Below are 254,344 nucleotides of genomic sequence, written 5' to 3' on the forward strand. Positions count from 1 at the left end.
CTGCTATAGCTTCATGAGTGCTTCTCCCTGTGTGGCCCCAGCCATGGAGGGTTGTGCAAACAAAACCACCCACTGAAATGGGCACTTAGGTTTAGGAAAGTCAAGTTTACTTGAGCCTGCAAGCTCAGGATAGAGGGCATCGTTTGCTGGCAGCAGTGGGCTCAGGGCTTGAGCTGGGTTTGGTCAGGCTGTGCTGCAGTGCTGTGTTTCCCCAGCAGGACGTGGGAAGGGAAGGGCACCCCGAGACCTTTGTGGGCTGCTCCGGGGTAGCGTGAGTGGCTGGTGCCGCTGGCTTCCCCTGGGGGCTGCACACTGCTGCTGCTGCTGGCCGCACTGGACCGAGACCCCTCCCTGCTCCCTGCAGGCACAGGATGCTGGGCTGGATCGACAGGGTGGTTCCCCAGCCCCCAGCGCCCCATCTGACAGAGGAGACCTGTGCAGCCCCGAAGCCAGCTAAGGTGAGCAGGAGGGGGGTAGCAAGGACCCTGTGAGCTCAGTAGAGAGGTGCCCCGTGTCTCCCGTCCTGCAGCACCCCGCCATGCTCCACAGCATCACTGGAGGGATGGGGGGCAGGATGCAGCCCTGCCCCCCAGCCCCCCAGCTGCTCAGAGGCAGCAGGAAGGATGGGGAGTCCCTGGGGTTTGCAGCTGCCTTTGAGCAGGGACATTTTACCTTTTACCCTGAAGGCATCAGCAGGCAAGGCTGCTCGCCCTGAGGATGCTGCTGGCCCTGCTCCTGCTGAAGGTAAGTGCCACCACTGAAGGTAAGTGCCCCTGCTGAAGGTAAGCCCCCACGGTGGGAGGGGGCTTACCATGACTCAGGAGTGGATCAGCATTCCTGTTCCTGCTGTGTCCCTCCAGCCAGGCATGCTGGGGGGAGCAGAGCGGTGATGAGACCTCCCTGTGTTTTATTTTTCCTGCTGCTGTTGAAGAAGTGGAAAAGAAGGTGGAATTTGTGGTCCCCGAGGACCAGGGCTCTGTGTTTGAGAGGTATTGTTCTCACAGCCTCCAATGTACAGCACAGTTTGCTTGGGATGGGGCTGGATGCCTGGGATAGGATGAGTCCCAGCCTGACTCCCCCCTTTCCCTGGCAGTGTGGGGAGCAGTGTGCTCTCCTGGCTCTCCCAGGGGCTGGAAAAGGTGATTCCCCAGCCAGTCCCGGCTCCAGGGAAGCTGCAGGTGCTTGGGAAGAGCTTTGAGACAAGCATTGATGTTCCTGATCAGGTAGGTGACAGATCTGAGCAACAGGTTGGCCTATTTGGGCTTCTAGCTCTTTTTATCTTCTTTTCCCTTCCTATCATTCTCCCAGTGCTAAATGGGAGTTCTAACTCTGCCCTGCATGGGCTTCTGCCTTCGTCCATCCCTGGGGAAAGGACAGGTTTCCCTCCCTGCCTGGCAGGATGAGACCCCCTCAGCTGCCAGGTGAGTGATGGGCTGTTTGGCTTTTCAGACGGAGGTCCAGATCCTCAAGGATGAGGACGATGATGCTCTGGGTAAGGAGAGCTGTGAGCCTGCAGCTTGCAGGGGCCTTTCTGGGATTCCTGCATCTCACCTTCCCTGGTCAGTGATGCTGGAGCCATAGTCCCCAAGGTGGGGGGACTATGACAGGGGGACAAGGAGCTCCCAGCAGCACAGGTCCCGTCTCTCCCTCGCATGCCCATGTTGCTCTCCTTGCAGAGATAACACCCTTTGATCCAGAGGAGGATGAGCTGGATGGATGTGACACTGAGGCTGGCTTGGGTGCTGGCACAGAGGATTGGTGGGTGCCAAGGAGGTTGGCAGGGGGGATGCACAGGGCAGGAGGGGGACAAGATGAGCATCCTACCCATGGCATGCTCTCCCTGCAGGGCAGGGGCGCGGGTGCTGACCTGGCTGGCACAGGGCTTCGAGAGGATGGTGCCACAGCCTGAGGTGCCCAGAAAGCCGGAGGTGAGTACAGCCTGGCTGGGGGGAGCCACGTCCTCGTCCTCCCATGCACCCCAGCTGGGACCTGGGGAAGGAAGAACCCAGGGGAAGTTCAGTAGAGTGAAGGAGGGGCCTTGGGGTGCTGTTCTGGTGCTTCCTGATCTGGCTGGGCTCTACAGAGACCCTCTGGGACCCACTGGTGCCAGCAATGCTGGGGACTGTGTTTGAGGGTCCCCGTCAGTGAAAGCACAGTGCAGGGAGTGCACATGGGTGCCATGGGGTGGAGGACATACCCAGAGTGATGTGGGGCTGCAGACAGTGCTTTGCCATGTCCATCTGTCCCTCTGCAGCTGAAGCTGAAGGAGCAGAAGTCTGAAGATTCGGTGGGAGGTGAGTGATCACCCCTCCCCTGGGTGGCCCTTTCAGATGGGATGCTGCCTTTGGGAACCCTGATGCGGGCAGACACCAGCAGAGGGGCTGCCCCCCGTCCCCCTGCCCCTGGGTACTGACTGCTGAGGGTTCCCAGCATCACAGTACTGTCCCTGCACCATGTCTGTCCTCAAACTGCCTGTGGCCAGGCTGGGTCCCTGGGGGACAGGCTGTCAGGGAGGTCCCCCCAAGCCTGTCCACCCAAGGGAGGTGACCCTTCCTCGCTTGTTCCCCTTCTCCAACGATTTCTAAGATGATCACCACATTGTCTATTCCCTGTCTCCTTCCAAATGAAACCTGAGCAGGCACCAAAGGGACTAAAGCCCAGGTGAAGTCACAGGGCAGTGCTTCAGCTGCCCAGAGCACCCCGGGAGCGCTGGAGCAGGTTGCAGCTGAGGGGCAGGCGGAGCAAGCGGCCACCCTTGTCCCTCGGTCCCTGGCTGGGGACGGCAGCAGGTAACTGGCAGCAGTTTCTGCCCGGGCACCATGGCTGCTGCAGGAGGCTCCAGGTCTGACAGCAGTTTCTGGTCAGCAGGATGTTTGCCTGGTTTGTCCAAGGGCTGGAGAAGGTGATGCCGCAGCCGGTGACCAGGGAGAAGCAGGATGCACAGGTAGTTTGGCTGCTGGACAGGCAAAGGGGGTGTGAGCACTGTGTCCCCAGCACAGGGGGTGTCCCCTGGGCAACTGTGGTGGTTTGGGCTGTTGCCCAGGTCCTAACTCCTTTGGGAAAACCAATCCCCATGACCTGCCTAGCTGGTGAAAACCAGGATTTGGCCACTACACAGTGAGGGAGCCCATGGCATGTGTGTTCTTTGCCTTTTCGTTGCCTCTCTGTGTGGCACTGGGTGGGGTCTGGGTCCTGGCATCTCACCAGAGTGTGGTCCAGCTCTAAGGAGAAGCAGCAGCAGCACTTTGCATACCTTCCTCTCCTTGCCTGGCATCCAGGAGAGCTCACTGATGTGCACCTGCCCTTTAGGTTGGATGCCAGGAAACATTTCCTCCCTGAAAGAGCAGTCAGGCACTGGAGCAGGCTGCCCAGAGCCGTGGTGGAGTCACTGTCCATTGGAGGGGTTCAAAACAGGTGTAGACGTGGCACTCAGGACATGGGTTAGTTGATGTGGTGGTGTTGGACAGATGGATGGACCTGATGATCTCAGAGGTCTTTTCCAACCTTAGAGATCCTCTGATTCACCATCATGCATGGGGATGCTTGTGCCACGGCCAAGCCGTCTGACACAGGGTATTTAGGGCACAAGGGCCACAGTTCCTGAAAATGGGTCAGTTAGGGTAAAAATTTGGTTTTACTGAAAACAGACAGTGTCTCATGTCTGCCTTTCCTTCCTGGCAGGGAGTGGCCACAGCCACGTCGAGTCCCGTGGAAGAAAGTGAGTGATGGCTCCATCTCAGTGTGGTTTTGCTTGTTGAGGTCAGAATGGTTGTTGGAAAGAGAGGCCACTGGTGGCTCCTGTCCCCTGGTCTGCTGAGGGTGCCAGCCTTGAGCCCCAGAGTCCCCCGGGGAAGCCATGAGAGGCTGTTGGGGCTTAAGAAGTGGGATCACTGTGGCCTGGGCTTGGTAAAACTCTGGCTGTGGGAGTGTCTCTGAGTGCAGCATCCCAATCCCTCAGGTCCTGGGTTTTGAGATGAGTGCTGATGTCAAGGTCTGTCCTTGAGCTGTGCCGGATGACGTTGGACAAGCTGGTGGGATCTGAGGAAAGCTTAACTGGGAATTCAAACCTGCCCCCTTCATCACCCCCTTTGGCATGTTTGCTGCTGAGCTGGAGGGCGTTTACCAAGCCTGGTCTGGGGCCAAAGCTTGGGAGAAACCAGATCTTGGGATTAGGTGTGCTAGATGTGGCTCTTCATGGTTGTAGGAAAACGTCGTGGGGATGAGCACGGGCTCTGCAGGCAGCTGGGCTTGGTTCCTCATGCCAGCTGTGCTGTGGAGTGCTGAGCCTGACAGGGAGCCCAGCTGGGAGCCACAGCTGCCTCCACAGCCAGGCTGGGGGATGGCACACAGCCCCGTGCGAGCGCTGACCCCGAGGGAGGAGTGGGTGGTGGGGCTCTGGGAGTGGGGACCTGCCATGGCACACAGAGCTGTGCGTCCCCCGGGGATGCTCCCACCCAGCCACCCTGATGGGGTCTGGGAGGGGGGAATCCCATGGGAAGGCATTTCTCAGTGTCAGCACAAGCTGGTGACCTGAGTGCTGCAGTGGACCTTGTAAAGGCAAAACCCCTGGGATGCTGCCACCCACCCCACCCTTTGTGTGTGGCTGGCTGGCCTCACAGCCTGCTTTGGTGCCAAGGGGCATCTCAGGGTCACTCCATCTGCCCCACAAAGGGAGCGATGAGTCAAGTGAGAGACCTGCCCTGGCACCAAACATTAATGTTTTCCTTCTCCTTTTGTTTCAGGGGGCAAAGGGGCTTAGTGCCTCTGAAACAAATGGAAAACCAAGACCAGCCAGCCCTTCACACAAACAAATGAGCCCAAGGAGAAAGCACAGCTGGGGAGGAAAAGCAAAGGGGAATCTGCAAATGGTCTCTAGCTCTTTCCCACCTGGGGCAGCAGGGACTCGGGGCTGGCTGCATGTCCCCAGTCCCTGGGCTGTCCCATCCTGGCTCCCTCTTGGCTCTGGGAACTGGAGCTAATGGTTTTGCAGGATGATGTCTATGAGAGGGTAGCTATAATTTATAGGAGGGTAGGAAAGCATTGCTCAGGGCACCTGGGAGGTGGAAAGGTGCTTGCTACAGCCTCCCAGCACTCCTGGCCCTCTCCCTAGAATCTTGAATATTCACCCCGAGACCCCCAGCTGAAGCTCACAGGCTTCTTTTTGTCAGCCTCTGCCTCCACAGTATAACATTATGAAGCTCTTCAAGCCCTTGTCAAGCTTCTTACTGCTTTTCTTCCATTAACTGAGTGGGAAGGGGTCTGGTTGACATGGGAAGGGGTCTGGTCACACCAGGAGATGCAGGTGGCTGAGGCTTATCGCTAGGCGAGTGGGTAGGAGTTAATGGTCAAAAGCCTTTGCTTCCTGAGGTCTCCTGATGGGAGAACCTACTCAAGCTCTTCTTACCCACTGCTCCTCTCTCTAGAAGCTCATGGCTCCTCAGATGCAGCACTGGCTGCAGTGGCAGTCAGGAGTGTTCTGGCCAGGAAGGGATTTCCAGTGGCTGTCTCCAGCCCTGGGGGGTGTGGGCAGGTGTAGATGGGGGTGGGGGATGCTGGGTTGGATGGGCTGAGAGTCCCTTTTTAGAACAAACCTTAGAACTTCAGACTGGTTTGGGTGGGAAGAGCCCTCAGAGCCCCCATGGTCAGGGATACCCCCCCACACACCAGCCCAAGTGCCCCAAGCCCCATCCAACCTGGTCTTGAACCCTGCCAGGGACCCAGGGGCAGCCCCAGCTTCTCTGGGCACCCTGTGCCAGGGCCTCCCCTCTCATATATAAAACATTTATTCTCTATGACCAATCTCTTTGCTTTAAAACTGTCACCCTTTGTCCTGTCATTATAGACTTTGGTAAAAGATATTTATCTTTCCTAGAAGCCCCCTTGATATATCACAAGGCCACCATGAGGTCTCCCATCCTACCTGTGCATCTCCTCAGGGTGACCTGGGGAGCTGTAGCGATGGCTCCTGAGCCAAGCAGCCAACCTGAGCCCCATCCTGTGTTTGTAACCAACCCTGCTGACACCAGCCCACAGTTTTGGTGTTCACCCCATTTCCATACACTCACTCTAGAAGTTTGTGGTGTGTTTTAAAAGCCCCCTCTCACTGGCTGCTGCCCCACGTTTTAATTAATGGGGAGCTAGAGGGAACGAGCTCAAGGCTGCATGAGCACTGTGGGGTGGGTAAATCCAGCACAGAGGTGCCCATCGGTGGGTTTCCTGCCTTTCTGTGGTTGAATGTTCAGGTTTCCTATTAGAGCCGCTGTGGACATGCAAGTTGTGTTGTCAGGCAGACCTCAAAATAAACCGCTTTTACGGCTGTGCTTCCTGCTGTGTGTGCGGTGCGTGCCTGCCGCCGGAGGACGGCTACCCTGGGACATGGAGAGGGCTGCCCGTGGGTCAGAGCCACGCTCTTCCCTTTGCAGTGGGTCTGACAGCCCCCCTAGCACCCCCCGTGGCAGTGCTGGGGTGTACCTGGGGGAGCGTTGGGAGTGGAGTGTCCAGCGCTACGTGCACTCTGGGTTGAGTCTTGCTCTGCAAAGCTGGGTGGCTCAGGCTGTGCCAGCTCCGTGTTCTGCTTGGGGTTAAGAGGGGAAAAGCTTTGGGGTCTTCTTGTGGTTGCTTCTGGTAGCACAGAGAGCCAAAATGTGGCCTGGAGATGGACCAAACCACCAGCTGGTGGACATTGCTCTGCGTAGGGAAGCTGTCACCATCTGTGTGCAGAGGGGTATGGTTTTCACAGGGGTTGGGCACACTTGACCCAAAATGATTAATTTTTTTCTTCCTTCTGGCAAAAGTCCCCAAGATCTGTCTGGCACAGCCAGGGAGGACCAGTGCTGCACCAGTGCTGCACCAGTGCTGCACCAGTGCTTCGGTCCTGGCGTATGGCAGCACCTCTGTATCGAGCAGCCAAAATGTGGCATCCATCCCAGCCCTACCCTTGACCTCTTGAAAACCTTCTGCTCTCCCTCCATCACCTCCCATTCCTGTTTCAGTTCATGTTGTCCCTGGGGACCCTAAGGAGACTGACCTCATCCTGGAAGAGATTGATAATGACTGGATTAATGAGGCCACGTGCAAGATGATGGCCTGGGGTCGCGAGGCTGAGCTGGTGGCAGATGCTCATCCCCTTCCCCCCATACAGGAGGAACCTCAGGAAGAAGAAAACAGGTAGGAGGAGGGAGATGCTGTTGATGGGCACCTCTTCACGCTCTCTGGTCACCAGCATGGTGAGCATGGGAGGGGATGGGCAGCTGAGGTGCCTGTTTCCAAAGGAGGGGGGACTCAAGAGGTGTTTGAGCAAACAGCCTTTCCTTCCTGTGTGGAGATGTGGGTTGGGGGAGGCACTGGCAGAGCCAGGATGGCAGCACAGTGCATTGCCCCACAGAGGACAGCTGGAGGATGCTCTGCTTAGGTTTCCCATGAGTAGATTTTGGCCCCAAGGTGAGAGAGTTTGGACCTCGTTCTTAGCAAGCACACCCCCAGTTTTCATGGCACTTGGAAGCAGTGGTCCTCTCTCTATCACAGAATCCCAGACCAGTGGGTTGGCAGGGACCTCTGGAGATCATCCAGTCCCACCCCCCCAGAGCAGGGTTCCCTCGAGCAGGCTGCACAGCACAGTGTCCAGGATCATGGGGTTGGAATGTCTCCAGAGCTGGAGACTCCCCAGCCTCTCTGGGCAGCCTGGCCCAGGGCTCTGCCACCCTTCTAGGGAAAAAGTTCCTCCTTATGTTCAGGTGGAACTTCCTCTAGTCCAGTTGGTGTCCATGGGCTCTTGTCCTGTCCCTGGGCACCACTGAACACAGACTGACCCAGCCTCCTGAGCCCACCCCTCAAGGACTTATCAGCACTGAGAAGATTCCCCCTCAGTCTTCTCTTCTCCAGGCTAAACAGCCCCAAGCCCCTCAGACTCTCTGCATCAGAGGGATGTTCCAGTCCCCTCAGCATCTCCGCAGTTCTTTTCTGTCCCCTCTCCAGGAGCTCCCTGTCCTCCTTGACCTGGGGAGCCCCGCACCACACACAATATAATACACCCTACTTCTTCCCAAGGACACCCCTCCTGATGTCCTCCTGAGGTTGGGCAATGCCTTCAGAGCTGGAGTGGGCTCTGCTGTAGCACAAGAGGTGTCCATGCACACACCAAAGGGTTTGGGAGACCCCCCACCCCGATCCTCCCTGAGCCCAGTGTGCATGCAGGGGAGGGTGAGTGCAGCAGTCCCCACCTCCAGTGTGGGTGATGCTCGTCTGCCCTCTGTTCACTCAGCAGAGCTCTCTCTTGCTCAGCCAGAAAACACTGGGCATGGTAGGAAAATACTCTCCAGATTTCTTTCTCCTGCAGAACGTGAGCCTGGGAAGCTGCAGGCAGGAACCTCATTGATAGGGACCTTTTGGTCACATTCAGCAACGAGCGACCCCTAAAGCTCATCATCTGCCCATGGTGCAAGGGGAATTTTAAGGCTCAAGGACTCTGGTTTTGCACTCCCAAACTTTTTCCCAGTCTTCCTCCCGCCCACGTGGGGCTGCAGACAGGAACGAGCTGAGAAGCAGCGTGTGCTGGGGGGGTGGAGGGAGAGCATCTCCAGTCAAAGGGCGTGGGGAGCCTGAGAGCTTCAGGCATACTTTGGGGATTTCACCTGATGAGTTTCTCGTTCCCAGGCTCTGGTTGTGCTCCCTGAGTGGTGCTGAGGAGGAGGAGAAGGAGGAGGAAGAGGAAAAGGAGGAGGAGGGAGAGGAAGTTGAGGGGGAGAAGAAGGAGGAGGAGAGCGTGGGGTGAGTGGCTCCCGTGTCCTTTATGGCTTTGTTTGGACCAAGTGCGAATGCTGTTGTTGTTTCAGCTGCATTCAGAAGCTGGAGAGGCTGAAACACTGCAGAGGGGAGGAGAGCTCCCCCAGCCTGGCAGGCGGAGTGCTCAGAGGGATGTGCTTCAAGGGACGTGCTTCAGAAGGGATGCGTTCGGGAGGGGTGGTTTCAGGAGGGAAGCGCTGCAAGGGATGCTTTCAGGGGGGTGGTTTCAGGAGGGATGCATTCGGGAGGGGTGGTTTCAGGAGGGATGCGTTCAGGAAGGATGCTTTAAGGAGGGATGCGTTCAGGGAGGATGCTTTAAGGAGGGATGCGTTCAGGGAGGATGCTTTAAGGAGGGATGCGTTCAGGAGGGATGGTTTCAGGAGGGATGCGTTCGGGAGGGATGCTTTCATAAGACGGCTCACTCCAGGGCTCGCTGGTGACGCGGTACCTGGTGGCAAGTGAGTGTCTCCTGGAGACACGGGCTCCATCTCCATAGTGGCCGCCTGTAGCAACCACAGCCCTTGGCCATCTCCTCCACGGGAGTCGGATGGCTCAGCCAGGCTTGTGCCTTCATCTGGAGCTGGGAGCAGCCACCTCCTGCAGACAGCACATGTTACTTAAAACCACAGTGCAGCTGGATTATTATGAATATTACAGAGCTGAATTTAAAACCAGGACTGTGTGTTGTACCTGCAAATGCTACTTAACACAAGTAGGTACATTTTAACCTTTTTTATTCCCTGTTGTAGATGAGAGGCCAATTATTGTCAGCAGTTGGTGGTGGTGACAGAGCTCTAGGTCGTATTTAGGAAAATCTTCCTGCTTAGTTTAGTGGTTCACTCTGATTTCATGTGTGATAAACATTCAGGGATTTATTACTTAGTGCCATAATATTGTTCTCTGTTAATTCCTCTGGGGGAGCTAGATTTTCATGAAGAGCTGAAAGCACATGAATATTCAGCACTCAACCTGTATCTCTTTTATTCCATCAAAATCTGTTCCTGGAACTCTGCTATGGAAACTTGCGCTTCAGTTGCTGGGTGGATGAGATGCTGTTCAGTCCTCTCATGTTTTTGTTTATGGGAAAAGAGAGACAGTGATGGGTCTTCTAGATGAGAATGAGAATAATTGCAATTATATTTGAAGGGAGCCTAATTAGAAAAAAAACCCAAACCAAAACACACAACACTTTTTTTTCAGCTGTCATAAAGTTACATTAAACCAATGAAATCGGTCTTGTGACCCCCTTGGACAGAGTGGTGGAGCTGAGGCCTGTGCTCGCTGCTGAAGGAAAATGGAAGTTACATGTCCTGGTGGGGTCTCGCAGAGGGAAATGTGGGGTCTGGTGCTTGTGGGGCAGCCCTGCCTGGAAATCAGGCTCTCAGCTGTTTATTCAGCAAACTCTAATCTTGCCCAGCAGGACAAACATGCTGCTGGTCACTCTGTGTATGCAGCTTTTGCCCTGGCGCACGTGGTGCCCTGCAGCAGCCATGCTCCTCTCGCTGGTCTCACACACAGTGTTTCTTCCAAGCCCCTTCTAAGCTCAGCAGAAATGATTTTAACTTTCCTTTGTGGCAGTGCTGTACGTTGGTGCCACTGAGAGCTCCCTCCATGGGCTGGGCCCCGGGAGAGCTGCACAGCGTCCCCCTTGATCTGGTGCCCCCCGTTAACGTGATGATCCCCATCCACAACGTTGACCAACCTCAGAACGGGCAAAAGCAAGCTCGGGGGCTTGTCTCTGCTCTCTGTCATCCAGATCCCTGCTCCAGTCACCTTCTCTCAGCACTGAGGAGGGTGTGGATGAAGTCTACTTTGCAGAGGAGGCCTTCAGGTTTGAGCAACTGGAAGAGGCTGAGATAAGTGATCTCGAAGGTGCTTTTGTACAGGTATGGCATTGCTGCTTGCTTGGGCTCAGGTCTGCAAGGAGCTCCTGCTTCCCGGCCCATACCAGGGGCTCAGAGCTTGTAAGCTCGGAGATACTCCAGGCCCATCATCATCATACCCTTGGCTGGACTTTCTCCAGCATCTCCCTGTCTGTCCTGGACTGGGGAGCCCAGCACTAGACACCCAACTCCATCTGTGGCCTCAGCAGTGCAGAGCAGAGGGGGAGAACAGAACCTCCCTGGACCTGCCATCCATACTCTTCCCAACACCCCCAGGTCCCATCACCCTTCTCAAGCCCATGGAAAACAGGGTTCCCAGTTTGCAAAGCCTGCTCTGTTCCTGATGGAGCAGGTCTTTTCTCTGTAAAATGGCTGATGTTTTGTTTTGAAGGTGGAAGAGGAGACAGCTGAAGCTGCTGAAACTGATGCCAAAGGTATAACACATGGGGTGGGTGACGCAAAGCAAGCGATGGGATGCCTGGGGAAGGGACAACACAGCTTCTCCCTTCCTGCTGCTTGCAGCCTGGGAGCAGGAGCTGAGATCTGTGCAGCGTGGGCCTACGTGGGCCTTGTTGCCAGCTCAGAGCATCCCGTGGGAGCAGTCCAGCCTAGCATTGTCACTGGCTGGAGCCCACTCGGAAAGGCTGGTGCTTGCACAGCACTTGTCTTGTTGATGACGCAGTCTCTGATGTGGAATAGGAGCTGGTCCTTTGTCTGAAGGATGTAGGCACAGTGGAAAGGAATTTTCTTCTCTATTTTGCTCAATTTGGAAAATAACTGGTGACATGAAGCACATTTTAATATAACCTTTTAGGAGGTAATGGGTTGGCAATAAAACTTAACTGCCATCACAGCCTGAGTGAGCAAAGGCAGGTCCTGGCATCACCTCACTGACGTCTGGGGAATTGTGTGAGGGGTAGCTTGACCTGAGCCCTGGTGCAGGCAGGAGATGTCTCTGCTTGTATAGCCCTGCTGAGCACCCCACTCTCGCAGTGCCATGAGACAAGCAGGCAGTAGTGTGCTCCCCACCGCGCTGCCAACCCTCTGAGCAGCAGGCAGCGTCAGGGACCCCAGCAGCCCCGTGTTTCTGTGCTGACGTAACATCCCATCTCAAACCACTTTGTGTTTTATTGCAGCTTCAGATGTCCTGCCCTTTGCTTGAAGCTCCTAGGCGCCTAGCAGCATGTCCCGGCGTGCCCGAAACGTCGAGCTAGATCAGCTGGTGCATGACAAGCCGCTGGATGGCGGGGATGCCTCCCCTCCCGGCTGCGGCCTGCTAGAGCAGCTCCCCAATGTCCCCAGCTACCGAGCCACAGCTGCCTCCCGCATCCCCATCCTTATCACCAGCAAGCCAAAGGCTGGAGTTGTCAACCCCAATTTTTGCAATGAGGAGCAATCCCCCTTAGGTATTAGAGCTGTCGGCTTCGATGCGGTGGGCTTGCATAGTGTGTGTGTAGGGGGTGGGCAAGGGCTTATTCCTGGAGTTGTTGCTTTTTTGGGGGGGTAGGGGAGTGAAATAAAAGCATGCTTCATGTTGCAGCACAGAGGCTGGGGAACAGAGCCCATGGGTTTTTTCTGCACTATGTGCCTTTCTGGTTAACACCTAGAGAGCATTGGCAGATGTCTCTAAGTGACACGCTGTATGTTTCGACCTGCTTGGCTAAAGCCTCTCCCAAAGCACCTGTGGGGCAGAGGGTGGGATGCCTGGTGTGCACGTCTTCTCCTTGTCATTCCTGCTATCATTCCATGGTGTGGCAGAGGCTCTCTCACTGCTTTCTGCCTTTCAACCCAGAAGCACAAATGATGTTTCTGTAGCTTTTGCTTTGCTTCGTTTTTAACCAGCAACCCAGATTCTGCTGCTTTTCCCTACTGGCAACAGGACTTTCCAACCCAAACAGGCTTTTTCTTGGTGATTTGATCCGCTCATCCCACATCAGTGTGGGACAGGAGGGGATGCGTGGGGTCTTTCAGACAGGTGAACCCCACGCCCCTCCCCCCCTTAGAAGGAATCCTGCAGGAACTCCTTGTGTTTTGTTGGGTAGATAAGAAAAGAGATGACACCTCACCGAGCAGCACAGCCAAGATAGCCCCCAGCGCCATTTCTCCCTCTGGCAATTGGCATCTCTCCTTACCCACTACAAACACCCAACCTTCCTCCTCCCAACCTTGCTCAGGGCAGGAAGCAATTACTGCTTAGAGCGTGGCACCGAGTCCTCATTTAAACAATGCCACCTTCTGCACGCAAAGCAAACACCTCTGAAACTCGAAGCTTGTGTGATCCATGTGTTCATGTTTGGAAGACCCAGGAGATCTTCTGGAGCTGGGTTTGCCTCTGGGAATCCTGGGTTTCTGCATAACCCCCACCACCGGTAATCCTCATTGTGTCACCTGCCCATCAGTGGGGACCCAACAGTCCCACGGAGTAGTTGTGATTGCTGCAAGCTGGGATGGCAGGAAGAATGTGGGCAAGAGAGGATTGGGGGGAAGAGGAGAGTCCTTCCCAGGGGCATCAGGGCTTGGGGTGGCTCTGCAGAGGTGCTGGGCACCAGGGATTAATCCTGGCTGTAGGCTCTACCCTTCACCCCTCTCATCTGCAATTGTCCTTCTCCATGGGCAGGTGGTGACCCCTCCACGGACACCAAGAGTGTGGATGGCGGAGGCGATGCTGTGCCTGATGGGACCCACTTACCAGTGCCCAGCGCCAGCACCACCAGCATGCTGTCAGTGCCCGGCACGGTGCCAGCATCCCCCAGGTATGGCTCTGCCCAGACGTGGTCCCTGGCTGCTGGGGGGGTCTCCATGTGGTCTTTATAACACCAGCTGGGGCAAGGCATTTGGGGGTGCTGGCTGTGGTGGGTGTCACCCCCATGCAAGGCAGGGGAGATGGCAAAACCCTTGCCTCTTGCTTGGATGTTTTTTAATTAAATGATTGAATTTCGTTGGAGTCTATTGGGGGCTGGGGACAGCCCTGTCTGTGTGTCCTCCTGGAGATGGGCTCAAATCCCAGGCCATGGTCAGATCCCTTTTGTCTGATGAAGCATTCCACTGTGCTCCCAAACTCGGTGTGTGTGGCCTGTCTGATGGGTACGGGTCTTTGTCATTAAAATACAGTAGTTCTCTTGCACTTTGCTGGAAGGGTCTGCAGCATCTCCCCCTGGCTTTGCAACCTTGGATCAACAATGCTTGGAGAGGGCTGGGATTAAAAGTGAGGCTGGAAGATGCTGATGCAGGTTTCTTTGGCTGTTGGGGTTTTTTTGAGGCTTGTTTTCGCAGAGGATTAAGTTTAAAACAAGGTGGGTGTTTTTCTGTGCTGAAAGCCAGGTGTTCTATTCATCCTCACTGAAGAGTTTGGATCTTTTGGTAAACAAGCTCAGAAAAGGGTTTGACCAAAAAAAAAAAAATAAACATGGCAAAACATCCATAACCCAGCCTGTCCAACAGCTTTTGAAACTGGGAAGCAGAGCCTAGAAGTCATATGAATTACCTGCAGTGCCAAGGCTGGCAGCATTAATAGGCCAATTATTTAAAGGCAGCTGAACAGCACTGCCTCTTTCTTTTAGTCCAGTGATGAAAACTGTCCTGTGAGGTCCTAAAGTGTGCTTCCACCTCTGGAGTTAATGAACAGGGCAGGCTGATTTCCTGAGGCAGAAAAGTCTGTGTTTTCCAGTCCCCTCAGTGAGTACAGCAGCTCTCAATTGGAGCTGAGGCCAGGGTGATGGGCTTTCTCTTACACCTCAACTGATGTAGAAAATGGACAACAATTCAGGTTGACACCCGTGTCACACACCCCAGCACATCTTGGGCATCTTTGGAGCCCAGGGTCCAGCAAGCCAGAGGCACAGCTTTGGTTTATGTAGGTTGGCTTGTCTATGTTCAGTTCTGTCCCCACCATCATTTTTTATCACATTTGTTATCAAGGCTTTATTGTGGCCTTTTGGTGTGTAACAGGGGGGATATAAGAAAGGCAGAGAGAGACCTTTTACTGGGGGCTGTATGGACAGGACAAGGGGCAGCGGTTTTAAACTGATAGAGTTTAGACTGGACATAAGGAAGATACATTGTATGACGAGGGTGGTGAGACACTGGGACACCTTCATATCCAGATCTTCTTCTACCAAGCAAGGTGGCAGCAGGAGATCTAGATCTTGCCAGAAACCCTTGTGTACCAAAGGGAGCAGCCAGCTGTTCTGGGGCACGTCTGGTGGGAAGCCATCAGCTGCCTCTGGCACAGGGACAGACCCAAGTGTCTGAGGGAGCTGGGGGCTGTTCAGTCTGGAGAAGAGTGGGCTCAGGGGAGACTTGATCACTCTCAATAGCTACCTGAAGGGAGGGTGTAGAGAAGTTTTGGGTACTATGAAGGCAGCTTAGAGCCAGGTGGTATGCCCAGAACCAGGTTGTGTTTCATTTCTCATTCCACCTCACTGACTTTGCATCTTCCTTTGCTTCCCAAAGTGCAGTGGTGTGATGGTACAGCACTGGGAACCAGCACAGAGTGGTGCCTGCCCTCTGTGCATCTTGCCATGTGACCAAAGTGGGCTGGGGGGGCTGCATGCCCAATGCCCAGGAAGAAATAGAGCTTTAGCAGTGACAGCAGCATGGTTTGCTCCCATCAACTTCAAATGATTCAAAAAATTCAGGGAAAACTGACCCTGGTAGGAGAAAGCTAAGTGGAAAACAGCTGAGACCTGGGAGGAGGAAGAGGGAGAGAAGCTGGCTGAGGACAGGGAACAAGCTGAGCCTTGGTTACTGTGTTTGTGTCCACAGGAGGAGGCTGCCAGCCCCACCAGATGGTCTGGCTGAGGTACCGGTGAGCCAGTCGCCCACCCGAGCGCTGCTGGGTTGGTCTGAGGAGCAGAGGGAAAGGTGTGTGGTGGGACCCAGGGGCTCTGGGTAAGCCAAGCTCCATGGGGTTTGGATCCTGGGACATGGGAGGAAATGACAAAATCTTAGAAGAGTCCTCCCTCATACCAGTGCTTCTTGGTCATGCTAGGTAAAGCATCCTGCTCTGAATCCAACCTGGTTTTAACAAACAGACTGAAAGGGGGTTATAATGTTTATAAATTCAGAGGCTTGGTGCATATTTTCACCCCATAGCTCTTCCAAAATCTTCTTCTCCCAAGTACATGCACTGTAGTCTGGGATCTCTGGACTTGCCAGGCCCCTCTGTGGGTATTTCCCAGCTCAGAGCACGAGGAGGCTTGGGCTGGCACAGCTCGATGGTGTCGTGTGAAAACCACCCTCCCTCCTGTTCTTCTGACTACACAGTAGCCAGATAAATATGGGGAAATCTCAATTCAGGATCATGTAGGTTAAAAAAAGTGGGTCCCTTGGCCATTCCATGTAGGAATGGGTCCCTTGGCCATTCCTACATGTGCTGCTGGATGGTCTCGTCGCAGCCTGCCCGAGCGCATCGGTTCAGCCACGAGCCAGACCAGTGCCATCATCAACACCCGACTCCAGGAGCTGGTGAAGCTCTTCAAAGAGAGAACTGAGAAGGTGAAGGAGAAGCTAACCGACCCTGACATCACCTCAGACGATGAGAGCCCCACGGCATGTGAGTGTGAGCGGGGCTGGGAGCGGTTAACTGATGGGTCCCCCCCATGCACATTGCGGTGTCTGCTGGGAGGCTGACACTTTATTAACAATTTAAAGATCTTGAATCACAGAAAGAAGATTTTTCTGCCCTTTAAAATAACATTGTGGCCTCCCACAGCCCCTGCCAAGCTGGCACCTGCAGCAGCACCAGCGCCATCCCCAGGAAAGGAGCCGGGAGGGGACAAGTTGCCAGGGGATGAGCACTACTGTGAGATGCTGTGCTGCACATTCAAATACCAGCCCTGGCTGGACCGCCTGAAAAACTACCAGTTCCCCAGCAGCATCGACCCACTCACCAGTGAGTGATGGAGCAAGACCACATGCCCAGGCTGTGGGTGGGATGGTGGAGAGGGGGTAAGGAGGGGAGGAGGTGTGAAAAGTGAGATCTTGTAGAGACAGGGGAGGATAGAGTCCTACTAAACTCCAGAGTCTGAAATTCCTCTGCAAGGCACAGTCTTTCCTAAACACTTCCCAGTAGCTCTGGGTGGCAGGAGTGTGACCAGGCAGGGAGGGGACAGCTCCCATCCACTGCAAAGGTTTTTAGTGGACACTGTCCCTGTGATGTGAATACCCTGAATGAACATAAAAACCACAAAATGAAAATCCACTGTCCAGTGGAACCCAGCTCCTTCCTCAGCCTGTGTGGTGTCACGGGCTTTTTCGTAGTCCCTGAGCTTGGGCAGACTTGGGCTGGCTCCGTGCACCCCGTAGGGGAAAAGCAAAGCAAGAAAATCAATGTGGTGGGAGCAAAGCAAAGCTGAGCCTAGCTGAGCCAGCAAAGAGGCTTCCTGATGGAAGGCAATGTCCTCTGCCACTAGTGGCACCTGCTTTGCCCTTGGAGCAATTAAATCACTTTAATGAAATGGTGCCAATAAGAGAGGTCCTGCGGGTTTCCCCTTTGCACCCGGGGCTGGCCAGGGGATGAAAACCCTTTTCCCCATCAGATTCCCATGGGTGAGGGACATGTGCCCAGCTAATGGCATCGTGGTTTCCCATGCACAGATCTGATGTACGTGCTGTGGCTGTTCTTTGTTGTCATGGCCTGGAACTGGAACTGCTGGCTGATCCCCGTCCGCTGGGCTTTTCCCTACCAGACGCCAGCAAACATCCACTGCTGGCTGCTCATGGACTACCTCTGCGACCTCATCTATCTGCTGGACATCCTTGTCTTTCAGACTCGGCTGCAGTTTGTCCGTGGGGGAGACATAATAGTGAGTGGCATGATGTGGCATCCCATGGTGGGACAGGCTGCAGGGACCTCCCCTCCCCACCACACCGAGTCCCTCAGACGGTGCTGGTCACTCATCTCCAACTCGAGCTGCCCAAGCTCTCCCACCGCGATGGTGGCCACCTGAGCTGTGTCCACTCTTGGTGACTGGTAGCATCTCTCCTGGCACATAGTGGATAAGCCACCGGTGGTTTTGTCTGCCCAACACATGTGGGTTTTTTTCCCTGAAGGCAACACCAAAGCACATGGTCCGTGGCGGCCCCGTTTCTGGGTAGGGATGCTCGGGGGGGTGCTGCTGCACAAGGTGCACAAGGGCACACCAACCCGCCCCAGCACAGCCCTGTGCCGCTAACCCTAAGGAGACAGCACAATACACTCAGGGTTTAATTTCCAGGAGCAGACCAGGCAGACTGCAACCACAGTCTGAAGGCGTAGATCACGCACTCCAGATAAACAAAAACCCTCGACTTTGCTTCCGTATCCAATTAAAGAGGCTGTGAAAAATCAACCCTCGAGGGTGCAGCCTTCCCACAGCCCCTGCAGATGCTCAGGCTGGGAGGTTTCTCCTGTAAACTTTGGCTTTTGTGGTGCTGGCACTGCAGTGTGCTCACTCTGGGATGCAAGGCAAGCACAGGATGTCCTGAGAGAGGATGGGACAATGTCCTATGGTCAGGACATCTTCTGTTCCCCTGGCTCTGCTTCCCTTCCCAGCTCAAAGAGCACATCTTCCTGCTGTGGAAGGCCAGGACCATGGTGGCCATGACTTTCCTTTCCAGAAGCAATGATCAATCTTCCCCCCACCCCTCTCTCCCTCCTATTTCCAACCAGACTGATAAAAAGGCCATGAAAGAGAACTACCTGAGATCACAGCGCTTCAAGGTTTGAAGTAACTTTATTTATTAATCTGAACCTTTAACCCAGGGCTTGCAGCTTCCCTACCATGGCTGCAGGTCCCCACAGAGGTTTCTCTCTTGGTGTGGGTTTCAGATGGATCTTGTGTGCCTCCTACCCCTGGATTTCTTCTACTTCAAAGTTGGTGTCAACCCACTCTTGCGCTTTCCCCGCTGTCTGAAGGTGAGTCAGGGCTTACAGAAATGGGCAGGACATCAGCTGCAGTGGCATCCTGTGCTGGTTTGGGTAAGCTATGGCTTGCTAGGCTCATTGATGATGACAACAGGGTTGTAAAATGAATGTGAAGAGTTGTCCCAAAGGCCTGGCAGGGCTGTTGGTCAAATGTTTCATTTCCACCCTAAAGCATCCTCATATTTGAATAGAAGGGCACATTTAGACAGATCCAAAGCTGTCTGTGGCAGCTGATGCTGCAGGAGGGAAACGGAGGGGGAGTGGGGCTTTACAGGGACATCATTCTCTTGGCTGGGTCTGGGGCACACCACTCTCCTTCTCCTGGCAGTACATGGCCTTCTTCGAGTTCAACAACCGGCTGGAGGCCATCCTGAGCAAGGCATACATCTACAGGTGAGATGTGGTGCTGTGCAACCACCATGGGTTCTTGACCCTTGTCCCCAGACCAGCTGGCGGGGTGTGGAAGTCCCGGACCCGCGTAGGTAGTATCCCCTCTCCCCAGCCCAGCAGGGACGGGGGTGCTGGTGCTGAAGAGATCCCACCAGTGGATGAGCTGCTTTTCCTGAGGCTTGTGGAGCTGCGAGGCCACGGGAGGGAGCAGCAGGGCCATGAGCTCAGGCACTCTGTGGCTCCTGTGGGCAGGGCTTGTGATGCCAGCACTTGCCTTATCACTTAAAAGCTCCTGGTGGTGCTGAGGGGATTTCTGATGCGTTTCTCCCTGAAGACAGCGCATCATCTCCCCTCCTGCCGTCTCCTCTTCCATTGCAGAGTGATTCGGACCACTGCCTACTTACTGTACAGCTTGCACGTGAACTCCTGCCTCTATTACTGGGCATCAGCCTATGAAGGACTTGGCTCTACCACCTGGGTCTATGATGGCGAAGGGAACAGGTACAAGCCAGTGCCCCACATAGCACACCTTGCTGTGATGACCTGGAGAAAGGAGGAGGGCATTGGCATGAAGCTGGGTCGATAAAACCCCCTGAAGCAAAGGGTTGGGGGTGCCAGGAGAAGATGTGAACCCAGGGAGAATGATAGGGACAGGAGGGATGGGATGAGCAGTAAGATATGGTGCTGCAAGACAGAGAGGCTGCAGCTAGGCTGAGATTGAAGGCAGTGGCAGGTCAGTGAGGCTGTGAACCTGTGGTGGAATGCAGGGTGATGCTTGGCCATGCATCAGGCTCCTCGGTACAGCCCAGTGCCCTCATTCCCAGGGAAAGGACTTACGGTGATGTGTGGGGACAGATCACTCACCCAGGCAGCCTTTGAGCCCTTGTTGGGGTGTTTCCTTCCCAGTGAGGACTTGGCTTAAAGTCGCTGCTATATAGGTGTTTTGTGTGATGTACACTTCCATACCTATCTCTAGGTGTAACTGGAGCATCCACAGGAGTATGCAAGGCCAGTCAATCAGAATTCAATTTACATGTCCCGACTCCCATGCCAACAATTTGTTCAAACCCCCTTGTTTTTAAACCCAGCTATCTCTAACAGTGTAAATGTTGCTGGAAATACCTGGCTGGTTTATGGTGGCAAAGCTGTAAGATTCAGAAAATGGGATAGCCAGAGCAGCTGAGCATCCCCCATGGAGGTTTCTAGAGGGTTCCTATGTCCCCCAACTCCTGTAGCATCTCCAGAAGCACCTGAAGGTCTGGTGGGGAGTCTGCAGGCCCTTAATTTTCCCTTCGTTACCCATAATTACTCTCAGCAGGCTCTGGGTGGTTGTGACCAGAGGACACAAGCTCAGTACTGGGGGGTGAAAAGGCTTTCACACCAGAAATGCCCTCAAAGGTGCCTCATCTTTTCCTCCCAGCTACATCCGCTGCTACTACTGGGCAGTCAAAACCCTCATCACCATCGGGGGTCTGCCAGACCCCAAGACACTGTTCGAGATCGTCTTCCAGCTGCTGAACTACTTCACCGGTGTCTTCGCTTTCTCCGTCATGATAGGGCAGGTGAGTGAGAGGGAGCCAGGGGGAGTCTCAGCCTGGGGTGGGGAAGGTTTCTGCAGGTCAGTCCATGGGTTTGCATCTCCAGGTTTGTTTTCCCCATGTGAGGACCTGCTCAGCATTAGGAGAAGATGAAAAGGGTTAGGCAGATGCTGTTAGGATTCGACAAGTGTGCTCTAGGCCACTTGGCCTGAACATTGGGTGAGTGATGGCAATTAAAACATCTCTTCCACCCCTTTCCCTCCATGCAGATGAGAGATGTGGTCGGTGCTGCTACTGCAGGGCAAACTTACTACCGGAGCTGCATGGACAGTACCATTAAATACATGAACTTCTACAAAATCCCCAAAACCGTCCAGAACCGGGTGAAAACGTGGTACGAGTACACATGGCACTCGCAAGGCATGCTAGGTGAGATCCCACCACTCTGAGGGTCAGTGCTTGCACTTGCCAGTGCCTTACTGCAGTGGCTTTGTAGAGCCAAAACATGACAGTCAAATGGTTTGGCAGGGAAGAAGTGGCCTATTTTACTCTTCACTGTACAGGCTTGTTTGCCCCCCTATAGAGTATATAGGCTGCTGCTGGGTCACAGCACCATGGTGACCCAGCGTTGCTCACAGCACAGACTCCAGCATCCCACCCCAGTCCCTGGGGAGAAGGCAGCGACTGATGATCGCTAGCCAGAGCATGTCTGACAGCAAACCCACCAGCTCACCCTATCAGTAGGGCATGAGGCAGGATCTCTGTCCTGCTCTCCTGGCTGAGAGGGATCCTGGTTTGGGCTCACCCTTCTGCCTCTGAGAGCTGCCAGGGTAGGGATGACACAGAGGGCGGCTGTCCATCACCCCTTGGCTTTAGACCTGCAGGTTGCTGGGTGGGCAGAGGCTGGAGGGGACCCTTCTGGGCAGGCTGGCCACTGAAAGGCAGGCTGCTTTCCCACTGCCACGCCAAGGACACACTCTTGGAAACACCTGGGTTTCTTCTTTGTCTCAGATGAGTCAGAGCTGCTGGTGCAGCTGCCAGACAAGATGAGGCTGGACATCGCCATCGATGTGAACTACAACATCGTGAGCAAAGTGGCCCTCTTCCAGGTACCCTCTGCAGCATGAGTGCCAGCCGGCAGAGCCTGGTGTGCTGGCGGGGACTAACGTGCTCTGTTTTGGCTCAGGGCTGTGACAGGCAGATGATCTTTGACATGCTGAAGCGGCTCAGATCAGTGGTCTACCTGCCCAATGACTACGTGTGTAAGAAGGTACTGAGATGCTCAGGTGTCCTCCCATCTTGGGTGGCTGAGGAGTGGGACAGACCTGGCCCACATCGTGGCCTTGAGCCACTTCACAGGCAGGGAATTCAGAGCAAAAGGTTGCACCTGGTCTTGTGCAAAGACTGACCTCTTCTGCTGCCACCACATACAGCAGGAGAGATGGGAGCAGCCTGCTGAGCTGGAGGAGGCTTTGGGATAAGGTTGCTGGGGAGTGAGCAGTGTCAGGACAAAGTGTTTTGAGAGCTCAGAGGGACCAGCATGGTCCCGGGGGTTCCCAACAAGAGGTGGGTTGGGGCATCTGTAAGGTCTCCCTGTTTCTGGTCAACCCACACAGCACCCGTCCTTGTTGCAGGGGGAAATCGGCCGTGAGATGTACATCATCCAGGCGGGACAAGTGCAGGTGCTGGGGGGACCCGATGGCAAAACCGTGCTGGTGACGCTGAAACCCGGCTCTGTGTTTGGGGAAATCAGGTGAACAGAGCATTGCCAGCCAGCTGGGGACACACAGCACGTGGGCTCAGGGTGAGGAGGGTGGGAGGTGAGTGGATCAGTGACCCCCTCTTTGGGGTCAGGAGCCACAGACACTCAACAGCCTCTGCTACACGAATCTCAAACCCAAATTATGGCTCTTTTTTCTTGGAGCTTCTCCACTGCTTTTCTCATCGTGATGTGCTCTGCACTGGGAGGTAGCGACAGCAAGCACAAGGGTGTGCAGGGGTGGGGAGCTGGATAAGAAAAGATGCTTCACTTCCAGCCATTTATCTGCCCTTTCCACAGGCAGTCTGTAATGAAGTGATGGAGTTTGCCTTCCTACAACCCAGCAGGCACCAGCGTGGTGTAAAACGCAATATTTACCCCTTCAAATGGGCAAATCACCTGTTATATAGAGCTCCAGGCCAACATTCCCCTGAATCCTTTAACATCTGGGCTTGGAAAATCTCACAGGGGGTGAAAATGAAACTCTGAGCCCTCTGAAAGAGAGATGGGGGGCTGCTGTGCCTGTGGGTAATGTCTGATTGTGTCTGTCTCAGCTTGCTGGCAGCAGGAGGCGGCAACCGTCGGACAGCCAACGTGGTAGCACACGGCTTCGCCAACCTCTTCATTCTGGATAAGAAGGACTTGAACGAGATTTTGGTGCATTATCCAGAGTCCCAGAAGCTGCTGCGTAAAAAGGCCAAGTGTGTGTCGGGCTGCTGCTTTCTAGCCTGTGGGGTTTAAGGATAGGTTTTGAGATGGCAGGGGAGATTTCTCTGTTCCAAGCACTGGGGAGAAGCCTCCGCTGCAGCGGCTGGGCATTAGGCACACAGCCCTAATAAGAGAAGAGGGGTGGCAGCAGGGACAGAGAGGGGATTGTCCCTCTCTGCTCTGCCCTTGGGAGGCTCCAGCTGGAGTCCTGTGTCCAGAGCTGGGGACCCAGTACAAGAGAGATGTGGAACTGTTGGAGAGGGTTCAGAGGAGCCATGAAGATGATCAGAGGGCTGGAGCAGCTCCCCTATGGAGAGAGGCTGAGGGAGCTGTGCTGGTTCAGCCTGGAGAAGAGAAGGCTGCAGGGGAATCTCATTGCAGCCTGACAGTTCCTGAAGGGAGCAGAGGAACAGGAGGGGAATCAACTTTTCCAAAGGGCAGAGACTGGCAGGACAAAGGGGGTGGATTAAAACTAAAGGAAGGAAGGTTTCAATTGGATATTAGGGGGAAGTTTTTTACAGAGAGAGTGGTGAGGGGCTGGAAGGGGCTGCCCAGAGAGGGGGTGGATGCCCCATCCCTGGGGGTGTTCAAGGCCAGGTTGGATGGGGCCCTGGGCAACCTTGTGTAGCTCCAGACCTGGAGGTTGGTGTCCCTGCCTGTGACAGGGGGTTGGAACTCTGTCATCCTTGGGGTCCCTTCCAACCCAGCCCAGTCTGTGATTCTATGATTCTATGATTCTAAGACCCAAGCTGGAGCTGCCGTGCTTCGGCAGAGGGCACGTGTTCCTTGCTGCTGGCTGGGCAGGATGGAGGTGCCCAGAGCCAGCCCAGCCCTACCACAGTTTCACTGCTAAAAACAGGTGCAAGTGGGGAGTGAAGGTGGCCAAAATGTGCTTGTTTTTTTTTTAAAAAAAAGGAATCTGTTAAAATAACTGCTGTGGTTTACAGCATTCCTTGGGTTTGCTCTGTCCTTCCCACGGTGTGAACCAGCCCTGTCCTTCTAAAGTCCAATTTTTCAGCACTGTAAAACCAGTTACTGTACTCTGTGCCCAGGCTGAACCCCTCTCTCCTCTTCCTTGCTGTAGGAAAATGCTGAAGAACAACAATAAACCCAAAGATGAGAAGGGACCACCTGGGGACCCACTGATCATCCCCCCGAAAGCTGACACCCCGAAGCTCTTCCAGGCTGCCCTGGCTGCCACGGGGAGGATGGGGGGCAAGGGGCCGCTTGCACAGCTCCGCTGGAGGCTGAAGGAGCTGAAGGCAATGCAGGCAACACAGGTCAGTGCAGGGAGGAGGGCAGTTTGGCTTTGCTTTGCTAGGTGCCAGCCTGTCTTTTGAGGCTGCCTCAGAGGGGTGAGCTCAGGCCATCAGGGTCTGATGTGGTGTGGGTAAATGTGAAGGCGTAGTCTGGCATCCCAGCATGTCATTGTCCCACGGGGGGTGGCTGTGCCACTCAAAAGGGACAAACATTGACTTTTCACCCAGATGTGCTAAGCCTGAGCCTAGCTCTGAGCTGGGCTCATAGCCAGAGGCAAACATCTCTCCTGTGCTGCAGAGCAAGCCACTCACCAGTAGTTGTGCTGGTGCATCCAGCATCCCCAGCCCAGGTAATCCCTGCAGAACTTCCACGGCGTGGTCAGGGCAGAGGCATGCTGTCCTGCCGGCCCTGCCAGCTGCTGTGAAATCACCTCTGTGCTCTTGTCATGAGCAACTGAACAAGAAAATAGTCCTGCTCTTCCTCCCCCCACATCCCCTCCCACACGTGACTCTTCCCACCGGGGAGATGCAGGCTGTCCCATCCAGACAGATGCTGATGGGGACCGTGCAGCGGCCTTGGGGACAGGTAAATACCCAGGGAGACGCTGAGTGCAACCTTCCCATGACAAGGTGCTTACCACTAATTAATAACCAGCAGCTCTCCTCGCTGGGGTGGTCTCTGGCAGCGAGCTGGTGTCCCAGCCATGCTGACTGGTGTGGTGAAACCGTATGAAACACCTGCCTGGCCTGCGTGGCGCTGGGGGTTGATTATTGTTATTGTTTGTTTGGTTTTGGGTCCCAGGGCTCCGATTTGAGTCCGATGCCACCGCAGTCACCAGTGCACAGGAGGTCTCCTGTCAGCTCCCACAAGACACACACCTGCCTGGGAGAAGAGATATTTTCAAAGTCTTCTGATAGTTTAGTCACCATCCGCGTGATCCCTACTGCACAGGAGGAGGAAGAAATCCTCGCTGCTGAGATTTCGGAGAAAGAAGAGGAGGAGAAAGATGAGAAATGAGGGAGAAGAAGGTCCTGGGGCAGGAGTAGGGGTGGGGTAGAAGCTTTCTGCTGCTAATGATTTCCCCGCAGTGGCTATGGGCTTCGCTAGGTGCTGCGGGTAGGATCTGCTTTCCTTTCCAGCCTAAACATTCCCTCGCTGTGGACAAAGCCCTCCACCATGCAGCCCAGCACCAGACAAGGTTCATGTGCTCTGGAGAGCTATTCTTGTTGGGCATCTTTATGAATATTCCTACTAAATCCCAGGCCAGCACTCTTGCTTCAGAATCTAGCCTGATGGAGAGAAGAAATGGCTTTTTACAGCTCTGGGTAGTTAATGAGTGTTCAGATAAAGCGAGAAGAGTTATTCACCTCTGACAGCTGAGTCACCGCTTGGCCAGAAACAACCAGGGGAAAAAAAACCCAGCCAGGTTTCTCCGTTGGACTCAAGGTTGTCAGCAGCTGCCAGAGAGTGATTCATCCAAAAAGGATGTGAACTGTGCTCACAAGCTTGAGCACACACTGAATGACTCTGTCATCGGAAGGCCGAGGTCCATCCTGGTGTCCATAGACTGCAAGATGCTTGAGGGTCCCTCCGTGGTGCCAAGACCACCTCAGGTTTGCTGCTGGGAAGAGGGCTTCCTGCCAGCTGTCCACCTCAGGAAGGTGGTGGGGTTTCCATTGCTGGTGGCTGTTATGGTGAGATTTGATAAGCATCTTCCAAGGATGAGATGTTCCTGGAGATCCCTTCCAGCTCTGGGTCTCCACAGGTGTGCCAACCTGCTGCTGCCAGGATGGATAAACCGAGTGTGGGAAGGGAGAAGCCGTGTTTGTCTCCTGCCCCAGCCAGTGCTGGGAACATGCTTGAGACCCCACAGAGTACAAGCAAGTGTGCACGTCCCCTGTGCTCCTGCTGGACCTCAGCAGCCTGCACTGCTTCAGCAGCCAGTTCCCAGCCCCTTTTAGCCACTTGGTTGTCTCTTGGCCATGTCTCCCACAGAGCAGCCACTCTGGTCTTGCTCATCTCTGCCACGGGGTGCTTGTGAAGGCACTGGTCCCAGCTGAACCAGGACCAGGTGCTGGATGGGAAGGATGGCTAGCAGCCAGCTTACCCAGCTGATGACTTGAGGTGTCCAGTCTTCCTCCAGCACCATTTGTTCCTCATCCTCCTCTAACCCAGCAGCAACCAGAGCGAGCTGCTGGCAAGCTGAGAGGTGGCGAGAAGGTGGTGCTGGGTGAGACAACACGGAGCCTCCATGAGGTTTCGGCTGGCCAGGTCCTCACTCCACTGAGAGACCACAGTTTCCATCCTCTGGAGGAAAACCTGGGGCAGGTTTTGCCACAGCTGAGGGATTTCCCAGGTGTTCAGAGAATGCCATGAGCGGTGCTGCAGGTTTCACAGGTCTGGCCATGAGATGCTCTGGCTGCTCGGGAAGGGTGTCAGCGCTGGCATCGCCCCCGTACGTGGGTGATCCCTCTTCCCATCAGCAGCCTGGGGCTGAGCTTCACCTCCTACAGCTTTTTCTTATTTTGTTGTCTTTTTCTCCCCATTTTATTGCAAAATAGGCAGTTTTCTGTGGTGGAAAAAGCCAAAACCTATGTTAGTGTTAATTAATGATGCCATGGTCTCTTTCAAACACATTTAATGAGCTCGAATATATTGCAGGAGGGTCTGAAGCCTCCACTGCCCTTGACATTGCAGGGAAAAACCTGGACTCACCCAAATGTCCCGCAAGATTTCTTGTCCTCTGTCATTGGCAGGTGGTTTCCTGCTGGGTAGAAGGTTTCAGTGTGAGGCACAAGGTTCTGTGGGTTTGCTTGGCTTTTTTCCCACTATATAAATATTTACATAATGAAGCCAGGAAACGTGCGAAAAATCAAACTGGGTTTCTGATTTGCTGCTCCAATTTGATAAGGTTTAGCAGAAGAGTTTAAATAAATACTGGGCTGGAATGGCTTTCATCATTCACTCTATCTACAGTAAACACAATGGAGATTGCTGTCCACTGCCTGTGGCTTTATTTCAAAGTTACAGTTGTTTTCCATCCCTTTGCTCACCGAGGCACTGATAGAGCCAGGGAATTTCACAGATTTTTCCCAATAAACATTTTAGAGGCTCAGATGTCAGCTAATGTTAGTAGGAGAACTATTGTTTATGTATTTTTAATCACCAGAAGGAGGGGGAGAAGCTTTCTTAAACGGCAAATGCTTGCACCAAGACCTTAGTTTTCAACATGGAGCATTAGACAGTGGTGGATGGATACATAACTGGTAATTCTGGAACCACAAGGAGATTTGAAATTATCCTCCTCTGTGATCTGTTTGTGGCTTTAGTTCTTTAGAGAGATTATTTTCCAGGTAATAATTAAGGTCAAGGTAGGGTTGGGCTTACAGACTGGGTTGGAGAGTTGAGCTCAGCTCTATTTACTGTAGAATCATCAAATCATAGGATGTGTTAGGTTGGAAGGGCCCTTCAAAGGCCATCTAGACCTACCTCCTGCAGCGAGCAGGGACACCTTCAACTAGATCAGGTTGCCCAGAGCTCTATCAAGCCTGACCTTGAATGTCTCCAGGGACGTGGCCTCCACCACCTCTCTGGGCAACCTGTGCCAGGGTCTCACCACCTCAGAGAGAAGAACTTCTTCCTCTCGTCTCATGTAAACCTGCCCTGCTCTAGTTTAAACCACCACCCCTCATCCCATCACTCCCTGCCCTACAAACAGCCCTGCCCAGCTCTCCTGTAGGTCCTTCAGGGACAAGAAGGGTCTTGGAGCTCTCCCCAGAAGCAGCCTTCTCTTCTCCAGGCTGAACCAGCCCAGCTCTCCTAGCCTGTCTCACAGCAGAGCTGCTCCAGCCCTCTGATCATCCTTGTGGCCTCCACTGGCCCCACCCCAAGAGGTCCATGTCCTTGTGTCCTGTGGACCCCCAAGCTGGACACAGCACTGCAGTGGGGTCTCACCAGAGCAGAGCAGAGGGGGAGAATCCCCTCTCCCATCTGCTGGCCACCCTTCTGGTGATGCAGCCCAGGGTGGGGCTATTTAGACATGACAGGTAGGCTGTAGCCATGGGCAGCTCAGTTGGTGCCTCATGTTTTGGGGGTTGCTGTAAATTGTCTTCCCCATGGATTTCATAACTCCATTCCTTGGCCAGTGCTGCTCTATGGGCAATGGGCTCCCTTTGCATTATTCCTGTTACAATATCTCACAGCACGTCCTTATCACAGGTCCATTCCTTCCCCTGCCCTTGTGACGTCCCCCATGGATTCAGGAACACTCTGTGTACCTTTCCTGCTTTTCATATGAGCTTTTGTTCCACCTCCATGTCCTCAAGTGTTGGACCAACCCAATATGAGATCCTCTAACAATATTAATGGAGTATTCAGGGATCTTGCTGGGCAGCTGCAGTCCAGCACCCTGGAAATACTGCATTGTTCCTCCAGGAACGGGTTTCTCAGAGGTCTGGAGCCACAGAAACCAGGTTTTCCTGCAATGATATTGTAACTGTTGTTGCTTTTGAGTGAAATAAGGGGAACAGCTAACTGCTGGAGGAAGAAGCAGAACTGTGGTTGGATCTGTATTGCTGCATTAGGTTTTGCCTCACTATCCTCAGTAACATGCTTACTGGAGGCTTTGTAGTACTGTTTTAATATATAAAATTACTACTTTTATCTAGATAGATACTATATATATACATATATACACACACACACTCTCTCACAACTTTACACTGAGGGGTATTCACATTCCTTGTGCCCCATGCTTCTCTGAAATACTGATGTAATGGTCTGTATGAAGCTGGAGAAGACAAACATGTCTGGCTTGCAAAAGGAATAATATAAGCCACTGTAGACATCCCACAGTGGAGGAGGTAGTTTTCCTCTGGATTGAAATGGGGCAGGTGTCTTCTCTGTATTTATAGCCAGAGCAATCTTTTAAAAAGATTAAGTGCACTTGCAGGTTAATCACTGCTAAGGTTGTAATGAAAGTAAAAACAAATAAGCAGGTTTGGGGATTAGACTCAGGTCTAGAAAGAAATTGCAGGGGAAGTGAGGGGAAAGCCAAGTTAAATGGAGATTAATTAGAAAGCTTGAAATAAAATGAAGCACTTGGAGCCTAGAGACCTTCACCAGCAGCACATGATCTTCATTTTAGGATCAGTCTACAAAACGCTTTTTCCATATATATATTTAATTTTAATTTGCGTAGCTCTGCTTTGAGTCATGGTTCAATTAAATGGCCTTCTAAATCCCTTCTATTTACCCCCAAAACTGAGCTAACACAGGTCTGGTCCCCCCTGGCCTGAGCATACAGCTCCTTTTCCATGCAGCAACGGTCCCACTGGAGTTAATGCCCCAAAAAAAGCCAGACTTCTGCCTTTGGAAGGGGTCACACAAGCCAACAGGTGCCCCCACCAGAATTTATTTACAGCAGCTCAGGCTTAGCTTGCACTGGGTGATGCTTTCCCTTTTCTCATTCTTCCCTATCGTGGTTTGACTCTGGCTGGAGGTCAGACACCCACCAAAGCTGCTCCATCACTCCCTTTTCCGCTGGACAGGGGAGAAAATACATATTGTGAGGCTGAGGAGTGGAGCTCAGGCCAGGGAGAGATCATCCTGTAATGAGCGTCACGGGCAGAACAGAACATGGAATAAAAAGCAAAAAAACTGCATCTAACTTATTACACTACACTACACACAGTGAGTCGGGTGATGAGAAGCAAAACCAGATCCTAAAGCAGCTCCCCCCACACCGCCCTTCTTCACAGACTCAACGTTATCCATGATTTTGCTCCCTTCTTCTCTCCCCATTGTGGCACAGGGGGGAAGAGACGGGGGGAATGGGGGTTTGGGTCAGTTCCTGATGAGATGTTCTCCCCTTTGCTGGTGGGGGGAGGCATTCATTCCTCACCCCCTGCCCCTGCTGCACCGTGGGGTCCCACCCACAGCAGACAGTCCTCCAGGAACTTCTCCAGTGTGAGTCCTTTCCCACAGGGCTTCAGCTCTTCCCCAGCTGCCCCAGCGTGGGTCACTGCTATGGGTGCAGTCATCAGTCACAATGTCTCTCAGTCTCTCAGGCTCCAGCCTGGTCCCCCACAGGGTCACAAGTCCCCCCAGCGAACCTGCTCCAGCGTGGGGCTCTCGCTCTCCATGGGCTGCAGGTTTCACTGCCAGGAGCTCGCTCCAACACAGGTCACAGCATCTCCTGTCTGTCTCCCCCTGCTCCAGTGTGGGGCCTCTCCCCGGGCTGCAGGTGGGGTCTGGGCTTTTTCCATGGGCTGTGGGGGACACCCGCTCCACCATGGGTTTCTCCAGGGGTTCAGGGGCATCTTTCCCTCCAGCACCTGGGGTGCCTCCTCCCCCCTTCCCTGCCCTTGGTGCCTGTACAGCTCCTCACACCTTCTCACTCCCTTCTCTGGGGGCACAAAGCAGCTGTTGGTGGGTTTTTCCCCCTCACTGTGACTCCCAGAGGTGCTGTGACCACCTGAAGCAGTAAAGCCTAGATGCCTGTGTTATTTCATGTTTTAAAAAAAATGGGGGGTTTGGATAATCTGGAAGGAAACTGGGGGAATGGAATGTAAACAACTGGAGGTGTGAGATAAATTCGGTGGTAGGGATGCTGCCGGGTGGCCTGGGGACATCCCTGCTGGCTCTGGGCTCCAACATCCAGGCAGTGTTGCTGTCCCATGGCCTTCACGCTTTTATATGGGTTCTAGTTTGGCAAGCTTGCTCTTGCCAGGCTGGGCACAGCTGCCTTTCCAGCTGCCTGGGCTCAGAAGCCATGGGCTGGCTCTGCCTCCGTGCAGCATGACCAGCAGGCCCGTTGCCACAGAGCCCAGGTGAGCATCCTTTGTGTCCCAAACTTTCTGTATATCCCAGCCCATGGGTCTCCCTGTGGATGGTCCCCAGGGTGAGCATCACGTGGGCTGTGCCGCTCTGTCCTAGCAATAAGGAGAGGAATGAAGGCCAGCCAGATGAGTTACTCACTCTAGATAAGAGGCTCTTTTGTGCTGCAGAAATACCCATATCACGTGAAAAGAGAAATAAATAAAAAACTCTCTCTGCTGCCATGGTTACAGAGCTCCAGCAGGCTGGGACTCATGGCATGGACAGGGCTTCTAGGCTTCCCTTCACAAGGGGAAACTCCAGCCATGAAACCAACGCTATGCCCCCAAAAAAGGAGGGGAGATGTCTGCAAGGGCTGCATAACCTTCCCTGGGGTGAGCTGGGAGCTTGTTTGGTACCGTGTTACCACCCTGTTACCGGGAGTTAGACTTCAAATTTCATAAATTCTTTGCTAATAACCTCAAATATTGCTAAAAAGTGAGAAAACAGTGCTCTGGTGTGGGCAGGCAGGGACCAGCCCTGCCCTGTTTCCTGTTTTCCAGGCATTCAGGAACGACTTGACCTCTCAGACCCCTCACTTTCTTGTTTTTACACTTAACACGCTTCTCATTAAAGCCTTTTCCTGCACACTAATTAGGGTGGTTTTCCTTTTGTAAATTAGCCCGATACAATCTGTGTGTCTTGGCAGATGCCCTCCGGAGCAGGAACCCAGGTCTTTGTGTTTGATGGCTGTTTATTTTGCAAATCTCCCCGGTTTTACTGTTCTCAGCTGCCTTCTTGAAAGCACTCAGGGTGGAGATTGATGGGAGGGAAATGGGGTGCTCCAGCATACCTACCCCAAGGAGAAGAGCTTTTTGGTGCTGTGGGGACCTTCCACGGGATGTGGTTAATGAGGTGGGAGTGAGCACATGGGTGCACATTCCTTTGAGCTCCATCCCATCCGGGCATCCTTGCATAGTGTGGGATGGATGCAAGGCAAGGCACCACCTGAGCCAACCTTCTCAAGGCAGCAGAGCTGAGAGAGCCTAAATCCAGAGAGCTGTGGACGGAGGAAAGTCCACCTGTCTGCTGGCGCTCCGAAATAGCTTGTGTCAGCAATTTGCCCCGGGGACCAATGGTGCTCAGGAGGGGACGGACTTTAATCAGCTCTCATTTTCTTAATGCGCTGGCAGATGGGAGTGGAGGGGACATTGCTTTCTCCGTCTCCGGTCACGGATGGGGCAGAGCCACCAGGAGTTGGCATGGGCTGAGGCGTTTGGTGGTGAAGGTGTCACTGGATGCGGGATGCCACCCGCTGCCTTCGCTCAGCAGGGTGGCTGGCAGTGAGCAGAGCATCCCAGGGCAGGGGGATGCATTCCAGCACCCCGACTCTGCATCAGCTGCTGGGACCCTCCTGGAACTGAGCTCCGTTACAGACCATCTTTACCAAAGCATTCACTGGTTCTTAACAAGGAGAGGAGCCGGGGGCACATCACCCAGGGAGCCCTGAGACTGGGACGGAGTTGGCCCAGCCCCTGACCAAGACAGTTCTCCCGTGCCAGGAGCGTGGCACTGAGGTGAAGTGTCACCCTCAGGGGGCTGCTGTGGCACTGCCTGTACCAGCCCTGCTTGCTCCCAAGGGTCCTGGGAAGGCTTGTGGCAGTGGTCCTCACAGCCCATATCCGGAGCTCAGCCTTCCAAAGGCTGTGGGGTTCCATGCACACGCTGTGTGCCCTGGCAGGATGGTCGGTGCAGGGCTGGAGGAAGGGGAGCAGCAAGAGGAGCAGGATGCAGGCTGCAGAGAGCACCCCTGCCCATGGTGAGGAGGGCGAGCGCTGCAACGCTGGACAGTGTTTCTGCCAACCTGTGGGTACCGTGTGGAGACTGGCTGGTGGAAGAGGATGTTTCCAAAAAGCTTGCCTGGGAGCAGGGTTTGCCTGGCCTGGCCCACAGGTGAGAGCAGGGAGCTGGGGTGGGGGCAATGGGGCCACAGTCTGCATCAGAAACAAGGGCTGGGGAGGAAAGGCAGCAAAACGCCTCTGGGTTGAAGCAGTTCTCATGAAATGCACCCCAATGTTTGCACCCAGGCTCTGTGTTTCTGCTGCTGCTGTTTCCCAAGGGGTTAATTGAGCAGCACATTTTTGGTCTGGTAGGATGAAGATGGCAATAGCTAAATAGAGACCTGTGAGCCCCGCAGTGCCCTGGTCCCACCTTGCATGCTCAGCCATTCCTTGGTCCCATTTCTTTCTCCATCTCATCCTTTATTCTTCCACCCAGCACCTCTCACCAGACCTGAAAGCTCAAGAAGGTTTGCACAGGAGTTAAAATAAAAAGCAGCAAGCTGGCAGTTGTTCCCTGTCAGTCTGCATAAACACTCCTGCCAGGCTCTTCTTACCATCTCCTGACTTTTCCACTTGTGAGGGATTGCTCAAGGGATCTCCTGGCAGAGAGGACTCGGGTTCACCCTTCATATCCCGCTCATCTCTAAGGCATATGCATAGAAACTTGGGTGTGGGCCCACTCCTTTTCATAAAGACATATTAAATGTGCTCCCTCAGCGCAGGGCGCAGGCAGCAGAGCCAAAGCCTGTGGCTCTTTAATATTCATTGGGCGTAGACCTAAAAGTTTTCTGGCCTAAAATAGCCTGGCACACTGCTGTGCTGTTCCGTTTCCATCAGCCTCTGCAGGAGGGTGGAATTCGTTGTTTCCCCTTGTTGCTTCCCCAACTTCCACTGGCTTAGCTGAGAAGCAGGAGACGCTTTTTGGGTGTAAAACCTGCTTTCAGGACAGACCCAGGCATTTTATTTGCAGTTTTTAATTCTGTAGTCTGCTGTGACAGAGTGATGAATTTGAAGGATCATTCAGGAACAAGAGATTTTGCTTTTGTTTTGGAAAAACCTGAGTTTCTGTGGTGGTTGTGCAGCTGTTCCCCTGGAGGCAGAAAGTTCTCTGTGTAAAATTCTAGCAGTAGATTTAGGGTTGCTTTTTGACTCTTCCTATTCATTGAGCGCCGTTTTCTTCACCATCTCAATTATCACAGATCCCCAGAGACTGGTGTGGGTGGGAAGGGCCCTCAGACACCCCTACCCCAGTGCCCCCACCGTAGGCAATGACACACACCCCCCAGCCCAGGTGCCCCAAGCCCCATCCAACCTGGCCTTGAACCCTGCCAGGGATCCAGGGACAGCCCCAGCTCCTCTGGGCACCCTGTGCCAGGGCCTCCCCACTCCCCAGGAAGGATTTCTGCCTCCCAGCCCCTCTCCAGCTGCCCTCCTGCAGCTGAAGGCCATTCCCCTGGGCCTGGCTCTCCCTGCCCTGGGCACCAGCCCCTCTCCAGCTCTCCTGGAGCCCCTCGAGGGACAGGAAGAGGCTCAGAGCTCTCCCCAGAAGCAGCCTTCTCTTCTCTGGGCTGAGCCAGCCCAGCTCTCCCAGTCTGGCTCCAGAGCAGAGGGGCTCCAGCCCTCCCATCATCTCTGTGGCTCCTCGGGACTCACTCCCACAGCTCCATGTCCCCCTTGCCCTGGGGACCCCTGAGCTGGAGGCAGCGCTGCAGGGGGGTCTCCCCAGTGCAGAGTAGAACCCCTGTTTCAGTAACTAAAGGTGAAAGCCCCTGTGGAAGCCGTGGCAGGATGGGATGGGCAGGCAGGCTCCAGCTCAGGGAAGGCAACCCAGGGAAGAGATGGCCAGACAGGGCACAGTGTTGGTGGGGATGTCCCTGTAGTGTGGTGAGACATGGGGCTGGGTGCAAATGGGCACAGTGGTGCTGACACAGTGGTGCAGGAACCCCCTGGCACCAGTGGCTGCTGGCACAGTGGTGCTGGCACATCCCCAGGCTGGTTTAGAGGGACTCAGCTGCTGTCTACCTGGGAGCTGGCACAGGGACATCCATTATATATTAAGGGTGTTAATAATGCAGGGGAGGATAACGTTTCTGGCCACAGTGTCAAGGCTGTGGAGCAGTGGTGGTACAGCATCCCCCAGGTGATGGGACACGCAGAGCTGCAGCACCAGCCCAGCCGTACCCATGCTGGGGAGGATTCACGGTGAGATTATGCAGGTCAAAGCCAGTTAGAGGAAAGGCTATTTAATTCCACCAGAGAATATCCCTCCTCATTTGCATATCCATCTCTTTATCGGGCTCAGCTGTCCCAACAGGGTGGGGATGAGCTCAGCACACAGATTACCTTCCCTCATAGCATTTTCCTTCATGTGGGTGCAGGTACTCTCTGACCATGGGGGTATTTCCCTCTTAGCCCAGGGGTTGATATGCCAGTGGCCACGCTGAAACCTGCTAGATACTGTCAGTAAGCCCTACAGTCCTCCAGCCCCCCCACTCCTCTAAGCAGGACACAGCCACTCACATCAGCCCCAGAACTATTCCCTGAATCATTCAGAATTGCTGCTTTTGCTTTGTTTCTTCTCCAGAGTCAGCCACATTTTGGAGGGAGCTAAAAATGAATGAGTTTTTGCAGAGAACTGGCTGTATTTTTCAAAGGATTTGGCTCACATCACTTTTACCTGCACAGGGGCAGAGTCAAACCCTGGCTTTGCACACCCTGGTTACCAGTGTCACCCAGCCGGCGTGAGGGGCTCGGTGCCACCGCAGGGGCTGGTCCTTGAGGGGAAAACAAGCAGCAGAAGTAGCAAAACTCTGAAAAAAAAATTAAAACTCCCAATTACCCACCTGCAGCTTCTGTCTTCACACATTTTTTTAAGATTTTATTTCAGAAGAATTGCAGGAAGGGCCTGAGATCCTGAGTGGAAGGTCCCAATGATGCAGGGAGAGTGTCGGTGGGTTCCTGCCAGATCAGGAGCTCCAGGACCTCTGGCTTGCTGTGCAGTGATCTTTTCAAGTAGAACCTTAATTTTTATTTGCTGGATAAAATATCCTGGATGGAATTTACTTGGTACCAAGCTGCCTCCTTGCTGGATCCACTCAAGCCACCTGGGCATCCCCCTGCAGAGGGGCACTGTGGGGTGGTTTTAGCCTCAGCCAGGGCACTTGGTGCTTATTCTTAGCCACGTTTCCCAGAAGTGCTCTAAAAGCAGGAGCCTCGTGGTTAATGCCATGAAACATTAATGACTTAGCAGGTGAGCTGAGGGCCTTCAGCAGAGCTGCTCCCAGCTCCCCAGCCTCTGACATGGCCCAGGATGGAGCTTCACTTAGAGAACACACCCGAACTTGTACCTGAAGCCAGCTGAAAAATATGAGAGAGAGCAAAGGTAGGTTAAACGGGGATGTGGAAGTTGAGGGTTTGGGTCGATGGCTCTGCAACGAGGTAGGAAATTTGGAGCGGAGGAAGAGCTGCCTGTCCAAAAGCTGCGACACCCAGCGCTGTGTGTGTCCAGCTGCAGCAGGCAGTGGCTGCTGCTGTGTGTGGCTCACAGAGGGGGTTGAAAAAAGATGCTGCTTTGATCGTGATGTAAAGGAGGTGTGCTTGTGGGATGCAGGCAGAGATGAGCTGGGTCAGTGCAGCTGCTCCCAGATGGACTGGCCAGCTTCTAGGCTCCACACTGCCCTGGGCTGCTCAAACATGGTCTAACCAGTCCGTGGGGGCTGTGGAGCCCTCTCCATCATCTGAAGCTGCTGCCGAAGCCAGCAGCATCCCATCGTGTTGGGTTTAGGCAGTGATCCTCACAATGCCCCTCCCTGGCTCCCCACTCTTCACCCAGCTCAACACAACCCTATCTGAGGGATCGGAGCCTCCGGGTGGAATTAATTCAGTCGGTGAACTTTCAAATGAATATTGCATTTCTCAGAAGCATGCAAAGACTTAATTAAACCTCTGGTCATGGTGTGAAATGGCAATGTAGGAATGTGAGGGGGGAGTTCGTTCCTGCTTTGGTAAGCATTTCATGTCAGCTCAGCAGCAGCACTGAGAAATCCCCTCACCTCCTCCAGCAGGAGCAAAATTAGGATAATGAGATGGGTTATGATTAATTGTGCTTTGGGGACACATTCTCACGGTGGCTAGTGCTTCTGGTGGGAGTTTCCCACAGGGAGCATCCCAAGAAGCAAGAGGCTTTCAGGTCCGCTCCTGCCTGCGTCCCCAGAATGGTCACCCGGCTGCTTGAAGGGAGGAGAGGGTCAAATTTTACCCGTGTTTGGGGCATTTTTGCCGGTATTTGGGGCATTTTTTAACTGTAGGTTAAATATAGGCTCAGGGTAGGGCAAGTGCCTAAGGCAAAAGGCCCCATGCAGCACTGTGCTTCCATGGCTGGAGCTCCCCTGCATCCAAGCCAGAGGCTAATTAACCGGCCTGATGGAACAGCGTCGCAGCCAGGATGCTTTTTGGGGCACGCAAAGAGCTAAACCCACACCGGGGTCACTGTGCCCCGGCAGCGTGTCCTGGGGTGGGCTGGGGTGGCTGGGCTGTGGCGCTGATGTGTGTCGATATATCGAGCCCGGCCGCTACCTGCCGCGCTGGCGGGAGGGTGCTGCTGGCACCCAGCCCTGCTGCTCGCTGCCTTTTCCCTGCCTGCCTGCAAAGCGGCGCTTCTAAAAATACCTTCGGCGATGGCGTCAGCCGGTGCTTGCTCAGGTCACGGAGACGTGACAGCCAAGGAGAGGAAGAGCGAGAGGTCGCTGGGGACCAGGCTGAGGTTGTCCCAGCCAGCGCAGGTGAATCCCTGCAGAGACAAGGGGGACAAGCAGGGTACCCCCTGCCTGCACCAGCTCTGGTGCTGCCCACCTGCCAGCATCTCCTGGGATCCACAGTGCAGCACTGTATCCACAGGACGCGGGGCTTGGCTGCCAGTGTGCATCCAGCCCCAAAACCCCCTGGGTCCCCAGGACCCTGTCCCTGGTGTGCTGGGGCTGCCAGAAAGCAGCCCTGACAGTGAGGGGGGTTGGCAGGGGGGTTGTGTCACTTGCAGGTGACAGTTTGAACGTGGCTGTTGGCGTGAAACCCTTTCCTCGTCGCAGGCTTTGCTCTGTGCTTATTCATCAGGTTACGTTTCTAGTCGGGGGAATTCAGCCATATGCTTGGTTAATTTGGACTTATTGGACTGTCGTGCATCGCATCATTGCGATTCCATTAAAAACCTGGAGCATTCAAAAGCCAGGAAATTAATTACCAGCTAAAGCCATTTACAGAAACATTCATTTTACCCTTACAGCTCCTGACTGAAGTCGGCGATGATACGGCATTGCAGCCGCTATCGGGAAGCAGGAAGCACCTTTAAGGTGTCAGTATTATCGCCGAAGGGGCTGAAGGAGCTGCTACAAGTGACAGGATACTTGGGCACAGCTGCGGAGACGTGTGTCGGTGTGTTGAGACACACACTCCCTGACGCATGGTGCCGAGGGCTCTGCGCCAGGAATGCTGCTGAAGCGAAGGAAGTGCCACTTTGCAGAGGCTGGGAGGTTTTCTGGGGTGTTTTCTGCTGCGAGGGCTGCAGGGGGAAGGCAGCCGTGGCGCAGAGGTGCAGGCGGCTGATGTACCACCATGGTGCTGGCTTCTTGGGGACGAGGCGCCGTGCTGCGGCCTGATGGCATGGGGACACAGAGGTGACCCTTCCCAGTCCCCTTTCCCTGGGGAGAGTGGTTGGAGAGGTTTGCACACACACCCTGCCCATTTCCGTGCTCTGCAGCACCCCGATGTGCATGGGGCAGGCTGGCAGCAAGGATGGGGTGGCACATCTGGGGGGCTCTGAGGGTGCCCGAAAGGGAGATGCTGGAACGGAAGGATGAGGCCACATCCTCCTCCCAACCAGGAGTGAGCAGGTGGCAGAGGCAGGAGCTCAAGGACCCCTGGGCCGATGGGATCCTGTCCTGCCAGCAGACAGAGCCTTCTCCTTCCCAAACCCCACAGCTGGCACCAAACCTGCCCCAGCCTGCACCCCCAAACCTGCCCCACGCCCGCCTGTCCCCACGGGTCAGCCCGATGTCAGGCATGCGGACGTGAGACATCGGCACATGGCATCCTGCTGCCAGGAATGCCGAGTTAAGCTTTCCTGTGGGAAATACCCAGTACTGGCAGCTAATTACCACGAATGAGCCACGAGTAACTCATGTCACCCGAGCCAGCCATTCGCCGTGACCGCACGTGCCATACAGCCTGGCAGATGCAAATCACATCTGAAAATCCTGGATAAATTGTGTTTAAAGCACAACTTTTCCTCACCTTTTGGATGCCAGGGTCCCCAGGGTGGTCTCAGGGTGTGCCATGCTGTTTCCTTCACGCCCCTGGGTCAGGAACAAGTTCTTCTTCCAGTGAAACCTGGATCCCCGGGGCCCTAGTGAGCCTGGAGTGCTGGTTGGCATCGGTACCTGGGGTGTGCTGGCCTTTGGGAGCAGTGGGGAGGCAGCAGGGGACGAGGGCACCCTTTGTCCCCTCTGGCCCTCGGTGTGTGGGTCACCTTGGTGGTGCTGGGGGCTCTATGCCCATCATTTCCCCAGGAAGAGTGTTGCAGCCATGCTGGGCTTTGGTACCCCCTGTGAGCCCTACCGGGAGGGGGGCACGAGCAGGATGGGGTGGGGGGGACACTTTGGCTCCCCAAACGGCCCCGGGACTGGATCAGGAGCAGAACACACTGGGAATACCCGGGAGCCCCCAGGACTCGTGACGAGTGGGGTCAGGGGAACCCGGCAGGACCTGGACGCCCTGGGCAGCAGAGCTGGGGCGTCCCTGGGGTGCCCCGGGCCACCCCCCCCGCGATGGCCATGCCCGCCGGAGGGGGTGCGGAGGGGAGCACCGCCTCCGCCGCCGTCGGGGGGTTCCGCGGGTTTCCACGGCAACCAGAGCGGGGCGGAGCTCGGCGTTCTCCGTACTGAAGGGGCCGGGAGGGCGGGGCCGGGGCCGGGTGTCCCGCCGCTGCCGCCGCCCCACTCCCGGTGAGTGGCCCCGCGGGGCGGCACCGGTACCGCGGCGGGAGCGGGGGGAGGGGGGCGAGGCGAGGCGAGCCTGGGTTGCCCGGCCCTGTCCGGGCCGGGGCTCCCTTTGTGTGAGGGGACCGGGGGCCGCCCGGTACGGAGCTGCAGGGCGGGGGGGGCGGCGGGAGCGCGGTTCCCCGTTAGGCTGCGGCGGCGGCACCGGGATCGCGATCGGGACCGGCGTGGGGCGGGGCGTTGCCGGGCCTCTGCGCAGCGGGTCCGGCACCAGCACCGGCACCGGGACCGGGATGTGGGACCGGCACTACCCCGCCCACCCGGGGCCGCCGGTTGGGAGAACAAGGGAACCCCGCGGCGGGCGGGCGGGGCGGCTCCGCGCCCCCGGCCCCCGCCGAGCCCAACCCCCTCCGGTCCCGCCGCTGCGCTGCGGGGGGGGCTGCGGGGGGGCCCGCCCGGCTCCAGGCTGCGGGCTGCGGGGGGGCTGCGGGGGGGCTGCCCGCGGTCCTGCAGCCAGCACATAAATAACCCGCGGTTAGGAGGAGCCCGGAGAGGCTTCAGGAATGAGTAAATTAATTACAGACACGGTTTATGTCACATCCGCCCGAGCACGGAGGGAGCCCCGGGGCTTTCGGCACCCCGGCCCCGGGACTGAAACCGGGATCGACACGGCTTTCCCCGGGGTCCGGGGTGGTTGTGGTGCCGTGGTTTGCCCCGCCACGGTCCCCTGGGCTCTCCCGGCCGGATCCCGCGGCGGGCTGAGCGGTTGTCCCTTGCGCTCCTCCGCAGGGGTGTCGCAGTGCTCCGGACCCCCGTGCCATGATCACGTCCCGCAGGACCTGGCACCTGGGACCCGCATCCGCCGTGAGAACCTCCTGGAAGACCAAGGACCTTCCGCCGGCCGGTGAGTACGGCTGGGTGGCTCGTCCTCCTCCCTTGGGGCTCAGCCTGCCGCTCACGCCCTTGCTCACGCGTGGGGAAGGAGAGGCCGGGAACAGGCCAGCCTGCATTTCTCACATTTCTTTCCGCATGAAGCTGGGGATTTGAGACACGGAGCCTCAGAAAGGGGCAGCCGTAGTAGGGGCGAACAGAGAAGGCTGCCTCCACCTTCCCCCAGCCCTTCCAAAGGGGAAAGCTTAAGGAGAAAGGTTAAAATTTAACGTTTTAAGAAAGAAAGCGGAGCGATAAGCCCGGCAGGGAAGACGCGGGGCCCTTGCTGCTCCCCGGCCTTGGCTCTGCGGAAGGGCTCCCTGTCGCAGACCCCGTAGGTGAGTTCAGCGGAGGGTTTCTCTCTGCAGCGCCTGAGCCGTTCCGCGGGCGGCTGCTTGTCCCAACCTGCCGCTGCTTGCTGGGAATCAGCTCTTCCCACCTCCCCTCTGGAGGTGCTGGATGGCTTTTGGCAAAGGGGGAGGGCTGAACCCACCCCCCTCTTTTTGGAGTTTTTGTTTTTGCTGTTGGTCTCAGCGGTCACCATCCCCATGTGCTGCATATCTGGGCTCTGCTGCTTCATTCGGGTCAGCCCAGCCAAATGCTGGTTGGCATCAAAGCCTCCAAACCCAGGGTTTTTCAGTCCTTGCTCTGCCCCCCGGCAGCCGTGGTCCGTGCCGGGATGGGGAGCTCAGCCCCTGTTCTCCAGGCATACGCCAGCGCTTTGGAAACGCTCGATTTTCACGGCACGCACGAAATGTTAACGGCTAATTACAGGCTGGGAAGAGGTCCAGAGCGACCAACTGACTCCATCGGGGCACAACTCCTTCCAGATGCTGCTTCCGCTCCTGCCCTGAGCACCTCCAGGCGATTTTAGGGAAAAAGCCCTGCCTGAGTGGGGTTTCAGTTGTGGTGGTGAACTTTTTTTCTGCCTGCTGGAGAAATGAGCGGGTAGCAGTGGGGCACAGCACCCCCAAGCAGGTCCCATTGGGATGTAGCCCTCACCAGCTGGTTTTCCCATCATGGGGGAGGACACAACCATGAGAATAAGCTCCTTGAGATGCTGTTTTCCTTCTGTGGGTCTCAGGAGGGCACGGAACTGCTGCACCGTCTGCTTTCGGTTTGGCCACGTGACAAATAAAGGAAATATTTGGGGGCAGTGGAGGTAGGTGACGCTGGCAGGGTCTGTCTGTCCGGTTTCAGTGATGCAAGGTGGCAGTGGCAGCTTTCCTGAGCTGGGACTGTGGTGGGAAGTGGAGTGGCTCGGTGAGGGGCAGGGGTGGGATGTTGCTGGCGGGTGGACAGATCTGGTCCTGTGGAGGACAGACGGATGCTACACCCTGAAGCCTCATTACTAGTCCTTGGCAGCCAGTCTCCGCCCTCCTGAGGGGCTAATACTCTAATTAACATAATTAACATTTTTCATAAAACTCATGCGCCATCTCCACCACACCGGAGCAGCAGCCGGGAGGAGGAGGAGGTGGGCTGCTCGGTGAGGCCGAAGACTGTGCCCACCCCGGGGTCTGTGGTTGATCTGGTGATGCTTTGTGCTCTGTCTCAGGCCACGGGCAGGACACATTCATCACAGGGAGCGGAGAGGACACCTTTTCCCCAGTTCATTTGCTGCCTTTGCCAGTTCACCATAAGATCCTCAGCGTGGGCCGGCCGGACGCTGCATCCCCCCGCGGGCATTGCCTGCCTGTCCAGGTGAGGAGCAGTTTTGGGGTGGTGGGGAGGATGTTCTGCACCCCGAGTCAGAAGGCAGCAAAAAATGCTGGGGAACAGCCCAGAACACCGTTTTCTGGGTCACATGCTGGCCGGAGAGCTTAGGGTAGAAGGGTGATAAGAAAACTGGTGCTTGCCAGTGGGCCAGAGGAGGGGGAGGATAAGGAGGAAGGCTGCTGCAGCCGTAGGACACTGTGTACTGGTGCTGCTGCCACCGGTTCATGCTGGGCTTCGGGCAAATGATTTAAATTCCTCTTCTTTGAAAAGAAGGAAAACACCTTCTTATCTCAACCCTGCCTGGGTGAATTCCCTCTGGCAAAACCCTCCCGAGTGGGGAAGGTGGAGGCAGGGCAGGGACACCGCTTTGCCAGGAGGATGCTGCCGCCTCTTTCCAAACCACCCTCAGAAATACTTGGCTTGTATTGAGAGTTCACCCCCCACCTCCTGGGGAGCAGTGGACTCCCCTGGCATGGGTGACCCGCAGGGTAATGCTGCAGGCTCTCAGATAAGATATAAGTAGGCAAAGGCACTTTGGAGCAGGGTGGGGAGTGATTCCACCAGCCCTGCTGATCGGCAGCTCAGCTTTCCAAAAGCATCCACGTTCTTGGGCTGTTTTACAAAAGACTTTTCTTTTTTCTTTTTCCCCTGCAAGCCATTGATAGACACAATCATTTGGGACCTTTCCTATGTTCCTCTCCCTCGTTCCAGATGTATTCCCTGGGTTTTTCAGAGCTGGGCTCCCTCCCAGGGACACAGCATTACCCGAGACACGGCTCAGCAGCTCAGCTTCCCACTCCGCCCTGCCTGCCAGCCAGCGTCCTTTCATTTATTGTGTTTTGAAGGCCACAGAGAGGACAGTAGTAGATGGTCTGACTGCTGGAAGGGGTTGTTTATGGGGAGGTGGGGGTGAGGGAACCAAGAGCAACAGGATGTCTTTATCACGGCGGCTCCCTGACACCGAAGTCCCTTGGAGGAAGAGCTTCCCCACCTCCTCTCCTGGCCAGTCCAGGGGAAGGATGGCTGCCAGCACCGCCTCCACCTCAGCGCTCTGTCCTGTTTCTTCTCACAGACGCAGACCCTGTGGGAGACGGCAGGCGAGCAGCGGCAGCAGAGCCGGCACCGGGCCCCCACGCTGGCCACCGAGGAGCCGCCGGCACCCCGCCGGGAGCCAGCAGCTGCCGCACCGGTGCCGGCAGCCTCCGCCATGAACCTGGAGAAGGCAGGTGCGGTGGTGGGTGCTTGGGCAGACAGAGGTGATGGGTGAACACCCAGCCCCTTGGCACTGGGTACAAGGGCGGCTCTTCTCTTTCGGGGTGCCCATAGACACGTGGCTGTGCTTCCCGGGGTAGGGGATGGAGTCTCAGTGGAGATCAGACCCCAACCAGCTGTCCAGTCACACCAGGCAATGGATAACTTATATACCTGGTTGAACAGGGCAAACCCACCACTGTCCTCCCTGTTGAGGACACCCTCAAACCCATCCCCTGTCTGTGGGGATGCTCGCAGCGTGCGTGGTGACACTGCAGTGGGTGAGTCCCTGTGCTTTCCCCTCTTTCTTCATTGGGACCAAATGGAATCATCAGGGCTCATCGGGATGCAGCCCAGGAGCTGTGTGTTCCTCGGCTGTGTCCCTGGTAGACATAAGGCAGGTCCAGCAGCACCTCCTCTGCCGGAGGAAGGTGCTGGAGCAAGGGTGTGTGATGTCACTGCAGGATTGCCCCTGCCCAGCAGTGCAGTGCCCAGCCCCATGGTGTGGCTCTGACCCAAGCTTCCGTCCCAGCCCGGGCTTAGCGCAGCGATGATGCGTGCAGACATGGCGCATCGGCAGGAGCCCGTGTGCCTCCTGTAATCTTGTCCCTGAGGGGCAAGAGCTGTCACTGTGTTAGCGTTAGGAGTTTGGGAGTGGGATCTGTATGTGCCAGATTCAAAGGGAGCATCGCAGATGCCTGAGCTGGGCTGAGCTTTTGGGATGTAATGAAAGCAAAGCCAGTGCCTGTCAGCACTGCTTTGGGGTGTCCAGCCCAAGGCAGAGGAGAGAACCCATCCGTCACACACAGATGTTTCCAGCTAAGGGCCAGGGCACGCTGTGCTTTGGTCCCAGCATTTAATTTTCTGCCTGCTCTGCTGGCTCTTTAACTCCTTTCACAGGCAGAAAACCCAATTCACAGGCAAACCCCAGTCTTGTTTCTTGTGCTGAGGACAGTCCCTGTAAAGTGGGCAGGCTCTGCCCGTGGGCAGTGCAATGATTCCCAGGGTCACCTCCTGCCTTTGAAACCTCAGGTTTCTGGTGGCAGTGGCTGAAACCCAGGGAAGGGCGCCGGGCAGCCGGGATGCTGGCTGCCGGCTCATCCGCCACAACGCCTCATCGCCACGTTGGGAATGAGTCAGGCCAGCTCATTTCTTCTCGGGAACTACCAAGTCATTTAGGGAGTCATTCAGTAGGCTCTGATGTATGGCCAGGTTGGCTGTGCGCCGCACCGCTGGCTCTGTTAGCACACGGGGAGCGATGTTTAAAATAATCCTGGGGAGGTTCGCAAGCCGAACGCGCAAGGGTTGGGCAACGTGGCCATCCAGGGTGCCTGGATCACTTTAATTTGGCTTCCATTATGCTTGTGTGTAACGACGCAGTCTCTAATAACAGCCCTGCGTGCTGGTTTTGCACCGGCACCTGCTCATTCAGAAAGAAGGATGCCGGGGTGACTCAGCGCGCCGTGGCGAAGGCGGTCGTTAGCTGAGCGAGGCGACAGCACCGCGGTGTGTGATGGTGCTGGGTCGCGGTGCGGTGGCACAGGCGGGCGCAGCCTGGGATGCTCTGCTGGCATCAGCGCATCCCTTCAGCTTCCAACCCCCCGGAGGGGCTCACCTTGGCATGTGGGATGCACCTCCTGGCGTGTCACCGCTCTCCCATGGGACACCTGCAAGCCCTGCTTCCCGCTCTTAGGGCCGGGGCTCTTCCTGTAGCCAGCATCCCATTCCCTGGCGAGGTGGCTGGACCCTGACCAGCTCTGTCTTTGCTCCCGCTGCAGGAGGGAGGGTCTGCAGTGGAAAACGCACCAGCCTGCCAGCAGCCCGTCCCTTCCCGGTGATCCAGAAGGTGATGGCCTCCATGGCACTTCTGCAGGAAGAGAAGCTGCAGCTGCAGGAGGAGCTGCTGGGGCTGCAGGAGAAGCTCGCTGCCCTGGAGAACAATGAACTGTCCCGCTCTCTCCAGCTGCAAGACCAGGTATGACAGGGACAGGGGGACATGGGGAGGGTCTGTTGGGATCTTCAGCTCTAGGCCATGGCTCAGCAGATTGCACAGGGCACATTGGAAGGCTTGCAAGACTTCCATCATGGAGTGTCTTCTCCACTTGAGCGCGTACGGGTGACCTGGAAGCTGGGTGGTCCTGAGCACTGTAAGTGGTCCTGCTGGCTTTGACTGCACCTCAGGATGCTCACAGTCCGTCCGTCCCCCCCGACTGACATTACGGTGACACCGCTGTAACACAGTGAGGGCACGCAGCTCCTTGGATGTGATGTGTCTGGGCGGGCGCTGGGCACTGTGACCGGAGTCCTGCAGCATCCTCCACCCATTCCTCCATCCATCCCTCCCTCCTTCCAGTCCACCCATCCATCCCCACCATGCTCCCAGCGCTGGGGTCCTACAGCACAACAAGCTCACTCCACTGACCCAGCAGAATAGTTTTTGCCACTTTCCACAGCCAGGAGGTAGAAGGTGAATGTGAGGGCACAGAGCTGTCTGCTGAAGGGGACAGCAACCAGACACCCTCCCCCCTTTAAAACCATCTCTTGTGCTGGTGCAGCCGCATCCTCGGCACAGGGACCTGGGTCGTCCCAGGGAGATGGAAATTGTAGCTGCTCATAAAGGGATTTGCATGTGGCTGTTGTGGGAGCTGCTGCAGTCAGGTTCTGCTTGTTCCGCGGGTGTCAGAAAGGTGGAGGTAATTGTCCTGCCTTGGGTTGGCATCGGCTGTGTGACACAAGCGTGCGCACTGGCAGGGTCCGGCCCCGTGCCGGCCGGGTCGGCAGCCAGCACAGCCGATGCCGGCGGGAGTGAAGCGCCAGCCCGACCTCCTGGTGCTCGGGGATGGCCGGGCCACAGCTCGAGCCGGATCCAGCTGCCAAGCAGTCCCTGGCACCTCCGTAGAGCAGGATGCGGCCGGAGATGCCTGAGCAGGTAGGGGATGGAGGTGCATCGGCGCTTTGGGGTGCTGCTGGCGCTGGGAACAGTGGTCAGGCTCTGGCGTGCACGTCAGCCAGCTGCTGTCGCGGCTTCCCGGGAACAAGCTGCGACTCCACCATCTGCATCCCTCCCTTCTCTGAAAAATCCTTATTTAACCCCCCCAAAACCTTCATCCCCTGTGCTCCTCACTTCAGAAACAGGATTTGGGGGGATTGGACCCGATGATCTCTCGAGGTCCCTTCCAACCCCTACGATTCTGTGATTCTGTGATTTTCCCACTCTGGCTGCTCAGCACCACGGCTGGAGAGGAGGAGCCTCACTACAGAGGTGGGCGGGGGGATTCCCAACTGTGTCAGGGAGCAGCAGCTTTCCCCCACGCGTGGCTGCAGGTGCAGGGATCTCAACCCACCGATTCCCCCCCGGGACGCACCAAGCAGAGGCCGTGCTCTCCCGCCACACCGCCGTCGCTGCAAGGGCGCGGCTTCATAACCTGCCGCAATTAATTACAGCACCATGTCAGCACATCTGCATTTGTTATTAATCAGCAGTTCCTAAATTATGGTCCACGGAGGCCGGTCGCTGAGCACAAGCTGCTTATTGGGATGGGGCAACGATGTGCAAGGGGCTCGGCGGCGCAGAGGCTTCCCAGCGCTGAGGACACCCAGAGCTGGGTTGGGATCTGGGTGGTGGTGAAACACGTGGCTGGGTCCATGTCTCCCCAGGGCAAGGTATGGGGAGGCGGTGCTGCTGGCTCCGTGGTGGTGGGGCTGAGGGACGGGGCAGGCAGGTGAATACTGGACCATGTGCCCCTCTTCCCCCCCCCCCCCCCTTTTTTTTGAATGATGTTTTTTTGCTCAACATGGACAAATTATACCCATGGTCGAACAAGGTCAGAGCAAGCCTTTCATTAACACTCATTTTAATCAGGCCATGTGAATCAGGCGCTCGGAGCAAGGTGGAAAATTAAGGTGTAATGAAGGTGCAAGCCGGGGTGGCACCACAGGGTCTCCCCCAAAAGCTGCTGAGATACCTCCTGGTTAATCTTGCCTGTGTTAGCAGGTCAAAACTCTGAAGGCAAAGCTCCTGGAGCAGGCGCAGGAGATCAGCCGGCTGCGCTCAGAGCTGGTAAGCTGCCACCCATCCTGGGATGAGCCTTGTGTGCCCTGAAGGGGGCTGGAGCAGAAGGAAGGGGCGCGTGGGGAGGACATGGAAGCGTGAGGGGGAGGATTGAAATTTCCCAAGGGCTGCGGGTGGGACCCTGCAAGAGGGACTTTGAGGAGCAGGAGCTGGTGGGACCTTGTGTCCAGTGCCATGTTGGGACTGGGGCTCACCTGGGGTGGCAGGCCGGGGGGCCAGGCATAACTGGGTGTCCCTGATATAGGTGGGCTCGGGGGGTTTCCAGCTACAGCGAGGGCTCCCTGATATGGGCAGGCTGGGGGTCTTTGGGCATAGTGGGGGAGGTCCCGATATGGGTGGGCTGGCAGTCCTCGGGCACAGGGTGGTCTCAGACATGGTAGGTTGGGCCTCCAAGGGTGCTGTAGGGTGGGTGATGGGGTGTCTCCTGAGAGCAACCAGCTGGGGGTTCCCTCAGTGCTGCAGATGGGGGGGTCCCTGGGTGCATTAGGCTGCAGGGTCCCTGATAGGGTGGTCTGGGGGCTCCCTGGGGTGCAGTGGGCAGGGACGGGGTCCCCAGGCAGCAGGTATCCACCCCCTCCCATTGGCAGGGCGGCACGGATGCAGAGAAGCACCGGGACCTGCTGGCGGCTGAGAACGAGCGGCTGCGGCAAGAGATGAAGGCGTGTGAGGGGGAGCTGCGGGAGCTGCGGGAGCTGCGGCAGGCACCCTGCCAGGGCTGCACTCACCTCCAGGTGAGTTGGCCGCTCCCCACAGCGGTGGCAGCAGGGTGATGGCACCCATGGGGGATGGCACCTGTGGGTGATGGCACCGGTGGGTGACACGATCGCCTGGGCTCTGGCATCTCCGAAGCAGGAGAACGCTGTGCTGCAGGAGCGGCTGTCCCGGCTGCAGCGGGAGGCAGAGGAGACACGGGCCAAGCTGGCGGAGCTGGACCTGGAGGTGCAGCAGAAGACGAACCGCTTGGCTGAGGTTGAGCTGCGGCTCAAGGACTCTCTGGCCGAGAGAGCCGAGGAGGAGGAGCGGCTCAGCCGGCGGCTGCGGGACAGCCAGGAGACCATCGCCAGCCTCAAGTCCCAGCCCCAGCAGGTCAAGGTGAGCACCGTGGGGCTCTCCATCTCTCCTGCCTAGGCAGGGGGAGCTGGGCTGGGTGCCTGTGGGTGCCCTATGAGTGCCATCCATGACCCTGCCCTCAGTATATCAACACCAGCACCCCCATTTTGGATATTAATCCCCTCCCTGGGCTGGCACTGGCTCCATCCCGGGCCCCTCAGATGCAGTTTCCCCAGTACAGCCCATGTCTGTGTCCTTTTTCCCCCAGTACATCATCAAGACAGTGGAGGTGGAGTCGGCCAAGGCTAAACAAGCCCTGTGCGAGAGCCAGTCCCGAAACCAGTACCTGCAGGAGCAGGTGGGGATGCAGAGGCAGGTGCTGAAAGAGATGGAGCAGCAGCTGCAGAGCTCCCAGAAGACAGCAGCTCAGCTCCGAGCTCAGGTCTGAGTGCCGCCAACATCAATCAGAAATCACCCCATCTGGCTCCACCGTGGTTCCTGACCACACGTGGTGATGGCCAGGTGATGTGGCACAGGAGGTCAGCGTTACCCCCCTCCCCTCCTCACTCCCTTCACAGATCATGATGTACGAGGCCGAGCTGGAGCGAGCCCACGGGCAGATGCTGGAGGAGATGCAGGCGATGGAGGAGGAGAAGAACCGCGCCATCGAAGAGGCGTTCTCCCGTGCCCAAGTGGAGATGAAGGCGGTGCACGAAAACCTGGCCGGTGAGCGGGGCCGGGGGGCTCCTCACGCGGTTCCCAGCCAGCATTAGGGTGGGGGGATCTCATCCTGCCAGCCCTTCACCCTGCCTCGTGCCTGCAGGTGTCCGGACCAACCTGCTGACGCTGCAGCCTGCGCTGCGCACCCTCACCCACGACTACAACAGCCTGAAGCGGCAGGTCCGTGACTTCCCCCTGCTCCTCCAGGAGACCCTGCGGAGCGCCAGGGCCGAGGTGAGCCCACCCAGGACCACCCTAACAGCCCCCTGCCCGCGGCCAGGGGGATGCCACGGCAGGGGGGGTTGTTCCCTGAGCCACTGCTCTCCTTCCCTCCGCAGATCGGGCAGGCCATCGAGGAGGTGCACAGCGCCAACCGGGAGCTGCTGCGCAAGTACCGGCGGGAGCTGCAGCTCCGCAAGAAGTGTCACAACGAGCTGGTGCGGCTGAAAGGTGCAGGACCTGGGGGGGGGGTTGTCCCATGGCAGGAGGGCCTGTTCCTGGGGGGTTTGGGAGGGATAGGGAAGCATCGCCCCACCGCAGCCCATCGCTGTGGCTTGGGTGCTCCGTGTCGCCGTGGGGTGCACAGGCTGCTGATGGGATGCTTCGGTCGGCAGCAAGGCACAGCGTCCAGCCCCTCTGGCATCTGGTGGGGGCCAAGGGCCAACACCATCTCTGCACCCCCTTCCCCCCCTTCAAGGAAACATCCGTGTTTTTGGGAGAGTCCGCCCCATCACGAAGGAGGACGGTGAGGGCCCAGAAGCAGTCAATGCGGTGACCTTCGACACTGACGATGATGCTGTCCTGCACCTCCTGCACAAGGGAAAGCAGGTGTCCTTCGAGCTGGATAAGGTCTTCCCCCCACAGGCATCCCAGGAAGAGGTGGGTGCTGCCATCTGGTCCCATCCCATCCCACCAGGATGGAGATGCTGCCAGAGGGAGGGCGAGGGGCAGCCATCTCCTGACGCTCCCTGGTGCCCCCAGGTCTTTCAGGAGGTTCAAGCCCTGGTCACCTCCTGCATCGACGGCTACAACGTCTGCATCTTCGCCTACGGGCAGACAGGGGCAGGAAAAACCTACACCATGGAGGTGAATTTGCCTGGCTTTGCTTCTCTCCTCTTCCTCAGCTGCTCCTGCTGTGGTGTCCAGCTTTGGCACCCTCCTTGAACTGGGCTGGTGGCCAGCAATGGGCCCCACTGCTGCCCAGGGCTTTGTGCAGCCCCTGCAACACCCCCAGGATTTCCTCCTGCACAGAAAAACAGTGAGGTGAAATTCAACCATGTGTTTTTCCTCCCTCCATCCCCATTTCTCCCCCTGCTCCTTCAGGGAACTGCAGCCAACCCAGGGATCAACCAGCGGGCCCTGCAGCTCCTCTTCTCCGAGGTGCGGGGCAAGGCGGCCGACTGGGACTACGCCATCAGCGTCAGCGCCGCCGAAATTTACAATGAGTCCCTCAGGTATGGGGGGGTGGGGGGAAGAGGGCTTTCTGGTGGGGCAAGCAGAGGTCATCACCCCAGGCTGCTCTCCATTGCACCCCACCAGCCCTGCCTGGGCTGCATGGCTTGTTCCCAGGGCGCTGGATTTGGCCATGCAAGGCTGTTACTCATCTCTATTTATTTAGGGGGGGTGCACACAACCATCTCAAAGCACTCCCCACCCCCACCACCCCAACCCCTGAGCACCTTTAGGCACAGAGGGGCATGGCCCTGCCGTTGCTCCCCCAGCCCTGATGCAGCAGCCAGGGCCCCTCCCTCTGTCCCCCCCCCCCAGGATGGTATATTTAGAAACCGTTGACCGGGACCCAGCAGCGTGAGACATATTTTCCTCTCTTGCCCAGCCACAGGCAGGAGGAGGCAGGAGGAGCCTGGGAGCGCATCCGTGCGGATAGAGGGATCAGGAATAGCAGGGTCAGGGAGGGAGCACGGGCTGGGTTGGGTGGGAGTGGGCACACTGGGGGGTTAGGGAAGCTGAGGTCTCTGCATGGGCCATCCCAGCCCAGGAGGACTCGGCTGTGCTGGCAGCCTTGGCGTGTGGCTGTGGGGGTGCTGTGCCGGAGGGTGGGGATGGTGACGGGTACCCCTCTGCCCAGGGACCTGCTGGGGAAGGAGCCGCAGGAGAAGCTGGAGATCAAGCTGTGCCCAGATGGCAGCGGGCAGCTCTACGTGCCTGGGCTGACCGAGTTCAGGGTGCAGAGTGTGGAGGACATCAACAAGGTCGGGGGAGATGGGGGGGGATGGGGGGTGTGAGGAATTGGGGTGGGTCTCTGCTGTGTGACCCTTGGATTCAGGAGTATTTCTGAAGCATTGGGGAGCGACTGGGACCAAAATAGCTCCAAGGATGTGATGTGACGGCCACTGTCCCATAGAGTGAGCCACAGGGAGTTAAAAATAGACGTGTGGGGCTGGGGTGGCTCCAGGGGATCAGCAGGATGCCGGCTGTCACCGCAGTGCCCTGCCTGTCACCCTTTGGTGCAGCACCTGGGCTGAGACCGGACAACAGTCATCACCCTGATGGAGCAGGCACCCCATGGGGAGGCTGTTGTTCAGGTTATACCCTTGGGTGTTGCAGGGGAGAGGTGGGTGAGTTTAGGGTATGCTGGCCTCACCCCCACCTCCCGGGCTCCCCCAGGTCTTTGAGTCTGGCCACGTCAACCGGGTGACGGAGTGCACCAACCTGAACGAGCACAGCTCCCGGTCCCACGCCCTCCTCATCGTCACTGTCCGCGGCCTTGACCGCAGCACGGGGCTCCGCACCACCGGTGGGTACCCACACAGCCCCCTCCCCAGGGTTTCTGGCCCAGGGCAACCCCAGGGCGCACAGGGCTGGGCACTAATGCCAGCTTGGGGCGGGGGCTCTATTGTGTCCCCCCAGGGAAGCTGAACCTGGTGGACCTGGCGGGCTCAGAGCGGGTTGGGCGGTCGGGCGCTGAGGGCAGCCGGCTCCGGGAGGCGCAGCACATCAACAAGTCCCTCTCAGCACTGGGGGACGTCATTTACGCCCTGCGCTCCAGGCAGGGCCACGTGCCCTTCCGCAACTCCAAGCTGACCTACCTCCTGCAGGACTCGCTCAGCGGCGACAGCAAGACCCTCATGATGGTGCAGGTAGGGTACCCGTGGGCATCCCTGCAGCTGGTTGGTGCCTTAGTGGGATGGGTTCGGTCCCTGTGCACCTCAGTGCTGGGTGGGTGGGAGGGATGCTGGAGGCAGGAGCTAGGCTGGGACATGGGGACGTCACCTGGTCTGTAACCACAGCGCCAGGGACAGCTCTGTGCCTTGGATGAGGACGAGGGATGGGGAATGATCCTGCCTGCACATGGTGCCGGCTCTCTGGGTACCTTCCCTTGCATGTTGGCATCTCACTGGCCCCTCTCTTGCTGGGAGGATTTTGTGCTCTGGCAGCTGGTCTGTCCCTGCCCTGTGACCCCCCCGGCTGCCACACCCACACTGAGCCCCCGCCGGGTGCCTGAGCCCCTGCCACCTGCTGCAGCTCTTCCCAGCTGTGGACAGGCTGGGCTATCCTGGGAGCAGCGGGTTAATAATAGCAGCTCGTCAGCTTGGCACTGGGGGAACTGGGGGTGGAGTGGGTGGGTGGGTGGGGGGTGTTGCTGGGGCAGGGGAGCCCCTGGGAGGCACAGGCAGCCGCACTGTGACCTTCTGCCTGCTCCTGCCTGGCCACAGGTCTCCCCTGCTGAGAAGAACGCCAGCGAGACGCTGTGCTCCCTGAAGTTCGCTGAGAGGGTTCGCTCCGTGGAGCTGGGGCCCGTCTCCCGCAAGGCTGAGCTGACCTCCTGGCCCAGCCAGGAGCAGCTGGAGGTAACCGAGCGGCCACTGCTGCACTTCCTTTTCATCCTCACCCAGGGGGTCCCCTGGTTTGCCCCCATGCATGGTCCCCAGGGGCATTCGTTTAGTGTTGGGTGTGCCCTGGAGCCACCCTGAAGCATCACCCAGGCAGACACAGGTTGTCCCCAGACAGTGGCATCCAGTGATGCCAACACCTTGGCTGGTCCAAGCCCTGTTTTGCAGCAGCCCCCTCCACCCTTGGAGTGGGTTTGGGTGTCATCTGCCCGCCAGAACTCACCCCCTGCCCCCCCCCCCCCCTTCCCACTGGGCATCAGCATGGGCTGATGCTGGGGCCATGCCCTGTCTCCTCCCAGGGTGACTCACCAGGAACCACAGCACCCCCCAGCCGGGGCCACGCGTCCCCCAGCCCGGGGCAGTTATCAGGCCGCGCCGCCTCCATTCGCAGGAAGCTCCAAACCTCAGGTGGGTGTTGGGCACCATGGCCCCGCTCTGCACCCCGGGAGCCCAGGCAGAGGAGGCTCCTGCCACCAGCCTCGGCCCTAGCTGGTTTGTCACATGCTCATTAATGAATGGCTAATCAGCCAGCAGGAGCCTGGTTAGCACATCCCCCAAGAGCAGCCTGGTGCAGAGCTGCTGCCAGCGGATTGGGGCACACAGGGGGAGCACTGCTGTGGGGCAGTGGCAGTGTCCCCAGGCTGAACCTCTCTCCTTTCTGATTTCAGCCTGATGTAGGGCAGCCACGGCTGCCAGGTGAGTGCCCGTGGCCGGGGGCCGGTGGGGGTCTCTGCTTTGGCCCCACTTCCTGGGCAGGGCTGCCGGGCTGTGCCGCGCATGGGGATGCTGGTGGGGATGCTCGTGGTACCCGCTTGATGTGGCACCTGCTGAAATGCCACCAGCGGTGGCTGGGCAGTGATGGCCATGCCTGGTGTGACCCATGCATGTCTCTCCCCAGGGAAGCTGAGGCCTGTCCCTGTGTGACAAGTGCCACCCGTGGCACCAGACCCGCTGCAGAACCTGGCCCCTCCTGGTGCTACTGAGCTGGCTGCTGGAAGACACGTGGCTGCGGTGCCGTTCCCTCATCCACCATGACCTCCAACCAGAGGGCGACAGCACTCCTCACCACGAGCAGCATGGAGCTAGGGTCTCCCAGCAGCCAGACCCCCATCTCGGGGTGGGGGACAGCGGTGCTGGGCAGGGATCTGCCCCTTGGGATGTTAGGCACTGTGACTTGAACGGTAGTGTTGCTGAACAGCTGGTTTTAGCCAGAGCGGGGAGCTGCTGGGTGCAGCCTGGCCACAGCTCCCCCAAAATGCTGCTGGGGTAGCTGCCCACTGTCCTTCAGAGCTGCCCTTCCTCCACGTTCAGCCAGAAGAAAATCCCAGCAGGTTCCTGGAGGCCCAGTGCCATGTGTGAGCCGAGCTGCCGTTCCTCACAGTGCTGGTGCTGCCAGGGCCCTGCACCCGGCACAGAGGGAGGGCAGTGGCAGGGCCACCTGTGTTACACGGCCCCAGGGTGTGGGTTCAGCAGCCTCCAGTGAAGCTGTTGTCAAGTTGTCCTCCATGTGGTTGAGAGGAAAGCGTTTGAAATATTTAGACCCTGTTTACATGGTCTTGGAATGGAAAAGAAGTGGGAGACAAACAAACAAACAACCCCCCCCCCCCCCAAAAAAAAAAAATACCCCAAACGCAGCCCAAAACCCTCTTGGTTTGAGTGTGCAGATTGTGACTGGCAGGGAGGAGGTGGCACTGCCCTGCCCCTCCAGGCACCCATCCCGGGGGCCACTGCAGGTAACTGGGAGCAGCAGTGCCTCCCTCTCCCCGCAGCCCTCTGGCTCTGCCACACTGTATTCCATTTAAAAACATCAAAGGGAAAAAAAGGAAAAATAAACGTAGCCTTTTGTAAGAGTATATGTTTCTATGTATTTTAATAATTAAAAAGAATAATCCTGTTTTGTAACAAAACTTATTTTAAATAAAGTGTTAAAGCTGCTCCTCAGGCACTGCTGTTGCTTCCCTCCAGCACCTCTGAGCCCTGCTTGGGTTGGGTGCTGCCCCCACACTCCTGCTTGTCCAGCATCAGCCCCCCAAGCTGGAAAAGCCCAGGGAAACCCGCCTGGCCCCAGGCCAGCCGGCCAGTGTTCCCTCCCCCCTCGCCCCTCCCCAGAGCGCAGGTACTGGGCTTCCCTAAACAGCAGGAGCCTAAGCAAGCCGCGGCTCTGCAGCACCCAGCTCTGGGGCCAGTCAGTCCCGGCACAGGGGTTACTGCAGCGCAGCCAGGACACGGGTGCCAGGTGCTCAAAGCGGGCAACAGGCACCCACCCCTCCACGGCCGGGGGGAGAGGACACTGCCCCGTGTTCCCAAAGCTTGCCCGTGCTTGGAGGAAGCACACCCGGCCTCAGAGTCCCCCCCAAGCCCCAGGCACCCGGCGCCTGGCTCTGGAGCTGGCAGAAAACCCTGCAGCAGCACACGGCGCACCCCGTACCGCTGCGTCCCGATCCTGGGGGGCAGCAGGGATCTGCACAGCCCCGGAGCAGGACAAGCCACAGCACGAAACACCTCACCGGGGTTTCCCAGGCCCCTGGCCACTTGCCGGCTCCCGGACATGCTCAGTGCAGACTCCGGGCGGGAAGGGGGAGAAGAGCCGGTTTCCCCCTGGAACACGCAGGGAACAGAGCCCTGCTTTCCCTGGGCGCTCCCAGCCAGGAGCCATGCCAAGGCAAACAGTGCTTCAAGAGATTCAGGCATTTACCACAGCTGCTTTTTTTAAAACAAAAAACAGTTACAAATCTTTTAATAAATTTCATTATAAATTACAGTTTCCCAGAGAACAGGCTCCAGCGTATAAAATGGGACACAGGCTGGGAGGAGCAGGGGAAGCACCAACGGGAACCTCTTTCCCTACAGGAAAGAAGAAAGAGGGACAGAAAGGTTCTGACAGACATTTATTGGGGAAAAAAACAAACCAAAAACTTCTAAGAGTAGTCCAGTGGATGTAGAAAGACACAAGCCCATGTCCTTCTGTTCCTCCACCCTCCCAGGTCCTTACCCCCAAAGGCAAACACGTGGTGCCGTACGCCAAGTCCTGTTTGTTCAGTGTGACAGATCCAGGTTCCCAGCAACAGCCCGAGATACTCATCTTCTGCGGCCCAGGGTGGCGGTAGGGAGGTCTGAGACGCCAAGAGCCAGCCTCCTCTCACTGCAGGTCCTCCAGGCCACGCCAGGCACTGCATCCCTGCACCCCAGCTCGTGTCTGATGAATCAGCCAGGGGGAAGCTGGTCCCACACAGCAGCTGAAGTCTGTGGGCAGGGAAGGGGCACCTGCCCCACCGCAGGCTTTGCCGGGCGGACCCCACAGCCCTCAGGCACAGCGCAGGGAAAGCAGTGCAGCCAGACCCAGCACAGCCATGTGCCGGCGGCACGCGCGGGTGAAGAAGGGGTGATGGCAGGGTTGGGGCCTTTTGTCAGGGAAAAGCTGGCACACACAGACAAGGGCAGCTGAGAGCTTGATGCTGAGACCATGAACTGAAACGAGCTGCTTCCTACAGGGGCTTTGCATGCCCCTTCCCCGGCCAGAGCCTCTCCTGCAGCACAGGCACCTCTGTGCTCATGTCCTCCATCCTGCCTGTAAGGCTCCAGGCTGGGCAAGACACCAGCCAGCGAGATTCCAAGTCCCCAGTGTGCCATGGAGGACAGATGAACACACAGAGAGAGGCGAAATCCAGCTGGACCGAGACAGCTTGGTCACCTGTGTGCGCACGTGAAGAGGTGGCAGCCATCACTCCAGGACAGCCATGAGGAGATGTAGTTCCCGAAAGGCACTACCATGGCGCCCGCTGAGCCCAGACTTGTTCTTGACAATGTTGCTGATGTTTTTCAGCTGCTTGTAGCACAGCTTGCATTTATGGAGCCTGCGAAGGCAAAACAAGAGAGCAGGCACAGCATGAACCCCCAGCTGCTGGAGAGACATGCTCGTCCCTGCAGTGCCAAAGAGGTGACTCAAGCAGGAGAGAAAACACAAGCCCTCCTCTTTCTCCTTCGGCTGTTAAGCTCAGGAAGGAGGGGAGTGCTGGTTTTCACAGGCCAGTTCTCAGAGCTGAGCAATCCTGTGAATGAACTGGAAATCCAGGTCCTGGCTGACAACTCCTGAGGTCGAGTGTGAAGCCACAGGGTGGTTTCACTCCTGACCTACTGGCAAGTAGTTCAGGTATGACTCAATACAGAGAGAGAGAGGAAAAAGCAGCCCTTGGTCTTTTCCTCGGCCCAGGAGGGTTTGGTGCTTGCACACAAAAGGGAAGGCATGCCCAGACCAGTATCGATGGTGAGGAGCAAAGCTCACCCAAGAGAAAGGCTGGTTCAGGAAGGGAACAAGCAAAGGTGCCTCACCGTTCCTCCCTGGTGATGTCCACTCCGACAGAAGGTGGGGCAGCAAGGATGTCTGTGATCAGCGGCAGGAATCTCTGCAGAATGAGCTTCAGGGAGGAGCAGCCGGTCTGCACGTAACTGATAAGCAAAGAGAGAACCGGGTCACACTTGAATTTCATTCCTGTCTCCCCAGCACACAGCCCCCTCGCTCACTCAGCCCTCTCCATGCTGAGGCCTGGCACTGGCGGCTCCATGGGGCCTTTCTCTCAAGAGCAGATGAGGAGCTTGGCAGGAGCCTCTGCCCCATAGGACAGGCAGGTAAAAATAGCTGCTTCTGGTTTCCTTCCCTAACCACAAGGCCCAAAGCAAATCTCCCAAGTGACCCCAAGGCTACTGCAGGGCTTCACTCCCCTCATTCCAAGGCGACAGTTTTGCTCGCATCAGTCGGCAGAGCCCCCATGTTGTACCCCCGTGCCCCCCTGGCAGCCAGAGCTGCCCGCAGTCCTGCACACTGGGTCTCAACCCCCTGTGCTCCCAGCCTGCACAGTACCAGCATCACACTGGATCTGCTGGGCTCTTTGGGGACTTTCATTAACCCTGTGACTTTCATTAACACCTGTTAGGGTGTGGAGTTCTCCTATGAACATCCACACCCCGCACGCCATCCCCCCAGCACACCATGTTCCTTGGGGCTCACCTTTCATATTTACTCTGGAGCAGTTTCTCTATCTGTGGCAGGACTATAGTACACAAATCCAGCTTCCAGAGAGACCTGAGAAGAAAAGGACACATTCTGGGGCTGGGGAGAGAGGCTGCACAAGGCTGAGCCAACACAAAGAACACTTTCTGGGAACATAAGCCCGGCCAGCAGCACACCCAAGTTTAGTGAGCAAGTTCACCAACTCCCCCTCATGATGGGAGGCGGCAGGCTCAGTGGATTCTACCGACTCCACCAAATCACTTTATGAAGCCCCAAGACCTCGGTTCTCCCTGTGCAGCATCAGTTGCCTCCAGAAAAGACCCCTCCAGAGTTACCAGCACCGCAGATTCAAAGATCAGACTGCAAGCAGACACATTCCATGCTGCCATGGCCCCCGGATCAGAGGCAGGGAGAGCACAGCGCTCCTGATGCCCAGCACAACGCTGCGCCCTCCCACCAGGACTCACGCTTTTTGGTTGACAATGTTCAAGAGGTCCACAACAACAGACAGGTCGTTGATTGCCACTGCAGAGTCCACAGAGTTCTGAGAAAGAAGGGGAAGAAGAAATCATCTAGTGCAAAGCTCCTACCAGCCAGATAGCACAATTGGGATCTAGTGGTGCTTTTCAGAAGCGATGCAGAGGAATGGAGCAGTTGGTGGGGAAGGGAAGTCTTTCTCCCAGGGGAAAGTCTTCCCACATTTCTCTGTGACCACTCAAGCATGGGTCACAGCAGCTCTGAGGACTAAAAGCTGTGAGAACCTGTGTTTTGCCTATGAGGCAGCATCAGCCCCAGACAAGCCAGAGGCACTTGCTCAGCTGCTCTCCTTGTGAGCCTCAGCTATCTCCGCATCCTTGCCTTGACGTCACCGGTGCTCCACACGGCCCGCACGGCCTCCAGGTTCTTGTGGCGGCTGGTGAGTACCACACACATGGTCTCGTGGCCTTTCCTGATCTGGGATATGGCCTCCTCATCCACGAGCTCCGTCTGGCTTTGGTTTTTCACAGCCTGCAAGGAGAGATGCCAGTGGAGAAGCGGGAACAGAGCAGGATGGCACGCAGGGCTAGGAGCTCCCTCCAGCCTAGGGTGCTTGTGCTGGTGGACAGAGGGACACTGAGCACCAACTTTCTCATAGACTGAACACCTCTGCTTCAAAATGTGTCTAAACCAATTCCTCCCAGTTTCAGCTACTTCTCTTTTGCCTCTTCTACTGCTCTACAAAAACTCTCAAAACTGAGTAAAGTTAATTAAAGCAAGCTTTCAAATCTACTAGGTTTTGATGGCAAAATGTTTTCCTGCAAACCCTGGGGGGTTTATGTGAAATGTTCATCTGAAATCAGCCACTTCTATTGCAAAGCATAAGCCTGGCACAATCTATTAACACTTCCAGTTTGATTCCCGCCCACGCCACGCTGGAATTGCTCTTCCTCTGCTCACATTCAGTTTGGGATCACAGGGATGCTCTGGCCCTTCTCCCTTTCTGTGACAGGCAGTATGCTCCTAAGAGAGGCTGGGACATCTCCAAGCAGCAAGAGGGAAAGACTCCTGAAGTGGTTACATAATGGCAGACACCAATTCTCCATCTGCATTGTTGTCCAGCATGTGGAGTTTCACTGGGTGTCTCCCTCAGCCCCTGCTCTCTGCTTCACTACAGCGTCTTTGCGAGCACAGATCACAGAATGGGCTTGGTTGGAAAACAACTTCAAGATCATCGAGTTCAACCATCTATCCAGCCCTAGGTCCAACATTAGACCATGTCACCAAGTACATCATCTCTTCTTGTAAACCCCTCCAGGGATGGTGACACAGCCACCTCCCTGGGCAGCCTGTTCCCATCTCTGACACCTTTCAGTAAAGGAAATGTTCCTGATATTCAACCTGAACTTTCCCTGACTCAACTTCAGGCTGTTCCCCTTGTCCTGTCACGAGCTACCAGGGAGAAGAGACAGAGCCCAGCTCACCACAGCCACCTTTTAGGTAGCTGTAGAGAGGATGAGTCTCCTCTTCTCCAGACTGAACAACCCCAGCTCCCTCAGCCGCTCCTCAGAAGGCTTGTCTTGCAAACCCTTCCCCAGCCCTGCAGCCCTTCACTGGACACGCTCCAGCATCTCAATCAAGACCAATGATGCTGCGATGGCAGCAGCCGCCTGGCATCCATGGCAAGGGGCTGCTGCTGCTGTCCCCACTGTGAGGCACAAACAGCACTGAGCGAGCAGAGGGAGATGGCATGTTCTCCTTCAGGACTGAGGATTGCAGGTGGCAGAAAGCAGCCAGACACTTCTGCACTGCAGAGAACACCCTTTCTGACACCACCCAACAGACACCAACTGAAAATGTTTGTCCAGAGACACTTACTGGTAAAAAGTCAGAGGCCTTCAGGCCAATGGGCTCGTTCCTGGCTGCGGGAATCACCGACGGCTCTGCTCTGGTCAAAGGAGTTGAGGTGGCAATCGGTGGCCTCTGAACTGGATCGGGCTACAGGAGAAATTGAGATAAAAGGTGTTAACAGCAACAATCTGGCCCTAGACTGGTATCACTAAACCCCAGAATCTGATGTGCGTGGGAAGGGCCCTCAGACACCCCCAGTGCCACCCCTGCCGCAGGTAAGGACACCTCCCCAGCCCAGGTGCCCTAAGCCCCATCCAACCCGGCCTTGAACCCTGCCAGGGATCCAGGAGCAGCCCCAGCTCCTCTGGGCACCCTGTGCCAGGGCCTTCCCCCTCCCCAGGAAGGATTTCTGCCTCCCAGCCCTTCTCTAGCTGCCCTCCTGCAGCTGAAGGCCATTCCTCTGGGCCTGGCCCTCCCTGCCCTGGGCACCAGCCCCTCTCTAGCTATTCCTGTAGGCCCCAAGGTCCTTTTCTCCTGACCTGCTTTCCTGTCACAGCACAGTCCTAATGTAGAAGCAGTCACCAAATTTGCTAGCATAGTTTAAGAGACAATAAAGTCTCTCTCAGGTACACGCCAAGATATAATTAAGGCTTGCAAAGAAGTGTCAAGTGCTGCCACTGCTGTCAGCATTTAAAATTTGGGCAATGGGCCATGGCCAGCCTGAAGGCAAGGAGAGAATTCTAAAGAAACCAGAGTAACATATCCTGGCCCAGCAGTTGCATGCCATGGAGGTGCCTGTGCTCAAGCGCTTGCAGAAGCCTGGTGCTTGGTTCCCCCCAGGACACCCAGATTTTGAGATGCCAGGAGAAACACCACTGCAAGAGTGAGGAGCAAACAAAAGCAACAGAGCTGTCATCTGTCAAGAGTCTTGGCTTTCAATTCTCCTGCTCAGGCAAGCCATGCGGCGGGATGCACCCTGCAGCTGCACTGCTACTGCTCTTCAGTAAAGGGATGGGCTTGATTAAAGCCCATCCATCTCCAGCACTCACATATCACTCAGAGTGGGAGCACAGACAGCCACTGACAGGTCCTACAGTACGTACGAGTTCCTGCTTTGGCAACGGGGTCTGGACATCCACAGCCTGGCTGGGCCTCGCTGCTTCCTTCACAGCTACGGGCTCTACCAGGAGAGAAAGAAACAGGAGAGCAGCAGCTGAGCGATCCTTTCCAGTGGAGCTGAAAGCAAAGGTTCTGCACAGCTACAGGCAGTTGTTTCTGCACATGTTTCTGGGGCCACTACCTCCACTCCCACCCAGGGGTCATTTTCACACTCACCATCCTCAGGCGGGGCTGGAAAGGGCTCGTTGTTCCGAGGGGGAGTTCGACCTACAGAAAAGGCAGAAGAAAAAAAAATAACAGAACAAATGAAGGAGCATTCAAGGCTACAGATTAGCCATAAGTCAGCCTTGGAGATGGGAGATCTCCAGCAGCTCCGCCGATTAGGACAGTCAGTGGCAGAGCAAGCAGTTGTCTCCTTCAGACCTTGACGCTATCCTTGAGTTTAGCCAAAGCTAAACTTTCATGGCTGGGAGGGACCAAACTGCCCTGAGCAGTTCACTGCTGCTGGAGAGGCCTGAAGCACAATCACAGGCACTGTCCTAACAAAGCACATCAGCAAAAAAATCCATCTCCTGCTGAACTGATTTACATATGTAAATAAACCCCACAACTATTCATTCCTTTGAAAAAGAATCTCATTTTTCTCATTTTCAAAATGAGATACAGGCATTGCACCATTCCTCCTCAACAACTACCACAAAGCAGTTTGCCTTTTCTTCTTTAACAGAGCCTCCTGACCTCGTACTCATCAAAATTCTGAGCTAATAAGACCCTGTTACACAGCAGCCCTTCCTAGGCAGGAGGCTTACAACAGAGCTCTGGATTCTGAACCAGGGATTGCTGCACCCGAGTAAAGCTGCCACCTGCCAGCAGTTCCCCAACACAATCAGGGGTTTTGTGCCCAAGCACAGAATATTAAATAAAAGTTTTCTAAACTCCCTCAGCCAGAGGCAAAGCCTCTATCAGAGTAAGCAAAAGCTCACTTCTACTGAGCCAGTTTAACACATACACAGCTCGAAGCCAAGCCCCAGTCAAAAGCACTATAAGTCCTGGTACTGACAGATAGCATTCTTGGGCTGGAAGATCTCTTTGTAGTCCTCCGGGTTCTGGATCTCAGCTTTAGATTCCTTCTCGTCCCGGTCATCTTCACTGCTGGGACTGCGTCTCTCACTCTCTGAGTTGTGCTTCACTCTGCTGTGGAAAGAGAGATGTTGTCAGGGCAAGTCTCAGACTCCTGTCAGAGAGTGTGAGAGCACTAAGCTCCTTGCATAGTTCCTTAAAACCCAGAAATCCAACGAGCCAGCAGGCTCCCTTACCTCTGTGGCTTACTGCAGCTACCTGAGGGCCTGTCATAGATGCGGCGAAGGGAGGACCCCATGGGGGTAGGCGGCACGAGAGGCTCATCATCCCTGATCAGCCCATGAGGAACAGAACCCGACTTTGTGACCCTGCTGAGGTCCACAACGAAGGAAGACACTGTGCTTTGTGCAAAGGAAACTCCTATCTGCAGGGGCAAAAGATGGAGGCAGTTCAGCAGGGAGCAGGGTGCGCCCCATCTCGTTGTTTTGAGAACGGGTGTGATAACACAACCGTGCTCAAGAATTTCCCAGTTCAGCACTCTGGCTTTATCAATCTGAAGCTGACAATGTTTTATGAGAGGCTGTGATAAAACTTTGCCAAGCACCATTGCTAAATGCTGGTCAAACCAAGCCTCATTTCTTTCTTCCAGCAGCCAAGAAGAGACAAAGTGGAGCACAGGGCACACAAATTCTGCTGGAGCACTGGGCACATTACAAGCCCTGGCCACTTAACGGTCAGAAGGCCTGCAAGGAGCAGGAGATTCCATCTCATGCTTTGCAGCCACCTCCTGCACTCCTCACAAGCAGCATCTTACCAGCTGGCTGTTGCAGATAGACAAGTCAGCTACTTTTCCCCAGTTCACCAAGACCACATCAAAACAACGCTCTGGCTCCCAGCCGTACACACGCAGCGAATCCTGGAAGCCACTATATAAGCAGCAGCCGTCTGGGTTGAAGAGCACACACCTGGCAGGAAGGTAGGAGCAGAATTACACACAGCTTTCCAACCCTGCTCAGCCCCCTGGCCTCACTGAACACCCCCAGAGCTGGTTCTAGCAATGAACCTATCACCCCAGTGTTCACCTCTGCAGCCCAAACTCCTCCCCAGTGAAGTCCCTCGTTCAGGACAGCCTCCCTCCGCCCCCGCTCTAGTCTGCCCATGACACTGCAGGAGGAAGTTAATATACCTGACAGGAGTAGCCTCCTCTTCAATACAGCTCACAACTTGAAACTTCTCCAAGTCCCAGAAGCGAACAGTCCTGTACATGCAACAGAACAAAACTCAGCACTCAGCCCTCTAGAAACCAGCTGTAGGACACAGTACTGAAAGAAGCTGGCAGCTGGAACGACTGCCAGGGCTGCACACACATGATGAGCCTAGGCAGAAGGTTCATCCAGCCAAGGTCCCTGAATGCAGCTGCAGACACTTCAGCTCTAGCTACAGGCTGACACAGAGCAAGGGTGCTGGGCTAGCTGGGCAGGACTGCTTCCTGCTCTGACAGGGTGTCAGCTGGGCTAGAGATGCCTGAGGCTACCGCACTGTTTTCGAGGGTGGCAGGAGCTGCCATCAGTTTTGGATGAGAAGGTGAGAGATCCATGTTGGGTACATCACAGCTGTGACCTGCTGCTGGGGAGATGCCAGGCTCGAGTTGTGTGACATTCCTGTTTTCTACCTTCCTGAACAGAAGGGCACTGAGAAAGGGAACTGAAATATGCAATTTCATCCTTTCTACCTCCCTTTACGTACCTGTCACAGCTGCCAGAAGCCAGAAGGTATTCATTAGGATGGAATTCAACAACATTTACTGGGCCAGTATGACCTGTAAACTCAAACATCATCTTCCCAGCAGCCAGATCCCACAGCTGGAAGAAAGGAAGAAACAAGAAAGGCACTATTGAAAAAATTCAGAGAATTCCAATTCACTTTGGATTTCCCTGTCACAGAAACCTTCTCCCCCTCCAAGAACAAACTCAAGGAGTACCGTCCCAGTCACTTAAAGCTCCACCCTAATGCATTTTGTTTGGAATTACACTCTTTTAAATTATCTATTTAGTTTTAATTCCTAATTTGATCTCTGGACACTTCTGGTTTATATTTTGAGATTGGTATAAAATACAGGAGTTCTGCCTATCCCGGCAGATGAAATTTCCAAAGCAAAACCCCTGGATCCTTTAGGAATTTCTTCTTCCTGTGCTATTGTCTCCAGTGAAGTATCCAGAGCCAAACAACTGATCTGTTCCTTTCACATGAAGCTGGAAACACAAGTCCCTCCCTTCACCCCCATCCCTCTGTATCAAAAAGGAGGGAAGTGGCTGCCTCAGTCTGCACGGCTTCTCCTGCTCCGCTTGGTCCTGACAGCAATCGTCAGGCAGATCATCATGTGTGGTAACACACCCTGACTGAATTAGCTGAGCAGAGCCACACGGTTCAGGTGTTGCAACTCCCTGCATGTGTACAGTGCCAACGTCTCCATCGGGTAAATGCATTTCACCGGATGCTGTGGGCCACCGGACACGATCCTCACCAACAGCCTGGTCCATGCAATGCCACAGGCCTCGGCAAGCTCAGGATGTCTACCACATGCACACAAGGAGAGCATCACAATAAATTACCTTTATAGTGTGATCATCAGCAGCAGAAGCTAACCATTTCCCATCAGGACTAAAGCGGAGACATCGAACTGCTTCTGTGTGACCCTGAAACAAGAAAAACAAAGAGTATTTTTCTTTCCCTTTTTTCTCCCCCTCTTCCTTTAGAGGAACTCTGGCTTTTGTCTTCCAATCCTGCACAATGAAATCAAGGAGCTGTTTCACAGAGTCCACTAACCATGACCCTGAGGAGCTATATCCATCCCCACTAAATGGGTGTAATTACTCTCATGTAGGCAATTTAAGCATGGTAAATACAGATCTGGCTTAATTAATAAGAACCAATTTGAAATTACTCAGCTTCACGGGTGGTCAGACAGAAGTTTCATGCCATTAACTTGGTTTCTAAATGAAATTAATAAGCAGCAAGTTCTTTGGGTAGCAACAGGCCCTGCGAGCAGACCCATCTCAGTGCAGCGGGAGCTTGCACGGTACAACCAGTCCCAGTAGAAAGAACCACTGATGGCCACTCTCCAAAGCCCCAGCCAGACTACAGCATGGTAACCCCTACAACACCCATTTCACATTCCCTCAGGGGTCAGAGGCCTGCTGAGGCTACTTCACAAACCCCACATGTCTGGGGTTTATACTGGAAGTTAAAATCGTAGCCCATCACTTTAAGGCTTGCTCAGAGAGAACTCTTTCTCCCCTCTTCTCCTGAAAACTAACAAAGCTCTTTACCTTGTACCTGAAGACACAGCCTTTTCTTCTGACATCCCAGAGCTACAGGGAAGAAAAGCAAACACAAGATATGCTTAGAGCAGTACACAGTGAGCCCAACAGTCCCATCAGAACAAGAGTTCTCCCTGGCACCCAGCTGATTAAGTGCTGCAAAAGGAAACACTGAAGGCTGCCAAACCCCTGCTTCCCTCAAGGGTATTTCCTAAGCTAATTTCCCAAGCAAGAATCACTTCTGGAAGGTATTTTTTACTAGAGAAACTCAGTTCCCACAGTTAAATACCAGCCTGATGAAGCAGATGCAATCCACTACCATCAGGACATCTGTGTTTGCAGACACCAGGTCTTGTCTGGCACCTAACTCAGTGCCACGTTCCCCAACAGAGGAGTCACACTCACAAGCTGCTGCTGAAAACACAAGCCCAGATTTCACAAGCACTTGCAAATACACCTGCCCACACACGGAAACGATGATGCACAGCATCTACCAACAGCTTGGCACAGGACATGTTCCAGTGCTCTTCAAAACAAAAGGCAGCACAAGTAAGTCTCTAGGGGAAGCTGGGCTTTACCTTAATGTTTGTGTCCAAAGAGCCAGATGCCACAAAGCTCCCGAAAGGATGGAAGTCCAGGCTGCAGATATTCGCTTTGTGCCCAAGTAAGGTACGAAGAACTGGGAGGAGGAGAAGCAGAGCAGGGAGAAGGGCCCATATTTAGTAGCTCATTGCATCCAAATACCACACAGGAGTCAAGCTATACTACCCTCACCACTAAGCACAGAGTAATGTAACACACATGAGGCACGCTACACATTGTTTATTCATTCATATACATGACTCCATGGAGATTTACCCTTGCAACACAACAAAGCAGCAATAGAGGGCCCATGTTCAACAATCCTAATGAAATCCCTGTCCTGAGGTGTGGGCACTATGAATAAAACTCAAAGGGATCCATTCTGAAAAGGCAGCTAAGAAGCTGTGCTTCGAGCAGCAGGTCTCCTCCCTTGTCACAAGGAGGCAAAATGGGACACGGGGACATCCTGTTTTAGCCCAGAAGCGAAAGGGACATTTGACTGTCTGCATTTCACCCTGCACCTCTTAGCCCCTTTCCTGCGACCCTGCACCCTGTCCAGGCACGAGCCTGACTTCTACCTCATGTCCCAGCGTTGGCACTGGGCTCCTCCAGCCACCCCTTGCAAGAAGCATCCCAAAGGCCAGGCCAGGAGGCTTCAGGAGCACAAGACAAAGAAAGGATGACAGCCTTTCAGTAAGTCATCCACCACCAACACCCTCTGTCATTTTAGGAGCGAGAAAGGACCAGTAGAACTGGTAGGCCCTATCTCTGAAAGCAGAGACAAATGCAGAACTCATCTTCCAGGAAGAAAAATTGCTCAGAGAGTAACAGGGACAATCTCTCTCCATCATCCGTCATCTGGGAGGGTCTGATGATTCCCCTGAGCCAGACTGGAGCAGTCATTCACACAGACACTGGCTCATAGGTCTCCTAACAAATTCAGCCAGGTTTTATGACTGAACTGCTTCTAACTTGAACAACAAAAGTGCTCTATATTATTTACACCACCTGCTGTTTCCCTTCTTAGCCTGGGCAGTGTAAGCCTATTTTTGTTACACATTCTTTGTACCTACAAGAAATATTCAGTTGTTTTATGGTATTCCTGCTGGAATGCACCAAGTGATTCATGATCCCTTGGTCTAGGATTTGAGAAAAAGCTTGGTTTAGGATTTGAGAAAAATGAAAATAAAATAGAATTCAATAGTTGTCCTTTAAAGGATCAGGGTTTGATGAGTTTGCAGCCTTTACATTTATTAAAAGTTTGGTCTGTTTATTTCTATGGTCACACAAAGGGAGAAGAGGAGTAAAATCACTTGAGGAAAAAATGAAAGTTAGAACCTAAAAATCAGACCAAGAGGTCAGCAAGCAGGGAATTGCTGGGCTTCTGCAGAACCCAGTACACTTAAAGCCACCAATCTGAGGTCAGATTTACAGCATCCTTTTATCAAGATGGACAGTTCTAAGGTGAGACTCTGAATACAGTTTCTATATGCCCAGTTAGTCCCTACGTGTGTGGGAACTGATCTGGAATAGAGATTTCAGCACGCTCAGGTCAAAACCCCAGAAGCTAGTTCCTCCCATCACATATAGATCTTGGTACACAAATTGCTGCTTGAGTGTGCATGTGCAGCGCTACAGTCTCAAAAGGAGGTGCACAACAGCCCTCTGAGAGGGCTGGGAAGTGAGACAATAGCAACATCAGGCTTTTGTTCTTTCTTAAGTTGGAACTTTCTGGGTTGGCATAGATATTAAGCATAAGGATACGCCAAAAAGCGCATGTTAGCCAAAGTGAAAACTCATGGAAACATACTTTTGGCAGCTTCCAGGTCCCAAACTCGAATGGACCCTGATTGGGACCCTGCAACAATGAGTTCCTCATTCATGTTGATCTGTAGGCTCTCAATGGGTGTTGTATGGCCTGTCAAGCTCTGCAAAGACAACAACAGGTCACAAGTAACAGCTAGCAACACAGCCCTGACCACAGCTGCGCTGTTCATACCCGACTGGCAAATGAAGGACCCATCTGGCATGAGCTGGAACCACCCAATTGTGTCACCCATCCTTTCTTCCCCCATCAGCTACCAGAATGGTAGAGCACCCTAAAGCCCATGGCTGCACAGAGTGACGCACTACCTCACTGCACTTCTCCTCCACACTCTCCTGCTTCCTGGGGCACACCAAGGGATGTTTAAAGTAACTTTCCATCCAGAGCCAGCCAGGCAGTTAAACATGAGGTGTGGATGCCCAGACCAGGCTGACACACACTCATACTAGACAAAGGACGCTGTGCAAGCGCAATAGCACCGTGTTTGCTCTAAATGGGTCACCTAAGTGTCAGGAACCAGTTACAAAATCAAAGCAAGAGCAAAAGCAGGGCTACTCTGAAACCTTTGCATAAGCAAGAAGCTGAGCCTTGCTGCCAGCAGTGGGTGTCACAGTGATAACATGGTGCTATTACTCAAGCATTAACTTGAGACATAAGGTAGTCATTCCAGGCTATGCAGTTCCTTTCATCCTTGAGTATCTAGAAGCTTAAAAAAAAATCAGATAAATATTTTGAAGAGGCCAGTAGATCATTAAAACACAAAAATATTTAAAAGTAGCTCTAGTAAACAAATGCCACTACTGCAGGCTTGTCAGTCAAGCAATACTCTATGCATTCCTTCATCCTCAAACAGGTCTTTCTAAATAGCAGAGACACAAACTGGGAATGCCAGTGAAGAGCTGCCAGTTTGGACAGGGCTTTCTGAGGATCTCACAGGCAACTGAAATCCTCTACGTGGCTTTACAGCCATGACCTGCACTGCTTAGTGAGAAACAGAGCTCAAACTCCAACCAAAGTCACAACACTACTTGAAAAGTTTCACTTCTCCCTCTTCCCCAACACACACCAACAGAATCCTAACAACATAAGCACTAAAGATGAATTTCAGAGGACAAAACACACAGCATAATCCCCCCCAAAAAAATCAAGATTCTCTTGATGCACAGGTCCTCAGCAGCTCCAGTCAATGCCTCTCAGGAGCACCAGCTTCTGACATCTGGCATCCCCAGGCAGCACAGGAGGGGCACAGCTCTCTGCTCTCACACAAAGAGGACAAACATCACTTAGTCCTTCAAACTTCCTGCTTGTGGAAGGCAAGATTCTGCTTTCAGACTACTGCGATGCCACCAAAAAGGGCCTGGGAAGGCATGGCTTAACTACTCTATGCAAGAAGGAAAGGGACTCCTTTTGCATCAGTTTGATGCAAAATATATATTTATATTTGAGTTCAGCAAACAAATGGAAAAACAAAGTAGAGAGGTTGTTCTTTCAGCCTTTCCTGGTTTCTTCCTCACAAGGTTCCCACTGGCTGGAGAAATGCCTTCCCTACACAACATTCTTGTGCCGTTAATTAAATGAGTGACAATGCACTTGTTAAAGATGGGTTTCCACAACACCCACTCAAAATGAAAGCAATGCAGGACAGCCAGCCATTAAATAAATTTACATCCATTAAATAAATTTACAGAGCACTTTAGTGACACTGCTGGGGTAACCCTACTCTTTCTAACAAGTTAGCAAACTATTCAGACAACCTTGGTGCTGGGGATGTTCCTGCTGTGGGGGTAAACTCCAGGGTATAATACTGGCCCCCATAGCTTGCACTATAAAACCAGCTGATCTTGTACAAAACTCTGCATTTAGTTATGTGTAGCCTGGTAATGAAGCCATGATACTCATTATCTGAGCAAGCACCAGCCAGCAGATGCAGCCAGCCAGCCCAGATTCTCTCTGGAGCAGTGGTCTCACCAAAGTCCATCCCCATGTTTGGCCTGAATCTGGTCATCCAGCTTCATGCAAGTAAACTTTCTTCACAAGTCCCACAGGCTAAACAATCTTTTCTTTCATTCCTCACCTTTCACACCTCAGAATTAATATTTCTACCCTTCAAAAGTTGAAAAGGGGCCTGTTCTTACCATGATGCAGTTGGGCTTGTTAACTGACCATAAGTTGACCCGACAATCATCTCCTCCAGTTGCCAGCAGCCGGCCTGAGCTCTTCCCCAGGACTAGTGAAGATACGTTGCTGTTGTGGGCTGTGATCTCTTCTGTTAGAAACAAAGCAAACAAAGCAAAGATAACAATTTTCCCTCCTAAAGGACTAAAATAATTCTTCCTCCAGTAACACTTTCCAGTTGCCATGGGACAAGCTGCAGCAGCCCACAGTTCAGATAAGCCCCAGGACTATCTCGCCTAGAACAGACCTTCTGGGCTTTGCCTGCTGTACTTAGGATGTTTGCTGACCAAGCTTCCCAACTCCAAAAAGCTTACAGAAAGCATCTTCTCTCACTAGCAGCAGCTCAGTAGCTTTTAAAGATTTGCTCAGCTGTGGCAGCCTGCACAGAGAAGCTGCTTTACCTTCAGTACCCAGGCAGGCATCAGGAAGCCAAGCTGTCTCAGGAGCTGCAGCGATACACAGCAGCCAGAGGTGTCTAGGGAAAGGTGCTGTAACCCCGTCTGAAAAGCAGTAGCTGACTGTCCAACCCCAGAGAAACTGGAGGATTAGCAGCAGTACAGGTTGTTACCTTACATGGGGTGAGGGGGGGTGGGGGGGGAGAAAAAAAGGCTGACTCAGCAGCAGAGATAGGTGGAGCTCCCTTGGCAGAGGTTTTGCTACTTTCCCACTGTTGTAAGACAGGGGAAGCGGAGCAACGCACAGCGTGAAACTGTGACAAAGGAGGGACGAGTGTGTCTCCAAAAGCACAAGAGAACAGATGTGCTCAACACTGAGAGGCTGTTAAAGAACTGGCGGGTGGGAGGAATGGGAGTTCATCATGAAGATCTAAGCCTGGGGCAAAAGAGAAGACTGAAGAGCATCTTCCCTTTGACAGAACCGAAATATCACAGTGGATTTTTAAATCTGCTCAGATCTTTGTCAGGGGCTTTTGGCAAACATATTTCCCGATTTCTTCCTCCTACAGTTCTCTTCTTTGAAAGTTCATGGGATGTGCATGCTTAATAGCTGTGGAATGTGTTTGGAGAAGGCTAGGTAGCAATCAATTCGGCTTTCTTTCGGGTTGTTTCTCGGGGAGGAGCAATTTGATCACTGTACACACAACACTAATCCAAAAGGATATTAGACAGCTGCAGTAATAATTACAGGTACTTTGATCTCCAGATCTCAGAGAGCTTTTCTGAAAGCAAAACTGCACAACTTTCACTTAGGCTGGAGAACCACCTTTCAAATTACAGAGGTAACTGGACTGTAAATGACGTGAGGAAGGGAACTCTGGAAAAGCGCTGGTGTCGTGTTGAAAGAGCGACCTTCCCCGTGACAGCACCAAAGCAAAGCTGTGTGCATACCCAGGCTTGTACAAACACTGCAATTAGTATTAATGGACCAACTCACTAGTTAAAATCAAGAGGGCAGCTGGTGAGCAACGCTGCTGAAACAAGTGTGTCAGCAGCTCTGCTCTTCCTCTCCTCTTGAATTTACTCTTAATAATACCCTGTTAGTTTAAAAGTCACTGCTGGAGCATTTGACCCTCTGTTCCTAAGAGCCAGTTTAGAGCCTGATGCCAGTCTTGGCCAGATAGCATCATCTTCTCCCTCAATGAAGCGCCAGCTCCCTTAAACTCACAGTTATATATATACCTTTATATGGATTATTCAGCACCAGGTATCACCCACCAGCTCAGCAGCACTAAGCTCCTAATAAGCACTGCCAAAACCATTTCTAATATTCAGAATGCTTCTTGCTCTAAAGAGGATGTGGAGAGGGGGCAGAGCCTTCCAAAAACAAAGATGAGGGCCTCCTGCCTGCCTAAAGGAAATGAAGATTGATTCAATTCTGACTTCCAGAACTGGAGTTTCAGGGATGGGAAAACAACATAGGGAACTTCCTGCTCCAAATGATTGGATACTTCAGCTCCCTTAATGCTTGGGCGGGGCTGTTTCTGCAAACCAATTCCCAGGCCCCAAGTCACTCCCTGAAAGTCAAATTTCTGAACAACCATCACTAGTCACTGCACCTAGACATTCACCAACAGTCCCAGTGACATTACCCATCAGCGACCAGAGAAGCAGCTAGAAATGGACAGCCAGCAACCGCTTACTGCGCCTTCAGAGGACAAACTGCGATGGAAAAGCAGCTGACTCCTACGGTCAGCAAAGCAATTTGGAGCTGCTGAGATGTGCGGGCCCTGCAAAGATCACCTCGTGCCTCCTGCCACAAAGAGCTCAGAGCGCTGTCTTGCACCGTGTGAGGGTCGTGTGGGGTGAGCTAGACATTTAGGATAGTGTTCAGAAACTAGCCAGGGAAAATACAGTCTGGGACCCTTGGAAAATAGCTGCAGGGAGCCCCCACGCTGCTACGTTTGCAAAAGGACTTCTAGGGCTTGATAATTCCAGGCAGCATCTCGGAAAGCAGGGCCGGGGCACCCACCCAGGGTCGGGATTAGCCGGTTCCTGTCACAAAACGACTCTTCCACCCCCCACCCTGCAGCTGGGGAAGCTCCTCCGCCCTCCCCGGGCTGCGCGGCCCGGCGACACTCACGCAGCTTCCACGCCGTCTTAGTGGTGACAGCCACGGCCATGGCTCCGACGGGCAGGGCAGGGCAGAGCCGCCTTCCTCCTCCCAGCCAGGCTCGGCCGCCCGGCCCTGCCTGGGCCGTCTCTCCGCCGGCGCGTCCTACCGCCACCGGGCCATCCACCCGAGCGTCCCTGGCCGCCCTGCAAAGCATAAACCACACCGGCCGCCGTTACGGAAACGCCCCCGACACGCTGGGCCGGGGAGCGGGAAGGCCGCGCCGAAGCGGCGGGCAGGGGGCGGGGAGGATGAGGAGGGGGGCGGCAGCGGCGCGAGGCCTCACCGTTAACGACCATCACGGTAGCCAGGGGCCTGGGCGGGGAGGGGGAGCGGTAGGAAGCGCTCCTGGGGCCGCCGCAGCCTCACGGGGCGACACCCGGGGAGACGCTTAGAGCGCCGGAGGTGGCGGGGACCCGCCAAGCCCCCCGCCCGTACCGGCACCTGCCGCCCCCCGCCCGGCGGCACCGCCTGCCACCCGGCCCCTTAGAACAAACCTCGGCCGCGCCGCGCCTCAGCCAATCGCCGCTGCCGCTGCGCAGCAGTCGCTGGGCTTCCGCGGGCCGCTCGCCCAATAGGAGCTGAGGGAGGGGCGGTTGCCCCCAACGACCGCAGAGCAACCAGCCACTCGCCACGCAGCTTCTTGAAGGAGCCTTTGGAGCGCGGCCGGTGAGATGGGCGGTGCGCTGGGCCTGCTCCCGCCCCGCTCCGGGGTGTGGCTGCGGCGGCCTCGTGGCTTGGAGCTCTTTCCCCGGCGGTTGTGCTCCCGGGCTGTGACTGCCCTGTCCCCACGAGGCGATTCCAGCTCCCCGGGGCTCCGCTGGCTCTTGCTGCCCTCGGCAGGCCGGGCCCGGCGGGGCCTCGGGGTGTTTTCTCCCGGAGCCGTGCGGGGCGCTGCCCCCCGCCCGGCCGTGGCGGAGGCTCCGGCCCTGCGCCTGAAGCCAGTCACTCCCTCAAGAGAGGCAATCGTTCGGATTAGCCCTTCATAATATGTATTAGCTGGGGATGGGGTGTTGGCAGCTTCTGTGTCCCTAGTGCCTGTTAAAGGATTCTTTAATTAATTGGTTTTAAGCTAACAGTGACGAGTTGGGAGCCACGGTGTGCCTTGCTCTGGTTCTCTTTCTCTTTGGAGACCTCAGGGTTCCTTTTCTCCTGGTTTCCTGAGGTGCCCTGTCACAGTACGCTTCCCCCGCTGCTGCCTGGCTTTTTCCCATGAATCTGGAATCATTGATGCCATTGGTGATGGTCGTGAAGTATAAAGGGTTGATTGTGTATATATATAATCCTTTAGGCATAAACAGTTGACCAAATCTGGGACCAAGACTGGATCCAGCTGCACCTTGGCTCCTGTCTGAGAAGGAGTTTGGAAAGCAAGAGGGTCCTTTCTGAACCTCATGACTCAACAGGAGGGTCTCCCTGACAGATTCATCCGTCCCTGTTCCCTATGCACTAACTAACCAAGATTACCTTACCATCACTGTCACGTTCATTATCAAACACCCTTTGTTTTATATCAATAAAGATACTGTTGCCTCTCTCTTGAGAGTGAAGTGCATCCCTCTTATCTATCCCATCTGTGACATCCCCTTCAGCAGTTCACAGTCCTTGTGCTTTGGGAATTGTTTTGGCTACTTCCTGCAATTCCCAGAGCTACTTCTTGGTAGGGTGGCCTTATCTGAAATCCTTTCTAACTCTGAGTGAGTGGCTAGGTCACAGCATTAGGCAAGCATTGATGGAGGGGGTTGTGGAGCTGTCGGTGTGTTGGGTGTGAGATGGGTTGCTGCTCTTGGAACAACACAATGTGCTGTCTCAAAACAGCTCAGAACTCCAAAGCTGAGAGCTGGGAGGGCCGGGCAGACCTGGGGGTTTCCAAACACTCTTGCTGTGTCCCATGGGAGATGCTGTATTCTCTGCTCTCCATTTCTGAGGATGAAATGGAGTGCATCCTTCAAGCAACACCTCAGTGGATGGCTTTCTGTAAGGGCAATTCGGTGTATTTCCATGTCCTAGGGTATTCAGACAAGGCACACCAGCTCAACGGTGGCTTTTGTTTTTAATGTTGTGTTCACCTCTGTTGCAGTTTTGTGTAGGTGTGCTGCTGAGATGGCTTTTGCAAGCAGCAGTTACAGCTCTCTGTCAGCTCTAGACTGTAAACATCGGCCAATCCAAGGCCAAAGTGGCTGCTGACCAGGGCTGAGCCAGTCGGTGATGGTCACAGCGCCTCTGGGAATCACATACAGGAGAAAAAACCTGCAGCCAGAGGCACTTTGCCATCAGAGCGGGGAGTGAGATGTAATAAGCTGCACAGACACCAAGGCCAGGCCTGAAGGAGGGGAGGGTGGGAAGAATGAGGCACTCCAGCTGCCAGACAGAGAGATTCCCCTGCAGCCCGTGGAGAAGACCATAGTGGAGCGGGTGTCCCCTCACAGCCCAAGGATGAGGATGGGGAGCAGAGACCATCTACAGCCTGTGAAGAGATTGATCCACACCTCAGCAGGTTTGCAGGGGGACTTGTGACTCTGTGGGGAACCAGGCTGGGGGAGTCTGGGCCTGAACATCAGCACCTGGGGAAGGGAGTCCTGCTGAGAGGCCTGTGGTGAGGAGATGACTCCCCCACAGAGAGGACTCACACTGCAGAAGTTCGTGGAGAGGACTGTCTCCCTTGGGTGGGACCCCACTGTGCTGCAGGGGAGGGGTGTGTGTGTGTGGAATGCTCCCACTCCCCCCAGCTAAGAAGAAAAACAACTTGGGTGGACTGCAAACTCCTATTCCCTGCCCCTCCCTGTGCTGTGATGGGGGGGATGAAGGGAGCGAATTTATGATTAAAGTCAAGTGTGTGAAGAAAGGAGGGGTGAGTGGGCAGTAGAAGTGTTAAGATCTGGAGGAGGAAAGCAGTTTGTGAGGAGCTGCTGGAACCCCACTCCCCATTCCCTGCACCTCCCCACGCCATGTTGGGCGGGGGAAGAAGGGAGTAAAATCAGGATGGGGTGTAAATTTGCTAAGAAGGGGAGGAGTGGGGTAAGGTGCTTTAAGATCTGGCCACTTCTCATTCTTATCTTGGCTCCGGTTCACTGGGTGGATTAGTTGAGTAGTAATAAATCACTTTGCTTTATTCTGTGCTGAGTCTGTTTTGCCCATTGCACTAACTGGAAAGTGATCCCTCTGTCCTTATCTACAGTCCTAAGCCGCCCTATATATATTTTCTCCCCTTTTCAGCTGAAATGGGGAGTGAGCAAGGGGCTTGGTGGGCATTCGGCCTCTAGCCAGGGCCAAACCACCACAGTCCTCCTAAAACGTAGAAGAAACAATGCAGTAGAAAATGACTGTTGCAATAATATAGGCAGGGGGTGGGTGGGGGTGTTTCTCTATAAAAGCCCTATTACTCTTAAAATAGCTACTGTAAAACAAGACATTTCATCTGCTTCAGTTTGTGCTGTATTTCAGGTGTGATTTCAAATGTTATCACAGCAAAATACGCTTCTGCCTTCCTCCAGCTGTGATCAGCCTTCATTGAAGGTGATCATTAGAGGCTGTTCCTTGAAATATGTAACTGTTGAGAGCTGAGGCAGAACCACCACAGGTGCCCACACACCCATCATACCAGAGGCGACATCAGAAGATGTTTCCTAATAGGTTCAGGGACTTCATAGAAACAAACACCATTACCTGGTGTGCTCATACCAACTTCCCACTGTGGACCTTGGGGAATGATTATTAATGATAATACTTGATATCTATAATTTCCTGGGCTTGGGAGGCTTCCTGGATTTCTCCTGACTTTTGACCCTGTCTGCCAGTGGTGTGAATGGTGAGCGGAGACATTTGAGTTGAAATCTAAAGATGTTGAACTTTGTCAGTTTGAGTATCAGCCTTTGCTGGGTTCTGTGATTAATAGAGCTCTCTAAATGAGGTGAAAGAAGTTTTATATTTGTTGCGAACTCCTCACTTGCTTGTGCTACTTACACAGCTAAATTAAGGATTTGGTTTTAAATTATTCTTATGTTGGAAAAGAACCAGTATTTCCAAATAATCCCGCTCCTGATGTAAGCAGGTTTGGGGAAGAAAAGCCCTACAATAGTGTGCCACTTCTGAAGCAGACTTCAGAGCTAAGCTCTCCTTCAGACTTCAGTCTCAACCAGGATGGAATTGTGTGAGAAGGTAATTTGCCTTCCTACAGCCTCTGGCTGGAATTGCAGATGGGCCTTAAAACAAAAGAGGAACAAAGACAGTGGAATGCTATGAGTTTTTTAACATCTGACAATAATGGAATGTTTACTGCAGAAGCATAAGAAAATCTGTCTTACATTTGTTTCCCAGGCTGCTTCTCACAGCCTTCAGTGCTGGTTTCCAGCGTGTGGCATGAGGGGATGACTCCGTCACGACTGAGGTGCTCAGCAAGGCGAGGATGGTTGCGCAGCTTCTCTTGAAGAGTGAAGTACTTCTGTGGTGCCACCTGCTTTTCCCTGGAACAAGGGGAAACAGAGGAGAACTGCAGCCAAACGGGGAGCAGAGCATTTCATGGAACTGCTTCAGTGCTGCATTCTGGGGAGGGACTTGCAACCCCCCCCGGGCGCTGGCATTCCCAGTACCTGTTGAGCCTCCACTCCGTAGTGCGGATGCGGAACATGCTTTCAGAGCAGCGGGCAAGGAAGGCTGCCTCCTCCTCTGCGCTGAGCTCCTGCCGGTGTTCCCCAAACCACTGGTTCTTCTTCTGCAGCTCCTCCACTTCCTGTTGGGGGCAAAGAGAGAGGAGCAGGAGGAGCAAAGGCACATGCAAGCGTAACCCAAGAGTTCAGAGAGGTGAAAGAAACCCCAAATCAGAGCTGGCTCATTTTCATGGGAGGCTCTAAGTATGAGATGAGAATCATTCTATGATTCTATGAGATGAGAATCATTCTATGATTCTATGATTCTCTGTGAAAACCTGAATGTGCTGCCTCACTGAGGTCAAGCAGTGCTGGAGAAGCCATTCAGCTCTGGCTGACAGGGACTACGGTTCACCCTGAAGCCATTTTGTTCTTTGAGCTCACACGCTAAGAGGAAAAAAAGGCAAACCCCAAATCCACATGTGTTTCTATGGCTGTCAAAGGTAATCAAAGGAGCTTTGTCTCTTGTCTGCTGCCCAGTGAGAGGTGTGTTACAGAGGAGGCTGGAGTAACACGAGTGTCCTGCCACAAAGCTGTGAATTACCTTTTCAAAGCGAGCCTGGATGATCTTGGCTTTATTAATGAGACGCTGCTTAAAATCGCTCAGGCACTCATCCCTGACTCGCAGGGCCTGCTCCTTGGTCATTTCCCCTCTGTAGCCAGTTCGAATTAGAACAGGTTCCAGGTAATCCAGATCCCGTTCCTTTTTCCCTGGCAGCTCCTTCTCCTGGAGGGGAAATGACAGAGACATGGTCCCATTTACCTGTTTCCCCCAACACCCTGTGATAAGGCAAAGCGAAAGCAAAGGACAAAACTCCTCGGGGAGGGAAAGATGTTTGATCCCAGCTACTGTTTTGCATGTGTTTGCATCCCAGCTCTTCCCCAAGGTGACTTCTGCAGTTTCTTTTCTGTCATCCTTTTTAATATTTCTGCCTGTTTCCATGACTGTAGAGCCATCTCTCACACCAATGTGTTACCCACTGAGGGGCAAGAGGGGCTCTGCCAAATGCATTTACATTAGGAATGGATTATCCTGCCTGGTGCCAGCTTGCAGGGTCTTTGCCCCTCTTTGTGTTTGGCACAAAACTGATTATCACCCCGTATAACCTTCCCATTCAGGAAAGCTCAGTCTATGAGACATTCAAGATCTTGGTGATCTGAAGAATAATTACTTGCAATGTCTCAAATTTTTTTCTGTGATGGGATTGTAATTGTTTTTTCCCCAGAAAGTAAGAAAATCATAGTGTGATGGTGTTAGGTGTTTACAGGAAGTCAACTGAGGCTGTGCCAACTCAGACCTGCTAAGTACTTGGCCCTTTGTGTTTTAATAAGGCTTTTTGGAGAGAATTCCTCCATCAGGAAAACCTCACTGTGTGCATGGAACAAACCCCAGGATTAATGAAGTCTCCCTACCCTGGCTTCACGCTGCTGTCTCCTCCTTTCCACGTCATACAGTGAAACTGACAGTTTCACAGTGGCTTCTTCATTCTTGCGGATCTTCAAAATATTTAACACCTTCCCAAAAATCAGAAGAAAGAGCCCTCAGCTTTCCCACAGAATGGCAGGACTTCCACACACCTGACCTGCCAGCACTGCAGGTGCTGCATAGAACTGCAGTGTAAAGTTAAATGTACAAAATCTATACAAATGCATTTGTATCCTGCTGATAGCCAAGCCAATAATGGTCTTATTTTTTCACTGCTGCTTTGTATGAAGTTCTTGAACACAATTACTGATATTATCTGTAAAGAAAGCTCTTCCAGAGTCATATTCTTGCTGTTGGTTTTGAAATGGCACTGACAGCTTTGGCTTATTTGTCTTACTGGGTTGTACTGCAGAAGCAATGTATTTTGTCTGGTAATACAGCAAGACTGAGAAATTTGGCAAGGTATTCATGAGGTCACATGAATACCTTGCCAAATGTGGTCAACTTCACATTTCTGTTTCAAAAAAAAAAAAGGACTTATGCAATCTTAATTATTCCTAGTATTCTGTACTAATATAACTGAGCATTGCCTTTCCAGCTCCTTTGGGGGCTCTTCTTCCTCACAAAAACATTAAACAATAGAACAATCTGAATAGCTTTGTCTCCACCTGCGAGAATGATTATAGTCATTGTGAGCCAACTACAAACTTCTGAGAAGATGGATGTGGTACACCGGTCACAGCCTGATTAGCAGTACCTGCAACACACTTTATAAAGTATTTCCCTACAGCTGCTCCAATGAAAAGCAGCTTCAGCATTCTGGGCAAGGCTTCTGGCAGTGCCTAGCAAGGAGGTACCACACTGCACCCAACAGCCCTTCTCCTGGGGATCATTCCCAGGCAGTAGGCAGGTACATTTCCAGGTTGTGGGGTGAAACCCTCTGCCTTCATTCCAGAGAATGAAGAGTAAGAGCAGGAGCTGGAAAGTGCATGATTCTCCATAAATATACTAATGCCACATCTTTGCTGGCCAATGGCTGGATCACAGGCTTGCTAATTCAGCAGGGAGTCCAGCTTTGTGATCTCAGCTGTATTTTCATCACAGTTTCTGCTGATGATGCTTTGGCAAACAGTCAGCTGAAACCATTTCCATGCCTGACCCCCTCTGACAGCAACGGGGAATCTCCCTGTTACCTCTGCTTCAGCCTGCCGGACTTGTTCCTTCACCTGCTTCTCCTTCTGTGTCAGCTCCTTCAGCAATTTGTACAGGTGGAGCAGGTTCTTCTCTGTCTTGGGGGACCCAGCCTGGAAGCAGACAAGCCAGTGACAGACAGTGACACTCCCCCCACCAAGCATGGGAGCAGGTGCTCTGCTGACAGGACCTGGCCTGGTTCTGCTGCAGTCAATGCAGTGACACCATTCCCATCATCAAAACCTCTACCCCTGGGCAACAATTCATTAGACCTTAGTTGGATTTTGAAGCCAGGGGCAGTGTGAGCCAGACTTGCACTTGGCTGACGCTGCTGTTAGATGGTCAGCAGCAGTTTTGCAGAGTTAGAGATGAAAGGATGACACTCCAGCAACTGCCTTCTGTGTACTGTCCCCAGTGGGGAACAGCACCTTTAAATAAACCTGCCTAACATTAAAACATCCTGTGCTTGCTCTTTCACTTTCCTCAGTGTAGTTGTGTGGAACTGCTGCAGAATCTACTGGCAGCTCCTGCTCCTCCCATCAGTGATGTCAGCAGTGATACACACAGCCTCCCTACAGGAGAGAATCGGGCTTAATGACAGCACTCCACTTGTTTTTGGAGTAGCACACAGATTCACAGAATCACAAGGTTGGAAAAGACCTTTAAGATCATCAAGTCCAACCATTCCTATCCTAAGCTAAACCATATCCCTAAGTACCTCATCTACCCTTGTTTTAAACACATCCAGGGAAAGTGACTTAGCCCCCTCCCTGGGCAGCCTGTTCCACAGCCCCACAACTCTTTCAGGAAAGAACTTTTCCCTCACATCTGCTCTGACCCTGCCCTGGCACAGCTTGAGGCCATTTCCCTTGTCCCATCTCCTGTCCCCTGGCTGAAGAGACCATTGCCCACCTCTCTGCACCCTCCTGGCAGGTAGTTGTAGGTAGGGATAAGGTCTCCCCTCAGCTTCCTCTTCTCCAGGCTGAACACACCCAGCTCCCTCAGCTGCTCCTCAGAGGATTTGCCCTCCAGCCCCTTCCCCAGCCTGGTTGCCCTTCTCTGGACTTGTTCAAGGACCTCAATGTCCTTCTGATGGTGAGGAGCCCAGAACTGGACACAGAGTATCCTTATTTAAGGTTATCTATCTGTCAGCAACGCATTAAGCACCACCCTGTGTCTGCAGGGTAAAATGTGGGAGATTTAAGCAGCGATGTGACCTGGGAAGTCCATAGCATAACTGGTGCTAGAACTCTGGATTCTGGCTTCTGCTTCTGCTCCCTGGCTGTGTTCTCTCCTTCAAGAGAGAACAGCAGAGGAAATACCAGCTTCCCCACCACAGCCCCACAGGACTGAGCCCAACAGCTGCTGAACCAGCACCCTGCAAGTTCCCAGTGGCTGTGTCTTCCCTGGGGATGCGTGATCAGGGGCAGATGCCCTCAGGCCTGGCTAAAGCCAGCCAGCAGCCACACTACGCTGCGCCCCATGTGCTACCCCGTCGCTCCCAGCATGGCCCTGCATTGCCAGGAGCACTCCTGTTGTCAGTTGGAGGCTGCCTCTGAGGGAGGGATGCAGGTGGAGTGAGGGACAAGGAATAGGTCATGCTTGTAGTTCTTCCTCTGACATTTCACCTTCCCTTTGTGTCTTGTGATCTAGAAAAACTTCAATGCAGAAGTCATTTTTCTCCATACCTGGTATGTGATACACATTTCTGGGGTCATGACCATTGTATTGCTCCCTGCTGCTTTGAAGAAATCCTTCGTTGAGGCAGTAATATAGTTATCCTTGAAGTGGTATGTCAGGGAGATCATCTCCTCTGCCACCCGAAAGATCCGCTCTGCTACATCTTCATCAGCAGGCTTTGCCAGGTTTCTGTGGAAACACTCCCTGATTTGCTAATGAGGGGTGAAAAGAAAGAAGGAAGCAAGTCAGACAACATGGAAAAGATTTGGAGCTATTTGGGTAAAAGCTGAACATTTTGCCTGGATAATGATGGCATCTCCTGGCCCATGGTCCTACTGTTCTTTCCTGTGCCTGACAGAAAACCACAAAAGTGCTTAAGGCAATCCAGAAGTCTCCTATTCATGGAGCTGAGTATGCTCTCCACATTCAGAGTTAGCTTGGGGTGCATCCCTGCCAGAGGGAGCTGCAGGAAGCAAGGTATTTGGGAGCACAACAGAGTCTTCCATATTTCCCACCACAGGGAAGGAAGGAGGAGCACATGGGTGCTGGCCCCAAGGCAAGCTGCTGCTTGGCATTGTCTGGGCAGGTGAAGCGTTGGAGCTGTACTGCCAGATGTGGGATTTCCTCCCTCCTCTGTTCTCCACATCAGACCTGACTAGAGGAAGAGGGAAATTACCTGCCTGTAACAAACCAGAGTGGTGGGACACTCCATCAGGAACATCAAATGCTATCAGTTTGGGGTCAGATCACAAAATCATTGGATTAGCTTTGAGTCTTGTGAAAATTTAATTCCCAAATCACAGTTCAGCTTTTTTTCTTTCCTCTGACACACATTTCCCAAGTCTGAGATTCCCAGTTTCTTTCTACTGCAGCCTTCTGTCAGACAAGCAGTTGTGTGGCACAGCCCTGAACAAGGCCTGGACACCCCACCTGGAGTTTTGCCTTGACTGGGCCTGCTGAACACAAACCTAAACCCCTAGGCAGCATGTTTTGCATAGTATAAATATCCCAGGGACAGGTATCTGTCTGTTCCTGCTCTGGCCATACCACTATAGGCCGGGTGCTGGCCGCAGTGTTGGTGCCAGCCAAGCGTATTTCCTTTCCTCTCTTGCCAAGCTGCGTGTGCCGGGTGTGCAGGAAGTCATCCCGCCCCACGAAGTACTCTGTCATCTCCTCAGCATCTTCAACCAGCTTCTGGAGGCCATCGACTCGTGTCTCATGGTAAAACTCCACTGTATGTCCAGTCTCTGGTTCCAGTGACGTGTAAGTGTGAGCTGAGGGCAGGAGAGAAACTCTGTATGTTTTTAGAGTTAGTAACCAGAATCACACGATGTTGGGGGTTGGGAATGACCTCAAAAGATCATCTAGTCCACCCCCCTGCCAGAGCAGGATCCCCTAGATTAGGTCACACAGGAACATGTCCAGGTGGGTTGGAATGTCTCCAGAGAAGGAGACTCCCCAGCCTCTCTGGGCAGCCTGGCCCAGGGCTCCAGCAACCTCACAGGGAAACAGTTTTCCCTTATGTTCCCATGGAATCCCCTGTGCTCCAGCTGCACCTGCTGCCCCTTGTCCTGTCACTGCCATGCCTGAGAGAAGCCTGGCTCTGTCCTCCTGACCTTCAGCCTTTATATATTTATAGACATTGATGAGGTCACCCCTCAGTCTCCTCTTCTCCAGGCTAAAGAGGCCCAGCTTCCTCAGCCTGTCCTCATGAGGAAGGAGTTCCACTCCATCATCTCTGTAGCCCTGTGCTGGGCTGTTCCAAGGAGTTCTATCTCCTTCTTGAGCTGAGGGGCCCAGAACTGGACACAACATTCCAGGTGTGGTCTCACCAGGGCAGAGCAGAGGAGGAGAAGGACCTCTCTTGACCTCCTAACCACCCTCCTTCTAATACACCCCAGAATGCCGTTGGCCGCCTTAGCCACGAGGGCACATTGCTGGTCATGGTCATCCTGCTGCCCCTGAGGACCCCCAGGTGCCTTTCCCCTGTGCTGCTCTCCACCAGCTCTGTCCCCACCCTGTACTGGGACCAGGGGTTGTTCTTCCCCGGGTGTAGGACTCTGCACCTGCCTTGCTGTATCGTGCACAGAGCAGAAGCGTGCCCGCAGGAAGGCTCATTTTCTGCAGCAGCCAATAAACCACATGCAGGGGACATTCCCTCCTCAGAGCTGCATGCCAACATGCCACAGGCTAAGGACTGTAGGGCAGTTTGCATGGCCTCTGCCTTCTTTACACAGTAAGGCAGCAGGTAGCAGAGCTTGGACCCTGCTTTTCCTGCACCAGGAACAGGCATGAAATGCTGGTTCAGCAACAGGACTTCCTCTCCCCCAGCTGCACAACACTGACAGACCAAATACAATCCCAAAACCTCTACTAGGAAAAGTAACTTCTGTCACCCTACACACGTGGGGACAGGTATTTGTTTCTCTTCTGTTACGCTGCGGTGGGGGGAAACAGTATCCAGGACTAGCAGCCAACAACCCAATTCTCTACTCCTCACTGGAGAGCCTATTATTTATCTAAGCGATTCACCCCAGAGGTCTGCAGCCCCCCCCAACCTTGGGCTTCTTCCACTGCTAGAAGGGATTCACATGAAGTCCCATCAGCTGCAGGGGCTGCCTGGGTGAGCTGGAATACCTTTAAGACCAAGGCGATGTCCTGGGCTGAAGTACTCTGTGGTCAGCTGAGTTTGTTTATTCACTTCTCTCACAGCTAACTTGTCTTCTCGGTTTTCAAACCACTCCCTCACCTCCACCACTTCAGTACCTGGTGGGAGACAAACTGTTTCACAACCTCACGCTACTCTGCTGGAGGTGGCAAGATCTGATGAGCCCTCAGTGTCCGTGCAAGCACGCTGTGTTTCTCACACAGCCACAGCCACACCGTGCAGCCACTGACACCAGCCCTGCACACAGGGACATTTGCTAAGTGAATCCTGATCTGTGTTTGAGTAGATGGATTATAACTTAAGAATATTTATTACTCTATCAACCAGAACTGAAGTAATCAGCTCAGGGGGAGAAGGTGGGACAGTGGATAGCTACCATTAGGTGGGAGAAATTCCACCCCAAATACTCAGTAAGAGTTAGGAGTCAAGGGAAATGAGATAGGGTATGACACCATCCAGGGGGACTGAGGACAGGACACTCCATGTCCAGTGGGACCAGCTGTTGAAGAATAATGCTTTGGAATACAGAAATACCCCCAGTCTGTAGCTTCCCTGCTCCTGTCACAACGGTGGGAGCAGTGGCATTACTGGATCAGTTCAAAGCAGCCTTTTGTTACCCTGAAGGCTGAAAGTGTCACTTGACCCACAACACTGAACAGCCTCACTGTTGGGTTGGCAAAATGGATTCAAACTCTCACAGGAACCCCCAGCAGTGCTGGGAAATTCTAGGGCTCGAGAAACCACGAGTGTGCTGAAGTGTGTGAAGATGTGGGAGGTAAGTCGCCTGAAAATGTGAGGGGAGGATGAGAAAGCACCAGAGAGCCTGGCAGGAAGAGGACTGCTCCCCCTTCCCATCAGCACCCCCCAGGCTGCGCTCGCTCAGTGCACCAGGAGCGCTCCTTCACCCTTCTTACGGTCTAAGCCCGCGTAGACAGTGAGGCGTTTCACCAGCCCGTTTCCATTCAGGTACGGTGCCCATTTCTCCAGTTTTGCCTTCTTGTACAGGACCACCTTCCTCCCCTGGGGACAGCGGGTCTCAAACTCTGCAGTGGGCAAGAGAGAGGTCAGAAAAACCCACTCCCCTATACTCACCCCCAGGAAAAAAGAATTCAGGAGGGAGCAGACCATGGACTAGAGGAAAACAGGCGTTCATCGCTGCGTTCAGCCACTAGTGAAGGTGTCCAGTCCCAGCCTCCTGTGCCTGAATGTTACAATGAGCCTTTTCCCCCCCAGAACAGGTATTTGGCAATGCAGGGGCATCTGCTGGTGTGCAGTGGTAGCAGAAAGTCCATCCCAGGCAAAATCCCTCAGCAAGCAAGAAAACACTGCGTGCCCATGTGTCTGCAGGAGGGGCTCCCACCCAGGACCAGCCAGGGCACTGGAGGCAGCATTCAAACCAACAATCGCTGCCTTCACTGCCCTACCTTGTCCATCCTCAAAGGGAGAACTCAAGTGAGACACAGAGATCTCCCAAACCAGCTGCAAGGTTAGCTGGGGGCAAGCAAAAGGCAAAGGCAGAATGCATACCTTTGGGTGATATCTGAATCCGAGCTACCCACGATGACGGCATGTCAAAACTCATGTGTCTCTCCTCCTTTTCCTCCTGAAAGGAGAAGCAGAAAGCAGCAGAGATTGGCATTTTTGGCAGCTTCTCTTACTCTAGTGGGAGGCATTTTGATTCTAGAGAACGTGGTGCAGCAATCAGAGGGCAGCTTGTGCTGAGGCTGTGCTGCTCCTGGGGAATGCAGGGGCATGGCTGTGAGAGCCATGTTGGTCACACACAGCCTGAGGGACAAGGCAAGCAGCACACTGCTGGTCAGCTGGCAGAAGAGCTTTCCTGCATCCCCATGCTCCCACTAGCTTCAGCTTAATGAAATGATCATCTCCTGGCAAACACTCATGCTGGACAAGGGGATGAATGTGACAACCACCATCCAAACTAACAACCAGCTTATTTTACATAGGTCATGGAAGACACTTTGTCCCCTGGTTATGGGCACAGGCTGAGAAGTGTAGATAACAGGAGGGAACATATTGTACAGGCATTCCTCTGTCCTGCTGCACTGGTGCAATGCTTACTGTATGCTGTGCTCTCCCACCAGCATGACACACCACTCCTTCCTTCCAGTATACAACATTTTTTGGTCCATCCGTTATTTCTACATTTGGTTGGTTGGCAGCTCCACCCAGCAGCCAGGTGAGCAGGCTGCTGACTAGCAGAGAAAGAGCATCTAGTCGAATGCAATCTGGATTTTATTTTTTAAGGCCACACTGGAAGCCTACAGAGATCCTCAGCCACTCAGGACACCAGAAGTACCACTTGTGGTCCTGCTCCAAAAAGCATACATTCAAGACTGAGAAGGAATCTAAAGTGCCAATCAAAACCTAGCCAGAGCAATAGCGCTCTGGCCTGGAGAGGGCAGCAGGGCTCCAACACACCAGTTCGATGTAACATCCCCGCTGCACAAAACCCCTCCTCTGGGTCACTCACCGTCTCATCCGTGACCCTGTCAGAGAACTCCTTTTCCTCCTCATCATCTGAGGGCAGCTGGAGAGGCTTGTTGCTCTCTGAAAGCATCATTTCCCAGCGGATCACGTCACCCAAGTCAAAGATGAGATCCTAAGCAATACAGGAGGAGCCCATTTAACTGCAGGGCAGTCTCAAGGGCGTGACACTGAGCTGAACACTGCTCCTGCATATCTGTGCTGCGCTGGACCTGGTGGGGTGTCAGAGAGCTGAAGGATACTAGACAGACCCTGGATGTCTGTGAAGTGGGCTCCTCAGACTCTTGGCTGGCTGGTGGGACCCCAGAGACCCTGTGCCTCGAAAGCTGCAGATCCCTTTTCTCAGGGTGCTCGTGCCATGGAGAGGAAGCTGCTAGAAATGCCCCTTCCTCCTTTCCCGGGGCATGCATGGCCATGGGGTCATCCACAGGGGCCTAAAGCTGCTCTAAGGCAGAGCCTAGTCTCCCAGGCTTTATGTGAGCTGGGGATTGCTGAGCTGAGAGGAGAGCCTAACAAAGACCTTTCCTGCCTTGAGTCATGCCTGACAGGCTCAAAACATTCTCTGCCTAAAAAGCTGTCATTTGACAGGATGCATGTCCAGCCAGCCTTAGAAGTGGCATCACAGGGGTTTAAGAGATGTGATCTCTATCTGCCAGCTCAGGGTCTGGGATGTCCTGGGGTTGGTTGTTCCAGAGTCTATGTACAGAGCAACATGACCAGACCCAACACAGGGAATGGTTACATGGAAACTGGGATCACCACTGATCTTGGACTTCCTCAGGCCTCAACTGTCCCACCCAGGCACAGGGTACTTAAGGGCTTGTTACCTTGCAACCGTTCCTGCACTCCTGCATGTTCACCCAGTAGTTCCTGTGGTTCCAGACGCTCTCGATCCCAAGGAAGTGCTCATCCATGGTGCTGTGGCTGCGTCCCGTGAAGGGGTTGATGAAGAAGGTCTCAGGAACCTCCCTCTTTCCAGATAGAACCAAAACCCATGCATGCACCCTTAAGCCACGCAACGGGTCACGCTCAGGCTTTCCCTCTTCCTGCAGCGCAAAGGACAGAGCAGGAGTTATTACCATTAATTCCTAATTTACTCCAACCCAATGGTGAGCATATTCTCTCCTCTGCCCACTCCTAGAGATCTCTAGGCCCTCAATGCTCTTCAGAAGAGTGAGATAGGACATACCCAGTAGGTATTTTGGGCTAGTACACACTGTGTTCCCAGAGGCCCAGTGCTCATGGCCATGATCAGGGCTGCACCATACTTCCTGACAGAGGCAATGAGCTCCTTTCTTTGGTCAGCCATTACCTGTGTCTCAGCTCTTACTCCTGGAGTTTACAGTGAAGGGGATCCTGCTGACTCACCAGGACCTCCTCCTCTTCTCTTTCCTTGTTCTTTTGAGCAGCTTCAGTTTCTGCCTTCTTCTTGGCCTCCTGCTGAAGCTCAAACTTGCTCTGCAGATCTAGCGTGGGCTTAACTCTGTATTCTCTGGACCTCTTCTTCAACCCCTCTTTTGGTATCTGCTTCTGCAAAAGCAGAGTACTGCTGTGAAACCCAGCAGAGACCAAGAGAAGGGAGAAAACATGCATGGCTTACAGGTACCTCCCAGTATCCAACTCTTGGCACCTTGCAGAACTGGACATGGTGGGCAGCAATTCAGTGAAGCCAAAGAGTTCTCCTAAGGAACTGTGGAAAATCACTCAAAAAATCCCTGTGTCGAGGCTCCTGCTTGGGACAGTCTGAACCCCAGTGTGAACCTGAAGCTGTTCCCTCTAGCTCAGCTCTGGAACTCACTGGAAATGAACAGGCTGAGCATATGTGCTGGCCTGCCCCCTGCCCACTCCCTGCAGCTCTTACCTCCTGCGGCTTCCTGAGCAGTGGGCACAGCTCCAGAGTCTCGTCCAGGGTGCACATCTGGCGGGTGGCATACCCGTGCACACAGTAGGCATCGTACCCAGCCCCCAGCAGCATGGAGCACAGCAGCACACTGAAGTCAAAGCAGTTCCCTCGCTGGGCTTTCAGGATGGTGGTTGGGGAATAGAGTGAAGTCGGCTTGAAAGAGAGAGGTGCCTGGTCACAATGCGAAGCTCAAACATGCACCAGGCAGACAGCAGGAGAAAGAGAGGGCATTGTCCACACACCTGAGCTCTGCACCCGTAGGGAATGTTATACACGATGCCTGTGTAAGCCCCAGACCCCAAATGTCTCCTCCAACATGATCAGAGGAGATCCTGACCCCAAATCTGATGACAGATTTAACCACAGTGAGAGATGGGCAGGACAAGCTCTGAAAATCTAACGCCAGGCAGAAGTGGAGCAGGGTTTGTCTCCTTCTCTAGCTGCTCTGTCTGCAGCATTTCAGAGCAAAAGGCCAATAAGCTAAATGAACATATTCCCTCTGGCCCTCACCGCTGAGCAAGCAAAGGGATCAATACACACAGAGTGCATTTAGAGAGGTTCTACATTCTACCCCCAGACCTCATGCGTCAACTCAGGTGATCAAGATAGTCTCTGTCTGCTGAATGGAGACACATTCTCTGTGGCTGCAAAGTGCCCAAGTTCCTCTTGAGGTCCTGGGACACCCTTGGCCATCACGGTGCTGGTGTACATTGGGGCACTGCAGCGCATCAGCTGTCCTTGCTAGCAGCAGTATGCTCCCTTTGCCTAAGCTGATTCACACCAGCCAAGATCCTGCCCCAATTCTGGCATAATCCCTTCTTGCCCATCTAGAACTCTCCCTTCAGCCACCCAAAATAGGGACAAAAATGTCTGAAATCCCTAAGAACAGGCCACTGGGTTCAACCATCATCCCCTGGGCTTTACATGCCCCGTTGTCCCAAGGCGTCTTGGTCTTTGGAGGGGAAGCCTGTCAGCCTGTGCAGTCCACAGCAGACCACCTGGTCATCCAGGGGGGCTGAGAGCAGGCACAGGCTCAGGCTTGTAGAAGTGGGGCTTAGTTGTGGGAGAGGTACAACACTGGGCAAGTACTGGGATTGTGGGTCCAAACGGCACATGGGGCCTGGGAAAATTGGGGTGTGTGGGGGTGAGTGTGTGTCTGAGTCATGAGGAGATGATAGAGGGGTCAGAGACCTTTGTCATCACAGCCACTGGGGTTTCCAGCGTGTCCCGCTGAGAGGCTCTCGCCTCACCTCTGTCCCAGGGCTGTTTCTGATGGGACTGAGCCCCTTTCTTACCGGGTTTACAGGGGACTTGAGGGGCTCCATGGTGAGGTAATCAGAGACAAAGCTGGCACAGCCATCCCAGTGGTACAGCTCTGGGTAAGGCAGCAGGGTCGGCCTCAGTGTTGTGCTCACGAACTTCTGTAGGGCAACAGGAAGACGTTGGTTAGCCAAGAAGAAGCCATCCTCAGACCACCCTATGTTCCAGTTTACATTAGGGAGTTCCCCAGAGCATATGAACAGCGTCAACAACCCTCCTCACCTGCTCCAAGGTGGAAATTGCGTGGGGTTGAGAGGCTGCATCTCTGTCCCTACAACTTGAAGCTCAGCGCAGACACATTACAGATGCAAGTCAGTTCTCTCAGCACTCAAGACAGACAAACAGCTACTGCCCTTTGCAGCTTTTAAGTCCTCCAGCACTTTTTGCTCTGTATGTCAACAATATAATGAATATTGGGGAAAGCTGCTCTAAAGTGGCAGTTCTAGATGCCTGGGGAAGCACCGGATCTAGAACTAGACAAGAGTTGTGCGGCTTGGGCCCAGTCCTAGACATGACCACACCACAAAATCCCACATTTACTTCCTCCCTGTAACTTCTGCAAAGTTCAGAATAAGACCTAACTTCTGCATCCAGACTCGGTATCTGTGACTGAGCCAGAGCCTTACCTGCTTTACTTTTTTTTCATTTTCCTTTATGTTTCTGTGGTCTTTGACGTTTCCTAAGCATCCCACTGCAGGGCTGCAGGCTGCCTGCAGCCTACATGGCACCACTACCACATGCATGGTACAACACATTTGTGTATTTGGACAGCTGGGGGGTGCGTTTCCAGGGTGCTGTGTGCCTGCTCCAGGTGCTGTGGACACAGCAAGTGGGTTCCCCTTCCCTTTGTCCTTCCCCAGCCCTCGGCAGTAGGCAAGCTGAGTGCCCCCTGTGCTGTGGCCCAGCCCCACACCACCCTGTACCTCCACGCCACACTCGTTGACTGGGTGCAGGAGAAGCGGCTTGCGGTCAGGGCAGAGGTGAGTGTACTGCTGGAGGAAATGGTCAGCTATGTGCAGCAGCCTTTTCTCCTTCAGAGAGTTTGTCTTGTACGAGGACGGTAACTGGGATGTGTCAATGGGGCTCCAGTCAAAATCACTTCCAAGGCTGGGGGAGGAAGCAAGAAACAGGTAATAAGCTGGGAGCACTTCAGGAAAATGACCTGCTATCAGAACATGGTAGGAACTCCCCATTTCACAGGGAAAACCAGGGGTTCATACCCAAGGACATGGTTTTGACACAACCAAGCTTCTCTGGAGTGGTAACAAGCTGACAAATACCCAGAGGCTTGGGGGAGCTTTATACAGTGTCATGATACTGCAATGAACGAATGAATGCAGGATGAAGTGAGCTCCCCTGCTGTGCTGATTCGTGCCCAATCTGGCACAAACACACCAGGCACATGAAACTCACTCGCCCTCCTCCCTGCACAAGAGCACCACACATGCCATCCACACATGCGCTTTCTCCATGTAGACTCCAAAGGGACCATCTCTGCCCATCCCAGTAACTGTCAGACAGACATGACTTACCATACATCACTTGGGGCACAGGCTTGCTCCACGGATACCTTCGTCTCCAAGGACAAGTCCTGGAGGTCACCACTTATCTCCAAAGCCTTCAGCTCTTCTTCTGTCTGCTCCTCTTCCTCCTTCTCCTCCAGGACCTCCATTCTGCCTCCTCCTGAGCACTACAGAAATGGACACAACCAGGGTGGATTCAGGGGTGGGACCTAGATACACAGCAACACAAAAACTCATGCTCTGGGCGAGGTGATTGGCACAGCTGATGCAGCAGGGCTCCCATTTCTCTGACAGTACCGGACGAGCACTGGGTTGGAGTTGGGCTGGGCTTGGGGAATTAGTGGCTGCGTGTTCCTGCACAGCCCAGGCACAGGGAGATGGCAGAGCCCGGCTGGGTAGGCTCAGCACGTCCCCATACTGATGCTCAGGTAACGGTGAGCCCCTTTCCCGTGCCCTTGTGACTGTCATGTCCTCTGCCCTGGCTGGGATGCTGCCGGCTGGAAAGCAGCTCCGGAAACCCACCAGGCACCCGCCCCGGCCCCTGCCAGACCCTGCGGGATGCGCTAGGCCGGGCCTGGCCGGTTGCTCGGGGCCTTGAAGGGCGGGGACGTTGTGCCGCAGCCGCCAAGGACTGGGGGCTGCCTGTGCTATCTGTTTGCGTCTCGGGGAGGCTGGGGGCCGCTCCTTCCCTGCTCCCTGAGGTCAGGCCGACCTGTGATGCGCAGGCGGCACGCAGGAGGCAGAGACCTTGCAGCGGGCTGGGAGGGGCGGCGGGATGGGGGGTGTCCCTGGGCCCCGAGCGGCTCCCGGCCTCCGCACCGCCCTGGCAGCCTCCCAGCCCCGCCGCCCCTTCGGCCCCGCCGCTCTCAAGGGCAGCAGGGCTGCCGCTGCTGCTCGTCCTCCCTCCGGCCCGCCTCCGCCTCCACCTCCTCACCGCCACCTCCTCACCGCGGCTGCCTGGGCCGCGCTCCATGTAACGGCCACAACGGCGGCGTGGGCCTTCGCCGGGGCTTCCTCCGGCCTACCCCGGGCTCGTCCCGCCTCGGGCAGGCCACAGGCCACCCCAGGCCCCGGGGAGCCCCCGGAGGCTCCACAGGTGCCCGTCCCACACCTCTGGGCTGCTTCCAGCCCCGCCCCGCCGGCGCTGGCCTGGGCACCTCCCCGCCTGAAAGGGAGGGAAGGGCACCCTGGCCTGAAGCACCCAGGAAGAACCCCAAAAAGGAGAGATGTGTGCAGGCTCTGCCCCCGGTGCCCCCGGGGAGATGGTGCGGTTCTGGCAGCAGCCACCCTGTCCAGATTGTTGGGGGCTAAACAAGGGAGCAGCAGCCAAACCCTGCCCTGAACCCTGATGGGTTTGGCACCAATCCCGCAGAGCCCAAAGGCTGCTCTCCAACTCACCAGTTTCACTCTCTTAAAAAGCACACAGAGACACAAGCCCCCCTCCCCTCCATCCCTCACCCTTTCCCTTTGTTGCTTTCTAAGCCCCCAGGCTGCACCGCCTGGGCATCTCCAAGCCAGCCCGTGCAAGCTTCTGTCCTGGTTAATTGCTTTGTGCAATGGAAAGCAGAGATTCTCACCCACAAGCTGGCAGCTGGCCTTTTTTTTTTTTCCAGTTTTTTAATTAGTAGTTCATTGGTTTGCAAGCTGAGTCAGGCACTAGACACTTTTGTTTTCTGGTTTTCATTGCGCTTAGGAAAAAAAAAAACCTGAATGGTTGTTTGCAGTTGCTGCTATGTTACAGTGACTGTAGCAGCTGAAGCTCTAGGGATACAAACTGTAGTGAATATACATATCAGAATCACACAATCACAAGGTTGGAAAAGACCTTTAAGACCATCAAGTCCAACCATTCCCATCCTAAGCTAAACCACGTCCCTGAGAACCTCATCTACACTTGTTTTAAACACATCCAGGGATGGTGACTCAGCCCCTCCCTGGGCAGCCTGTTCCACAGCCCCACAACTCTTTCAGGAAAGAACTTTTCCCTCACATCTGCTCTGACTCTGCCCTGGCACAGCTTGAGGCCATTTCCCCTTGTTCCATCTCCTGTCCCCTGGCTGAAGAAACCATTGCCCACCTCTCTGCACCCTCCTGTCAGGTCAGTGTAGGTGGTGATAAGGTCTCCCTTCAGCTTCTTCTTCTCCAGGCTGAACACCCCCAGCTCCCTCAGCCACTCCTCAGAGGATTTGCCCTCCAGCCCCTTCCCCAGCCTGGTTGCCCTTCTCTGGACTCATTCAAGAAGTGTTTCTTTGCGTGATTACTGCCATTTGCAGCTGGTTACTGTTTCCAAAACTGTGGTAGGACCAAGCCCTCACCCGTCCATCCCTCACCAGTACTTTCTGCCTGATCTTAGATGTCAGAAGTCATTGGAAAAGCAGCAAATGTACGTTGTGGTTGTGAAATCATGTGCATTGGGTACACTCGGTTATCTGGCCTTCACTTGTGCTGCTGTTGTATCTGTTGTTATTACTGCGTCAAAAGCAGGTACCACAAAATCAGTTGGATGCACAAACCCCCAGATTTGGGGGGATTTTGCAGGTATTTCCCCTGTTTGGGATCCCATCAGGACCTGGAATTGACTCGGCGTTCCCTGGTCATTGGCTAATTGGATGGGTGCTGGAGGCTGGACTTTTGCCAAGTCCTTTCCCCCGCGGGCGCTACCGCTGAACGAGCTCTTGTGCAATCGCACAGGCAGCGTGTTTGCGTGGGGGAGCAGGATAAGCTGCCAGAGGGACGTACAGACGAGGGACGTACAGACGGACGGGTGGTAATATAAGGCTCACGCGCGGCACACCAGAGCGACTTGGGACAGCGGTGGGTGGAGGAGCGGAGAGTGTCCTGACGATGGTAAGTGGGATCAGAACAAGGTGAGAGCTTGGGGATGTTGGCATCTCAGGACTGCTGCAATGGGCATGGCACAGAGCGGGAATAAACCCTCCTTGTCCAGAGGTCAGGTCATGGCAGCTGCTGGGGGTCAGGCAGAGGGGGCATGCGATACGCTGCCAGAGCAGAGCGGGTTCTGGAAGCAGCTTTGCCCCGCTCTTGGTGCAGAGCAGAGGGGAGGCAAAGCATCACACAGCAGCAGCCTGGCTGACTCATATCCATGTCTCTGATAAGGAGACTCCGGTGTCCAGGGCTCATCCAGCACTGTGCCATTAATTTCTCTAAAGAAATGCATTATCTGTACTAGCGGGGGAGACGGGCTTCATCTGTGGTTTCATGTCATTAATTTGAGTTGTGTTCAAGGCTTTGGGGTGGGTTTTTTATCCTGTTGTCTCCTTGTTATGGAGATGGGTTACTGGAAAGGCAAGGAGTGTTTGCAAATCCCAACTCTTCAAAAGAGCTGCAGTGGGAAGAGGGAAACTCCTTTCCCCTTTAGGGATCCTGGACTGACACCTCAGCAGTGCAGTCTTTTCTTAATGAAATGTGGCTTTATCAGTGTTGGCATATCCCTGCTGGTCCAAGGTCTGGTTTCTCCCACCCTCTCTTTCTGGAACAGCTACCTCAATTCAGGACAGTATTTGACCGAGGCTGAGTTGAGGGGGGGCGGGCATTGTTGATCTGTCCCTTTGGGATAGGAAATTACTTTGTGCCATTGAACCTAGAGTCTTTTTGAAAAAATTCAGTACAGAAATGATCACAGCCATGCTTGAGGGCTGGCTCTTTCTGAATGGCTGCAAACATCTCCAGCAAGCACACTAAACACCTGCGTTACCCAGAGCCCGCTTGTTTTCACAGGAGAGGACCGTGAGATGTCTGATGCTGGTCTCTGCCTTCTGCCTGGCTGGCTGCAAAGGCAACAAGAGTGAGTCTTCCTGTACATTGTCTCTGCTGGGTCACAGATCAAAGTATGGAAAGGAGAGGTCAACCCCTCACCTGATCTGTGTCCGGGTTCCTCATTCAGGGCACTGCTAAAGGCTGCAAAGGGAGGACAACAGAGGAGGGCTTGGGATGGGCTGGGGGCAGGAGCTGGGAAAACAGATGGAAATCTCAGGCTCTCCACCCCAGCCACATCTGGTGTATAACTGGTATATAACCCATGGAGATGGGCACAGGTGCCGGGATGTGTCACCACTCTCCTTGCTGGCTGTTGGCAAGGTCCATAGCTCCAATCCAGATTACAGCTGTGCTGAGGAGGTCTCCCAGGCTCTCAGTCACATCCTCCCAGGCAAGCTGAGGTGGCAGGTTCTTCCTTAGATGTGCCTGCACTGGCTCTAAGCGAGGATTTCAGCCTCTGGGAACTTGGTGCTGCGGGGCAGGTTTACTCACATGTCTCTCACAGGGGAGATGATACTCTTGCTGCATCTCAGGCTCCTCACCTTTCCTTTGCTGCAGGTGAGCTGGCCAGTCCACCTGGCCTGAGGCAAGGGATTGCCATCCGTCTCCAGAGGAGCCTGGACACCTGCCTGCCAAACCCATGCCAGCACCAGGGGCACTGCCAGGTGATGGAGGACGGACCATTCTGCACCTGCAAACCGGGCTTCACAGGGGCATTCTGCCAAGGTAGGGCTGGCAGTGCTGGTGAGCCCTCCCCAGTCTGTCCACAGGCACCAGAGGGAAGGGTGATGGGCACAGCATGCTGATGTTTCCACTGCGGGCTCTAGGAGCAGCTCCTGGGTTCAGATGCTTTCACCCTGCACCACCACCACATCCTGACTACGCGCTGGTACAAGACCAGGTCGCAGCCCACTTCCTTCCTCCCCAAAAGCCTGGATTCCTGTGAGAAGTTAATCTTAGGCTGTCAAGCTGTGCCGTGATGCAGCTGTGCAGGGCACATCTTGCAGTCCCAACACAACCACAAACACTCCAGCACTGCTGCAGTGAAGGCTCCTGGCACCCTTGGCAGACTGTAGTGATTCACAGACAGCCCTTGGGGACAGGGAACAGACCCACAGCATCTGCCTTTGATGTCTCTGGCTTAAGGACTGTGTCTGTTCAGACTTGTGGTGACCGTGGACAGGTTTTAGGTAACAGACCTACATTAACTTCTGGGCACTCACAAGAGTTTGCCTTTTGCCTCCAACAAGGCTGGGATGAGGGTCTGTTGAGCTCAGTGTGACTGTGCCATCCCATAGCTCACCTAGGGCTCCTTCAGGCTTCTTCCTTATTGCTATTGCAGATGGCTTTTTCCCCCAGATGTGGTACTGAAGTTGGCCTGCGAGGAAGAGCACATGAAGATGATGGTGAGGAAGGAGGTGTTCGAACTCTTGAAAATTCCCCAGGAGCTTGTCCACTTGAAGAACCAGGCATGCAAGGTCTTAGAAATGGAAGAAGAGGGGGAGCTGTTTTTTGCAGCCATTCTCACGGGTGCAAACCACACTGCCTGTGGATCAGTAATTCAGGTGAGTATCCAGCAGAGCCTCCCTGCGTAGCTGTGAAGCCATGGGAGGAACAGAGGTGGCAAGTGGGGACTGCAAGGAGAAGCCCTGGAGGTTTTTCCTTATATATCTGTGTGCTGTAAAGTTCTCCTTCCCCTTGGAAGGCTGCCCTGGGGGCTGTCAGAAAGCTCTTCTGCTTCCACCATACCCTTGCTGGCAGCACATCTTGTCTTATTCAGCAGAGCATGGAAGTCTCACTGTGCTCTTTACTAGCTGATAACAGCCCTTGGGTTTCTGGCAGCATCTTCTGAGCTCTGCAGCCCCAGCTACAGCCCCTTGGTCCCTCATGCAATTCCTAGGTCAGGGAGGGCTCAGAGGAAGGGGTGCTCCAGCCCTGCATTGCACAGAAGGGCCCTCAGCTTGGTCACTGTCCTGATTCCTGCCTACACTGGGAATGGTTGACAGTATCCCCTGGGCTTGGCACTCGAGCCAGTGTCCAGGAGGCCTGGAGCAACTGAGCTGAGTTGTACTGTCTGAACTGGGGCTTGGAGCTCTGTGTCTGGACTTAGACATGGTCTGGAGACTTGGTTTCTGTATCATTCCAGAAAAACAGCTCCCATGTGTCGTATTCCAATGCCATTGAGTCGGAGCAGGGGGCAGCTGGGGCTGTGATCTCCCGGAGCTTTCAGCTGGAGGTGCATTTCTCCTGCATCTACACCTACGAGCAGGTGGTGAACCTGCCCTTTGCGCTCACTGCTGTGGACAAGTGAGTGGTTCCTCTTCACCTTGCTGCTGATGTGGTTTCTGTGAGCTTGTAGAAAAACAGATGCCTTCAGTGAGGGGATCTGCAAAGGCCCCAGGAAGCTCTCAGAGGCCCCTGGGGAGGTGCAGGTTAGCACCCCCTGGGTTGCCTTTCTCATGGCCCTCAGTGGCCTGCTGGTCAGCAGAAACCCTGGAGCTCCTGGGCTCTGTCCACACAGGGCACGGAGGTACCAGCCAGGAGCCAGCTCAGGGCTTGCAAGCTCTCCTCCTCTCCCCCAGGCTGGTGCAGTTCACAGTCAGAGAAGGACACTTCAACGTCAGCATGAGACTCTACAAGACACCCTCCTACCTCCAGCCCTATCACCCACCGACCGCAGCCATCCCCATCACGGACACGCTCTATGTCCTGCTGAAGATAGAAGGACAGCACCAACTCAAGTACTTCCTGCTGAGCATCCAGGACTGCTGGGCCACACCAACTGCTGATCCCTACCAGGACATACGGCACAAGCTCATTGAGAAGGGGTGAGTGAAGAGTCCCTGGTGATTCTGGCCTCCTTGCACCCTGAGCACAAGCATGTCTCTTTGCTGGGTGCTGAGGATGGGCTGCTGTGAGGGAGTGATGAGCAGTGGCACCGTCATATGTGGAACCTTGTGGTGGACACCATTGCTGAATGGATGGGACAGCCCCATGGATGAGCCCTGTGACTACACTGAACTGATCCCCCTCTCCTGACCCTGCTCTGCTGCCAGCGGTGCTGCCTTTCCTCTAGCATTGCTCCTGGACAGCTGGGGAGGCAAAGGGGAGGGGGGAGACCCTGCTGGGATGTGCACAGAGGTATTTGTGGAAGAGTCAGAGTAGGCTGTAGCCAAGCTAAAGGCAGTAATGGGTATCTGAGAAGTGGGAGCCACGGCCAGGCTCACTCCACCCCTGCTGAGCAGCTGTGGCCCCACAGCACAAAGCACAAACCAGCTCCTGGGCTGATGGCAGCTCCTCCCTGAGCTGGGCACAACACAGGGTGCCATGGAAAGGCATCACTGGCACTGAGACAGAACCAGTCCTGTTCAGCCAAGCCTGGGGGCTGCACTCAGCCCCTACACACACTGGTGTCCCAGGCTGGGACTCTCCTTGTCATTTGCCACCTGCTGACTCAGCCCTCATGTTCCAGGTGTCCCCACGACAAGACAGTGGCATACCTGAACGCTGTTGGAGAGAGTGCTACAGCCAAGTTCAGCTTCCAGATGTTTCGGTTCGTGCATCACCCCGAGGTGTTCCTGCACTGCCGCGTTCGGCTCTGTCTCCCCCACAGCCCGGAGCCCTGTGCCACGGTAAGCTCCCCCAGCCACCCGCACCGTGCCCTGGCTGGGCAGGGGACCCTCCCTTCCCTTGAGCTGTTGTTTGGAGAAGGGGCTCTGCTCTGGTTTTGGGTGCACAGTAAACACCTCCCAGCAGCAGGAGCTCACCCTAGCGCCCTGAACTCAAAGTATCAGAGCTTGAACCCGTCAGAGACCTCCTTTCCCTCTTCCCTCTCCCTGTTGGGTATTGGCAGAAGGAGAGGTCCATGCTAAGCCGAGGTGCTGGGGCCGAGGTCCAAGGACTGTGCTAGGAACCAGCTCCTCTCATGCTCTGGGGTTGTGACTGCTGCAGGGCTGCAGCCACAGCTGTGCCTCTGCTGGAGCAGACACCAGGACAGCTCTCATCCCCCCAGAGCAGGGTTCTCCCCCAGCCTGTGGTGCCACCACCCATCCTTCCCTTGCCTTTGTTGACAGCAATGCCCCAGGCACTGGAGGAGCAAGCGGGCGCTGGCAGATGACTACAACAAGATTGTCTCCTATGGACCCATCCATCTGATGGCAGCTCCTTCCTTGGGAGCAGAGACCCACCGTTCCAGAGCTGACCAGCAGGACCTAAGGGGTACGTACGTCCCTCTGAGCAGGGCAGGAGTAGCTCACAGACCCTCCCAACTTTCTGGGGAATAGCAGGTTATTAAAAAGGTCTGCTAAAATCCCTGCCTGGCACAGAAGAAGTACAGAGTCAAGTGTCGTGGCCATGCAGGGTGCACTCCAGCAGCCAAACCAGCACAGAGAGGTTAGCTCTGTGTAAGCAGCTCCGTACCAGGCCTGGCTCTGGCTGAGATGGGGAGCTGGGTGGGAAGGGAGCAGAAAGCAGCACCCCAGGCGAGGGAGGTTTTCACACTGGACCTCCCCATCAACCCAGCCAGGCAGGCTCCTTGTAAGCCTGGGGATCCAGAGAGGTCCAGGACCAGGGCTGGGGACAATCCCACCTGTGGCACGGCTCAGACCTGGCATGTATGCTGTGCTAAACAGAGCCCTGGGGCAGTGGGTGTGGGTGGAGGCCCCAGGTGAGGCCAGCTGGGGTGACCCAGTCCTGTTAGCACCCCAAAGCACCTCCAGCTCTGGGAGCTCTTACCCTTCACAGGAGATAACCTCCCCTAAGCCTGCCCCCAGCCAGGAGATGCTGTGCCAGGGCTCAGTGCTGGCTTGGAAGACCCACATCTGTAACCAACCTTTCTCCTCCTCAGCAGGACCCAGCCCCTGGCTCCCAGGAGGCCTCATCCTGCTCTGTGTGCTTGGTGTGCTTGCTGTGGCTGCTGCAGCAGCTGTCAGCGCGAGGCGGCGCGTGGCCTAGAGGGTGGCTGTGTCCAAATAAACTCAACAGGAGCAGAGAGGCTCTTGTCTGTGTCATCACAGGGGCATTTTGGGAGGGTGTGATGGTTGGATGCAAGCCGTGCTTGAAGGGTGAGTCACATCGGAGTGTTTCTGCTCCCTGGGACCTTCTCATCCCCTCCTGGCCCACACACCCTCCCCTCAAAACATACCCAAGGCCGGGAGGTTCCTTCCTCCCACCTTCCTCCTCCCCAGTGTCACCCTGGTGCTGGGGAGATGGAGGTACCTGCACTGGACACTTGCCCCCCAAAGCTGGGTCCTGCAAGCAGCACAGAGGTGGCATGAGCAGAGCAGGGTTGCTCTGGGCACACATGTGTGCACACACACCTCCCCACACCGAGCTCGTCCTCAGCCCCAGTGGATCCCTCCAGCATTCACAACTCCCCAGCAGGAGTGTTGCCCCTCAATAATCCCTAATATAAAGCGAATCACTAATGAATCTGTAACCCCCCAGGGTAGCTCCCCAGCATCCCGGCATCCAGCCAGGATTCAATGCTGAGACAGGGGAAGGGGAAGATGAGGGTTTGCCCTGTGTGTGGCCAAAGGGCAGCGGCCGTGCAGGAATCCTCACGGGTGTTTGGCAGGAGGGGTGGCCAGCAGGTCCCTGCCTGAGGAGCTCAGCCCCAGGTTGGAGAGGACACCTTGCAAAGAACCTCATAGGATTTCCCTTTTTTTGTTTTTTTTTTTTTTAATGGTTGATGCCCAAACCTGAACCTCCTGGGCAAATCCTCCCACCTCAGAGGGCAGGAAAACCCACTGCTGGACCAGTCCTGCACCAAAGGTGGGGGTGGTTCCATCCTGGCCAAAGGCAGGCAGTTCATGGGCTCCGTCCTCACTCCCACACGATGAGTTTGGGGGCATTTTGGGACCACAGAGAGTCTGCAATCTGGAGGAACTGTGGCAGAAGGGACATCTCCAGAGCTCCTTGCCCAAAGCAGACCCTGAGGAAGGAAAGGGATGAAGTGAAGAGTCCTGCTAAGGTGGATCGTGCCCACTGAAGGGTAAACTGAGGCGTGGTAAGCTGAGCCTTCATCCATGGGGAAGCTGCGTCTGTTGGGATCAAAGCTTGCTCTCAGCAGGTGCACATGCAGGCAGGGAGGGCAGTCCAGCCATCAGCTAGTCCTGGGACGCTGTGGTGGATTTGTCGTGTCTGATGATGTGGGACAGAGAGTTGGTGGCCTCCTTCGCCTTTGGGTAGTAAAGCACGACCAGCCAGATGAATATGAAGATTCCTCAGGGAAAGAAAGGCAGACACACTCAGTGACAGCAGGGGATGATGGGAAGCATCCTGCCAGGATGCTGCCAGCACTCCCCTACGGCTTCCAGGGGGTTTCCCCAGCTCATTCCTGCTCCTGCAGGAGGGTCTCCCCATGCCCCAGCTGAGCCATTTGGCTGGGACATGCCCAGCATGGGTAACGTCCTTGTTCCTCTTCTAAGGAGTGGCTTCCTTGGAGGAAAACCACCCCCAGTGGAGTGGACACAGTTGGGAGCCATGGCCAGCTCCACGCCAGTGCCTGGGACCCTGTACTTGTCATGCCCTGCCAAAGGGAAAGGCATGACAGTGCTGGGAAGAGGACGGTGCCTAGGGACCCTTGGTCAACCCCACTGCCAGGCTGGCTCCTGCTTCCTCCATCTTCCCTACCTGAGCCCAGTTTGCCCAGCTCAGAGCCAGCCCTCACCTTGGAGAGAGTTTAGGACGGTGAAGAGGTAGAGTACGGGTGCAGAGGAGGTGCTGTAGGTGAGGAATGCCAGTGCCCAGGTGGTTCCCAGGAGGCAGAAGAGCCCCAGTGTCACCAGGACCACCTTCCAGGCCTTGCGACCTTCACTCATCACCCCCGTGCCCTGCAGGCAGCAGCTCTTGTGGATCACCACCCCAAAAACAGCCATGTTGAAGAGGAAGATGAGGATGAAGTAGCCGCAGTTGGTGATATAGTGGACCAGGAAATATTTGGAAGTGATCCAGCACCTGAAAGAGAGACAACCACAGTGCCTCCAGCAGCTCTGCTAGTTCCAGCAGCACCCATGGAAGCCTCCCCAGGCGATCATTTTTGGGGGTGCAGGGACACCCTTGTGCTGCTGGGGGGAGTGGGGACCAACAGTGCAGATCTGCTGTGCTTGTGTTGCTCAGCTGGGAGGGAGCCTGGGGAAGCTCTGTGTGCACCCCAGATGTTCCTCCACGGCCTGGAGGCTGGCAGGCATGATGGAGGTGGCTTGGCACACGAGCTGCTAGTGGTGGTGTTTACCACACTGTAGCTGTGATGTTGTAATTGCAATTAGGGAAGCAGAAGCATGACAGAAAGCTGAGCAGGATGGGTGCAACCCCCCCTGTTGCTGTGCTCCCAGCAAGACCATGCTACTCTTTCCCATGCCAAAGGGCCAGCTAAGCCCTGGGGATGGTGGTGTACGCACAGGTGGGCTATGACCTGGTGGTCCACTGTCTGGATGGTGTATTCTCCATAGCTGCCGATGAGTCCTGCCACCCCCACCACAAGAACAGGGAAGCCTGGAAAAACAAGGGAGACAGGTGGAGGAGGCCAGAAAGGCAAGCAGCAGGCAAGGTGGTTGGCTTGGGGGGGTCTCTGCATGCCCCTGGATGTGCTGACCTCAGAGAAGATGGGGCTTAGTTACAGACTTGCTGAGCTTGCCCAAGTGGTAGGGGCATGGCAGTTGCTGCCATGTAGGAGAGGGAAGGACAGCACTGGGTGGTGGAGCTCGAGGTGTCCCCTAACCTCTCTGCAGCATCATCTGCTCTGGTGCCCTCCAGGTGCCATGGGGGGGGGCTGGCAACAGGGTAGCAAAGACCCCAGGGTACGGCACCTGCTCGATGAACGTGGGGCTGGTCCCCAGCAGGATGGAGGACACCTGAATTTGCTGCGCTGAGCCCATATAAGACACACCCTGGTCCATCTGAAGAGCTGCAGGGCTCGCTCACTGTCTGCCCATCACTGCACCGCCCTGTTCCCCCTCTGGTTATAACCCACTGCCCCACACCCCCCATCAGTTGTCCAGGCTGGTGGTGCTTACCCCAGCCAACCAGGCACAGCTTTGCCAGGTAGTGGTGGATGTAGATACCGAGGACCTTGACGAAGAGGAGGTAGAGGTGACAGCCCTCCAGCACCATCCAGGTGAAGCAGCAGAGCAGGCAGTAGTGGGTGAGTCCCCCCAGGACCTTGCAGGCCCCCAGCTGGGTCCCAGCAGAGAGCTCACTGTTGAGCAGGAAAGCCAGGTTGAGGAGGAACAAGCTGGCCATGAGGTTCATATGCAGTCCCACGTTGATGCGTAGGGTCTCCTCGGACCTGAACCTGTACCTGAGCATCCAGAGGGAGCAGAAAGAGCAGGTGCCACAGCTGAGCTGAGCCCCAGGCCATACCCCAGCTGTCTGTGCAGAGGCACTGTCACTGCCCCACAGCTCTCCCAGCCTGATGACTCCCTGGGGAGCTGCTGGCACGTCCTACCGTAAGAAGATGCAGAAGGCGATGGTAAAGATGGAGAAAGCCATGGCCACCCCACAGCCAGCAGTGGCAACAGCTATCAGGGTTCTTGCCGTGGATCTGTCCAAAGCTGGGCTCTGCCAAACACACACATGCTGGGTTACACAGGCCCCAGACCAGCCTCAAAAACCTGGCTGCAGCTACCAGAGCCATAGGGCTGATAACCCTGGTGGGCTGCTGCAGGGGCCCCGTGCAAGCCCCCAGGCTGTCCCTCTGGAAGGGCTTTGGGGAGAGCGGGGTGATGGTGGCTTAGAGGAGATGCTCCCTAGGTTGGGATGAGGGATGAGTGAAGGTTTTGATGGACCACTGTGAGAACCCCCCTGGGTGGAGATTGGACCTCAAGCCTTGCTGCTCCAGAGCCTTCACTAGGCAGGGGGGGGTGTTTCTACACCGTAGCACCTCCACAGTGGTGCTGCTGCCTCCTGAGCTGAGCTGGGCTCAAGTTTGCCAGGGGACAACTACAAGTGACTGGCAACACCCAAGGGGCCAGCATGGCAAGGCAGGCAGCACAGCTGGGGTACAGGCAGGGATGGCAGGGAGGGGATTGTCACCAGGAGGAGGGTGAAGAAGGTGAGATGGTTGCAGAGGCAGACTGTCCTCTTGTCCCCAAGCTGTGTGACACATCCACTGCTGTTCCAGCCTCCTGTCTGCCCTGCGATAGGCACAGGGGGACAGCCATGAGCACGGGGCAGAGCACCCAGGCACGGCCTGCGCTCAGCCCTGCTGAGGACCATACCTTTGCTGAGATCCCAGAAGACACATTGGGGGGTGACACCCTGTGAGGGGGAAGAGCAGCATCAGCCAGTGCCACAGTGAGGGCCACCGGAGGGGAGGTGGAGGGAGGGCACGGCTGCCTTACGCTGGGCAGCTGCTTGTGTGCGAAGCTGAGCTGCACAGGGTCCCGCAGCCCGGAGATGCTCCTCTCTCCCACTGTGATGCCCACCACAGTGTTGTCCAGGACCTGCCCCGTCTGGTTGACCTCCTGCATGGGGGAAATGCTGCCTGAGCCAAGCTGGCAGATAGGAAGCGCCGGTGGCCAGAGGGATGAGGCAATGCCAGCTCATACCTCGAACATGCCGAGCTGATGGATGTTGAGGACTGTCACCACCACACGCGCTGTCCATTGCCCCAGGGACTGGAATATCTCCCTGGGGAGCTGGATTTTGCCTGCATCCTCCTTATCCATCATGTTCAGCATGCTGGGGCCCTGTGTCAGAGAACAGTGGTGGGGGTGGGGGGTGGGTTGCTTGCTGGCAGCATCACGTCTCTGCTCTGGACCCTTCAGTCTTGCTCCAGGCACAAATTCTGCCCTGCCCAGGTGGGTTTTGCTCAGCAAAATCAGCAGGAGCCCCAAGATCAACAGGCAGAACCTCATCCCCAGTACCCAGCAGTGAAGGGGCAGAGCTGTGAGCAGCTCTCAGTAGAGCTTCAGCCACCATATGGTGGTCCCCTGGGACATCCAGAGAGTGGGAGAGCCTGTGGGTGGACAGGAGGCACAAGTTCCCACAGCTTCTTCCTCTTTCTCTCCCTCCCCAACCACCCTGCCTGCTGCTGGGATGGCTCCTCAGAGAGGGCTCTTCCCTCCCAAGCACCTTTCCGTAGGACTCCTTGCCAACTGATGCTAAAGTTGACGTGGGTCCATGATGCTACTGTGGAGCAGGGTGGGGGATGAGCACAAGGTGGCACACGAAGCCCTGGCACAGGGGCTGAGGAGGGTGCTTAGAAGGCATGGGGCTTTCCCAGCAGGGCAGAGGGGCCCATCTCACCTCCTTGGGTAAAAAGGTGATGCGGACATCCTGAGTGATGGCCCTGCTGACGTTCAGGAGCAGCACCTTCAGCCTGGTGTTCGGCACTGTCATCTCCGACTGTATCGTGCTGTGGGGCGGGAGGGCTGTGGGACTGGGGGGCACGGGGGCGGGGGGCTTAGCCCCTCAGCCCTGCCATGGCCACCCCTGCCCACTACCTGAGCCAGCGCTCCCGCAGGCAGGTGCAAGCCAGGCTGATGGAGTGCCGCAGCTCGGGGCACTGCCGGGGCAAGTCGAGACTGAGGGGCACAGCATCTTCCTCCCCCTGCTCCACTGAAATGCAGCACCGGTAGTTCCCATCACCCCGGTCCCGGTCTGGGGATAAGGGGAGCAGGGTGACTCCTGGGCACTGTGGTACTGGGCAGGCACCAGAGCCAAGGGCAGGGACAGAGGGACCACTCACCAGCACAGTTCTGTCCCCTCACAGCATCTGGAAGAAAAGCATGTGGGGAAATGGGGGGAAAACCCAAAAATGTAGGGTCAGTCCTCCCCCTGTCCGGAGAGGGGTGGGGGGCAGGAATGCCTGGCAGTTCCCAGGTTAGGCAGGAGCAGCCCTGCAGTCGCAGAGGCTTCAGAAAGCGATGGGGCAGCCACGGGGCTAGTGAAGACAAAGCCACCGTGCCTGCACTGTCACAGCCACCTGCAGCCCCCCAGGGGTGGCTTGTGGAGGGGACCCCACGCCGCTGCTCAGGGCTTTTCAACAGCCCCCAGCAGCGAAGCCTTCCTCTGTGCTCACCCCACCCCTGTGCTCACCCCCCCAGCCTCTGTGCATCCTGGGGGAATGTTCCCTTCCGATCGGGCCACGCTGTGGGGTGAAACCCTGCCACGGTTTTTGGGTCAACAATTTCACATGGCAAGACCTAACCCGAAGCCCAGACCAACCCCTGTGCCAGGGGATCCCACATCCCCCTCACCCACCACTCACCAGGCAGCACCAGGAGCAGCAGGACGGTGCCCAGGAGCAGCTTCATGGTGCTTTGTGGGGTCTCCTGGCTGCCCCTGGCCATCCCACGGTGCTCTGCTCCCCTCGTCCCGCTGGCTCTGTTCCTCCCTGGGCTCCCTGGGGGCTTGTGACTGCTCCTGAGGCAAGAGCAGTGTCCTCATTTCCCTTCTGCGAACGTCTCACGCCTTCCTGTGGGTTAGCAAGTGACCTCCTGGCCCAGCTCACAGCAACAGCCATAACCGTCAGCGCTGCGTCGTTTCCCCCTGGCTGCTTCCCCCTGCTGACTCAGGGCTTTGTCCTTTCCCCTTCAACTCCCCACTCTGGCCAGTGGCATGCACCAGCACCCCTCTCCTGAAGCAGGTGTGCTGCCAGGCACTGCCATGAGCCAGCGGGGACAAGGCATCCTTTTCCTGGGCAAGGTCCCCCTGCCATGACCTGGAGTTGGGAGTATCACCTGGGAAGGGAACTGGTGGGATGGGAATCACAGTGCTTGGAAGCAGCAGAGCCAGGAAAGTTGGAGCCACCCAGGGAGGCAGATTCCCGTCCTGCGACATCTCCTACTTCAGATTCCCATCCTTCACTGCCTGTCCCCTCCCCCTTCACTGGGCAGCAACAGTCACAGAATCCCAGAATCCCAGGCTGGTGGGGTTGTCAGGGACCTCTGGAGATCATCCAGTCCCACCCCCCCAGAGCAGGGTCCCTCGAGCAGGCTGCACAGCACAGTGTCCAGGATCACAGGGTTGGAATGCCTCCAGAGCTGGAGACTCCCCAGCCTCTCTGGGCAGCCTGGCCCAGGGCTCTGCCACCCTCCCAGGGAAGAAGTTCCTCCTCAAGTTCAGGTGGAACTCCCTCTAGTCCAGTTGGTGCTCATGGCCCCTTGTCCTGTCCCTGGGCACCACTGATCACAGACTGACCCATCCTCCTGAGCCCACCCCTCAAGGACTTATCAGCACTGAGAAGATCCCCCTCGGTCTTCTCTTCTCCAGGCTAAACAGTCCCAAGCCCCTCAGCCTCTCTGCATCAGAGAGATGTTCCAGCCCCCTCAGCATCCCTGGAGACAACAGCAGCTTCTCAATCCACAGCATCTCCCTCCACCACCCGACTCCTACAGCGCCGGTGCTCTGCCAGCAGCACCGTTACCAGTCCCACCTGAGCAGGGTCCCAGCCAGGTCCTGTCCCAGGACAACCCCAGCTGAGGGATGGATCCCATCGGAGAGCCCACAAACACGCCCAGCAGAGAGACACTGGTGAGCTGCACTCTAAGCAGGAACAACTTTAATGGGCACCAGCGTGGCACCCGGGCACACTCGCTGAGCTTCTACACCATCCAAAAATAGACATTCAACAAAATAACAAAAATAGATCGTTTCAGCTGCTAGAGGGTGTTTCGGGGGCAGGGTTAGTCTGTCTTCACTGGGGAAGGACCCTCCGGGTGACCCACCAGCAAGGGCTGAAGATGGGGCCTTTCCCACCCATCATTCCTTGATTCAGGGCACGGGAGGTGGTTGGAGGCACTGGAGAGCCTGTCCCCGCCCCTTCCACTTCCTGCCGCCCAGCTGAGCATCCTTCCTTCCTGCCCCAAGGATGCCAAGCCAAGGGATGTGCTGCTGCCTGGCAGGACGGGAGGGGATGGAAAAACCAGGGAGGGGGCTGGCAGAGGTGAAGGGCGAGGGGCAGCTGTCCCCACAGCAGCTCCCTGGGCGCCGAGCAGCCCTACGAGGTGGGTGCGGTAGCGAAGCGGCTGCCGTCGGTCCTTCCGCGCGGGCAGCCCCGGCACAGCACGGCGCAGCCGGCACAAGGCTCAGCCCAGGTGGCTCTGGCTGCTGTTGGGCTGCAGCTTGACGCTGTCAGAGCTGCTCTGCGAGTCAGGGGACTTTCTTGCCTGCAGCACCATAGTCCAGCACCAGAGGAAGATGAGGAAACCTGAGAGAGGAGAGAGAAGGTGAGGGAGGGGTGAACCCCCAGAACTCTGGGCTGCTGGGGGTTGGCAGGGACCTCTGGGGATCACCCCGTCCAACCCCTGCCAGAGCAAGGTCACCCAGAGCAGGTCCCAGGACAGTGTCCAAGCAGGTTTGGGATCTCCCCAGAGAAGGAGACTCCCCAAGCTCTGGGCAGCCTGGCCCAGCGCTCGGGCACCACAAAGCAAAAGAGATTTTCCTGTATTGGGATGGACCTTCCCATGCTCCAGTTTATGCCCATTGTCCCTTGTCCTGTTGCTGGGCACTACTGAGAAGAGTCTGGCCCTGTCCCTTCGACAACCCACTTTAGACACTGATAAGCACTGATCAGATGCCCTCTCAGTCTTCTCCAGGCCAAGCAGCTCCGTCTCTCTCAGCCTTCCCTCACACCAGAGACATTCCAGTCCCTCACCATCCTCACACCCTGACTGGACTCTCCCCAGCAGCTCCCTGTCTGTCCTGGACCGGGGAGCCCAGCACTGGACACCCAACTCTGGCTGTGGCCTCAACAGGGCACAGCAGAGGGGGAGAACAGAACCTCCCTGGACCTGCTGGCCACGCTCTTCCCAACACCCCCAGGTTCCATCAGCCTCTTGGCCACGAGGACACAGTATTGGGCATGGAGAGCCTGTTGTCATCAGGTCCTCCTCCACAGCACTGCCCCCCCGCAGGTCACCCCAAACTGTGCCAGTGCTGGGGGCTGTTCCTCCGTGGGTGCAGACACACTACACTCGCCCTTGCTGAACTTAATCTGGTTCTCCTCTGCCTGTCAATACCTGTCCAACTCTCCGGTCTGTCCAGGTCTCACTGAAGGGCAATATAGCCTTCTGGTGTGTCAGCCACTCCTCCCAGTTTGGTATCGTCAGCAAACTGGCTCTGGGTATACTCTGTCCCCTTGTCCAGGTCACTGATGAGCAAGACCAGACCCAGTACTGACCCCTGGGGCACACCACTAGCTACAGGCCTCCAACTGGACTGTGCCACTGATCACAACTCCACAGGCTCTGTCCTTCAGCCAGTTCTCAACCCACCTCACCACCCACCCAGCCAAGCCAGGCTGCCTAAGCTTGCCCACAACCCCCTGCTGAGGTCTAACAGCAGCCAAGAGTGAGCCAGCCAGCCTGCCAGGGATGGCTCCTCTTGTACCCCATCACCACCCCACTAAGACTCCATGACAGCCCCAGTACCCTGCAGAGGAGCCTGGCATCCCAGACTTGCCTTGGAGGGAGTTGATGATGGTGAAGGCGTAGAGGGTGACAAGGCGGAAGACACCAGAGGAGAAGGAGAAGAAGACCAGCACCCAGGGGATGCCCAGCAGGATGCTCAGCCCTAAGAGGGCTATGACATGCTTGAGTTTGTGGCCTTTCTTGTTCTGCCGAAGGATCTCCTGGACCATGGCTCCCAGCATGACTGAATTGAAGAGGAACACCAGGCTGAAGAATCCCAGGTTCACAATATTATGGATTAGGGGGCTTGTGATCCAGCAGCTGGAGGGGGGAGAAAGGGCAGAGGGTTAGTCTGTGTAGTCCCATGGGGACACGAGGTTAACTAAACCCAGTTTAGTTAAACAGCGAAGGGGATCCCCTCCCACACACCCCCTGTACCCCAGAAAGCTACAGGTAAGCTAAGGAAGGCCTGTAGGACACGGTGAAGGTTTAGCCAGTTGACTTAGTATCTAAGACCAGGGACAAGGCAACCCATTTCCCATGACTTACATGGTTGCGTTGGTGAATTTGCCACCAACAGATTCAATGACAGGAATGGAGAAGGGGCCATAGTTTGTCCAGCTAGCCAGGAAGATCAGCATCACACAGAGGAAGGGGAGTCCTGGGTGTCAAGAACAGAGAGAAGTGGATGCTCTAGTCCCCGGCCCTCAGACCTTCAGGAAGGACTTATCTCCCCTTTCTCCCTGTACTGAGTACAAACCAACATCCTCCCTCCCAAGGGCAAACTGAGGGTGGAGCATGTAACAAGGACACCTGGTGTAAGCCCTGGCCCAAGGAGCAAGCCACACTGCACTGAGCCCAGCCAGAGACTTCCCAGAGCTGTGGAATCCTAAGCAATAAAAGATCATGAGATGTGTGGCTGCTTCTTGCCTCAAGCCCAGCTCTCTGTGCTGTACTGGATGTCTCTTTTAGAGAGGATCCCATTACTATTTGAAGAGCCCAAGCAGTGGTTCCCACATGTCCCCCTTGCTGTGTGACCTACCAGGGTGACCCACCAGCTCCCAACCACCAAGTCTCCTTCTCCATTGAGTGTCTCAACAAAGCGACCCCTCTGCTCTAAGGCATCATCTGCTCCCCCACAGCTATGTCTACGCACTATAGATGGTGGGAAAGACCTAGCCAAGTACCCACCCAGCCCTGTTGCCCATGCCCTCAGGGTGCCTCTGCCTCCCCCATGCTCACCCCAGCCCACCAGGCAGAGCTTGAGGAGGAAGCGGTCATGGTACGCGTTGAAGACCTCGATCACAAGCCGGTAGAGGTTGTAGCCCTCGATTGCCATCCAAGTGAGGCAGCTCAGGAGGCAGAAGTGCAGGAACAGCCCCCCAGCTCTGCAGACTGCTTCATTGCTGCTGGAAGCCAACTGCTCAGAGATGAGGAAGGTGACGTCCAGGAGGAAGATGGCACCCAGCAGGTTCATGTGAATGTGCATGCTTGTGATCTGATCTCGCTGCTTGCTCCTGGAGAAGTGAGAGGGAGAAGACCTCACCACTGGGCCTGGCCAGCATCCTTGGTGTCTCACAACACAGCTCTGGCTGGGGAAACTCACCCCAGCCAGAAGAGCCAGGAGACCCTCTGGAGGTGTGAGGGGCTGGGAGCCTAACCTCACAGGTGGGACCACCTGTTGCACGTGCAAGTTCAGGTCTCTGCGGCTGACCCTGTATTTCAGGTCTAGGCCATGGGGGTTGGGGAGAGACAACAATTCAACTCAGAGTCACCCATGTAGGATCAGTGACACGACTCAGGAGAAGACATTCATGTTCTTCATCAGGCCCCAAAATCACTAAAAACAGCTAATGTTTTCAAGCACCCTAGGGACAATCTGACCAGGGTGGGTCTCTGGAGAGAACAACTCTGCTTTCCTCATGCATGGCTCCTTCCTTGTGCTTCTAGCTAGGTCACAACTGCACCAGGACAGCTGTCACCCACACAGGTATACTGGCAATGGACAGGATGCAGACAGAGAGCATGGGGTCACCTGTCAGACCATACCTGAAGTAGAGGAAGAAGATGGTGCAAATGGATGCCAGAGCTGAGATCATGCAGCCAATGTAGGTTATGATACTCAGGTAATCCTTGTGTACATGGCTGATCTCTGGGGAGGAGACCTGAGGAGATGGAGGAACGAGACACGGTGAGAAAGAACAGCTACAGGAATGATGGAGAGTGCTGTGGGAAGGCACAACCCACCATGAGCACAGCAAAGTAGGTGAGGTGGTTGCATCTGCAGTCTGTCTGGCTGGCCCCTGTCACTGTGGTACAGCCATAGGTGTCCCAGCTCCCTGCCCCAGCTGTGTAAAGAAAGGAAGAGCGTCAGGTGAGCAGCAGGAACATCTGCTTCAGGTCTGTGGGTCTCTAGGGCACGGTGTGCAAGGCAGCTCGGAGGACAAGAGTGGGTGTTGTGGGCTTGCGCGGTGGGGGTCTGGCACAGGAGGGGGCTGCAGGGGCGGCTGCTGCAAGAAGCAGCCAGAAGCTCTCTGCAGCCCCACAGAGCAAACACCAGCCGGCTCAAGGCTGGAGTCGCTGCTGACCAAGACCGAGCCCATCAGGGATGGTCACAGCACCTCTGGGAGTCACAGTGAGGGGGAAAAACCCGCCAGCAGCTGCTTTGTGCCCCAGAGAAGGGAGTGAGAAGGTGTGAGGAGCTGTACAGGCACCAAGGACAGGGAAGGGGGGGAGGAGGCGCCCCAGGTGCTGGAGGGAAAGATGCCCCTGAGCCCCTGGAGAAACCCATGGTGGAGCGGGTGTCCCCCACAGCCCATGGAAAAGGCCCAGACCCCACCTGCAGCCCATGGAGAGGCCCCACACCAGAGCAGATTTGCTGGGGGGGCTTGTGGCCATGTGCGGGACCAGGCTGGAGCAGTCTGGGCCTGAGAGACTGAGAGACATTGTGACTGCTGACTGCACCCATAGCAGTGACCCACACTGGGGCAGCTGGGGAAGAGCTGAAGCCCTGTGGGAAAGGACTCATGCTGGAGAAGTTCCTGGAGGACTGTCTGCTGTGGGTGGGACCCCACAGTGCAGCAGGGGCAGGGGGTGAGGAATGAATCCCCCCCAGCAAAGGGGGAGAACATCTCATGAAGAACTGACCCAAATCCCCATTCCCCCCTTCCCTTCCCCCCTGTGCCACAATGTGGGGAGAAGGGAGCAAAATCCTGCCTGAAGTGCAGTCTGCTGAGAAGGGGGGTGGGAGGAAGGTGCTTTAAGCTCTGGCCACACTTCTCATCCCCCAACTCTGGTGTCCCTGGGGGTGCAGGGCAAAGCCATCAATTGGAGAGTTTTCCTTCCTTTAGTCTGTGCTGAGTCTGTTCTGCCCATGACGCTCATTACAGGATGATCTCTCCCTGGCCTGAGCTCCACTCCTCAGCCTCTCAATACTTATTTCCTCCCCTGTAAAGCTGAAAAGGGAGTCATAAAGGGACTATGGCGGGTGTCTGGCCTCCAGCCAGGGCCACACCACCACAGTGGAGACGCTAGTTTGTCCCATGCCAAGCACAGGCATGCAGCTAGCACCCTCACCATCAGGGCCCACCCCTAGGGGAAAGCTCCTACATTAGCTATGGAGCAAAATACTTGAGATCAATGCCACGGCCAAGTTTTATGGAGCTGGAGCAAGGAATGGAGCTGGAGCATGACTTTTACCCTACCAGCAGGCTGTAGTACCCTGCCAAAGGAGCAAAGGCAGCAAGGCCAGGAGCACTCACCAGTGGTGTCCTCCTGCCAGAAGACGCACAGTGGGGTCACGTTCCTCTGCAAAGAGAAAACCACAGGCCCTGGTCAGGATCTGCAGCTGGGGGTCTGTTGCCCAGCTGGCAGATTTGATAGTGGAGAGGATGGGGCAGGAGGTGAGATGGTCTCAGGAGACAAATCACCCCATACCACAGGAGTGGGCTCCAGGCGGAGACCACTCTCTTGGCAGCTTGTGGAACAGATACTTCCCCCCAGGTCCCCTTTTTCAAACAAGGGGTTCAGCTTTGAGCAGGCACCTGACAAGGCCATGAATGAGCCACAGGACTCTTAACTCCAAGTGTCCCCCAGCCCTGGAGACTGTGCTGGAGGCAATATCTGCAGAGCAACGTCTCCTAGAGAGGAGCAGGCACTGCCACCACCAGCACACGTGGTGCAGCTACAATCATCATGCACACCCTGCACCAGCAGGCCAAGGGCACAGACCTGCTGGACTGTGAGCACTCTCTAAGTGAGCAGGGCCGGAGCACTCCTCACCCCCCTCTTCCTGGTGGGAACAGGTTTGATGAGGCTGTTTCCTCACCTACCGGCAACTGGCTGTGGAAGAAAGTGAGGACCACTGGTTCAGAGAGGTTGGCCACTACCCTGTCCACCAAGGAGATGCCGACCACCTTGTCGCCCAGGACATGGCTGCTGTTTTCATCCTGTTGAGGAAGAGGAGTATGAGGCAGCGTGAGAAGGAAAAGCTGCTGGGTGTGAAGCGGGTGAGAGGCCCCAAGAAGGAGGCCCTGTGCCTCTTTCCCCTCCTAGCTTCTAGCTCATCTTTGATGCATGTTCTTTGAGCAAGCATCAGCACCCTGGTCTGGGCATCATCCCTCCTGCCCTGTACCACCCCCGAGCCCCCAGCACAGCAGGGACACCCATGTGCGTGGGGTGTTACCTGGAACATGGTCTGGCTGTTGATATCCATGAGGAGCACCCTGTGCTCCACCACCTCCTTTGCCATCACAAACAGGCTGCTTGGCAGGTCCACCGTGAACCCATGGACCTCTCCACCCTCCTGTAAGGAGAGACTTGTCAGAAGGGAGGCTGGGAGAGGATGCTGGTGGGCCAAGACCACCAGGACCAGCTGCCCAGTACGCACCTCTCTTTGGGAAGAAAAGGCCAGGTGCTGAGGAGCCTGAGTAGGCTGCACCCTTAGGACAGTTGCATGCACCGTGGCCTTCCCAAATGTCTGGTTCTGGCCTTCAAATTCCACCTTAGCCAGTGTCTTCTCCAGCTCCCCCAGTTTGCTGTGGGGGAAGGGGCACGGTGAGCGGGAGGCAGTGGGCATGGCATTAGCAATAGTGGGAACAGCACGAGCAGGGAAACTCACAGCCGGAGCGTCTGCTGGTCCCTGGCTGCTGCAACTGGTACTAGGGGCTGGGCGATGAGGCTGTCCAGGGTGGTGAGCTCCTCTTCTACATCCTTCTCCCAGATGGGCATGTTGTCAGGAAAGGCTGGGTGGGCACAGGAGAGGAGATGCTGTGAAACACGTGGGCAGAGCCAGCTTCCCCCCGCCCTGAACCAATTAAGCACAGCACTGGTAGGAGCAGAAAGCAGAGAGCTTCAAGGTGACCCCAACCCCAGGGAGCTGATGGAGACCCCAACCGAGAGGGCTTCTCCTGCCACCCCGAGCTTGGTTCCCACCAAGGCCACTGGGGCCAATCTGGCTGAAAACCCCTGTCCCTGGGCTGCCTGGAGCAAACCTACATCCCCTCCCAACACAGTTTAACTGTATCTTCACACGATCACGCTACACCAGGTACTGGGGCACCACCACGGCTCTGCTGATGGCTAGAAGGCGCTGGGGATGAAACAAGCACTTCATTAAAACAAGGGCCTTTACCAGGGAAGAAGTATTGATGGTCACTGGCGAGGGAGGTGTTCTTCCCACCCTTGGAGATGTAGGACACATTGAAGATTAAGGCGCTGGTTCTTCCAGGGCCGTGACTCTCCTTCCCCTGCGTGATGCTGCTGGACGTGTCTGCACCCAGGAGGAAGCTCTGCTTCCCGTACACCAGCTTCAGGGTGCTGTTGGCCTTGAACCAGTAGACACAGAAGCGGTACCTGCCCAAAGCAGAGGGCAAGCTGTACTTGTAGTAAGAGTTCTCCTTGCTTCGTAGAAAAGGCCTTTGTATGATCAGCGCCTGGGCCGTGTTCTTGATGGAGATGTTCTTGGGGTTATGCTCGTAGATGACAGAGCTGTTCTGGGTCTGGTTCCGGTCGCCACAGAAGTGGAACTCCTCATCCTGGCTGCTGCTGGCTCCCATCCCTGCATGGTACAAGCACACAGCAGGTCAGCCAGAGGAGCCACCCCAGCAAACACTGCACCCCCATGACAGCCTCTGCATGTGGCACACCAGGCTCTCTGTCCCACAGGCATCTCAGCCTTGGGAGGTGGCTGCACGATGCTGGCCACCTCCCCACTGTCCCTGTGGCTATGCTGGGAGAGTTTGCTGGGGAGCTGAGGCTCCTGGGGACAGCAGGACTTCTCACCTCTTGATGCCACCCTCTTCCAGATGCCACCACCTACATCAGCAGAAGCCGACAGAGGAGCTCTCCATCCCCAGGAAGGACAGCCAGAGAGCATGTCCTTTCTCTGGGAAGGACTCATCCTGCTCTGAAGACCCCACCAGAGTCAATCAGCCCACGAGATGTTTTGTCTCTGTGGAAGTGGTGGCTGCAAACACCCCTTAGTGCCACCTAACCAATTTTCTGGGGTTGCAAATTACTTCCAGCAGCCCAAACCTGGCCCACCAGCCTAGGGTAGGATGTGACTGGGGCAGCATACCTTGGAGGGGGGAAAGAAGGAGCAGAAGAAAGACCTTCATCCCAGGCAGCTCTCTGCTTTGGCTTGGCCTCTGAGGAGGAAGCAGAGCCTGGAAGGGTACAAAGGAAAGAGGCCACATGAGTATTTGGGACAGCAGGGATATTGCCCACATGACAGGGTCGGGCACACCATCCAGTGCTGCAGCCATGTCCCTAGAGCCACGAGCAGTGGGCATCACGCCTAGCTGTGGCCTGGAAGGATGGGGAGGCTGGAAGGATGGGGAGCCCAGCAGCACAGGGCAGCCAGCAGCTGGGTCCCCAGGCTCTTGGCATGGAGAGGTTCCCCACTACCCCAGCACAGGCATCAACAACCAACAGCTCAGCCTCAGAGGGTACCCCTCTTCTTCCGCTCCCTGCTTCACATCTCGTTTGGGTCTTGGCTTCTTATCACAAGCAAGATGAACAGAAGGAAACTGTGGCTTCCAAATCTGCCAGCCCTAAAATTATTTTCTTGGGTGTGTTCAGCTCCTGCAGAGGAACTGGGGAGCTGGGCAAAACCCTCCAGCCTGGCAGAAATGGGCTCTCCCAGGTTCATCCTGGTGATGCTGCTGCAGCACCCACAGCTGCCCCTCGTGACCAGCCAGGCAACATCCTGTGCACCCCTGTTCCACACCCCTTCATCCTGCACTCTGCTCCACTACCCTTTTTGTTGTTTTTAACCATAGAATCCTAGAATCTCCCAAGTTGGATGGGACCCACAAGGACCATCAAGTCCCACTCCTGGCTCTACACAGGCCCAGCCCAATCAGAGCTGGCACTGAAGGCATCGCTCAGACCCTTCTTGCCCTCAGCCCAGCTCAGGGCTGTGACCCCTTCCCTGGGGAGCCTGTGCCAGTGCCCAACCCCCCTCTCAGCACCGAACCTCTTCATGACACCCAGCCTAAACCTCCCCTGACCCAGCTTCAGGCTGTTCCCTCAGGTTCTGTCCCTGGTCCCCAAAGAGAGGAGAGAGATCGGCGCTGCCCCTTTGTTCCCCTGGCAGGAAGCCACAGACCCCATCAGGTCTCCCCTCAGCCTCCTCTTCTCCAGGCTGGACAACCTCCTTCCCCTCCAGACCCTGCCCCATGTTCGCTGCCTCCTCTGGACACTCTCCAATAGATTTATGTCCCTCTTGTCCTGTGGCGCCCAAACCTGCCCCCTGGGCACGCTGCTGGCTCGTGGGGAACTCGCTGTCCACCCCCAAACCCCTCTCACACGGCCTCCAGCGCCTGATCCCCCGGGCTGGATGCGCAGCCAGGGTCGCCCCTTCCCAGGGGCAGGACCCAGCACTCACCCTCATTAAACTTCGTGCTGCTGGTGCCTGCCCAGCTCTCCGGCCTGTCCGGGCCTCTCTGCGAGGCTTCCCCACCCTCAGCGGGGTCGGCAGCCCCTCCCAACTCGGTGCCATCTGCAGATTCCCTTGAGACACCCTCTAGTCCTGAGCCCAGGCCCGTTATGGAAACGTTACAAAGCACCAGCCTGAACTGGAGCCCTGGGAACCCACCAGTGACCGGCCACCAGCCAGAGGGAACCCCGCTTGCTGTCACCCTCTGGGCCCAACCCCTCAGCCGATTGCTCGCTCGATGCAGCCAGGGCCCCTGTGACCCGCACCCAGCTGAGTGCTGAGACCCCAAGGTGCTGCTGCACCCATGGGCTCCACCTGACCGCAACCTTCACACCCACAGCCCTTCCCATCACACCCTCTGCCTCCCCCATCCTATGAGCTGCACCTCCAGCGCTCCTGAGCTTCACCTCCTCCTCGCCCTGCTGTGACCCCAGTGATGGCTGCTGGGACCTCATCCTGCCAGGGTCTAGCCCCAGGTTGGGGCAGCATCAGTGGGGGCTGCCAGACCAGCCAGCAGAGCTGCACACTTGCCAATGCCCAAAGCCGAGCCAGCACCTAGTTTGGCACCTCTGCATCCCACTGCTGCTCTCAGAGCATCCTGCTTAAAACCCACCAAGGGGCTGAATCCCTGTTGTCACATGCCAGGCACCCACCAGCATTGCCTGAGAGGCCTGGGGGCTCTCACAAACACCCAAGGGTCGTCAGAGGGGAAAGCTGGCAGAAAACCCCTTGCTTGAAAACTCATCATCCCCATTAGCAGGTCTCTCCCACCAGCACAGGTTTCTCCCAGGCATTTCTCCAGCCCCCCACAGAACCAGGGCATGTCCAGTGCCACCGGATCACCACAGGCACAGCCCACTGTCTGTCCCCCCCCCATCTGCTTCTTGCAGCAGTTTATCACCAGACCTTTGGGTTGTTAATTAACCTACTGGGTTACTAATTAATTAATTAATTAACCTACTGTTAATTATACCCTACTGGGTATAATTGAGCATGGTGCTAATGAGGTTCCCCAATACAGATGCGGGTGGGGAATGGCCTGGGCACGACCTGGCATGGGGATGGACCTGGCATCCCAGTCGGTGCCTTGGGAATCACACACACGTATCCTAAAGGCATGGCTCCATGGCAGCAAAGCACTGGTGGCTGTGGGAAACTCCTGGATGGCTTCAAAGCAGCTGAGTGACACACAAATGCCAACTGTGACGTGATGGCACAGAGCCCAGCGTGCCAGGACTGCGTCTCCCGCAGTGGGGAACGCTGAATCCCAACCAGGCTCCAGCCCATCCCACTGCACTGGGTCCACCTGGGTTTTAGGGGGGTCTGGAGGAGAGGATCAGCCCCTTTCAGCCGTTAGTCAGCCGGGACCAGAAATCCCTGTGGGGATGTGGGTGGGGGAACTGGTATTTCCCCTCCAAGCCCTATATGGTCCTGCTTGCCCCAACACCAATTGCTGTTTCCTGAGCCGAACAATAGCGAGAGAAAAATCCCCTGAAAATGGTTTAGCAACTGGGAAAATAGAGTTCCCATCCGTGACGGGGACAAGCAGCACTGGAGGGAGCCGGATGCACCGAGCCCACAGCGGGGCTGGATCCTGCCCCATCATCTTCCCATCCTGGAGCGGCAGTGACGATGCACAGCATCACCATCCCTGGTATCCACAGCCATGCATTCCCACTGCCCCCAGGGCATGTCCCCAGTGTCACCTGCCTTCAAAAGCCCTGTGCTAGTGGTGACCAAGCAGAGACCCCCATTAGCAACAGCTCTACCTCCTCTTCATCATCCCTTGGGCAAGATGACTTTAACCCCTGGCTCAGACAGAGGCTGAAGCCCGAGCTCCCCCCAAGAACAATAACACATAGAAAAACTCTTGATTTGGCCCCAAAATCAGGCAGTCCATGTAAAAAGAGGTGGTGGGAACACTGCCAGCACTACGTAGCCTGGACCAGGTTCCCTTGCCGCTGGGACAGAGAAAGGAGGCTCAGCCCCAGGCACCACACTGTGTCCTCCCATCCCCATTAAAAGAACGTGCTGGAAAGATGAGGAAAAACATTGTGGCCTCTAAACATGTGACCTATAAACAAATGAGGGGGAAAACATAAAACCCCACCCCCACAAAACAAAGAGCCTGGTGTTTAGTACAACCTTACTTCTCTCTGGGTGACTTGGCAGCAGGTATTTCAGCTTTCAGAGGTGGCACGTGACTTTTGGACCTCAGGCTTTTCCCAAGGAGAAGAGAAGATGATGCCTCAAACACTGGAAACAGGGAGATGCAGGGGATCTTATCCCTATTCTACTAATGGGTCCATTAGGAAAACGCACCAACACTCTGTTCCTCAAGATACTAACAAGTCTGCAGCTTGCCACCAATAGCCTGTGGGTGACATGGACTCAGAAGCTGTGTGGGGAAACTGAGGAACAGACAGGCAGGTCAGCATGGGCTCCTCGAGAAGCAGAACAGCACAACCAGCCCCATCGCAGGGACCGATCGCAGAGGTGTACCCTGGGGCTGAAGCTGCCTGAGGAGGCCGGTACCCCAGTGAGGACCCCCCTGGAGAGGATGCCCCGGCGCTGGTTAGCCGGGTGCTCCACAAAGTGCCCTTGTCCCTGGCCAGTGGGGCAGTGTTATTCACAGCATTGGCATGTGAGCCTTTCCCGGCACCGGTGGGCGTCACGGCCTGACCCAGCGCCTTTGTTAATGCCCCAGGAGCTGAGCGGCAGCTGTGCCGTGCCGGCAGCCCGGCTGTGCCCAGCCAGCGCCACGGGATCGGCCCTTCTGGGGGCTGCGGGGTAGGACACACCACCCAGCACCCACGAGCTGAGTTTTGCCAACAGGATAAAACCAAGACCCGATAAAGATTCTCACGGGAGCAGCACAGCTCCCTGCCAAATCCATCCTCTGCCAGCTGCTGGCAACCTTCCCTTCCCGAGCAGGCGCGGGCAGAGGCAAGGGGAGGCTGAGGTGTCTGAGGCTCCTGAGATGGAGGTTTTGCTTAAAGCTGGGCTGTAACCTTCAAAATAATAATAACAACAAAAATAGTTCCACTGACAACAAAACCCCAGAGACAGAAATCTCGCCACAACCCAGCAGCCTCTCCCCCAGCACCCAGCAGCACCGCACGCAATGCCTGCCGCTGCTTCGGGGGCTGCAGAGGGCCAGGCACGCCTGCGCTGAATTGAGGGCTGCTGTGAAGTGGAAGCGAAGTGGTGTAGGTTGTCCACCCACACACCACATCTCAGATGCTCTTACAGCACGCTCCCCCCACTTTCTTCTCTGGGAGAAGCCCCCTTGGTCAGTTTGTACCTTCCCTCCACCCAAACCACCCCACTGACTTCTGAAACACCTTGTCCCTGCAGTCCCCATCAGCTCCCCGTGCCATGGGTGCTGGGGAAGGCAGGTACAGGGCACCACAGAGCAGCCCAGGACCCTCCCCAAAACAGACTCGCAGGCATTTGGGATGGGAAGGAGCCAGCCTGGAGCCTGGTGAGGGTGAGCCCAGTCCCAGCAGGCTTTTCCAGCTGCAGAGAAGCCAAGCACAGGTAGGAGGCTAAGGGTCCCCCCCTAGATCCCTGCCAAACCCCAGCTGTCAGCAAGCTGATGGGAAAGGAGTTGGCGGGTCGGAGCCCTCCCAAAAACTAGGCGCCAGCAGGCTGCTGCCCAGCTGGTACTGTGCAGGTGCTGGCACACTTGGAGCCACCCAGCCCGTGGTCTGCAACTCCCCTCCCAGCAGCATGTCCCTCTGACACCCTTGGGTACTGCTGCAAGGTGTGGGGCTGGCCAGCCCCGCAGGTCCCAGTCCCAGCAGCACGCAGTTGCTCACAAACCTGTTGCTCTGTGAATAGCAGCCCCCCGGCTGCAGGATTAAGAGCTGGACTGCAACCAAGTATGCAGCATTTTTAGGCCTTGGCTTAATTCGCGTGGGAGCTGCAAACCCAGCAAGGGGCATGGCAAAACCCGCCGTGACTGCAGTCCCCAGCTCAAAGGATTTGCCCCCACCCCACAATCTCCCTGCTGGTGGTGGAGCTCGGAGGGGGGTTATTGCAGCCCTCAGACCGTGAAACGAGCATTTGGCTACCTTCCCTCCTCGACAGCCATCGGGACTCACTGCCAGGAGGTTATTCCAGGAGACTTTGTCTCAGCTCCCCAGCTGGCTTTATGGGTTTCGCTGGTCCCTCTGGCGGGGGCAGCTCGGGCAGCGCCAGAGCATCCCGCAGCGGCGTGCCAGGACCGGCAGCAGCAAGCTGAGACGCCGCAGAAGTAATCCCCACAACAGGCATTTCAGGGAGGGAGATCACCCTGCCGAGACATGCCGGCAGTCCCACAGGGAAGCTGCACCCTTCGCCAGGAGGAGGAATGGAGCTCCGTGGTGGTTCCCCTGGGGTGGGAAGCGGCGGCCACACACAGAGCCTGGCAGGGTGATGGGGAGGGACATGGTAGGGCTCAGCTGTGGCGCTGGCAGCAGCCGGGAGCAGCTGGTGCCCCACAGCTCAGGGGGCTTCGTGGCTCTGTGGAGTTCAGCCTGGCAGCGGGGCAGACGCGAGGGGCAGTGGGTAGAGCTCCCACCAACGGGGACGGCGGCTCCGCCAGACACCGGTGCCTCGGCCGTTAGCTGAGACCCCCAGACACAGGAACACACGCACCGCTCAGGCGCAAGGAGACCAAATGTCCCCGTACCCACCGGCGCAGGGTGCACCCCGCAGCCTCCCACGGAGGACCACTTAGCTCCCGACAGACAGACAGACGGACTACTCACTGCCCTGCCGCCCACCCGAGGGAGCCGCCAGTCCGAGCCGCGCCGAGCCCCGGAGCGCTCCCAGTCCTGCGGGGCTGGCCCCGGGGAGCGAGGGGTCCGCTGCCCGGGGCACCGCTCGTCCCCGCACCCAGTGCGTGGCTCCTGCCGCCTCCCCACCCGCACCGAGGACCCGGCAGCATCCCCTCCCGGTACCCCCGGGAAGGGTGTGCCAGGCCGCGCCCCTTGCCGTGGCCTCTGGGTCCCCGACACCACACACCGGACCCCAGTTCCTCCGCCCTCCCCCGCCCGGCTCAGTCCGCGATACCTGTGCCCGGGTGGGCCCGGGCGCGCCGCCTCGGCGCCGCTCGGCACCTCGCAGCGGGGCTGGGCTGTGCTCGGCACGGCTCTGCTGGGCTGGGCTCTGTTCGGCACGGCTCGGCTGGGCTCGGCTCAGCACCTCGCGGCACGGCTCGGCTGGGCTTGGCACGGCACGGCACGGCTCGACAACCCCAGCTCCGCTCGCACCTTGCAGCGGGGCTGGGCTCTGCGTTGGGCGCGGGGGAGCTCCGCCCCCGACCAGGCTGGTGACTCAGCGGGGAGGGGCTGGATCGGGGGCTGGGACCCTCGGGATCGCTGCAGGGGGGCTCCCAGCCCCCGGGCCCGGCACCTGCCCGGCTCTGGCCAGCCCAGCCCAGCTCAGCTCAGCCCAGCCCAGCCCAGCTCAGCTCGGCTCGGCTCGGCTCGGCTCGGCTCGGCCCGGGAGCACCGGGCTGCTTCACCCCGCCCGGCCGGCACCGGCACCGGGAGCAGGACCGGCACCAGGACCGGCACCGTGCTCGGGACCGGGCTGTGCTGGGGGACCGCGGTTGGGGACGGCCGGGAGCCCGGGGTGCTCCGTCCCGCCGCCCTTCAGCTGCGGGCTGGCGGGCAGCCAGCGGAGGGAAGGAGCCGGGCGGCTGGCAGGCTGCATGCCTGGCTGCGGATGGGATTAAAAAATAACAATTAATGGGAAAGCAGCCGGGACAGCGTGTCCCTGCGAACCCCGGCCCGCTCCCCGCAGGAAGCAGGGGAGGCGAGAAGCAGGGCAAGGAGCCCAAGCCCAGAACCGGAGGGAGCCGGACACGGTCCCCCATGGCACATCCCTGGAGATAGGTTGGGACGTGGGGTGCAGGACCAGGATGCGACCCTCCCAGCCAGGGGATGTGGCTCCCAACACCCATCCATCCATCCCAAGGCTGGAGGTGGGCAGTGGGAGCCGAGGCGGGAAGTGTTGTGGCAGTGGTGGGTGCTGCCAAGGGGAGCTCACATCCAGCCAGCCCTGCCAGCCCTTTGTGTGCCCTGAGAGCAGCCAGGCGGGAGCAAATCGGGCTGCCAGGAGCGGGAGGGAGGGAGGGAGGCAGGCAGGCGGGGAGAGCTCCGGGAAGTGCCCTGGGTAAATAGTTGCTCTTGCAAGATATTTTTCAGTGGCTTGAATGAGACTTTTCTTTCAGCTGGGGGAAGGGTGGAATCCACCTCCCGTCTCCGGCAGGGAAGGTGGCACGGAGTTAAAAGGCAGTGGTGGTGGCACTGGAGGTGCCATGGCTGTAATGAGACCTCTGGAGCCGGGGGACATCCTACACAGTAGTGTGGCCCCCCCAGCTTAGTTTCATTTCCAGCTCCAAGCCCTGAGTTTCCCTGTCTCTGCGGGAAGTGGCTCCCACGGGAACCGGCTCACGCGGCCTCACGCGGCCAGACCATGGCTAACGTGGCCGCCTTTGAAGCCCAACCGTCCCCACACCGCCGGGAGTGGGGGAGGCTCCAAAACACACATGCAGGGCAGCCGGAGCCGTGGGAGTCCCGCAGCGAGCCGAGCCAAGCCTCCCGCTGCAGGTCATCCCAACCAGCTCCTTCGGGAAAGGCCGTAAATCCGCCTCCCGGGAATAACGCTGCCAGACCCATCGCTGACCCCCCCAAGATCAGGCCCTCCTAGAGGGAGATATCAGGTGTGGAACCCCCCCTCCCCGGCCCAGCAAGGAAAGGACATTCTAGGCCATCCTTTCGCTGCTGTTGATGGAACAATGAGCCTTTTGTCCGTACTTGACGTTATCAGGAGCTATTTTTAGGTTGATGTCTACACTTGTTGATGTCGTGGGGATTATCTGTACATAGTCAGGCCGTGCTGCTGTCTTCAAAGACGCTGGCTGAGCAGGAGAGGGAGGAAATCCTTGTGTTGTCCCTTGCGAGGGACATTTGCCCTTGGGATCAGGCCAGCAGCGCTCACGCTGCCTGATCGGGGCTTATCGCCCAAGCTGGGGAGTTGCTCACAGCCCTGAACATTCCTCAAAGCTGTAAAAGTTCCTAAAAACCCTCAAAGCTTCTCAAAAAACTAAAAGCTCCTAAAAGCTCCTAAAACCCACTAAAAAGTTCCTAGAAGCCCTAAAAGCTCCTAAGGTCCTAAAAGCTCCTAAAATACCTTAAAATCTCCTGAAGTCCCAAAAGTCCTTAAAAACTTTGAAGTTCTTAAAAGTTCCTAAAACCCCCAAAAGATCCTAAAAACCTTAAAAGCTCCTAAAAGCCCTTAAAGATCCTAAACCCCCTAAAAGTTCCTATAAGCCTTTAAAGTTTCTAAACCCTTTTAAAAGCCCTAAAACTTCCTAAAAGCTCCTCAAGTCCCCAGTGCTGGCAGTGGGCAAGTGTGGCAGCATTGCTGTGGCACATCCTGCCAAGGTCCCTGCCTGGCTGCAGGGTAGGGAGGAGGATGACAGTGAGGATGATGAAGCAGATGAGTGCTGGAGTGGGAGGGAATTCCCCCATCCAAATCCCGTGATTGATGCCAAGGTGGCCTTGGGAACCTCGGAGCATGGTGATGCCTGAGGAAGTTTCCCAGCTGCCTGTGGGTGCTCCTGCTCCCCCTCAGCCTTCCTCCCCAAAATACATTGAATGAGGAGGTGGGTCTGCCCCAGGAGATGGGTCGCCCCCCACTCCTAGGTCCCCCCCACCCCAGGTTCCTCTGGCAGTGACAATAACAGCGACTCAGCAGGTGGCAGGGCTGTAAAACCCAACCGTAAAGAAAGCAATAAACCTGGCTTGGCAAATAAACCCCCCCCCATAGTGTCAGGGAAGTCGAGGGGGGGGGGGGGAGGTGTAGGGATGAGGGGGGGGGTTGGGGTGGAGGTTGGTCCCCGGGGTGTTTGCACAGCAGCGGGTGAGGATGCTCCTGCGGGATGCAGGAGCCGGGCTCCTCTGCTCCCTGGCAGCCAAATCCCAAAGGCAGATCCCAAAATGGAGTCGAGGTCTGGCCCCAACCTCCCAACCAAATGGGCTTAGTCTCTCCCCTGGCTGCTCGTTTTGCCAAAATCTGAGAAATTTGCACTATTCCCAGAGCTTTGTGCCCGGGGCTAGAGCTGGAGCCCAGCCTGAAGGCACCCTGCTGAGACCAAGCTGCCTTTCCTGGGAAAAAAGGAGAGCACCGCATCCCACATCCACCTCACCACTTCCTCCACCCCCCCTCCACCCCACCCCACCAGCAGCACCAGGCTCCTGCCTGATAAGGTGTGTGTGAAAGTAAATAGGATTCTTTCTCCTTGGAGAGGTGAGATGGGTCAGCTCCCCCACTCCTGCCCACACCACCCCTGGGATGAGGGGCACTGGGGGTGGCAGGAGGTGGGATTCCACCCTGTGCTCCCAGGGCTGGTATTTTGACTCCACTCCCGGCATGGCAGAGTGGGAAAAGTGGAGCAGGGGGTCTTTCTGCCCCCAGTCACCATCAGCTCCCTGGGGCCCACCGTGCCCCATGGGTACCGTGTTCGCACTGCTGGTGGCAACCAGCCAGGTGATTGTTTTCCACGCACCACCGGATGCCAGAACAAGTTTTACTCATGCACCAGCAGCCAGAGTGACTCACACCCCACATCTTGCCATGGGGAGGAAGGGGCACAGAAAGTGCCTCCCAAGAGCAGCCGTAGGGAGGGAGGCGCTGCAGCCGGGATGTGACTCTCATGGAAGGGCTCATGGGGGACAAGCTGGGTGCTTGGCACCCCACCAAAGCCCCAGGCTGCTTACTGAATAGCTGCAGGCAGGCGCTGGAGCGGTGAGGCACGCACAGCTCATCGCCACGCAGCGGGCTGGAAGGCCAGGGCCCGGCTTTTGTCTGGGCCGCAGGCGGGAGCGATGGAAACTCGGCAGCGCTGGCTGCCCTTTGTACATGGAACAAAGAACAAGGGGCAGCGGCTTCCTTCACTGCTCGGGACCAGGCCCCACGAAGCAGCCAGCAAGGGAAACGCCACTTGGAAGAGGGACACGGGCAGCGAGTCACCCGGTGACATCCGGTGCTCTGCCACCAAGCCAGTGAACGGCACCTTGCCAGCTCACCTGCGAGTTACAAGCACGGGGATGCTGGGGACCCTGCTGCCACCAGAGGTGGGTTGGCAGCCATGCTGGCAGCACTGTGGCATGCTGCTGCTCTGCATCCTGGCAGGGAGAGCAGGATGCCCTGCTCCAAAACCTCAGCCACCGGGGAAGGCAAAAATGTGGCTGCAGTTTGAGGACAAGCCTGGCATACAGGGATGCACTAGGGGCTCAGTGCTGGCTCGCTGCTGCTGGACGATGGCTTTAGGCCCTGCAATTTGTCCTCACTATTTATTGCCCCCAGGCTTAACCCCAGTAAAGTGTTTGGTTGCACTGGGGAGCTCTGTTCGGGGTCTGCCTTCTGAAGGGAGAGCAGGAGGGAAGCCAAGCTGTTACCTGCTTCCCAGCCTTTCCTCTGCACCAGCAGAGATAATGGAATAGAATGCAATGGAATGGAATAGAATAAGAAAATAATAGAAATAGAATGGAATCAGAAAATCTCTAAGGTTGGAAAAGACCTCTGAGACATCAAGACCATCCATCTGTCCAACACCACAACATCAACTAACCCATGTCCTGAGTGCCACGTCTACATGTGTTTTGAACCCCTCCAGGATGGTGACTCCACCACGGCTCTGGGCACCCTGCTCCAGTGCCTGACTGCTCTTTCGGTGAAGATTTTTTCCCCAGTCTCCAATCCAAACCTCCCCTGATGCAACTTGAGACCATTTCCTCTTTTCCTATCGTCAGTTCCTTGGGAGAAGAGACAGACCCCCACCTCACTACACCCTCCTTCCAGGGAGCTGCAGAGAGCGCTCAGGTCTCCCCTCAGCCTCCTCCAGGCTGAACCCCACAGCTCCCTCAGCCGCTCCCATCAGACTTGTACTCCAGACCCTTCCCCACCCCGCTGCCCTTCTCTGGACCCACTCCAGCCCCTCAGTGTCCTTCTGGTAGTGAGGGGCCCAGCCCTGACCCCAGCACTCGCGGGGCGGCCTCACCAGTGCCCAGTACAGAGGACACTCCCTGCCCTGGTCCTGCCACACCACTGCTGACTCTGGCCAGGATGCCCTCGGCCCTCTCACCCCCCCGGGCACATGTTCAGCTGTCGGCCAACACCCCCAGGGCCTTTTCCTCCGGGCAGCCCCTCTGCCCCACGCCTGGGGCGCTGCTGGGGGTTGCTGTCACCCCAGGACAGGACCCAGCACTGAGCTGGACCAGCAGAGCCGTCCTGCCCTACAGCAGATGGATGCTCCCATCCAGCCTGGTGTCACCTGCCGGCTGACCCAGGGCCACAGGCAGCCTCCATCCCCACGCTGGCTTTGGGGAGAGCAGGAGGGCTTTCCGAGGGGTGCCGTCACGGCTGACACCTGTGGTCGGGGCGGCTGGGGGTGCCACAGCCTGAGCGCAGCGCTTACAGCCTGCAGCCATGCCGGCCCCGAAGGGGTTGGGGGGATGCGGCCGGGAGACCCCCACCTCTGCCTGCGCCCCGACCGGCGGGAGCTTCCCGAGGCGGCTCGGATGCGCCCCTCCGCCGGCTCGGGACTCCCGCCGCGACCCAGCTCGGCCCGGGACGGTCCTCGAAGTCCTTGTGCCATCTAGCGGGCTCGTCACTAACGGCAGGCCCGGCAGAGCCGGGGGGTGGCCGGCCGCGCAGCCGGGCCAGGGCCGCATCAATCCTCGGGCGGTGAAGGAGACCCGCGGCAGCCAGGAGACAGCGCGTTTATTGAGCGGTGCCCGCCGCCCGCAGCAGAAGCCGGTGTCAGTCATTGCTGCCGTGGCTGAGCCGGCGCGGGGCTGCCGCAGCCCCCGGGGGAGCCCAGCGCCTGCGGGACCCCGAGCTGCAGCCCCCCCAGTAGCGCCCACTGCCCAGAAACCCAGGTGCTTCCCCTAAAGAAACCCCCAGCATTCGCGGTACTGGCCGTCCAGCCCCGGGGACATCGCCGCGCTGCGTCCTGGAGGGTGACCCTCACCCCGGCGTCAGGGCTCGTTCTCAGGAGGTGTTGCTGACAGAGCCTGGCTTGCTCCGGCAGTACATGGTGACACACCAGATGGAGACGAAGAGTCCTGTGGGTGAGCAGCAAAGTGGTGGCAGTGATGCCACCGGTGCAGCAGGCTCCTGCAAGGAGCAGGAAGGTGACAAGGACCTTGCTGCTCCCAAGCCATGGGGTGCCAGCCCCCCGCCCCCCCGCCCCGCCCTGTGCCTCACCAACCTTGCAGGCAGTTGAGGATGGTGAAGAGATAGAGCTGGGGCACGAGGAAGACACCGAAGCCGAAGAAAGCCAGGCCCCAGGTGGTGCCCAACAGGCAGGTGAGCCCCAGCACTGTCACCCAGTCCTTCCTCGCCTGCCCTGTCTGCTGCCGGATCCTCCGCAGGATCATCCCCACCCTCCCCAGCACCAGCGTGTTGAAGAGCAGGATGAGGCCGGCGTAGCAGAGGGTGGTGAAATGGGCCGACCTGCTGGTGAGCCAGCACCTGGTGGAAGGGACTCTCTTGGGGACAAGGGCCAGCAGCCCTGAGAAGGAGATGGGCATGGGGAGGACATGGCAGCAGGTGCCCCCATGCACAGCGAGATGGAGCTGGGCTCAACAAACAGTGACACCCAGCTGCCTGATGGCTGCCCTGCTCCTGCTGGCCCCTGCCATGGTCAGCTCTGGGCCTGGGGGGCCTGGGGTGCTGGCATGTTCGGGGTGCCCAGGGAGCGTGCTGTGCCCAGAGTGCCTGGGGCATGTGGATACCCAGGGTCTGTGGGGTGCACAGGAAGCTGGCAGCCCCCTTCACTCACATGGTGGTGTTCCCATAGCCTTCGGAGGTGCTGATGGTGTGGTACCCATACGTATTTCGCTTGAAGACAAAAACAGTCACCACAGCCAGCACGGGCAGACCTGTGGGGGGACAGGCTGTGTGCGGCCGTGCCAGGGCGGCCAACCCGGGGGCAGGCACAGGCAGGGCCGGGCAGGTGCCCACTCACCCCAAGCAAAGAGGCAGAGCTTGAAGAGGTAGTGGCGGATGTAGATGTTGTAGACCTTAACGAGGAGGAGGAGGAGGTGGAAGGCCTCCACAGCCATCCATGCCAGGGCGCAGAGAAGGCCGGCGTGCAGCAGGGCGGCGGTGAACTGGCAGAGCTCCGTGGAACCAGCAGGCAGCAGCGTGCTCAGCAGGAAGCTGCAGTTGAGCAGGAGGAGTGCAGCCAGGAGGTGCATGTGGATCCGTACCGTGTTGTCCCTCAGCCGCTGCCTGCAAGAGGAGGGAGGGCAGGGGGTGCTGGAAGGTGCCCGCCAGATGACACCACACTGCGTGACACGGTGCAGCACAGCATGGTGGAGCATGACGCAGGGCAGCACACTACAGCACGGCGCAGCCCAAGGCAGCATGTGTGGTACGGCACGGCATGGCATGGCACAGTACGGCATGGCATGGCATGATGGCATGGCACAGCACAGCATGGAACAGCATGGCACACCATGGTATGGCACAGCATGGCATGGCACAGTGTGGCACAACATAGCATTGCAGCCCAATGCGGCATGCATGGCACAGCACAGCGTGGCATGGCATGGCACAGAATGGCACGGCACAGCACACATGGCATGGCACACCACAACATGGCACAGCATGGCAGTGTGGCATGCCTGGCACAGCATGGCTCTACCTGAAGAAGCAGCAGAGCAGGAGGGTGCAGAGGGTGGCAGCAGCCGAGAGGGAGCAGCCAACAGTGCTGATATGGGTGAGCGATGCCAACTGCGCCGCGCTCAGGACATTGACCTGGAGCTGCTGGAGAGGGGAGGGAAGGGCTGAGTGGGGCAGCACTCAGGGCAGCACCCACCCACTGCGGGAGGAGAAGCCCCTTGCAAAATCAGCCCCTGGCCACCCTCTTCTGCAGGGCACCCCTATGCACCCACCTACACCCACACCTCCGAGGAGGAGGCAGAAGGATGGAGGGAAAGGAGGGAGATGGAAGGAGGGAAACAGGGAAGGAGGAAGGGGAACAGAGGATGGAGAAAGGTGGTAAAAGGGAAGGAGGGAAGAGCAAAGTGGGAAGGAGAGAACAAGGGAAGGAAGAAGAGGGGGGGAGGAAAGACAGAAGGAGGGCGGGAAGGTAGAAGAGGGATGGAGGGGCTGTGGACCAGCAGGACGGCGAAGTAGGTGAGGTGGTCGCAGTGGCAGATGACGGTGCCCTCTGCGTGCGTGGTCCTGCAGCCATCCTGGCTCCAGCTGCCTCTGCTGCGCCTGCCTGCCAGAGAACTGCTGTCAGAGGACGGCATGGTGGCCAGGGGTTGAGCACATCAAGGGGACGTTGAGCCATGCCAGAGCTGCCTGGGAGGTGGCCCAGCAATGCCTCTGGGCTGACAGTGAGCTGTCATTGTCCCCATCCTGGCCACGGCCACGCTTACCAGCTCCAGGCTTCCAGAAGACGCAGGTGGCGTTGGAGGCATCCTAGTAGAAAGTGGGGGGGAGCTGGGGATAGCTGGGGACCCTCTCTGCTCCCCAGGTACCTCAGAGACCTTTTGGTCCCAATGTAAAGAGGGGACATGTCCTCTTTCCCCATCCCCAGAGAAAGCACTGGTGGTGGGACCCTCCCCCCACCCCAGCTCGTGCCCATGGTGGAGCCCTGCTCACCAGCACCATGTCATGCCAGAACTGGATTACGATGGGACGGCTGAGCCCAGCCACCTGCCTGCTCTGCAGGAAGGCTCCCACCACGTCGTTGTTCAGCACGGAGCTGTTCTGGGCATCCTGCAAGAGTCAAAGTGCCTGAGGGGAGGGTCCCAAGTCCCCAGGACTTCCTGCCCACCCCGAGCATCTCAGAAGGGTGCTGGAGTGGTCATGCTGCTGGATGAGGATGCTTGGGGAGGGGGGGGGGATACATGCGAGCACCTGTGCCTCACCTGGAACATGCAGGGCCTGTGGATACAGATGCAGATGAGCTTCTGCTCCACTTCTCTCTCCCTGATGCCTTCTACGAGCTCTGCCGGAAAGCTTATGGCGTGCCTGAGCCTCTCCTTACCGTCCTGCATGTTGTGCACGTGTGGGCCAGGGAGGGATAGGATGGGTTCAGCCCACCCTTGTTCAGGGTGCCACCCTGGCTGCTCCCCGCCCCAGCACAGCCACACTAGTTACCCACATGGCCCCACAGCAGCTCCAGCTCTGCCGCAGCACCTGCAGATGCGCAGATACAGCAGCCACTTCGGTCTTGACATCAGAGCCCTCCCAGCCCGCAGTGTGCAGGAGGGCTGCTGGCCAGGGGGGTCTGTCAGCCACGGGTGGGCACACGTGCACCACCAGCCCCAGCACGGGGCAAGCTAAGGCAGATGGCATCATGCCAGGATGCCTTCCCTGGGGGATTTCATGCCTCAGTTGGCCCCCCTGGATGGTCTCTGCTCCCAGTTCCCAAGCAGGGGGTCCCAGTTTGCAGGCAGTCCCCCCCCCCCGCTGCCTGCAACACCTTCCTTGTCCCACAGGAAGGACCCCTGGGCAGGGCAGCCCCGCAAGCTGGGGAAGTGCCGCTGTGCCACCGTGCAACGCCCTTGCAATGGCATGGGGAAGTCACCCACACACTCCCTGCCGCAGTTTCTCTCTCCCTTCCCACCCCAGCGAGGTAGGGACCAGGGCTTCCTTTTTTTGTAAATCAGTAGAGCTTCAGGATGGAGCTCCTGGCTCTCAGCTGCAGACACACACCCACACCCTTCCCCGGCTATAGAAGACCCCAGGTTTATCTCAGTGATGGTGCTGGGCACCTGCAGTCATGGCTGCCTGCTACACCCCAGCCAAGCTGCTTTGCTGGCGAAAACCATCCTCAGAGGATGATGGAAACCCAGCATGGGTGAGTGAAACCCAGCACCCTCCCACCAGGGCTGGAGAGACAGAAGGAGCCAGGGGGGTACAGGCATCCATGGTCCCAGCACCGCGGGGACCAACCATACTGCTGTTGATGTGTAACCCGCTGAAGTGGTTGGTCCTGAACTGGAATGTGCGGGTCTGGATCATGACACCCGTGAAGTTGTCTTTCATCTGGTGGGTCGTGTTCTCCACCTTGGTTAACCTGCACATGGACGGCATTCAGGGCAGGGTGTAGGAGGATTCAGCCCCTGTGGGTCTGAAGGGGGATGTGGGGGGGTCCTAGGGGACAGCGGGGTAGGAGTCGGGGCTCACATCTCCATGCAGTGGAGGGTGTCATCACAGCCCTGCTGCAGCATCTTGTCCAGGGCATATACATTCATCTTTGCTTCCTCCTCCTCTGACTGAGTTTCGTAATCTGAAACTCAGCATATGGCACCATGTTCTGCTCCCCATCCTGCCCCAGCCTGGGGAGCCCCAGGCACCCCCCAAAGCACCCAGCCCAACACGGGGATGGGAGACAGAGACCTCCCTACCTTGATTAGCCCAGAGGACAGAGCTGGTAAGGCAGAAGACAAGGGTGATGTGCAGTGGGGAGGGCATTGCTGTGGTCCTCTCCTGCAAAAGGCAACCCGGGCAGCTCCCTAGAGCCCCCACCACATCCCCCTGGACTCCAGCACTTTACCTCACACCAGATCCAAGACAAGGATGAGGTCCGGATGGCTGCTCCCCTGCTTGCTGCAGCCAAGCCCCACAGAAGCCACCCTAGCAGCAGAGCCCCAGGCAGGAACTGGCTACAGAGCTGAGTGTGGGGTGAGGAGGGTTCTTCCCGCAGCACCCGGTTCACATCCGTTTTACCATTCAGGTAGTAAAACCGGGGGGCAAAGCTGCTGCTTTCTGCTCCCAACAGCCACAACCCTGCCCTTGCTGCCACCCCAGCCCACGGTCACATTTCCCTGGTAAGCAGCCCACAAGCCAGAAGGGTCAGCAGCATGCTCTGCGGTGGGGCTGGGGCTTCCTGGGAGGAGGGAACTGCCCCGGCACAGGGTGAGGGAAGGCAACTGGCACCACGATTTGCATCCATGGCACCACCGCACCCAGTGCCACTCACCACCGCGGCGAAAGCAGCTGGGGAGAGGCTGTGAGTCCAGCAGTGCCAGGCTGCAGCTCTGAGGCACAGACAAGTGTTGCCTGGGGATGCTGCGATGGCACCGACACCTCGAGGCGCCGAGGCCGGTGGGCAGCACGCCAGGGAGCTGCCTGCACAGCCACTGCCGGGTGGGAAAGGACATACTTCCCACGCTGTCACATCGGGTGGGTTTTGCCTCTGTGGTACCCTGGCAAACCCCCAGCACTGCACCAGCGCCTCCCCTCCCCCATGCCACCCCCACATCCTCCCCTTGCTCTGATGAGGCCCTTACCTTGGGCACCAGCGCTCAGCATCCACACAACCTCAGCGGGGTCGGCTGCTCCAGCTCCGGCTGTGCGGTGGTTGTGGTAGCACAAAAGGAAGCATGTGTATGCAGATGAGCAAATGAAGAGAGCTTTTATATTTCCTTTCAGATTTCCCCCTGGGGGGCTGGGCGGCCCCACCTCGAGCAGCGTGTGTGGCTTTGGGCGCCTCAAGACAAGGAGGATGTCAAAGACTGTGAGTCTGGAAGAGGGCCACTGGCATGGTGAAGGACCTCAAGGTGAAGCCTTGTGAGGAGCAGCTGAGGGCACTTGACTTGTTCAGCTTGGAGCAGGCTGTGGGGTGACCTCATCGCTGATAGCTGACCTCATCATTCACAGGTGACCTCATCCCAGCCCTCAGTTTCCACTAAGGGGACAGCAGAGAGGGAGGTGCTGATCTTCTCTCCCTGGTGAGCGGGACAGGGCAGAGCAAAGCCACGTCAGGGGAGGTTCAGGTTGGACATTCCTGCCATCCCTGAGGGGACGGTCACTCACTGCAGCAGGCTCCCTGGGAAGCTGCCACAGCATCAAGCCTCTCAGGGTTCAAGGAGCCTCCAGACGATGCTCTGTCACAGAGCCACCCAGTGAGGAGCGGGGAGTTGGATGCCATGATCCTTGTGGGTCCCCTCTAACTCCAGATCCCCTGTTTGATGCTGCTGCTGGGATGGAGCTGGCCCCCTCTGCACCGTGCTCAGCTGTGACAGCACAGCTCCCAGTTCAACAGCCAAAGATTAAAAAAAGGAGTTTTTCTCCCTCCCTCCCTCCCCCACCCCCAAACAGTTGCTGTTTCCCCAAAAGGCTTCACCTTGTGCTCCAGGACCCCCTGAGTCCAGCTCAGGGACAGGGCCACATGCAGAGACATGGGGCACAGGGACAGCTCAGCCACACCAGTGCTTGCTGTGGGACAGCGATGCCACACTGTGCTTGCCCAGCACCTGCAGCCACTCATGCAATGAGTCTCCAGGTCTCAGTTCACAGCACTGAGCAACCATCTGCCTCTGTCTGACCCACCCTGACAATGGTTGCCCTTTGGGCACAGCCTGGCCAGGCTGGAAACTTCAACCTGGAGGACAAGGGTGTCAGGAGGAAGGTCTGTGGACCACAGAGAATGGTTCACAGTCCATGTCCTTAGGCAGCATGCCCTGGGCCAAGGAGGTTTGATTTTTGCCACAGCGAAACCTGCAGATCCTGGAATGCTGCAACACATCCTTGAACCTGCGGGTGTCACCAAGATGCTCATGTCCAAGGAAACAGGAAAGAGACACTTGGAAAAAACTTTGCTGGCTTTCAAAGCCCGGCTTTAGGGCTGGGAGCAGCTTAAAACCCCGACCTGCCAGCACACACCAGCCGCTCCAGCCAAACCGTCTGCAAAATCGCTTTACTGGCTGCAAGCAAAACCCCTTGTTCGGGCTTCCCTGGCCCAAAACACAGGGATAGGGGCGGGGGAGAGCAAAGTATCCCCTGCCTCCAGCTTTTTGGGGTTGTTTCCAATGGAAAAATACCGGGCTTGGAGAGAACACACGTGGGCATTTGCAGTTTTGCTGTGATTTGAAATATTTTTCCCTGCACCACTTGATGCTGGGAGAAGAGGTGTCAGGGTCCCATGGCATCAATTCCCTGTTCTGTGAGACAAATCTGCTCAGCACCTTGTATTTCTCAACTTTTGGGGCTGAGAAGCATCCAGCAAAAGGAAAAATACTGGGGAAGAAATGGTGGTTTGAGGCTCTGCTGCCTGGCCAGGAGCAGATCAGAGACAGCAACAGGATGTGCAGGGATGCAGGGGCAGTGCTGCGTGGCTGTCTGGGCCCTGCTCACCCATGGGGACTCTCAGGCAGGGATGGCCCATGTTCCCCCTCCCAAGCCCCTGCCTCCGAATCATGGATTCGGAGCCAAAGCCACAGGGAAGAAGGGTTGGACCCGCTCCAAAGGCCACCAATGCTTCCTCCCCCTCCCCGCCCACCCCCCAAGCCTGCTCCTGGAGCACTCCAACCCTGGAGAAGCCTAGGCCTGGGGGAAGAGCACAGCCAAGCCCACATCTGGCAGCCGCAGCCCCATCTGCATCACACTTGTGTGCAGGCACGTCCCCAGGCCCACGCGTGCGAGCACGCACCCCGTGTGAGCCCCACCATACACCCAGTGCTTGTGCAGACCCCCGGGAGCAGGTGCCCACCAGCAGCCGCACCCGTGGGCACCCTCCTGCGCTCAGCCCCACGCGCGCTCGTCAGGCCTTCCGCGTGCGTGTAGGCCTCAGGGCACGTGCGCCCTGTGACGGGAGGACGCTCAAGTGCAGGGGGTTAAAAATAAAGAATAAGAATCATTTCTTTATGACCCACGTGGGTGCAATAGGTCACTGCTGCGGGCTTCATGGGTACCAGGGAGAAACACGCTCTTGCTGTTCAGAAGCGTGACGACACTTGCTACAACCACAAGAGAGTCACAAAATACACTCCTCCCAACACAACAGTCACAGAGTTCAATATTACCGCCCACAACGGTCACCTCACTCACTGACAGTGACAGAATTCAGTACTACTGCCCACAACAGTCCCATCACTCACTGTTACCGCCAGCAGGCGATTCACAAGGTTCAGTATTACAACCACAGCAGGTTCATAGAACACACTATCGTAAGCACACTACATACTACACGTGTGCTAACTAATCACCCAAGACTACAAACTTAGAGCACAGCAAATATCCCCTTACCCATCTCTCAGGTAAGGGCTCTCAGCCTATTCCCTCAGCCAGCATCCTGGCCAAGGGGAAAGGGTCTCCCCACAGAGTTGGAGAAGCTACTCCCCCCTCTCAGACTGAATCCAAGGGGGTTTTATTTGATTTTTTGTCTGATGTAGGTGACAGTGGCAGGGCTGTGTCCCAATGGACAATGCCACCTTCGATGTGTGTCATTAGCAACGACCCCCCTTATCTTATGCCCCAGCTGTTGATTGTCTTTGCATTGTCTGGGCCCATTAAGGCCAAACGAGGACCCTCTGGCTGCCTTTATCTTACTGCCAGGCAGCTGAAGGGTGGCTTGATTGGGATTCAGGGCATATTGATTGTTGAAGGAATTCCAAGGCTCACCCCGGGTTTCAGTTTGCTGAATGAGGCAGAGCTGCCCTGTTTAGTCTGGGCTTACAGGACAACTCAAGTCCAAGCGATCTACACAGCTCCTCGTGGGGCATCTCTGCGGGGATGGGGCATCTCTGCGGGGATGGGGTGTCGAGGCAGCCCCGGGCTGAGTCTCTGTACAGCCCCCGGGGGTCGCCTGATGGGCTGGACACCTCCGAGCCCTGTGTGTGGAGCTCTGAGCCAGATGTCCTCACACAGCCCACGGAGCAGATGCTGGCACAGACCCGCCTGCACGTAGAGACCCCTCGAGAAACACCCACGAGCAACCCCCGCCCCCGCGGGTTGCCACGCACAACACGTACACGGCTCATCCCGCAACACCCCTGCAAAGGCCCCACGAGCGAAGCCGCTCGCACACCCACGCGTGCGAGCACCCAGCTCGTTACCCACCCCCCGTGTCCCGCGGGAGCCCCCACGGGGCAGGACACGCACCCGCGGCCACGGGCCGGGCTCCGGCCGCCGGGACCGGCCCCCCACACCCCAGGCAGAGGCGCGGGCGGGGGGCGGGAGCGGCGGGGGGAGGAGGAGAGGGAGGAGGAGGAGGAGACTCGGTCGGCAGCGCCCCGGCCCGCGCGGGCTGCCCGCTCCGCCGCCGCGCCGGTACCGGTGAGGGAAGGGGCCGGCCCGGGGCCCCGCGGGCGGGCGGGACGCGGCTCCAGCGCCACGGGAAACTTGCGGGGAACTTTTTTAACGGGGGTTGGGGGGGGGCTCGGGGGTGTGGACGGCCGCGCCGGGCCGGGCCGGGCTGGGCTGAACCCAACCGGGCGTCCCGGGCCGGGCCGAGCCGGGCGGGGCCAGGCCGGGCCGGGCCGAGCCATGCGGGGCGGTACCGGGCGTACCGGGCCGGGCGAGGCGGGGCGGGGCGGGCGCGGAGGAATGTGGCGGTTCCCGCGGGCCGGGGCGCGTCACCGCGGACGGCGGAGTGGCAGCGCCCCCGGCCAATGGGGAGGCGAGAGGGGGAGAGGGAGTCCGCCCCCCACCCCCGGGAGCCCGGGAGGGGATGGGGGAGGATGGGGGGGGAGAGGGGACAGCGCGTTCGGGCGGTGGTGCGACCCCTGCGCGGTCCCGTGGGCGCTGCGGAGCTGCCCGTCCTCCGCAGTGCAGGTGGGGCCCGGTCCCTGCGTGCTCCTTGGGGGCTGCGCGGGTGCCGGGGCTGCCCGGAGGGGCTGCGCAGCCGCCCGGGCCCTGCCCTGGGCTCCCCCCGTGCCGGCAGCGGGAGGGCGCACGCCAGGACTCGCCTCTGACTTGTGCCAAAACTTCCCCGTTGGAGCGAAGGTCTCCGCAGAAGCGATGTTTCCCCCCGTGCCAAGCACAGAGCTGGCCCCGGCTCGCAGAGGCGCGCTGACACGCTGCCGGGAGGCTGCGGGCTGGCGGGGCCCCGCTCCCTACTTATCCCATTAGGGCGGGCAGCAGCCTCCCATTAAGGTTTCCTGGGGCGGTTTGCCCGCCTGGCCGGGCCGGGATGTGAGGTCCGTGCTGGGATGCAGGCGGTTAGCGCCGGCCCTTTGTTGCGGCATCACTGGAGAGCGTGTCCGGCTGCCTTGGCACGCATCCTGCCCCACTGCTGGTTGGGTCTTCCGGAGCTGTTCCTGCCTCGCTGGCGCTGGATCCAGGTGTTAACCCTCACTGGAGCTGTCTGGGTCCCCCTGCCGCAGCTGGGGACAGTCTTGGAGGCATGCAGATGATGTCATCCAGATGTCCTCATGTGGATGACATCATCCCAATGACATGTAAACTTGGTTCCCTCCAGTGTGGTGGTGGAGGTGTCCCTGGCCAGGCTGGTGCCAGCTGCAGTGCCAAAGTGGGACATGTGCCAGTGGGCAGTGGGGTGTAGACCTTGCTGGGGACCTCCCCGGGGGCTTTGCTGGGGACCTGGCTAGGACCATCACCAGGAACCTCACCGGGGTCCTCACTGAGGACGTCCCTGGGGAGTCACGGGGACCTGGCTGGGACCATCTCCTGGCCCCTCACCGCAGTCATCATCAGGGACCCATCGGGGATCATTGCCACATCCTCACTTGGGATCAGGCAGGGTGGGGACCTCATCACTCATCCTACCACCCCCAAGACCAGGGGCAGCACCCCCTGTCCTTGCAGCTTCCTCCAGACCCCTTGACTTCTCCTCTCTCCTACAGGTCCCTGAGTGTAGGCATCACCCCGACAGTGTCGGCCATGCCCTAGGGGAGACCACCATGAGCCAAAGCGGGGCCTCACGCCTGGCCGGCTCCCCGCCATTGCCAGGGGGCTCACTGCTGGCCCTGCTGGCCCCCGAGCCCTCCCCGTCCCCCCCGAGCGGGACACCCTCACCTGGCCCCCCACCGGCATTGCTGGAAGGGGACTGGGAAGGGCGGGAGGAGCTACGGCTGCGGGAGCTGGAGGAGGCGCGGGCACGGGCAGCGCAGATGGAGAAGACGATGCGATGGTGGTCGGACTGCACGGCCAACTGGCGGGAGAAATGGAGCAAGGTGCGAGCCGAGCGCAACCGGGCCCGCGAGGAGGTTCGGCAGCTGCGGCATCGCCTGGAGGCCCTGACCAAGGAGCTGGCGGGGCTGCGGCGCGATCGTGACCGTCCAGAGGAGCGCCCACCTCCTGCCTGCCCACCGGCCTGGCTTCAGAGCCGGCCCGGTGCCGGCAGCCCGCCCGATGCCAGCAGGGAAGAGGGAGAGGCCGACCCAGAGCAGGAGCCTGTGCGGGATGTGGGGGCAGAGGCACCCCAAAAAGCCAAGGTGAGGGGGATCTTCACCCCTGGCAGCTGCCCAAGGACATGGTGCCTACGGGCACCCCAGGGTCGCTGTGCCCCATGGAGGGGGCAAAGGGAGTGGTTGTGCTCAGAGCAGTGCAGGGGTGGGACCCCACTTGGACTGGGGGGGCTCAGTCCCCTCAGCAGTGCCAGGGGCTCAGAGCCACCTTGGAGCTGGAGTTAGGACCCAGACCCCCTCAGAGCAGCATGGGGGGTGGGACAGACACACCAGCATGGGGGGCGGGATGGATACACAGGTCCCTCTCCCTCAGCCTCAGGGTGTCCCTGGGGACCAGCGGTCGGATTCAGCTGGAGGGATGCTCTCAGTTACAGATTGAAGGCTGGGTGCTGTGGGGGGTGGGAAGCCAGGGCTGCCCCCTCCCCCATGAGTGATTCCCTGTCCCGGACCCTGCTTGGTGCCACAGGAGCTGGAGCTGATGGAAAACATCTTGACAAGCAAGCAGGATGAGAGCTGGGAGCAGCGAGGCTCCCGGGCCTCCTTTGCCCGCCAGGAGCGGAGCCGCCTGCTCTGGGAGGACGTCAGCGTCATGGAGGAGGATGCCACCAAAGTCACCGCCCTGAAGCTGCGGCTGGACGAGTCCCAAAAAGTGCTGCTCAAGGAGCGGGAGTGAGTGTTCAGGGCATCATCCCCTGTGGGGTGCCAGCCCCGCATGGTCCCCACTGGGACGGGATCCTGCGGCTGGCACCCAGCACTGCCTCTCCTCAGGGACAAGCTGGCGCTGAGCAAGAGCATCGAGAAGCTGGAGGGGGAGCTCAGCCAGTGGAAGATCAAGTATGAGGAGCTCAACAAGAGCAAGCAGGAGGTGATGAAGCAGGTGAGCAAGGCGCCTGGGGACAGGCACTCACCCGGTGGGTGGCATGCACTGGTGGGTGACATGACCCACAGCCACCCCTCCAAATTCAGAGTGCTCCTTAAGGGTCTTAATTACTGCTGTCAGGCTGCTTGGTCTGTCCACAGGGATTGGGTGGATGCATGCGGGCAGGGCTTGGGTGGCCCAAGGTGGGTGCCTGCTGCCCGCTTTGGGTGCTGTCCCCCCCCCACAGCTCAACATCCTGAAGGAGATCCACCAGGATGAGCTGGGGCGCATCTCTGAGGACCTGGAGGATGAGCTGGGCGCTCGCTCCAGCATGGACAAGAAGCTGGCAGAGCTGCGTGCGGAGGTGAGGCCGAATCCCGGTGCGGGGGGCGAAGGGAGCAGCAAGGGGGGGGGGTCCCCACTGCCCCCTGGCCAACACCCCCCCCCCCGTGTCCCCGTGCTAGATGGAGCGGCTGCAGGCAGAGAATGCAGCTGAGTGGGGCCGTCGGGAGCGACTGGAAACGGAGAAGCTCAACCTGGAGCGGGAGAATAAGAAGCTGCGGGCACAGATCGAGGACCTGGAGGAGGTGCTGGCCCGCAAGCGGCGCCAGACAGCCAGTGCCCTGGACACCGACCTCAAAACCATCCAGGCTGAGCTCTTTGAGAAGAACAAGGTGCCACAGGGGTGCTCCTGTCCCCCGCTGCGCCCTCCCTGGGTGACTCTGTCACTTCCACGGTGGCTCAGCATCCCCCAAGACCTCCTCAAGCCCCAACTGCCACAGTGCTTCATCTGTGGTAACCCTGTCTATGCTCCATCAGCTCCTCCAGTATGGGGTGGGGTGGTGGGATGGGTCCCCGGGGAGGGAGATGGGGGCGGCTGGCAGCAGGGGTGGCCCCCTCACCCCATGCCCACCACAGGAGCTGGCCGACCTGAAGCACGTCCACGCCAAGCTGAAGAAACAGTACCAGGAGAAGATGGCCGAGCTGGCCCATGCCAACCGGCGGGTGGAGCAGCACGAGGGTGAGGTGAAGAAGCTGCGCCTGAGGGTGGAGGAGCTGAAGAAGGAGCTGGCTCAAGCCGAGGACGAGGTGGGGAAGCTCAGGCTGCTGGAGGGGGTCAGGGCGGGCAGCTCCGCTCCCTCTGCTGCTGCCAACAGCCCCATCCTGTCCCGCAGCTGGATGAGGCCCACAACCAGACACGGAAGCTGCAGCGGTCTCTGGATGAGCAGACGGAGCAGAGCGAGAGCTTCCAGGTGCAGCTGGAGCATCTGCAGTCCCGGTGAGTGAGGGGGCCCGGGAGGGCCGTGCTGGGCACCAGCAAGGACCTGAGGCTGGGATGATGTTCTCCTTGCCACCATCCCTCAAACCACACCTCCCTGGTCGACCCCTGGGTTGAGCACGGCCAAAGTGCCCCCAACACTGTTGGAGGGTGTGTGGGTGCCTCAGAGCAGCCTTCGCCCTGCTGCAAGCTGGATGGCATTCACCTCCCAGTTAAACCAGCACGAGGCTGCCCACAGACCAGTACAGCCCAGTTTCACAGCGCTTGGGGTTTCACCCACTGGTATTCAGGGCCAGGGCGGGCCCCGAGAATCCTGCACTGGTTTTGGGGTGGCAGGAGGTGGGTTTTATTGCCCTTATAAACTTTCCCTGGCCTCACTTTGCCTTTCCAGCAGTAAAGAGCTGAAATGGCCGTGAGCGATCGATGCCACATCCCTGGGCAGCACGGGGGGGGAATTGGGTTTATAATCTCCCTTTATTTTATTGGGACATCTTCATTAAATCATGGAGGAGTAATGGAGGTTTGTCTTTCACCCTCCCTGCCCCCCTCCAGCTCTCCAGTGCACTCATCCTTAAATAATTCATGCTTTCCAGTAAAACGCAGCGAAACCCGGATCTGGCTGGGTCCGGGGCCTTTTCATTCCCAGTTTGCTCTGGAAATTTTCCTTGATGAGTTTTAAGGCAAGAGCGAGTGACCAGCAGGCTCCCGGGAATGGGGGGGGGGGGGAGCTCCCCTTTTAGGGGGTCGACTCCTCCCTTCTCCGTGCCCTTGGCTGGGGGTGTCTCCATCCCCCTGAGGGATTTCAGCTCCAGGTGAACCCCAGCCGTTGCACCCAGAGCTCGGCAGGACCTACAGCAATGGGATGCCCACCCTGGGTGCAGCCTTGCTTAGGGTGCAGGGCTCAGTTTTGGGACCCCCCCCCATCCCCTCTCAGCATCTCTCTGTCTCGCAGGCTGCGGCGCCAGCAGAGCGCCCCGCTTTTCGGCAAGATGCGCAGCGCCCGCTTCGGCCCCGATGATGCCGGGGACGGCACCAGTGACCCTGATGAGGACGAGGACCTGCAGATCCAGGTGCCCTAGAGCCCAGGGCCAGGTGCCACCACCACCACGGGGACGTCCTGCAGCTGTCCCCTGCCCACAAGTGCCTGTTGCTGCCTGGCCTCACCGTGCGCTGACCCTCGTATAGATGGGGACACTGAGGCACGGGGCAGTGGGAAGGAATTTGCCTGGAGATGCTCCAAGCCCGCTGCCTCTCAGACAGTATCTGATGCCCCTTGGCCACTGGCATCTCCAGGGACACTGGTGTGGCCATCAAAACCAGCGTCACCTGAGCAACCCAGGAAGAGGGAGTGCAAGGCAGAGAGGGGCACCGAGCCAGCCACGCTCTCCTGCCCCCATTTTTATATATATTATATATATGTATGTATTTGTATATGATTTTTTTACTATAAATACAGAGCCCAGAGGGGCCCAGGCTCCAGTGGTGGCTTAGGGGGCTGCTTTGTTCCCTGCACAGGGGCAAGGATGGAGGGGATGGGCAGGGAACAGCATTTGGGGGGACGGGACGTGGTGTTCCTCCGTGAGCTGCGTGGCTGCCGGTGTCACCCCCCTGTGATCACTGTCCCCACCCACACCCAGCCCCGGGAGGAACAGGGGCTTATGGCTGCAGAGGTGTCAGCATCTGCGGGGCTGCAACCTGGCAGGTAGAGGGTGGCTCATCTGTGGGTGTTACCCCATGGGTGCAGGGTGCTGACCCCCCAACCTAGCCCCCCACCCCCACCTCGGAGCAGGGCCAAGCGGGGCTTTGGAGGAGCTCAGACACAACCCCATTAAAATTTAATCTTCTGGTGAGCTAGTCCCCTCGCTCTGCCTTTTAATTGATTGGCTGAAAGCACGGCGCGCCGCCGCTCACGGGGGGGCAGGGGGGTAATGCCCTTTTATTTGCAGCAATTACTCCTATTTTTTTATGGCTCCACAAATGAGGCTGCGGGGGTGGGGGGTGCCCGCAGGCTGTTTCGGTGGGGGCTGTGATCAGCCGAGTTTGGGGACAGCAGCTCGTCACTGCGGGCTGTTCACTCTGAAGCCTAATGACGGGCGAGCGGGCAGACTCTTCCAGGGCGGCCGGTTTGGGGCTGGGGTTGGGTTGGGCCGGGCGAGGCCGGGCCCGGAGGGATGGTGGAGGCAGCCCGGGGGTGGGGGGGGTACCGGGGGAGGGGGTGGGGTCTGATGGGGGGCGGGGCCGGGGCGGGCGGGGCCGCGCGGCTCAAGGGCTCGAAGCGACGCGGAGCCGGACGCCGGAGCCGCCCGAGCCGCCGGGGCCGCCGGCTGTAGCGGGGGCCGGTAAGGCCGGGGGTGGCGACACGCCATAGGCCGGGGCTTGGCCGAGATTCGGGGTGTCGGGGGGAGCCCGGCCGGGGGGTGACAGCGGGGGGCGGGAGCGGCAGGGACGGGGGGGGGGGTGATGAGGGTGAGGAGTACCCGGGTTTGGGGTGTTCGCGATGACAGATCGGGGCGTGGGCTGGGTCGGGGCAGCCGATGTCCCTCCTTTCCTCCCAGCCTCCCCGGTCCCCCCCAATTCCTTCGGGGTGCTCGTGTGCGGTGGGGCGGAGAGATGTTCCCCTGAGCGGGGAGCGCCGGGCCGGCCCTCCCGGGACAGCGGAGGGGCCCCGGGGTGCTGTGCAGCCCCATCACCAGCCAGAGCAGCCCCGGGCTGGGGTGCCAGGCAGCGGGGCCAGCCCAGCCCTCGGGGACACGAGCCATCGCAGTGACACCCAGACAGGCACCCCTGGGGGGTCCCCATCCCCATTCCTGGGTTGCTGCCTTCTGTCGGGGATTTTCCCAACCTGGTCCCTGCTCTGTTCCCCCCAGCCCCAGGCTGAGTGGGGCAGGGTTGTGCCGTGGGGACGCGAGGTTGGGAGCCAGAGTCCCTTTGTCACCCGGTGCCACAGCTGAAATAACCTGTGGCAGAGCTGGCCTGGCTGGGCAGGAGGTCGTTAACACTGAACCCTACTGATGGCCAGCGGCCGGGGCCATGTTGCTGCCCAAAGGGAGCAGCCTGGGAGGAAGGAGGGGCAGCATGAGAAGTGATGGAGACCTGCGGGCGAGGTCCAGCCTCCGTGTCCCCTGGGACACGTGGTCGGGCTGGTGGCAGGGGCCATGGGTGCGTGTGGACCTGGCACTGCTGTGCTGGCAGGGGTTAACGCCGGACTGTTCCACTCGGATGGTTCAGGCAGCGAAGGGAGGAGGAAGAGGAGGAGGAGGAGGAGGAGAAGGAGGAGGAGGAAGATGTCACCCGTTGATCTGTCACTCCTTTTTTCCAGCCAGGATGGGGGATGCTGCTAGCACCAAGCTGGGCCGGTGGTGAGGCAGGGGGGTCACATAGGAAGAGGATGGGGAAGTGGGGGGGAAGGTGAGGGCAGCCTGCCCCCCCCAAAAATATCCCCCACCCCATCGGTCCATCGCCATGGCGACGAATTTTAACGACATCATCAAGCAAGGCTACGTGAGGATGAAGAGCAAGAAGCTGGGGGTGAGTGGGGGGTCTCGGGGAATGGGAGGGGGGCAATGGGGTGACACCCATGGATTTGGGGTGCTGGTTGCCATGACAGGGGACATGCCCAGGTGCCCCAGCCACATTGTCTGTCATGGTAACATGTGCCCCTGTTTTGAGGCTGAATAAGCAGCATTTTGGGGGCTGCAGCAATTGCTGGGGAGGGGTGGGGAGTGGGGGATGTTGCAGACCACTTGTTGGTACCCAAATCATCCAGCAGCCCCATGGGGCTGGATCCTGCACCGGGCAGATCCTACACTGGGTGACACCCCTTTGCTGGACATGGGTCACTGGGATTTCGGGGGTGTCCCTGAGCACCCCCTGCTCTGTGCCTCAGTTTCCCTCCACACCCAGTTTTGGCTGCTGGAATTCCCCATGCCAGAAAAGGGGAGAAGGGGGGGGCTGCTGGGTGCAATTTAGAGGGGGTGCTGGAGTGCAACACCCATAGGTGGGGGGTCAGGGGGTTTAGTCGCCTGCCTCCATCGCTCAGAGCCAGCAGCAGTGAGCATGCTGGGTAATTTCACACTAATTAGGGAGAACAAAGAGGGAGCAGACATGGGGCGGGGGGAACGCGCTTGGGGCGATGGCCCCACCATCCCAGCGCCAGGGGCTGCAGGACAGGGGACGGGGAGATGCTGGGACGGGGGACCCCTGGAAGCCCTGCCCACGCTTGTTAATTAAGCTGGATAATTAGCGTTGCAGGGCAGGGGGGTGAGGGCAGCCCTGGGCTGTCCCCATCCCTAGCGTCCCTTCCCGTCCCCAGCAACGGGGGGTCAAGAGGACTGGGCAGGGGTCTTGGGGAAGGGGCTGGGGGGCCGGGTCGGGCCGGGGCCCCCCACCTGCAGCACGGCAGCGGCCGGCGCTCTCTGTCCGGCAGATCTACCGGCGGTGCTGGCTGGTCTTCCGGAAATGCTCCAGCAAAGGGCCCCAGCGCCTGGAGAAGTACCCGGATGAGAAGTCAGCGTGCCTGCGCGGCTGCCCCAAGGTGAGGGGCGCGGCTGGGGGGGCTGCGCCTGTTTGGGGCCCCCGTGCCCGAGCCGTTCCCTCCTCGTCTAATTCGAGATGGAACTGGGTGGCTTTTCGGTGCTGGGTCTGGGTGCTGCAAGGGCTGGGGTCTGGGGGTGGTGCCTGAGGTCTGGGAGCAGCAGCAGCAGCCAGGGGCTGGGTGCGGTGGTAGCCAGATGTGGGTGCCATGGGACCGGGCTCTGGGTGCCGTGGGGCTGGTGCTGGACACAGTGGGGCTGGGTTTGGGTGCAGCCCTCAGTGCCCTCCCTCCCCCCCACCACCACTCCACAACCTCCACCAAAGGTAACTGAGATCAGCAACGTCAAATGCATCACCCGGCTGCCCAAGGAGACCAAGAGACAGGCCGTGGCCATCGTGTTCACCGACGACTCTGCCCGGACCTTCACCTGCGATTCAGGTATGGGGCAGCGCCCAGGGGAGCGGGGCTGGGGGTGGCGGCTGGGTGAGCACCCCGCTTTGGCCGGCTTCACCCAGCGCTGCTGCGCTCCCTTGCAGAGCTGGAGGCGGAGGAGTGGTACAAGGCACTGTCGGTGGAGTGCCTGGGCGCCCGCCTGAACGACATCAGCCTGGGGGAGCCCGACCTGCTGGCGCCCGGCGTGCAGTGCGAGCAGACGGGTGAGCGCGTGGCGGCGGGGATGGCTCGGGGCTACTCTCCCCCCCATCCCCCCCACCCAGAGTATTATATTTTGTATTTTATCTTTTATTTACCTGATATTTTTATAATTTGATATTTAATGTTTTATTTGCCCCCCCCACCACCCCCCTCTCCAGACCGGTTCAACGTGTTCCTCCTCCCCTGCCCCAACCTGGACGTGTATGGCGAGTGCAAGCTGCAGATCACCCATGAAAACATCTACCTCTGGGACACGCACAACCCCCGGGTGAAGCTGGTCTCCTGGCCCCTCTGCTCCCTGCGCCGCTATGGGCGCGATGCCACCCGCTTCACCTTCGAAGCCGGACGGTGAGATGTCACCCTCCTTTGGGACAGGAACCACCTCTGGGTTGCTTCATCCGCGTGGGTGCTCTGGGAGGCAGCACTGCTGCCATCACCATGGGACAGGCCTGATGCTGGGTTGATGGCCAGAGCCCACAGAAGGTGCCTCGTGGCCCCGAGGTTTGGGACTGGGGATGGTCCTGGCTTGACACCGTGGAGGGGGTGTGGAGACAGCGCCCTACAGGAGGGCCAGCTGAGCCAGCTGCCAATAGGGTGGTATGTGGGGGGTGGGTGGGTGTATTTTTTCGTATCCCTGGTCTTGGGGACCCTGGTGACACCCCATCCCCGTCGCTGCAGGATGTGTGACGCGGGGGAAGGTCTCTACACCTTCCAGACGCAGGAGGGGGAGCAGATCTACCAGCGCGTGCACAGCGCCACGTTGGCCATCGCCGAGCAGCACAAGAGGGTCCTGCTGGAGATGGAGAAGAACGTGAGGGTGAGCTCCACCTCCCCTGGGGATGTGGCTGGGGGGAACTGCGGGCACCCTGTGTCACCCTCACCCCTTTCTCATCCTCCACAGCTGCTGAACAAGGGAACCGAGCACTTCTCCTACCCCTGCACCCCTACGACCATGCTGCCTCGCAGCGCCTACTGGCACCACATCACCGGCTCCCAGAACATGGCCGAGTCCTCCAGCTATGCTGGTGAGTGTCCCCAGCCCCCGGCGAGGAGCCACCGCTCCCCCAGCCCGCAGGGTGTTCCCATTGTTTGATCCCACCCTCTGCTTCATCCCCAGGGGAGGCGTATGCAGGTGCCCAGGCCAGCTCGGACACCGACCTCCTCAACAGGTTCATCTTGCTGAAGCCAAAGTCCTCCAAAAGCGACAAGCCTGACAGCAGGGAACCCACGTCATCCCCATGAGCCTCCGTGGGGGACACTGGCAGGGGTCCCCTTTCTCTTCCCTGAGGGTTGGCGAGGACTTGGGCTGCTGAGTCTCCAGGCAGACCGAGCAAGGACATCCTCGGTGCCAAGACCTGGGGGAGCAGCGCTGGCTCGTCCCCTGGCCCGACGGCACAGGAGGTGACGGTTGGCTCAGCATCAACTGACTTCAAATATATATCGAATATCCATATTGTAAGAGGTTTTTTTCCTTCTCCCACGAACACAAACTTCGTGGCTGCTGAAGAGCCCTCGGGCAGAGATGCTCAGAGGTTTTATGACTCTTGGGGATCCGTCTGGGGGTTGGAGAAGAGAATGGGGGTCAAGAAATGCAGTGTGTTTTCTGCGAGGGGGAAGGCTCGAGCAGCACCCGATCCAGGGATGGAGCACAGCACCCAGCCGTGGGGACGGAGCATCACCCAGCTGTGGGATCAGAGCATCACCCAGCCCAGGGATGGAGCAGCGCTGGAGGATGCGGCTGTGCCAGGCTGCGGGTGCAGCGCACCAGCATCTCACCCCCTCTGAAGAGCAGGGGTGCTCCTGGGGAAGCCCCACCACCCCGAGCTGATTTTTTGCACTTCTTGGCACTGTTCACACACTCGCTGTAGAATTGAGACATCTCAGGAGAAACTGGATTTCCTTCTGAGGGGAGCAGCCAGGCAGAGCTGAGCCCCCCCAACCCCGGCTTTCCCCAGCTGCCCCCACCCCAGCGCTCCTCACTCCTCCACCCACTGCTGCTCCCCACTCTCCCCCCAGCAGTGCTCCCCAGTTTATCTACTGATGGGCAACCCAGGGACTGGTTTTGGCCAGTAGCATCTGTCCCTTGAGGGGCAGCATTGAGACAGAAGAAGTCCCTTGGCATAGAAGCCCATGCTGAGTGGGAGAGTCATGTTTCTCCAGGCATGCCCATTGTCCCTGCTCCCTCCTCACCCAGGGCAGGGAGCTGGGCTTCACATGCCCAACTTGAAAGCAATTGATTTTGTTTTTCTAGTTCTCCTATTTATTGCACCTCCTTTAGAAGGGCTATCTTTTTATTGCCATGCATCGGTGTATCCTCTTTCGGTCTGGGTTGGGTGGTTGGTGGGTTTATTTCTGCCCCTAAAGCTCCAGGTCTGCGCTTTGGGGCTGGGGAGTGTCGTGATGTGGCAACCTGTGGTCTGTAAATACTGTGTCTTGGGTTTGGTGTGGCTTGAGGCTGGGGAAGGTGCTGGGGAGATGAAGAAGGGCTGCTCCCCATGTCACAGGGCTCGTTGACACCTCAGTGCTGCCTGGTAGCGCGGCAGCCCCCAGCTGAGAGGTGTAACCTGCTCCATGCCCAGCCACACACCTCATCTTTATTACCAAAAATGTTGGGGTTTTTTTTGTGGGGTTTGGGGGTTTTTGGTTTGTTTTGTTTTTTTAAAGGAGTTGCTCAATGAATAAACAACCCTCATCCACCCTTCCTGCCTGTTCCATCCAGCAGCATGTGGGAAGCACAAGTGGGAGTAGTGCCTGCCAGAGTGAGAACAACGCTGATGGGAGCAGATTCCCAGGCCTCAGGCTCTGTCCTGCCCCCAGGCCTGGACAGGATATTGCAAGTTGGAGCCCTAAAATCCCTGGGGAGAAGGGTGGAATGAGTTGCCACCTTCTGTCAAACACCACTGTGTGAAACAGCCCCCTCACGTCCCTGGGGATGGGGCACTGATGGCTCCAAGTCCCCAGGCCAGGGAGCTCCAAGCTGCTCCCTGTCCAGTTTTCACACTCGTGCCCAGTCCATTAGCCATGCCCCAACCCTCTGGCTGAGCTCTGGCCTCCAGGAGCTGCAGCCAGGACAAGGCCATGCTGACCCGGGCCCAGCAGCAGTCCCCATCCCCACTCCCCCTGGGATGAGCACAGATACCCCCCTTCTGGTGAGGGGGAAGCAGAGCTCCTCAGCCCAGGGCCCACAGGTGCTGACCAAGGGCAGGAAAAGGGTGTCTGGGGCCATAGCAGGAGCTCTTCACCCATTTCCACCCAGCCCTAGCCCACCCTGCCCCCCAGGGCCATGCCCAAAACCCTCAGCCTGGAACACTGCTGCTGGAGCCCCAGCCACCCCAGCTCCAAGCAGCCCGAGGAGCAGCGCAGGGGCAGAGCCTGCTCCAAAGGACCCTTGCATACAGCCTGCCCCCTGCCCCGCAGCACTGCCTGCTGCAGCAGCCCCAGCCCAGCCTCAGAAGCCTGCTCAGAACACAGTGCTGGAGCAGCAAGGGGCCAGATGCTGGGCTCCCTGGGAGCCCGTGTCGAGCAGCAATCAGCGGTGGGGAGCTTTGCTCCTGCCACAGCAGGTCTCATTAATGGCTAGTGGAGAGAAGTAAATGATGTGACATCTCCTGCAGCCCCAGGCAAGCTCGCAGGGATGACAGGACATGGGGGTAAGGCTTTATTCAGCACAGTAAGGAACAGACACACACAGCCAGTAGGGTTGTATAACCAAGGAACAAACTTCCCCATCCCAAACCTAAAACTCTGGGACCAGGCTGAGACAAAGCCTGGCCCAGGGAAGATGTTCACAGATTCCCTCCCTGCTTCCCCCCTACCTGTCACACTGGCTTTCCCCAGGAAAGGGGGCAGGGAAGAGGTGTTGCAGCCCAGCAGAGCTGGGCCAGGAAGGGCTGAGGGAGATGGGATGGCCCAGAGAGCCGCTGGGCAGAGGCAGGAAGCTTGTGTGTCACTCAGGGCCGAGCGCTGCCTTGCAGGGAGCTGCCTCAGTTTATAGTGAGGACATCGCTCTGAATCTCGTGGCTCAGCTGCGTCTGGAGGTCACTCAGTTTCTTCTTCAGGCCTGACAGTGCTGAGAGAACGATGGTCTCCGGGCGCAGGGAACCACAGGACTCCACGTTGTAATAAAACCTGGGGTTACAAGTCAAGGAGATGAATCACCAGCTGTCCTGCAGGTACTACAGCAAAGAGCACCAGCCCAGGGGTTCCAGCCCACCGTGATGCCCCGCGGGGAGCTCTGTGTTCAGCCCCACCCCCAGCATCACTCACTTCCCAGCACGGCCACAACCACCACACCAACACTCCGGCCTCCACAGGCTGTGAGAGCCCCTCTGAGAGCTTCTGCTCAGTGCTCTGAGCCAGCAGAGCCCCGTGCCAGGGAGCCAGCTTGACTGCAGGCATTTCTGCTGAGCAGAATAGCCCCAGAGAGGGGCTACAACCAGCTGGCAGAGGAGGAGGTGTCCACATGGGTGAAGAAGCTGCCTAAGCTGTTTTTCCTGCAGGCCTCACCCAGAGCTGGGCTGGTGACACAAACTCAGGAGAGCTGCCCAGTATCCCCCAGAGTGGGGGGAACACCCCAGGCCCGGGCACATCCCCAGCCAGGCTCCATGTTCTGCCCTGCTTTTCAGGGAATGCCAGCTTCCCAGGCTGGCAGACTTCAGGGTCAAGTAGATGCTTCTGCACTAACAAAAGCCAAAGCAACACACCCAGCCAGCCCCCCAGTTCCCAGCTGCAGCAGCACTCTGCTTCTCACCTCTCTGGCTTTCCGTTGGGGTCATAGGGAGCCTGAGCATCCTCCTCATCAATCTCTGAGTATTCGCTCTTGGGCCTGGAATCAGAGAGCAGGGAAGGTCAGCACGGAGCCTGGCCCAGCCCCACAGCAGCACTGTCTGGCCCCAGGGGGCAAGCACCAGGGTTGGTGGCAAAGGAGCAGTCGTCAGCATTGAGTCAGATAAACAGCTCAGTCCCACACTGCCCTTCCTGGCTGCTCACTACTGTCACAGTCACCCAGCAGCGCTGGAGGAAGGGCAACAGCCCTGTTCTGACCAAATTTGGCATGTTGTCTTTTCCTTCTATCTCCCAGTGGGCCAGGAAAACACCCAAGTACACCAGCATGGAGATGGAAGGCTGGGGCAGCCTGTGCCCAGCAGGAAAAGAAGAAAGTCTCCTGTACTTTAGGCACCAGCTGTATCAGTGAGCCTTGTCCTGACATCCCACACCCCCACATCACCACCAAACCCCCTCCAGCAGCCCCAGGCCAACACATCTTTCAGCCCACCACATCCCTTGGCTTCCAGGGCATCCTGCCAGAGAGGAGCTGTTTGGAAGCACTAGTCCATGTAGGCAAATCCAAAGCCTCGGGCTGTCCAGCACAGAGAACCTTGTGTCCACCAACGTCTCCTGGCCTTCCTCTGCCCCAGCAATGCCAACACAGGCTGGTCCTGGCACCCTGTCATAAATAAGACTGCACTTCCCAAACAACTCCTCTGCCTGGAACACCAGATACTCATGCTCAGCCACACAGCTGGGGCTGTTCTCACACACTGACATCCCCAGAAGCCCTCCCAAAATCACACTGTGACATTCCTCGTCCAAAAAGGTGTCAAACCCAAGGAGACCTGAGCCCACCTGGCACCACCTGTCCTGCTCAAAGCAGCACTCCAAGCCTGACACTTCATCAGTGTCACAGACCTAGTGTTGCAGAGATTAAACCAGCACATTATTACCCCACCAAAACGAAGCCTAAAATTATTTCAAATCCCAGTTTGAAATTCCACATTGCAGGGCCACTCCTGCTTCTCAGGCATCCAACCCCATCACCCAGACAATCATGTGAACTTTGGGGCAGTTTACCTGCCACAAGTCTCTTAAAGCTTCAAAACTGTCCAGTCTCACCACCAAAGCTGGTGACAAAGGACAGGCTGGCACATCAACTCCAGTGACATGTTCCTGACCAAAGAACTGCCAAGCATCCTCCTCCTCAGTTCTGTACCACCTCCCCACATTCAGCCTCTCACAGACTTCCTACCCTGACAGTCTGCTCTGTACTGGCAGTTGCCAGTGTACAGATGATCCACGCTAAGGAAAAGGCCCATTCCCAGATTCCCAGTGCTCCCAGCTAGTCTGGTTCCCATTGCAGAGGCCAGGGGAAGTGCTGAAGGAACCAAACACCTGGCACGTCCTGTCCTCACCCCGACCAACTGAACTGGACCCACCAACAGGCCCTACAGAGCCCAAAGCCCAGCAGGGTTCACTCCTTCCATCTGTGAGCCTGGGCTGGGCTGGCTGTGGGGAGATCCCAGCACTTTCCAGGCATGCCACAGGTTTATCACCCCTGGTGACACAAGGCTGCTCTCTCCCACATGCACAGCTAGCCACACACAACCTCCGTGACCGCTCCTGAGTGGACAGCCCCCAGCAGCCCAGCTGAGCTGTGAAATGCAGGCTGACCCCACCTCTGGAAAGCTCCTTTACCTACAGCCTTGGCAAGGAACAGCACAGAGGTACCAGAACCCCCCACCTGCCTGCTGCTGATTGCAGACATTTGTGGAGACAAATTTGGCAGTGTGGGAGCAGCATAAAGAGGAGGAAAGCACGTTGAGGCCCTTCTGCTGCTCAGCCTCCTCTCCAGCCACAGCTCTGCTCAGGCTTCTCTTTCCTGCTTGCTCAGCCCTGGCTTCTGCAGGTCCAGCACCAAATCCTGCTCCTGTACTGAAGTCTTCCCAGCCTTGATGCACAGCTCTGGCTGCTGCCCTGCTGTCACAGCAGTGTATCCATCGCTTCCTCAGCACCCACTCTCAGCTCACCCCAGCTAAAGCACCTGGTTCCTCACACCATGGCTGGCTCCAGCGTGCTGAGGGACAGGATGCCCAGTGCTGGGCAGGCACTGGGATGCAGAGCCAAGAGCAGCTCAGCTCTCTGCTCATGGAAAAGCACAGCTGAAGTCCTCACCCTGAGGGCACCCTGAGGGATTCATGTCACTTTTAGATGAGACAGGGCACGCTACTGGTGCGGAATGGTATGTCAGAGCAGAGGAAAGGGGCAGGGAGGAAAACTGCTCCTAGAATGAGGAGATGTATGGGTGAAATCAAGAGCCACACACTGGGCTTCCTCAAAGAGGGCTGCAAAATCAGCCTTGCAACCTAACCTTCTGCCCCCTGCCCTCGCAGCAACACCTTCCACCTGTCTAGATCTATTCCTTCCTCAGAGCTGACCCTGAGCTGCATACCACTCCTGCAGGGAGGAGAACAACAGGAATGAGTTTTGGGAAAGAACATGAAGAGGAGGTAAACCAGCAGCAACAGTACATGAGGAGACAACAAGAGGTGGCCACAAACCAGTCCAGCTTGCACACAGCTGCAGCTAAGCGCTGGGCTTTGGTACCCTAACACCAGAGCAGAGATCAACAGGCTCTCTCACCACCACTTACCGACTCAAATTATCCCCAGGTGACTGCTGGAAATTAGAAACCCTTTCCCAGTCCCTCCAGACAGACACCAGGACATACCACTCCTCTGGTTTGGGGTACACTGTGTGCCTCAGCGCGTTGTCTGGGTCGTACTCGAAGGCGACGCCCGCCGTGGGGTTCCACTTGGCGTGCTCCTTGCCGAAGCCCTTCTTGGCGTAGGCTCGCAGCCTCAGCTCCTGGCCCTTCCGCAGCTTCACGATGAGGATGTCTGCAGCAAAGCACACACCTGGCTGAGAAGGCTGCAGAGGAGAAGTGAGCGTGCAACAGCTCACTAGGGCAAAAGCAGGCATTTTTAGCGCCCAGGAAGATCCCACCAGAAGCCAGGGCTTGCCTGGAGTTTTCTAAGTGTGTCCCCAGAGAAGCTGGGATGCATCTTGTTAAGCAAAAAGGAGTCACATACGTGCCCAGAGACACCTCTCAGGCCTCCAGACAACAGCAGGCAGCACAGAATTCTGCATCCTGGCTGTCTCTAAGCTCCCACAAGGAGAGAAAAGCACCCTCTGCCACAGGACTCGAGTTCTGGGGACAACCTTTCAGCAGCATGAAGATAAAATGCTAACCCACCAATGCAGCGATGCCAGCGTCTCTCAAGTGTCAGCTTTACAGCTGCCTCAGTTACACAGCTAGTAAAGGCAGGAGTTCAAAGGACCTGAAGGAAAAATTAGTTTCCAGCTCTTATTCCCAGTGAAGGCTGCTTACCATCCTGCTCCACGTAGTCATTGGGGTCATTGTCTCTGCTCCGAGATGTTACCTGCAGAAGGACGACAAAAGCAAGTAGATTAATGGTGAGATCAGCTTCCCCCCCTCCCCCATGTCAAACAGCAGCTGCCTACAAAGATGAGTGGCTGCAGAGAGCCACTCTAGCGTGACTTACAGCAAGAAACCCAGCCCACCCTGTTTAACAGGAATCAGAACAGGCAGCTGCTGCTAGGTGGGCGATACCCCACTCGCCCCCCGAGCTGCTCTCCCTCACAGGACAGACAGCACCATGCCCGGCCCTGCACCACGTGTGGTTCTGCACCCCAGCTCAGAGTCCTTCCCACGACCAGGACAGGTGACATGCAGCACTTATGGCACCTCAGCTGAAGCAAACAAGAAACACAGGGCTACAGCTAGGCCCCAACCTGGCAGACACTGTCACCAGCAACGGGAAGCAGCTCCCAGGTCATGGTAACATCTAGATGCAGCTTTTTAAAACACTCTCTATGAAGTCCCTTCGCATCTGTTCTGCTTTGACGCTCCACCAACCCTCCCCAAGGTGATTAGGCAAGAGCTGTGTGGCAGCAGTAGCCTGGTCCAGGCTCCCCGCACCTTGCCATGCCAAGAACAAAGAGCCAGAAAACCAGAGGCCTCCGGGTCACTGCCAAGCTTTCAAAGAGGCTGTGCACACCCAAGCCCCAGCAGCGACATGGCAGCACTCATACCCATCACATCTGAGGCAAGAGGGAGGGGCTACACTAAAGCCTGCCAAGAGGCTGAGACAAGGTGCAGGCTGAGGCTTTAGCCAGGCCACGCTGCTCTGACATACCATCAGAGTGTGAATAAAAGCAGAGAGGGTTCCCACTGTGTTTTAACCAGAGCTTTAGGTGATGTGAAACATGCTCAAAGGCCTTATTTTGGCCATGTCCCGTGTGTTTGCCCCCCCAGCCTCAATGCAAACACAGAGAGGGGACTTGCTGACAAGCACAGGGATCGCACTGACCGGTATGACCCGGGGGTTGTTGGAGATGAGATCACGGGATGTGACGTGACGAGTCTGGTCTTCATTGCACCGGACATCAAGGGTGAACTCCACAGAGCACTCTGGACAGAACTCATCACACGTGCAGTCCTGGGACAGGCACAGGTCAGGACCGTTACACCAAACCCCTCCCAGCAAGAGCTTTGGCCACGGGCCACCATCAAAGCACCACCATCAAATTGGGGTGCACCCGCACCCCACTGCTTGACTCACTCTGGAATACTGCATCTTATCCACAATGTCATCACTGGTGAGTGGGATGAGACCTGGGGGAAGAAGGAAACTGGGGTAACGTCTCAGCCAGGCCATGGGAGCACCGATGCTCCTGCCAGGCCAGGTGGAGGAACAGCAGCCTGAAAAAAATGTGTCTCCAGACTGATTTCACAGTGATCCCTCCTCCCTCACTGCACATCTTCACCTTCCTCCCCTGCCCAGCACTCACCCAGCCTGTGTGCAATGAATTCATCGTGCAGCACGGAGGAGTTGGCGTCTATCTGCACCCAGTCGATGGCTGCAGAGGGGAAAACGTCACGAGGTGAGGAACACGTCTGCGGGCAGGAGCTGAGAGGTTCGCAAGGGCAGGGAAATCGCTACGGGGGCAACCAGGGAGCCGAGGCAGCGAGCGGGAAGGCGCAGCCCTGGGAACACAGGGGCGGGGGCGAGGCGAGGCGGCAGCACCTCCGACGGAGGGGAAAGGGGGGAGCGATGGGAGCCAGGGCAGCGCGGGGCCGCTGGCCCGGGCCAGGCCGTACCTATGATGGGCACCTCGGCGATGAACACTCTGCGAATGGAATTTGCCACCCTGGGGAGAGAAACACCCGTGGGCGCCAGGCCGCGGGGGCCCTGCTGCAGCGGCTCGGGGCCGGGCCGCGGAGGGGGACGCGATAGCAGCCGGCCCAGCCCGCCTCCCACCCCCCCCACCCCCCGGCCGGCTGTACCCGCGGGGCGGGCAGGGCCTGCGGAGGCCGCGCCCGTGGCGCACCGCGGCCCGGCTCTCCCCCAGGGCCCGCCCGCCCCGGCCCCGCGGCGGTGCTCACGCCAGGTCCGTGTTCTCGATGATGAACTTGACGTTCTCGTCCGTCAGCTCGGTGATGCGCACCGTGGGCTGGTTGGCATACGGCATGGCGGCCCCGCCGCCCCGCTCCCGGCCCGCCGCCCGCCCCTCCCGGAGGCCCCGCCCGCTCCGGTCCCCCCACCTCCCCGGCGCGGTCCCGCTTTCCTCCCCTCCCCGCCGCCGGTGCGCTTCCAAAAAGACTCCGTGCTAGGCTGGGGTGCGGCTTTATTGGTGCCGGGAAGGGACGGCGCGGTCCGTTCTCGCTCCCGCGCCGCTTGCTGCTGCCTCACCGGCGCTGGTTCAGCCCCGCCAGGTTCTGGATCTGCGAGGCAGAGGAGGAGAAGGCCGTTAAGCGACGGTGTCCCGGGCTCCCCGAGGCGCGCCGGGCTCCCGCACAGGCCCCGGGGCAGAGAGAGGCGGCCCAGTAGCCGAGACAGGGGGACGAAAAGCCCCGAGGGCAGTCAGAGACCGGGGGCGAAAGGTCTGCAGAAAGCCCCAGCCACCCCCCCGGCCTCATCCGACTCTCTGCCTCCGCGGGCTTCGGTCTGGCAGACAAGCCAAGCCCTTGAGGCATTCGGCCTGCTCTGCAGAGAGCTGGAGCGCTCATCACACCTGTACAGCGGTACAGCAGCACGCTGTTCCTGTACAGCGCGCTTGGATGTGGGAGCTCCAGCCTGTGAATGTACTGGGGTGGCTCTAAAACCACCTGGCTGCAGCCCCCCCACCCCAAAGCAGTTTAGTTCCTCCTGTTTATCTGCGCAGTGGATCTGCTTGAGGGACAGACTGAGCATCATCTCGGGCTCAAACGGCAGGGCTGTGATCTGCGGGGCACAGTGCATGCCTGGAGAGCACAACCTGAGCACGGGGAGGGCTCTGGGGGAGGGTCCTTTGTGCAGAACCAGGTGTGAAAGCAGAGACAGCCTGGGAAACACTAAAGATGTGAAACGATTCCACCGTAACTGCACGGGGGTTGGGAAGGAGGTGGGGAAAATTCTTGAGAACTGCTTCATACAGTAAAAATGACTTCTAATTTATGTTCCAGCCTCTTTGTCTTGTACACATAAGAACAAGGGAAACGTATTTCTGGTAAGAAGGAAATCACTTTGCTGCTGAATGTCATGGGAGTTGTCCAAAAATAGAATGACAGAGAGGGCCCGACGCCCTTGGAAACTCATTCCTCAGCACACAAAGGGCTGTTGCATATCCCAGAGGAGATTCAGCTCCCCCTGAAGGGACACAACACCGCCCAGGGTGCTACTGAGAAGGGAGTGAGTTCTTGGAAGGACACCGCAGTCAGCTGAAACAGCGTGCGGACATCACCCTGCTGTGCCCAGGGACAGGTGCCACCTCCCGCGCTTCCACAGGGGTAAGGACCTTCTGTCCAGATCTCCAGCACCAGGACTGGCAGAGGAAGAGGTCTCAGGACAAGTGACAGACCAGTTGTATTTATTCGAATCGCCTCTCATCCCCAGTGCTCACCCTGCACCTTCTGACTTGGATTTTTACGCTCTACTACAAGTTCTTTCACCACAAAACACCAAACTAATCCCACACTACCCAGAAAATCAACCTTTCGTGCAGTTAAGTTATGAAAGGCAATTATTTTTTATGCTGTCCTCTAGGTTTTGAAGGAAAACCATGCCTACATTCAGCATGGAAGGGAACAGAAACAATTCCTCCTAGTTGTTTTCAGCATTACTTAGGGAAATCAACTTTTTAAAAGGGTAGATAATGGCATGACAAGGGGAATGGATTAAAGCTAAGGGAAGGAAGGTTTAAATTAGATATTAGGGGGAAGTTCTTTACAGAGGGAGTGGTGAGGGGCTGGAATGGGCTGCCCAGAATGGGGGTGGATGCCCCATCCCTGGGGGTGTTCAAGGCCAGGTTGGATGGGGCCCTGGGCACCCTTGTGTAGCTCCAGGCCTGGAGGTTGGTGTCCCTGCCTGTGGCAGGGGGGTTGGAGCTCTGTGATCCTTGGGGTCCCTTCCAACCCAGACCATTACATGATTTTATGATTCTATGATTCTATGATTACTTACAGTAACCGCAGCTCCCATCAAACCCTGGACAACTGCTTCTCCAGTGGACTGCACCTAGAAGACCCAAGAAGAACATGACCTTTTGATTTCTTCTGTAGTTACACTTGTGGCCACGCAAACACGGCGCCACGATGCACATCAAACGTGTGTCTGCAACAGAAAGGTGCCGACAGAAGCCAAGCACTTGCAGAGAGATGACAGCCAGGGATAAGAAACATGGAAGAGCTTTCCTGGGAATGTATGGCTCCTACATGACAGGCTCCTAACCATCAGGCCAGCCTGGCACTTTACTAGAAAATAGGTAAGCATTTATGGACGTTGAACCCACGGTGTCCATGCAGTCACCCACCAGGACACAGTGGTCTCTCACCAGACGTGTGTTGGAACAGACAGGTCTGCCTGCAGGTGTATTTGGGTAGAAGACAGATGCTGCATGTTTGCCTTGCCCGCAGCGTTACCTGGTTAGCTGCATTGCCCATGTTCATGGCGTCAGCCACTCTGTTTTCCAGGAAGCGCCAAGTATCCTCGAAGTCAGGGGATGAATCCTGCATCATCACCAGCTCGGTGGTGTTGTAGATGCCAGTGAGCACAGCCCGACGGGTGTACCAGTTGAACTGCAAGTTCATGAAATGAGAGAGAGAGAGAGAGGTGTGACCCGAATGCAGATGAAGAATGCAGCTCACAAAAGCAGACTGGAGAATGGCTAAGGAAAAGCAAACTGATAGCACATTCCTTCCCTGCCTAACTCATCTCTGTGAGGCAGTGGGCTGCCAGCCAACACCAACATCTGACAGAGGTCACGAGTACAGCACCTAAAACTGCTCAACAAAATCCCCTCTACCCGCTGCTGGTCACAAGTGGGTACCTGCAGCAGGCAGCAAGGCCTGCTCCCTGGCTCAGCCAGCCTGCCTGCACAGGGCAAGAGCTCATCTTTAGTGTACAGACCGCTACCAGGCAATGCAAAGCTCCAATTCCAGGTTAATTCGATGAGCAGAGACTGTATTTAGTTCTGAACTTGAGCCACAGCTTGCACCAGAGATGAGCGTAAAGGAAGGGAATGAAGATAGGACAGAACTCTGCGAGATATCACAGGGAGATAGACCTTTCCCATCCAAATACCAGTACTGCCTGCTGAATCACTGAATGCACCAGTATGCTGCCAGCAGCAGTGCTGGAGGATGCACTGCAGCAATAGGTTACGCAACACAGAGATGCACAAATAACTCAAACTCTTTGGTTTTTCCAGTTGCACTTGCACCACTGGCAGACAAACACATAAACCCCAGTCTTTAAAAGGAGCCTTTGACTTCATTTGCTGCTATTACAGTGATTAAACCATTTGGGCACCCGGAAGAAATACTGGTTGTTCCATTCCCAATTACAAAGCAAGAGAGGAATGAGAACACCGACCTTCACTTTGAAAACAAGAGTTGGCTGGAAGGCTCTGCTGCTCACACCACAACCTGTGAACTCCAGCGAGGGGAGAAGCAGGAGGGATGTTGCCACTCACAGCTGGTTCTCTACAGTGCCCAAGACCAAACTCACTCTGTTGATCCACCTTTCTCCCTTTACTGGGTAAGGGGAGAAGGGGCTCAGCACCACATCTTCCCAAGGGACCTCTCATAACCCATCAGAAGGAGCAAAGGAAAGGCAAAGCTCAGAACCTCTCCTACGCCCTGCGTCGATGTGGAGAGCTTAGGAACAGCTCAGCCCAGACACAGACCCTGACACGTCGATTTGGCTTTCATAACCCATAAGGGACATGATGCTCCTGATGCAGTCAGAGTCTTTCAGTTCTCTTCTGGTTTATCCCTTTAATTTTGCTGCATGTTATTTATTTTTCACTGCAGTAGCTTCTCTTTTCTTCTCAGATAAAAGCAGCTTATTAAAGCGGTTTGTTAAAAGGGTTCGTGTAGCTTTTCTCATCTCTCTCTACATCTATATGAATTAAGGTAATTTATTAATTGCTTTAATTAAGTTCGTAATTTTCTTTTATTTCCTGCCAGAGAGATGAAAGCTTTAATAAGCTACTGGTATTTTTAGGTAGGTTCTTCAAAGTTTTTCAAGTGAAAGCTGTAGACGCTACTGCTGGTGGAAGAGACAGCTGCTTTGACAGTGACAGTGCTCACTTGCTGAACACTGGATCAACTTCTTAGCCTGAAAATCTCAACAATTTTGTCCACATCTTAAAAAAAATAACAAAGAGGACTTAAAAGAGTCTAAGAAAGGTAGGACCTTTTAATTTGCACTAGTCCCACTGGCTCCTAGGTCTCTCTGGAAATTAAGAGTAGGACTTATAACGACCCTTGGGTGCTTGTGAAAATGCATTCCTCCTTTGGAACAAACAGGTTGTTCCAAGGGAGATGTGGCCTCCTTCAACCCATCATTTTGCTGAAGTGCCCAGGGGCAGAACCAGCCAGTCTGCAATGCACAAAGACTTACATCTGTGGACTGGTCTCCAGCATAGTGCCATATATCATCAATCATGCTGGTGAGGAGGTTGAGGCTGGAAGGGATGTTATGTGGGAGCAACAGGATGCTCAGAGCCTGTGAAGGAAGCACACAGATAGATGGGAGAGTTGAAGGGAGAAGGACAGAGCATTAAAGCAGAGCAGCAATGCTCTGTTATCTTTCCCTGCTGCTGCTGTCTTGCCCCCAGTGAGAAGTCCTCCCAGCTCTTTTCAGCTAGCAGCGGTCCTTCCGAGCGGCAGGGTTTGTAGGGAACACACAGTGTGGCAGCCAAGCTCAGCTCTCCGCCTGTCCCGGAGCACAGAGCCCCCTGCTCAGCTCAGACACTGCTGTGCTGTCCCTCCAGAGCTGCCTCTCCTCTCCAGGTATGGAAACATGTGCGCCTAAGGGCAGGGAGACAGATCTCTCATCTCTCTGAGTCTGAACTCCAATCAGCTACAGAGGGCAGGGCAGCCTGGGAGGACAGACAGCTGTCAGAACCCTGCTGAGATCCTGCAGCCTTTGAACGTGCCAGCACAATGCCAGGAGAGTCCCGAACCACCCACATCCTTTGTGAGTTATACTGATCTGGAACAAACCACAAATCCTGTCTTCTCTCTCTGCAAGGAGCGCTGGATTCAGCTGCCCAGAGGCAGCAGCGATTCTGGATGACACAGGCCGACTTGGCCACAACTCCCGCAGCCCAAGGGTGGGGACTCTGCAACTCTGCTTGTTACCAAGGCCACAGTTAACTCCCTCCCCACCCTGGGAAGGAAGGCTGGAGACTTCAATGGGAACTGTGAGGCAGGGAGCCCTCCTGGTTCACAGATCTAGCCTCGGGTTGCTGAGGGGTTTGCCATTCCCACACTGGGGAGGCAGTTTCTTGCAACAAAGGGGTATTTGTGTCTTTCCAGGTGCAGGATGATACTGGTGTGGCCAGAGCAATGCTGCAAGGAGCCTGATATGCAGTGACACTGCAAATAGGACTGAGCAGAGACACGGGTTATCCTTGGGGATCCCAGATGGGTGGAGCGAACAAGGGAGGGGTTTGCTTTTCCAGAACTACAGGAAATAGTTGTTCTAAGGACACCTTTAACTGCCTCCTCTTGAAGGGCATGAGTCATCTAAAACCAGTGAGGGCTTCATTTACAACCTTGAACTTCTCTGGGGGAGACCGTTGAAGGCCACAGGGTGTTTAAAATACACTCACACACAAACACCCACCCAAACAAAAAACAAACCCAAACCAATCTTCATACTCATACCTGGGGCCATTTCTCAATATATGGAATCAGCATCCTCAGTCTGACTTGCACAGCATCTCTCAGGAATTGATCTGTAGGCTTCTTCCTTGGTAAAGGAAAAAAAAAAACCAACACAGCTATTAAGAACATCCAAGTTAAACTCAATTCTGCACTTGAAAGATTGATCTCTTGCCTGTCTCAGCAATAGATAAGCACAGTATTATGGGTCCTTCATGCCTACAGTCCAACTCTGTGTATGGGAAGGTGGTTTTATTTGGGCAAACGACATTTTTTACCAAAAGTAGCTGTGTCCTGGGTGGCCTCTCTGTCTATCCAGTCCCCAGGTCTGACAAGGAATACAACTTTTCATACTCAGTACTTACTCTGCTTCGCCCAGCTGCACTAGTTTTTGTTCCTGCTCCAGCAGCTCAGACAGCTTGGTGTTGCACTGAGACACAAAGTGCAGGACCAGTTCACTGCCATCGTTGTGAAACATCCCTGCAGCAGCAACAGAGAGGCCCAGGGTCTGCAGGGAAGAAGGGAGAGGCACAGACCGGGTCATGCACTGCTAAGCAGGGTCCAGCAAGGAAAAATGTTGTATTTATTTCGTGAACGAAGTTATATGAATTCAAACAAAGCAATGCTGCATTAAAGAGCTCGTCCTGTGCACGTTCCCCTCTCTATAGGATCACTACATTGTGCCTTAGCTTAACTCTGAGAGGGTTACCCTGCAGTGGCTGGGACGCATTCCTGCCCAGTACCATCTGCTGACTAGGGTGCATCGCCCAAGAGTATGTGGGGGAAGCATGCAGGCCTGGCTGTCTTTGGACTTCAGCTCCATCCAGTTTTCAACTGGTTCCTTGCTTCTCTCCCCACATACCTTGGCTCCCTCTGCAATGGCTTCTGCAGTCCAGCCATGTTCAGGCACAAACTCCAGCGCTGCCGTGAGGATTCGATGCTGCAGCTGCTCCTCGCTCTCATAGTCCTCAGACTCCTGGCCGCCCTGGCCAGTGTAACTATGAGAAGGTATCGTTACAGTGAGGGGAACGCCACCAGCAAACATCAGCAACCCCGGGTTCTGCCGCTCGCTCGCTGCCACCGCTGTGTGCAGACACCCTTTGGCATCTGCTTAGTACAAATCTCGCCTCCTCCTGTAAAATCCTTCCTGTTCCATCCCAGAAAAAGGATTCTTAACGAACCTTTGCCATGAGAGGACGAGAGAAAAATAAGCGAGGGCTCAGTCCATGTGCCTGCCTGGCAGTTAGCCTTGGATTCCCCCTTCATTAACAAGAAGCTAAGCTGTAAGCTCTTCCAAAGGGGGTATCATAGCTATAGGCATACAGACAGCATACTGTCCATAGTTTGTGCAGATTTACACAAAAATCCAGAAGTGAAGGCTGGTGCTTTGCACACCCTCTTGACACGTCCCATCCTGCACAGCAGCCAGTGGAATTTGCACAGTCACAGCGAACTCCAGCTGCTGCAGCGTGAGGCCCCGTTAACTCTGGATCTCCTCACGCCCGAGTTTCAGATGTGAGTGCCAGAAAAGCAAAGCTTCCCAGCTCCACTGTTGGCAGGACAGCGCTAGAAATAGCTAGTGAGTTACCTGGGGCGAGGGCCCTGAGGTTCCTGCTCAGGCTGGTGATCTGTTGGATGGGAATCGAACTGCTGCTGAGAGGAAGATGTCAACGGTTCCTTCTTCTGCTCATCGGAGACTCTCCTCAGCACGGCTGAGGCCTGGAGAGGACGCCGTGCTGGGGAGAGCTGGCACCTGACCGCTAAAAGGGGAACCAGGAGAGTCAGATGCTGCCTTCCAACACGAGGAAGCACAGTAAATTAGGAGGGAAAAAGAGAGTTGTGGTAAACACAGCCTAAAAGAACATAAATTTGTAGAGACAGTCTATGGTGGTACTTCTGAGAGGGAAATGCTTTGTGAGGAAAAGAACCACAGAGGCGGCAGCAGTGCAAATAGCAAGGAGTTCCCTGATCTTGCTTGCGCTGTAAGCCAGGTACACAAACAAGCACTTGGTGCCCTGCAGCATCCCCACTCTCAGTTCCAAGTGCCAGAGGAAGGAGAGGGGTTATCGGGAGGCACTGAGCCCTGAGCTCGGGGCAGGAGGTCAGTAATACTGCGGGGAGTGGGTGCTCTTAGCAGCCATGCCATGCTGATCACCGTGTCTTCTCCTCAGGTGACTCAAAGGCGACACAGCTTTCAGCTACCGCTCCTCTGTGAGAATTTTTATGCTAACTTCAGTGGGGTTTGGAGGTTTTATTCTATAAGCTGGGGTTGCATGGCCCACACTTTAAAAAACCAGCACCAAACCCCCTCCCCAAACCTCTCTGGTTCCCTGGCACGTGAAGTGGGGACCAGCACCACCCCGCTCCCCTCACACCAGCCCTGCACAGCCTCCTTCACCCAGGCACTGCGCTCCCCAAAGAGATCCTCATGGGCCAGGCTGCATCCCGCCAGCCCTCCCAGCCTGCCCGGGACCTGCAGACCCTGCCTGGGGGCTGAGCCTGGGGTGGTTGGGGGCTGAGCCTGGGGGCTGAACATGGGGTTGGGGCCTGAGAGCTGGAGGGTTGGGGGCTGACCCTGGGGCTGACCCTGGGGGCTGGGGCTGGAGCGGCCCCGCAGTCCTATATCGCCCCCTAGCGGCGGCCCGCCTCTGCCCTTCACCTCACCTTCCCCACCCCCCCCCCAGCCCGGCCCCACCCCGCCGCCTCACCCCGCCCCCCGGCACGAGCCCGCGCGCCAGCTCGAGCCCGCCCGCCCCCTCCCCAGCCGCGCCCCCCGCCCCCTCACCCGCGCGGCCCCGCCACAGCCACCAGCCCGCGCGCCGCAGGCTGCCCGCCGCCGCCATCTTGGAAGCGGGCAGGAGGCGATGACGTCGCCGAGGGGGCGGGGCGCGGCGGTGACGGCGTCAGGCCGAGACAGAGCCGCGGAGGTGAGTGGGACGGAGCGGGGTCGAGTGTGGCCGGGGCCGCCTCTCCGGGGCGGCGAGGGGCGTCTCCCGCGGGGCCGGCGCTCTCCCTTCCGCCTGCTGAGGAACCGGCCGCGTCTGGTTCCAGCGCGGGGCTCTGAGGCGCTCGCCGCGGCCCCGCGTTGGGCCCTGGGTCGCAGGGGGCTGCCCGCCGCCCCGGCTTTAACGTTCCGGCGAGCCTGGGCGCTGGCTCTCCGAGCCCGGGAGCCCCCGGTGTGGCTCAAGGCCCTTTCCGTGCCCCGTTGCGGGCGGCTCAGCGTTAAGGTAAGGCCGCTCTCCCCGGCGCCAGCCCCTCGGGCCCCTCCCGGGCAGGGCGCAGGGCAGGCCCGAGCCCGCCTGTGTGCGGGGCAGCCGCTGCTCGCTGGCTTGGCGAGCCCGGGCCAGCCGGCTGCCCGGGGTGGGGGTGTGAGCTGCCTTGGTCCGGAGCTGGAGGTGTTTGAAAGGAAGGTGGCTGGTGCACCGAGTCTCTCCTCTTAAATCCCACCTTCTGTGGGGAAATGCGGGGGGAAGATGCCCTTCCAGTCGTCCCCTCCAGAGCTCGATCGCAGCTCCTAGCTGTTACACTGCTAAACACAGACGTAACAGTGTGTCTTTGAGGGCTACAGGAGCCTCTTGCTGTCTTTAGGTTGTATCTCAAGGGGTTGATGCATGCTGGTGGTGCTGTTGGTGTCGCTTGGCCTTCAGTCTTGAAGGGTCCCAACCTGCTGTTCTGAGAGGAAGGGGTGACCATGGAGTTATGTTTTCTACTTCAGCCTAACAGCTTATATGTTTCTTGAGGTTTTCAGCCTTCTTCCTGGGAAACGTGACTTTTAAATGGGTTTGATAAATGTGTTCAGTAGCGCTGCTATCTGCTGTAGTTGCTTAGCTTGCATTGTGTGTGTGTGTGTGTTCAAGGCCAGCTGTGAGGTGCTATGACTCGTAGTGTATATCTGAGATCTTCCACTCCTTTCCTGGCTGGCAGCGTGGGCTGTGTAAGCACTCATTTCTCCTAGAGTAGCTCAGGTGAGGTGCCACCTTGCCCTGTTCTGACCTTGTTTACAGGAGAGGGCATGTAGAGCCAGGGGAACAGCAGTCAAAATCCACTCTGCCCCTGACTGCAGACTGCTCTCCTGCAGCAATCACGTGGTGTGTGGCTGACTGAAGGCATGCTGGGCAGTGTGCTTGCCAGTGCTCTGGTCACTGTGGTTATGTTAAACTAGAGGGAAAATAGGTTTGGGTTGGATGAGTAGGGTGCAAGGTGTCGTGGTTCCACCCCAGCTGGTACTGAGCACCACACAGCCACTCACTGGGTTCCCCCTGCAGTGTGGGGAGAAAGAAATGAAGTGGAAAGACAAAGGCAGGCCTGGTGGGTCGGGATGAGGACAGGTCAGCAAAGGGAGGAGGGAACAACCACAGGGCTTGTAACAAAATACAGCATACAAAACTGGTAACATGTGATGCAGTTCCTCAAGGAACCACACAGCTTGGGTGACCTGTCCTGGCTGAGTCCCCTCCCAGCTTCCTGTGCACCCTCCCCCTTCTAGTGAGCAGGGGAGTGTGAGGAGCTGAGAAGTCCTTGACTGCTTGGCAACAACTAAACCATGAGTGTGTTATCAGCACTGCTCCCACCCCAGCTCCCAAACACAGGGTGCTATCACTGCTCCCACCCCAGCTCCCAAACACAGGGTGCTATCACTGCTCCCACCCCAGCTCCCAAGCACAGGGTGCTATCACTGCTCCCACCCCAGCTCCCAAGCACAGGGTGCTATCACTGCTCCCACCCCAGCTCCCAAGCACAGGGTGCTATCACTGGTCCCAAACACATTCCATCTGCTGCTAGAAAGAAAACTATCTCCATCCTGGCCAGACCCAGGGGCTGGGTGGTTGGGTTCTAGTGGCATGCTGCTATGAGTACCAACTGATGGTGTGATGCTTGTGTGACACTTCCACAGCACAGACTTCTTCAGACTCTGTCAGGAATGGGATGTTGCATAAAACATAACAGCACACAGGTTTCCCAAAGCTGTTGCTTCACTGCACATGCCGTTTCCCTTCACATGTGTTGCAGAGCAAACTTTGCTAGGTCATGTCACGAGTGGGAGAGAGACAAGGCAGTGTTTAGTGTCAGATAGTTGTCACTAATCTAGAAATCCAGAAATCCTCTGTTAGAGCTCTGTTCAGACCTCAAAGGAAGGCAGCTCAGGGGTGTTTTGTTGTTTGCTGGTTGTTTTTTCTTAAGCCTGGCTTGCAGCCTCTCTGCAAAACTAGTCTCAGAACTGAAGAGAAACTGAATGATCAGTGCCCTTGGGTGTAGCTGTTAATGTCATGCGAACTCTCAGCTCGTGGGAACTCCAGAAAATAATCCCCATTGATTAAAACAAGTCAGTGCTCGCTGCTTAAGTCACGGTCCAGCCGGGTTGATGCTGCGCCTGGCACTTACCCGTCCTCTCTGTCTCCCCCTACCTGTTCCTCTCTCTGCTGCTGCCAGGTTTGCTGCTGCTGCTGTGAAGATGGGGGAGTACGGAGTCGCGCCGGGCCAGCGTGTGGCTGTCATCTGGGACAGCTCCTCGCCCGTTGAAGCCCTGAAAGGTCTGGTAGATAAAATCCAGGCGCTGGTGGGAGCTGATAATCGTGTCTCTGTGGAAAACATCAACCAGCTGTCTCAGTGTAAGAACCAGCTTCATTTTCCACTCTTTTATTTAAAGAGAGCGGGCGCTGCGGCTGTGCCAGCTGACATCTCCCCTGCTTTGGAAGTCAGTGTTGGGAACAGCACTGGCACCTCCTGCTAACTCTTCCTGCTGGCCATGCAGCCAAGAAGGTGATGTGCCCTGCTCATGCTTCCTGTGACTGGTGTCCTCAGCCAGTTAGTTCTGTTGTAAGCAGGCGTGAGGAGGGAGGTGGAGCTGAGGTATTAAGCACAGCTGGGTGTGTCTGTGTGTGAAGCTGTGCCATATTCCTCTCTTCTTTCTTTCCAGCTGCTCACAGGGAGTCCAGTTTCGATGTTGTTCTCTCTGGCATGGTACCAGGCAGTGCTGTGCAGCACAGCGTGGAGCTGCTGGCAGAAATAGCTCGGATACTTAAACCAGGGGGCCGTGTCCTTCTGAGAGAGCCCGTGGTTACAGAATCAGGTGAGAGACTCTACATCAGCTTTGCTTTCACAGCAGTTCTTGTGAGGATTAGGAAAGGACAGGAGCATTGACTGGCTCTCAGATTTTCATTCTCCTGACACATTAACCTGAATAGTAAAACTTTTACCCTGTTTCCAAGCTGGTAGCTGTCAGGGATGTTTGCAGACACTCTCCCTCTGTCAGAAGCACTGCATAGGCTTGTTCCCAAACCACGCTGAAAGCTCAGTGAGCGCTGCTCTGCTCCTGAGGTGTGTGATGGTAAATAGCTGCAGATGTTTCTGATGAGCTTCTGAAGTCATTTTCAAAATGGGTGACACATGCCAAGAGAGGCTGTTCCAGACACCAGCTGAGAGCTGGTTATCCACAGAAGGGAGAAGGGTTTTGTCTAGGTTTCAGAGTAAAGCCACCTGCCATAGGACATCTGGAGGAACACTCAAGAAGGTGAACCCAAGGTTATTTCTCTTATACTTGACCTGCATTCAAACCTTGCCAGCACAGGGAGCTGGTTTGGGCTGGAAGCAGGAGATAATGTGCCACCAGATGAGAACAGAGGCATCTGTGCTGATGGTGGTTCTGTTGGCACAATCTACAGTGCCCAAAATGGTGCTGTCAGTAGAAGGCAGTAGTGCCTTCTCCAGCTGGGGAGGGTGTGCCAGTGCTTTGAAGCTGCTGGTGGCTCTGTGGTGCTTTAGGGTCAAGGGGAAACACTTCTGGGATGGAACAAAACGTGAAGTCTGGGGAAGATGAAGTTCTTATTTTCCTGGAATTTGATGGACTTGGAATAAAGAGCAAGTGGCAGTAGTGATAGAGGGAGAACAGGTTCAGCTCAGCACAAGCCTGTGCCAAAGCAAGTAAACCTGTGGTGAGTTTTTGATGAAACAGTGATTGTGATAGCTTCTGTGTGCAAGAGCAAGGCTCTGGAGGGTTACACATCTGGATGTAATGTTCAGTTAGGAGTCCATGTTCTGAAAACTCCATGAATAGTTCACTTTGATACATGACAATGTTTGGGGACATTTTGGAGTTTTCTGGTTTGGGGTGGGTTTATTGCCCCCTTTTTTCTTTTATTGTTAATTGGGCTGAGAAAGGTTTTGGCTTGTAGAGAACAGATCTGCAGCTCAAACAGGTTTGTAACCCCAGGCTCTTAACTATGAACAAGTTCTTTCTGTTTTGTTCCTGCTGACAGCTGGAAAAGGCCCAATTCTGAAGCAGAGGGTCTGGCTTGAGTACTTCCTTCTAAAACTCTTGCCCTTCCAGATCTCTCAGTGACCTCTCCGTGTTCTTCCTTCCTTCTACTTACCTGCTTTTGTGTCTTCCAGGAAACAACAGCAGAATCAAGACAGCAGCCAAGCTCCCCACAGCTTTGACTCTCTCTGGGTTGGTGGAAGTTAAGGAGGTATGTACTAACCACTTCCCAAAACTGACCTTGATGTGTAGATGGCAATTCTTGGGGACTTGCTGGCTGGTGTGGTTATTTAGTTCCTGGTTAATTGTAAATCTGCCTACCACAAAGTTTAGCTGCTGCAAAGATAACGTCTTCTTTTTAAAATACAAATTTAAAATTCACTGGGATGCTGGGTGGGGTGGTGAGATAAGGAGTTCTGCACAATGTTAACCTCAAATCTCTCACCACAGCTGCAAAAGGAAGAGTTGACTCTGGAGGAAACCCAGTCAGTCCAAGAACATTTGGGTTACCAAGGCAGTGACCTTCTCATTGTTCAGATAGAAGGCAGGAAGCCCAATTTTGAAGTGGGATCCTCAAGTCAGATCAAACTTGCCTTTGCCAAGAACCCTGGTCCTTCAGGTGAGGAGTGGTGCGTGCTGAATGTCTGGGTTGCCTGCCTCTCACAGGACGAGCATCCCTCAGAACAGGGGTGCAGCTCTGGGAGACTGAGTGCTACCTTGAAAACCTGGGGAGTGGGGTTTTCCAAGGTGGTTGAGCTCTTACTAATTGGGAGTAGAAGGAGCAAAGGCTGGAGTAACTATTATTTCTTCCTTTGTTTTGGCTCCAGGAAAACCCTCTGTGGACCCAGCTGCTGCCAAGCTGTGGACACTCTCTGCCAATGACATGAACGATGAAGAGATGGTACCTGGTTTTGTTTGTGAGGCTTTGCTGTTGCTCCTTCTCTCCCCTCTTCTTTCCTACCCAAAGTAGTTTCAGTCATGCCTCTTGCGAAGCTTTACAACTGAGGAGGTAGAAAAGCATCCCCAGGGCAAAAAAATCTCAATTACTGTGTGAGGTCTTGAGAACCCAGAGGTGTGGTGAGGGCAGTGGAGACAGGGAGCAGCTGCTACACTTTGATGCTGGTGGTACAGATGGCCCTGTTTCTTTGAACATAACCCAGCAATGTCATTCCCCTCTGCCACATCAGTTTCCCCCATGTTATCCTCCATGGTGTGTTTTCAGGATCTCCTGGACTCTGATGAGCTGTTGGATTCAGAGGATTTGAAAAAGCCAGATCCATCATCCCTCAGAGCTTCATCCTGCAAAGAGATGGGCAAAAAGAAAGCTTGCAAGAACTGGTCAGTGCTTGGAGTAGTGTATGGGGGAACTTCTGAGCTGTCACATTAAACCCTTGGAGCTGGGTAGATTTTAAACCCATTGTAGACACTTTGCTGTTCTTGGGTTCCTGTTCTTTATCTCAACTGTGTGAACATAAATCCAAACACAGTGAGAACTGATTAACCACACCCAACCCACTGCAGATCACCACGCTGATGGGATCAACAGCGTCTTGATGCTGTTTGCACAGCATGGAAACCCTGGTGTCTGAGATCTCCATGAGAAACAGCACACACAGCAAGTGCTGTGGAGTCATTCCTCACTCAGGCTAAACCCCAGGCATGTGTTTCCACACTTGTTACACACTTTGTTGAAGAGCAAAGTGAAGAGTGTGAGGGCCCCAAGGTTGGCTGTGTTGTGTGACAGAGTTGAGGTGTGAGGAGGGCTGGCAGTAAGCATTGGTGAGCAGGAATATGCAGGTGACTTCTTTATTTCCCTACAGCACCTGTGGCCTGGCTGAAGAGCTGGAACAGGAGAAGAAGAGCTCACAGCCCAAGTCTGCCTGTGGAAATGTAAGTAGTCATTTTTGGTACTGTACTCTGGTTTGTGCTACTTGATTTGGTCTAAGAACTGTGTTCTTTAGTGACTGCTCCCTAAGCTTCTGCAGAGCTTCAGCCTGTTGCCCCATGCCCACATGCTCTGTACCTGCCCCTGCTGTCTGTTCCAGTGCAGGTGCTGCTGTCAGGGGAGTCAGAGCTGGTGGTAAGCCTTCACCTCCCTGCCTGTGTGCTAACCAGTGATCTCAGGGAAGCTCACCTTGTGGGAGGGCAGGGGTGAGCTGGTGGTGGTTAGGGGGCTGCCCCAGCTTGGGGGGAAACTCGCTGCTGCCACATGAGCACAGTGACCTGACAGCTCTGCTGACCGTGCTGACCAGGCCTGTGTTGAGAGGGTTAGTAGGGAAGTGGTTTCTGCAGGACTGTGTCATCTCAAGCTGGAAAAAGCCCTATTGCTGGGGGGGAATAATGAAGGTTGTGCCTGACTACAGCAGGTGCTTTTCTCTCCCTTGCCAGTGCTACCTGGGGGATGCGTTCCGCTGTGCCAGCTGCCCTTACCTGGGGATGCCTGCCTTCAAGCCTGGGGAGAAGATTCTCCTGAAAGAGAACCAGCTGCATGATGCCTAACCAAGACATCTCTGGGTGGCCCACAAAGGACTCCTCTGCTTTTCCATTAGCCCGAGGTTCTTCCTGCAGCCCTCCTCATCCTCTCCAAATCATGCTCTCCAGCCAATACTCTTTGTGGGGAGGGGTATTGACACTGCTGTGAGCTCACTGCTTGTAACCAGCCTTGAGCTACCTGATAATCTCTGGTGACAAGAGGTCTCCTATGTATTAAGACTTCATGTTCTGCCTTGTTTTAGCTGGCTTGGTTTGATACTGGGACGCTGGCTGTCACAGCGTGTCCCACCAGCAGAGGGAAGCAGAATCAGGTGTCAGGTTGACCTCCGGTTCTTCCCCATGCCCAGCTCTGATTTACCCTTTCCCCGACTCAGCTCTCAGGTGACACTGGGCTTCTGCTCTCTGCAATCTGAACCTGCCAGTTCCTCACCACGTGAAGGTGGCTCAGCAGCTCCTGGTGTAAGCCAAGAGCTCCTGGTGTACGCAAGTACTCTCAGCAACAGTGAGCCTGAACTTCCTGGTGAAGTCTGGCAGGCATGATGAATTCCCAAGTGTTCTGGGAGCCAGCCCATGGTATCCTTTCCCTGTTTCCATCAGAACAGCAGGGGTTTGGCCCCACTGTGCAAACCCCTGCCCTTAAGGCAGGCTTCAGACCACACCTCTGTGGTGTGGGACTGATAACAGAGTAATCTGAGACTCTGTCACCTCTCTTGGTTACCAGGTGAGTTACCTGCAGTGTCCAATATGTCAGAACACAGCAATAACTTAATTTCTAGATGATGTGTGGTCACCATCTGCTCCCACCCCCTGAGATACTGACTACTCTTTATTTATTTACATAACTCCTGCTATCGAGGGAGCTGTTTGTGTTCTGTGCCAGGCTGGCTTCTCCCCCAGGGAGGGAGAGGAGGAAAGCCCAAAGGCAGTGTCTCAGTGGGGGTGGCTTTGGTTAGAGCTCTTGCTCTGGGGGATGTGACTGCCTGTTGTGCTCCCTGAGGTACACTGTGCACTCAGGGAGGGGGCTGGGGTGAAAGGCCATTCTGTTCTTGAAATAAAAGTGACCAATAGTGTAAATTACTTGTTTACAGATGAGTATTAGTGTCATTCTAAGCACATCTCCACTCATTCAGCTGCTCAGTGATTCCTGGAACTGTTTAAATGTTAGGCTGCCTCTTGAAGTTCTCCATAAATTGTTCCCCTGAAAATAGGTGGTGCCCCCTGGAAAGAAGAGAGTCATGCTGCCTAGATTGGCTTCTGTTGTGTCTAAGTTTCAGAAAGAGGTTTTCCCCTGGAGAAGGACAAGGCAGCTTGCAGGGAGAGAAAGGAGGGCGTCAAGGTGTGTGAAGCATCCAGCATGGGTCAAGGGGCAGGTGCCAGGGTGTGAGCTGTGTAGTACTTGGAGCCAGAGAGGGCTGTGAGGGACTGGTGGCTATGGAGACCTCAGAGACCTTGTACCTTGCTGCCTTCCTTCATCCCTGCCTCTGTCATGTCCAAGAACAACTCCCACAAACCTCTTCGTGCTCCCCTCTTGTGGGCTGAAGCAATGGGTAAAAGCCCCTGCACCTCTGGCCTCTGGGGAGGGGGTTTATTGGGCTTTGTCAGCCTCACCAGTAGCAGCAGATCAGATCTCTGCCTGTCTCCCTGTGAAGGTCCCTGATAACAGCAGCCCTAAACCTGAACTCTGCTTTCCTTTCAGGAGCAGTAAGATAAGAGCAGGAGGAGGCAGAAGCTTTTGTTCTATGGTGATTCACTTAACTGGAATTCAGACAAGCTGGAAGCACCTTCAGATCCTGCTGAGTTCAGCTAATGGTGCTTAAGGCTGTATAACCTTTGTGGTGGTATTGCTCTTGCTGTGCCAGAGGCCCTCAGAGGGTGACAGCTTAGCAATGGAGCATCAGCTGGGTGGGCACATGCTCAGGTGGGCTGGTTTTGAGGAGTGTTTATCCTTTTAGTCCCTCTCCCTTGGTCTGCTGTAGCCTCCAGCCACCATGCCTGCCCCCACCTTGCTTCCTGCCCAGCCCTTAGGTCTGGTTGCCCTGGGAGGGTGGCACCTGTCCCTGGGGTGAGCAGGCTGAGGCATAAGCAGAATATTTCAGTTGGAGGGGACCTATGATGAGTGGCCCATCCCACTGCCTGCTGGCCCTTTGGGACTGACAGAGGTTCAAGCCCCTTGTTGAGGCCAAAGACCTTGAAACCCTGACAGGCTCGGGGTACTGGCTGCCACTCAGCCAGCCTGCTCCTGCAGCAATGCTCCTCATGTCAGTCTGAACCTGCCAGCCACAGCTTGGAGCCCTTCCTGGGTGTCCTGTCCCTGGATCCCAGGGACAAGAGCTCAGCACCTCCCTCCCCTGCAGCCCAGGTGGCAGGAAGGAAGTGAAAGGGCAAAGGGACAGAGGATTAACTGGCTCAGCAGGCACAGTTCAGGTCTTGATGTGCTGCTGAGCCCCTTCTGGGACCCAGTAATTCTACAGGGTCTCCAGCAGACACTTCAAACCTGCAGCAGAGTGAAGTCACAGCAAAGCTCTGATTTTTGTCCCTATAGCTGACCTGGTCTGTGTTCCACTGAACTGGCCCCAGGCAGCTGAGGCCCCTTTCTCTCTGAGTGACACGGGTTGGGTGTGCAGCACCCAGTGCAGGCCATGGGGAGTGCAGGGCTGACTGGCATGCTCACATCTGAAAACTGCTGTGAGCAGAAGGGAGTGAAACTCAGGCTGCTGTGTGGCACAGACTGAGCTGCACAGCTCTATGTGTGCTGAACGGGGTCTTGGTGTGCTGCTGCCTGAGGCCAGACCCCTCATCTTGCTGGATCCAGCCACTGCCCATATTCCATCCTTCCAGTTGTGGACTTGGTCCTTTGTCTCCTACCACGTGCTGTTTCTTGTGAGATCTTTGCCTTGTTGTGTGATGGTTTTGAAGCATTGTTCAGGTGGGTTTCTTTCTTTTGGGGGGTTGCATCACCTGCTGCCCTCTGAAAGCATCCCCTCTGCAGTGCTGCCTCTGGAAGTGTTTGACACACTGCAGCATCTGCTTGGCCCCTTCTTGCTGGCTGTAAGTCACACGTGCTACCACAGGCAGGCTCATCCTCCCTGTTGTTCCTTCTCCAGGCCAGGGTCTGGGGCAGGCTGGGGGATCCCACCTGCGTCAGGATGGGATTTGGGGCTGGGGCATTTACACAAGAGGAGCGAAGGGCCAGGGATTCAGCCCAGGACTGTTGCCATAGGAATTCCCTCACATGAAGGAGGCAGACAGGATTTTTTCCAGCTGCATAAGCGCAGAGAGTGGCCAATGTGGTGAAGGCAGCTCCTGAGAGACACTGGGTTGGGTTGTAAGCCAGAGGAGTTCCAGGGCACTGGGGAGGCCCTGGTGCAAGGGGGAGGCTGTGCCTCCCCCCACCCACTTTGCTCTGGATGGGTTGTTTCCCATCTCCAGCCATGCCCAAAGTACTTATTTTCCCATTTCTCCCTATCCCACTGCCTGCCTCCACTCAGGGTTGCGTGGTCCTCATCCCACCAGCTCTGCAGATCCCAGCATGTGCTATCAGCTTGTCCTCCAGGAATGGGTCCTGGTGAGCATCAGCTTGGGGGCATAGAAATAGTCTAATTTACCAAAAAGGGGATTAAAATAATCAGGGAGGCTCCTCCAACCCTCCCTGGCAACCAGACAGAGTGAATTGCCTCAGTTTCCCAGGGGCTGTGTGACACAGCCCTTCATGCACAGGCCAAATACTGCCTCATGGAGCTGAGTGCCTGTTCCTCTTGACACGTCAGCAGGACTTTGTGCCCTTCTCCTGTCTCCTTTAGTGTCCTGTGAATGTCCCTTTTCACCCTGGCCTCTGCTCAGGGGATGCTTTATGGAGCTGTAACACCCAGTGTCTATCCCTGTCTCTGCACTCATGTCCCAGCATGTCCCCTGGATGGCTCTGACTCAGGGAGGCATGAGGAGCTATGGAGTTGAGTGCTCCCTCTTGCCCGCTTTTTTCCCCTTGAATTTGAGCAGCTGTGAAAAGCATGACCATGTTGGTGGCCTTCAGAGGGCCCATTGGTGCAAGGACCAAAAAGCTTTCCTCTGCAGCCCTGCAGCTTGCTTCACAGGTGATGCTTTGCTCTTAGATGAACATGATGATTGCTGGCAACCTTTCTTGCTGAAGAAATTGGGTCTCCTGCATGGGAAGGAAATGCTCTGCCAGAAAGAGAGGGACGTGTACCCTCTGCAGGCAATACACCTCTCCTTGTGTGCTGAAGTCCAGTGAACTTGCCAGCAGATTCCCAATTAATCACCCAGTGAATTAACAGCAAAGTGAGGTCCGTGCCTTCCTCTGCCTGAGCCATTTTCATCCCTTTGTGTCTTCCCCTTCCACTGCTTTCGGTGTTTCCTCTGTCTCTGCTCCACTTTCATCTCTTGCTTTCTATTCTACTCTATTTCCCTAACTCTTCCCTTTCCTCTCTTCTCTTGTTCACACCATCCACATACATTGCAGTCCTCCCCACTGCCACCCTCACCCATCTCCAACCCTTCCCATTTTTCTCTTCTGCTCCTTGGCTTGGGCTTTTGTTTTTTCTTTCTCCCTTTCCTGTTCCTGGGTGGTCTCACTGTGCCCCAGATCACATCCCTGTTCTTTCCCACGTGGATTCTTGCTGCTCTTCCACCAAGCAGGGAGCATGGTGGAGGCCAGGCCTCTCCTGTGTGCTCTGGCATGGCTGCAGCGTTGCTGAAGGCCTTGTGTCCTGCTGAGCCCTTTCTGGATGAGGTTTAGCTGAGCATGGTGTAGGAACTGAGCCTGCTGCTTCGATTCTGCCCTAAAGAACTGAGAGAAGCAGCACTTTTATTTCTGTTTCTCTGCCTGACTCAGGTTTCTGCTGTCTGGCAAGCAGAGCTTGTGGAGCAGTGAGGACACCCGTGCTCCTGGTATGGAAACATCTTGCCCACCTGCCTCGAGTGCACACAGGAACAGGGGGGCAAGGGGACATCTCTCTGTACAGAGATGTCACGGATGCATCAGTGGTAAGGAAGGTGTCATGTTTACTGTCACTTATCTTGATGTGCTTGCAGAACTGCTCGTGATAGCATCTTTCTGAGAACTGAGATTCGCATGCTCAGCTGTGGCCATGGCTGCCACCCCCCCACACACCCCAACCCCTCTACACATCAGTGCTGTGCTGTGTGTTACCACTTCCCTGAAGTGGTAGGGCTGTGTTGTTGTCCCCCTTTTGAGGTGCTTTGTCAGTAACTGTCCTTATCCCAACCTGTGGGGCTTTGTCTGTGTCAGGGGTTTGGGTGGTGGGGGTCTGGCACAGAGAGCTTCTGGCTGCTCCTTGCAGCAGCCGCCCCTGCAGCCCCACAGAGCAAACACCAGCCAGCTCAAGGCCGGAGTCGCTGCTGACCAAGGCCGAGCCCATCAGGGGTGGTCACAGCACCTCTGGGAGTCACAGTGAGGGAGTAAAACCCACCAGCAGCTGCTTTGTGCCCCAGAGAAGGGAGTGAGAAGGTGTGAGGAGCTGTACAGGCACCAAGGGCAGGGAAGGGGGGAGGAGGCACCCCAGGTGCTGGAGGGAAAGATGCCCCTGAGCCCCTGGAGAAACCCATGGTGGAGTGGGTGTCCCCCACAGCCCATGGAAAAGGCCCAGACCCCACCTGCAGCCCATGGAGAGGCCCCACGCTGAAGCAGGGGGGACACACAGGAGATGCTGTGACCTGTGTTGGAGCGAGCTCCTGGCAGTGAAACCTGCAGCCCATGGAGAGGCCTCACACCACAGCAGGTTTGCTGGGGGGACTTGTGACCCTGGGGGGGACCAAGCTGGAGCAGTCTGGGCCTGAGAGACTGACAGACATTGTGACTGCTGACTGCACCCATAGCAGTGACCCATGCTGGGGCAGCTGGGGAAGAGCTGAAGCCCTGTGGGAAAGGACTCACACTGGAGAAGTTCCTGGAGGACTGTCTGCTGTGGGTGGGACCCCACAGTGCAGCAGGGGAAGGGGGTGAGGAATGAATGTCCCCCCAGCTTAAGAAGGAAACCAACTTGGGAGGAACGGACCAAACACCCCCCCACACCCTCTTCCCCTGTGATATGTGGGGGAAAGGGAGAGAGATCAGGGATAAAGTGTGCGAAGAAGGGAGGGATGTGGTGCTGATCCTGCACCTCTCCACGTGTCAGGTGTGCTCCCACAGCCCCATGGGCACCTCTGTCAGGGAGAGGGCAGAGTCCTGGACACTTGGCTTTGGCTGCACCTCCCCGCAGCGCTGGTCCCCCCTGGGTCCCCCTGTGCCATATGCCTCTCATGGAGGTAAGGGTCTTTGCTGGAACTTTTCTCCACCAGCTGAGGTCTCAGGTGGGAACTGACCCACAGAGAAACTCCACCACCAGCAGCCTATTTGCTAACGCAGTGGTTGTAAAACTAAATTATTGTGGTACAAGATGCACAAGAAGGAGCAAGACACTCTCTCTCTTAATCAGGACTTACTCATCTCTCCTCATGCTCTTGCTGGTGTTCATTTCCTCGCCGCACTCGGGTCTCCCCCTCCTCTCCCCTCACCACTGCACAGCACATGGGCTTGTTGCTTCCTTCCCTTTCAATTCCGTTCTAGCTCTGTTCACCAGCACTGGTAAAACTGATCTGTCCCAAAGTGAACTCCTTCACACTCCTCCCACGTCAGAGACGATGCCAGCAAGCATCCTGGAGCGGGCAGCCTTCCAAAGCCTCTGCTGCAGAAGATGGACAGGAGCCATCCTGTTCCATGAGTGCTGCCCACAAGCACAAGTCTTACCTAGATTGCCCTTGGCAAGGATTCTCCACTCAATTAGGGTAATTTCCTACATTCCCATTCGGGGAACAGGAAGATGGGGAACAGAGCTCAGGGAGAACAAGTCAGGAACAGCAAGAGACGAGACCCCTTCCCTTTCTGGGCACAACCAGTCCCTCCCTGGGGACCTGCACGCTTCTCCCCATGGCATCCTCCAGCGAGGCCTTCCCAGCCGCGGGCACTGCCAGAACCAGCTGACATCTCGCCGGCTGTGGGCTGCCCACAGCTCCTCTCCTACCAGTCGCCCTTCCAGCTCCTCGGCGGCGTTTCACCGCGCTCCCTGCAGCGGGGAGGAGAAGGCGGCCGCTGGTAGCGCCGCGGGGTCAGGCAGCTACGCCCAGCGCGGTGCCGGATGAGCCTGGCAGAGGCAGCAGGAGCCCCGCAGCGCTGCCTGGGTCCCTCACCGAGCTCTCTCTGCCTCCGCTGCAGCCGGCGGGGAGCGGGCGGGGAGCGGGCGAGGAGCTACCCGGGCAGTGCGGGGAGAGAACGAGGGGCGGCCCGAGGAGCTGCCTCCTCCCGCGGGCCAGGGCGGCGCCGCGGGGCTCCGGCTGGGTGCGGCTCTGCCCGCCCCGCCTCTCCGCGGGCACGGCCCTGCCCGGCGCCGTAGCTCAGCTGCCCTGGGCGGAGGGAGAAGCTGGCGGGGCCCGCGGCACGTCTCGCTGGACACCAGGCCGAACGGGAGCGGCCGCAGTGGCCGGGGCAGTCCCGCCGCGGCGGGCCCGGCAGCACAAGGGAGATGGGGCCGCACCTGGAGCCCAGCGCGGGGCGGGGCGGGGCGGGAGGGACCGCGGCGTCCTCCTGGGAGAGGGCGGGGGCGCTGCTCATCACCGAGGTGGCGCCGCGCCGGCCCGCTACTGGCTGTCAGCCTTGCGCGTCAGTCGAAGTCCCGCCCTCCTGCCCCTGCCCGGCCGAGGGATAGGTCGCCTTCTACGCGGCGAGTGAAGCCGCGCGGGACGCCGCCATTTCCCCAGCAGCTGCCCGGCGAAGGGGTGGGGCCGCTGCGCTTGCGCGGGGCCTGCAGGGCGTATCCGCGCGCCGGGCCGGGAGGGAGCGGGTGCCGCGGGAGTGCGCCCGGCCCGGCAGGAGGATGCGCGGGGCGCGAGCGGGGCGGCACCGGCAGCGCCCCCCCCGCTGCCACCCCCTGTGTGTGTCCCCCCGGCGGCAGGTAAGGGCAGCGCGGGGCGGGACCGCCACCCACGGTACGGGGGTGCTGGGGGCTTCTCCGGAGGCGCTGGGCCCGGCGCGGGGCGGCGGGGAGGCGCCCGGGGCGGCTCCGTGCGCGCCGGAGGGGAGGGCCCGGCCCGGCCCGGCCCGGCTCCCCGGGGTGAGGCGAAGCGAGGGAGGAGGCCCTGCCCGCTCCGGTGCCGTGAGGCACCCGCGCACAAAGAGCCCCGCAGGGCCGCGGTAGAGCCCCCCGGCTGCCGCGGGGACGGTGGCCTTACCGCGGCCCTGCCCGAGGGAGAGCCCTGGGGTACCGCTTCCCTCTGGCTCCTGGCGTCTGGGGCTCATCCCTGCCAGGCCCCTGTGGAGCTGACCCGTTCAGGGCAGCGGGGTGGGGTGTCCCCGCCGCGCCGTAGCGGCACAGCTACAGGAGCCTGGAGTAGGTCCTGTGTGGCTCGAGTCAGAGGTTCTCCTGCAGCCCTGAGGCTGTGGTACAGCCCCCGTTACCTGGCCCGGCTTTCTGTGCAGGCTCAACAGCGATGACGGGCCGGGTGGCAGCGGTGCCTCTAGTGCTGGCATGCTCCTCGCCTTCCTTGTACCCAAAACGGGGCTGTTGAGGAGCAGTTGAAGTGCTTTATCCGTCTGCAGAGCCAGCGTTACCCTGACTGGTGTCTTTTTGGACGTGGGCTGTTATTCTTTCCCTACCTTTGGCCATCCCTAACGGTCTGCAGTGGCTTTGGGGCACCGTTCCTTTGCCTGTGGTACTTCCTCCTCAGCCTTCTGAACTCGGCATGGAATTGAACTGGATCCAGTAGGTTCTTTCGTTGCGTTGGGTTGTGTAAGTGTTTGTTGCTGTGCACCCTGAAAGAGTCAGACAGCTCTTTTCTGCGACTCCAGGGTGGAACTTCACATGTACCATCAAACGTCTGTCTTCTCCCACAGCCAGCCCTTGGCTTGGGCTTCTGTCCCATGAGCTGGACCCAGACTCTGCTGTGTATGTCAGCAGCCAGTCCTTGCCCTCGGCCTGTCCCTCCAGGGGGACGGAGGGACAACCAGGATGCTTGGAGATGCTGGGTACCTCAACCCATGGGCTCTGGGCATGGCCGAAGTGATGTGGTGGGAGCTCCCAGCCATTTCCCATATCTGGTAGATACTTTGTTGGCATTAATGATGCCAGCAGCATATGTCTGTCTCACTTTGCGCTGACCAGAGGCCACACTGCTCTTCCCTCACCCGAGGGAACCCCACTCCTCTCATTCCTGCTCTCTGGTCTTTTACCAGAGCTACATCTAGCTCCATCCAGCTCAGGGTGCAGAGGCTTTGGGTCATTGAGGCACAGCTCTAGATGTTTCCCTAGTCCTGATATTCTGAGCTTCTGCCATCTCCCACTAATGTGAACACCAAGGGAAGGACGTGGTGTTTTTCACCCCAGTGATACCGTTTCCTCATGCTGGGGCAGCTGCTTCCACCAGGCTGATAGTGAGCTGTGCCAGCAGCCCAAGCAGGGGAGGCCTGGGTGGCTGTGCCCCCCGCCCCTGCTCTTCAGGGGAACTGCAGCCACCTCAGGTTAAGAACCTTCAGTCTTGTCCTTCAACCCCAACCTCAAATTTCTTTTATCTTTGCTGCATCTTTTTAAAACGAAAAAAGAAGGGGAAAAAAAAAGATTCTTCTGTGAATGTGCCATTTACTGTTCATTCTGTCTTCTTTCTGGGCTTTGCTGTGAAGCTTGCTGTCTGTGTTGTAAATTTGGAAAGGAATTGGAGCTGGCAGGATGGCTGAGAATCATTCTACTTCAAAACTGAAGTTCAGTGTGACATTGCAGGCGTTGATCATTTCATCTCTCTGAAAAGGGAATTGGTTTCTATCTCCAAGGAACCTGTTTCCACCCAGTTTTCACTTCCAGACTGAAGCAAGAAGTGTTCATTCCACTGTTGGATCACCAGAGAGAGCGATGTGTGAGGATTGTCATTCCTGAAGGGTCGGTTTATAAAAGGCTTTCCATGATCTCTCTGAGTTGGTGAGCCTTGCTTGAAGGTTTGAGGCTTGCTGGGCCTCGGAGTGAATAATGGAGGCACGGTACCCACTTTGGAGCTGTTGTTGGTCACAGTGTCAGGTGTTTCTCTCATGGAGCCGTTTCCATGCTCCACTGAATCTCATTTTCAGGAGTTTCCAGCTCAGCTACTTGTGCTGGATGTGACTTCTGTGTATTCAGTGACCCTGGGTGGGTTCCTTGGCCTTGTCTCCCTCAGCTCCTTCAGACCCTGAGCATCCTGCGGCCTGACACTTGGCAGCTGACAAAGCCTGCAGTGAGGAACTGCATCCTTTAAACTGTTCTGATTCTGCTTTCTCTGAGCTCTGATCAATTTGTTCCTCTTGGGAGAGACTGGAAATCCTCCCTCTGAAGCCACTTGGGCCTTTATTACCTTCTGTGACCACTCACTGGGTCGCCGCTGTGCGGGCTGCGGTGCCGTTGCTTACCTGGGTCTTACATTGTATGGGCTTTTGATCCCCGCTCTCTGCATCACTTCTAGTTCTGCTTTTCCTTTTTCCCTTAGAGGAAAAGTATCACAAATGCAGGGAGAGCTCCCAAGAATGGCCTGTGGGCTCTTCAGTGGTGGCACGGTGCTTCGATGGCTTCCCCAGGGTGGCCTGGGCTGGACTGTCCCATCTACCATCCCACGTTGGCACCCCTCCTCCAGAGCTTTTGCTCACCCTCCTGTTGCAGCTCCATCCATCAACCTGTAACTTTGCTCTGCCCCTGCTGTGACTTGCCCTGTGCAAGGAGTGTGTCCCCACATCCATCCTGATGTGATTGTACTGGCAAACCAGGACTTCCCAGTCAGTGAAAGACTGGAGAGCGGGAATATGAGGCAGCAGGGCTCCCTCGGGTGAGGGAAGAGCAGCGTGGCCTCGGGTCAGGATTTTGGAGGGGTCTCCAGCACTGCTGGGTCCCATGGCTGCTGTGCTGGAGGTCATTGCTGAGGCTGACCTGGCTGATGGTTTGTGCTAGTGATGAGCTGGTGTCCTTCAGCTCTCCTGTCATTGGGAGCCACCAGCTGTGGGGGGAATTGTGCCAGTAGTGACGCTGCCAGGGCAGCACATCATGATTTGGGGACGAGTTTGAGATGAATTTCAGCTCACTGGAATGTTTAGAAGGTGGTTAGATGGGGAAACAATTAAAAGAGGTAAAAGAAAAAGCAGGTGTTAGAGAAATCAGTTTATCTGAGTACCAGGATAAGCCTGTGATGTCATTCTGGTGTTGTGGAGCCTGGTGCACACAGACTCACACTCACCGTGTCTCTGTTCTGCCTCGTTGAGCTGGCATCCCTTCTGCTGCTGCTCCTTTTCCCATGAGCAGTTTTTCTTTCTTCCAGCCTGTGACCTGATGTGTGAGGACTCCAGCCACCCTTCCTGCTGCAGGATTTCGTGTTTGTCAGCATCATTTATAGCAAACAAGCTCAAGCACAGCCCCAAACACAAGCCATCCTTCCTGCCAGCATGTCACCAGCTCCTGTAGAATAGTGGATATTTTCAGGATCCTTTTGATCCCGTCCTTATTGGAGTGCTCTGTAAAGTGCTGGATAAAAAAGGAGTTAATTCAAACCCAAGTGAACCTTGGCCACCAACTGTGTCACTGCAAACCTGACATCACGCAGAGTATGGAAAAGCCCTACTGAATTAATTGGGTAAACTTGCTGCTAGGTGTTTTATTGCACCTGTAAACACCTGTGTGTGTCTTGTAAAGCAAATGTTCACAAGTGCTGCAGCTTCTGTTTCCTAGTTCAGTGTCTGTGTGGCAAAACTACCTTGAAATTCAGGCTGGGTCATGGTTTCACCGTGCTGGGCTGCACAGGCACCCCCAGACTAACAAACCCTCCTGGCACATGTTGGCACTGTGGGTGCTTTGGCTTCCCAGCGCTGGGTAAGGATCTGTGTTCACATATCATAAACTTGGTGTGAGTGTTGTAGGATGGGGAGGTGAGTCCGTTTCTGAAATGGATCGTCTTGCTCACAGGGACTCTTGTCCCAGGGGTGTGGATCTGGTGTCAGTACAGGGTCTCCTTGCAGCGCAGTCTGTGCTCTAACATTAAGAGCTCTGAAGGAAAACTGAATTTGCCATGTTCATAGAACTCAGACAAGCTTTTCTTTCTTAAGCAAAGGTCAGTGGTGGGTGTTGTAGGGAGAGCTCCAGAAGGAGCAGATCAAAGCCAGCAGCAGTTTGCTGCCGTGCCGCAGGTCCCGTCTGCCATCGCTCCTCGAATTGAACGCTAAAGGTGGCTCAGCCAGCTGTGGCCAGATGTGCTTCTGAGACAAACCAGTCAGTAGGGATCTGAAGGGACTGACCTACCAGGAACCACTTCACAGTGGTTCCTTCACACGAGTGAAGTGTGACTTAACCAGCTGTTTGTGCACAGGGCACGTAATAATTCCATGCAGTCCCCAGTGTTCCTGCAGATTAAATGTCATGGGCAGGAGGAGATATTTTTAACTGTCCTGAGTGAAGTGAAACTTTGTGCTGTCCCCAGAGACACAGAAGCCATTTTCTGTGTATTTAAACACGCTGTATCTCGCCTTGTAGCCTTCTCCTCCCCAGGCTAACCCCACACAGGGAACCCAGGCTTTCTTGATGTTCTCTGGACTGCTCCAACTGTTTGCCATGAAGTCGTTAAGATCCAAGTAGTTTGTTTTCAGTCAGTGTATTTAATTTGGAAGAAAGATTGATGTGCCCAAAATCTTGCCCATTATTTCCATCGGTCTCAGTCAATCTAATAAATGATACTACCTCCATCTCGTGCACCTTTGTCTCCTTTAGCAATGTAACATCCTCACATCTACAGCAGCGCTGCTTTTACCCCAGTGTGATAAACTCTTGTCTTTCTGATGCTTCCTGTGGCTCCCAGGCTGTGCCTTGCTGTCTCAGGTTTGTCCCACCATGCTCATGTGTGTTTCTCTATGTGTGGCCTGAGTTTTGAAGCTCAGGATATGCTTGTGACTCTGTCCACCTACTTTCTTAGCATTCTGCAATAGGATTGTTTGACTTGTCCCTTAATTCCTCTATGGATTGCAAGTTTTGTGGGGTTTGGGTTTTTATTTTATTAGGATCTTGGAAAATTTTGGTTGCCATATGAAGGAATCAGCTTTTTAAAAGGGTAGATACTGGCAGGACAAGGGGGATGGATTAAAGCTAAAGGAGGGAAGGTTTAAGGTAGATATTAGGGGGAAGTTCTTTCCAGAGAGAGTGGTGAGGGGCTGGAATGGGCTGCCCAGAGAGGGGGTGGATGCCCCGTCCCTGGGGATGTTCAGGGACAGGTTGGATGGAGCCCTGTTGGATGGACCTTGTGTAGCTCCAGGCCTGGAGGTTGGTGGCCCTGCCTGGATCTGTGATCCTTGGGGTCCCTTCCAATCCAGACCAGTCTGTGATGGAAGCTGGTATTCAGGCTGTATGTCCTCTAATATATTAAAGTACACCTGTTGATACTCACCTGTCACTTCATGTTTCAGGAGCTGTGGATGGGACGAGAAGCCGAGGAGCCAAACTCTTTATCCAAGGCCTTCGCGTAGACCCTGACGCCTGAACGAATGCGGAGTGAAGATGCTTCCTGGAGTGGGTGTGTTTGGCACTGGCAGCACTGCCCGTGTCCTGGTACCCTTGCTGAGAGCAGAAGGCTTCTCCATCGAAGCGCTTTGGGGGAAAACTGAAGAGGAAGCCAAGCAGCTGGCGGAGGAAATGAACATCTCCTTCTACACGAGCCGCACTGACGATGTGTTGCTGCACCAGGACGTAGATTTGGTTTGCATCAATATCCCCCCGCCGCTAACCCGGCAAATTGCTGTGAAGGCTCTAGGTACCTTTTTATCTTTGGAGTAGGGCCAAAAGCCCTGTAGCACATTGGCAGACTGGAATTTGAAGCTCTTACCCCAGCATAAGTTCTGGTTGCTCCAATGTGCAAATGTGGTGCCAAAGTTTGGTGTGGCATTGGTAGTGCCGCCTCTGAGAGGTTCCCCAGAATTGCCTGTGAAAGCGCTGTTGGTACTGGCTTAGAGCTGGGGAAATCTGGGTTAAAAGTGCCCAGTGTCTTCTTCAGACTGAACTTATCATGGAGAGGCTTGAGTAAAAATGAGCTGTTCCAGAGATGATGATGATGATGAGGGGGGAAAACTGATTTGATGCCCATTTAAAAAACAAACAAATTCCCCCCTCCCCAACCCCAAATCGTTGCTTAATTCATTTAAAATCTTCCCACCTTCTGCAATAGGAAGCTGCAGTTTAGCTGGACTGAGGGGAGGTTGTTGCTGGCTCTCTGCTTTTTGATTCCCCTACAAATAAAACCAAACTTGAAAGTTAAAAGCCTTTGAAGAAATGTTTGCATGCACTCACTAGTATCTTGTGAGTTAGGACCTAAACTCTGTGCAGACACTGCTTTTGGCCAGCGTGTCCCTAACCCTGGCCACTACCCAGAGCTCTCTTTGGCCACCTGTGTCCTCGGTGCAGACACCCTGGAGGAGGAATCTTTCTGCCTGGTGCAGGAGGAGGTGTTGGGGACCCAGCAAGGTGGGCTGGGCGAGAAGGGATGACACCCTGAAACTGGTTGGGCAGGGAGGTGGGAGCCAACTGCCTGAGCACCCTGATGGCTCTTAATTCTTCACTTTGTAGTGTTAATGTCATCTCCTGTAGGCGTGGGGCATAATGTCCTCTCAGGTAGGTGTCAGGGTGTGTACCATTCTCTAAACAAGTGTGATATTTGTACGGTGTTTACAGGAGATCCATGTGAGTTAATTTGGGGATGGGTAATATCTCAGCCTACGTGAGCCAGGGGAGTTTATTGTTCGCCTTGTGCTTTGCTGGAATTTGGTTTGTAAGTAAAGGAGTATCCACACAAACATTTGTGGTCCCACCTAGATTTGCAGAGAGAGATTGTGGGCTTTTTTTGATTTTGTTTTACACTTTTGAATGTGTTTCTTTACCTTTTTAGACTGCCAGCCTTTGAATTTAAGGTGCTCTGGTTCTTTGAATATTCAGAGTTAAAATTTCCCTCTTTAAATGCGTTCAAAGTTCTGATAGGCATCTGTGAGGCAGTGAGTGTTGGACTGGCTCTCAGGGTTCTTGGTGGTCAAGTGGGCTGAAAGGAGAGGACTGAACCTTCTCTGGTGAATTACTGACTAAAATGGATTGAGATTCTTTCTTGGAACGCCGGGAACGCGTGCGACCGCGGTACCTGGAGGAGGAAAGGGAATGAAGCTGGTGCAGGAGTAAAGAGGTGCTATGTGAAGTAGGAAAGGGGGTTATTCTTCACCTCTGCCTGCCCCAAAATGTTCTGACCTGCAAACTGATGCAGGTGTCTCAGACCCAGTACGGTGCTGACGTTGTCTGTCAGCTCCCTGTGCTTGTTGCGATGGTGTCGATAGATCCGCTGCCAGGTCTGTCGGGACGTGCTCTGAGCTGGAGCTGGATGGCTTGTGGTGGTCGAGCTTTCTGCAGGAACACAGAATTGGGGTGGGGCCAAAGGTGACAAATAGATTTTGTCTGACAGTTCAGCAGCGTTTGTAATGGGAAAGTTACTGGCTGTGACCTGCAGAGAAGAGACAGGGTAGAGAAGAGACTGGTGTTTGCTGGCCAAGAGACTGGACTGTGGGTAAGACCAGATGTGGTGCTGTGATAATGCACCTGTGTCTGTTCTCTGTTTGGGTTGGTTTGTTTGCTTTAAAGGGCTTACACTTTTATTACTTATTACATACTTTAAAAAATATACTTGATATATTTATTTGAATGTACTTACACTTTTATTTCTGGCAGAGTGGAGAGAGACCCAGTTTTTCCAGGCAGTACAATTTGCTTGCATAAGTTCCTTCCTGCCAGACATCCCCAAACAACCCTAGGTACCACTTTGGCTTCGTAGCAGTAACACTGAATTGAGTTCATGAACCAGACAGAAGAGATCAAAGCCCAGAGGATCATTCAAATTAAAAGCAGGGTAATCTTATGGTTTATCTTTGCAACAGGCAAGGCAAGAAGCTGTCCTAAAATTTGTGCTGCTTTTGATCTCAGAGGAACTGAATGAATTTGGCAAAGTGTCTGTGTTGTGGCTCCTGTCCCCTGGTTACAGTGCATCCCTTAGGGGAGCACAGAGTTGGCTTACCATGGGAGGTTTGCATGTGAGGAGCAGTGCAGGGAGTGGGGACATGAGAAGTCCCTGACTAAAACCTCTGCAGGATGCCAGAGGTGATGGTGCTGTGTGTAGTGAGCCCAGCTGCCAAACACGCGTTGGCAGAGCGGCTGTGGGGACACTCGTACTTGTCTCTCTTGGGTTCTGCTGGCTGATGACATTGTTAAAGGCATCTTTGCAGCACAGGTTGTTTGATCCCCTGATTTTGCAGAAAAGTGATAGCATGTATGTGTTCATTCTGAAGGAAGGAGCAGGAAAGGGCTCTGTCACTGCCTGTGTAGTGACAAGTCCAGGTTTCCCCTTCCCGAAGCAGGATGGACACGTGTGCCATGAGTGCTCTTTGCATGTTGTGCTTCCTGGTGCTCTGACAAGTAGCACAGAGGCCTCTTCAAACCACAGGCAAACAAGGGATGAGGTGATGGAGTGTGTTTTGGAACGAGTGTTCCTTCACTGGGGGGCTCCCAAAGCAAGCATGACTGAAGGAGCTGGTTCTTTGGGAAGGCTCCTTAGACACCCCCAGCTCCTCACAGTGGACAGAACATGATGCACTTCAACAGCGGCCAGTTGTACATTGTCCTACACACAACCCCAGGTGTCTGTGTTACTCGGGGGAGCAGGGACCTGGGGCTCAGTGCAGTGGACAGACTGACACCAATACATAGACTGAGTAGTTTGAGGCAGCACTCCAGCTCATGCAGAGGGGCAAGGCTGGGGACTGGAGCTGTTTACGGCATGTGTTGGATGGGTAGCTGTGGCCATGGTTACCAGGCAGAGAGACAAGCAGAGAGGTGAGGTGGCAGCTGTCCCTGCAAGAAGGCTGTCCCGACCCAGCTGGCTACTCGTGCTGCCTGGGCAGGCTGCATGGCACACAGCTGGGCCCCTCCTGCGCTGCAGGGACGCTCAGGGCATGGCTGCCCTTGCGTGTGTTCGCTTGCCTGCGCATCCTGCCTGGACAGATGGCAGGACCTCTCCCCACAGGAGCCAGGGTGGGCTGCCTCATAGTCCAGGCTGCTCAGCAGGCCACTGGGGACATGAAGGACCTCCTCAGTGGTGGGCCATGTGTGGTCTCAGCATCCTTCTCATGGCCTGTCAGTATGTTCCTGGCTTGAGGCAGAGGGGAGACACTGGCTCACATGCATGTTGATTGTGGAGGACTGCACCTCAAACCCTGACTCTAGGTTTGAGGTGCAGTCCTCCTTCATGTATGGTCCCCCACAAAGGCCCCACCAGGCTGCAGCATCCCTTCCCCTTCCTCCTGCCCATACTGGCACCCCTCCTTCTGGGGAGGAAGGAATGGACTTGGGGGGGGTCCTGGCAATTGTTGGGACCCGATTCCATCCCCAGTTTCCCTCCTGGCTCTGGGTAGCCTCCACCAGGTAGCATGAGGATGTGGCAGCTTTTCTCTGTGTGCATTTCATTAACCAGGACTGTGAAATACTCGGCGTGTGGCATGTTTTGGATGTGATGTGGCTAAGCAGCTGCAGGATAAGCTGAGACCCTGTTGCCCATTGTCAGTGTGGATCTGACTAGAGATGTTAAGGTTCCTTTAAAAGAAAATTGTCTGTTCTGCTGGCAGTCTTGGCTTGCCTGTTGGTTTTCGCTTCCATAGCATGCAAGCACACTTTAAACCTGGCCTTTTATTAAGTGAAGCCCTGATTTGGCTGTATTACATCAAGGAGAGTTGGGGAACCTCTTTTTACATGTCCAGTTTATTGACTGAATCAGGAGTTGGTTTGAAAACTGTCCAAATCAACCTGGTACTTTTGCTCCTGAATGCAGGAGTAGATGGGTTCTGGAAGGACATTTTTATTCTCCCTCCCTCTTGCTACAGACACCAGTTAAAAAGCTGTAATTAAGAGCAGCTGTTTTGGTGCAGAGCTAGTAATGAGCATTGCAAAGGACCTGCCCTCCTGGCAGTGGGAGTTTCTGGAGCAGCACATGGGTTTGTTCAGGTTCAGGTCCGATCGCTCCTTGGGTTAGCGACAATCCGAGCAGCACAAGAGCTGGTCGAGCTGCTCAGCTAGCTGCATTAGGTGTGTTGTTTCACCTCCAGCAGTAATGAGCAGTGCTGAGAGCAAGAAACGCTTCCCCAGGACCCAGAGCCCATGGGGGGCCAGGAGCTGGGGACTGGGGTGCCTGTCAGCAGAGGAACATCACCTTCCTGGGCAGGAGGCAGCCCTGGCTGTCATGGGGCAGGGCAGGCAGCCTGTTTCCTGGATAAGGACAAGATTAAATAATTCTAGGGAGGAAGATTGACTCTTTCTCTCCCTGGCGTCCCAGGAGGATGCTAGTGGAGGTGTGCACAGAGGAGACCCTGGAGCATGTTGTTGGCACAGCCTGTGATGAGCTTCAGGAGCTGTTGCTGTCCTCACTCACTGCCAGAGGTGGGGAAACAGCCCCACAGCCCCATCTCCTTCCTCCCGGGCACGCAGCCGGTTCCATGGGCCTAGACCTGGGCAGGTTTAACCTGCCTCCTTGCTCTTCTCAGCTGGGCTCAGCTGGTGAGCTGAACATGCTCACAGGAGGCTCTCATGTCTCCTAACTGGTGGGGACCTCAACAGAAAATCTCAAGCTGCATTATCTAGTCCTGTGGAGCATCAAACCCAGCAGTGTGCCTCATCTCAGCAGAGGATTGAGGATGGGGGAGTAGGAAATGGTCCCTGAACCAGGAGTTACCAGGGAGTGTCCAGGAGCTTGACCTGATTTAAGAAAGCAGTATGGTAGAAAACTCAGGTGATTTGTTATCCAAATGCAGTAAGAAGATGATTGTCTGCCTCAGCAAAGGGAAGGTACGGTACTTAGCTTGGTAACGGACCTTGTAGCCATCTCCAGCTCGACCCTCGCTGCGTGGCCATCTCCATGAGCTTGGGGACAGCTGGAGGGGTGTCCCCCTGAGGGCAGCCACAGGATTACCCCAGAGATGTAAACATCATACCCTGGTCCACGTGCTGGGGCTCTGGCAGTGCTCGGTGTGCTGAGTTGAGCTGTCAGTGTGCTGAGCTAAGCTGAGCTGTCAGTGCGCTGCACTGGCTGCCATCCCAAATAAAAGGCATCAGTCAGCTGTAGCTCCTTGAGTGGCTTGGCCTACAGTAGGAAGGAGATCAGGAGCCACTTTTCTGCTTAGTACACTGTGCAGATCCTGCTGCTTGTTCTTTGTGCGTGGGTTCTGCTGTCACCTGGCTTCAGGCAAGTGCTGCTTGAACAAGAGGGCAGAAACCCCACGTGCTGCAGCACTCAAGCTGTGTTGGTGAGCTCTGTGGAACATTAAACACAATGCTGTGCCTCTGCTCAGCAGAGGACTGAGGACAGGGACCTGTTGCTGAACTGGGGGATTACTCTGCAGGAGTCTGACCTTGCCCTTTATTCAGTAAAGCTTTGGTTGACTCACATCAATCTAGGGGATTTCTTTGGAAGAGACCACTAAAAATTGTAGTCTTGTCACTTTCTGAATGGATTTTGGTTGTGTCTATTGGAATTACAGGATCTGAGTCTTCTCTGGCTGGGCTGAGTCAGGCCATGTGTCTCCTGGCTGGCACTGCTGGGAGGTGGAGCGCAGGGAGCAGGAGGGTCAGAGTGGGATCTGGCTTCCCCTTGTGTGCCAGAGATGGGTTGAAGTGGTTGTGTCGGGATCCTCTCATGAAAGAGTCAATTGACAGCTCCTCAGAGCAGGGAGGGTGCTTGTCTCTGCACAAGGAGCAGCTATTGGAGAGGTCCTGCTGCCATGGACGTGATTCCTGCGGTTCTTGGACAGAAACTGTGGTCTGAGGGGTGAGAAACTCTACTCTGGAGCCAGGCTGGAAGAGCTGGGCTGGCTCAGCCCAGAGAAGAGAAGCTGCTTCTGGGGAGAGCTCTGAGCCCCTTCCCGTCCCTCGAGGGACTCCAGGAGAGCTGGAGAGGGGCTGGTGCCCAGGGCAGGGAGGGCCAGGCCCAGGGGAACAGCCTTCAGCTGCAGGAGGGCAGCTGGAGAGGGGCTGGGAGGCAGAAATCCTTCCTGGGGAGGGGGAGGCCCTGGCACAGGGTGCCCAGAGAAGCTGGGGCTCCCCTGGATCCCTGGCAGGGTTCAAGGTCAGGTTGGATGGGGCTTGGGGCACCCTGGGCTGGGGGCATGTCCCTGCCTGTCGGAGGGGTGCACTGGGGGCTCTGAGGGGCCCTGCCCACCCACATCAGACTCTGGGGTTCTGTGAGACGACTGACCTTCAGGTCTGACATCACCAGCTGATGTCCAGAGACTCTGTTGGTGGCCCTGGGTGTTGCATGGCTCAGTGTTCAGGTGTTTGTCAGAAGAGGCAGATGGCAGAGTTAAGCTGTGCCCTGGGAAAAGGAAGATGGGGGAGGAAGAGGCAGCACCAGCACAGCACCCAGCAGAGAAGCTTGGTTGGAGCTTGCACTGGGATGTCCTTTTGTATTCCTTTATTCCCTCACCTGTGCAGTAGTGACTGTGCTGATGCAGGCTGAGCACAGGATGCAGTGCCACACAGGAGTGGGTCAGGTTGTGGGTGCAGCTCACTCCTGAAACACACTGTCACCCTCGCTGTCTGGTGGTACCAGCAGGCTGTACGTGCAGGCCAGAGTGTTTTGCTTTCCAATTAGCTCTGCTTTTCAAACAGTCCACTTAGCAAAACATGACCCTGGTGCGTCCTGTGTGTCACATACCTGTTTAGATGAATACATGTCCAGTGATGGTGAAATCAGATCAGATCTCTCCTTCACTCACCTCTTCCCTGCAGGGTCCATGACTCTTATTTTTTTCCCCTCTGGCCTTACAGGCATTGAAATAATTGCACAGCTACAACACACACACATTGGGTCATGTTTTGGTGCCATGTGAAGATGTTTGGCCATTTATCTGTCATAATGTAAAAACCTTCCCTTCCTCTGGAGCTTCTCTCCTTGGGAGTTTGTCAGCTCTGCAGCTGGAGCAGAACCTCAGAAGCAGCTTTGAGCCTTGCCACACATGCTGCTCCTATTTAACTGCTGGAATCAGTACAGACTGGGGGGTGACCTGCTGGAGAGGAGCTCTGAGGAGAAGGACCTGGGGGTCCTGGTTGATGACAGGTTGGCCATGAGCCAGCAGTGTGCCCTGGGGGCTGAGAGAGCCAAGGGGATCCTGGGGGGGGCATAAAGAGGAGTGTGGCCAGCAGGTCAAAGGAGGGGATCCTCCCCCTCTGCTCTGCCCTGGTCAGGCCCCACCTGGAGTGTTGTGTCCAGTTCTGGGCTCCCTGGGATAAAAAGGACAGGGATCTCTTGGAGAGAGTCCAGAGGAGGATACAGAGATGATGAAGGGCCTGGAGCATCTCCCCTATGAGGAAATGCTGAGTGAGCTGGGACTGTTCAGCCTGGAGAAAAGAAGACTAAGGGGGAATCTTATTAATATTTATAAGTATCTTAAGTATGGGATGCAGGGGGAAATGGCCAGCCCCTTTTCAGTGTCTGTGGAGACAGGATAAGGGGCAATGGCTGCAAGCTGGAGCACAGGAAGTTCCACACCAAAATGGGGAAGAACTTTTCCCCAGTGAGGGTGAGGGAGCCCTGGGACAGGCTGCCCAGGGGGTGTGGAGTCTCCTTCTCTGGAGAGATTCCAGCCCTGTCTGGATGCCGACCTGTGCAATATGAGCTGGGGAGCTGCTTTGGCAGGGGGTTGGACCCCATGAGCTCTGGAGGTCCCTTCCAACCCCTGTGATTCTGTGATTTCAATTCCCAGACCTTTGCCTGTGATCCCAGCAGGAAAGCTTGGCTTAACCCCCCTATTTCTTGGCAACCTTTGGGGCACCCGAGCGTGTTTCGCTCCTGCGTGCTCTGCTTTTAATTCTCCGTTTCCCTGTGCTGCAGGAATAGGGAAGAACGTGATCTGTGAGAAAGCTGCTACCTCTGTGGATGCCTTCAGGATGGTCACGGCTGCCAGGTATTACCCCAAGCTGATGAGCATCGTGGGCAACGTTCTGCGCTTCTTGCCTGCCTTTGTGCAGATGAAGCAGCTGATCGAGGAGCGCTACGTGGGCACTGTCATGGTGTGTGACGTGCGAGTCTACGGCGGGAGCCTGCTCAGCCACAAGTACAACTGGATCTGCGATGAGCTGATGGGGGGAGGCGGCCTGCATACCATGGGAACCTACATCATCGACCTCCTCACCCACCTCATCGGCCGGCGAGCGGAGAAGGTCCACGGTTTGCTCAAGACCTTCGTGAAGCAGAACACGGCCATCAGCGGCATCCGCCACGTCACCAGCGACGACTTCTGCTTCTTCCAGATGCTCATGAGCGAGGGTGTCTGCTGCACTGTGACTCTCAACTTCAACATGCCCGGGTCATTCATCCACGAAGTCATGATCGTTGGGTCTGCTGGTCGCCTCGTAGCTCGCGGGACGGACTTGTACGGGCAGAGAAACACCGCGCTGCAGGAGGAACTACTGTTTACAGACTCTCTGACTGTCAACAAGGGCCTTTTGGAGAAGGGGTTTAAAGACATCCCCTTGCTCTACCTAAAGGGTATGGTGTACATGGTGCAAGCACTGCGGCAGTCTTTCCAGGATCAGGAAGACCGTCGGACGTGGGATCATAAGCCCGTGTCCATGGCAGCCTCTTTTGAGGATGGTCTGTACATGCAGAGCGTGGTAGAGGCCATCAAGAAATCCAGCAGGTCGGGGGAGTGGGAGGCTGTGGAGGTGATGACTGAGGAGCCAGATGCCAACCAGAACCTCTGTGAGGCTCTTCAGAGGAACAACTTATGAGCGCTCCCGCTTTGGGTGACAGGACAAGTCACACTTCTGGCTGTAACATAAAGAAACAAACCTCTGTGGTTTTAAGATCTGTCGATTCTTATTTAATAACCCCAGTTCCTTGGATTTTTAAATGTGTAAAATATGCCACGTCCTGAGAGAAACTTCTGGTTTAAATTGTTTAAAAGAGTTTTAAATGTTTCTGGTTTTGCAAATGTTTAACTTTTGCCTTGGAGACTGGTAGGAAAACTTGAATTGCCCTTTGCACTTGCAGTAGCTGAGTGAAGCCTTTGCCTGGCTTGGACATGGGGGACAAGCCCTGCTCCATGGGCTTCTTGTTTTAACATAAGGCAGTGGAGAGCACCAGCAGGGAGTGTCTGTTGCTCACATGCCTTTTCCTTCTCTCTCAGAGACCGATCGCTGCTCCTCAGCTTGTTAAAGTTTATCAAGGAGTTCAGTGATGTCACAGGTCTCTAAACTTGGTGGGACAAAGAGTAGAAGGGCTGGATTGAAGTTCCCAACATCAGGATCAGCCTTTCAGCTCCCTGCAGTGGCAGATGTCTTTCAGGTTCATTTAAGTGGTATTTTATTTCAACGATGCTCTGAATTCTCTGTTGAGGTTGTCTTGGCAGGGAAAGCTTCAGGAAGTCTGTGATGACTTGTGTAGTTCTTCCCTACCTGTAGACATGGTTCCTTCTCTGCAGGAGGCAGCCTGCACCCTAGCAATGCTCCCAGGAGCTCTGTGCCCACCACTTGTGTTTACTGCTGGGTGGCAGCACTGGTGTCGTGACTGCAGGGCCAGGGTCTCACTTCTGCCACTGTCACCAGCTGCCTCCCAGGTCACAGGATTTCTGCAGTGTGGTGGCCTGTACAGCACACACCTTCTGCAGACCTGCAGCTGGAAATAAGGAGCTGTTTCCAGGTGGAAATAAGGAGGTATTTCCTACCTCTTGCAACTCCCTTAACACCCTGGCCAGGTCATTGCCTCACACTACACATGTCCTGATAGTTGAGAGAACGGGGACTGGACTATCACGATCTCAAACACTGGATATTAACCCTGCCCATCCTCCTGCAGCTTGTGTCCAGTGCAGAGATCTCCTGGCAGATCACAGATGGAAGCTCATGTGTTCCCTTGGAGAAGGATTTCTTTCTCTGAGGCAGGTATGTGAAAGGGACAGTCCCATTTTACTACATTTCTTGCATACTTGAAAGCTTTTTTTAATGTGTTTCCCACTGAAGTGTAACCCTGTGTATTTATGTATGTTAACATGCAAACTGCTGGTTCATAAGCTGGTCCTTCCTGAGAAGTATCTTGTTTTCTACAGAAATAAAGAAGTTGTGTTTGTTCAGGGTATTCTCTGTGCAGCTCTGAGCTTGGGTTTGATTTGGTCAAGCTGAAACCACCCCAATAAAGCCCAGCAGATGTTGAGCAAGGACTTGAGTACCTGTCAAGTCCATCCTTCTCTGCCCGTTTGCTGCCAGCTCAGGTGTGGGAGGAGTAGGAGATGGCTCTGTCCCATCACATGTCATCTGTTTAGCACCCAGGGAAAGCAAGTCCCACCAGGACACGTGTCCCACCCCTTTGCCATTGCCCTCAGATTGCAGCCAAGTACCTTGCTTTGGAAATCAGGGAATCATAGAATGTGTTGGGTTGGAAGGGCCCTTCAGAGGCCATCTAGTCCCAGCCCTGCAGCGAGCAGGGACACCTTTAGTAGATTAGGCTACTCAGAGCTCTCTCAAGCCTGGCCTTGAATGTCTCCAGGGATGGGGCCTCCACCACCTCTCTGGGCAACCTGGGCCAGTGAGCCACCACCCTCAGAGTGAAGAAATTTTTTCCAAATATCCAACCTAAATCTCCCCTTCTCTAGTTTAAACCCACCCCCCCTCGTCCTGTCGCTCCATGCCCTTGGGAACAGTTCTTCCCCAGCTTTCCTATAGGCTCCCTTCAGGGACTGGAAGGCAGCTATAAGGTGCCCCCAGAGCCTTCTCCAGGCTGAACCAGCCCATCTCTCCCAGCCTGTCTCACAGCAGAGCTGCTCCAGCCCTCAGATCATCCTTGTGGTCTCCTCTGGCCCCGTTCCAAGGGGTCTATGTCCTCCTTGTGCCGAGGGCTCCAGAGCTGGACACAGCACTGCAGGTGAGGTCTCACCAGAGCAGAGCAGGGGGCCAGAATCCCCTCTCGATCTGCTGGCCACTCTCCTGGTGATGCAGCCCAGGATGGGACTGGCACTCTGTGCTGCAGATGCACATTGGTGGCTCATGTCCAGCTTCTCATCCTCTTGCCCATCTCAGACTTACCGTGTGATTTACAGGATCTTGGTCTTTCTGCCTGAACCTGCTGGAAGACACCAACTAAGAACCCGTGGTATTGATGGGGCCACTTGCTTTGAGTGTACAAATCAGGTAGTTTCTGTACCTTTGGGCATTTGTTTGAAACATCCACTGATGTTTTGTGTGCAAGGGCTGGAGCGTGGCCTCTCCTGTGCTCCGTGGGAGCTGGATGAGGAAAGCAAGTGGGTGGAATTTGTTCTCTTGTTTCCCAGCCTCAGCAGGTGGAGTGGTGAAAGCTGTGGGGCTGCAAACTGTCCTTAGAGGGAGAGGACGGGTGTTCTGCTGTGGCTCAGAGCAGCTGCTGCCTGGGATGTCTCTGCAAAGCAGGTGAGATGATGTCCCCTGCACTCACCTGGAGATTGCTGCCTCTGTTTAGGCAGAACAGCTCTGCCTCTTTTCCCAGAATCACAGGGTTGGAAAAGACCTTTAAGATCATCAAGTCCAACCATTCCCATCCTAAGCTAAACCATATCCCTGAGCACCTCATCTACCCTTGTTTTAAACACATCCAGGGGGGTGACTCAGCCCCTCCCTGGGCAGCCTGTGCCACAGCCCCACAACTCTGCCAGGGAAGAACTTTCCCCTCCCAGCTGAGCTGACCCTGCCCTGGGGCAGCTTGAGCCCATTGCCCCTTGTCCCAGCTCCTGTCCCCTGGCTGAAGAGACCATCGCCCACCTCTCTGCACCCTCCTGGCAGGGCAGGGGAGGTGGGGAGAAGGTCTCCCCTCAGCCTCCTCTTCTCCAGGCACAACACCCCCAGCTCCCTCAGCTGCTCCTCAGAGGATTTGCCCTCCAGCCCCTTCCCCAGCCTGGTTGACCTTCTCTGGACTCACTCCAGGACCTCACTGTCCTTCTGATGGTGAGGAGCCCAGAACTGGACCCAGCACTCGAGGTTCAGCCTCACCAGTGCCCAGTCCAGGGGCACAATCCCCTCCCCAGACCTACTGGCCACACTATTCCTGGCACAAGCCAGGATGCCCTTGGCTTTCCTGGCCACCTGGGCACACTGCTGGCTCATGTTGAGTCTGCAGTCACCCAACAACCCCAGGTCCTTCTCTGCCTGACAGCTCTCCATTTCATGCCAATCCTGTCCTCAAACCACCAGCCTTCCTGCCTGCCTTTATCAGGATGTTGGTACCGGGCAGAAAATCCTGGAGTACAACTGCTATAGGAGAAGGAAGCTCAGAACATCTCCAGGTGATCCCAGCAAAGGAAGGAGGGTGCCAAGATTCCCAGGTGAGCAGGAGACCTGACTGCAGAAGCACAGAGAGAGGTGAAACAGGCTGCTCGTAGGTTGGCTGTGGGCTCCAGCTGCCCTGTGCAGGATGCTGGCCAAAGCAGAGCCCCAACCCCTGTGCGATCCCTGCCCGTGTACTGCAGGAGGAAGGGAAGCAGCTGCTGGTTTGCAGAGCAGCTCCCACCATCCCCTCCTGCGTCCCCTGCACAGGGTGACCTCCAGCAGCTGGTCTCAAGGCTGGTGCCCAGCCTCCTGCTTTCCACACGCGCAGAAGGAACGACAGCACACATCCTAAGGCCCAGTGATGTGCAGGTATATTTTATAATCAAAAATTGGGTGGGTTATTTCCACTCTGTGAGCATGGAAAAACCCCAACAAAGCCACAGCAGTTGTGTGGGCCAGGTGGTGGTCACCATCCTGGTGGTCAGGCTGTCGTAGCCAAACAGGAGGCAGAACCCTGTGTGGCTATTTGTCCTGAGGAAGGCACGGTGGCAGCAGGTGAGTTGTGTATTTGAGCATCCTTTCGACGTCAGCTTGCATGGAATTGTCATCCATTCCTGGGGCTGGGATCTGCAGAGTGCTGCTGGCAGAGGTACCTGCAAGAGGAGTAAGTGCATCAATGGCCAAGCCACCTCCTTGGAGTATTTGCACCAGCAGCACCCCAGGCCCCAGCAGTGTGGGTGGAATGGCCACCCTGGGGCCCCAGCCTGACCTCCTGCTTGGAGCAGGCCTGTCACCAGCTCCAGCTTGGGCTGGCCATGGGTCTGTCCTGCCAAGGCTTGTAACCAGCTCTAGAACCTGGAGACTGAAGAGCACTGTCCTAGGGAGAAGGGTGCTGCCCTGTTTGGCTGGGCTGCCTAAGGGAAGAGCTGCTGCAAGTGGTGACCCAGAGTCACCCACACTGCTGCTCTAAAAGCTAGGGGCAAGGGTGGGAGAAACAGGGGGTAAGGAGCCAGAGCCTGCATGGGCAAGGGCACAGGGCCTCTGTTTCTGGGCCGATGAGCTCTGGGGACCAGCGGGTCACCGTCAGGACAAGCAGAATACAGGAGCTGGGCAGACCTCACTGGTGCTCACTCACCTTCCTGAGGTGGAACACTTGCTCTGCCCAGGGCTGCAGGGGCCTGTTCTGGCTGTGCCAGCCCTGGGACTTCCTCTTCCTCTGCAGATGGGTGCATCAGCTCTGGCATCTCCAAGTTGATGTAGTCGTACAAGGGTCGCACGCGCAGCAGGCGCCCTGGAGAGGTACGAGGAGAGCCCAGAGCTGGCACCCCCTTCCCACCAAGGCTCTGCAGCTCACAGGCTGCTGCAGCTCTGGGAGGAGAGGAAGGATATTCCCCCCACCCTCTCTCCTGAGCCCAGGCAGCTAATACACAGGCCATGCCAGCCCAGCTGTGCGGCCGCAGCCTCCAGCTCTGCTCACCCTGCTTGTCCCGCAGCTTGCGCTTCCTCGGCCGTTTCTTCCTCATCCCTTTCTTCTGCTCCTTGGCGGTGCCAGGTGCCCTCTGGAAATCCGAGTGCTGCCACAGGAGCACTTGGGCGCTGACCCTGTGGGATGGAAACCAGCTCGGGCTCTGGCTGCGGTGGGAGGCAGAGCCCTGCAGCACCTCGGGGCTCCCCGTGCCCTGGCACTGTGTCCTTGCCCTCAGTCTGTGCCCGTGCTATGCTGCAGCCGTGCCTGGGACTGGCTGGCCCCTCGCTGCTCCTGCCCAGGCCCTACCAGCTCTACTCCCCAGCTGGACTTGGAGGAGGCTGGTGGGCACTGATGGGTGGCTGATGGATGGCTCGGGGCTGCTGTGGTGCTAAAGGGGCTGTTTCCCTCTCCACCATCAGCCCTGTGACTCGTAGTTTCTGCTTGTCCACGGACCTCTGGTGTGTCTGCTCTTTTAAACTCTGCAGCTCTCAGAGGTACCGCAAACTGAGCTCCTCTGTTCTCAACAGAATAAACCCAGAACAATGTCCAGACACTAATGGTGCATCCTAACACATCCTAACATTCATGCCCTCCTGCCTCACCTGGGGCAGACCCAGGCTGCACCTTGCACAGGATTCCTGGCTGCCTTGTGGCATGAAGCTGGCTTGGAAAAGGGATGCAGTGACTTACTTTGTCCCTGTGAGTTTGAACCCGTAGGCTTGCAGCCAGGCCTGCAGTGCTGTGACACAGCCAAGATCCACCAGCTCCGGGAACAGCTCTTTGTTCTTCTCCATCTCCTCTTTGTACAGCTTCGTGTGGACAAGGACACCTTTCCCATCCTTGGACCACTGCAGAGGACATGGGGACAGCACTGACAAACAAGGCTCCTGACCCGTCAGTCCCTGCACCCACTTTCCTTGGGCCCTGGTAGGGATGACCCCACCCCTGTGGCTTGGAGCCTTTGCTGGCCATTACTAGCCACCTGGATTTTGGGTTTTATGCCCAACGTGGCCCTGAGGTCTTGGAGATGAGCCCAGTTGGCGGCCGAGCAGGAACATCTTGTGTGTGGGACCACAGGGTTGGGTGGTCCCATGAGTCCCACTGGCCCTCCCAGGGCAATGATGCTACCCCATCACCCATGGTGGCACTGGCAGGCTCAGAGCAGAGCTGGGGACACCCTTGAGCATGTCACTGGGGCAGAAAGCTCTACACAAGGATTTGACTGGAAATTATTCAGCTGCCATTCCCTGCAGCTTCACTGGAAGCTCGTAGATAACTATTCGGGGTCATTCACTCCCCATTTGAAAAAAAAATAGGGAGGAACATCACGGCTTCTGTTCTTGGGCAGCAGCTTCAGCCCCAGGGACATCCACTCTCTGCAGAAAGCACCTTTTCCTATTCCTTCCCCCTCCCCAAATTTTGGCATGCATTGGGACCCCCTCGTTCTCACACAGGGCTCACACAGGGCAAGGGCCATGCCCATGACACCTGGGAACAGAGCCCGTGCTCATCACAGCTCCCACATCCCATGCGACGCTGCCCTTCACCTCCAAAGCTCTGATGTCCGGGTTGTCCAGGGCTGCAGACAGCTGAGCCAGGACATGCCCAGGCTCAGGTCTGCTGTGCTTCCCTTCCTCAGGGCTCCTCTCCAGGGCAGGAGGCTCCGGTGCTGGGGCTAGCATGGGAGGTGATGCTGTAGGCCACCGGCGGGGGCTGTGTGCAGACCAGCATCTCCATGAGTGTTCGGTTTGGAGCCAAGGGGTTCACCCCAACACCCTGGCATCGCTCTGCCAGGTGTCAGGGAGTCCCCTCCACGGGATGCAGGCACTGCCCACATCTCCCTGCCAGCCAGTGGCTCTGCCTCCCACCCCTGCATCTGGGTGGTGGCTGTGGAGGGACTCTGCTCTGCCCGGGACAGGACCAAAGCAGCCGTCCCTCGGAGCTCTCCCGATGCACCAGGCACACAGGGACATGTGAACGTCCCCACACTGAGCTCAGCCATTAGCCTCCCCCCCCCCCCCCCCCGCTGCCTCCTCTGCCCAGCTTGTTCAGTAAACCTGTAACTGGCCCCTCCCCACCATGGCCTGAGCTGCCAGAAGACCCAACTGCCACAGCACAGGCACACCTCTGCCTTGTGCCTCCTTCAGGCCAGCCACCCTCACCCAGCCCACCAGGGATCAGCCGTGCCTCCCCTTCCACCTGGAATGCAGGCGGCAGCGCCGTGTCAGGTTTAGTATCTAACAAGGGGCATTATATTCCTACATATGTGGGACTGCCCCTTTGCAATGTAACCTTCCTGAATTCGCTCCCAGTTTGCCTGTTAAACAGGCAGGGGAACGTGATTTCAGCATTTCCACCATCCCACCCCAGCCCTGAGCAGCTGCAGGCACCTGTTACCTGCCCTGAGCATCTCACCACCCGGCCCCACGCGTGCCGGCTTCCCTGCCCAGCCACCAAACCTCCAGTGGAGCGGCCCCGTGCTGAGAAGGCAGCACGGGCCAGAGGGGAACCGGCCACTTATAACCACAAAAGCCACCCACAAGGGTTTTGAGCCCTGGTAACAGGATGAACAGAGTCACTTCCAACCTGTCCTCTCCACCTCTCCTCTTCGAGCCCCCCCAGGCTAGGCTCTGGAAGGCACCAGTTGGGCAGGAGATGCAGGAGATGCCAGAAGACCGTTAACGCCCACGGGGGAGGGGGGTGGAGCCGCAATATGGCCCCAAGGTGTGGGGGGAAGGTGGATAAACAGGAGAGTGCCCAGAGGATGCTCCTTGACAGGGGAGGGTGTGGTGGAGCTGGGCCCGGCCAGGGTGTCGACTGAGGTTCAGGGGTCCTGGGGCTGCTGCAGCCCTGGGAGGCGTCACCAGGAGGCGGGGGAGTCTCCATACTAGGGGGTGGCAGGGCTCAGTGGGCCACAGCACGGGTGACAGCCCTGCTGAGACAGGGATGAGCCACCCCAACGCCCCTCTCCCACAGAAGTGGGGTTTGGGAAGATGCACACCAAGTGCCGCCCCCAAGGGAGCAGCCGGGAAGTGCCAGGACTTGGGGTGGCATTTGCACGCTGAGGAAAGGCCGGCTGCGAGCGTAGCAGCAGCGTCTCTGTCTTCATCCCAGCGCAGCGGGGGAGGAACAGGCTCTCGCCCACCACCCTTACGCCCTGCAGGGAGCCGTGTGGCAGCCAAGGCGCAGGCTGAGCCCGTCCTCCCCGCACCGCAAGAAACGCTGATAAAAAGTAGGTGTGCTGAGCTGCCCCTGCCCCGTCCTCAGCTGCTGGGCGCCACATAACTGGGGAGGCTGTAAGCCCTCCTCAGCCCGGCCGCAATGCCTGGAGTTCCAGCTCACTCCCTCCCCAGGCTCCCGCGGCTCGTCGGGCTCAGGGCGGGCAGGGGTCCCCCCCGAAACCCGGGGAAAGGGGAAGCCGAGGGCACGGGAGGGGATGCGGCTCGGCTGTGCCGGGAGCCCGAAGCAGGGCTGCGCCGAGCGGGTCCGGCGCCCTGCCCGTCTGCCGGGGGATCGCCCCCCGGCCGCAGCTGCCGCCAGGAGACGCCCCGACCCCGCTGCCCGGCCCTGCCCGCCCCTGCCGGCGGAAGCGGCGGTTGCCGGGGAGCGCAGCGGGGCCGAGCCGGGCCTTCGGCTCCCGGCGTGCGGCCGCAGCGCAGGCCCGGGCCGCGACCTCCTCGGCCCGGCGAGCGTCTCTGCGGCCTCCCTCGGTGAGTCCTGCCGGCTGAGCCGGAGGGATCCCCCAGCGCCCCGGCCCGGGGCTTGTCCCGGGGGCGCCCCGGCGGGCAGCGGGCGGCAGGGGCTGGGAACTGGAGCGGGGCGGGCTGGCAGTGCCTGGGCTGGGGCCGCCGTGCCCCTTCGGAGGGCAGCACAGGGCCCAGGGCAGCCCCTGGAAGGGGGCACGCCGCCGGGGCGAGGTGCTGGGGGGCGTCAGGCTCTGGGGTGGCCGGGCTCTGGGATCCCCACACGCTCCCCGGGCACACGGGTGAGGACAGGAGCCAAGAGGGGCTTTTCAGGGGTATCCTTGGGGCTCGGTGGGTGCACGCCCAGCGCAGCCAGGGCACGCTGCCGGCAGTGATGCACAGCACCAGCCTCCATCACCCAGCCCAGCCTCAGGTCCTGCTGTCTCACTGTGTGTCTCCTCTTTGCATCGTGGTGAAACCTTGTGAAACCTCTTGTGTTATGGTGGGGCACCTCTGGTGTCATCTGTCCTTCCTGGCCCTCCTGAGAGAGGGTTTGGCTGCTGCTCTGCAATACCCACATCAGTCCCTGCCCACCTTCCCCTTCCATGGTCCGTGTTTGTCTCTGGCTGGAGGCGGCTGCTGCAGGACACATGTTGGACGTGGAGCTGGCATTGTTCCTAACAGGCTGTTGGTAGGCTCATGTTCAGCGCCTAGGGAAGAGATGCCCATGTGCAAACAGGCCTGCCCTACCCTCTGGTTTCAGAGGGACTAAAGAGAAAGTGGCTCAGGGAGACTGGCCGGTGGGGAAGAGCTGGTGATACCCACACAGGAAATATTAACCTTCCCTGTTGCAATCCGCAGAGGGTAGTGGGGGAAAGCACAGACATGAACTAACATCGCTGGGTAGGCTCACAGCACGTTGACCTCATTCCCTGGTGCCCAGTTCCACAGCAGGTACAGCCCTGGATTCATTTCAGTGCAACCCTGGGGCATGGAGGTTATCCCTGTGCTACTTCCCATCTCAGCTGTAACTAGTGAGGGAGGAAGCAAACAGCCAGGACGGGCTGTATGGAGATCAGCCCTTTGATTTGCTGCAGATGACTTGCTCTGCTTATCACAGCTTATCTCAGCTGTGGGATGGTTGGGTTTTTTTCCCATGCTTTCTGCAGAGGGTGGCTCACAAAGGTATGAAGCTGGTCTTGCTTTAGTTCTGTGTGTGGTAGTGGCTTCCTGGCTCTCTGAAAATATGATCTGCTTCTAAGTCAGGTGTGGCAGGTTCAGGGCTGTCGAAAACACCTGCCTAAGCCTTGTCCCTTCCCATGTTTTGGAACTTCCTTGACTACGATGCCAAAAACAAGCCACAAAAGGAAGTCGTCGTTCATACAGGCTCTGAAAGATCTGTTTACTGGGGGGATAAGTAGCATTTTTACCAGTTGTTAAGCTGGGGCAAATTGCACAAGGAGTCAAATTAATTTGCCTTAAACTTACAGGGACACTCTGGGAGAGGTTGGGCTGGCTCCCAGACCAGGATTAAGCTCTGGTCCTGGAGATAACTGAGCAGCCAGCTGGGCTTGTACTGGATGCGTAAACCATGCTGAAGTCATTGGGTCTCTGGCAGCTGCCCTGGGCCTCTTTTGTCACTGTGCTGGTTTTGGGGAGCAGGGTTGTGCAGCCCTGTGGCTAGGAGCAGCATTCCCCCTTCCCTCCGAGCTCTGCGCTCTGGCAAGGGGTTAAGAAGAGAGAGCTTGGGGCTGCACACATACAAATCTGTTTACCTGGACCTAACTGGAATCTCTGTCTGCAGCTTGCAGCTAGAGAATGCTGAATAGGGAGTGTCTTTCTGGTGGCACTGGGTCAGGTATGGTACTCGTGACATTTGGGCTTCTAACACAGTGCTGGAGAAGATGCTTTTCTGTTAAACCGTGTGGCCGAGTGGGCGATCTGGTCACTGCTCCTCCTGTTCCCTCCTCTGTTATGTTTCCCCTGTGCTTGCCCCAGCTCTCCTCCGGTCCCCTTGGGAGGTAACAGCTGGGTTACTTTTGGCCAGGAAGTTAAAGGGGCAGAGAGTTAACCCATGAAAAGAAGTGACTTGTTTCCTGCAGGGGCAGTGAGCTGTGTTGGCTCAGCACGGGACCGCTGGCACCACAGAGCTGTCACAGGAGAGGAAGCAGAAGGATGGGGATGGCGGTGGAGAAAGTCTGCACGTCCCCCCTTCAACAGGAGGTTCTCTCACTTGTATCCCCTGAATGCACCCGTGGTCAGCAGGAGCAGAGCAGCAACATGGGAAGTCTGTTCCCAGCAGCCGCAGCCGTAGCTTGGCTGCTGCTTCTCAGGGCTGGGGGGCTGCTGTGAGGGGCTTGTGTCCCCCAGGCTGAGCTCCCTGTAGGTCCCTAGAGAGGCAAGGTGCTTAGTCTTGCAGTCGTGGTGGTGTCTGATCTTGCAAGATCCCAATCCAGCCGTGATGTGACTTGCAAATCAGGGAGTGGGAGTCGTTTGCAAATCCCCTGCAGCAGGGCAGGGTGCTGTTGGGATGTGAAATGTGACTCGTGTGAGGGTACAAAATGAGCCTGCCATCCCCCGCCTCCCATCAACCTGCCTTTCCTCCTCCTATCCCCCACACTAATTGTCTGCCTGTCACAGGTCTGGGGTTCAGCCTGTCATTTTGCATGTTTGCAGGCGAGTTCAGATCCAGATCCAGATCAGATGTGAGCTTCAAGGCCAGTAGCTGTTCTGGACTGATCTCATGGTGAATGGTTGTTGTTCTAGAGTCAGAGAACCTGTTCTGGCTTAGCCAAACCCATTATCAGGGAGAAGCAGCAATGCCAGGGCAGTGTCCTTTTACCTTGGGCTGAGAGGCTCTGCCTGCTCTTCAGAAACAGCTTTTCCAGAGTGGCTGGGCACAGCCCGTGCTGGTGTGCAGCGCTCAGCATTGCTTACACTGCCTCTGCAGTTGTGTCTGGCAGATGAATAACAGCTTTTTGCTAATGGATCTCGTGTCAACAGGGGTGATTTAGCAAGGAAGACTGCAGTGCATTAGTTGCTATGATTCAGGCTGGCTCAGCCCTGTGCTGAGCGGTTATTGGTTTGTAAATTAAACTGCAGATGCTGCGTCCTGTCAGCGCCGGCGTGCTGAGGGTGCTGAGAGGGGGGTTTCCCGTAGAGCCCTTTCAGAAACCTTTAAGTGGCTGCTGTGGGAGTGGGGATATGGCACCACTCTGCCATATCTGGCCCTGCTGCTTCGAGCGCCGATGCCAGCCGCGCTGCGCTGGCGCCTGTCAGAGTCACCGCGTGACCCTGATGATGAACTGAGGCTCTTGTGGCATCTGCCAAAAACTCCCCAGCAGCCTGTGCCCCTTGGTGTGGCATCCTCCATCCCCGTTTCCCAAGCAGGGAGTAAGTCCTGCAAGTTTCTTGTAGCTCTCAGCAGGATGTTGGTGAGCATCATGGGGAAATGAATGCTGTGTGGGGCAGAGAGAGGCAGCAGGGACCAGTGTGGGCAGGGCAGGGACCTGCAGGTCTGTGCTGGGCCCCATTGATCCATTTAGAGATGGTCCCTGTGGATACTATTTAGAGATGGTAACTGGTGGGCTGGGTTTGTCTCAGGCTCTTCCCTAGAAATTCAGCATCTGCCCTGTCCTGCAGCGAAGCACTTTGTCTCCTTGGCAGTTCAGCCCCATCCTGCTCACAGGTGGTGACGGCACTGGTGTGTCTCTGGCAGAGGATACAGCAGAGAGGTTTGCCAGGGGCCTCAGCTGGCTGTGGGCAGGGGGTGCTCGGACCACCAGAGCTCTTCAGCGAGCCCAAGGTGCAACCCAATTCAAATCTAAGGCTCAGATGTGTCAGATGATGTCCTGCTGCCTTGTGTTCCCTACTCACCAGCAGCACACAGGGCACCTGTGGGCTCTAAGCTCCTGCTTGCATGTCTGCATGGAGTGCTCCAGTGTGGGAGAGCAAAGCCAGGCAGCATCATGGTTGCTGAAGATGGTACAGCAGCTGCGGGCAGCACCGGGTCAGCGCTGGAAGAGGCGCTGAGCAGCCCCATAGCAGGGATGGTGCTGCTGAATCTCTTGTCTCACCTGTGGTTTCCTACCTGCAGGTCATCTCTGTAGCTGGGTCTGAGCTTTCTAACGAAGGTCAGAAGGCTGACTGCTCTCTCTATATATATACACATTAAATGTGGCTTTTTGGTGGCTCAGTGAGCTGTTTGTTTCTGCTCTCAGTGCTGGCTGGTTTCCACGGCAGAGGCAGAACAGCAGCAGGATGTGTGAAGGACCCTCCAGGATTTCTGGACCCATCCCTCCAGACCCTACACTCTTTCCAGACCTTTACAAACGCCCCCTCTCAGGTGAGTCCTTGATGCTTGATGTGTGACTCTGTGCTTTGGCGTGACACAGCTTGTGCATTTGACATCCTCCTCCTTTGGTGTCCTCATCCATCTCCACTCACACTGGTGCTGGTGCTTCTGCTGCCTTAAGGGTGGTCTGAACAGCTGGTTGAAAGATGGAGCAGCATGAGGAAGAGGTGTGGGGGCATTTTCAGTGCTGTTTGTTGGCTGTGGATGGTGAAAGCCATGGTAAGATCGTTTCTTCATGATCTCCTCTCTCTCTGTAGCTCGTGGAAGGCTAGAAGGGAATGCACAGAAGCTGGATTTTACCTCTGGCCTCCTGGACCCAGTTCCCAACACATACCTGGCTTTGGGCAGTGCCCGCCACGTCCAGCCAGCCCCTCGCGTTCGTCCCAGTGGAAGGGACTTCCTGGAGAAGGGACAGAAGGGGACACTGGGCCTCTTACTGCAGCTTGAAGGGATCTCCCTTGGAGGGGGACTGCCAGTCAAGAGTAAGTACAGCCGAGTCACTGCTGGCCTGAGTTCAGGGGCAAGGATGGAGCATTTGGGTGGATTCCTCAGCTCTGGGGCCCAAGGAGAGCGTGGGCTTTGCAGGGCTGGTCACGCTGTGTCCTGTGTTTGGTGTGGCAGTGGTGTCCCCTGTGCTGGAGCCAGTGCTGCTGCAGCCTCCCTGACTCCAGTCCAGCCCAGGTCTGGAGTGGGAAGAGGGACTGTAAAAACAGATGTGGTTTAATTGGACTTAGGAACTAGTAATGGATGAGAGGCTCTTGAGAGATGCTGGAAATAAATCAAGCCCTCTGGTTTGCTGCCTCTGAATACAACCAGTATCTTTTCAGTCAGACTTAAAGATGGCTCAAGTGAAATACTGAAGTAAAGAGAATATTTAGCCCAGGGAATTCCTTGTTAGTGAAGCCAGGCAGGATTTGGGAAGGCTCTCTGTGTATGTGGGCGCTGAGAACATCTTTGCAAGAAGGAGGTTACCCAGAGTATGTTTGGAGGTCCAGAAAAGAGATGAGGCTGAGCATTGGCTGTCACTTGATCAGCGTTGCCCCCAGCCCTGCCCAGTGCCAGCCCTGCCACAACTGCAGGAGGGGAGTAGGAGAGGGTCTGGGTGTGTCAGCTGAGATCTTCCCCAGCTTGAGGAGCTGGGGGAAGGATCAATTTTGATTTGAAAACAGAAAAATACAATCCATAGTCTTGGTTATGGCCCCTTGGATGTGGGACAGCAGCTGAGCCTGAAACGAGGAGCAACACAGGTTACAGGCTCTGCAGCTGCCATTACTGGCCCTCTCTTGCCTGAGAAATGCTGTGGGGTGTTGAGCTGGGAGCTGGCCATGCTCCTGAGAGGATGCTGGCATGGCTTTGCTAGCACAGCCCAAATGGGGACAAGTAAACCCCTCTCCCTGGGAGCCAGGGAGTCTGCCAACACCGGTAGCTGATGGCTGGGAGCATGTGTCTGATGGAGGAGATGCACGGGGTGCCTGGTCTGGGGGACAGGCAGAGCTTGTTACTTCCATGGGCTGTTGGACCAGCTTAGGAGATGGGGCAGGGGACTTTGGTGCCAGCACTCTGAGATCCTGCATCCCTTGGTGGTGTCTGAGGGGTGAAGGCTGTGTCTCCCCTTGCTCTGCAGGGAAAGAGTCCAAGGACCACGAGAAGGAAAATGTGAGGCGGATAAAGGAGATTCAGAAGAAGTGCAAAGAGAAGGAGCGAGCCCAAGAGCACAGCCGGCCCCTGCCTGTGAAAGCTCTCTGGAAATCCCACAAGTATGAAAACGTGGAGTCGAAGGTGAAGGCTAAACTGCAGGTGGGTACCCACTGAGCACCTGAGCTGGGCACACGGTTCAGCCAGGAGGCTCCTGTGGGATGCTGGAGATGGGGGAGTCGCAGGACCTACACACCCAGGGGCAGCGCAGTGCTGGGGCAGGCGGTGGGGCTGCTTGCTGAGCATGTGTCACTTGGGTCTGGAGAGGGACTGCTGTAATAATTCCCACCCCCTACTCGGCCCTTCAGTTGTTTAGGGATCAGAAGGTGGTTCCTGTGGCGTCCAGAGCAGCCCTCAGCTGTATTCCCCATCTAGAGGAGCATCCAGCCAGGTTTTCAGCTTCCCAGTGTTTGGGACAACAGCTTGTCTGGGTTGTGGTGTTTTACCCCACAGATCATGGTCCCCAGAGGTCGGGCTTCAGGCTTTGTCAACCCCCTGTTCACAGCAGTTGTCCTGGGGAATAACCACTGTGCAGTGGGGGCATCTCCAGCTTGTCCAGGTGGACACCTCATAGATCAGCACAACCCACAAGGGTGTACGTACTGCCTGTCCCCTGTGCACGTGCTTGTGGGAGAGGGGACATGCCTTGTTTTCTCAGCTGCTGAAATGAGCAGATGTCTGGCTTTGTGAGGGTTCTGGGTTGCTTCAGGCTTCTTTCTGTTTCTCTCTCTGGATAATTTGTTCCCCTCTGGTGTTCCTGGTGTGCTTCTGTTGGAGGGGCCTTGGTAGAAGTGTATGTGTTTGTGCAGAATGCAAAGTTTAGACCCACTGGGAAAGGGAAGGAGAGCTCCATCACCCACTGCTGCCAGTGGAGACCTGGGGGGCCTCGCCATCCAGGAGATCTCTCTGCTCAGTTGGCCTCTTCCTTCAGCCAGAAGTAGGCAGTGTGGCTGTGGTGGGTGGGGTGGCTGCCCCAGACATGGCAGGTTGTGCCCACCCCCATCGGAGCATCCTCCTGGAGGAGAGGCCCTGGGGCTCCCTTCCAGCTCAGCCTCACCAGGAGCAGGGCTGCTGCCTCTGGAGGTGAAGGAGCAGGGCTGCTGCCTCTGGAGGTAAGCACTGTCTCTCTGACCATCCTCAGACTGTGGGATCCTGCATTCCCTCAGCCCCAGGATGGTTTGTTGTCAGGAGAGAGTTTTGTCCTCCTGCAGGTCCCCCGGAGCCTTTGCAGTCTCCACCTTTGCAGCCAGTCAGGCTGTGTGTGCAGGAGAGACCCAGCCAGCTGCTGCTGCTGCTGCAGACTCTGGGTGCAAGCTGGGTGACACCTTGAACACTGCCACCTACACAGGCCCTCCCTTGGCGCTCCTTTCCCAAGCTGGAGTTTCCTCCTCATCTCTGCAGTGCTTCCCTCTGATCTGTGGCCCTCAGGCCGACTTTTGGCACCAAAATTCCATGTGTGGGTAACAACTGCATGAAAGCAATTCCCAAGCCAGTGGTTCCACATGCTGTGTCCCACCAGCCACTGATGTCCAGGACCCTTCTGCACATGGGAGCAAGCCCACGTGTGCTTTAGGAACACGAGCCTACGCTCTTGTCTGACACATCATCTGGGTTAGGGAAGATTGAGATCATTTCTTCCTTTGTTTTGGGGAAAGGGGGTGGTCTCTGTGCTGGCAGTGCCTGCGTGGTGTGTTACCTGTGCTCTCAGATCCCTCCAGAGAGAGGTGGCAGGAGGCCTGGGTGCTGACTCACCTGGATTTAACTGTTGCTTTCCTAGAGCTGGGCTGTTCCCTCTGAAGGATCTCCATCCTCTGTGGAGCTGCTGCTCAGAGGTTATGTTCATTCTGGTAGGTCTTGGTGTCTAATACAGAGCTTCTCTTCTCTCATCTGTCCCGAGGGCTGTGGCAGCCCCCTCAAAAGGAGCAGTCACAGTGCTCCCATGGAGGAGGAGTGGGCACACTGTGCTCCTCTAGTGTGCTCCTAAGGACACAGACTTAGATTTCTTACCCACCGCACTAGGTAGACCCTTCTCTTTAGCTTACCAGAGAGATCTGCTTCTCCTGGCTCCTGTTGAAAAGGGACTGATTGTCTTGGGAGAGTGAGTGATCTAGGCAGAGCTGAGGGCATCGTGTATCCTGGTCCTGATGCCAAAATTCCTGCTGTTACTGTCCTGTCCCACCCTCAGTCTTGCCAGCTCTGCCAAGCTGAATGTGCCAGGCAAGGAAGACTGTGCCTGGAGGGGACTGGAGCTCAGCTGAGATCTCAGGTACCTGTGAAGACCTGGAGGCTGCCCTGTCCAGCCCCTGACTTCATGAGCAGAGCCATGTCTGCTTGTATTTCCCCTGAGGTTCTGCGCTTGCCATAGCGTCAGGTCCTGATTTTCAGGGGTGGTTTGGGGACTGGCTCAGACCAGTTGCAGACCACTGGTTGGACATCAAGCAGCGTCACCTCTGAAGGTGCCTCTCAGATGCAATTCCACCCTCCCAAACCCACCAGACTCCCGTGCTCTCCGCTCCTTTTTCCATCTGCAGTAGGATAACAACAGATGTGGGGTGCTGAATGTTTGGGAACAGCGTTTGATGTGGGTCAGCTCTGTACCCACCCATGCTGTTTCATTGAAGCTGGCTGTAGCAGGGCTCTGCAGCGTGCTCTGGGTTTATTTGGGGGGGGTGATGGTTCTGGAAGCCCAAGCCAACAAGGAGCATTGCCAACAAGGGGGACCAGCGTGAGGTAGGTTTCCCTGGTGGGTTTTCTGGCGTTGCTCTCTGTAGGGACTCTCCAGTCAGTGCTCCACCTGCCTTTTCTCCAGATGTGTGTTTTTGCAGGGTTTTTTTCCTTTCTGTGGTGTTTCTGTACAAGTTCAGGCCTGGTTCATCACTGTGAGCAAGCTGTCTGGCCTTTGCCTTCCCACAGGACCTTCAGCAGAAAGTGCCCACTGTCACCTGCCTGCAGCAGACTTGTGGTCGAGCTGGGGGTTGACCACCCAAGCTTTGTTGGGTGGGCTTCCATTTTGGCTCCAGCTTCCCCTCTTGCTAGTGCCTGTTTTCTCCCACCTTCCCCAGGAGAGGTCCCCACCCCCAAAGCCAGAGGCTCGGACATTCCTGAGGGCCTATTCCCGCTGTGGCCCTGGGATCAAGCCGTGCAGGCCGCTGTCCCCAGGGCCTGCCAGAACAGAAGCAGGAGCAGACACAGAGGCTCTGGCAACACCGGGTGCTGAAGCCAAGGTGAGTTGTGCACTAACTGCATCCATCCCGGGGGTCCCAGCACTTCTCCATTGCTCCTGCTTTGAGCTCTTCCCACGTTCTTCTAAAGCGTGAGGTGAGATGTGCTGTGTGAGCAGGGAGGTCTGTAAACACTGCTCCTGGCTGGAGGGAAGGCAGGGGGCTTGGGCACTGGGGTGGTCAGATGGGAGCTCAAGGATAGCCAGTACTACCCAGTGCTGCCCTTGCTCATAGCTGAAGAGATTGTCAAGTTGCCTTTGAAAATCCCACCTCCTCACTGCAGAAGTGCCAGTTATCTCAGATCTGCTCTTCCAGGGCTTCACAGGAGATCTTGGGGACTCAGAGACTGCTCCCACCTTCATCAAAGGAACTCTGGCTCCTGGATGTTAGATACAAATTTGGGAAATGGGTGTGCTTTTCAGCAGGGAGAGTGAAATTGGTGTTAACAGTTCAACCTCTCAGGTAGCCTGAGAGGTCCTAAACTGCTCCATGATTCCTGTCTTCTTTCCTTGGCAAGCGTGGGGTTGTCAGCTTGTTGGTTCCCAAATGCTTTGGAGTGACTTAATTTAAACAAGGCACCAACTCCTACAGAGGAACCCCAAGAAAACCTGAAACTCAAATCCAGCGACCTTCTCCTGGGTCTCGACTACCCAAGGAGCTGTGCTGGAGGATGCTGTCTCTGGGGAAGTGCCCCAAGCTCCTGCCCTGCTAGGGGTTCTGGTGATCCCCACCAGTTTCTCATCTGACCTTCTGGCTGCCCTGACGGCCTCAAACTGCACTGGCAGGAGCTGTGTGGAGTATGTCAAACCTTGTTCTTTCTGTCCTTTTGGCTTTGAGGGCTTGGGGTCAGCTTGGGGACCTTAAAAATGCCTGCTTAGCCTCAGCTTTTAGTGCCTGCCTTCTCAAACCATGGCCATAGCTCCTGCCCATGGCTCCCACTGGGGGCTGGGCTGGGCCGAGGGTGTGTACTACACACCCCCAGTCACCAGATCTTGTGTGGGTGCCTCTTTGTGTTGTCCCTGGCTGCCTGTGCGTGCGTTCTGACCAGCCCCTGCTGCCCCCCTCTCTCTCCTTCCAGACCCAGGGGGAAGGCAAGGGCATCGACTTCATCAAGCACAACGCCCGCCACGCCAAGCGGGCCCCGCTGCGCCGCTCCCAGTCCCTGCAGGCGCTGGCTGAGCTGCTGGAACAGAAGCACCGGGAGCAGGAGGAGTATAACACCAAGCAAAAGGGCCACGTCCCCCAGTAGTACGTATGTCCCTGGCTGCTCTGGGAGTCACCTTCCTCTGGCTTCTGCATGGAAAGATGGGGTAGGGGGGGCTGAGGACAGAGGCCTGAATGTGTGTCCCATCTAGGGTGGGTCTCCATGGTCCTTGGGCAACAACATGGAGCCCAGCAGGGTTTAAAGGGCTCAATTCCCAGCCGCTGCCCACATCCCCGTGCCCCCATCCTGGCAGGTGTGCCCACATGTGCTCTCCTTTGCCCCCCCAGCCTGCTGGAGCGGAAGGAGCTGTGGCGCCGGCAGACGGAGGAGCGGCTGCGGAACCTCCCCGACCCCGACACGCCACCGGGTCACACCAGGATGCCGGAGGTCCAGCGGCTGGAGACCCTGGGTGATCTGAAACAGAGTAAGAGGAAAAGAAACTTGGAGGTCCTTGACTTGAGGTCCTGAAGCGAGTCCAGAGAAGGGCAACCAGGCTGGGGAAGGGGCTGGAGGGCAAATCCTCTGAGGAGCAGCTGAGGGAGCTGGGGGTGTTGAGCCTGGAGAAGAGGAGGCTGAGGGGAGACCTTCTCCTCACCTCCCCTGCCCTGACAGGAGGGTGCAGAGAGGTGGGCGATGGTCTCTTCAGCCAGGGGACAGGATATGGGACAAGGGGAAATGGGCTCAAGCTGCCCCAGGGCTGGGTCAGAGCAGATGTGAGGGAAAAGTTCTTCCCTGGCAGAGTTGTCAGGGCCTGGAACAGGCTGCCCAGGGAGGGGCTGAGTCACCTTCCCTGGATGTCTAAAACAAGGGTAGATGAGGTACTTAGGGATATGGTTTAGCTTAGGATGGGAATGGTTGGACTTGATGATCTTAAAGGTCTTTTCCAATCTTGCAATTCTGTGAAACGGGGATTCCAGCTCAGGAAACAGGTGCTGCTAGCTGGGATTAGGGAGAAGAGAGTGCTGGGGCACAGGTTCCCATCACAGGGGAAGCTGCTGGGAAGGAGGTGTGTAGCTAGGATGTGAGCTGTGTGCATGGAAAGGAACAGTGTCCTGCAGGGACCTGTGGGTTACAGGACTGTCTCCCTGGAGCAGGCTGGACTGGAGGACCTGGTGTAGGGGTTACTCCTGCTCTTAAAATGAGCTGTGGTATAGGTGACACAAAGATTTTGTTTGGAAGGGACCTTCAGAGGTTTCTAGTCCAACCCTTGGCTTGTCAGAGCTGCAGCGGGTCACTCCTGCCCTCATCCAGCTGAGCTTTGAACAGAAGGGTGGGTGTTTGGTGTTCAAAGTCCTTGTTCCAGTGCTGCCACCACAGATGAGGTCATAGCCTTAGGAAAAGGGTGGATTTCTATGCTCTTCCACTTAATGCAACTGCTTGTTTGGGGTTTTTCTTTAGGCCAGCAGCAGCTGATAAAGGATCTGGTGATGCTGCCGGTGCGCGCAGACACCCTCAGCATGCAGAAGAGGCGGGTGGAGCTGGAGAGGAAGCTCTCCCAGATCGAGGAGGCCATCAAAATTTTCTCAAGGCCCAAAGTCTTCATCAAGCTGGACTCATGAGCTGGTGGGGCTGGGTGTGTTGTGCTGCTGCTCTGTGTGAGCATCCTGCATGGCTGGGGAGGGACAATCATCACTGTGAGAGAGAAGGAGAGGAAGGTGCCTTTGGGGCCCATGCAGGTGCCATACAGTGCCCACCACAGTGTTTCTCCCTCACCCTCCAGTGCTGGGTCTTGTCCAGAGAAGAGGGAGGGAGATGCTCCAATACACTCTCCACGCTGCAGCCTGCAGGCACAGTGGTCTCTGTGCTGCTTGACTTCTTGATGAGCTCTCTGCTCTGCACCCATGGCATCACCTCTTACTTCTCAATTTTGTCCCACTTGTAGAAACTGGCAGGAGGTCTGTGCTGCCACCTGAGGCATCCCTTGTCCTCCTTTTTCTCCTGAGCTGGGCCACAGTCACAGCTCACTCTGGGCCCCTACAGTCTGCTCCCAAACCTTGCCCTGTACCTCTGCCCCGGCCCCGAGCGCTGACCCGTCCCGCTCATGCAGCCGATGCCTCCGCACCCTCTGACCCCCTGGCTGGGCTCAGCAGCTCAGGGACAGGGAAGAGGCACAGAGCTTCAGCCTTCACTGCCCAGGGAAGAGCTGGGAGCAGCTCCCCAGGGCTGGGGCAGGGCCTGAGGAGGGCTGGCAGAGGCAGGCAGGGGAGAGCTACCAGGCCCTGCCCCATCTCAGGCCACAGCCGTGCAGGTGCCATGGCAGAGGTGAGCTCACTTACCTCCTTACCTCTGGATGTCCCACAGGGACCCGTGCAGACCTTGGCAGGGCTCCTGCTCTGTGGAGCATGGAAAGATTCAGGCTGGAAGGGATGGCAGGAGGGCTGGGTCCCGCTGCTCAGCACCACACCAGTCCCCCAACCAAGGGGACATCTGTAAGGCTGGGGCTGCTGCCTTGCTGGGGCTCTGTCCCTGTGTTGTGCCACACAACAGAGAATATTTCTCCCCCTCCTCCCCTGAAATCCCATCAGAGCTGCCCTGGCTGCATCTTGTGCCTGTTGCTTTGTCTCCTGTGGTGCAGTGTGAGGATGCTCCATGAAGTTGCACCGGGCGGGTGCCCTGTCACTCGACCCCTGGGCAGCTTTTTAGGGCGTGGGGCAGTTGCAGAGCAGCCCTGCCCATGGCACCTGGCACGGTGATACCCTGGCATGTTGGGGGCCAACACTCCTGCCAAGGGCTGGACAAGCTGTCAGCATTTGGGGGGCTGGGAGGGGGTGAGATGCCCCCCAGAACATCGCCCCCTGCTCGCCTGGGGATGCCCTTGGGGCCATGGATGCATCATGATGAAGCAGCCCTGCTGTCTGCTCCGCTCTTGGGCCCTGGATCTCTCTGCACACCAGAGCCCCATGGCTGCCAGCCCCAGCCCTGCTGCTCTCCCCGCTGGGCTGGGACATGGCCCCCAGTTCCCTGGGGGCTGAGTGGCTCTGCCCTTGCCAGGCTGCACCCTGGTGTCTGCCACTGGGCCAGGAGGAGCGGAAGGTGCCAGGGCTGTGGGTCCCACAGTGCCCAGAGCCATCTCCCCACAGGCGTGCGGGGCCAGGGCAGCAGCAGAAGGCACAGTCACCACCCACACAGCACTTTGGGACAGAGGGTGCCTGGAATCTCAGGTCAGCAGGGGGGGGTGGGTACGGTCTCCTGCGCTCAGGGATGGAGGAGGATGGAGCTGTGCCACCCCCAGCAACATTTCCTGGGGGTGAGCGACAGTGAGGGTGCTGCTGCCAGGTCCCTGCAGATGCCACCAGCCTGTCCCATGTAGCAAGGGCACCGCAGTGGGAACTGGGGCCTGGTAAGGCTCATGGCATCAGGCCAGCCCGGACATGCAGTGGGGGAGGGATGTCCCCCTGCATCTCTTCAACCCTCTCCTCCCCACAGCAGCCTCGCTGGGGTCACCCAGCGCAGCAGTGAAGCCACAACGTGTGCAGTGAACAAGACAAACAGGGTCTCCACCTGTGCAGCGTGACGGGGACCGGCACGGCCCATGGGATCTACAGAGCTGCATGCAGGGGTCATGCTGGCCCACAACGGCCAGGCCAGGACCATGGCACATGGGATGGGGTGAGTGTGGCAGGGACATACACGTCTGCCCCATCCCGTGACCCCGGGGCGCTTTGCTGTCCTGGAGGGGACTGTGTCCCGCAGTGGTGATGTGACAAGGGACAAGCAGAGTGCTTTCTAGAAAAGGCTTTACTGTCCGTTGCAATATATTAACTGATGAGGAATATTTTGATAAAACAATTTAAAAAAACCCCTTGGTTGGAAGGAAGGGGGTGGGAGGCGAGGGGGCTCAGAGGGGCAGTGCCTGTCAGGATCAGGTGCCACAGGGGCTCCCAGGGACATGGGTGGTGGGCGAGGGCAGCCCTTCCCCTGCCCACCGGCCCCATCGTTGCCCCAGTGCCCACAACCAGCCTGGTTGTGTGGAAACTCAGCCGGCCACCCAGGGCAGCACAGAGCCCTGCGGCTATAGGGTGAGGAGGGTGCCGTCCTCCCGCCCGCTGCCCCGGCCGGGGCTGCCATCGTGGCTGCCAAGGGACTGCAGGGAGCCCCGTGAGCTCTGTGGGGACAGGCTCTGCTGAAGGGGTCCGTCCACGGGGCCCCCATTGGGGCAGCCCCCGGGGATGTAGTGGGGCGCGCTGTCGCTCTCGATGACCAGGTCCCCTTCCTCATCGCTCTCGGCTGTGCTGTAGTTGCTCAGGTACTGCGAGGCCGGGCTGGGGGTCTGCTGGCTGGGGGTGCTGTCTGTGGACATGCCCGAGCTGCCCGAGGCCTTGCTGCTGCGGATGACGTTGTTGCGCTGGTTGGCCGGCTTGACGGTGATGATGAGGTTGTGGCTGTTGGCCACCATCATGTCCGTCACCTGGTCCAGGGACTTGCCGGCCACGTCGATGCCATTGACCTCCAGGATCTCATCACTCACCGCCAGCAGCCCCGTGCTCTCGGCCAAGCCGCCCTTCACCAAGCGGGAGATGAAGATGCCGGGCACCTTCTCGACGCCCTGCGGGGCCACGCGCACGCTGACGCCGTCGCGGATGTAGAAGCCCAGCGGCTTGTCGGAGCCGTGCTTGTGGAGCCGCACGCGGCGGTGGGTCTCGGGGAGGATGTCCACATCGATGATGGAGGAGATCTGGCGGAAGTCCTGGGGCATCCCGATGAGGAGGTGAGGCTTGGCCCGGTAGTGTGCGGGGCGCAGCAGCCCCTTCTTCTTCCGCTGCAAAGAGTTGGAAGCGAAGACGCCAGCGTCGGACTCCGCTGTGGGGAGCAAGGGAGGACACGGGTCAGGCACAGCGGTTACCTGGGGACGCAACCGCGCGCCCTTGGTCCCAGGAGATGGGGGGAGCCGGCAGGAGACGTGTCCTGCTCATGGGTCTCACCGCCTTTCCCTCCCTGGAGCGTCATCACCCAGCTTTTCCTGCAGCCTGTCTCCGCCGGGCCCATCTCCTGGGATTACCCAGCGTACATGAGGCTGGGATTAGTGGGATCCAGGCAGTGATTCAGCCTTAATCACACTTTAAGCCAAACTGCAGTTTAACGCTAGAGCTGCCAGCCCTGATGGATGGCCTGGAGCCATGGCTGTGCCCCAGATTGGGGTGAGGGAACCCCCCCCCTGCATGAGGGGGTACTGCGGTGGCAGCCAGCTCCCGAGGGCAAGTCCAGCACCAAGAGACAGGACCAGGGTCCCTTGTCCCTGCTGGAGCAGGGCCATGGCTGGCATGGGATGGGGATGGCCATAGCCGTGCCCTGCAGAGCCCTGCTGCCCTCTCTGAAACCCTGGAGACCTGTCCCAGGGCTGCAGCATCCCCACGCACCCTAACAGGGATTCGTGCCACTCTCTCTACACCACTGGCACCAGCACACAGGGTTTGACTCTGTCCTCCTTGACCCTCCCCTTGGGCTGCTCCGTGGGTCCCAGCTCTGCCAAGTCCCCTCCCTGGCAGCATCCATCAGGTGCCAGGGAGCATCCCCAGACCCTCTCTGGCTTCTCCCCATCCCTTCCCATGGGGGAGCCCAGATCCAGACTCTGCATTGCCATTGTGTTTCCTGCAGTGACCCCCACCGACAGCCAGACCCTGCTCCAGCCAGGGAGGCACTGGGGACCCCCGCAAGCCTAGGGGATGCGGGGTTTCTCCCAAGCCCAGCCAGCCTGCCAGGGCTCCTGGGTTATAAATATCTCCCTGCACACACCGCCTGGCATATTTTTAGCTCGGGGAAGGGCGGCGGAGGCTTTCCCACAGCTATTTCAGCACACGGCTCCTCTCTGCGGGGTGCAGAGCGCCTGGGCCAGGCAGGTCCAGCCCCCCATGGACACTAGGGATGGGCTGGGATGGGCTTTTCCTGGCCCTTGCTGTGAGCCCAGCCCAGTTCAGGGGTCCAGCGCAGCCATCCCCAGCCAGGCTGCCCCACGGAGACCGCTTCACCCCACGGTGTGACAGTGCAGAGAGGAGCCAAGCTGCAGCCTTTGCTTTTGGAACCCCTGTGGCAGGACCGGCTGCCAGGGAGCCCACCGATGGGCACACACCTATGTGTGTGTGTGTGGCTCCTGGCGTGTGAGAGGCTCTGCAGCCACATTCCTTGCCGACCCGGACTGGTTCCACAACAGCCCAGCCCCGGGATGACCTGGATCCATTTTAAATCAGCTCTGACTCACCCTGGGCACACTCCCAGCCTCTCCACACACGTCCCGTGGTGCTGCTGGCCCCGTGGCCCCTCTCCCACGGACACAGACGGGTGCTGGGGCTCGCTGGCGCTGCCTCGTCGCTGTCCTCCCAGCGCTGGGGCAACAGCTGCCCAGTCTCTGCACCACACCAGCTCGGCACAGTCACCCAGGGGCCTCCCAGGCTTTTCCCAGCAGCAGATGAGGTGGCTCTGGGAGCAGGAGCAATGCTCCCACGGCAGCCCTGGCACACCCAGCCCTGTGCTGTCTCCCAGTGCTGCAGCCTGGGTCCAGTGCTGGTCCAGGGGATGGTTCAGTGCTGGCAGCCCTGGAGCTCAACAGGGGCTCTGGCTCCCTTTGGGCCAGCAGCCCCCACACTGGGTGGCCCCAAAGGAAGCACACGTCCAGGGCATCCTGCATCACCCTGATGCAGGAGCCCATGCGAACTGGCACAGGAGCCGGGGCTGGCCACTGGCATCAGGCCTTGCCCAGGGACTCCATACTGCTCATGTGAGCCCAAAACACGGGTCGCTCTGAGCACTGCAGGGCAGAAACAGGGATCAGGCTCTGGCTTTGGGCAGTGCTGCTTGACTGTGCTACTAAAGAGTAGCTATTTGGTGCTACTAAGCTGAGCGGAAGGGGACAGGCTCGTCTCCATCTCCCCATCAAAGAAGAAAACTGTCACCCGGAGGCTTTCATCCTCGCCAAGACGCTGCTGTCACGGTGATTACGCGCTCCTGCGTGAGGAAGCTGCTCTCCAGGAACACTGCTGCTGCAGCTGGGGGAGTCCCCAGGCTGCCAGAAAGGAGACAAACCTTGTCCCACCGCCAAAAAGTCAGTGGCACCCGGCACCCCAAAAGCTCTGCCAAACTAATGGCTGCTGCACCTCGGGGCAGGGAGCTGATGGGGCTCCCAGTGCAGGGCTCACGGGAGCAACGTGGTGTTTCCTGTGAGCCCACGCAAGCCTGGCTGGAAAACACGACTTCAAAGGGGCCAACTGCAAGGATTTGCCTTTGCTTGCCAAGGCATGTGGAGCCAGGCTGTGGGGGCACCTCTTGCTGCAGAGAAGGGCTGCAGGGGACAGCCCCTGTGGGTGCCACGGCCCTGGTGGAGTCCTGCCACCACAGCTGGGTCCATCCACCAAAGTGGTGGCTGGAGGGTATGAGACTGACCTACCCTGCTGCCAGCACAGCCCAAACGTGGAACCAGTGGTACCACGGGAAGCGATGGGGAGGATGGACTCGGTCCCCTTCTCTGTGTACTGCTTACCCTTCTTCTGGATGATGACCCTGAGCAGGGGGTTGGCGGAGGACAGGGCTTTGTGGTAGTTGTCGTCATTGTTGATGGGCAGGAGGTCGCCGTGGATGTCTGTGTAGCCCAGGAGCACGTCCACCCGTGGGATCTGGTGCACTGTCTGCAGCAGGTGGTAGAAGTCTTGGAAGCTGCCTGCACCAGAGCGCTTCATGGCGAAGCGGCGAAATTCGGCATCAAACTGCGGAGGAGGAAGAAGAGGAGGAAGAGGGTGAGGCTGGGCAGGCCTGGCAGGATAGACACAGGCAGGGCACTGTGCAGAGCCACCCCAGGCAGGCAGAGCCAGGCAGCCCCGGGACAGCAGCACCCATCAGCCAGAGCCCGGCCCAAAATCACTTGGAAAAGGAGCGGAACCATTCTGCCAAACACCAAAGCAGCAGCAGCAGGGCCGAGAGGTGCCCATGGAAGGACCCTCTGGCTGTACCCCCAGCCACGGTGGGCACCGTGCTGCTAGGGGCCCGTCCCTGCTGTATCACCCGGCGAGCAGCAGCAGTAATTATTGCCTCCCTCAGTCACGACGAAGGGGAAGCCAATTAAGAACAGGCTGAGGAACGCGGTGAGGATCACGCTGCCTGAGGGGGATCGCAGGGATCCTGGGGCAGGGAAGGGCAGCACCACACACCCCGCCGGGGTCCTGGGCGGGCAAGGACACAGCTGGGCAGGCACACATCTGGACGAGGGGTCAGCAAGGGAGCCTGCACAGCTGGGTGAGGGCAGGTGGGTGGGCACAGCTGGCTGAGGACACGAGTGCGCCGGGAGAGCGCACATCTGGATGAGCACACGCACATCTGGAGGAGACCGCATCCGAGCGCGCACATCTGGGCACGCGGCGGGGGGTCCCTCACATCTGGGCGACAGCGGAGCCGCCGAGGTGCGCGGCCCGGCGAGGGTACCCATCTGGGCGAGAGCACATCTGGGCGAGGTGGACGCGCCCGCGCCGCCGGGAGCCACGCCGCGCACCGGGGACTGCCGGCCCCGCGCACCGCCGCGCACCGGGGACTGCCGGCCCCGCGCACCGCCGCGCATCCCTCTTCCCCGCCGACGCTCCCACGGGCCGGAGCGCGCCGCACCGAGCGGGCCCGCGGCCCGGCAGAGCGCCTGGGCTGGCGGGACGCCGCGGCCACCGGGGCCGGGCCGGGCTCGGGGAGGGGAGGGGAGCGGAGAGCTCCCGCCCGCTTCCCCGCTGCTCGGTGCCGCCCCACGTGCGCTGTCCGCCGGCACCGGCGGCGCTTACCTTGCTCTTGACCTCGATGACGGGCTCGGCGGAGCGCGCCGGCGTGCGGTGGTGCTTGGCCATGCTGCGGGCCGCACCGGGCCGCGGGGCCGCGCCGCCGCCGCCGCCGCTCCCGCGGCCACGGGGGATTTTCACCGGCCATGACGTCACCGGCGAGCAGGCCGGGCGCCGCCGCGCCATTGGCCCGGGCGGGGCGCGGGGCGCGGCCGGAGGGTTGCTGACAACGTCGCCGTGGCAACGGGGGCGGGGCCTGGCGGTGCGAACCCCCCCTAAAACCTCCCCCCACACACACATCACCCCCCGGCTCGGTCGGCGCTGCCCCGGGCGAGCCGCAGCCGGTGGCACCGGGCGCCGCCCCGCGCAGCCAGCCCCGGGCACCCGCCGCTGTCCCCGGTGGTGGCACAAGCGAAGGGTACCGGGGGGTGGGGAGGGAGTGGGGCAGCTGCCCCTGCTCAGGGCCACCGGGCTCTGAGCGGGGCCGGCATCCCCACCGCACCCCCCGGCGGCACCAGCGGGAGCCTCACGGGGATGTTTCAGGCTGGTTCGGGGCCCCCCCGCTGTCCGGGGCTCCGGTCCCCACGGCCGAGGGCTGGCAATGGCGCCCGGTGGGCATCCCTTGGCAGCGGGGCACGGACTTCAGGCCGGCCCGTGTCTGGCTGCCGTGCCGCCCCTTTCCAGCCGCCGGTGTCACGGCCCCTGTCCCGCAGGAACGCGGCCGGGAAGGTCGGGCGTGTCGGGGATGAGCCGCCTTCCCGAGCGGTGGAGCCACCGAGCGAAAGGGGTTCGCCGGGCAAAGGGCTCCGTCGCTGTGCCTTCCCCGGCGCCAGGCTGCTGGAGCGCGTCTGCTCCGGCGCTGCCGGGCCGTGTCCGTGGGCGATGCCTCGGGATGTGTCTCCGGTGGAACTGGCTCCGTCCAGGCACAGGGCCGCTCAGAGACACGCAGGCGGCCCCTTCCCCGTGGGGCAGCTCTGCCTGCGTGGGGCCAGAGCACGCTGCGAGCTCTCTGCCTGCACCAGGGTCAGCAGCCCGGTGACTGAAGTCATGTTGGCGGGCTCCGGGGAAACTGCCGCTCCGGCCGGAGGGGCCGTGACGGTGGGCGCCGTGAGATGCTCTCTGAAGCCAGGCACCTAAACCAGCACAGCGCTTCCTGCCCGACAAACACACGGAGCCAAATCCCGAGAATCAGCCTGGCTTGGCCGGATCACTCAGCACTTTGCCCCATCCCGGCCCACGGAACCACGTTTGGATGGTGCAAAATTGCATCAGATCCCGGCATCCCCTCAGCACCGGGTCTCTGTAAGTCAGGCGGCAGCTCCTCCGGGGTGAGCAGGGGGAGCGTTCCAGGCTGCGGGGCCGCGGGGGATCTCCTCGCACACCGGCTGCTCCTGGGGTGCAGCGAGATTGCCACACCGTGAAAACGGGCCTGACCACACACAGAGCTGTAAACTCATCAACAGCTTCCTCTCTTCCCCCTGCCCCGCCTGTAGGTTTTTGGGGGTTTATTTAAACAGAGTAATTGTGTTGAGGTCAGAGAGATAATCCCGACTTACACTGGGGTTAATGTTTGCGCAGGCACGGGTGACAAAAGCAGCTTCCAGCCCTTCATCTCCAATTTTGGTAAATCGGCGTTAACCGCGGTGGGACGGTACGGGGGGGGGGACGGGGGGGGAAGGGGACGTGCTGGTCACGCCCCCTGCTTTGAGCCCCAGGTCTGCGGGCACAGAGTGAGCCCTCGGGTCAGCAGTCGGTATCGGCGGGTATTTGTTTTGCCTCGCTGCCAGGAGCTGGAACCAGAACAGCCATCGTCCCGCCGAGCCCACCGATCCACCAATTCCGGGCTGCTGCGGATGAGGGCAGCGAGGGGCTGGCTCTCTGCACCCCCTGACTCGGAGCCCTCAGGTTGCTGGGAGCTTGTTCCTCCAAGCCCTGCTCAAAGCCTGGTCAGCGCTGCGTTCAGACAAGCCTGTCCAGCACGTTCCTCTGACGGGGAAGGGGGAGAAACGCAGGGGGTTGAGCTCGGAGCAGGATCCACGCTGCGGCTCCAGCTGCTCACTCGCTCTGCGGGCCAGCAATGGCACAGGGAGTCCCAGCAAAACGCACACGCAGAGCCTGAGAACCTGGCTCGTACTGGTATCATCTCCACAGCTCCACCCTGTCCCTGCCACCCAAGGGAGCCCTCTGGGCGGTCTGAGCAGCCCTGTGAGCAGCAAGGTCACCTTGTCCTTAAAACGGGGGACACCGGCAAAGGGTGTCCTCAGGCTCGGCATTCATACCGGGAGTTGGGGGACACGGATCACGGTCCCATCCGGCAGAGCAGGAGCTGCAGATAGCTGTGTGGGGACACAGCGCTGAGGCTGTAAGGCCACCCTTCAGCGACAGCGGAGGGCAGAGCCGGTGGGGAGCGTGGCTTCGAAGCAATCCCTGCTGCCGCCGTGCTGGTTGTGGGGAGGGATGCGGCCCGGGAATGGGCTCTGCCGGCGCTCTTCATCCTCGCAAGGACATACCCTGGCAGCCACGGGGGGGTTGTCAAACCAGGCGTAGGCTCAGCTCATTCCTGAGTGATTTATTTGTCTGGCTAACGAGGCAGCGATGCCCCGTGGCACGGCTCTTCCCCGGGAGCCGCAAGGTGATGCAGCCCTGCGAGCCGAGTGGCTTTTCTGGTTGCAAAACCCGGTACGGGCTGCAAACTCATCCGTGCCTTTGGGCAACAGGTCTGGCTGCCGAGAGCAGCTGATGAAACACACGCAGAGTAAATACGGATTAAACTGACTGCTCCCACTCCTGAGAGCTTGTTTGAAGTGCGCTAAACCCCCCTCCTGGTGCAGCAGGATCATTGCCACTGGTTTTCCCGGCACCGAATCACATCTGAGGGAAAGACGGGGATGGGGAGGAGGACTCGGAAGCTGCTGTTCCACGTTTGTATGCTTGGGGTGTTTTTTGGTCAGGGATGACTTCTTGGATTCTCCCCCTTCGCCAGCGCCTGTGCGCTCCTTTTGGGGTCACGCAGCCGGACGCTGCCCCTGCAAAGCCAGAAGCAAACCCGCGGGCTGCCGGGGGAAGAACCGTGTGGCGAAAGGCGGCGTTTTCACCGGGGTCAGGCGGCGGCTCCGCGTGTGCAGGGCCCTCAGCGAGCTGCGGGGAAAGGCGAGAGCGAAACCAGGGCCGCCTGACGCTGCGGTCGCTGCCGGAGCTTCCTCCCGAGCCGGGACCCAGGGTGGGCAGTGGAGCCTCTCGGAGGGGGGCGGCCCGCAGTGACCCGGCAGGTGCGGACGGCGGCGGGAGCGGGAGGGGTGTCTGAAGGACGCAGCCCCGGCCACACGTGCCCCGCTCGGTGCCGCAGGGGTGGCCGGGCCGGGCCTGGCGGGCGGGAGCAGCTCCCTCGGGACCCCCGCGTCCCGGGGCAGTCAGGCGGCCATCGCGTCACGGTGAGGCCGCTTCGCTGCCGGGAGGGAGGGCGGGCGGGCGGGGGCGGGTAACGGCGAGGACGGGCCGATAGCCCCGCACGGCCACGGGCCCGGACGGGGGGAAAGGGAGGAGAAGGATCGCCGTTGCTATGGTGACGTTGCGCCAAGGCCGCCGGAGGTCCCGCCCCTCCGCGGCACCACCCAATCAGCCCCTCCGCCTCCGGCCACCGCCCTCCCGCGGGGCTCCGTCCCATTGGCCCACGTGTCCAGTCCCCGCCCCTTCTCCCGCCGCGGCCAATCATCCGCAGCCACCGCGGCCCTGCGGCAGGGCGGTGCGCGGCGGGAGGCTATAAGAGCCCCGGCGGCGGCCCGCAGGCACTACCCGCCCGGCACTGGCATGGAGCGGCCGTTGGCGCTGCTGGTCCGCAGCCCCACGCAGCGGCACCCCGACCTGCGCCTCCGCGCCGCGCCCGCATGGACCGTGCGCCGCCTCAAGGCCGAGCTGCGCCGCCTCGTCCCCGACGCGCCGGTGAGTGCGCGGCCCCTGCCCCTCTCGGCGGGCGCTGCCGAGCCCGAGCCCTGCCGCCGCCTGCGTGTTCCCCCCCCCCCCTCCCCCGCGCCGGGGCGTCCCGCGTCCGATTGCATCAGCTGCTCGGGGCGGGCCCGGGCGGCGCTGGGGGCTCTTGCGGGAGCTGCTCGGTCTGTGGTACGGCAGCTGTCAAGCATCAACCGCCCCGCTCGGGACGCGGCGCCGGCTGCGTGGGGCGGGAGGGGATGGAGCGGCGGGGCTGAGGCGCCGCCGGGCTCCGGGAAGCGCTTTCCCTGCGCGGTGACCGGGCTCCTCCGGCGCGGGGCTGGCAGCGGTTGGGCCGCCTCCCTTCGCAGCCCGTCCCGGGGGAAGCTCGGCGGGCGCCGCGCCGCACCCCCGGGCGTCACCTCCCTTCCCCGGGAGCGGCTGGCGGGGAGCTGCTGGGGTGCGGGGCTGCCCGTGCTCCGGCGGTGCCGCTGAGGTGGCACTGCCTGCCTCGGCGCCCAGGGTTTGCGGGGGCTGTAGGAGACCTGCCCTGCAGCAGAGCCCCTTGCCGGCGAGACGCTTTATACCCTGCTGCTGCTCCGGGCCTCCGTGTTAGTGATAGCGCCCTTCAGTTCTCATCTCGCTGCCGACCTCGGGTGTGTGCAGCTCCGAGCAGCCTTGAGGGTGTGGGCTGCTCCCAGCTGTGTGCCTCTGGCCCCAGCTAATGCTCGCTGGGCAGAGCCGCTCATCCCATTCTTTGTTTCCTTTCCTCAAAGCCTGAAGAGGACCAAAAGCTGATTTATGCTGGGAAGCTGCTGCTGGATGATCATTATCTGAGAGAGCTGCTGCCACAGGTATTAAAAGAACCTTTCAGGATGTGCTGAAAGGCATCAAGAGGAGTGGCTGTGCTTTTAATGTGGCTTTCTTTCCATTTTAGCACGGGGAGTTGCATGCTCTTCACTTGGTGTACAACTTCAAGACCCTTGTGAACATGTCGGGAGCCAGCGTGGAGGTAATCACAGTTAACATACTGCTTGGCATCTCAGGGTCATGGCTGCAGCTGGGAAGTGTCAGATGGCTGTTTTAAAGCCTGCTGGTACTGCAGAGTTTTCCTACTAGTGCCTAGTGTTGCCGCTGTGATAACCTCTTGAGGAATATGAGGCTGTATTTGGATTAAGCTGACTTAAAAAAAGGCTCTGCAGTTTGTCAGTGAAGATTCTCATGAAATCTGGAAACTAAAATGTAGCTGTAACACAGTGCTCAGGAGGTATGCTTGCTGGCACACTCAGTTTTATGAAACAGAATATGGCTTGTCATGTCCTAAGCTGTTTTGGAGGGGGGTTGCACTTGTGGGCAGCAGGTGGCTCTGAGCTGTATGTAGGTGTCATGGATCTGCAGCTGAAGAAGGTGTAACTGCTCTCAGCCCATGGAGAGGAAGGCAGATATGAGCCTCCATCCTTGAGCTGAGTACTTGTTGGTCTTAAGTGCAAATGGCCAAGCCCTGCTTTTGCTTTCCAGTAGCTCTGCTGAAGTGTCTGTAATGCCTCCCTGGCTGGTGGCTCTAGGCAGGACCAACTTTGGTCTGGGCATTACACAGATGTGTGGCCATCTGCTCTGGATTCTGTGTGAAAATCCAAAGCTGTCACAGCTGATGTCAGACTGGTTTGAATGTAGTTCCCTCTTCCAGTTGGGTTTCTGTAGCCAGATGGGACCTGACTGTATGTAAAAAAACCACAAACCAAAATGAAGAGAACACCTGCAAAACAAACCCAACAAACCCCAGAACCAGACAGGCATAGGTCTGCTGAAAGTGAAGAGTAACACCAAGTCAGTTTTTACATGCCAGTCCTTTTTTAAGGAGGTGTAAAGGGCCTGTGCCACAAGCACCTCAAGTGCTGTCAGTACTGTGGCAGCCTCTGGGTGTGTTGTGCAGGATAGCATGGGGAAGTGTAGCAGCTACAAAACCACAGCCTGTTCAGTGTAGTGTAACTGTTGCATAAGGCTTGTGTGGTGTCCTGAATGCACCTCTAACTGTACTGCTGTCCCTAGGTTAAAGCTCACCAGCCAAAATCATTGTTGGAAGCTAGTCAAGAGCCACCTGTATCTGCCTCAAACACTGAAAGACCGAGATGCTCTTCTGGTGGCCAGTCTCCACCTGAAGCCAGTGATGGGTAAATACATTTTTATGCATGTCACTAAGGTTTTTCCAATGTTGGGTTCGTGTTGGATGCCACCTCGTGCTGCACTGTCTGAAGTCACAGACTTCAGGGCTGAAGACTGAACAGGTTTTAGGTAAAAGCTTTAGTGGCTGTGGAAGCAGCTCAGGGAAGCTGTGCTGCTCTGTTAGCTGGAAATCTTCCTTTTATTCCTGTGGGTAATGAGATGTTAATATTCTAAAAAGAAGTAGTTTTGGTTTGGCTGTACAAAGCAGCAGAAGCTATTTACATTGTCCTGTAACAAATGACTTGGGGTTTGCCTGCTAATTCCTAATGAATGCATTTGAATTTTGACCAAGGGTGGAAACGACTCGACATCCTCTCCAGAGCATGGCTCCTGGCTTCTCTGCTTACACAACCTACAGCTTGCTTCAGATGTCCTGGCTCCAGCAGATCTATGTGAGACAATACTACATGCAATAGTAAGTTTTCTGCCTAAAGCTGCCTGTAGTGAGTAGAAACTGCAATACAAGGAACTTCTGGCAGCTCTTCCTCTTTTGGTGGTGGCTGGGTGATTCTTTGGTTCATGCTGACGTGTGAGTTCCTCTCACTGCCATGGGGTGCTTGGCTTGCTGCTTGTGAGTGTGTTTGAGCCTGGCAAACCCCAGACCTCTGACTCCCTGGGGAGGGCAGGGGTCTGCAGAGGAAGTGTAATCCTGCCCAAGAGCTGCAGCTCTTCACCTTTCTTCTGGCTGCTGAAAGCAGTGCACAGAGCCCTGTCTGGAAGTCAGTGACTGAGGCAGAGCTGAGACCTGCAGAGGTGGCTTAGGCTGCCCTTAGATTGCTGTAAAAAACTCCTGCAAAGTACTGAAATTACTGTGCCTAAAGTTGAAGGTGCCTGGCTTGACTCGCTGAGGTCACTATGTAACTTGTCTTGGGTAGAACTAAAACCTGGTTTTTAGCCTTCTGTGGCCCCTGAACTTGATGCTTTCTACTTGGATGTGATCTGGCTGTTTTAAAGATGGAGAAATTTCAGTTCCTGTTAAGTGTGCAAGTCAGACTCAGCTTTATTCCTTACTCTTTGGTTTCAGTTTGACTTCTACGGCTGCATCTGCTGACCCATCTCATGCACAACGTTCTCAGGAGGTGCCAACGACACCAGTGACACCTCCAGCTCCTCTTGGGGACCCATTTCCTGCCCAGGCTAACGCAGTGGCCAACCAGAACCTGCGGGTGAATGCCCAGGGGGGTCCTCTGGTGGAGGAGGAGGAGGAGGGTGCCAACCGGGACTGGCTGGACTGGCTGTACTCAGCAACGCTCTTCTACGTCTTTGTCAACATTATCTACTTCTACTCCAGCATCAGCAGGTTCCTCCTGGTCATGGGTGGCACAGTTCTGATGTATCTGTAAGTGATGGCTTTCCTACCTCCTGCTGCATTCAGAAAGGCTTTGCTGAAATGCTGAGCTCTCTGCTGGGCTCTTGTACTGGGAAAAGGAGAACCACTCCTCTGTACTGGTATAACTCGGTGTTTGCCAAAACTATAAGTACAGCCTAGGCCTGGATTAGGTGAAGGATGGGTGATCTTACCTGGTGCTTCTGGTGTGGCTGGCTTTCTTGCTGGAGAACACTTTGACACCCAAGCAGCTCCTGGCATAAAGCCCCAACAGCTCTGCAGAGCTGACAGTCTGTAGGTTTGATGTAGTAGTGACAGTTGCTTGTTGGGACTGTGTTTGACAGTGACAGTTGCTTGTTGGGTCAAGTGTTTGAGCCTCTTCCCAGACCTCACACCCCAACATCAGGTACCCACACAGGTTTTTCTGCTGTGTCTCTTCTCTGGAGAGCAGCCAAGCTAAATGGAGTGCTGTGTCCCCAACAGGCTTTGAGCCTCTCTGGGGGGAGATGGGATAAAGCATGGTAAAGACAGTGGGTGCTCTGCTGATGTGCTAGGGTGGTCATGCCTGGGAAGGATAATCTGATCTAAGTTTGGTCACTAGTGAAATGAATGATGCAGGCCTCAGCATTCCTGTTGGTAGGTCTAGGAGTTGGAACTGGAGCTGCTCATGATCTGCTCTTCCAGCCTTTTGCAGGCCCAGAGACCGAAGGTTAATTGCTTCATTAAGTCCTTAAATTTTACTATTGATCATTCTAAAGTGTAACTTTGAGCAGCTTATTGGGGGGGTTACGAGGTGCAGGTGCTGCAGTGACACAGACTAAGGGGGGGGGTCTGTGTGCCCTGTTGTTCTGGGTGTCCCATGTGGTGGGTGGTGTGCCCAGAAGCTACCTGAGCTGTGTCACAAGCAGGCTCTTCACTGCAAGATACAGGCCTGGATGTCATGCTGCTTATTCTGCATGTGAGCAGTGGGCTGTTACTGAGCTGTGGTGGTGAGGCAGGGAGGAGCACTGAGAGGTGTTACAGATGTCTGTTGCCTTCCCAGGCACCACGGTGGGTGGCTTCCACTGCGACGGAGACCGGTCCAGCCCTTCCCAGGCAACATTCCTCCCCGTGCTGCTGTCAACCAGGACCAGAATAATAACCTGCAGGTATTGTCTTGCTGCTGCTTACACAATGAGCATGAAGCCTTGTGGAGCTGTACTTTCAGCTTACTGATTACATGTAGTAGCAAAAACTTCTCTCTGAAACTTGTCAGAAACTCTTCTGTGGGGGATTAACTGCCAGCCTGAGTCTTCTTTGGGGTCGCTAGTGCTTCTGTTCCACAAAGTATCCCAGGCTGAATGTTCTCTCTCTAAGTTGCTTCTGTCCTTCAGGATGTGGTAATGGAGAGTTGTTGGTTGCAGGCTGAAGATGGGGTTTAGGGTAGTAACTCTGGGCAGGATTTGAGTGACTTCTGGAAATGTCATTTACCAAATAACCCTTTGTTGTGACAGGGGGACAACGCAGGTAGAGAACATGAATCTGAGTCATCTCCTGCCGAGGGCCAAGTCCTACAAGAACTGCAGCAGGCCAACCCTTCCTTTATCAGCACAGCCTGGGTGTTTTTCAAGACTTTCTTTGCATCCCTCCTTCCAGAAGGGCCTGGAGTGACCCACAACTGATGTCACCAGTCTGCTTGTCTGAAATCGTGGTGGGCTTTAATCTACACGAGTAAATCTGATACCAACTCCAAGCCAGGAGTGAAAGTGGGTGGCATTTTCTCTGGCTTTCACTGAGTGAACAAAGCTGCAAGAAGCCATAAGTGATGATGGCCTAGAGACCAGGATGCTTTCCCTCACTCCAGAGGACTCTGTAGTTTTGAAGTACTGGTGTAGAGGCTTGGCATTGAACTTGTGCACTCAGCGCACAGGCTCTAAGCAGGTGGGCAAAAATACAAGAAGCAAATTGTTTCCTCTGTGCAATATGGTTCCTGTTGGAATGTTTCAAATGCTATTTAATTACACTGAGTGTAGGACCTCAAAAAAAAAAAAAGCCTGCTAGGTACACATTAGCAGACTTCTAGGAAAGATCTATTGTTAAAGGCTTCACAAACAGTTTGTTTTCTGTGTAAATATTTTTAATGAAGGATGTGTGGTGCAATTCCCTTGTTGGACAAAGTGGAGGGCTGTAAGACAGCTACCTCCTGATAAGCAGTTACCCTGGTCCAGTTGCAGCCTAAGTCTCACATTGCCAAATTCCTGTAGTTTAAACTGAGTTTAATTTCCACCCTGACCACATCATGGGAGAAGAGCTCATTCAGCTCTATATAGCAAGAATTTCTGCAAGATGAACACTTCACTGCTTTCAGGTGCAAGGCTAAAGCAGTCTAATGCCTCTGCTCAACTCTGTTCTGGCTCTAGAGCCACTCTCCTGTGTGACTTCATTGTGTTACCTTTAACTTCTGATGCAGGTAAGGGCTTTGATTTAATAAAACTTGCAGGTATTGCTGTCTGTACTTGTACACACTGCATAGCAATGGGCAGAATACCTGTGCAAAGCACAGGCTCTGCTCTCACCTGGTTTTTATTGGAGAATCATGATGAATGAGTTATGACCTGAGAGACAAGATGCTTGTGGAGCTGTGAACTCTGCTGCTTGCCTGTATTCAGCAGCCCTCAGCATGTAAAGTGCCTTGGGTAGTGTGTATTTGCTCACCAAAAGCTGCTGGCACAGAAGCTGTGGTCATCCTGCTGGTGAGTCTGGTCCCTTAAGCTCGGTGGCACAGCAGTGTGTTATGGGATAGAGAGCAGCCCTGCAGAGAGGGACTTGGGGGTGCTGGTGGATGAGAAGCTCGACAGGAGCCGACAATGCCACTCTCAGCCCAGAAGGCCAACCCTGTCCTGGGCTGCATCAGGAGGAGCGGGGCCGGCAGGTATGGGGAGGTGATTCTGCCCCTCTGCTCCGCTCTCCTGAGACCCCACCTGGAGTCCTGTGTCCAGTTTGTGAGTCCCCAACATAAGAAGGACATGGGACCGTTGGAATGGGTCCAGAGTAGGCCATGAAGATGGTGAGGGGGCTGGAGCACCTCTTCTGTGAAGACAGGCTGAGAGAGTTGGGGGGAGAAGAGAAGGCTCTGGGGAGATCTTACAGCACCTTCCAGTACCTGAAGGGGCCTGCAAGGAAGCTGAGCAGGGACTTTGTAGAAGGGCTGGGAGTGATAGGTCAAGGGGGAGTGATTTTGAATTGGAAGGGGGAGATTTAGATTGGATATTAGGAAGAAACTCTTCACTATGAAGATGGTGAGTCCCTGGCACAGGGTGCCCAGGGAGGTGGTGGCTGCCCCTTCCCTGGAGGTGTTCAAGCCTGGGTTGGATGGGCCCTTGAGCAGCCTGGACTAGTGAGAGGTGTCCCTGTCCATGACAGGAGTGTGGAATTGGTCATCTTTAAGGTCCCTTCCAGCCCAAAGCATCCTGTGATCCTATGATCTTGGCTCAGGGGTTTGATTCTGAGCTGCTGCTCCCAGGCAGCAGTGCATGAAACCTGCAGTGCTACCTCAGTGCTACCTGGAGCTGGCAAAACTCTGTAGGAGTCTTGCTAGGGCTGACATGCATGAGTTGGTACAAGCAGCTGTAACATCCTAACTGGTAGGGCTTCATCTTGCCACTTAGACTGATGTTGGACATGGTCTGTTGGTGTTTCCTGCAGTAACAAGTTCAGGCTCAGTGATGTCTGTTTGGCTTGGGACAGCCGTTCCCTTCCGAAGCCCCTCTTTGTGCCACTTCAATTTGCTGGAGACTCTGTGAGAATGGGTGGGCCAAAGTAACATTTAATAATAAAGACTTCTGTAAATACTTAAAATGAAGTGAGAGGCTACTTCCTTCTAAGGCACTTCAAGCATGTTTGCACAATCCTCAGACTGTTCTTGGAGGTGGTGTCCCCTCTTTCTTGCCTTGCTGGTGATGGAAGTCTGCCTGTGCTCAGTGATGTGTGTTGTGGATGATAGATGTTTTCCTTCTGGGTGTGTCTAACTGTCACTCAGACATCTCCACAAAGTCCCTCGAAATCAACAGAGATGTACCAGGTCCCAGGCTTTGGAGGAGAAGGTGTTTCTAGATAGCCAGAAACAAACTGGTTTGGTTTAGGCCATGCCATGGAGTGCTGGATTACCCATGAGGTGTCTAATCTGGGCAGTTACTGGAGACAGAAAAGCTTCTGTTGCTTTTGCTACTCCCACGAGGAGGCAGACTGGTTTAAAATTAACTGGCAAATTAATTAAGCATAGCTAATGCCAGTAGAGGGATGTGGTGAGGCCCCTGGCCCTTAGAGAATGTTTCCTTTGTGGCTTAGTGCAGGGTGTGCCCCTCTGTCACTGGGTGGAGGGAGCCTGTGACTGTGCCAGAGGACATGGGGCAAACACAGTGACAGTATGTGCTGTGTGACTGTGGGGAGCTGCCAGGGCTGTGCCTGGGTGGGAGCTCTGGGAAGACAGAGCAGCGTGACTTAGCCAGCCTTATGCTGCACGGAGCTGGGGAGTGGGGGGTGGCATGGCCCTGGCTCCTGTTACCAGCCCCTGACCAGGGCAGGTGGCCCTGGGGCAGCCTGGGAGCAATTGGGATGCCTGTGGGAGCACTGGGAGGCATGGAGGCAGCTCAGGGCAGTGTAAACAGAGCTATGTCAATAGTGAGTGCAAGGAAGGGGCCACAGCCTGTGTGTGAGCATGGACTTTGTATTAGCTGAGGGAACTTAAGAGAATGAGCCGTGGCACTTGCCAGAGCAAGGCTGGGGGAAGTGCCCAGGAATCCCAGCATGGGTTTCTGCCAATAACATGACCCTGTGCTGGGACAGAAGCTGCAGAGAGCAGATGGGCCCCTGAGGCTATTGGTTTAGGGAGCTGGGTTTGTCTTGGCTTGTATTTGAGGCCATGTGATTCTGCTGCTAGTTTAAACCCTCCTCAGGCATGCAAGCAGGGCTGTGAGCATGTCCCAGTGCAGCCCTGGGTGTGCTGGGCTGCCCTGAGCTCAGGGGGCTGTGCAGGGGGGTGGTGGCAAAGTGAGCAGCTGAATAAACCCAGCTTCTCTGCTGCTTTGCCTCCTGGCAGCTTCCCCCAGCTGATAACAGGTACCTGTTCTGCCTGGAAAATGCACCATCTGTCTTTTGCTGCAGGGACTTCTAACAGGCTGCTTGCCTGAGGAGTCACTGAGGCTCTGTTATCACTGAGGGTATGATGTCCTCAGCTCATGGAACTCAAATCTCATGGGAATGACGGTGCTGCAAGAGCTGGGGTTGTGCTGTGCTTCTCCAGAGAGCTCTTTTGCTTGTGCATGTGCTCGCTGTCCCTATTCTCAGCAGCCAGGGATGTCCCAATGGCTGTGTGCTTGTGCAGTGAAGGGTTAGACCCTCCCTCTGGTCTTTGCTGTGATCTGTTTCTAGCTGTCAAGGCCAGTGGGATTTGCAGAGCTGTGTGACCGAAGGTGCTCTCCTTGGATGTGTCAGGCCAGCTCAGGGCAATTCCCCCATGGTGTCACCAGGCATGCCAGCTGCACCTTCCTCGCCTCATCCAGTCCCTCTGCCTTGTAGGAATGGCTCTTGAAATGTCTGCTGAATGTCATCTCAAGGTCAAATGGGATGAGACAGGGGTAAATGCTGGCAGATGCTGCTTCTCGGCCTGGGGCTTGTGTCTGCTTGTGCTGCAGAAGACCCGCCTGATTTCTTATATTAGCACTGAAAGTTGTATTTGCATTTTCAGTCTAGGTTTGGCAGGGCAGAGTCTGCAGAAGTGCAGCTGGCTGCTCTGCTGGGCTTCAGCACAGCTGCCCTTGGCTGCCCCAGCTGTGCAAAGTCTGGGCTGACCTTGGGGCATGGTGCCTGCCAACTTATTTTTTGGTTTTTGGAGATTGCTATGGGTGATACTGGTAGGCAAGGGAGGAAATTGGGTTGGTTTCAGGAGAACTTTGTGGAAAAACCATGTGAAAGGTCATCATTCAAAAGGCCTCAGAGGTGGATTACCTCCCCAGTGGCAGCCTGGTCACATCTCACAATTCGCAAACAGGAGTCGGTGAATTTATTTGCTGCTGAACACTCAAGCTTGTTGTGGTCACAATTTTTACCTCTAAGAACTTCTCAAAGCTCCACCTCTTTTCCACCTGAGATTCCCACTGCTGGGGGCGAGATGGCACAGCCCTGGGCAAGGCGAGGCCTACAGCGTGCTGGATGTGTGGGACTGACTGACCGGGGGCCTTGTGCTGCCAAAGGCCTGTGCAGGATGGGAGCTGCTGAGTTTGGGTTTGTCCTCCTCCCCCTGCCAGCCTGGGGCTGACCTGCTGTGTGAGTGCTGGAGCCCGATCTGCTGAGGGAGCAGAGCATGGTGAGGATACCTGGAAGGCTCCTTCAGGAAGCAGCTGCAGGGTGACACAGTGTGTGTCGATGTGGCATGAAGATTAATGGTGCTGTGATGTACTTCTGCTCTGGACAGTGTGGGGAAAACAACTCCGGTTGTGGGGCAGGGGGTGAGCACCAGTGTGCGTGCATGGCCTTCAGATCCAGCCTTACATAGCAAATATTTATCAAAACAGGTTTTAGCCCCCCCTTTGCAAGCATGACGCAGGAGCTCAGGGGTTCAGCCTTTCTTTGGGTTTTAAAGCCAGCCTGCCTCCTGCTAGCTGAATTTAACCTCTGTGGGTTTTTAACCCTGGCTTGCCTCCTGGTAGCCTGACCTTGCACTGGGAGGAGGCTGGGCTGCCGTGTCCCTGCTGCGCTGGCCTCTGCCCGGTTACTCCAGGGCAGGGATGCTCACAGTACCTCCACATTCCACATGGCTCTGCTACCGCAGGCGGAAAGTCTCCAGCCTTCCTGTTCTCTCCTGAGGTCAATGCCCGGCAGTCCCCCTGTCCTCCCTTGCTCTCAGCTCAGGTCAGCTGCCAGCAGCAGCCTCTGAAGCGCCGAGGGACAGGGGAGCTGGCCTGTTAGGGGGCTGTGAATGCAATAGATGAACTGTGACCAGCACGCTGGCTCTGGCTTCTTGGTCTTTCTCTCTTTATCTACCCTGGGCCATCACTGATAAACACCCAAAATGCCCTGGCTTCCCCTTCATGTATGTGTGAAGTGCTGCCCTGGGCAGCGGGTTGGCTTTGGCCTCCTGGGTCCTGCTCAGCTTTCCTATGCAGTGCCTGACACCAGGCTCAGCGGGGCTGTTACCCTCCTGCAGTGGATCTATTCCAGCAAAACTCCAACTACATGCAGCACTCCTGAGTTTCTGGCCTGCAAGAAACAGGAACATGTCCTTCCGCTGCCCAGAGCTGTGCTGAGGATGCAGGCGATGTCCTCGCATGACACCTGGCAGCACCATCCGCATCTCTGCCGATTTCAGGGCCTCGCTGCCTCTGGTGCATTTGTGCTGTGGAGCCTGGGGTACCTCTCCTGGCTGTGGGATTGCCCCCACCCAGATCTTGGCCCCTGTTCCAATGCCCCTCAAACTGCGAACTGCTGGGGAGGGCTGGGCATGTGAGAGCCGACGGACAGCAACCAGAGCTGGGGCAAGGTTAAAGCCTCTGGAGTGTAAATCCTTTGGTAACACATCTGTGCCCTTTGCAGCTTCCCTGTGGAGACTTAGCCAGGGCAGCGTGGGTGCCACGCGAGAGCTATGCTGGCCAGACACCTCCTGGTTTGTATGTGCTTCCAGCTTTTAATTGTTGGGTTGTAAGGCAGTACCAGCTCCCAGCAGGCAGCCTGTCCTGGGCTGCCACGCTGCTCGGCTGGAGAAGCCTGGAGGAAGCCTGCAGATTCTCGGTTTCCCTCGGCGGGTCAGTGACCGCGAGTGCCTCCCACGGGGTACCTGAGGCCATTCACTTTCTCAACTCAGGAAGAAAACAGCAGGCAGGGTGGGGGCTGCTGGACAGCGGGGCTCCCTGGAGGAAATCTGCTGGGGAGAGGAGGGAGGCAGGCACCTTGGGGGGGAGTTGCTGAGATCTCACTTTTGCTTCTCCATCAGTCTTGCTGGCAAAATGTTTCACCTGCTGGGAGTTTTACTGCTGAAATAACTTCACTCTGTTTTGTCCTGGAGAGTGTTATGGGGTGGGTCCCAGTACCACAACAGGGGTGTGGGAGGATGGTGGTGTGCAGGACAGGTGTGCTCCAGGAGCAGATGTAAATTTGGGTTTCTGCTGTTTCCCAAATAGTAGCTGAGATGTGAGGTATATGAAAAGCTCTAGCTTAATGCCTCCTCCCCATCTGGAAGGTGGCAAATCAAAGATGGTCTGTAAATCCAGCTGAGAGGCAGAGAGCATCCCAGTCCTCTGGTCATGGAGCTCTCCACAGAGGCAGCAGCAGGAGGGACCCACCCTCCTTCCCAGAAGCATGTCTCATTTTCCTCACAAAGTGTCTAAATTCAGTGGAAGGGGAAGCAGTTAATGATGTAGATGCCTTTTGAACTGGGCTTTGCTGGAAAGTTGCTGCAGGAATGCAAAATACGTGGTATTTCTGTGTGCAGAGCAAATAAAGAACTGGCTGGAGGCAGAATGTGAGGCTGCTCCCTTGACTTTATCCCCTTCCTATCTCTGTCTCCAGCTTTCTCCTCGATGCCTTGGTGCATGCATGCCCTGAGTTGAAGCGGTCTTGGCAGGAGAGCCAAGTGTTGAAGCCCAAGCAGCTGCTGTGGGAGGAAGGCAGCGTGCAGCTTCACAAGTGTGAAGGAAGCTATAGGAAGATTAGGAAACGTGTGATGAGTTTTGATAACTGGAGGAAGCAGGTCATGTCCTGCTTCGAACGAGCCCTGCTTGGAGGTATGAAAGCAGCCTGTGCCACAGGCAAGAATCAGTCGATCTCATCGGCACTCTCGCCACTGGCTGAAGATGCTCCGGGCTGGCAGGATGAGGCTGGGGACCTTCGGGATCTTCCTAATGCTCCTTCATGCATCAGCAGCCTGCGAGTTTGGGCCCTTCCCTTACAGCTTCACAGGGATCGTCTGCAGGATGACCAAGCCTGCGGCATTGCTGTGTAAGTGCCTGTTGTATGGGGCTGCATTTCTTCCCCCTCCACCGAGACAAGTTAGTGAGAGATCAGCCAAGCAAGGGGGTTTCTGGCTTCCCTGTCTCTCATGGAAAATGTTTATCCAGTAAGATAAACTGGGGCACCTGAAGGGAGAGAAACAGGGGGGCTCTGGTGCTGTGGGTTTATTTGGGAGCATCTGGAGGCTCAGAGGGTGGGGGACAGAAACCCTTTTGCAAAGGGTGCAAACAGCTCTGTCCCATCTGCTTTGATGTCAGTACATGCAGAGGATGCTGCTGTGCCAAACTAAGAGAGGGTATTTCTGGAAGGAAAAAATCCTGTACAAGCATGTGACTGAGGCTGGAATAGGTGGAAAAATATTAGGAAAAGGGGTGCAGAAACTTGAGTCTCAGTTTTCCTTTGGAGACCCAACAGCTGACTGCAGTATAAATCAGCAGCAACAGAGCAAAGTCAACAGCTTGTGTAGTGTAAGGACGGGCACAACCTCGACCTTTTCAAAGTCTGCCCCTAAGGTGAATGTTGCAGGCAAGGGTCCCTGGGAATGGTCCTGCTGGTGACAGCTGAACCATGCATGCATGCTGCTGTCCCTGGCTGCCATCAGCTGTTAAGAGCCAGGGATTCATTATACTTTGTTAATCTGTATTTACTCTGAAGCTACTTCTGTATTTCCTAATCTAGTGGAAATGCTTTGGATAACACTCTCTCCAGGGCTTTAGTCCCAGGTGCGGACCTGCCTGTTCAGCCTGGAGAGGTTGCAGTGTGGTGTCTTTGCCCTTTTCTTCCACCGACAGTGAACCAGGAAACAGCACAGGTCATTCAGGCAGCGTTCAGAAACGCCAGATTCCCAAACATCACTGGGGAGAAGTCCGTGCGGCTCCTCGGCAAGGTGGCTTATGGGCTGACCAAGTGAGTGTCTGTGTCTCTGCGCTGGGGGAGGCGCGGGCTGGTGGAAGGGAATGGGAACCGGCCTCGGAGGGACCTTTGATCCAGCAGCTCCTGAGGAAAGCGGGCACATTGGAACGTTAACGTTTAGGCTGCTGAGGTATTAAGAGCTTTTCCAAGCCGGTGGGCAGGCAGCGAGGCAGCAGCACATCTCTGTCCCGCCGATAGATGGTGCCCGTGGCACGCTGAGGGGCAGAGGGGACCCGGCCAGGGCTGCGCAGCCACCGCTGTCAGCAGGGTGTCACTCGGCCACGCTTTGTGACCGACGAGGCTGGGTTTTGCCGTGCTACTGTTCTTTGGGGACATCAAACGCAGGGCACGTTTCCTGCCGTGGCCGACACGGAGCAGCCGGTGACGCGTGTCGCTCCGCGCCTGCTATTGAAAGCCGCCCCGCAGTTCGCACCTGATCACTGCGGGCGTGGAGCAGCGCACCCAGGCTGGGCAAAAGCACCACTGCCCCTGTGTGTGCCCTGGGGTGACTTCCAAAAGCTCCAAGTGCTTCCTGGAGCTGGTGCAAGCCCCTTAGAGACCCCCTCCCCATCCTCCAGAGCAAACCTGTCTTGCCTGATCACAGAAAACAGCCCCCGGGGTTGGGGGCTAACTGGCTTTCTGTTGTTGCTAGCATCCAGGTGAATGACTTGTCCATAGAGCAGAGCGAGGTGGAGCTCAAGGAGGACGATGCCATCCACATCGCCATTAAAAACGTGACAGCCTTCTTCAAAGGGACGCTGACCTATGGCTACGCTGGGGCCTGGTTGTAAGTACCTGGGGGCTGGCTGCTGCCGGGCACTGCTGCCCCAGCTATTGCTGCTGCCCGCAGGCAGGACTGGCCCGTGGCATGAGCAGATGTGGAAGGGCTGTGCTCCTCCAGCTCTCCAGCAATGGCAGCCTTGCTTACTGCCCAAGCCAGGCGAGATTTGATATGCTAACAGTGCTGTTTAGCCCCATTGCTGCTTTCCTCATCTCACTCTCCGCCTTTCAGTCCTCACTGTCACCCGCTGCATGAGGTGACAGGATGGCCAAAGGGCCAAGTTGTCCTCTTCCCCTTTGAGGCCCTATAATCTGAGTGAGGAAAAAGGGGTCTAACGCTCACGTTCCCTCAAGTGCCACTGAGGATGTGGCCTGCAATTATTTAAAGCCAGAGTATGTGACGTGGGCTGGTAAAGCTCTGCATGCTGCAGTGCACAAGCTGATGTCAGCAACCTAAAAACCCCCCTGGCTGATATGTGATCAGGAAGAAGCTGCTAAGCATTGCTAAATGTCCTTTCCTCTGCCGTTACAGTTTGCAGCTCTTTCATTCGGTTGATTTTGAAATCGAGTCTTCCATTGACCTCCAGATAAACATTGACCTGAGTAAGTAACAGCTGGGGATTGCCAGCTGCTGGGGCTTGGCCTGCGTGCCTCCTCACAGCAGCAGGACGGGCTGGGCGCTGGGCAGCGAGACCGGGCTGGCTCCGCTCACCTCTGTGGGGACCGGGTGGCATCCAGAGGCTGGAAGTGGGTTGCTGACGCCCTGTGCACACAGGGTAGGAGGCAACGTGGCTCTCAAAGGCCTTGTGGTTTTAACGGATCAAGCAGAGGAAGCTGATTGAAATAATTTAATGGAAGTAATGCTGATTTATACCAGCAGCGAGTGAAGAACAGTCTGGCCCCCTGGGCTGCCTTTAGGACCAGCTTTTCATCTCCTGCTGCTCAGGATGCTGGAAAAAGTGATGTTTCAAAAGAATGACCCAAATGAGAGCTTTGGTGCAGGAGGTCTGACGTTCCCTATAGCCCATCTTTTCAGCTGTCTCTGGACAGGCCCAGTGTGTGCTCTGGGAAATGAAGCCTCTTCCTTGGGAACATCAGTAGGCTCAGACTAGAAGGGAAGAGAGGGAAACTACATTCCTCCAACTCCCATAGGGGGTGAGAGGGATGTGGGTTATCGTATGTGCTTCATTTTCCTACTTCAAAATATGTTTTCCTGGTAAGGTCCAAGGAGGTGAAGAGCAGCATGAAGCTCTCAGTTGACAGTACATTGCAATTTCCAAGGTTTTTATGACTAAATTTCCTCCCTGCTCTGGTTTGTGGGTTGTTTGTACTGCCCAGGTTCTCCTGGGTGGTGTTAGAGGATGACCTAGTCTCTGAGGACAGGAGCTGGTGAAGCTGGCAGGTATCTAAACAAAGCATGAAGAGAGGTGCCTGGTACACTCGCAGGGCTGGAGCCTCATCTGCCCCGACTTCACAGGGTGATTTTGGAAATGTCCCCTGGGAGGTGTGGGGAACTTTGGCTGCCACTCTGCAGTGATGTCTTGCTCCAGGGCTGCAGTGCCTGCAAAGGGCACTTGTCCTCCTTGTCTTGGTAGCAAATTAGCTATTTTTGTTTTCTTTTTTCTTTCATCCTGTGCAGTGTGCCAGAAGGACCGAGTGGCTGCTGATGCATCAGACTGCTACCTGACTTTCCACAAACTGACACTTCACCTCCAAGGAGACAAGGAGTGAGTCCACCCCCCTTCAAAACTGGGGTTCCCTTGCCCAGCTGTTGGTCCCTGAGCATCGCCTGCCACGGGGATCGCTGGGTAGTTCCTCAGCGTGGTCCCTGTCTTGCACAGGCCAGGCTGGCTGAAGCAGCTCTTCACAGATTTCATCTCCTTCACTTTGAAGCTTGTTCTCAAGAGAGAGGTAAGGCCAGTCACTGCCTGCAGATGGAGGAAAGGTCAGTTTGCATGCCACGTGCCCCTCTGCTCACCTATGCCTACAATGCAATAGCAGCGTGCTTCTAATTCTTGTGAAAAACAACTAAAAAGAAACCACAAAACCCCCAGCTTGGATGGGGTGGAAGGTTGCACTAACATTGGGATCTCCCATCTCTGACCAACAGCACCCAGGTCTCCCTGTGCACCCCACCTCTACTCTCAACCCAAAATTCTCCCTCCATATTCCGTTCTTCTCTCCCTTCCTCTTGTAGGTCTGCAATGAAATCAATTATCTTGCCCAGGTGCTGGCAAATTTTGTACATGATTTAGCAGGTAAATATTCTTGGGTATCTGCTTTTTTTTTTTTTTATATGCAGCCTTTAACATTTGAGCCCCAGCAGGGCAGTAGCCACACCCATCAAAAAAGTCCTTGGAGAATGTGTTTGGGATCCTGGGCCCTCAGACAAGCAGCAAAATAAACCTTAGCAGTGCTATGCTTTGAAATTTCTGTGTCAGGTTGGTTTTTAAGGGTGACTGCCCTAGTTGAAAGACCACTATGAGTAATCACCCATATCGCAGTGGAGAAATTGAGTCCGTGAGCAGTGGCAGGATCAACTCTAGCACCCAAAGCTGTAGCACCCCCCAGACCCATCCCTGTGTCCTTTTATAACTTCAAGTCACCTTCTGCAGCAAGTCCTAAGAGTGACTTTAGGTGAGCTCTGTTTAAGGTCCTATTTCTGGCATGAGGTTTTTGTGTTTTCTTCCTGCAGAAAATTTTGTTCAGGATGAGGGCATCAGACTTGATATCTCCCTTGCATCAGTTCCTTTAATAAAAGCAAGTTACCTAGAATCACATCACAAGGTAAAGTAACCCGGGGCTGCTCAGAGAGCAAAGGTTTTCTGGTGAGGATGTCTGCTGGAGGGCTGGGAGGGGCTGGTCCATTCCTGTGCTGCAGCCAAGGGTAAGTCTGCAGCGTGGGCTGATGCCAGCCTGTTCCCCAGCCGAGCAGCGGGCTCTCTGCTCCGAGGCCAGCCGACCTCTGCCGTGCAACAACAACGCAGCTATCAACACTTTGCCCTGTCTCCCTGCTGTTTGTCATGGTCAACACACTTGTTTTCCTTTACAGGGCCTTGTCCTGTACAAGAACTACTCCCATGTCTTCAGTGACTCTGTTTTCTCCCCGTTGCTGCTGACTAAGTCCCGAATGCTCTACTTCTGGCTGTCTGAACACATCCTCAATTCTCTGGCTTCGGCAGCTTTCTTAGATAAGCGCTTGGTGTTGAACATCGGAGGGGAGAAGTTGCAGGTGACTATTTCAGGGTGGTTTCCTCCTTACCTCATGTATCATGTTTTGAAGAGAGAGTAAAAAAATTCTCTAAATGCTGTATTTTGGTGCGAGGTAGTTTGTGTAGAAGATAGAAATCTACAGTCAGTCACTCCATGTCAGAAATTGGTACCTTCTTAGCAAGTATGTGCTACCTTAGAGCTGGTCTTAGAGCTTAGAGCTTAGGCTACCTTAGAGCTGGTTGTAAAATGACATCATTTCCTGTGGGTGTACTGAGGTAGAAAGGGGATTCTTTCTGAATTCAGGAGGAAAGTGCTCAGACATACTTCAGGACTGGATGAGAAACTTAACATGAGCCAGCAGTGGCTCTTGCAGCTTGGGAGGCCAATGGTATCCTGGGCTCCATCAGAAGAGGGGTGGCAGCAGGGACAGGGAGGGGATTGTCCCCCTCTACTCTGCCCTTATCAGGCCCCAGCTGGAGTCCTGTGTCCAGAGCTGGGGCCTGCAATACAGGGTTCAGAGAGGGTTCAGAGGAGGCCATGAAGATGATTAGAGGGCTGGAGCAGCTCCCCTATGAAGGGAGGCTGAGGGAGCTGGGCTTGTTCAGCCTGGAGAAGAGAAGGCTGTGGGGGGACCTCATTGCAGCTTTCTCGTCCCTGAAGGGAGCAGAGAAACAGGAGGGGAATCAGCTTGTTAAAAGGGTAGACAATGGCAGGACAAGGGGGATGGATTAAAGCTAAAGGAGGAAAGGTTTAAATTGGATATTAGCGGGAAGTTTTTTATAGAGAGAGTGGTGAGGGGCTGGAACTGGCTGCCCAGAGATGGGGTGGGTGCCCCGTCCCTGAGGGTGTTCAAGGCCAGGTTGGATGGGGCCCTGGGCAACCTTGTGTAGCTCCAGGCCTGGAGGTTGGTGTCCCTGCCTGTGGCAGGGGGTTGGAGCTCTGTGACCCTTGGGGTCCCTCCCAGCCCATACCATTCTATGACTGGCCACAAGCCATGTGCCAGTGCTCTGGCCAATCCAGCCTGCATCAGTGCTAGTCATAACCTTGTCTTTTCTTTCTCTACGCCCTGTTTCTGGTTTGTTTCTGAAGGCGCTGTTTGAAATGGAAGACACAGAAGTGCAACGGAAGGTGGTGCAGATGGTAACGTCTGGTCCTATTCAGAGCATTTCATGTCAAATAAGGAACTTCTTAAATGGATTCTGTTGCATTGTAACATCTTGTGCCCTTCCTTCGACTCCTAGAGTCTTGGGTGGGCCTGATGGGGGAAAACAAAGCACTGGTGGAGAAACCCTTGTCCTTTGCAAGGAGGATTTCTGCCCCTTCTGTGCTGGCATGGCTTCCCTGAAACCCAGCTGAGTCACTGGGCTTGTGTGAACAGGAGGGGAACTGGGGACTGCAAAGGGGTGTTGTGAGTTGGACTGATGCTGGGAGGTGGTATGGGAAAAGCCTGACTCTTCTGTTGCTCCTTATCTGACCAGATTTTTCAAGGCACTTCCTATAATGACTCTGTGGCCAAGGTGTGGAGTCTCGCCCACCCCCAAATCTCTCTTGAGCCTGAAGGGACAGTCGTGAAGTCCTTGGTAGCAGTGGAGGTCAGCATCTTTCCTGCAGGAGAAGAGCCCCTGATGGTTCTGTACATGGAGAAGGTCAGTCCTTGCTTCTCCTGACTGTGAAGACCATAGGACAGGCCTGGATCAACCCTGGTGCTCGGGGACAGTAACAGTAGAGAGCCCCTTAGGAAGGGGGTGATGGCTAAGCCACAGCAGCTGGAAAAGGCATATCCAGCAGTCCCACCTCTGTCCCCAACATGTGGGGCTGGGAATGACACAGTGACCGTGCTGGCTCAACACCTTCTCCATTAGGCCAGCCCATCACTGGTGTGCAGGGTGGAAAGTGGGACCAAAAAGCTCTGAGCCCACAGTAACCGGTATCTGACACAGTGACACCCCTTTAGCTGAGATGTTTTAGGAAGGAATGGAGGCACCTTGGGAACATACTCATTTTGAAATCTCGTCCCCAAATTCTAGCTCTGGCCCTCACATAGAGGATGGTTGTCTCTGAGATGAATATACAGCTCTGAAGAATGCGAAGCTCAAAATTCAACCTTTTCCTCTATGTAGGCCTATAGGAAAGTTCCTGCTTACACTGTGTTTTACCCCAAACAGCTTTATACTGAATCTAAGGAGGCAGAAAAAAGAAATGCCAACAGCCTTGCTGTCATGGGTACCATCACAAGAAAGCAGGACATTTGCCCAGCCTTGTATTTATGGGCTGGTATGGACACTGAGCACTGCCCAAAAGCAAATCCCTACCTGTGGGTAGAGCAGACTCTTTAATTGAAAGGGTTAAATTGTAATCAAGAATAATTCCCTCCTGCTCTCTGCAAGTATCTCACGTTAGCAGCATGTTATAAGGAAATAGGCACGGTTTGGTTTAGTTCTTCCAGTGGCATCTTGAAAGATATTTCTGGTAGAGCTGCAGAAGCACTGATCTAGAGGTGGTCCCTAAAATTGTGGCTCTCAGGATGCGACCCACTCCTAGCCTGCCAGATCCCTGGCTGTGACTTGCTGGTGGATCACAAAACGTTCCTTGTAACAAATGTTTGCATACAGCAAAAGCAAGAAAATGAGCCTAAAATGGCCAGAATTCAGGGACTGCTTTCTTTTTCATTTTAGTTATAAATGATGGTAAAAGTACTCCCTGGGGCTGGTCTCTCCACATCCAGTCTGATGATCCTCTGTATTGAGAAGATGGTCATTGGGAAACAATACCCTATGTAACCACTTCCTTCCTTACACATGATTTGGTTCACAAAATGGCAAAAGCATCAATGTTGTGGATGAGCCAGTCCAGAGCCCCTCTGGCTGAGGCTGTGGGCATCAGGGAGGACCTTGTCACATGCAAATGAAGAAGTAAAATGCCACCCTTCTCTAGCAATATCTGGAGGTGAAGCCAGAGGGATGTTTGAAATCTGGGTCATAGAAAGTAAGCTAGGATTTCCGAATGCAAGATGAGCTACATCTCAGCTCTGCCATTCATCTCTCTGCAGGAAATCACGGTCACTATACAAGCTGCCTACGCGGAAAAGAAGCTCATTTTGCACCCTTTGGACTCCAGGTTGGTATTGTGGTCTCTTGGGGGTTTCATTACCCCTTTCAGCTTGTGTCTGAGCAGCACAAAGAGGGGATCTCTGCAGCCCTTGGTGACCTTTCCCCCCACTTTTTCCTTCCCTTCAGGACAGAGTTTAAAGTATTTAAATGCACAGCTGATCCAAGTGGGGTAAGTCCTAAGGAAGTACTCTCTAGCCCATTTGTGGATAAATGATGTCTTTCAAATTTTTTTGTGTGAATTTTCTGTTGTTCAGAGTGACCCATCCATAAGAAACTTCCTGCAGACAGTGATCTCTGATGTTGGGATCCCAGAAGTGATTTCAAGTGAGTTTTCCCTTTAGGGAAGTGCCATATTCCATAGATGCCAATGTCAGTGCTCATAAACCTAAGCACTTAAAAATATACATCAATAACTCTGAAGCTGGTGGGGTGGAACCATGTTACTGATGTGACTTTCTTTTGGATTCATTTGGGGAATGGGGATCGCTTAGTAGATGGCTGGGACAAAGGAAAGGTGAGTTTTCCGTCAGGCCAAAGGTTGTGGGGCGTTGAAGCACAATTAGCTTTTGGCAACAGGTAGTCAAGGTACATGATGAGCAGCCAGCCAGGGCAGCCATACCTGTAACTGTATGGGTTTACTGATTCCATAGGGATTGAACAAGCTTTGACTTCGTTGATGAACAGCAAAGGACTTAATCTATTTGAGATAAAAAATCCAGAGATCATCACAAGAAAGGTAAGCAGAATGCAGACACACCTGACTCTTAAAGCAATTCTTGGGAATGTGGCATAAACTAGTATAATACTTTTCTTGTTTCTCCTTCCTTTTTAGGGATATGTAATTGTACAACTTGACTTTAGCTTCCCAAATCATTTGCTTCTTGATTTTCTTGAGAAAAGCTTATAGAGCTGATCTCTTCATAAAGGAGCGTAGGAAGTTGTGTTCAAACAGACTGTGTACAGTGAGCCAATTAAAAGACGAGCTGATTTCAACTGGCTTCGGTTGAATTTGCTTCCCTTCCTGAGAAATGCTTCGATTTCATTGCAATCACAGTTCCATGGAGCCTTTCTCCTGCAAAGAGCTTGCAGTCTGCACCTCAATGCACGCTGCTTTTTCAGGATCTTGGAAGGACTTGTGCCTAGGAATGGGCGCTTGAAGTGTCTGGGCTCTGGGCAAGCACTCGGGAGCTGCTGCAGAAATGGGCTTTGCCCTGTGTTTGGTGTTTCTGTTGCTACATCATGGAAATGTAGCAACTCCTGTGTTTTCCTTTCCACCATGAACCAAGAGCATCCTGACCGTGGCAACTCTTGAGCAACTCAAATGACATTCACAAGCTTCAAGTAAGCTTAGAACCAGTTCTGCTAAAACCTGGGCATGGCTGAAGAAATAAATGGTTCTTGGATTTGCAGTGCAGTACAGTAAGGAGAGATTTTGTGCCCTAGGCACTTTCTTTAGAGAGTCTGTAGACTTGTGAAGAGGGATAAAAACTGTAAGGAAGCCAAAGAGACTGTAAGAGAAAGTGGTTCCGTCAGGTTCCTGTTTGATCCTACTACAATGCAATACTTTATGTGAAAGTTGCTCAGTTATTTTCCTGTACCAACTCATGCTTCCCTCTTTTTTAATGTGTGCTCACTTGGATGAGATCTCAGGCGACAAACGGAAGACTGTAACGGTGATCACATTAACAGGGGCTGATGTTATGGTATTCTCCTCTCACACAAAGCCATATTAAAGTTGGGGCTTCCACAATGAGCCCTGCAAGGCTGCTAACAGTGGCTCAGGCGCCCTGGTGATGGTCCATGGGCAGTGGTTCATGGATGACCTCCCTGGGGACTGTGTCAGGACTCTTGGGTGTGCTGCTCTCCCAGCCCCCAAGCTAGAGGCCACCAGCTTCCCCCACCAGTGCTGGGTTTAACGTGCTCCCTTCTGCTCTCAAGCCACCAATGCTGAGGTGCTATATTTCCTCTCTGTGTGGCAGTATCTGCTGAAGACTAGGAACTGGCTAATGTCAAGACAGGGCCCTCTGAATGAAGTCCCACTCGAGCTGTGAGCTTTAATGAGCAAGAAAGGCGATGACACTTGCTTTTTGTTCTGCCTTGGAGGGCCCTTGCTTTGCACCGGGGTGAGGGGAAGGTGCAAGCTGGGGCCGTTTGGTGGTGGCAGGCCCTTGGGGTTGGGCACGATGGTTGCCCTTGTATGGAGGAGTGCACACTCTGCTGAAGAGGGAAGAAGTGGGAAAGTGGCTGGTGGGATCCCTGAGGGTCAGAGGTGCCTCCATGGAGGGGCTGCAGCCCCCGCCTCGAAATGGCGGCACAGCCCCTCGCTGCGCACTGAGGGGCGCCTCATCCCCAGCCCCCTCCCAAAATGGCGGCGCAGCCCCGCCGGGCGCTGAGGGGAGATACCATTGCATAGCCCGGCGCGGAGCTGGTGCCGCCGTCACACGTGCTTTCCCGGCAAAGCTTCTTCACCAGTTTCAGTTTCGTCGGCGCCGCGGCGGGGCGATCGCGGCTCCGAGTTGTGGCTGCCGCCGCTAAGGATGCGCGCCGGGTCGGACAACCAGCCGGGTGAGTGCCGCGGCCGGGCTGCCCCGGGCGGAGGCGTCGTACTGGGGCACTGCGGCGGGAGGGCTCTGGTTAGGGGGTCTGGCAGTGCCTTCTGCGCGTTCTAGTGCCACTGCGATAGCTGAAAGATTCGGAGTACTTATCAGTCAGCTCTACCGCAGCCTAAGTGAACCTCGTACAACTTAGACTTGGCTTAAGAATGCCCTAAGACAGCCCCTAGCCTCTGTCAGTGCATAAAGAAGAGCTGTGCTGGGTCACAGCTTTCACATTTCCATCCTCAGGCACTGCAGTGGCTTTATTTCATTAAGCCTTCTCCTTAAGCCTTCTGTTCTACGTATTCACACCTTGTCCTTCTTGCTGTACTTTATTCAGCTTTTAAAACCTCGTCATCTATTCTCCTTCCCTGTTTTCGTTCTGATTTTCTTGAGCGGGAAGGGTGTGTGTTGTGTAGTATTCGGGGCATTCCAGCTGACCCCCATCTTTGCCCCACAGGACGGGTAGAGCCGTTTGCCAAGCAAACTTAGGCAGATGCATTCCCATCAGATGCTCCCTGGCTGTATGACAAGAAATTTACCTTTAAAAACTAACCATCTTAACAGCAATGGCAGGCGTGTCTGAGTCTAAGGTTGCCAGCATTGCTGGAGGTGACTTTGGTTCCCGGATGCTGCGAGCAAACCAGCTTTAACTAGTTGAAGCAGTGTGTGGGTGGGAAGGGGGTTTTTAGGCACTGAATCACTACTGTGGCCATGAAGGGGTTGTGTTGGCAATGCTGTGAGAGCTTCTGCTCTGGTGGAAGTGCAGGTGGAAGGTGTGGTGGGACAGCTCCAGGCAGGGAAGGCGGGAAAATGGGGAAGGCCGCAGCTGTGAGTGCTGCCCAACTGCTCCTCAACACCCTGTCCCCTCAGGGCTCCCCCATCCCCTGCACCGGCCTCGAGCCAGGACAACCAAAGCATGAACACCTTGCTATTGTGCCTAATTATTATTAATTTGTTATCTGATAAATGAACTTTGAAACCGCACCAAGTGCCATCTTGTCTTTTCCGGGACTCGGGTACAAGCTGCACCCGGTTTTGCAATGTAGCTTCTCTGGTGTCATGAGAAATACTCCTATTTCATGAGGTTTTGCACCCTTCCTGGCTGGATCTGGGGAGCTCTGTGCTCACAAAGTTCTGCTTGGAAACCTGGGATCCTTTCCTCAAATCATTCACCTCTACTACAGTCTCACTTAAACCTTGTCCGAGTTCCAAAAGAAAGGCAGGTTTATTTTTTCTCTTAGACAATGGAAATGTTAAATAAATATTTCCACATGTCCCAGAATATTCAGACCGATGCAAAGAAATAAAAACACTCCCATTGAGAGAGCTTAAACTTACAGCCAAGTCAGAGTGCTCCAGTGAGTGTTTCCCCCTGAATCTCCTTTACCCGAGTGGCTCAGTTGCTTATTTTTGTCATAGATGGGGAAATCCTATCTGCTTTTAGTTTCATTTTCCTCTGTTTTTTTCTTCATCACATTCCAAAAAGCACTGGAAGGGCTGTGTGCCTTGGGTGAGCTGTGCCTCGGCAAGTGAAGACATCCAGACAGCAGGCATTGCGTCCCGGCTCCTTTGTTTACTGACACCCCCAGATGTTTTTTTGCCTGGTGTGGCTGCTGTGTTTGTGGACTTTCGGTAGGTAAATCCTCAGAGCACGCAAAGGAATCTGTGGATTTGCAGCAGGGGGGATCACATTTTGGTGGTCTTTTGCGTGGCTGGGGGACGGCGTCAATGCCAAGCTGGGGAGGGGAGGCAAAGGGTGGCTTTTGCAGTGTGTTTTAAGGGTGTTCCTGCATTTGAAGGGCAGAGGCAAGGGGCACAGCTTAAAGGCTTTTCTGGCTCTTCTTGGGAGGTGTTTGTGCTTCATTTGGAGCTCAGAAGCATTTTACCAAAGGTTGCTGCCCGTGGTTTCTGATGGTCCGATGCAGCAGAGCAGCACTAGCGTAGGAGGTGTGTGGGGTCGCCTGAGCACTCAGCTAACTGTTCAGTGTTTCGTTCTTGCACAAGTCACTAATTATTTGATATGACTCTACCCCTTTCCTGAATGGTTTTTGGTCTTCGTTGGTGCTAATGTCTAAGTTTAAATCTTTTTAGTCTGGGCTTACTAAGTAGGTAGTTTTCAGTCATCAGGGCATTGTTAGCTATAGATACCTCTTTTTTTCTTGGCTGGAGAAGTGTAAAGTTGCAGTCCCCAAAAGCTGATCTGGCTGCTGGGAAATGAAGTACGGTCTGCAGGAACCCCGGGTGGCTTTTTATTTTGCATTGTGTTTAAATTTGATGAGTTTTATTTTCAGCTTTCTGGTTATTTGAATCATAATTTCCTTTGGTTTTAATGCATGTGCTAGTATCAGCACTTATTTGTATCATTGATAATATAAAATGAATTTCCTAATAAAATGATTTGAAGGAAAACTTGCAGAGTCCTTTCCAGCAAGGTTCAGAGTTCCAGGTTTTGACATTCTGGCTTGAGGACAACCCTGGCACTGGTTAAACCCAATTTTCTTAGCATTTCACTGGGAACTTTTTTCTTGCTCTTGTTAAAATAGTGAATGAGAGGCATTGGAGAATTTTTCCAACCCTGGGGTTTTACCCACGATTTGAAGGATCAGTTTTTATGTGATGCATCCTCAGAGCTTGAGCTGGAATGGGAACCTGGGTAGAGCCTTTCACGCAGTGATATTAAAACAGCCTATTGGTGATGCTGCACAACAGCTAACTTGTGACACCGTTTGGACCCAAAGAGTCAGAGATGAGTAAAAGAGTGTGCAGTACCACCACCTTTGCTCTCATCAGGTAGCTGCTTGGCTTTTGGGACACAGGAGCAGAAGTCCAGTCCCCTGCTGTTGTGCTCTGTTGGGTCACGTCCCTTTGCTGTGTTGATTTGACTCTGTCTCAAAACA

At 56.2% G+C, this 254,344-nt stretch overlaps 18 protein-coding genes and 1 long non-coding RNA gene across 24 annotated transcripts; 11 read left to right on the top strand and 8 right to left on the bottom strand.

Moving 5' to 3' along the window:
- Positions 1–371: 371 nt before the first annotated feature.
- CNGB1 (cyclic nucleotide gated channel subunit beta 1) lies at positions 372–25,242 on the top strand (the record flags this gene model as incomplete). Its single annotated transcript, XM_084270152.1, has 32 exons — positions 372–458; positions 687–744; positions 932–989; positions 1,094–1,223; positions 1,450–1,492; positions 1,677–1,758; positions 1,847–1,928; positions 2,255–2,294; positions 2,639–2,789; positions 2,869–2,944; positions 3,682–3,718; positions 6,993–7,167; positions 8,653–8,766; positions 10,538–10,667; positions 11,056–11,098; positions 13,282–13,417; positions 15,429–15,527; positions 16,061–16,218; positions 16,378–16,557; positions 17,262–17,470; positions 18,316–18,366; positions 18,475–18,561; positions 18,899–18,963; positions 19,339–19,461; positions 20,381–20,522; positions 20,768–20,927; positions 21,510–21,607; positions 21,685–21,768; positions 22,133–22,251; positions 22,812–22,958; positions 24,050–24,245; positions 25,027–25,242. 32 exons carry the CDS (start codon positions 372–374, stop codon positions 25,240–25,242), a joined length of 3,576 nt encoding a protein of 1,191 aa, XP_084126278.1.
- Positions 25,243–36,122: 10,880 nt separating this feature from the next.
- LOC311196579 lies at positions 36,123–42,373 on the top strand. Its single transcript, XR_014617587.1, has 3 exons — positions 36,123–36,264; positions 40,661–40,775; positions 42,360–42,373. It is a non-coding gene; the product is annotated as an uncharacterized lncRNA (long non-coding RNA).
- Positions 42,374–43,635: 1,262 nt separating this feature from the next.
- On the top strand, positions 43,636–55,394 carry KIFC3 (kinesin family member C3). 3 transcript variants are annotated; one of them, XM_084270165.1, is made up of 19 exons: positions 43,636–43,746; positions 45,550–45,746; positions 47,766–47,831; positions 48,431–48,574; positions 48,693–48,935; positions 49,162–49,335; positions 49,472–49,619; positions 49,717–49,847; positions 49,952–50,063; positions 50,311–50,492; positions 50,595–50,699; positions 50,937–51,067; positions 51,700–51,823; positions 52,239–52,368; positions 52,482–52,711; positions 53,288–53,422; positions 53,764–53,872; positions 54,133–54,160; positions 54,363–55,394. In XM_084270165.1, the coding sequence occupies exons 1-18, from the start codon at positions 43,728–43,730 to the stop codon at positions 54,135–54,137; spliced, it is 2,385 nt and encodes a 794-aa protein (XP_084126291.1). In that variant the 5' UTR covers positions 43,636–43,727; the 3' UTR covers positions 54,138–54,160; positions 54,363–55,394. The 3 variants fall into 3 exon arrangements, with proteins under 3 accessions (XP_084126291.1, XP_084126290.1, XP_084126292.1); XM_084270164.1 differs by lacking the exon at positions 54,133–54,160; XM_084270166.1 differs by lacking the exons at positions 43,636–43,746; positions 54,133–54,160 and having other exon boundaries at positions 45,629–45,746; positions 47,763–47,831.
- An 856-nt stretch (positions 55,395–56,250) lies between these two features.
- Positions 56,251–73,828, bottom strand: KATNB1 (katanin regulatory subunit B1). The gene is made up of 20 exons (XM_084270222.1): positions 73,756–73,828; positions 73,440–73,615; positions 70,862–70,992; positions 68,712–68,829; positions 66,898–66,998; positions 66,329–66,370; positions 65,612–65,695; positions 64,746–64,861; positions 64,186–64,257; positions 63,814–63,964; positions 63,236–63,423; positions 62,980–63,113; positions 62,136–62,186; positions 61,904–61,980; positions 60,828–60,947; positions 59,331–59,480; positions 58,940–59,016; positions 58,470–58,544; positions 57,794–57,910; positions 56,251–57,318 (listed from the first exon to the last, which is right to left on the bottom strand). The coding sequence occupies exons 2-20, from the start codon at positions 73,477–73,479 to the stop codon at positions 57,186–57,188; spliced, it is 1,977 nt and encodes a 658-aa protein (XP_084126348.1). The 5' UTR covers positions 73,480–73,615; positions 73,756–73,828; the 3' UTR covers positions 56,251–57,185.
- Positions 73,829–73,834: 6 nt separating this feature from the next.
- On the bottom strand, positions 73,835–96,231 carry DRC7 (dynein regulatory complex subunit 7; the record flags this gene model as incomplete). The annotated part of the gene is made up of 22 exons (XM_084270060.1): positions 73,835–74,421; positions 77,799–77,932; positions 78,059–78,198; positions 78,660–78,842; positions 79,529–79,630; positions 80,735–80,845; positions 82,421–82,624; positions 83,460–83,686; positions 85,050–85,178; positions 85,995–86,123; positions 86,608–86,683; positions 87,572–87,700; positions 88,413–88,631; positions 88,954–89,109; positions 89,447–89,641; positions 90,784–90,909; positions 91,732–91,915; positions 92,341–92,498; positions 93,280–93,496; positions 94,993–95,053; positions 96,047–96,119; positions 96,208–96,231. The coding sequence occupies 22 exons, from the start codon at positions 96,229–96,231 to the stop codon at positions 73,835–73,837; spliced, it is 3,564 nt and encodes a 1,187-aa protein (XP_084126186.1).
- A 145-nt stretch (positions 96,232–96,376) lies between these two features.
- On the top strand, positions 96,377–101,061 carry LOC311196489 (uromodulin-like; the record flags this gene model as incomplete). The annotated part of the gene is made up of 8 exons (XM_084270061.1): positions 96,377–96,386; positions 96,667–96,834; positions 97,468–97,673; positions 98,255–98,415; positions 98,691–98,936; positions 99,581–99,740; positions 100,182–100,326; positions 100,958–101,061. The coding sequence occupies 8 exons, from the start codon at positions 96,377–96,379 to the stop codon at positions 101,059–101,061; spliced, it is 1,200 nt and encodes a 399-aa protein (XP_084126187.1).
- A 734-nt stretch (positions 101,062–101,795) lies between these two features.
- ADGRG3 (adhesion G protein-coupled receptor G3) lies at positions 101,796–107,402 on the bottom strand (the record flags this gene model as incomplete). Its single annotated transcript, XM_084270356.1, has 13 exons — positions 101,796–102,331; positions 102,779–103,065; positions 103,509–103,602; positions 104,124–104,407; positions 104,555–104,667; positions 105,142–105,242; positions 105,327–105,366; positions 105,450–105,572; positions 105,657–105,797; positions 106,357–106,465; positions 106,554–106,710; positions 106,799–106,825; positions 107,321–107,402. 13 exons carry the CDS (start codon positions 107,400–107,402, stop codon positions 102,216–102,218), a joined length of 1,674 nt encoding a protein of 557 aa, XP_084126482.1. The 3' UTR covers positions 101,796–102,215.
- A 1,204-nt stretch (positions 107,403–108,606) lies between these two features.
- Positions 108,607–117,123, bottom strand: ADGRG1 (adhesion G protein-coupled receptor G1). 2 transcript variants are annotated; one of them, XM_084269872.1, is made up of 13 exons: positions 117,040–117,123; positions 116,095–116,520; positions 115,582–115,705; positions 115,351–115,498; positions 115,147–115,266; positions 114,794–114,910; positions 114,224–114,269; positions 112,710–112,810; positions 112,512–112,627; positions 111,705–111,979; positions 111,012–111,123; positions 110,515–110,783; positions 108,607–109,261 (listed from the first exon to the last, which is right to left on the bottom strand). In XM_084269872.1, exons 1-13 carry the CDS (start codon positions 117,077–117,079, stop codon positions 109,140–109,142), a joined length of 2,016 nt encoding a protein of 671 aa, XP_084125998.1. In that variant the 5' UTR covers positions 117,080–117,123; the 3' UTR covers positions 108,607–109,139. The 2 variants fall into 2 exon arrangements, with proteins under 2 accessions (XP_084125998.1, XP_084125997.1); XM_084269871.1 differs by having other exon boundaries at positions 115,147–115,498.
- A 12,053-nt stretch (positions 117,124–129,176) lies between these two features.
- On the bottom strand, positions 129,177–132,097 carry ADGRG5 (adhesion G protein-coupled receptor G5). Its single transcript, XM_084269873.1, has 8 exons — positions 132,079–132,097; positions 131,853–131,895; positions 131,586–131,692; positions 131,111–131,232; positions 130,430–130,695; positions 130,244–130,343; positions 129,671–129,933; positions 129,177–129,524 (listed from the first exon to the last, which is right to left on the bottom strand). The coding sequence occupies exons 1-8, from the start codon at positions 132,085–132,087 to the stop codon at positions 129,451–129,453; spliced, it is 984 nt and encodes a 327-aa protein (XP_084125999.1). The 5' UTR covers positions 132,088–132,097; the 3' UTR covers positions 129,177–129,450.
- A 7,972-nt stretch (positions 132,098–140,069) lies between these two features.
- On the top strand, positions 140,070–144,171 carry CCDC102A (coiled-coil domain containing 102A; the record flags this gene model as incomplete). The annotated part of the gene is made up of 8 exons (XM_084269937.1): positions 140,070–140,603; positions 141,043–141,245; positions 141,345–141,453; positions 141,683–141,799; positions 141,900–142,109; positions 142,354–142,524; positions 142,611–142,714; positions 143,667–144,171. 8 exons carry the CDS (start codon positions 140,070–140,072, stop codon positions 143,791–143,793), a joined length of 1,575 nt encoding a protein of 524 aa, XP_084126063.1. The 3' UTR covers positions 143,794–144,171.
- A 1,990-nt stretch (positions 144,172–146,161) lies between these two features.
- DOK4 (docking protein 4) lies at positions 146,162–149,144 on the top strand (the record flags this gene model as incomplete). Its single annotated transcript, XM_084270197.1, has 8 exons — positions 146,162–146,242; positions 147,141–147,248; positions 147,572–147,686; positions 147,785–147,904; positions 148,061–148,250; positions 148,581–148,719; positions 148,804–148,927; positions 149,020–149,144. The coding sequence occupies exons 1-8, from the start codon at positions 146,177–146,179 to the stop codon at positions 149,142–149,144; spliced, it is 987 nt and encodes a 328-aa protein (XP_084126323.1). The 5' UTR covers positions 146,162–146,176.
- Positions 149,145–151,545: 2,401 nt separating this feature from the next.
- POLR2C (RNA polymerase II subunit C) lies at positions 151,546–158,270 on the bottom strand. The gene is made up of 9 exons (XM_084270227.1): positions 158,146–158,270; positions 157,861–157,910; positions 157,551–157,619; positions 157,322–157,374; positions 157,070–157,198; positions 156,067–156,118; positions 155,407–155,575; positions 152,653–152,727; positions 151,546–152,030 (listed from the first exon to the last, which is right to left on the bottom strand). The coding sequence occupies exons 1-9, from the start codon at positions 158,229–158,231 to the stop codon at positions 151,886–151,888; spliced, it is 828 nt and encodes a 275-aa protein (XP_084126353.1). The 5' UTR covers positions 158,232–158,270; the 3' UTR covers positions 151,546–151,885.
- A 100-nt stretch (positions 158,271–158,370) lies between these two features.
- COQ9 (coenzyme Q9) lies at positions 158,371–166,774 on the bottom strand. Its single transcript, XM_084270285.1, has 9 exons — positions 166,697–166,774; positions 165,500–165,671; positions 164,774–164,909; positions 164,277–164,419; positions 163,915–163,999; positions 162,644–162,748; positions 160,660–160,815; positions 160,202–160,255; positions 158,371–158,484 (listed from the first exon to the last, which is right to left on the bottom strand). The coding sequence occupies exons 1-9, from the start codon at positions 166,752–166,754 to the stop codon at positions 158,449–158,451; spliced, it is 945 nt and encodes a 314-aa protein (XP_084126411.1). The 5' UTR covers positions 166,755–166,774; the 3' UTR covers positions 158,371–158,448.
- A 325-nt stretch (positions 166,775–167,099) lies between these two features.
- CIAPIN1 (cytokine induced apoptosis inhibitor 1) lies at positions 167,100–174,733 on the top strand. Its single transcript, XM_084270174.1, has 9 exons — positions 167,100–167,138; positions 169,342–169,520; positions 169,829–169,981; positions 171,301–171,377; positions 171,617–171,785; positions 171,994–172,067; positions 172,389–172,504; positions 172,987–173,056; positions 173,555–174,733. The coding sequence occupies exons 2-9, from the start codon at positions 169,364–169,366 to the stop codon at positions 173,663–173,665; spliced, it is 927 nt and encodes a 308-aa protein (XP_084126300.1). The 5' UTR covers positions 167,100–167,138; positions 169,342–169,363; the 3' UTR covers positions 173,666–174,733.
- A 6,752-nt stretch (positions 174,734–181,485) lies between these two features.
- GFOD2 (Gfo/Idh/MocA-like oxidoreductase domain containing 2) lies at positions 181,486–197,812 on the top strand. Of its 2 annotated transcripts, XM_084270198.1 has the most exons (3): positions 181,486–181,623; positions 187,122–187,465; positions 195,614–197,812. In XM_084270198.1, exons 2-3 carry the CDS (start codon positions 187,213–187,215, stop codon positions 196,510–196,512), a joined length of 1,152 nt encoding a protein of 383 aa, XP_084126324.1. In that variant the 5' UTR covers positions 181,486–181,623; positions 187,122–187,212; the 3' UTR covers positions 196,513–197,812. The 2 variants fall into 2 exon arrangements, with proteins under 2 accessions (XP_084126324.1, XP_084126325.1); XM_084270199.1 differs by lacking the exon at positions 181,486–181,623 and having other exon boundaries at positions 187,327–187,410.
- Positions 197,813–205,077: 7,265 nt separating this feature from the next.
- ENKD1 (enkurin domain containing 1) lies at positions 205,078–217,421 on the top strand. 2 transcript variants are annotated; one of them, XM_084270228.1, is made up of 8 exons: positions 205,078–205,191; positions 209,385–209,509; positions 209,776–210,000; positions 211,143–211,315; positions 214,276–214,437; positions 215,513–215,682; positions 215,926–216,062; positions 217,037–217,421. In XM_084270228.1, the coding sequence occupies exons 2-8, from the start codon at positions 209,425–209,427 to the stop codon at positions 217,195–217,197; spliced, it is 1,113 nt and encodes a 370-aa protein (XP_084126354.1). In that variant the 5' UTR covers positions 205,078–205,191; positions 209,385–209,424; the 3' UTR covers positions 217,198–217,421. The 2 variants fall into 2 exon arrangements, with proteins under 2 accessions (XP_084126354.1, XP_084126355.1); XM_084270229.1 differs by lacking the exon at positions 205,078–205,191 and adding an exon at positions 206,968–207,022.
- Positions 217,422–219,468: 2,047 nt separating this feature from the next.
- PARD6A (par-6 family cell polarity regulator alpha) lies at positions 219,469–224,565 on the bottom strand (the record flags this gene model as incomplete). The annotated part of the gene is made up of 3 exons (XM_084269954.1): positions 219,469–220,438; positions 223,110–223,332; positions 224,386–224,565. 3 exons carry the CDS (start codon positions 224,563–224,565, stop codon positions 219,651–219,653), a joined length of 1,191 nt encoding a protein of 396 aa, XP_084126080.1. The 3' UTR covers positions 219,469–219,650.
- Positions 224,566–228,171: 3,606 nt separating this feature from the next.
- Positions 228,172–234,343, top strand: HERPUD1 (homocysteine inducible ER protein with ubiquitin like domain 1). The gene is made up of 8 exons (XM_084269910.1): positions 228,172–228,318; positions 229,080–229,157; positions 229,241–229,315; positions 230,353–230,474; positions 230,819–230,941; positions 231,551–231,865; positions 232,896–233,001; positions 233,347–234,343. Exons 1-8 carry the CDS (start codon positions 228,187–228,189, stop codon positions 233,512–233,514), a joined length of 1,119 nt encoding a protein of 372 aa, XP_084126036.1. The 5' UTR covers positions 228,172–228,186; the 3' UTR covers positions 233,515–234,343.
- Positions 234,344–240,678: 6,335 nt separating this feature from the next.
- Positions 240,679–249,800, top strand: CETP (cholesteryl ester transfer protein; the record flags this gene model as incomplete). The annotated part of the gene is made up of 16 exons (XM_084270106.1): positions 240,679–240,823; positions 241,627–241,741; positions 242,400–242,534; positions 243,060–243,130; positions 244,167–244,254; positions 244,369–244,438; positions 244,725–244,785; positions 245,223–245,314; positions 245,580–245,759; positions 246,830–246,880; positions 247,219–247,386; positions 248,790–248,857; positions 248,977–249,019; positions 249,105–249,174; positions 249,501–249,586; positions 249,683–249,800. 16 exons carry the CDS (start codon positions 240,679–240,681, stop codon positions 249,755–249,757), a joined length of 1,518 nt encoding a protein of 505 aa, XP_084126232.1. The 3' UTR covers positions 249,758–249,800.
- Between the last annotated feature and the right edge of the window lie 4,544 nt (positions 249,801–254,344).

This window comes from Gallinula chloropus (genome assembly GCF_964237585.1).
Source record: "Gallinula chloropus genome assembly, chromosome: 13".
Taxonomy (NCBI): Eukaryota; Metazoa; Chordata; class Aves; order Gruiformes; family Rallidae; genus Gallinula; species Gallinula chloropus.

Bases quoted from the DNA above. Each gene is read 5' to 3' on its own strand.
- KIFC3 (XM_084270164.1), top strand. The intron at 49,620-49,716 runs GTGAGCGGGGCC...TCGTGCCTGCAG, and splicing joins GGTGCACGAAAACCTGGCCG to GTGTCCGGACCAACCTGCTG. The intron at 50,064-50,310 runs GTGCAGGACCTG...CCCCCCTTCAAG, and splicing joins CGAGCTGGTGCGGCTGAAAG to GAAACATCCGTGTTTTTGGG.
- KATNB1 (XM_084270222.1), bottom strand. From the start codon at position 73,479: ATGGCCGTGGCTGTCACCACTAAGACGGCGTGGAAGCTGC. The intron at 70,993-73,439 runs GTGAGTGTCGCC...TGTTTCTAACAG, and splicing joins TAAGACGGCGTGGAAGCTGC to AAGAGATCACAGCCCACAAC. The intron at 61,981-62,135 runs GTGAGTGTGAAA...CTCTCCTGGTAG, and splicing joins TCCAGCCCCGCCTGAGGATG to AGCCCGTAGCTGTGAAGGAA.
- ADGRG1 (XM_084269871.1), bottom strand. From the start codon at position 117,079: ATGAAGGTCTTTCTTCTGCTCCTTCTTTCCCCCCTCCAAG. The intron at 116,521-117,039 runs GTATGCTGCCCC...TGTACCATGCAG, and splicing joins CCTTCTTTCCCCCCTCCAAG to GGATGGGAGCCAGCAGCAGC. The intron at 114,911-115,146 runs GTAACACCCCAC...CTTCCTCAACAG, and splicing joins ACAGCCAGACCATGTTCCAG to GATGAAAACAGCAGCCATGT.
- ADGRG5 (XM_084269873.1), bottom strand. The intron at 130,344-130,429 runs GTGAGTGGGCAC...GTCCCCCCACAG, and splicing joins GCTCTGCCTCTTTGCTTGGG to GTCTGCCCGTGCTGGCTGTG. The intron at 129,525-129,670 runs GTTGGTGAGGCA...GCTCACCCACAG, and splicing joins CATCCTCAACTGCCTGCAAG to GACTCTTCGTCTCCATCTGG.
- POLR2C (XM_084270227.1), bottom strand. From the start codon at position 158,231: ATGCCGTATGCCAACCAGCCCACGGTGCGCATCACCGAGCTGACGGAC. The intron at 152,728-155,406 runs GTATGTCCTGGT...CTCTGATTCCAG, and splicing joins TACCCCAAACCAGAGGAGTG to GCCCAAGAGCGAATACTCAG. The intron at 152,031-152,652 runs GTGAGAAGCAGA...TTGTAACCCCAG, and splicing joins CCCAACGGAAAGCCAGAGAG to GTTTTATTACAACGTGGAGT.
- COQ9 (XM_084270285.1), bottom strand. From the start codon at position 166,754: ATGGCGGCGGCGGGCAGCCTGCGGCGCGCGGGCTGGTGGCTGTGGCGG. The intron at 164,910-165,499 runs GTAACTCACTAG...ACCTTCTCATAG, and splicing joins CCTCAGGGCCCTCGCCCCAG to TTACACTGGCCAGGGCGGCC. The intron at 158,485-160,201 runs GTAAGTAATCAT...TCTGCCTCGCAG, and splicing joins TGATGGGAGCTGCGGTTACT to ATCCAGAACCTGGCGGGGCT.
- CIAPIN1 (XM_084270174.1), top strand. From the start codon at position 169,364: ATGGGGGAGTACGGAGTCGCGCCGGGCCAGCGTGTGGCTGTCATCTGG. The intron at 169,521-169,828 runs GTAAGAACCAGC...CTTTCTTTCCAG, and splicing joins CATCAACCAGCTGTCTCAGT to CTGCTCACAGGGAGTCCAGT. The intron at 171,786-171,993 runs GTGAGGAGTGGT...TTTTGGCTCCAG, and splicing joins CAAGAACCCTGGTCCTTCAG to GAAAACCCTCTGTGGACCCA.
- GFOD2 (XM_084270198.1), top strand. From the start codon at position 187,213: ATGCTTCCTGGAGTGGGTGTGTTTGGCACTGGCAGCACTGCCCGTGTC. The intron at 187,466-195,613 runs GTACCTTTTTAT...CCTGTGCTGCAG, and splicing joins AATTGCTGTGAAGGCTCTAG to GAATAGGGAAGAACGTGATC.
- ENKD1 (XM_084270228.1), top strand. From the start codon at position 209,425: ATGTGTGAAGGACCCTCCAGGATTTCTGGACCCATCCCTCCAGACCCT. The intron at 209,510-209,775 runs GTGAGTCCTTGA...CTCTCTCTGTAG, and splicing joins TTACAAACGCCCCCTCTCAG to CTCGTGGAAGGCTAGAAGGG. The intron at 215,683-215,925 runs GTACGTATGTCC...TTGCCCCCCCAG, and splicing joins AAGGGCCACGTCCCCCAGTA to CCTGCTGGAGCGGAAGGAGC.
- HERPUD1 (XM_084269910.1), top strand. From the start codon at position 228,187: ATGGAGCGGCCGTTGGCGCTGCTGGTCCGCAGCCCCACGCAGCGGCAC. The intron at 229,316-230,352 runs GTAATCACAGTT...TGCTGTCCCTAG, and splicing joins TGTCGGGAGCCAGCGTGGAG to GTTAAAGCTCACCAGCCAAA. The intron at 230,942-231,550 runs GTAAGTTTTCTG...CTTTGGTTTCAG, and splicing joins AGACAATACTACATGCAATA to TTTGACTTCTACGGCTGCAT.